The sequence below is a fragment of the Hemicordylus capensis genome, chromosome 11 (assembly GCF_027244095.1).
Source record: "Hemicordylus capensis ecotype Gifberg chromosome 11, rHemCap1.1.pri, whole genome shotgun sequence".
In the NCBI taxonomy this organism is placed as follows: Eukaryota; Metazoa; Chordata; class Lepidosauria; order Squamata; family Cordylidae; genus Hemicordylus; species Hemicordylus capensis.
Genome location: NC_069667.1, coordinates 18,736,336 through 18,980,128, shown reverse-complemented (window position 1 = coordinate 18,980,128; position 243,793 = coordinate 18,736,336). Strand labels below are relative to the sequence as shown.

At 46.7% G+C, this 243,793-nt stretch overlaps 7 protein-coding genes and 1 non-coding gene across 14 annotated transcripts; 3 read left to right on the top strand and 5 right to left on the bottom strand.

Moving 5' to 3' along the window:
• Positions 1 to 854: 854 nt before the first annotated feature.
• On the bottom strand, positions 855 to 49,307 carry LOC128335385 (transmembrane 9 superfamily member 2-like). 2 transcript variants are annotated; one of them, XM_053273496.1, is made up of 17 exons: positions 48,491 to 49,307; positions 45,086 to 45,153; positions 44,015 to 44,108; positions 42,550 to 42,668; positions 41,791 to 41,920; positions 39,080 to 39,207; positions 33,278 to 33,392; positions 29,812 to 29,885; positions 26,245 to 26,353; positions 22,714 to 22,846; positions 21,637 to 21,756; positions 20,712 to 20,769; positions 16,320 to 16,479; positions 14,689 to 14,840; positions 13,503 to 13,614; positions 12,088 to 12,259; positions 855 to 1,508 (listed from the first exon to the last, which is right to left on the bottom strand). In XM_053273496.1, the coding sequence occupies exons 1-17, from the start codon at positions 48,647 to 48,649 to the stop codon at positions 1,441 to 1,443; spliced, it is 1,971 nt and encodes a 656-aa protein (XP_053129471.1). In that variant the 5' UTR covers positions 48,650 to 49,307; the 3' UTR covers positions 855 to 1,440. The 2 variants fall into 2 exon arrangements, with proteins under 2 accessions (XP_053129471.1, XP_053129469.1); XM_053273494.1 differs by having other exon boundaries at positions 29,806 to 29,885; positions 48,491 to 49,305.
• A 61-nt stretch (positions 49,308 to 49,368) lies between these two features.
• On the top strand, positions 49,369 to 65,258 carry RBMX (RNA binding motif protein X-linked). Of its 3 annotated transcripts, XM_053273499.1 has the most exons (10): positions 49,369 to 49,524; positions 52,044 to 52,170; positions 52,357 to 52,463; positions 54,003 to 54,174; positions 55,771 to 55,890; positions 58,693 to 58,807; positions 58,919 to 59,044; positions 60,025 to 60,110; positions 62,785 to 62,887; positions 64,223 to 65,258. In XM_053273499.1, the coding sequence occupies exons 2-9, from the start codon at positions 52,062 to 52,064 to the stop codon at positions 62,787 to 62,789; spliced, it is 840 nt and encodes a 279-aa protein (XP_053129474.1). In that variant the 5' UTR covers positions 49,369 to 49,524; positions 52,044 to 52,061; the 3' UTR covers positions 62,790 to 62,887; positions 64,223 to 65,258. The 3 variants fall into 3 exon arrangements, with proteins under 3 accessions (XP_053129474.1, XP_053129473.1, XP_053129472.1); XM_053273498.1 differs by lacking the exons at positions 62,785 to 62,887; positions 64,223 to 65,258 and adding an exon at positions 60,607 to 61,206; XM_053273497.1 differs by lacking the exons at positions 62,785 to 62,887; positions 64,223 to 65,258 and adding an exon at positions 60,607 to 61,206 and having other exon boundaries at positions 60,010 to 60,110.
• Positions 52,215 to 52,287, top strand: LOC128335758 (small nucleolar RNA SNORD61). Its single transcript, XR_008311713.1, has one exon. It is a non-coding gene; the product is annotated as a small nucleolar RNA SNORD61 (small nucleolar RNA).
• Positions 65,259 to 77,357: 12,099 nt separating the features above from the next.
• Positions 77,358 to 132,203, top strand: ARHGEF6 (Rac/Cdc42 guanine nucleotide exchange factor 6). Of its 3 annotated transcripts, none has more exons than XM_053273955.1 (21): positions 77,358 to 77,537; positions 87,134 to 87,218; positions 94,086 to 94,210; positions 95,570 to 95,771; positions 98,116 to 98,183; positions 100,088 to 100,182; positions 101,318 to 101,413; positions 102,927 to 103,049; positions 103,172 to 103,310; positions 104,432 to 104,491; positions 106,397 to 106,543; positions 106,827 to 106,913; positions 109,692 to 109,770; positions 111,210 to 111,349; positions 112,304 to 112,429; positions 116,453 to 116,473; positions 117,769 to 117,862; positions 118,860 to 118,949; positions 121,043 to 121,142; positions 122,532 to 122,586; positions 124,051 to 132,203. In XM_053273955.1, the coding sequence occupies exons 4-21, from the start codon at positions 95,573 to 95,575 to the stop codon at positions 124,189 to 124,191; spliced, it is 1,860 nt and encodes a 619-aa protein (XP_053129930.1). In that variant the 5' UTR covers positions 77,358 to 77,537; positions 87,134 to 87,218; positions 94,086 to 94,210; positions 95,570 to 95,572; the 3' UTR covers positions 124,192 to 132,203. The 3 variants fall into 3 exon arrangements, with proteins under 3 accessions (XP_053129930.1, XP_053129931.1, XP_053129929.1); XM_053273956.1 differs by lacking the exon at positions 77,358 to 77,537 and adding an exon at positions 82,841 to 83,074; XM_053273954.1 differs by lacking the exons at positions 77,358 to 77,537; positions 87,134 to 87,218 and adding an exon at positions 91,120 to 91,226.
• Positions 132,204 to 133,190: 987 nt separating this feature from the next.
• CD40LG (CD40 ligand) lies at positions 133,191 to 151,644 on the bottom strand. The gene is made up of 4 exons (XM_053274277.1): positions 151,489 to 151,644; positions 140,980 to 141,157; positions 137,488 to 137,544; positions 133,191 to 135,094 (listed from the first exon to the last, which is right to left on the bottom strand). The coding sequence occupies exons 1-4, from the start codon at positions 151,642 to 151,644 to the stop codon at positions 134,706 to 134,708; spliced, it is 780 nt and encodes a 259-aa protein (XP_053130252.1). The 3' UTR covers positions 133,191 to 134,705.
• Positions 151,645 to 162,730: 11,086 nt separating this feature from the next.
• On the bottom strand, positions 162,731 to 172,534 carry VGLL1 (vestigial like family member 1). Its single transcript, XM_053274183.1, has 3 exons — positions 172,324 to 172,534; positions 170,338 to 170,751; positions 162,731 to 162,750 (listed from the first exon to the last, which is right to left on the bottom strand). The coding sequence occupies exons 1-3, from the start codon at positions 172,532 to 172,534 to the stop codon at positions 162,731 to 162,733; spliced, it is 645 nt and encodes a 214-aa protein (XP_053130158.1).
• A 5,896-nt stretch (positions 172,535 to 178,430) lies between these two features.
• Positions 178,431 to 192,303, bottom strand: HTATSF1 (HIV-1 Tat specific factor 1). The gene is made up of 9 exons (XM_053273764.1): positions 191,714 to 192,303; positions 186,513 to 186,717; positions 186,161 to 186,208; positions 184,392 to 184,546; positions 183,891 to 184,054; positions 183,077 to 183,176; positions 182,712 to 182,801; positions 181,666 to 181,803; positions 178,431 to 180,138 (listed from the first exon to the last, which is right to left on the bottom strand). Exons 1-9 carry the CDS (start codon positions 192,002 to 192,004, stop codon positions 179,854 to 179,856), a joined length of 1,476 nt encoding a protein of 491 aa, XP_053129739.1. The 5' UTR covers positions 192,005 to 192,303; the 3' UTR covers positions 178,431 to 179,853.
• A 2,715-nt stretch (positions 192,304 to 195,018) lies between these two features.
• On the bottom strand, positions 195,019 to 216,455 carry BRS3 (bombesin receptor subtype 3). Of its 2 annotated transcripts, none has more exons than XM_053273765.1 (5): positions 214,008 to 216,455; positions 203,692 to 204,362; positions 201,067 to 201,418; positions 199,187 to 199,655; positions 195,019 to 196,145 (listed from the first exon to the last, which is right to left on the bottom strand). In XM_053273765.1, exons 2-4 carry the CDS (start codon positions 204,123 to 204,125, stop codon positions 199,260 to 199,262), a joined length of 1,182 nt encoding a protein of 393 aa, XP_053129740.1. In that variant the 5' UTR covers positions 204,126 to 204,362; positions 214,008 to 216,455; the 3' UTR covers positions 195,019 to 196,145; positions 199,187 to 199,259. The 2 variants fall into 2 exon arrangements, with proteins under 2 accessions (XP_053129740.1, XP_053129741.1); XM_053273766.1 differs by having other exon boundaries at positions 195,019 to 196,105; positions 214,008 to 216,454.
• Between the last annotated feature and the right edge of the window lie 27,338 nt (positions 216,456 to 243,793).

Genomic DNA, 243,793 nt, shown 5'->3' with positions numbered 1-243,793 from the left:
CCTGCTGTAATTCAGACATCAGAGGGACACAGAGAAAGGCATCAGAAAGATGCTAATGTTCTTGGGCAGTTTCACATCCATATCAGTGATCTTCAGTTGTCCAGCTCCATCACCCTCAGATCTCCTGCTTCCTCGGACAAGTCCACCTTTTCTCCCCGAAACTTGGAACTCCGTCCTAGAACACCTCCCACAATGCCACCAAGGCAACTTCCTTCAAACCCCTCTTCAACACTTACCTTTTTCATGAAGACTTTGGCATGGGGGCAAGAGAGCTGGTCTCGTGGTAGCAAGCATGAATCATCCCCTTTGCTAAGCTGGGTCTGCCTTGGTTTGCATCTGGATGGGAGACTATATGTGAGTCCTGTAAGGTGTCCTTCATAAGGGATGGGTCACAGCTCAGTGGGAATGCAGCTGCATGTTTGCATGCAAGAAGTCCCAGGTTCAATCCCTGGCATCTCCAGTAGGGCTAGGAAATACCCATCTGAAACCCGAGTAAGCTGCTGCCAGTCAGTGTAGACAATACTGAGCAAGATTGATGAAAAGTCTGACTCAGTATAAGGCAGCGTCCTATGTCCCACAACTCCATCCCCAGACCCTACTGATAAATAAATACATGTAGTTTTAAATCAATGCATTCCTTCCCAGCCAACACCTGCTTCCATTGTCTGCCTTGTATCGTTCCAAGGTTGTAATTTCCTTGGGGCAGGGACCTGCCATCTCAATGAGAAGCACCATGTACATGGGTATTATTAGAAACAAGTTATACCAGTATAAGTCACTATCTGGGAGCTCAGTAGACAAAATGAAGTTGTCGGTTTCTACTAGGCAACTGACAGAACAGCCTCACATGAACCTGCTGGAACTGTGCAAGTTTATTTAACACAAAGAAATTGGGTGTCCTTTTCCTCCCAGAAATCCTGCACTGAACCATAAACGTTTGTACATTTGTAGAAGGTGAGAAACTACCTGCAGAGGAGATACAGAACAGTATATACAGTTGTACTTAAGTTTTTAAAAAGGACACATTTTAAAGTAAGATTTTATAGGTCCTCTACAGTGACAGAAGAATCAAGTCAAACTGTGTAAAAAGAGAAATTGCAAAAACACAAGAAACCTCAGCTGGAGAAAAAATGTACAATGCACATTTTGTTGCTAAACTGGTTATCGCTCTTTCGGCTTTAAATCTTTTTTGGGGAAAGAAAACCACGCAAAAAACTTTGGATGCGGTGTTTGTAAAAAGCCATTCAAGTCAAGTTCTCCAGAACCGTCCAATGTTTATTTAGGTCCCATTCAGTTTAAAGCCTGCCTTTTGGTGCCAAGACTGCAACTCTGCATGTCTGCTATTTTAAAAATGCAAATCTTTATCCTCGATATATGGTTTTTAAAAATATATAGATATCCAGCAGCTCAAGGGATATGTTCAAGAACAATGTAGAAACCTCAGTCCACTTTCACAACGCTGTAGATTTTGCTAACGAACCAGAAGCAGGCGAAGAATCCGATTGTACCTAAAAAGGAGCAAAACCAAGAAGAGATCCAAAATCAACAAGTTTACTTCTTCCTTAGACAAGCCATTCCTTCTGAGTCCCAGTTGCAATTCATTACTTACCTTACAGGTTGGTTGCAAGGATTACATGAAGACAATAGTACAAATGAAGCCCTTTCCACTCTCAAAAAGTACTATGCCGGGGGCTCTTGTCAGGTCCCTAGATATGTTGGAGTACAACTCCCATCATCCCCTGCTACTGCTGGACAACAACTCCCATCATCCCCCACCACAATGGCCAAGGGCTAATATTTTAGTTTCCTAAGCACCACCAGCTACTTAGGCACCAAAAGGCCATTGTGGTGGGGGATGATGGGAGTTGTAGTCCAAAAATAGGGTGACCCGATCCTGAGACCTCCTACGCTACACAAATTTATTTAGAGTATTTATATCCTGTCCCTCCAATACAATTCTGCTCCAGGCAGCTCACAACAGTAAAAGTAATATGAAAATTTAAACACACACACACACAACACAGCACAGAATAAAACCAAGTAAAACAATCCCCATTAAAAATAACACCACAATAAAGCATCTCTCAATTTATAATCAAAAGATTTAAAAGGCCTCTCTAAACAGGTGGGTTTTGAGATTTTTTTAAAAAAAAACCCTAAGGGAGGGAGCATGGCCAAGATCTTCTGGGAAGGTGTTTCACAGCCGAGGGGCCACAACCAAGAAGATCCTGTCTCTTGCCTCCGCCAACCAACCCTATCATGCTACTATTATGATGATGCTCAAAATCACTCAGTGCCTTATCAGTTAAGGAATCCTGAACACAGACTCCAACCGTAGATTTAACAGAATTCCCACGGGCTACCAATGAGTATTAAAAAAATAATAATGGAAAGCACCCAAACTAACTTGGTCATGGCCAAATTCCATGCAAATAAACAAACAAACCAACAGGACTTCAGCTAGTCACGACTAATGCCTGGTTTCTACGGCGCTCAGTCGTGACTAACTAGTCTGTCTGCTGCCCAACAAGAAGCTGAGGGGCCACAACCAAGAAGGCCCCGTCTCTTGTCCCCGCCCATCCAAGTTTATTAGGCTACTGCATTCCAAGATTTTTCATAGGCATCTATTAGACCAGGGCTGCTCAACTTTGGCCCTCTGGCAGATGTTGGCCTACAACTCCCAGAATCCCTGGCTACTGGCCACTGTGACTGGGGACTGTGGGAACTGTGTCCAAAAACAGCCAGGGGCCCAAAGTTGAGCAGGCCTACATTAGACCAAGAGTTCCCAAGCTTGGATCCCCAGATGTCAGACTACAACTCCCATCATCACCTGCTGTTGTGCCTGGGGACAATGGGATTTGTAGTCCAAGCTTGGGAACTGCTACATTTTAGCAAAGATTTAAGAAGAGTGCGCTGAAGAATCCTGCTGAGCTTTAGCAGCTCGTCAAGGATTCCTCAAGAAGAAGAAGATCATGTCACGCTGGGCAAGCTGTCAGTTTGCCCATTGGAGGAGGAGATGGGCGAAAGTGAGCAGAGGATAAAAGGGGATTCTGCCAAGAACGCTGTTCTTGATTGGGGACGGGCCGGGGGAGACAGAAGTTTGGATTACTTCAAGATATGCCTTGTTTCACTGCTCCTTGTTCCTGAGAAGGGTGTGGCTGGATCCAACCAAAGATCTATCAAGTTCAGTGTCCTGCTTCTCACAGTGGCCCAACCAGATATCATCAGAAGGCTGAAAGCAGGACACAACCTACCTCCCACCCACCCTCCCTGCTGCAGCTCCTCAGTAAGTGGCTGTCCAAGGTATACTGAAGGCTCCACTCCATTAGAGGAAGCTGCTGAATCCGACGATTGGTCCATCTCCCTTGGAGTTGTCTACACTGGCTGGCAGCAGCTCTCCAAGGTTTCAAGCAGCCGTCTTCCCCCACCCTGCCTGGAGATGCTGCCAGGAACTGAACCTGGGACCTTCTGCATACAAAGAAGATGCTCTTCCAGGGAGCTACGGACCCACTTCCTTGGGCAACAGCCACTTCCAAGACATTCATACTTCTACCCATTGTTCTTATTGCCAGGAATTTATCATGTGGCGGCTGCTTTTCTACACCCTCTCCTTGGAAGCAGGTGCTGAGGGCAGCAAGGTTTCTTTTAGAACCGTATCGCCTCCCTGTGTACATCACCGGTTCGGCCTGCGGTTCGTAGCTGCAACAGAGGAGAGATGCATCCTTGGGGAGGGAAATGAAGTGGGACCCCAGCCTCTCTCACTATACACCTGGCCTGTTTCTCCATCCCTTCATCTCGCCACTTTTCTCTTTCTAGTGAAGGCTTTTCCTCTCCCCACAGCCTGCTATTATATCCTGCAGATTACCCTCTTCCTCTGGGTTTGCAGCGATCATCCTCTCAAACAGTGGGGGGACCGCAGATTGAGCGGGCTTGATAGGAGATCATACAGCAGCCACAAAAGGAATCTAATTCCTTTATGGGCTCAACATCTCAAAGCCGTTCCCGTTGAGAGTCGATTCTCGCTCCACCCCACTGCGTGCGGCGCTCCTAACTGGCACAACCTCAACCTCTGTGCTCCCCCACCCCACAAGAGACTCTTGCATTTAGAATCCTCATTTCTAATTGGTTGTCTACTTATCTTCGGGGGTTTTTTAAGCCTACTCTCCAGTAGGCTTAAGATATCACCTGGCGTTCTGTGTGTCCCCTGCTATCAACTTCACAATGCTTGGACTGATATGAACCAACTTTGGATCACCTTAAAGGGGTAGTCTGTGATGCCACCCAGCCTGATTCAAGATGGCGCGCACCTGAATGTTTGAGGAGCAAGTGGGCTAACTTGTGGACCATCTAACCGATTTGAACCACATTTGGTACAGGTGTAGTGAGTGACAGACACACAGGGACACCTCGATGGTGTAGTTTGTAAGGATGTAATCCACCTCAGTCCAAGATGGCAAGTGCGTGAATGTTTGAGGTGCAACTTGTGGACCACCTAACCATTCTGAACCAAATTTAATCCAGTTGCAGGGATAGTGAAAGGAATAGGCAGATTAGTTCTTACTAAAACAACTTGTTTTAAATTGCTGAGACACTAGAATGCCACATTTTGAGAAACCCTCAAAAGAGTGGAGTCAATATTTGCACAAGGCAAAAAGGAAATCAGCTCACTTTTCTAGTAAAAGAAATGCAAGCATACATCAGGTATTTTGCGGAAGGAAGGAAGACTAGTTATACCCCATGAAATCGACTGTGTGTCCCAGGCAAGCACAAGGCTCAGAATCCACAAGCCTCCTACTTCTAAGAACCGATGCCAAGCAAGTATACCCCTCAGTAGCCAGGTCTTCTTGCAACACTCGGCAGAGAAGTGTATTAGAAATAAGACCCGGGAGTTGATGCATCATTGGTTCAGCCAATCAGGTAGTTCTTACATTTTCTAATTTAGAGAGAGGAGTGGAAAACCACAACCACAACATTTAGGTTTGGTCTCAGGTGCTTAACTTTCCTCTGCAATCTGCTGAAGGTCCTTTTGGCACAGGAACGTACCTAAACTGGAGAATGAATCTGTCCCAGTCAGTGAGGCAGCTGCCAATTCAGAAGTGCAGGCGCTCTCCGTGACAGCCCCCAAGGCCATGGCCAACCTAACAGCCAGAGAAGCCAAGAAGTAGTGGTGCTCCGTCCCTGCGCATGCCCTCCTCACTGCACCCCTGGTCCAAGGGCATCAGAACAAGGGTGTGTGATGCCTTCTGGTAATCGAGCAGGAACGGCTTCTAGGGACCAGCCTTAATGGACAGAAGCGGCCATTTCTGAGCTATTTATGTACAGGGACCACTTCCCTAATTAAAGCCAGCCTTGAAAGACAGGCACGCATCCGATAGCAGATTCTCCCCCGGGTAATCTTGTCTGGATTACCTCCCCCCGCTCCTCTCCACCTTTATTGCATTATGGACAGTGCTCCAGCAAATGCCTGGAAAACAGCCGGTTATCCAGAATGCCCTCTCTTACACAAAGGGCACAGCATGAGTGCTTTTCCAAACACAACACTGTACAAGCCCCAGCCTTGGCCCTTCAGTTCAAGGCCCATGAAAAATGTTAAGGATGAAGATGGCTCCCTGTCCCCAGAGGGCTCGCAATCTAAAAAGAAACATGAGAGTCACCAAGCAACAGTCACTGGAGGGATGCTGTGCTAGGGACGGATAGGGCCAGTTGCTCTCCCTCTGCTAAATAAAGAGAATCTCCACATTAAAAAGGTGCCTCTCTGCCCAGTTAGCAGGGGGTTTACAAAGCAGCCAGCGACATCATGGAAGGGGGTATTGCTGGATCCCACAGCAAGCAAGCAAAATGAGAGTCATATACACTCTTTCTTTTCTCCAATACTCTCGCACAAAAGTGCCTGTTCTTGTTTGCAGGCACCTGCAGTTCTCACAAGAGGCCAGCAGAAGGAGCTCTGCTATGCCACTAGGTTTGCCCCCGGCCCCCACAGCCCTAGAGGGTGCAAGCAAGCACCACTCCTGCCTCTGCTAACAAAAGGGCACCATGATTAAATCTGAAAAAGCTATGCTGCCACCTATGTGGCCACCTAATGGCGCAGCAGGGAAACAGCTTGCCTTGGGAGCAAGAGGTTGCTGGTTCGAATCCCCGCTGGTATGTTGCCCAGACTATGGGAAACACCTCTATCGGGCAGCAGCATTATAGGGAGATGCTGAAAGGCATCATCTCAGACTGTGTGGGAGAAGGCAATGGCCAGGAGTCAACACTGACTCAACGGCACAACTGGGGGCTTGATCTCACTTTCTTTTAATCCGACAGTTCTGCAGAATGTGTGCCTACTGCAAAAAAGCAAGACATTACTGGAACATAGGAAGCTGCTTTATACCGACTCAGAGCATTGGTCTATCTAGCTCAGGATTGTCTTCACAGACTGGCAGCGGCTTCTCCAAGGTTGCAGGCAGGAGTCTCTCTCAGCCCTATCTTGGAGATGCTCCCAGGGAGGGAACTTGGAACCTTCTACATGCAAGCAGGCAGGTGCTGTCCCCATCCTGTAAGGGGAATATCTTACAGTGCTCACATGCAGTCTCCCATTCAAATGCAAGCCAGGGTGGACCCTGCTTAGCAAATGGGACGATTCATGCTTCCTACCACAAGACCAGACCTTCTCCCATATAAATGGGAATGTTTGGCGTCCTGGCTAGCTCATCAGGAAGCAGGTTACTTTTACTATTCCCAGACTAATGTCTCAACATTTCTCTCTCTGCTTTTTTATCCTCTGCCTCTTCTGAATATTCTGTACTCAATAACACACAGGAACAAGTTTTGGTCTATGGAAGTGCTCTGTGTTAACATGGAAAATGCTGAAGTTCAAGCCAGCTGCATTTCCACATTCCATGATGTTGTATTTATTAAATGGTTATATTTGTAAACATACAACCTTGGAACACTGCATCAAATAAGGCCAAAATACTTGAAAGGAGACTGCTCACGATCCACACAACTCTTTGCACACGATCAGTTAAGAGAGAAATAAGAATGCTAAGGATAGCCTGACTGCAAGAAACCAAATGCAAAAAAGATTCTGCAGAAGAAAGCAAAACTGTACCCAAGAAGTCTCCATAACGTAACCCCTTTCCCATCACGACACAGTGGTGGTTGCTTTCAGACTCTGGAATTCCAAACACAATTTACCCGAGACATCAAAACTCAATTTCGAAAATGGCATTAACTCCCAAGTGCAAACGATGATCAAACGAGAGGGCACAGGATCGCCTCGCGCTTCGGCTAAATGCAGCGTTTTCTCCCGTGTCTGAGAGCAGCAAGTAGAGCAGTAATCATAAAGCTATCCTTGCTCAAATATACTCATTCGCTTACCATATTATTACTCTGAAAATCATACTGCAAATTGCTAGGTCTAGGTTTAAGGGCGGGGGGGGGGGGGAGAAGAAGGCAGTAGTAATAATTGCAAGAAACAGCATGATACTAGGCCAACATGATGAGTCCCTGGGTTACCACCATGGAATATTAACATAAAGAGAGACCGGAGGGGTCCACCTGAAAGATCATCTAGTCCGGCATCCCATTTCTCACAGTGGACAGCCAGACGCCTCTAGGAAGCCCCTTTCCAGATGCTGCATAATCAGTCTATGGAATTCTGTGCCCTGGGATATGGTGATGGCCACTAGCTTAGATGACTTTAAAAGGGGCCTAGACAAATTCACAGAGGATAGGTCTATCAATGGCTACCAGTCAGGTGGCTATAGGCCACCTCCAGCCTCAGGGGCAAGATGCCTATGAATACCAGTTGCAGGGGAGGAACAGCATGAAAAAGGGGATGCCCTCACCTCTTGCCTGTGGGCTTCTCAGGGACATCTGATGGGCCACTGTGTGAAACAGGATGCTGGACTAGATAGGCTTCCTTGGGCCTGATCCAGCAGGGCTGCTATGTTCTAAGCCAGGGCTGCTCACGTTTGGCCCTCCTGCAGATGTTGGCCTACAATTCCCATAATTGCTGGTTATTGCCACTGTGGCTGGGGATTATGGGAGCTGTAGTTCAAAAACGCCAATGAGAAATAAGGAGAAACCCACCCACCCCGCCCAATAGTATCTCAGAAAGCTACTACATTGTGGGCAAAGGTCAAGACCTTCTCATTCCATCCAGGGGGCAGATTCTTGTCAAATCTGTCCTCTATTGGCTGGATGTGGAGACCACCAAGTTGGGATCACCGATGGTTAACAAGGAAAAACTCACCCAACAGGGCACAATTTGCACCTTTGAAGCTTCCAGGTTCACCTCCCTCTAAAGAAGCCCCAGTAGCACAGCTGGGGAGGGAGCGGTATTCACACATTACGTTCAACACTTGTATGATGGGGGCGTAGCATACACAGCTACCGATCTACGCCCAGGTACAGCAATTCACAGCGTATGCTGAACACAGGGACAGCAGTAGACTTCTTAGCTGCACCAAGCATTTGACGGGCCTATCTCCAGCCTTACTTTCAAAATGAACACAGGTGCAGCCGTTCACACAAATCCATGTACCAGTGCACCTAGGTTTGTACACTTTTACAATGTAATGTCTGAATAGGGCTAGGGTCTCTGCCCGAGCTCAGGAAGTGGCTAGCCATCAGGGTAAACGAGCTAGGCTAGGCGGAATCAAGAGAAGGTAGTTTCATATTCCTGCATGTGATGGTTGTGTTGCCTTTTGCCATGGAAGTGATCAGGGTCGGAGGTCCTCAAATTTGAGTCCCTAGAAGTTGTTGTCTACAATTCCCACTATCATGGCCAAGCCTGTGGCCATCGTGGCTGGAGATGAGGGGAATTGTAGTCCAACAATATCTGGGGACCCAAACATAAGAACCCCTGGATTCGGTAAAAGAGCACAACTCTGATGTCCAGTTCAGACATCACATTGCAATGGGAACACCCTGTAGGATTGGGCCCTCCTGTCACGAACCCCCACCTGACAGGGAAGAGTCCCAAGATGAAGGGGTCATGACCGCTGAGCTGGAACACAGGGGCTCTTGAGGTGAAGCGGTTGTGACCCCTAAGCCAGACTGACTGAGAGGACTCACACGACGAGGCAAGGTCCGAGGGGCCCTCACTCCCACAAGTGGAAATGCCAGCACTGGATGACCCCCAACACACCCTTGCCCGTGTCCTCCGAGTTGGAGGATGAACCCGAAGCACCCCAATCCCCACCAGCAGCCATTCAGCTACGCCACAGCCAGTGTTTATACGAAATACGGCGGCGCCCATTTAAGACATTCCAGGCTCAGGCGCGGGCTGCAGTGCCAGCTCTGTATTTAAGGCCTCGGTTTGCCTCCGTCATTTGCTGAAGCAACTCCATTGTGGGCACGGGGTACCTCGATTCGGCTTCAGCCACGCCTGCCCCTCCCAGACTCATCTCTGGCTCCTGACTTCCTGCTTGTCTGACTTCGCCTTGCCTGCTCCCACAGTGTGCTTCCTGCCACACTTGACCCACCCAGATATACACCTCCCATCACTCCTCTTGTGGGCAGATGAAGTCCTCTCTCTCCGTTTGTTCCTACCCGAGTCTGGAGATGTCATCTGAAGCATTCAAATTGGCTAGCGCTCTCCAAGGATTGTCTCTAGCCCATGTTTTGAAAACACCATTGGAAGTGAGCTTTCAAGCCATGGTTTAGCACAGCTCAGATGATCCAAACCTACCATGGTTTGCTAAAGGAATGGCAAGCCAGTACAACCCCTCTGCTTCCCCCATTCTCCACTTACCTGCAAAATAATCCTGGCTTCTTACACCACAACTGTGTCATCCTAATCTGGAAGCGGTGGTTCAACTGCATTGAACTCCAGTTTCATATCCTGATCTGTTAAGTCGCAGTTAAACCATAGCTCCCTGGTTGAGACCACAAATAATTTAACAAGCCAAGATTCCTCCATCACAGCTGTATGTCCAAGCTGAGGAGGAACAGAGAGTGGGGAACATATGGGCTTAGAGCACCATGTGCTCCTGATCCAAACCAACCATGGTTATCTTGAATTGTCTGAACCAGGCCAATACCTGGTTAAGGCTAACCATAGTTTGTCCAGTTTGGACCTCATGGCAAACTTGGGTTAGAACAAGTCAGATAAGGGAGGAAAGACCATCACACCCCATGGTGTGTTCCCCAACCAAACCACCACAATTATCGCGCAGCTCCTGAACTAGACCTTAACATGAGAACACACAAGCGTAAACTTTACCGTGGTACATTTAGGCCTCATTGCCCTTCATATCAAGGAGAGCGGGGCTGACATATATGGAGATCTTAATCCTTTTCAGCAGCTGCTGTGACAATTTCAATTATCATTTCCTATACGAAAAGGATATTTCTAATTCTAGCAATTTACATCACCCAAGTGAAACTGAAATTGGCAGCTAACCTAAGCTAAAACCCAGACAGGCATTAGCATACCGCTTTAGTTCAAAATTAAAACATTCTTTTCTTTTAACGCTTGAATTTATTTGGGGGAAATTACAGGGGACATCTGGAGCTTGCCTGCAGAGCGGTGAACTTAAAACGGGGTTTTTGCTGGAGACACCCACTTCCATATTTGCTTTCTAATAATTTCAAATTTGTGGGATTACATCTTGCTTGCTTTTTGCTTCCATTCCTGCTAGGTAGCTAAAGAAAAATCCTTCTGCAAGGCCAAAAATAATGATGAAGGAAACTGTTAACACAAAGACTGTTGCAGTTTCATAGGCAGTTTTATAGGCCCACTTACAAACTTCATCCCCTTCACTCACACACAGAGCTGGTTCACACACACATGTACATCACTAACCCACTCAACTACCAGGAAGTCAGACTCTCCGGGACATGGATCTCCACCTTCATCACCCCATGTTATCTTCAGAACCATCCTGAGAGGTCAATTAGGTTGAGAATAAATGACTGGCCCAGGACTACCATACATCCTCATTTGCCACGGACATGTCCTCATTTCCATGCAAAAGAGAAATGTCGCTGAGGACAGGCAGTCTGTCTGATATTGGCCCTCAGTGTCTGGCAGACTTGGCCCCTTTGAGCCAGCAACCCGATCTACCAATTCCCAGAGACCAGGTGTAAAAAAACAAGCCAGCAGGTAGACCTGGCCACCCCTGGGCAAGCGGCCAGATCTACCCAACGCGTGCAGGAGGCACTCTGTTGCTCCAGCAATCTACTGGACAGTTGCAGTGCTTTCCTTCTCAAGGCCATGGGAGGAGCTGGCCACCCCGTATTCCAGAGACCATTGGCCCGCTCAAGTTGGTAAGCAGACCAGGCCTCTGTCAATCCAGGGGACCCGTCTACTGTGACTGCCCCATTCAAGTCAACTGGTAGACCTGGCCTCGGCACATATTTATTTATCATATTTGTATACCACCCAAAACTTATGTCTCTAGGCAGTTTACAATGAAACAATACAAACAAAACAAAAATGTTACAAACATTTCGATAATGTAAGATTTAAAACAATGTTAAAAACATTGAACAGATGTGTCTTAATTGCCCTTTTAAAGTTGTCAGAGATGGGCGGGGGTGTGTGTGTGTGTGTGTGTATATATATACACACACATATACATATATATAAATAATATATACATACACTTATTTATTTTTACTTTTTAAAGGTGGTGCGAGGACTGTCCTAATTTTTCAAGCTGAAAAATATGGTAGCCCGACTCAAGGTAATCCCATGGTTTTCAGACCTGAGTGAGGATTTGAATGTGGCTCTCCCCTGCCTTCATTATTATAATAATACATTTATATCCTGCTCTTCCTCCAAAGAGCTCAGAGCAGTGTACTTGCTTATTTTTATCCTCACAACAACCCTGTGAGGATTAGGCTGAGAAAGATACATGACTGGCCCAGAGTCACCCAAGTGAGTTTCATGGTTGAATGGGGATTCGAACTCAGGTCTTCCCGGTCCTAGTCCAGTACTCTAACCACTACGCTATGCTGCCCATGCAATGGCCACTACGACACGCTGCCCATTCAAGAGGCCTCCCAACTCAGCTTCCTGAAAGACTTGAGAAACTCACTCAAGTATATCAATTTAACAACAAAGAAAATAAATAAGACTAAGTGAAAACTCACCAGTGAAAAGGAAGAAGATCAGGACCATAATCATGGTGTACCCAAAATACAAAATGGTGCTGGCTGTTCCCGTGATCTGGAGCTTGGAGAAGAAATAATGGATTGCGTAGATGAAGAGATAGACGGCGGTGAAGCTGCTGGTTAAGAACGACCTCCACCACCAGTGATAATCCTGGAATAAAAAATCAAATCAACAGAAAAACAGACAATAAGCAACAGATCACACTTAATTGCTAACAACTGTTGTGCATGTCTCTTCAAAGAACTAATTTTCAATTATTCACTGCATCTGGTCTTATGGTAGCAAGCATGCATTGGCCCCTTAGCTAAGCAGGGTCTGCCCTGTTTTGCATTTGAATGGGAGACTAAGATATGTAAGATATAGTCCCCTTAGGGGATGGGAAGAGAGACACTCTAGGAAGAGCATCTGCCTGCTTGCAGGCAGAAGGTTCGACGTTCTCTCCCTGGCAGCATCTCCAAGATAAGGCTGAGAAGAGATTCCTGCCTGCAACCTTGGAGAAGCCGCTGCCAGTCTGGGTAGACACTACTGAGCTAGATAGACCTATGGTCTGACTCAGCATATGGCAGCCTCTTATGTTCCCATGTTCCTTGTTTATTTGTTACATCTCTGTGTAAACCAGGGTGGCCAGAACCTCAGGGGTATACTCGTGGGTCAAATGGGCCGTAAGCCAGAACTTGGCTTCAAAAAAGCCAGATCTGGCCACCTAGGTGTAAACCACCCTGAGCCATTTTTGGAAAGGCGGTATAGAAATCGAATAAATAAATAAATATATAACACACCACCACTGGGCACGGAAGTTCCATCCAGCTCCCACGACTAATGGCCATTTCTAGCCCTCTTCTCTGCGAATTCGCCTAGCGCCACCAAGCATCGCCTCTGCATTGTCCCCGGGTCTACTGTCACATCCACACATTAGCACAGGAAACTCAAGCACACGACGACGGCCAATGCAACCAGGGGCTGTCCTATTTCTTTTCCCCGGATGCATTCCAGCTGGTATGCAGATGCAGCCGCATCTTGATGGTACACAAGGAAGGCTGATTTGGCACGGAGACGGCAGCCGTCTGTCACGCTGGCAACAGTCAGCTGAAAAATCTCCGTCCCTTCTCCTGCTCCTTAGCACCTTGGACCCCTGCCACCGCGCATAAGAGCTTTCCAGCTGATAACGGCAGGAATCCTGCCTTCCCCGGCATGGCGTCACCTGCTTTCCCATCCAAGGAGCATGTTTCTGTACAGCAGGAAGCCGCGGTGCCGCGAATCCTTCCAACGCCATTGGGCGCCGAAGGACCAGAAACCTGCAGATGTGGCTCAGCCCTCCAGAAGCCACTGGCTGGCAGCTGATCCCGTCCAGCAGCGGCACTAGTCTTGGCGAGGCAAGGACGTGTCTGCTTACCTCGGCACAGAGATGAAAATAGCACAGCAAGACGGTCGCCTCTGAGCACGTGATCAGGAGAATGATGAAGACCAGGAACAAGAAGCCAAACATGTAATACATTTGGTGGGACCTGGAATGACACACACACACACACTTAGGTCAACCTACAGATAGCTGTGGAGTTGACTTCTCCCCAGTTCTCAAGTTGCCATAATGAAAATGACAAGGGTTAAGGGTGGTACAGTGCAGGAAGGGTTCTGGTCTCTTGTTTTGTTACATTTGGTGCTCAGCAGTTAGGACATCATATGTCAAACTCAGAAATCTTTGATTCTCAAACTTTGTTAAGTTCTGCTCATTTTCTACCATTCTTCAACCACTTGCACTGATTTATGACTTTTTTATCCAGTCCTTCCTCCAAAGAGCTAAGAGTGGAATCCCCTTCCCACTGGATTCCACCATTTTATCCTCATGGCTACCCTGAAGTGAGAGAGAGTGAGAGTGAGAGAGTGTGAGAGAGTGTGTGAGAGAGTGTGTGTGTGTGTGAGAGAGAGAGAGAAAATTAACAAGTTAACAAAATTAACTTTTTTAAGAAGGTCAGAACTGAATGTAGAAGTAGACAAACTTGTACACCGATGGATTCTGTTTATTATTTTTTGGAATTGAAAATTTGGTAATGTACTCCCTGCCCCTTTGAGAGGGGGGGCTACCAAACACCCCACCCTGCTGTTCACTGCCTGCCACGTTGGCCCTGAGCCCCCCACTATTGGCCTCTGTGGCCCTGCTAATCGCTACAGCTGCCACAGCTGGCTTACTTCCCCTTTGCAGACTATGGTGGCTGCAGTGGTTAGTGGGGCTACGGTGCTACAGGGCTGTGGCAGGGGGAAATCCAGACACAGCCACTGCCAACGTCACCACACCACGGTTGAGCTACATGTGCAGACAGGGTCTCACTTACCACATCTAAGTATAGAATAGAACTCGGAATCTAAGACCACCCCCATGAAAAGGAGAAGTTAAGCATAGCTTATGCCTATTTACCCACATGAAACAGGACTCTGACTTATAGATGATCCCTCCCAACTCCTAGTATCAAAGAACTTGGGGAAAAACCTAGTCTTGGGTGCAGGAAAATACAGTATTTCTCTCAGCAGCCATGCAGCCTGGCAAGGAGCCAATTCAGAGCACGAAAGCTCCCGACACTCACCAAATGCTGTTCAGAATGAAAAACAGCTGGATGAAAATACACCCAAAGGGCAAGATGCCCCCCATGATGATGCCAGGCAGGGGTTTTGTGAAGAAAGACTGCTCCGGGATTTGCCGTGGGATCTGGTTGGTACGTACTGGGTGCTCGATGGACTGTGGAGAGAAATTAACATCATTAAGGCAAGGCATGAAAAAAGCTGCAAAGGGTTGCCGAGTGCAGAAACAGATCATTCTCGTCATGTTAGGGGGATAACTGTTAAAGCTTATGGAATCGAACCTCTTTCTCTACAAGATCCCCATTGCTCGTTGATATCATCAGGAGGGGTCAGTCTCTGGGTGCCACAAGTTCATCTGGTGGCGACCTGGGGTCGGGCCTTCACTGTTGTCACCCCTAGGTTGTGGAATGCACTCCCCGTCGATATAAGAGGATTGTCTTCCTTGGAGGTCTTCAGGAGACCCTTCAAGACCCATCTTTTTTAGCTTGGCTTTTAACGATATCTCGTTTTAATTGTAATTTTAAGCTGCTTTTAATTGATTGTTGATTTTGTCATGTATTCTTGATTTTCCTGTAAAGTGCCCTGAGCCACGTGGCAGGGCGATATATACATCAAATAAATAAAGTAAAATCATGACATAGGTTTTGACATTCTGCTTCAGGAGAAAGTTCTGAGTGTTCAGCTTTTAAAATAACTTTTAATTTGGAACTTTTTTTAAAAAAAATTATCTTTAAATGTGGTTTTATCCTGGTTTTAACTTGATTAATTTAAATGTGGTTAATTTTATTAGTCTTATTTTACATTATAATGTTGTCAGCCGTCCTGAGCTCTAGTGTACTGGAGGGGTGGGGTATAAATATTTTAAATACATAAAATAAAATAAATAAAAAGGTTTGCCAGAGCAGGACCCAAAATGTTGGAACCCATGCAATCCTGGAATTTACAAAATGCGACAGTTCATGCTTTTAAACACTGCTAATGCTATCTTCTTGTATTTCCTCATTCTCCCTTTGCAATTTAGATATTATGTGCAAGACCCAACTTCAAAAGTCTAGAAGCCCGGTTGGAATTCTGGAGTGGAACTAGGAGGATGCCAGAAGCCCAGAACAACCGCAGGACAGAACTAAGGGAACGTGCCCATCCCTAACATTTCTGAAGAACCTTCTATGATCTCCATGATCGTTCCAAGTTCAGAAAAGGAATTAGTCAATTAAGCTATAGCCCCTAGTACTCTTAAAAGGCAGAGTAAGTCTACTAGGGGGAGGGCCTTTTTGGAGGTAGCACTCCGTTTCTAGAATAGTTTCCCCAGTGAGGTTCGGCTGGCTTCATCACTTTGTTCTATTAGAGGCCAGGTAACGACCTTTCTGTTCACTCAGGCCTTTTAAATTTAAAATTTGATTTTGAAAGTTGGTTTTCAAATGGATTATAAAAAGGGTTTTTAAATTGCTTTGTATTGTATTTTGTACCTCCTTCCCCACCCCACCCTTTTTTTGGTCTGTTATGATTTGATGTGTTATGTGTTTTTATTTGGTGTTTGCAATTTTTTTGGAGCCAGGGACAATGGGAGTTGTAATTCAACCACAGCTAGAGCGCCAAGGCGGCCCACCCCTGGTCTATACTGCGATTTTGAACTTACCTTCTCCTTGAATCCGAAGTATGCTCCAATAAAGGTTAGTGGGACAGATATTCCAAACCACATGGCCAGGATAGCAACCAGAGTGCCAAAGGGGATTGCAGCAGATGATCCTTTCACCCAGAGGATAAGGTTCATAATGAAGAAGTCAGCAAAGACAATCCTGGGGGAACAGAAGATGGCAAACATCAAGCCACTCCAGTTCACAACTGGGGACCACATCTGGCTCCCAAACAACTTTTGATGCCGCCTGTGAGATCTTGGAAGAACCCTAGCCGCGTCCATGCTTCCTAATGCTACTTCTCAACTTTGCGCCTCCAAGTGGATAGAGAGGAATATTTCTCACTCATCTCTCAGGTTTTATTGTTTTAAATGGTGTTTGTTCTTGTATTATACTTGTTCTGCACCGCCCAGTTCCTTTGGATGGGGCAGTTTAGAAATGTAACAAATAATAATGATGATAAATGACAACGACACTAGAGTCAGGGGTCATTGCATGAAACTGACTGCCAAGAAATTTAGGACCAGCAAAAGGAAGTACTTTTTCACAAATCGCATAAGGGTCTATCAAGAGGAGAACTGGTCTTGTGGTAGCAAGCATGATTGGTCACCTCAGCTAAGCAGGGTCTGCCCTGGTTACATATGAATGGGAGACTAGAAGTGTGAGCACTGTCAGATATTCCCCTTAGGGGATGGAGTCGCTCTGGGAAGAGCAGAAGGTTCCAAGTTCCCTCCCTGGTAATTCCAAGAGAGGGCTGAGAGAGATGCCTGCCTGCAACCCTGGAGAAGCCGCTGCCAATCTGTGTAGACAATAATAAGCAAGATAGACCAATGTTCTGTATAAGGCAGCTTCCTAGGTTCCTCTAGCACTGAGCAGTCTTATAGCACTCACATGAGGTCTACAATCCAACTACAAATCAAGGCAGACCCTACTTAGCAAAGGGGATAATTAACTTGGCAAACAGGCACCTTTTAATGTGGTGATTCTCTTTATTTAGCAGGGGGAGAATAACTGGCCCTATCCACCCCCAGCACAGTACCTCCAGTGACTGCTGCTGGCATCTATCTTATGTTTCTTTTTAGATTGTGAGCCCTTCAGGGACAAGGACCCATCTTATTTATTTATTATTTCTCTGTGTCAACTGCCCTGAGCCATTTTTGGAAGGGCAGTATAGAAATCGAATGAATAATAATAATGATGAAAGGAGGCACCCAGACCAAGATCTTGTCCTCAGCTCCCGTTTTATTAACATTCTGTAATTTGCTTCTTTTAATATTGTAAACCACTTTGGGTGCCTTTGTCAAGGCAGAAAGGCAGTATAAAGAATGTAGCAAATAAATAAATAAATAGACAGACAGACAGACAAACAAACAAAAAACCAAACAAACAAACAATACTGGCCACTGTGGCTGGGGGTTATGGGAGTTGTAGTTCAAACACAGCTGGTGGGGGGACCTAAGTTGAACAGGCCTGGTCTACACTGACTGGCAGTAGCTCTCAAAGGTTACAGGCAGGAGTCTCTCTCAGCCCTACCTGGAAATGCTGCCAGGAATTGAATTTGGGGCCTTCTGCATAGAAAAGCAGATGCTCTTCCACTGAGCTATGGCCCCATACCCTAAATGCAGGCCTCCCCAACCTGCGGCCCTCCAGATGTTGCTGAACTACAACTCCCAGCATTCCCAGCCACAATTGTGGCTAGGGGTGCTGGGAGTTGTAGTCCAGCAACATCTGGAGGGCTGCAGGTTGGGGAAGCCTAAGGGGAATATCTCACAGGGCTCACATATAGTCTCCCATCCAAAGGGATCCTTCTTAACCAAGGAGACAATTCATGCTCACTATCGCTCTCCTCCAGCCCGGAGGAGCTTCTACACACAGATGCCCCTGAATGCACCCTGCCCTCCAAAGAAATAACAATTTCCCTGTAAGAGTCGATCATTACTACATTTCTATACTGCCCTATCCGGAGGCTCTGGGCAGTGTGCCTGGCACTTGAAACCACCACCATCCAATGAACAGAAGGAGCGTCAGCTGCATCTCATTCGGGCCCAGGAAGGGTCAATGCCACGCTCAGTAGCCTGGGACTCATTTCCACACGCCTGCTTCGTGCCAAGTTTACCATGCTCTCAGAAGCAGCTCTGCCCTGTGCGGCGCTGAACCCCGAGTGAAAAGGCAGCCAACTCGATTAAAGCCCTTTGATAGATGCCTTCTCTCAGCCAAAAATATTCTAGGGAGGCTGATCAGGGTTACAAACGCCGCCTAATCTCCAGCCTGATTAACATCCTGTAAACCTATAATAGTCATGTACGATGGCACATTTTTAAGAATTAGCTGAAAGCTCTGTCCAAGAACGCGAAGCAAATCTCCCCTTTAGTCCTCCAAAGGGAAAGAAGAACAGGGGGAAAAATCTACCCGTCTACAAATCCTCACAATCAATCCACAGAGTACGTAATTGCCTCGGGCTGTTTATGGCATTATGCAAACTTGCTGAACTAGCATAGCATAATCAAGACATCTGTTCTTATTTTGTGCTTTTCCCCCCGTGCCCCTCCCCATTCCCGGCAATCAGGCCGCTTCTGTGAAACAGAATTTCAAGACTGGAATTTAAGCTACCAGCACGATACTTTGCCATTTGGGGATTCTACCAAGATAGCACCAAAATGAGGAGGAAACACGGGGCACGTTTCTGGCCAAGACTTAAAAGTTTGTGTCACCCTAACAAAAATTGGTGGCCGTTTCCCTCCTCGGCCCCTCTAATTTTAGTCTATTCAGGCGCATCAACAATTGCAGATTTTTGCTTTTCAGTTTCGAAACTGGAAGGCCAGGTGCAAACACAGCGCCACTGCAGTTGGTGGTGAAAAAAATGCTCCCCCAAGAGCAGCAAGGAACACTGCCAACTTGCAAGCGGAGGGGGCGGAGAAGAGAACAGGAAGGCCGCTTTAGCTGTGGTTTGCAAACTGACTTTGAACCATGGTATCACACCCTGGCTTGCAGCCAATTTTCCAACCACGGTTTAGGAATCCAGGGGCAATGCTAAACCGTGGTTTGCTTTTCCTGAACCATGGTCAAGAATTGCCACAGAGCCAGTGCCTTCTCTTTCACATTCTGCCACCCGGTTCTCCAGGGTTCGTGGACATGTTCAGCCATCCCCTCCTTTCTGGCGAGGGCATGAACAGGAGAACCTGGGGTCTTTGTCCTAGGAGTGCATCCTCCAATACTGAACATCAGTAACCTGACGCAAGCAAAGTTGAGAGGACGTGGTGAAAGAATGGTGCATTGGCACTTACCTGAAGGGTCATTCTCCTCAGTGTTAGGGAGTGTATCCTCCGAGTGACAGGTTGATCCTCGTCGACACTCCCACACTGACGGAGAAAGCCCTTTTCGCATGTTATGTTCAACACTTGCACCATCTGTGTACAGTGAACACGGGTACAGTGGCATGCACAGATACAGGTTTGTATGCACATGTACAGTTACTCATGTTATGTTGAACACAGGTACAGCAGTACACTTCCTAACTGTACCCTGCATTTCAGGAGACACCCAGGTTTCTAAACGTACACAGGTACAGTCACGCACACAAACACACGTACGAATCCACAACATCTGAGCGCAGATATAACATAATGCTATGCTACTATGGGAAAACCCCATGTTAAAGAGGAGGTACTGGTACCCGCAGGGGTACCTGAAGTGCTCTTGGGAGTACTCGGAGCCCTCTTGCTGTTTCACACGGCAGCCATATACCCAGGCAGGGGATAAAGGTAAAGTGTGCTGTCAAGTCGGTGTTGACTCCTGGCGCTCACAGAGCCCTGTGGTTGTCTTGGGTAGAATACAGGAGGGGTTGACCATGGCCTCCTCCCGTGCAGTCTGAGATGATGATGCCTTTTAGCATCTTCCTGTATCGCTGCTGCCCGATATAGGTGTTTCCCGTAGTCTGGGAAACAAACCAGCAGGGATTTGACCTCTGGCTTGCTAGTCAAGTCATTAAGCAGCGGGTATCTCTCAAAATTTCTATAGGATGCCCGAGCTGAACGTTTGCAAAAGCAGGGGTACAATTTTTTCTTTTTCTTTTTAATGTTGGCAATCCCCATTCTGAATCACAGTTCAGAACTATGTTAGTTCAGAATTCCCAAAGGGCAATATGTAAATAGAAAGTGATCTTGGGGGAAAACAAAAAACGGAAGGAGTAGATGCTGTTACATCCGTCGTAGTCCAGCTCACAACCACGTGTACACAAGAACACAGACATTGCAACTGGAGAAGATTGCAACTAGAGTGCTGATCCTGACAAGCAAGCAATGCCTCTGTGCATGTTAACCAACGTTGCAAGGCGACGATGCAGAAAACGGGCATTTTTGGCAAGTTGGGCGGTGGGGGGGGGAGAGCATACTCACCCAGGGCATAGCAGAGCTGTCAGCAGCACATTTGTCTTCCACTTTTCACCTCTAAATGCTGAGATATAAGCGGGGTGGGGGTGGGGGAGAATAGCCGTTAGTACATTTAACGTGTTTCCATCAGGTGGAAGGCGAAACCTAGTCTGGATCATCTTGAGTGTGAGTGCAAGCACCATAAATCACTTTGAATCTACCCTACACGTGCAAAGTGAACAGAAGCCCCAGATAACCCCAAAGCATGCTTGGTAACACTCCTCTGCCAAAATTCAAACTGCGCCGACACCCTGTTCAGTATCACTGATCTGGAAGCAAGACTGATGGGACGGAGGATACGCATCTTCTCCATGGCAGCATCCAGGATATGGAACTACCTGCCACAGGACGATTAGCACTGCCTCCTCCTTAAGGGTCTTTTTGAAGATTGTTTAGAAAATCCTTTGGGCTGACCCCTGTATGATGATGATTTTCTTTCTCCCTTCCTCAGGCTTTGTAGTCTAGGGGGTTCCCAGATGGACTACACCTCCAATCACCCCGGGCACAATAGAGGCTGGGGGTGATGGGAGTTGTAGTTCAGCAACATATGGGAAGCCAAGAATTCATTCATTCATCGTATTTTTATACCACCCGATATGTACATCTCTATGCATGGTAGAAAATTAAAAATATTTAGAAGTTGCAAATTAAAACACACGACACAATAAAAATAGAATAAAATAATTAAAACAAGTTTTTAAAATGATTAAAATTGAAAATAGAATTAGAATGGAAACCCCTGGACTAATGTGTCATTTTTCTCCTGAGGCTTTTAATTGAATTGTTACCTTTATGCTAAAAGCTACCTTCAGTGCTTGGAAGAAAGGAAAGTCAGAGGCTTCAAAACAATTAGCATGACAACGATGAAGAAGAAGAAGGAACTTGCACTTACTTTTGTACATTCGAGCAGAGACGTAGCCTGCAGGAGTCCCCAGCAACACCCAGAGCACAACCGCACAGGTCATTAAGGCGCCTCTGTTGGCCGGCGAAAGGAACCCGAGACAAGCCAGGACTAAAAGCAAAAGCATTCACCAACAGAATGTTACTCAAGTCCAAACAGGCATAGGAACACAGGAAGCTGCCATATACTGAATCAGACCCTTGGTCCATCTAGCTCAGTATTGTCTACACAGACTGGCAGCAGCTTCTCCAAGGCTACAGGCAGGAGTCTCTCCCAGCCATATCTTGGAGATAGCGGGGAGGGAACTTGGAACCCATCAGGAAGGGAACTTGGAACCTTCTGCATGCAAGCATACAGCTGCTCATCCCAGAGTGGACCCACCCCTTAAGAGGAATATCTTGCACTGCTCACACCTGCAGTCTCCCATTCAAATGCAAACTAGAACAAACCAACATACGAACAGCCCTGCTGGATGAGGCCTAAGGCTCATCTAGTCCAGCATCCTGTTCCCCACAGTGGCCCACCAGATGCCGCTGGAAGTGTACAGGCAAGAGCTGAGAGCATGCCCCCTCTCCTGCTGTTGCTCCCCTACAATTGGTATTCATCAGCATCGTGCCTCTGAGGCTGGAGGTGGCCTATAGCCACCAGACAAGTAGCCATTGATAGACCTGCCCTCCATGAATTTGTCTGAGCCCTTTAAAGCCATCCAAACTAACGGCCGGTAGGGCAGACCCTGCTTAGCAAAGAGGACAATTCATGCTTGCTAAGACCAGCCTTCCTCCCTTAAGGCAGGTTCCTATGTTCCAGCTTAAAGCACTTGGCTTATTAGCCGTGACAAGTAAACAGAGCCTCTACATTCAGATGCAGTCTACCTCAGCGTACTAGCTACCAAGGACACACCATTGTGCCCTGGTGCTTGGCATCCGACCGGGCAACTGGGAGAAGATGCAGGATACTGGATTAGATTCACCTTTGGCATGATCCAACAAGGCTCTTCTCCAGTTCTTCTTTAGGCTGCACACACCCTGCATAAATAATTACCCTCCCAGGCGATCGAGTGCTACTTACACAAGGTAATGAATGTCATTATGAAAATCTGCGTCCCCTGGCCCAAGAAGACAGAGAGCAGCATGCCTTTCCTGGGAGGCCTGAACACATCTCCGTGGACGAGCTTCCAGCCGAATTCCTCCTGGGCATCTTCCTGCAATCACAGCTTTATTAGACATACATCATGCAACAGTGAATTAGTACAAGCCAGACGTGAAATTCACTTTCCCGGCCTGATTATCTTTCCGTTTTTGTTTCTGAAGGGGGCTAATTGCATCAGCTTCGTTACTCGCCGATTTTACAACTCCCTAATGGACTGCAGGGCGGGGGTGGAGGATGCAGATTTATTAAGAAACGCTTATCTCAAGAAGGAGAAACAAATATTAACATACTTAAGAGTGCCGCGATGTTAACCGATATCAGACAAAAGATCACGTTCAATTTGAGCGCTATCACAAGCACTTACCTGCCTTTGTCTTCGAGTACTAAACAAACCAGCCTCAAATTTGGCATTAAAAAGAAAATATTGCATCCCAAATCAAGGACCACATTCCTTCAGGTGTCATCATGTACAAGGTAGGTTATTTTGCCAAGCTAACCCCTGCTAACTTGGCAAAGAGGCACCTTTTAACATGGTGATTCTCTTTACTTAGCAGGGGGAGAGTAACTGGCCCTATCTGTCCCCAGCACAGCATCCCTCCAGTGACTGTTGCTGGTGTCTATCTTGTGTTTCTTTTTAGATTGTGAGCCCTTTGGGGACAGGGAGCCATCTTATTTATTTATTATTTTTCTGTGTAAACCGCCCTGAGCCATTTTTGGAAGGGCAGCATAGAAATCGAATACATAAAATAAATAAGGCAGCAAACGAAATATATCAATAAATGCAAAATGGTTTTTAAAAATATCCCATTGTGCCTAGTTATTTTTATTTATTTTTACATTTATATCCTGTTCTTAGGAACATAGGAAGCTGCCATATACCGAATCAGACAATTGGTCCATCTAGCTCGTTATTGTCTACCCAGACTGGCAGTGGCTTTTCCAAGGTAGGAGTCTTTCCCAGCCCTATCTGGAGATGCCAGGGAGGGAACTTGGAACCTTCTGCTCTTCCCAGAGCAGCCCCATCCCCTGAGGGGAAGATCTTACTGTGCTCACATGCAGTCTCCCTTTCGAATGCAAACTGGGGTGCATCCTGCTTAGCAAAGGAGCCAAGTCATGCTTGCTACCACTAGACCAGCTCTCATTCTCCTCCAAGGAGCAGAAAGCAGTGTACAAGTTGATGTTAATCCTCACAACCACCCTGTGAGGTAGGTTAGGCTGAGAGATACATGACTGGCCATGAGTCAGCCAGTGAGTTGCATGGCTGAGTGGGGATTTGAACCCAGATCTGCCCAGTCCTAGTGCAACACTCGAACCACTGCACCAACCACGGCACCACAGCCTGCCAGCTGTTTTTGACCAACAGCTCTCACCATCCCTCGTCACAGTGGCCAGTAGCCGGGGGGGGTGATGGGAGTTTTAGTCCAAAGACAGCTAGAGGGATGCAGCTGGACACCCCTGCACAACACCATGCTGGCTCCCCGGTTATCTGCCTAGCCAACTCCTAGGAAGTCGGAGCCAACACTTCTGTAAGGGCTGAGTAGAACGCTTGGGGCTCCCCAATTTGTTTATTCTTAGTGATGCATCTGGGGAAGTTTGCGGCACTAAATTCCCCAGGCAAAGTGACAGTGGAGCACAATTATTTCCCCTAAAAACCTGGCAAATAAGTTACAGTACCAGCAACACCCCTGGCTTGAAAGCTTAATAAAGATTAGTTGATGGAGGGGGTGGGGAAATATATATATGAGAGAGAGGGGGGGAGAGAGAGAGAGAGAGAGAGAGAAATCAAATTACCTAAGCAAACCACCAAAGCCGAGCTCTTGATTTGTTTAAGACGAAGCAAGGCACTCCTCACTTCGGGGAAGCAGGATTTTTCTAAGCCCATTCATTACTTCCCCACGCCAGCTGATGAAGTCTGTATTTTGCAGACTTTTGTTTTAATTAGCTGAGTAAACACGGCCTAGATGGGTAAAGTTTGAACAGCGCTTCACTCAGGCAGCCGCCGGGAGCTGCTCGTCATGCAGACCACCTGTAGCTTCGGCAGCCGGGCCCGAGTGGGAAAGGGAAGACAAAGCCAACGCCTGTCCTTGGGGAGAAGAGGTCCCAAAGCACGAGCCAGGCCTTCCCCGGAAGACACAGAAAAGGGCTGCGGCTGTGGGGGGAAGCACAAGCCCTTCGCGGCTTCCTCTCAGGCCAGTCTCGTCTGTACAGCCTGATGAGTTATTTTCTTCCATTGCTATATCGCAATGCCCAAAGCAGGAATATATAGTTCTTTTTTTGAAAAATCGATGGGTTAAAAAAAAAAAACAAAAACGATTAATACAGCAGACCTCTGGGGAGATCTTTGCTAAGCAGGTTCCACCCTGGTTGCATATCCAAACCCTGAGAATCATTTATATCCCGCTTTTCAGCCAAAGCGGTTTGCAAAGAAAATAAGTAGGTAGGTAGACAGATAAGAGAGATAAGAGAGATAGGGCTCCCTGTTCCCAAAAGGCACACAATATAAAAAAAGAAACATAAGGGAGACACCAGCAACAGCCACTGGAGGGATCCTGTGCTGGGGACGAATAGGGCCAGTTGCTCTCTGCCTGCTCAATGAAGAGAATTGCCACTTTTAAAAAGAGGCCTCTTTGCCATAAGAATGGGAGACTACTTGGGTGAGCACTGTCAGGTACTCTCCTTAGGGGATGGGGCAGCTCTGAGAAGAGCATCCACATGCTTGCATGCACAAGGTTCCCTGGCAGCATCTCCAAGATAGGGCTGAGAGAGATTCCTGCCTGCAACCCTGGAGAAGCCGCTGCCGATCTGTGTCGACAATACTGAGCTAGATGGACCAAGGGTCTGACTCTGTATATGGCAGCTTCCTTTGTTCCTATGAACTACGGACACGATACACAATAGCAGTTTGAATCATCGCTGGAGGGAGCTTGATGGAGTTGCTATAACAAGAAGCAAAGCACCCACCTTTTCCTTTCCAGTTCTGAAACAGATGCAGCTGCACTGGAGGTTTTTGTAGCAACCCAAGTGCCAAGATTACTACACTAGCCTCCGCTATTCACAGACTTGCTCTAGATTCCCCTAACTGAGCAAACAGGCACCTTTTAAGATTGTGATTCTCTCGATTTAGCAGGGGGAGAGCAACTGGCCCTCTCCATCCCCAGCACAACATCCCTCCAGTGGCTGTTGCTGGTGTCTATCTCATGTTTCTTTTTAAGACTGTGCCACCCTTTGGGGACAGGGGGCCTATCTATACCTTATCTACAAAATTCGCTAAGACATGCCCATGGCTAATCCCATGTGTGGAAGCTCTTGCGAGATTTCACGAGTGAGGGGAGGGGGAGAGGAAGGCAAAAGGCCAGCGGAAGGAAGTGGTGCCACCGGCCGCCCAGAAAAAGCATGTATGGCTGTGTGCCCCCTACTTTAGGGTCCTTAAAGGAGCTCCGGCTAACTTACCGAGGAATCAATTTGATTGTATCTCGCAATATCTTTATGCAGGGTCCTGAGGAGGATCATGGCCACCATTCCAGACAAGAAGAGAACAATCACCAGGGAGTTCATTATACTGCAGAGAAAGAAGATTGTTAAGGTTTCAGTAACAGAGGCCCTTTGCAGTTCTCGTGGCATCATCATACAGCTGGCGTCAACAAGCAGAACCACAGGCCTCATGAACAGGAATGGACATCAAGCAGTCAAAAGCGTAGCACTGCTGATAGGACTGGAACTTCCAGAATTTAGTTTCCACTGCAGAGAGCAAAACGAGGCAGCACCATGACATTCCGGCACAGAAAGACGTCCGTGTTTTAGGATGGGCCAACAGAGCGGCACCGTTTTCCGTCATCCTGCAGATGTTGGACCACAACTCCTATCATCCCTATTAGCAACCGTGGCTGGGGATGATGGGAGCTGTAGTCCAAAAACATCTGCAAGGCCCAAGTTGTGCAGCCCGGGGTTACACGAAGCATCATGCCCAAGACTCGGGAAGTTCAAGTGCTGTCCCCTATTTTCGAATGCTGGAGAACAGAAAGTGGTCCCAGGAGTAAGGCACGGAAATCAAGAGCATGCACTGCCACTGTAAGAAGGATTCCTGCTTATTAAGACACAAGGAACGGCTGCACAATTTTGGCACTCCAGCTGATTTTGGACTACAACGCCCATCATCCCCAGCCACAGTGGTCAGTAGTCAGGGATGATGGAAGCTGCAGTCGAACATCTGCAGGAGGGCTGAAGTTGGGAATCCCTAGCACAGGGCTTAGTCCATGGTGTGCACTTGCCATAGTTCAGACTCCAAACCAGGCCTGCTCAGCTTCGGCCCTCTTGCAGAAGTTGACCTACAACTCCCAGAATCCCTGGCTATTGGCCACTGTGGCTGGGGATTATGGGACTTGTAGTCCAAACACAGCTGTGGGGGCCAAAGTTATTCAGGCCTGCTCCAAACCATGATTCATGCTCCAGATAGACAGGCAACCCATGGCTTCCCCAATAACTACTGCCTCCCAAGGTGCTGCCCCCAAACAACAGCCTCAGAGAGTGGGCCAATGTCCCAAACCATAGTTTTCCACTTTAGATGCAACAGCAAACCACAATGTCCTCAAGCTTTAGCTTGCAAGCTAGCTTCAAGTGTGGCTCACGGCAGGAGTATGCAACAGATGTCGAACTACAACTTCCATCACCCCCAGCCACACCTTTAGCTGGGAATGATGGGAGTTGTAGCTCAAGAACAGCCGGAGAACCAAGACTGCCTACTCCTGGCTTAAGATGCCAGTCTGGAGGGTCTTGTGGTAGCAAGCATGACGTGTCGCCTTAAGCTAAGCAGGCTCTGCCCTGGTTGCATATGAATGGGAGACTAGAAGTGTGAGCACTGGAAGATATTCCCTTCAGGGGATGGAGCCGCTCTGGGAAGAGCAAAATGTTCCAAGTTCCCTCCCTGGCATCTCCAAGATAGTGCTGAGAGAGATTCCTGCCTGCAATCTTGGAGAAGCCACTGGGCAGACAATACTGAGTGAGATGGACCGATGGTCTGACTCAGTATATGGCAGCTCCCTATCTTCCTATGTTCCTAAGTCACAGCTTGTCCAACGGTGCTAGTTCAGACATCGCGACAAACCAGGATTCTGCATGATGCCAGAACCATCCCATAAGCTGTTTACTAGATTCGCTCACACAATCAAGAACAGGGGAAGAGAAACCCCCTACCCTAGATCGGGAGCTGTGCACGTTCCCCATCTTTGATCGTCTGTCGGATCAGCACAAGGTCGGAGGTGCTGTCCATGGTCAGGTGCTAAGCAACAGCTGGAGAGGAGGCCTTTTCATCCTCCCATATTCAACAGCTGGCTATAGCTGCTCGGTAGGAAAATGCCTCTGACCCAGCTGCTCCTTAGGAACAAAGGAAGCTTCCATATACAGAGTCAGATCCCTGGTCCATCTAGCTCAGTATTGTCTACACAGACTGGCAACGGCTCCTCCAAGGTTGCAGGCAGGAGCCTCTCCCAGCCCTCTCTTGGAGATGCTGCCAGGGAGGGAACTCGGAACCTTTTGCTCTTCCCAGAGCAGCTCCATCCCCTAAGGGGAATATCTCACTGTGCTCACCCATGTAGTCTCCCATTCAAATGCAAACCAGGGCTGACTCTGCTTAGCAAAGGGGACAATTCATACTCGCTCTCCTCCCCATCACAGTCACGAGAACGGACAATGCCTCCGACCTTTTTTAAAAACTGCCAGACGATCCAATAAGGAGAGTGTGTGAACTAGAGTAGGGGCCTCCTCCTACCCAACGCTTGATCTCGTGAACTGTCCTACAGTGTGTAGATCCTCAAGATGGGCAACCAGTTCCTACTTTGCTTTTCCTCTCTTCTTAAAAACAGAAACCCACTCCATATTCAGTCGGCTGCATTTCTCTTAACAACAAGTACTGGCTCCAGAGATAAAACTGAAGCAAACCACACAACAGCATCTTGGCGGGTTGTTGTTTTTTAAAGCTGATCAGCTGTAACATCTCAAACATTCTTTGAAACAAGATGATAGAAGTAAGATACGGAGATGGGTTTTCTTCAGCATGCATCAGGCAGTTTCCTTGGGTGAAACACAACCTTCTGAGCTGTTCCCAAGAGGGCTGACACTGAAAAGAGTTGCTCCACAGATGAAAGTTCACTTGTCTCAATGCCCTCTCTCTCTCTCTCTTTCTAAACCACAATGGAAGTTTCAATCCCCAAAATAAATGTGGGGAGATTGATTTGAGGTCTTCACGTTTTGCTGCAAGCCACTTATTTCAAAACGTAACACGGGTGGACTCCCCGCGAAGAGTTCTTTCTCCCCAGTGTACAGAGGATGTCCCTTTAAGTTGTGCTGCCATCTTGCTCCCAGCAGACAGGGTCCAATGCAAATTAGATGAGTCTTGCACTATAGTTGGTGCAAGGGGGCACCAGATCTCGTTTCCTAAATTCTGCTATGACATTTTTAATCCAGGCCAAAAGCTCTGGTGGAAACCTATCCCCATGGAGACAAGAGGGTACCAGGGCAAGTCCATGCGGGTGGGGCAGAAGAGGCCAGTGCTCACAGCGGTGTACATGGTTGTGTTCATCCTCACAACAACCCTGTGAGGTAGGTTAGGCTGAGAGAGACATGACTGGCCCAGAGCCACCCAATGAGTTCCATGGTTGAATGGGGATTCGAACTCGGGCATTTCCAGTTCTAGTCCAACATTCTAACCACTATGCTATGCTGGCTCTTACAGAGCGAGAGAGGAAGTTAGCAGAAAGAAAGGGAGGGGGGCGTGTTGAGAGAGCTGCAGAAAAAGGAACCTGAAGGTAAAATTCTAGAAGGAAAAGTTTGGAGTCTTCCCAGCCCTGTTCTCGGGAGCCAGACAGAACCGGACCTGGGAGGTGCCAGCCTGCTCCCGTTGTCTCATGGGAGTGCATCTAATTTACACTGGGCCCTGTCTGTCGGGAGCAAGATGGCAGCCCAAGCCGTCTTGAAGGGCTACCCTCCTACACTGGGGGAGGGCTTGGAACCTCTTACCTGAACCACTGGATGTTGGTATGCGGCATGGACTGCAAGATGTAGTCCCATCTCGACGCCCACTTAATCTGATTGTCCTCCTGCATGGGGGGAGAAGAAGAAGGACAACAGTGACCTTCACCATTTTTCAAGCGGGGGCCACTTTGGCCATCAAACCTTCCATGTGGCGGTCATTGCCTACTGGGTGGACTGACCCCAGCCACAGTCCTGTGCTTTTCTCAGTGCTGGGAGGGCCCTGAAGAGAGACGGAGCCCTCTCTTAAGAGCTCCAGGAGGAACGCAATGAGAAGGCCTCCCCTTCCCAGCATTCTGCGTACGCCTTCCAGCATGGTGCCGGGATGCCAGAGGGCTCCGTTTCCCTCAAAGGAGCCTCACCAGTGCTAGGCACAGCACTGCACGGTGAGAATGGCTGTCTCCGCACGGTGCCAGGGGGACCGTGCCCAGCATCCAACTTCAGCCGGAACTTTGCACAAGCCCAGCAAAAAATCAGGCAGGCAGCCAAAGTTAGGGGTTGACGGGGGCTGCTACTGGCCCCCCAAGCCTTACCACGAGGAACACTGAGGGAGGAGCTAAACTGTGTGAGCCCCTTCTCAAAACCAAGTTTTCACAGAAATCCAGTAGCTAAGCTAGTCAGTCGTGGCTGCAGGATTTGGGGATAGAATTGTGTATTTATGCATGCAACATCCAACCCGAAAACCACATTCGATGTGCTTTTTCACAAGCTCCAACTCCACATCGGTGTCTGGGTGAGCAAACTGGTCAATCGTGGTCAAGTATTCCACAAAGCCCTAGAGCAGGGCTGCATCGGAGCGCTGGTCTGGTGGCAGCAAGCATGCGTTGTCCCTTGCTAAGCAGGGTCCACCCTGGTTTGCATATGAATGGGAGACCACGTATGTGAGCACTGTAAGATACTCTCCTCAGGGGATGAAACTACTGTGGGAAGAGCACCTTCATGCTTGTGTGCAGAAGGTCCCAAGTTCCCTCCCTAGCATCTCCGAAAAGGCCGAGAGAGACTCCTGCCTGCAGAGGAGCCACTGCCAGTCTGGGTAGATAATACTGAGCTAAACAGACCAAGGGTCTGACTCTGTAGAAAGCAGCTTCCAATGCCCCTATTATTATTATTATTATTATTATTATTATTAATTCAATTTCTATACTGCCCTTCCAAATATGGCTCAGGTCGGTTACTATAACTTCGGTCATCCAGCTGTTGTTGGACTACAACTCCCATCATCCCCAGCCACAGTGGCCAATATTCAGGGATGATGCAAGCTGCAGCCCATCAACAGCTGGAGGGCCCAAGTTGTGCAACCAGGCCTAGGATGGGCCTACTTAGTACAATCATCTAACTGCCTTTCAAAACTGATGTGTCCTTTTTTTTTAAAGTTACTATTATTTTGTTTTATTTCTGCATCAGTCTAGTCCTTTTTTTAAATGTATGTGTGCTGAACCTAATGTTCCAGACAGAAGTCAAAGAATGGATTAATTGCTCACGTTAATAAAAATGTTAGACTTATTAAAAGTTAATAATCCATTACTTTGAAAAAATTAACTCCCTTGTTTCACAACACTGACTTTGGTTTTTGTGGACTGTTGAAATACCACACTCATGGATGGGAAGCGTCTCTTTTCTAGTTCATCTAATACGGTTAAGTGCTTCGAAACTCCCCGACTGTTGCTTGACAACATCTGGCCAAAATTTAACAGGTCAAGTGATCAATGTCTTCTTTGACATGTCAACATCCAACTCCCATAAGTGTTTTGCCCTGCCTGCATCTTCTTCCGGTCCCAGGGAGGACACAGCAGATCAGCTTCCTGAATTTTTGCAAAGATGGTCCCTTTCTTGGGAAGCAGATGCCAGCTTGCCCACATGCTCACACACAAGTAGGCACACCCAGAATTTCAATAAGAGCCTTGCGCGCCCCGAGGTCACCCCGGGAACAACACATCTCTGTCCATACCAAGTCGGTTCCACAGAACCAAAGGCCATGACCCCAAGTTCTACGAGGCTCCAATCCACACACGGCACTTCCGCGCACTCAAGGACCACCCAGCGCTCTTCTCCAGTGGGCAATGCTCGGGGGGGGGGGGGGTGTATGTGTAGATCATTACATAACTTATAGGAGACAGTGGAAAGCACCTGCACAGAGAGCTTGGCTTGGCACACAGCTTGCAGCTACTATTGTTCACTGCATGAGTAGATACTCCCCAACGGCATAATTGTGTTTTATATTGGTTGCACTGTAACCCATTCTGAGACCTTTGGGTATAGGACGGACTAGAAAGTCAACAAACAAACAAACACTACTTGTGCTTTAGTAATGCCGTTCATGTTCCATAACCAAGTTTCATCAAGACTTAACACCCCAAATATTGACAGGCAGGTCATTCATATGTTGACAAATTAAAAGGAGTGAGCAGCTCTGGGGAACAGCAACGGGAGACAGAACCTTACACCACTTCAAGGTCATGGGGTAGAGGCAAATTATAAATTTTGGGGGGAAAGGGAAAAGTTGTTCTCCAATTAGACAGCTGTTTGCCTAATGTTTCTGGCCCACTTCCTCTCCAAACAGGTGACTTGCATCACAAAAAGCCAGTCCAAATTGCCACTCTATGGGGCTAGTCTCAACACAGCCGTCGGGATTTGAGAAGATTTGGAGAGCAAGAGGCCAGGTGCTCTCTGCTGCCACCTGGGCTCTGTCCTTTTCAATCAGGACCCATCTCCAAAGGCTGCCAATCGACCGGTTACTGCCGACACCGAGTTATCATTAAGAGAGCAGAGCAGAGAGTGGTTTCCACCAAGTTAGGATCAGTGGCTAAATATATGCTTAACGTAAGCTTTGCTGCTAGAACAGCAAGGCTTCTTCAGGCAGCAGTTCGTGATAGAAAGCCTTCCAATCCCACTTAAGAGAAATACATTTGAAGACTTCAACTCCATGCAGATCTGCTCGGTGAAGAGAAATAATCCACTTGCGTAGCTAGGTAACATAGGCTATCTATAAATCCAAATTATGAAACAAAAGAAACCAGGCCTATTATTCAATAATGTATTATTATTCAATAATTTATTATCATCATTATTGCCACCTAATGGCGCAGTGGGAAATGACTTGACTAGCAAGCCCGAGACTGCTGGTTCGAATCCCCACTGGTATGTTTCCCAAACTATGGGAAACACCTCTATCGGGCACCAATGATAGAGGAAGATGCTGAAAGGCATCATCTCGTATTGCGCAGGAGGCGGCAATGGGAAACCCCTCCTGGATTCTACCAAAGACAACCACAGGGCTCTGTGGTCGCTAGTAGTTGACACCATCTTGATGGCACACTTTATTATTATTACTCAATGCGAATTGTCTGAATTGCTTATTGGGATTTTCAGGCTCAACACACACCCAGCTCTGCACATGAAGTAACTATTTTTGCTGCTCACCTTGTTGCCCATAAACACAGGATCTGAACAGTTTACTTACTTCAAAGATCACAGAATAACTGTAGATCACATCCAGCTTGCCGTTTAACTGTGCCGGGATTTCCATTGGCTGGGCACTTCCACAGGATAAATGGGTTTCATCTGTGTGTTTGTAACTGAAAAGATTTTAAGAACGAACACCACTTACTAAAACGACGCATATATCTTCTTCACAATCTCTTCTCCTTCAACCATCCAGTGCTAAATCTGTTTCGGTTTCCAAGTGGATTTGGAACATAGGAAGCTGCCATATACGGAGTAAGACCATTGGTCCATCTAGCTCAGTATTGTCTACACAGACTGGCAGCAGGCACGAATCTCTCTCCTCCCTATCTTGGAGATGCCAGGGAGGGAACCTGGAACCTTCTGCTCTTCCCAGAGTGGCTCCATCCCGAGGGGAATCTCTTGCAGTGCTCACACTTCTGGTCTCCCATTCATATGCAACCAGGGCAAACTATGCTTAGTTAAGGAGACAAGCATGCTTGCTACCACAAGACCAGCTCTCCTCCCTTCAAGGATTTGCTTGAAGTGCCAGTTCCCAAGGCCACAAGAAGTCGGTGGCTTGCGTGTACACTGAACTGATTTCTCCACTAACATCTTGACCAACATAATCTTCCAACATAAGGGTTCCACATTCCTAGTCCTTTGCCAACTCCTTCACACCACCAGCTTCATACATGACCCTGGATTTCACATTGCTTTCACATTGCCTGGATCACCCATGCTTTCCAACGGGCACATCAAGGGCAACATGGTAGCCACAAAACCACTCCCAGACTATGATGCAAGTAGGTCTATGGCAGGCTTTTAGCTTGAGAATAAGCCAGGGGTAGGCAACCTTGGGCACTCCAGCCATTCTTGAACTCCTATCTTCCCCAGCCACAATAAATTAGGAACGTAGGCGAGTCAGCCCATGGGTCCATCTAGCTCAGTATTGTCTTCACAGACTGGCAGCGGCTTCTCCAAGGTTGCAGGCAGGAATCTCTCTCAGCCCTCTCTTGGAGAAGCTAGGGAGGGAACCTGGAACCTAAATGCTCTTCCCAGAGCGGCTCCTTCCCCTGAGGGGAAGATCTTCCAGTGCTCACACTTCTAGTCTCCGATTCATACACAACCAGGGTGGACCCTGCTTAGCTAGGGGGACAAGTCATGCTTGCTTCCACATGACCAGCTTTCCTCCTTGGGTCATGACTACCACCAGGATAAAACCTGGAGCCTCATTCTCATGGTCACCACTCACAGGCTCGGTTCAGAAAACAGGGTCTGCACATAGTTAAGATTCCCCACACTATGGCTGGTGCTTCCAGATGTACAACACGGAAACCATCACCAAGAGCATTTAGTCTGCATCCCATTCTTCCGTCTGCTCAGGGCTGGGCTTTCTAAGTTCGCCCCCATCTTTATGGTGCAGCAGCCGCTTCCCGAGACAGAGCAATGGCCCACCTTAGAAGGGCCAGATATCGCAATGGCGCACACCTTAGATGGAACACTGGTCTCTATTTAATCCTTGTCTCATACCATTACACTTTCTGATCAATTCCTCTTCTGCTCTTTGCCAGTCCATATGACTACCAAAGTGGATCTTTTCCAGTACAAACACTCAAGTCCAGGACACTGCGACTGCATGTTAAAATGCTCCCTGGCGGGTTTCTTGGGAATTCTCCTCCTGTTATCAGATTTATAGCCATTCAACCTTTGTTTCAGGAACAAACCTATTTGCCCTATATAAGTGGCTGATGAGCATTTGGTACAAGACATGACATAGAACACATCATCGATGCACATGTGTGTCAGCCTTGCGTATGGTTGATATATTAAAATCCATGTATTGGTCTTTGAGGCAGGGCTGCACAACATCAGCCTGCCAGTTATTGCTGGCCTACAATTCCCATCATCCTCAGCCACCGTGGCCAGTAGTCAGGGATGCTCTGTAATTATTATTATTATTATTATTATTATTATTATTAATTCTATTTCTATACCGCCCTTCCAAAAATGGCTCAGGGCAGTTTACACAGAGAAATAAATAAACAAATAAAATGGAACCCTGTCCCCAAAGGGCTCACAATCTAAAAAAAACATAGGACAGACACCAGCAACAGTCACTGGAGGGATGCTGTGCTGGGGGTGGAGAGGGCCAGTTACTCTCCCCCTGCTCAATAAAGAGAAGCACCACGTTAAAAGGTGCCTCTTTGCCACCTTTTAACGTGGTGATTCTAGTCGAACAACAGCGGGAGGGCCAAAGTTGAGTCGTCCTACTTTGAGAAGTCATCAGACTCTATTGTCTTGGGGTAATGCAAGAATCTCAGTCCAGAAGAGTTAATTTCTAATCCTCCAGGAGAGCTGGTCTTGTGGTAGCAAGCATGAATTGTCCCTTTTGCTAAGCAGGGTCCGCCCTGGTTGCAGATGGCATCTCCAGATAGGGCTGAGAGAGACTCCTGCCTGCAACCTTGGAGAAGCCACTGTCCATCTGTGTAGACAATAATGAGCTAGACAGACCAACGGCCTGACTCAGTACATGGCAGCTTCCTATGTTCCGATTTGTGAGATTTCCCAAGATGCCCCTTAGGGCAGGCTTTGCCGCTGGCGCAATAGCACCAATCCCAACACAGAACACAGCCAAGCCCAAGCCCCGTTGCAAAGGAAAGGGCAGGCCACCTAGAAAACATCAGCAACTGAGCATCAGCATGGCTTCCCCCATCCAAGGGTAGCCAGTGCTTTCTTACAAGGTGCTTCAGGGCCACCTAATGGAGGCAGCAAAGATTGCTGCCAGCGCCGAAGTAAAAGACGCCTCTCCCCTGCTGCCCAGAGCCCCAAACCCGTTGCCCATGGATAGCTTCAGACTGTCCCTTTGCCCAAAAAGCTCTATTCTGGAAGATAATGGGGTCAAACCTTTTCTGACACACACAAAATCACACTCACTCAACACACACAAACGCACGAGGGATGGGCTGCACAAAGAATTTAACCATGCCCCCCAGCCGTATGTGTTAGCAACACCTTTATTATAAGCTGTAGAGGAGGGTAAATACATCCACTGCATACAAACAAAATACCCTCAGAGAATCTGGGGGGGGGGGGGCGCCACTCTTTGTAGACAGTGGGCTTTATAACAAACTGGGCAGCCAAGAGGAAAGAGGAAACAGAAAACCATCCACGGGTGGAACAGTAGGAGAGGAGCCATAGGAGAGGTAGGGCATATAAATTGAATGAATGAATAAATAAATAAATATGCTTTGTTTGCAGGAGAAGAGCTGGTCTTGTGGTCGCAAGCATGAATTGTCCCCTTTGCTAAGCAAAGGGGTTTGCATTTGGATGAGACACACGTCAACACTCTAAGACAGGGTTTCTTAACCTTGGAGCCCCAGATGTTGTTGGACTACAACCCCCATCATCCCCAGACATGGCCATTGTGGCTGAGGATGATGGGAGTTGTAGTCCAAAACCATCTGGGGGCCCAAGGTTAAGAAACCCTGCTCTAAGAGATGCCGCTTAGGGGATGGGGTCAGAGCTCAGACAGTCCCAAGTTCCCTCCCTGGCAGCATCTCCAGGTAGGGCTGGGAGAGACTCCAGCCTGGAACCCTGGAGAGCCACTGCCAGTCAGTGTAGAACAGTGATTCTCAAACTTGGGTCCTCAGGTGTTATTGGACTTCAACTCCCATAATCCCCAACCAAAGGCCACTGAGGCTGGGGATTATGGGAGTTGAAGTCCAATAACACCTGAGGACCCAAGTTTGAGAATCCCTGGTGTAGACAATACTGAGCTCGATGGACCTATGGTCTGAGTCCGTATACGGCAGCTTCTTATGTCCTTAAGAGGGCCTGGATTCCATTCCTGCCATTGCCAGTTTAAAGGGTGGGAGATGAGGAGACTAGGGGACATTTATAAGACCCCTCTGTACCTGAAATGCTGATGAGTGTTGACAGAGTAGACAATACTGGAATAGTTAGACCAACAACCTGACTCTGTAGAAAGCAGCTTGCGATGTTCAGTACAGGAACATCAGCACACTGGATGGACTGAGGTTAAAGATGGCAGCACTGACAGTAAATTGACCAAATATGCCATGAGTGTGTGATCTTGAAGAACTGGCCAGCTGTCCTACGAGCACCACCGCCCTTAAAAGTTGACTTTTGATTTTTAGTAGCAGTTGTAATTTTGCCTTATTTCTATTTTAATGTCTTTAATTCGAGAACTGTAGACAGCCACTAGTGATCCAGGGAGGAAAGGTTGAATTGTTCGCTTATATTGGAATCTTACCCAACATTGTTATCATAACCTTACATTTTTAAAAGTTAAATTTCAACGTTCAACGGCAGGTAATTAATCTAATAATCAGCGTATCAAACCTGTTGATGATTAGAGCATTCCATTTCCTGTCCTTAATCAAAGTTAATATTTTAAAATATTTGACCAAAAGTCAGCCCGTCTTATGCCCAACCCTAGATAGCATAAAGAAGATCCCCCAGATGTTTCTTTAAGGAGGTATCAGTTTTGCAGATGCATAGAACGCTACTCTCAGAGTAGGCCATTACTGCACTAAGTTTACAAGGAAGCCCTAAAGATGCCAAATGAAACCAAACTCATGTTCTTTCCTTTAACAACTGAAAGCAAAAGAGAGGGTAAAAATAGCGGCATTGAAAGAACTATGCCACATGATCAACCCTGACCCAGGGGACCCACACAAAGAGAAGCCTTCCAAGAAGGCCCTTTGGAAGTAGTTAAGGCTGTGGGCAGGTTCAAGATTTCAGGGCTGGTTTGTTTTTAAAATAGTTCTGCTTTTCCAGTCTGCTGTGGAGGACCAAGACGGACGGACGGATGGATGGTCGGTCTCTCTCTCACACTCACACACACAGATTATGTTGGACTACAACTCCCATCACCCGCAACCACAATGGCCAAAAGCTGGAGATGATGGGAACTGTAGTCCACAACATCTGGGAACCCAAGGTCGGGAACCCCCAAGGTCGGGTTGAGCTGCCCAACACCACTGCAGAGGCCAATTAAACATGGAGACAGAGATAAGGAGCTCCCTTATACATCATCAGACCAATGGCACCCATTCTTCACGCCCCAGGTGAAGGCCTTGCCCAGCCCTGGGGAGGAGCCTCCACTCAGTGGTAGAGTGCATGTCCTATGCTTCCCATTCAGCAAGGTCCCAGGTTCAATCCCCAGTGTTTCCAGTTAAGAAAATAACCAGGTAGCCGGTGACGGGAAAGGTACTCTGGCAGGCTAGAGAGCCTCTGGTAGTCACAGTTGAAAATACTAAGCAGAACAGCCCAAAGTCCCAGTTCTATAGAAGCCGGTCCAGCATGTCTGCATATGGCCCAGCCCTGTGACCAGGGATCCTGTGTTCATGGGAGAGGCTGGGGCCGAATGGGGAACCTTTCCCCACTTCTCTCCATTGATTCCACCAACCTGCACAGCTACACCCAGTTAAAGATCTACGGAATTCATTCATCTCTGGAATTCTCTGCTACCGGGTGTGGGGACGGCCACCGGCTTGGCTGGCTTTAAACTGGGCTTAGACACATTTAATAGAGGACAACTCTATTAGCGGCTACTAGTCATGGCTATAGGCTACTTCCAGTTGCAGAGAGGGGCCATGCCTTCATCTCCTGCTTGTGGGCTTCCCAAGGCATCTGGTGGGCCAGTCTATGAAACAGGGTGCTGGAGTAGATCGGCCTTGAGCCTGACCCAGCAAGGATCTTCTGATGTAAACACGCCTCCACTGAAATTCGGCAGACTGCCAAAAACAGAATTCAATACAAGCCGAGTCAGAGAAAACAGAAAATCCAGGATTACCTTCCAGGCTGCAGCCTCGCTGCCACCAGTCGGGCCCCAGGCCAATGTTCATCCTTCCCGCTATGGTACGTGATGGTGATGTCAACATGGTTGAAGAGATAGTAAGTATTCTTCTTGTTGAATCCAGACTAAAATGCATTAAGATTAAGATAAGTATTAGAAACAGGTACCGAATCCTGGCGGAAGCAACAACATCCACTTCTTTTTAAAGGGTCCAATCCCTGCAAGGGTCCAGTTGCAGGGGAGTAACAGCAGGAGAGAGGGCATGCCCTCAATGCCTGCCTGTAGGCTTCCAGCGGCATCCGGTGGGCCACTGTGTGAAACAGGATGCTGGACTAGATGGGCCTTGAGCCTGATCCCGCAGGGCTGTTCTTATGTTCCTATCCAGATACATTAAAGTTGACTGGAATTTGGCTTCCATGCCTCTGCGGATCAGCTTTATTTGCTTTGAAGCTTTCGCACGGCTTTTGTTATGTAATTTATCTTTGTACACATGGTTAACCACCCAAGAATCTCAGCTTAAGAGGCCTAGTAGTTATCAATGTCTTAATACAGGAACTGGAGCTTTGAATTTGGTTTCCTTGGACTAGAATTCCCCAGAAACAAAGGCTCCAAATGGTCATCACTTGTGTTATTGCTCTAGATTCCCCTGCTAACTGAGCAAAGAGGCACCTTTGAAAAGCGGTGATACTCTTCTGTTTATCAGGGGTAGAGCAACTGGCCCTATCCACCCCCAGCACAGCATCTCTCTAGTGGTTGTTGCTGGTGTCTGTCTTATGTTTCATTGTAGACTGCTAGCCCTTTGGGGACAGGGATCCATCTTATTACTTTATTATTGTTTTCTCTGTGTAAACCACTCTGGGAACTTTTGTTGAAAAGCGGTATATAAATATTCTTTGTTTGTTTGTTTCCCAGCAGACACCCCAGTCGCTGCAGCTCCTTCCAAGAATTCTCGCCAGATCAGACATCACATTCCTAGTGTTTGCAAATCCACAAATATGACGACCCCAGTTGCACACAAGTTTTGTGAAATGGAGTGTGTATGCTGGGACAGCCAAAACAACTCTCAGGAGCAATAACCATAAACCTGACCAGCCTTTAGAATCTTAACTGCTTTCCTACATCCAGCTAAGCTACTCCCAACTGAATAAGACCAAGAACGTGAAACTTAGCTTTGTTGGGGCAGTTTAGGTGGTATTCAGACTTGCTTTGCTGCACATTCTCCCTTTTGCCGTGTAATGTTTGTTTTTTGTTTGTTCTATTGCAGGTTCCCATTTATGCTTTATCAGCAGCTGTATTCAGAGGTGCAAACATTTCATCGAAAGGAGACCCAAGAAGGGATTACCAAATGAGCAGTTTGAGCAGTTTGCAATCCATCACAGCAATCGCCAGTTGCACGATAACAACTAACTTGCCTATGCAAGTAGCATTGTTTTCACCAAATACAGTTGCAATCCCAAGAACAACAACAACTACTTCTATATTGCTTTTCAACAAAAGATTCCAAAGCAGTTTACACAGAGAGAGGGTGGGGAAAGGAAGGGAGAGGAGAGGAGAAAAAGAAAAAGCTCCCTGTCCCCAAAGGGCTCATAATCTAAAAAGAAAAGTGAGAGAGACACCAGCACTGGAGGTACTGTGCTGGGGGTGGATAGGGCCAGTTACTTTCCCCCCTGCTAAATAATGAATATCACCACATTAAAAAGGTGCCCCTTTGCCCACTTACTAGCGTTACACTTACTAGAAGCATGGCGCAGGTGGGAAATGACTTGACTAGCAAGCCAGAGGTTGCTGGTTCGAATCCCCGCTGCTATGTTTCCCAGACTATGGGAAACACCTATATCGGGCAGCAGCGATAGAGGAAGATGCTGAAAGGCATCCTCTCATACTGCGCGGGAGATGGCAATGGTAAACCCCTCCTGTATTCTACCAAAGACAACCGCAGGGCTCTGTGGCTGCCAGGAGTCGACACCAACTCGATGGCGCACTTTACCTTTAAGCATGTTCCGGAATACAAATGCCTCCAGCAAGGTATTCCTTACCCTCCAGTTTTCTGTTCAGCTGGCAGTTAAGAGATTTACCAATGAGATAAAAGAGGCCTTTCTGATTCCATCAGTTCAGATGAAACAGCAAGCCAGCAGTAGAGAACAATTGGCACACCAGCTGTTGAACTAAAACTCCCACCATCCCCAGCTACAATTTCCTGTGGCTGGGGATGATGGGAGTTATAGTTCAACAACAGCTGGAAGGCCAAAGTTGGTATTCAGTATACATTGGTATACTGAAGTTGGTATTCAGTATACATTAAACCATACATTATGCTCCCCATAGTTTAGACCCCTAGCCACAATCTGGATTCCAGGCAAACCATGGTTAGTACAGCTGACACCTCCTGCTGCCTTCCTCCCAAATCCGTGGCTGTTACCCCCAAACAGCAGCTTCCAGAGATAGAGTCATGCCCCAACCTATGATTTGTGGGCTGGCATTGCATCCAAGCTGAAAGTTTACCTAAACAGGAGTCTGCAAACCAACTTCGAGCCACGGTTTCAGATGGTGGTTTGAAGGCCAACTCACAAACCATGGTTTATCAGACGGCATCGGTTCAGATTTGCATAACACACAGTGGTTTGCATTACATCTGAATCATTTCGGGATTCTGAACAATACGGAAGGTCTTATCTGGCAACGTTAGAGAAATAGACCCAACTCCTTACATTGAAGTTGCAGGTATCCTTCGGCTGGCCATTTGAATCAACAAAGCATCCAATCGGAAATCCCGGATTACATAATTTTTGCCCGTCTTCCATGACGTAACACCAAGTCACGGGCATATTGTCAATAATCCTAAGCAAGAAAAAATTGAAACACAATTCCAAAGTTAGAATCTCAAGCTTATTGGTATGCTTACTTTTTAACATGTGTTTTCAAACTGTGAGCTCAGTAATGACACAGCACACACTCTCACGACACTTCTCAACCAGTGTTCTCTCTAATTTTCTTCATCTGTGTGCGGAATGAATTTTGTTCTGGGCGGCAGTATCAAAACAGCGTGTGTGCACATGAATTCAGAGTGGGGCCTTCCTGATTCAACTTGTGAGCACGTGCACGCCTTAGAGGGAACACTGTTCTTAACCTCCTCTCTGTATAGAAAACACCCTTATGAGATTGCCTTGCTCTCCATCCATGAACCTGCCCATCTACCTGTGTGTCCCCACCACTGTGTGGTGTGTGTGTCCCCAATACCTGCACCAAATTTGGTACAGTATATATGTTATGCCACATAGACACACCTGGACAGCACGGTTTGTGATGAAGCCAGGCACCCCAATCCAAGATGGTGGCCACATGAAAAGTAGGAGCATCAGTGCATATCTGAACTGCTTGTTTTCTAAATTACTTTTCTCCAGAATCTAGCTACACCATTAACGCTCGTCTCCCTCTGCAGATCAATGATTTTAGAGCACACAACTTACCAGTGGTGCTGATAATTCAAGTGCATTCCTCTCCTCAGGAAGTCAAGCTTATTGACGTCTTTCCCATCATAAGATTTCTTACAGACTGCCACACATTCTTTGTTCTCCTTAAATGCAAACTAGTACAAAGAAAGATATTTAACTTTTTAATCTTCATTCTCTCAAAGATAACACTTTGTAGTCACTCAAAATGGCACCATCATAATTCTCATCCTTGCCATTAAAAAGCAGCCTGTTGGGATGAAAAACCGACATGCTTCGTCGCAGAAAAACTCCATCACAGTTTTTAGGAAACAAGTAAAGATGTGGCTTGTCACCCAGGCTTTTAGATGAACTTTGATTTTGCTGCTGCTGCTCTGTGTTTTATGTATTATTGTTTAATAGAGGTTTTTAAATCGAGATTTTTACTTTTATATTAATAGCTCTACTTTTTGTATTTTGTGTATTGTTATAACTATATTGGAAACCACTTTAAGATGCTTTTAATGAAAAGCGGTATATAAATCAAACAATAAATGTTTGAAAAAAATTAGCAAGCTTGTACAGCACTTTGGCTCCTACCAAAACTTAGAGATTCCCAACATTCCATTTCAAACCAGTCTGTGTCTCTCTCACGGGCATTTTTCTAATCTTTATAAGAACCACCTTGACCGGTGGGGGGGGGTGTAATCTATTCCTGTTTCCAGCAGTGCTAAAACAGGCACCCTTGGAAGCTCACCGAAGGAGCAAAAGCAGCAGCCTAACCACAGGGGCAAACAGATCTCTTTGCTCCTTCAACATCTCCCGAATTCTTCACCCTACCCAAACCACATTTTTAACCATGCCAGAGGCCAGGGGAAATTGCAGCTTGTTCTCTCTGAATCACATTATATGCGGTTTACTGCACAGGGCACGTGCTATGTTCCTGCGCCATCAGCAATACACGATCCCGACACAGCTGCTTGGAAAAGGGATAGAACCCAACACCAATGTCCGCTGCCCCCCGCCCCAGTTCAACTGAAATTGGTAGCGGTTCATCCTAAAAAGCCCGGGGGGGGGGGAGGAAGGGGCTGTGCCAAACAAGACCCAGCTGCCTCTCACTCCCGGCAGCTCCAATTGCACCTCTCCCTGCCACCCCACAGGTCTACCTGATGAATGGACAGCCTGCATGCAACACAGCTCTTAACGGTGGGGTGGGAGAGGTGTGGGCAGCTCTACCTGTTGAATGACCAGCCTGTAGGTAGAACAGTTCTTGTTAATGATGGAGAGAGAGGAGCAACCAGGATTGCTGGGGACTAGAGGCCACTTGTTTGGCATCCTCCTGGCCACTACGGACTGAAACGCGGGGATCTGAACTGGTACCAGCAAATACTCTAGTTGTAAGAAAGCCTTGCAGAGAAGCAACTGAGCAAGCAATTAGACACAAAAATCAACAGGATTTAACACAGCACAAGCCATCCAAAGAGGAGTGAGAAGAAGAAATAACCTTGTAGGGTGAGGAGGCTATTCTCTCTCCAAACAAGACTTGCCCAAGGTTTTCTGAAGGCCTTTTTTCAGTTTCATCTTGACAAAAGTCAAAGCTATGAACAAAGAAACAAAATGTTTATTTTCCATTTAACAACTTCCCACCACTAAAATAATTAATCTGATATCCAACCTCCAAATATTCAAAATTAGTTCAGACATAACACAGAAAAAAACACGTGTGCCTCACCATAGTTTCGACGCCAAAACATGAGTTGTCTTCCAGACGTACAAAAAGGCCATGGTTTGTATGGTTCCCCTCCTCCCCGATAATCAGAGGAAACTACTGTCTACTGAGTCAGACCCTTGGCTCACCTGGCTCAGTACTGTCTACACTGACTGGAAGCGGCTCTCCAGGCAAGAATTTCTCTCAGACCTATCCTGAAATTGAACCTGGCTGCGTCTGCATGCTAAGCAGATGCTCTTCTGCTGAGTTACAGACCAGTACATCGCTTGCCGCTATTCCAGATCTGCCCTCACAGGCCAGAGCAACATCCCAAAGCGTGGCTTGTAGATGCACAAACTGCCAGTCCGGATGCAAAGCCGAATTTCTGGTTTGTAAGCTAGCTTGTTCGGTGACCACTTACAGATCAAGGCCTACCAGCTGGTGGTTGGGTCAGACACCATGACCGGCGGTGGTTACATCCAAACTGCCTCAAAGCCAGTTCTGCTCCATATCATTTACCAATGCACACCATAGACGTCTCACACGCAGCACGCACTCCTTGGAATGCTCTGCTACATAAATTGGATGGATCTGTGGTTTAAGAATAACTACAACCTTCTATGGGATGGGGTTGTAGCTCAGTGGAAGAGCATCTACTTTGCATGCAGAAGGGCCCAGGTTCAATCCCTGGCAGCATCTCCAGGTAAGGCTGGGAGAGACTCCTGCCCGAAACCTTGGAGAGCCGCTGCCAGTCCGTGTAGGTAATCCTGAGCAAGACGGACCAAGGGTCTGACTCAGTATATGGCAGCTTCCTATAAACCGTCACACACACACACACACAGTTTAAGGGCATGCGGGTATACTTACGCATCATATTCATATGGGAGAACTGATTCTACAGAGTCCAATCTGTTTACAAAGAGCTCGATTTGTGACTAGGAGAAGAGAGAAGTTGTTTAGGCATTTTGAAACACATCTGATAAGTTAGGACAGATTTTTTATTTTTTTTTAAACCCAAACAATGAAGTAAGCTGCATACTACAGACTCAAAAGGGCAACAGAAAGCCTTCTGATAACACGACCATAAGCATGTTTACTCAGGAAGAACTCCTTCTGAGCTCATCTAAGCAAATATGATCGTAACTGCTTTACTCAGAAATAATCCCATTGATTTCAGTGGGAACTGCTTTAGATGAACATGGTTAGACAGGACTACAAATGCAGCTGCTAGTCACAAATAAAGTCGCATCCATTATGACCTCCTTTCAGGGCAATTATTTTACATATAATTGCCCAGCCAGAGTGGTATAGTGGGTAGAGCGCTGGACTAGGACCGGGGAGACCCGAGTTCAAATCCCCATTCAGCCATGAGACTTGCTGGGTGACTCTGGGCCAGTCACTTCTCTCTCCGCCTAACCTACTTCACAGGGTTGTTGTGAAAGAGAAACTCAAGTATGTAGTACACCGCTCTGGGCTCCTTGGAGGAAGAGCAGGATATAAAAATAATAATAATAATAATAATAATAATAATAATAATAATAAATATTTACTGCAGGGGTGGGCACACTTCAAGCTGGTGGAATCTATTTTAGTTTGGTTTTCTCCCCCACAAGCACCCCAAAAATCTTCAGAGCAGGGTCAGGTGTCAAATAGTGGCATGGAGAGCAGGGAGAAAAACCTATAATTTGAATTAAAGAACAGGGGGCCTCTGCTCACATGTCCAGCTCACAACTTTGTTTTGTGAACCAAGTTTACAGTCTTTGCCCAAAGCTCCACTGCTGATTTTCCACGCTCACCCCCTCGCGCTTTTTTTTAAACCCAATTGGGTTTCTCCTTATTGCTGCCATTAAAAATAGCGAGTTCAAAGACCTTGTCAACATTCTGCAAATCATCCAGTGATCTCCTAGCAGATCCTGGCCAACCTTCTGCCCTTCCCTGATTCACCAGTCTTAAATCAACCAAACCCCAAGGGTTCAGGAGGGCAACACAGTATGCTAAATATTCTACCCTAACCCTGGACACCAAAGGACAGCTTGCATTCAAAATCTCTTAAGACACCTTCCCTACCCACACAGAAGAAGAAGTCAACAAATGGTACCAAAGAATAACAGATTAAAAAATAAAAACACATCTCTGAAGTTACCCTATTTACCCGAATCAAAGACTCCTCTGAATTTAAGACAACCCCCTTAAGAAATAGGTTCTACCTGCATTTACTCCAAAGAAACAGGACTCTGAATTTAAGATGATCTCCTGATTTCTAATATGAAAAAACTTGGGGGAAACCCAGATTCAGGTAAATACAGTATTTTGCCACACCAAAAGATCCCATTAAAGACCTCCTCCGGACACTTTGAGCTGTTCTTCAGAACTAGCATGATCTCATAACAGTACAACCTCAGATACAAACAGCTCCAAAGGTTTTCTACCACTGCCAAGAAATCTAAAACCCAGCGTGCAATATAATTCTACCCAATCTTCTGGGCAACAGGCTTTACGATCATTAGAAAGCACTTCTGATATGCAAAAGATAAGTTCTGTTGCTTTACATTCATGCATCTCTGCACAAACTAGCTAGTCACTCTTTAATAGATCCATTTTATAGGCACACAACTGAGGCTGAGTAGGAATGATAGAGAGAAGATTTTCCCCGTAGTATTAGAACTCTGGGTTGGAATTAAATGCTGGGAGAATCCGGACAGACAAAAAGAAGTACTTCTTCACATAGAATGTAATTAAACTATGGAATTCACTGCCACTGGATGTGGTGATGGCCACCAGTCTGGATGAGTTTAAAAAGGGATTAGACAGAATTAAAGAATAGGGCTATCAATAGCTGCTAGCCGGGATAACTGTGTATTTCCATCAGGCTCAGAGGGGGCATGCCCCTGTACACCAGGTGCTAAGGAATGCCAACGGGAAGAGGCATTGCCCTCTTTTCCCCCCTTACAGTGTTCCCTGATACACCTGGCTGGCCTCAGAAGGAAGCAGAATGCTCAACAGGATGGACCTTGGGCCTGGTCCCGCAGAGCTTGTTCCTATGTCTTCCCCAAGATCACTCAGGTGGGCCCGAGATAAAGGCAGGATTCAAAAGTCCAGCTTACTCATCCAATACTTTCACCACCTGGTCTCATCCAGCAAAGACCCAGAGAAGGGAAGAGCAGCATTTTGCCGTAAACCTGAACCAGGAAGTACCCATGTGGGAGTGAGTAAAAGAAGAGAGGCAGGAATCCTCCTTCGCAGCACCCGCCCAACTAGTTACACCAGCTGAATTGCTCAAGAGAAACCTCCACAATCCTACAGCCCTACTTCCTGCATGCTGCCTCGAGTCTAGAGAAATCCAGATCTTCCGGAATATCTCCCGGTTCAGAGTTAGGGTCAAATTAGAAAGGAGTTTAAAAGGGTGTTGGACTGGCCCGGGATCAAATTCCCACTCTGCCTTGAAGCTCACTGGGTGACCTTTGCTGGTCACCATTTCTCAAGCCTAGCCTACCTCCTGGGGTTGTTGTGAAAATACATGGGGGGGGGGCTGGGAGCAATGCATTCCAACAATTCTTTCGAACAACAGTGGGGCTCAAATATTAGGAGAGCGGCTTTCAAGGGTGCTCATGCCCAGTGGGGCGTATAAAAATAAATTGTACTCAGATAAAATGAGAAAAAGCAGACACAGAAGCTTCCTTTCAGAGAACATTCCCCACATCCTTAGAGATCTCCTTGGAAGATATTAGCCCCCCTCCCCATGGAGGAAGCGGGATACACAGATTAGAATAGAGGTGTTCCCCAGCCTAAGGAGTGAGGGGTTTGGGGGGTTTTTTTGCCCACCCCCCAGCCGGATGAACAGGGAAACGCGCTGGCAGCTCCCCCAAGGGAAACTGAGGGGGCTCCCCCAAAGATCTGGGGGGGCTCCTTGAAAGGATCTGGGGTGCACCCCCCGCCCCAGTATATCTCCTTGTGAAAGTAGCACAGACATGTACACGACAGCTATAGACAGCCCTCTGCCAGGGAGAGAAAGGAGGGAAATGGACGTGCCCCCAAGGGAGAAGGGAGGCAAAGGCGTGCGCCCCCCTCCTTCACTGCCAGGGTGCCATCATGAACTGGGGGGGGGCTTCTATTTTGGAAGGGGGGAGGCACGTATCCGAGGCGGCGCCCCAAGGAAGTGGGGTCCGTATTGGGGGAGGGAGATGGGGGGAGAGGGCCGGGGGTGAGGGTCGCCCTCTCCCCACCCTGCTGAGTGGAGCTGGGGGGGCGCATCCTCTTCCTCCTCCTCCTCACCTTGCAGTCCGCGCCCTTCGATTGCGCCTCGCAGAAGCTGACGGGCGCCAGGCCGGGGAGGTAAAAGGCGCCCCCGAGGGCAGCCGGGCCCCCCAGCAGCAGCGCCAGCTGCAGCGCCAGCAGACCCGGCAGCGGCGGCAGGCGCCCCCGCCCCATCATCGTGCTGGCTGGCGGGCGGGCTGGCTGGTCGGTCCACCCCGGGCGGGCTGGCGGGCTGGCTTCCTCCTCCTGCGGCTGCAGCCCCACCCACCACGGCCCCGGCAGAGCACGGACGGGCGCAAGAGTCTCCGCGCCGGCGTCCCCAGCGGAGGCGAAGAAGGGCGGCGTCACAATCCCCGACGGAGAGAGAAGCAGCAGCCGCCACCAGGCCTCGCGGAGGGTCCCCTTCAGCAGAGGAGGCGGAGGCGGCGGCGGCGCCTCCCACGTGACGCGGGGAAGTCGAGGCGCCCGACGCCATTTTGGATGAGGGCGCCGCGCCCGGCTCTCTTCGGGGGAGGGGAGGAGAAGGAGTGGCCAGCCATTGGAGGCGGGGGGGGGGGGCGGAAGGCGCCTAGGGACACCACCTCTCGAAACAGCGGCCCTCGCCTCCAGCTGTGGTTAGACTACAACTCCCATCATCCCCCTGCTGCGACCATTGTTTCAACCTGTGTTGTTTTTTTTAACTGTAAACCGCCCCAAACAAAACAAGAAAAAAGGGTTCAACAGCAGCTGGGGGCGCGAGAGCGTCAGCTTGGCCAACCTTCACACAGAGCAATATAAGCGCAGAGCCCCCCCCCCGCCCAGCAGAGAGGGGGATGCGCTTTTTTCCCCCTTCTCCCCCCGCCCCGTTCTATGCTGTTTGCTCGCTCATTCGTTCCTCCCGCCTTGCTCCTTCTGCGCATGCGCACTTGCTCCCGCCTCTTCTCCGTTTCTTTCGGAGCCGTCCATCCGGGCTTCTGGGCGTCGTTGGGACGTGCTTACGTCAGCTATATAAGGGCCTTCAGCCCCTTTGTTCCTTCTCAGTGCGTCGTTGCTCTTCTGCTGGCGGGGACGAGGTAAGCGAGGGTAGGCCGAGCGAGGAGGGGCTGATGCACCGGTTTCTTTTAAAACGGGTGGCTACTCGTGAAGCGGCTGCTGCTCCTCCCTTCCACTTTAATTTTGCTCTCAGCTCCGCGAGCGGACTTTTCTTTGCCTTTCCCCACATGTCTCCCAACGTGCTTTCACTTTGGGGGGATCTTGAGGCGCCATTTTATGCTGGGGAGGAAAAGAGGAGGAAGCTGGATTGCCCGGGGAACGGGAGCTTCTCCCCGAAGAAAGAGAAGCGGGGCTGGGGAACCGGCGAGTGAGGGGAGTGGGAGTGTCGGTGGGGCCGCCATTTTGTGGCTGTCTGGAGGTCTTTTCTTTCTTCTCCAGTCCCGCCCCGGAGCGCGCGAGGGACAGACCGCCACTGCGCATGCGCCAACCTCTTCGCCTTTCCCTCCCCGTCCTGTAGCGCGCGCTCCGTAGTCCCCCCGCTTTTCCATTCACGCATGCGCGCTTCCTGTGTTCTTGATCCCACGCCGTTTGGTTTCTTTTTGTGTCCTCCATACTCAGATACTCTTTTCCCCCCTTCCCTCCACATCGTACTACTTAGGAACATAGGAAACTGCCATATACTGAGTCAGACCATTGGTCTATCGAGATCAGTATTGTCTTCACAGACTGGCAGTGGCTTCTCCAAGGTTGCAGGCAGGAATCTCTCTCAGCCCGATCTTGGAGATGCTGCCAGGGAGGGAACTTGGAACCTTCTGCTCTTCCCAGAGCGGCTTCATCCCCTGAGGGGAATCTCTTCCAGTGCTCACACATCAAGTCTCCCATTCAGATGCAACCAGGGCAGACCCTGCTTAGCTATGGGGACAAGTCATGCTTGCTACCACAAGACCAGCTCTCCTCTACTTCTGGCAAATAGATTCAGGACAGACCAAGGAGAGAACTTTTTCACGCAAGGCATAATTTTTTAACTTGTGGAGTTTATTGCCCTGAGAAGTGGTACCCAGTGGCTTATATGGCTAACAGTCTTGTGTTGGCTCACATCCATCTCATGTGGGCAAGAGATGTGTACTTCTTCCATCTCCCTTTTCTCCACTGTCAAGTCGTAGCCTGTAACTTTCTTGGCACAGGGACTTGCAAAAAGTACTACTTAGCACAGAATTTATGGAATTCACTGCTACAAGATGTGGTATCCGATTGCTTAGGTGACTTTCCAAGGCAGCAAAACAAATTCATGGAGGAAGAGGGGTATTTTAAAGACTGCATGGGGTCTCTAGCATTAGAGGCAATATATGTCTGAATACCCGTTTCTAGGACACAATAGTTGGGGAAGGTTATTGGCTTCATGCCCTGCTGATGGGCTTCCCAGAGTTATTTGTGGGAAGCAGGATGCTGGACTAGATGAAAATTTGGTCTGATTTATCAGGAGAGTGTTTGAGTTTGTCCTACTCGTTGAAGGCTGGGGGGTATTTTGGGAAAGCTGAGGGAGAATTGAAACTTACAGTGTACCCAGTACCAGCCCCTGAGGGCTTGCTGCCTGAAGCAGAAGCCTTCCTCTCTGCTTTCTTTTTTTAACTCTTAAAACCACACCCAAACTTCGCTCTCTCTCCAAACTCCTTGCCCTCTGCAATCTACCTATGGGGGAGCTGCTCAAAACTGGCCCAAAATCTGCCTGGAATGCCCCCACTTTGCCTTATTTCATTGTAGGGCTGGCTCAGGATGTGCAGCTCGCCTTGGTTTGTAAGCTGCATCTGAAAACTTAATCGAGTATCACTTAACATGAAAGCATTTCTCATCACTCCTAGCCCTTGAATTCCATGTTCCCTGGGCCTCTAGAATGTGCCCTTGAGGGACAGGAACAACAGCTTGCTGTTCCTGATCAGGCCTGTAGCCCAAGTTGAAAATGTGAGGGGGGGTGCAGTTCTGCTATTATTATTATTATTATTATTTATTCAATTTCTATACCGCCCTTCCAAAAATGGCTCAGGGCAGTTTACAAAGAGAAATAAACAAATAAGATGGCTCCCTGTCCCCAAAGGGCTCACATTCTAAAGAGAAACATAAGACACACACCAGCAACAGTCACTGGAAGTACTGTGCTGGGGGTGGATAGGGCCAGTTACTCTCCCCCTGATAAATAAAGAGAATCGCCACGAGAATCACCTATTGCAGCTATTACTATTTCAATGGGGGGGAGTAAGTTTTCTGGGACGAATTCTCACATGTACATAGTTGAGAGGGCACTTGCTTTCTCTGGGTTTCTGGACAGGATGAACTACTAAAATGCCTTGGGATTAAATTCCAGCAAGGACTTTGTTGCCACAGTGAGAATGAAGTCCATTGCTGATTAATGGTTAGGGTAATGGGCAATCTGGTAAGGACAGATTGGGCTGGAAGAAGATTTGAGCCCCATGAAGTTTCTTTGGAACCTATGTAGTTCTGTCTTGCATGTATCTGAGCCCAAAGGATATAGCTGAGTTTTGTTTGGGGTATAGAGAAATTTCAAGTTTTCTCTAGTGTTCAAGTTGAATATGTGGTGTTCCAGATCCCAAACGATATCAAGATGGTTGAAGCAGATCGTCCTGGGAAACTCTTCATTGGTGGACTGAACACAGAGACCAACGAAAAGGCTCTTGAATCTGTCTTTGGCAAATATGGCCGCATAGTGGAAGGTAAGCACAAAGCAACTTAAGCAGGGTTATCAAACTAAAGTTCTGCTGTGATGAATGCAACAGCTTTGATCAACTGAAGTGATAGAGCTTGTATGTCCTCTAAGAAGTTCTGAGCAGACTTGAGTAAAAGTTGGATAGTCCATCTGTGTAATGAGCAAGTGTAGTGACACTCTTTTCTCTCTTCAGTTCTTCTCATGAAAGATCGAGAAACAAACAAGTCAAGAGGATTTGCTTTTGTCACCTTTGAGAGCCCAGCTGATGCCAAGGATGCTGCCAGAGATATGAATGGAAAGGTAGGAACTAAGATTTTGACATTTATTGCAGTTTCCAATGATGGAACCTACTGGTGTAGGGTCTGCCCCAGTATTGTGTATGCTTGGTTAGCAAAAGAAATTAGCATGGGCTTGAAAATTTAATGCCTTCCAAGAGGTATTTTAAATCTGGTTTTAATCTGTTTTCAGTTTTAATCAATTTTAGCCTTCATATTGTTGCTTTTAGCTTCTGTTACTGATTTGTTGTTTTTATTGTATTAATGCTTGTAAGTTCCCAGCAGTGTGCTGGAGGGGCAGGTGGAAATATTTTAAATAAAGGATTTCCTTCTGATTGAGACCGTTTCGGACACTTATTCTTAGAAAATAACTTCTAATATTATGAATGTGCCGCTCTTCAACAAAAAGTTATTAAAGTGGTTTACACAGAAAAAGAATAATGAAAATAGGTCCCAGACCCGGAAGGGTACATAATCTAAAAGGAAACACAAGGTAGACCCTAGCAGCAGCCACTGGAGGAATATCATGTGAAATGTTACATTTGTGCTTCTGAAAATGTTTGGACCCACTTTGAAATGCAAAGACAAATAAACCTTCTGTCTACTTACTAGGTTTGACTTAAAGTGTGCTGTTGAGTCAGTGTCGACTCCTGACAACCACAGAGCCCCTGTGGTTGTCTTTGGTAGAATACAGGAGGGGTTTACCATTGCCATCTCCCACGCAGTATGAAATCATGCCTTTCAGCATCTTCCTATATTGCTGCTGCCCAATATAGGTACCAGTGGGTTTTCGAACCTGCAATCTCATGCTTGCTAGGCAAGTAATTTCCCACTGCTCCATTAGGTGGCCAGGTTTGACTTACTAGAAGTCAAAACATGGAAAGCCTATTGAATTGTCGGTATTGCAGCTTCACTTGTGTATTGAAACAGACTAACAAAATAAACAAACTGTAATATTTGTAGTTAATATTTGTTATCAGAGTAAAATCAGTTAAGGAGCATAACTTGAAATAAATGGCAGGCAAGTATCATGCAAGCATCTTGTACCCAGTGAATTAGTTAGCATGGTATAGAATAAAGGCTGGACATCTGAAATGCAATCCACAAATTGTTCATTGGCCTAGTTTCTTAAACCAAAACCTCTAAAACTTTAATCCCAAAGGTAATAGTTATACATCCAAGTCAACCTACTTAGGTAAAATGTACAATCAAGTTCATAGTATAAATGTTTCCACATAGCTTTAGGAATCATGGTCAGAAACTCTGAAAGGGGTTTGTGAAATTGAGTGAGGCATCTGGCAAAGGCAGCTTGAATAGTAAGTTGGTGTGAGGTATTGTTTACCACTCAACTGCTGCTTAGCCACTATTGACATCTTGAAAATATCTCTGTTACTAAGCATTTGTGTCGGAATGGCCATTATGTTCTAGTCCTGCATACCCCAAGAATAATTGCTGCAAAGGGAAGCAGAGAATTGAATACCTCAATTGTATGAGACATGAAATGGAAGGGATCTGTCCTTAAAGCATGGATTTGTCAACTTCACTGAGTTAGTCCTGTGTTTAGTCCTTAGATGGAAAAGCCATTAAAGTTGAACAAGCTACCAAGCCATCCTTTGAAAGCGGTGGCAGACGTGGGCCCCCACCCCCTCCAAGAAGCAGAGGTCCTCCAAGAGGCTTTAGAGGTTCAAGAGGCGGAAGTGGAACACGGGGGCCCCCTTCAAGAGGGAGTCATTTGGGTATGTTGTTGTATTCCCATGTGTAATTGGGCATCATAAAAAGCAGTGTATAGAGTGGGGCAGACAACCTTGACCCTCAAGCTGCTGTTGAACTATAACTCACATCATCCCTAGCCACAATAAATTGTGGCTGGGAGCAGTGTTCCCTCAAAGGCATGCACGTGCCTGCGCTCGCAAGTTTTTTTTTTATGTCCAGTCAGTTAATTTTAGATACCGCTCAGGTTGAATCAGGAAGGCCTCATTCTGAATGTATGTGTGCACACACTGCTTTGATACTCTCACCCAGAACAAATCTCATTCTGCAAACAGATGGAAAAAATTAGAACACTGGCTGGGAGTAGAACAAAAAAGGAAGAGTCAAGGTTGCCTACTTCTGGTATAGAGGCTGCAGATTAATAGCATTCTGGGAGAAAAAAATCTTTATGTAAAGAAAAATATTAGAAAAAACATGGCACGATTCAAGTAATGCATTGTTAAAGGGGAAATTGTTGATGAGATGTCAGGAAAAAAGATTACTTTTGCTCCTATTTTGAAGGGTCAAAACTATTCTTGAGTTCACTTGTGGGCTTGTAAGATTAAACCCACAAGATTAATAGGTTAGTGTTCTTGTAGGTGTGCTTTGAAAGTAGAAGCTGCATAGTAGCAGTGGGTCCAGGAATTAGCCTTATGTTGTCAGACAACTTGGGGATTTGGCTTTATATACAGTGTCTGCAACTTCCTTGGGAGATGCCCCAAACACTGGACAGCTACAAAACTAGCGTTTTCTGAAATTTGCTGCAGGACATGAGCTTAGACAAAACAAATTGTTCTGCATTCATATCAGCATAGTTGATAGCAACTTCCTTGCTTGTGGCCCGATTAGTCTGATTAGTAAGTCCACTGTGTAATGCAAGATGTAGACCTTGGCTTCCTTTGGCTGAGTTCTTGATTTTAGAGGAGAACATGTAGGTTGGGTTGTCTCAGCTCAATTGTAGATCACATCTGGTTTTATTGAATTGCTTGGTAGAATACTACTTGTGTGGAAAGGCCTATGGGTTTAAAAAAAAGAACTTTCTGCTAACAGATGCATTAAAGGTTGCCTCCTTTGTGACGGCAGGTGGTCATTGTGCATTTTTAGTGATCCATATGACCGCTAAACAAATTCTAGGGACAAATCCAACCTAGATAGTTAAAAGTGTATTTTTGCTTTTAACTTTGTTTCTCTTTTGATACCTTGTTTTGCCATGGCCTGAACAAATAACTATGACTTCTGTAGCTTAACGTTGCAATATGTTGTGAAACAAGTAAAAGTTACAACTTGTCTATTGAATATTGCTTTGCTACTCCCTGGTCTTGATCACGGGAAACAGACAGAGCAGAAGCCTGAGATGAGAGTGCAAGAGCGTTTTGTGTGCATCCTGGGTACTGCATGGACTGCTCCTTCTTCCTCAGTGTGTTGCATCCCAGTCAGTATTTGAGGATGGTCCATATGGAGAATTATGTTGCTTCTCACATTTGGTGGACTGAGGAAGCTTATTTGGTGTCGTTCTGGATACTGATAAGGATACTAGTATCGTAAGGGGACTGTAGTTGATGGACATGTTGCCACTGTTCTAGGTTCTTCTAGAGGTCCCCTTCCGATGAAGAGGGGCCCACCTCCACGTAGTGGGGGTCCACCACCTAAAAGACCTGCACCTTCAGGACCTGTGCGTAGCAGCAGTGGAATGGGAGGGAGAGGTAAGTCTGGGTTTCCTGTAACTCATTATTTCAATGCAAAATTATTCAGAAATGTGACAAGTATAACAAAATATCTGCAACTCCTGGATTAATGAGCAGAATCAGGAAGCCACATCTACAAGGATAATCCATAGCGGGGAGTCCTCAACTGCTTGGGTGGCCATCTAAAACCTGTGGTTGCCATTGATCCTGCCCATCTCCTGATCTTGGGGAGGAACCAGAGCTTGTCCTTGCAGTCATGCTGAGCTTCATGGACACTTAAAAGCAGCAAGGTTGCTTGCTGCTTCCAGGAAGCTTCACAGTCTTTATTCATCTATCATATTTTATACTTCCTGATATGTGTATTGCTAGGTGGTGTACAAAGTTTAAAAAAACAAATTTAAAACAGAATAAAAGCAGTTAGAATTTCACAAAATAAAAAGTAAAAACTATCAGGTGCAACCTAAGGTTCTTCCTAAGAGCAAACAGAGTAGGAGAAGCTCTTATTTCAACAGGGAGCATATTCCAGAGTCCTGTGGCAGCCTCAGAGAAGGCCTGGCCATGAGTTGCCTCCAAATGAGCCAGCAGCAACCATAACTGGATCTCTCTGGGTGACCTTAATAGCTGACGGGGTTCATAACAAAGAAGGCACTCTTAAGTACCCTAGACCCCAGCTATTCTTTATAGGTAATAACAAGCATTGCTCAGAAACATAGCAGCAGCCAGTGCAGTTATTTTAAAATCGGTGTGTTATGGTCCTTTTGGATTGTTCTAGAGCAGTGTTTCTCAAACTTTTTGGAGTCAAGGACCGCTAAATTCTTCGTGCAGAGTTTCAAGGACCGCTACATTCTTCATGCGCAGTTTCCCGGACCAGCAGTTAGTAAAGGGGTTTCAAGTCTGTCTATCTGTCTATCTATCTATCTATCTATCAGACTTCTGTATGCCCAAAACTTGCATCTCTGGGCAGTTTAGAATGAAAATAATATAAGCATTAAAATAATTAAATTTGGAATCTTTTGCAAACATGGAATATTAGGGGTTCTTAACCTTGGGTCCCTCAGTTAAACTCCCATAACCCCCAACAACAATGGCATTTGGCCATTATGGCTGGGGATTATGGGAGTAGAAGTCCACCAACGTCTGGGTACCCAAGGTTGAGAACCCCTGAATCTAAAAGCCTGGGTGAACAAATTTGTCTCCAGTATGTCTGGAGTGGAGGTGCTTGTGATTACTCAATGGAGAGGGGATGTTGGGCCATTAGAAAAATTCAAAAGCTACATGGGGCCAATGAAAACAACATACAAGCAAGCCCCACTGATGCAAGAGGGAAACAGCGTTCCCTTTCAAGGCGCCTCGACCACAACAGGCAGCTCGGTTTCAATCAACCAACCTTTGGCTGCAAACAATGAGCATGCAAGAACCAGCAGCCCTTCAAGTGGCGCCCACTGCCATACTTTTTCCTCCATGCCCCCGCACCGCATACAGTTTGAAGCTGTAAAGATAGGGAATAAGATAGCTGTAGGAAGATCTCAGCAGCACGTGGAGGCAAGGCACAAGAAGGGTCCCATGCCTCCGTGATACTCTTCCTCTTCCGTGCCATGTGCAAAATTGAGGAAGTGAGTGCCTTGATTTCAGTTGGGGGGGGGGGGGTTGACTCCCAGTCAGGGACCGGCACTCAACCCTTCGGGGACCGGCAGCGGTCCAGGGACCGGTGGTTGAGAAACACTGTTCTAGAGACCAGTCTGGCTTCCACATTCTGTACCAATTGTAGTTTCCGGACTACGTACAAAGGCAACCCCACATTGAGTGCATTACAGTAGTCAAGCCTGGAGGTTACTGTGTTAAGGTCATTTACCTCCCGAAGTGGATGTAGTTGTCGTGTCAGCCAAAGCTGATAAAAAGCACCCTGGCTATAGCCCCAACCTGAAAAATCAGACAGTTTTGAATCCAGGAGCACTAGCTATATATGCCTGATCCTTAGTGTAATCCCATCCAGAATAGGCAGATCTAAACCATCTCTCAGGTCCCGACCCTCCACAGTCAGTAAGAGATCCGAAAGGATCAGCAGAGTCGCACTCCTTCTGTCAATAGCCAGTTAGGGATCATCCATCAGGCCAACCAAGGCAGTCTCAACCCCATAGCCTACTTGAAAGCCAGTTTGAAATGGGTATAGATAATTGGTAACGTTCAAAACTGCCTGGATCTAAGAGGCCACCACCCACTCAATCACTTTGCCCAACCATGGAAGATTAGAAGCAGGTCTGTAATTGGCTAGCTCCAAGGGATCCAATGCAGGTTTCTTCAAATGAAGACTAATAATGAAGTGTGTGTTTATGTCTCGGACTGGGGCAAGTGGTGTAAATGTACTTGTCAGAATAAGACTTGTGGCTTCCCAGTTCTTCATGCTGTTGAGCATCTCTCAGTCCCTCCAAGCCATAAGTAACTGAGCAACCTGCTGGTACTGCTTGATCATTCTTAACACCTCTGAGTAAATCACTCCTAAAGGAGCAAACACCACCTCTGAAAGGGGTGCTTGTGTTATAGCATGTGGAGTAAATATTCATTAGTCTAACTCGCCTTGATGTGTATTTATCTGAATAGCCTTTATTTGGAGGAATTGAAACCTGGCTTGCCTGCAATATAACCTGGGGTGTAATTGTTACTATTCCTTTTGGATAGAAGAGTTATATCCATTGCTTACTGCCACCAAAGAGACATTGGTCCATTGTGGTGTCTCCACTCTTGGCTCAGTGTGGCAACACCATGCTCTGCTCATTGTCCTCCAAATGTTCCAAGCTTTCCTTTTGTACTTGGCTTTTTAAGCACCACTGTCACGTGGCAGAGACAGCTATGGAGGGCTTCCACGCAGAGAGCCACTGCCTTCCCGAAGAGATGTCTACTTGTCTCCAAGAGATGATGGCTACAGTACTAAAGACAGGTAAAATCAAGCTCTGTTGTGCGGTTTCAGTTTAAAGGCCCGTATTCCTCTTGAACTTTCTGCCATTGTGCTTTTGGATAGCAGTTGTAATCTTGAGCTTCATTTCCATAGTTACTCAAGTCGAGACTATCCAAGTTCCAGAGACACAAGGGATTATGCACCACCGCCAAGAGATTATGCATACCGTGATTATGGTCATTCCAGTTCACGTGATGAGTATCCCTCGAGAGGTTACAGGTACCTTGTGTTCAATTTTGTGTGTTCTTGGTAGCTGGTCTTGTGGTAGCAGGAGTGACTTGTCCCCTTTGCTAAGCAGGGTCTGCCTTGGTTGCATATGAAAGGGAGACGAAGTGTCGGCACTGTCAGATATTCCCCCTCAGGGAATGGAGCCGCTCTGGGAAGAGCAGAGGGTTCAAAGTTCCTTCCTTGGCATCTTAAATATAGGGCTGAGAGAGATTCCTGCTTGCAACCTTGGAGAAGCTGCTGCCAGTCTGGGTAGACAGTACTGAGAGAGATGGACCTATGGTCTGAGTTGGTATATCTCAGCTTCCTATGTCTTTTGCTTGGAACAATCTAGTCAAGCATATTATTGAATTGGTGCTTGACCTGTACAATGTAATCAAACAATAAAACACCAATATAAGAAACCAGATTTAGTCAGTATGCTGCCTGTCTGTTACTCATGTTACAGCATGAGAAACCACTGTCTTTTATAAAAGTGGCTAGCTAGCTGAGCAGAGGCTCCTTTTTTAAAATGGTGATTCTCTTATACTTGGCTAGGGGAGAGCAGCTGCCCCTATCTGCCCCTGCCCACAGCATGCCTGCAGTAGCAATGCTGGTATCTACCTTATGATAGATTATGTCTTATGTTTATAGATTGTGAGCCTTTTGGTGTCAGGGACCCATTATGCAAACCGCTTTGAGACTGTTCCTTGAAAATCGGTATATCAGTTATTTGTAGTACCAGCCACCAGTCAATCAGATAATGGTCTGAGGGTGCTGCTAGTTTTGCAGAAGTTACGTTGGTCCATCCCTGTAATCTGCTTGGCTGGGAGACTCCTGGGGAAACCGTATGTAAGCTTTTGTGAGGAAGAACATGTGTGTATGTATACCACCTAGAGATTTCTATATCAGGCGGTATAGAAATTCAATAAAAATAGGTGACAAATGAGTTGCCAATGGCCTGTACTAAAATTCAGCAGTTATTCCTCTTACAGCGACCGTGATGGCTATGGAGGGCGTGACCGGGACTACTCGGATCACCCAAGCGGAGGCTCTTACAGAGATTCTTATGAGAGTTATGGTAAGTGCTTGCTTTGAGGGTCTTAAGGAATGTAACAGGCCTCATTCATGCCTTGCTAGACTACTGCTACTTAAGGGGAGGGAGTAGCATGCTGGACTTGCCCGCTGCAGTAAAAACAAGTTCATTTTCGTTATTTAACAAAACAATTGAATTACAGTTCCCATAACCTAACGAAGCAAAAGTTCAACAGTTCTGAACTGCACCTCTCACTGGAAAAAAAAATGGCTGAGTATCTTCTGTAAAATAGCAAGCTGTTCTGGAATAACCCCAAAAAGAGCTGCCTTGAGAAAAACCAGCGTCTTCAAACAGCCTTTTGTTTCATTCACTGCCCGATACTCCCCTGCCAAATGTCCCAACATGTGAGATTATATTAAAACTTCTCAGTTAATACAAAAAGAGTAACAGAAGCCTTGATTCAGTTCTTTTAAACTCAGATATAAAATTGTGGTGATATGATTTATAGTGTTGCCCTATTACCTGACCATTGAACCTGCAGGTAACTCACGTAGTGCTCCACCTGCACGAGGCCCCCCTCCATCTTATGGTGGAAGCAGTCGCTATGACGATTACGGGAGCACCCGAGATGGGTATGGAAGTCGAGAAAGTTACTCAAGCAGCAGAAGTGATGTCTACTCAAGTGGCCGCGATCGTGTGGGAAGACAAGACAGAGGCCTTCCTCCTTCCATGGAAAGAGGCTACCCACCTCCACGTGATTCATACAGCAGCTCAAGCCGCGGAGCACCCAGAGGTGGCGGCCGGGGAGGGAGCCGCTCTGATAGAGGTGGAGGCCGAAGCAGATACTAAAATCTCTTAAAACTTTTGGACCAAATCAGTTTTTTCCTCCAACAAACAGGATGTGGAAGTTCCACCCTCACTCCCCGAGGACTACCGAAAAGTTGTTTTTACCTTTTTTTTATTGTTGCCTGTTAAAGTTCCCCTCCATGACTTAAATGTTTTTTGTGAGGAAACGTAAACGTGTTTAACTTTCATTTCAAAATTGTTAATTTCTCTCAAAAAGCAGATGTTAATGTATGACATTTTGAGCGTGTGTACTAGTGTTGTAATTTTCGAAGTAAACGTTAACCCTGAAATGCCACCCTTCTTCTTACCTCATCAATGAGACCAGCAAACCTGAGGCTTCCCATGCAACGCACAGCCATCTAACATGGCCCTGGATCGTTCTCCACATGCAAACGTGCCTTATTTCTAGGCAGCCATTTAGCTAATGGAGGGTGGTGGGGATGTGTGCCAAGCTAAAAATGTAAGTGTCCTCTCTCAATGCTGAAATGCACACAATGCTCCCAAGTAAGAAATGTCTTCAGTCTTGTGTTTTAAAAAAAAAAAAGATCAGGATACCATTCAGTCATTAAATCAAAACAACAAATGGATAAATGCTGAATGTACATTGTGCCACCCTTCGTATTTCATTTGGGAATGTGCAAGAACCTCACCCCCCCAGTAAAATATTGGCCTGTAGCAAGCAAGCTGCAGAGTTCTGTAAATAAAAGAGGTTTGACCGGTTCCATCAAAGAAGCTGCAAAAAACGGTACTTGCTCTTACTGTTTCAAATTTTTGCAACCCTGTAGTGTCTCATTTTTAAAGGAACAGCTTTGACTCCAAAGGCAAAATGGAGAAAAAAAGATAAGCAAAGAAGTCTTTCTCTCCAACTTCTCTGAAAGGCTTATGGCTTCACATAAACAGTGAAACTTTCAGCATTCCACTACAGATTTAAAGCATCAAATGCCCGTGAAACAGCAAAGATGGTAAGCAAAGCAAACTAGTTTTTCAGTCTAAGTCAAACATGAAACCAAAACTATCGTCTTAATACGGTAGGACATGCTGTACATCATGGCAATGGAAGTTCTTTTTAGATTGTAAAGAATACAGCACCTAAATGGAAAAAAAAAAAAACCTGTAAGGATAGCCTTAGGCGAAGCCTTCCAAATTCAACATAACCTTATCTTGGATGAAAGTATGTATGGCACAAAGCTTTTGAACCTGGCACTAAGAAAGCAGCTCATTTATAGACAAGCATATTGCTGTAAAAGGGTTGGGAGGGATTGTTCTTTGCCCAGTGTTTCATTGAAGAAACTTTAAAAACCAGGCTGCCTGTACCTTATTTTAAGAAATTAATTCCCTAACACAACCAGAAACTGGCTTAAATTGCCAAAATTATTATCGGCTTGGGGAATTTCAAGCAAGCCATTATTCCAAACTTAATGTTTAGTTGGATGCCTGACTTTTTTTCCCTTTGTACTGTAGTCTTGTGTGGGGAGACTTGATATCAATGGCAGAACCTGTGGCAAGTTGGCATGACCCAGGTGCAGCGGGGAAGCTCAAAAGATGCTCTTGAAATGTAATAAGACTTGAAGACCTCCAACTAAAGTTCTACCGTAATCCTCAAAATATATTTGCCAGTCAAGTTTTGGATTTACCATGAAAAAACACCATTGGAAAGGAACTAAGAATTCATAAGCCATGCAACTTGTCACTAAGCCATTCCAGTTCATTCCAAGCCAGTGAACCTTCCACCTCTCAAACTAAAGCATTAGAGTTTGAAAGAAACTAATCGGCAAACCCCAGCATATTGCTGTGTGCTTAGGGCTGGGGGGTGGTTGTGGGCTTGGGTGAATTGGGCTAGCTCTATTTTTCATATCTCTCTTCATTGTTGCAGGCTGACCACTGTTGTTACGATGATGAGACCTGAGGCAGCGCATGGCTCTATAGTGGACAACATACAGCATGTTGGCTGTAACAGTACAACAGGCAAGTCCTAGGTGGGTACAGTGACATCATTTTAAGAGCCCTGCAAGCCCCTTACTTAATGTTATACTTTACATGACTTGCAAACTTAGAAGTGTAACTGGAATAGAAAACAGATAGCTCAAAGGCAAAAATTTGAAATTGGGACACAGATGTAATAAGGAATTTAAGTTCCTGACACCTTCACAGAGATTTCAGCCAAGCTCTTTCATGTGTGGACAGGGTGTTCCAGTAGACAAAGTGCCCCTAAAAGCTTGTCTAGTACCTAAGTTTGGATAAGCCAGTAAATTTTAGGAAATGATTTGTACAGGTACCATTAATGTGAGCACAAGCTACATGTCAAATGTAAGCTTTAAAGGAGATTTTAGAGATGTGCACGAATCGGATCTTGTGATTCAGTTTGAGATCAAATGGCAAAATCCTCTAATTGATTTGAGCGCCATTTTTTCTGGGGAGAGCTGGTCTAATGGGTCGGTGGGTAGATGAGCCCTCCACCTTGGACTTAACGCAATGGCCTGCCTTGGAGGGCAGGTCTACTAAGACCAGTCTTCCAAGGCCGGCCGATGCACCACGTTGGGGAGCTCATCTACCTGTCTGCCCCAGTTGGTAGACCAGCTCGGCCAAGAAAAAATAGTGCTTGAATTGATTTGAGTCAAATCAGGGTCAACTCAAGTCCAAATCACCCCAAATCGAGCTCAGATGGATTCAGTGCAAATCAGTTTGTGCACCTCTTTTAGTAGATAGTGCCTCCTTGGAATCCTCTGCCTTTAAACATCTGTTGGTTCTGTCGGGTGTCTGTCTTAAAATGTTCCCTAAGCATTTTGATTTAGAAACCTCTTTGGCTGTGAGACAAAGAGAAAGCAAGTTAAACTGATTCCCAGGGTTCAGCTCAGTTATGAATGCAGTTACTGCTGCAGTGGTGATGGCGGCAAGCAGAAAGCTTTGTCTTCGGTCTGCTGAAAATTGCTGTGCAGAAATGCATGTGGTGGTCAGCACTCTGCAGAGCACTGAACAGAGTACGTCTTTGAGTGTGTAAGCAGCCAGAAGTGCACTTAAAAAATACTAAATATGTTTTCCTCTGTCCTGGGTGATGGTGTAGCATAGCATTGTATCAAGTCCTTCTTGTTGTCTTAAGGATACTGTGTTCACTTATGACTGCAAATCACACTTCTCCAAAAGTCTTTCAAAGATAGAAGTTATGGAACATGAGTATTCTGCAGCCTGCCATGCTCTCAGTTTGTGTTAACGTCAAAACGAAACCACTCCTATGCAATGTCCCTGGGCAGGTCACAGTTTTCTAATTGCCACCTTCTGAGACACTCTTATTAATACAACTTTTTATTTTCTAGGTACTGGGATAATAGTGGCTGTCATCAGAACTGAAGCTTAGAGAGAGTGCAGCTGATGAGCGGGCTGAACATTCACTTGCTATGTGTAACGAAGGCATTTTGGAGGAGAGTCAGATCTTAAATGCCATTGTCAGTCTTGGTTATAGGCACTGGATGATGTGCATAAAGCCACCAGGAAGGTTTTTAGGTGTTGGGGCAACTTGCCAATGATTTGGGCAGCAACAATTCTAGGATGTAGCTTGTTCAGTGGTGGTAGTAGATAAGCCACACGTGGGCCTTTTCTGGAGTGTTTCCGGGGGGGCACTCTTGTATGTTTGGGATCAGCATGGCATTTGTTACATTTTTATACTGCCAAAATGGGTGTCTCATGGCAGTTCACATGCTTGGGCTAGACAGTAGGGTTTGGATAGAGTTGCTGCAAAATCCTTCCTAGCATGTTAGGAAAGGGTCAGGAGGCCATAAATGGCATGACTTGTGGTAGTCTCATGAACTTAAACTAAATTAAGACCACTTTGAATAAAATGTGCCATGTAATACATCTGGTCTGCTTCCCTGCATAGACAAAACAAAATGTTTAGCAATAAGGCGTGTCGCATTAAAGCAGGGGTTGGACTACATCTCCCAATATCCTCAGGCACAATGGCCTTTGGCTGCTGTGGCAGGGATAATGGGACTTGTAGTCCAACTGGGGACCTGTTGGAGAACCCCTGCTTTAATGACTATCCACTTGCTAAGTCTTTAAGGTGTCCTGACACTTTGTGTTTTTCTGATAGACTAACCCCCTGGAAGTGTTTAGAAATCTGAAATTGATGTGAACTAGGTTGAGGCCCTCTGCTCTCTAGGCTCTTTGGTCCCACGGGTGAGCTAGTACCATAAACTTAAATAGTTGACTTGTTCATCAAACCTAGGCAGAAATCTGTTTCAAAATGAGAGAGAACTCCCAGCCCTAAAGTAATTGGAGCTTCCTACAACTAAAGCCCCCAGATACCAAAATCTTTGTATTCCAGCAACTGTTCAATAAAGTTGTGCACCTTAACTTCCTCTTGAGCTCATTTCATTATTTCAAGATGCTACATCTATACAAGATAACGTCTTTAATTGAGAGTACCAGTTTGAGTAAAGCACAGTGATGGCATTCCATTCAGAATGGTCTGATCTGGAGAAGGGCAGGAGCCCTTCAGGTACCATGAAGTGTTTTTACCTGGCCCCAAGGCAATCATGGGCAGGCTGATGGTTCTTTTGGTCGAGGTGCTTGTGGCTGCCTTGGTTAAAGGCCAGATATTGCCCTAGGATGGGGTTTTTTCAGATGGCGGCTCCAGTCCATTTTAACATCATCCAGGAGTGGGACATGTTGACCTCCAGGAGGCTTATTCCTTCCCTATTCACCCTGCCAACAAAGTTTCTCAGGTTCATGTACAACCTTCGCATTCACTATCCTTTGGTCTGAGCCCTCCGTGAGTGTTTACCAAGGTCATGGTGGTGCTTGTGATGCATTTGTGGCCCAAGGATGTGCATTTACATCCTTCACTGGATGATCTAGTGATCCAATCTCCCTCCCGACAGCAAAGTCTTTAGAATGTCCAACAGACACTAGACTGCCTGGAGACATGCGGGTGGGTTTGTTGTAAACAGAAGAGTTCCAGCACCTGAAAGGAACAGAAAGAAAGGAAACGGGAGCCTGGTATCCCTGCCTGCCAGCCGAAGGGACAAGCTCATGAAGATCTGCAATTCTCTAAGGAGCGACTATATCCGCCCTGTGCTCAACTCCAGGAGACCATCATTTCCCCCCCTAGAAATGGTTCCTTGGGCAAGATTTTTAGCACAGTGGTCTCTGTTGCCTTGTTGCCAGATCTCAAAAAAGAGCCACAGTTCCTCCTCGGGTAGTGGCATCTCTGGAGCAGTGGTCGTCCCCAGCAACCCTACAGGGGATAACCTCTCGTCACACAAGAGAGTTGTAAGTCTGAGGAGCAGGGCCCCATTAGCCTTATACGTGCATCCTATTGGATGTTTGCTGTTCCATGCAAAGGCAGCCTATGTGTCAATGGCACGCCATACTACTGAAATTCAGGCAGTTTTTGCGACTGCCAGCAGATGGAGATATTAACCAAAGTCCAACAGCACAGAAGTGAGCACGGTTGCTCTGGAACGGAAGTGTCTGTCGCAGCCTGTATCTGTCACCAATAATCTCGTGGCAATGCTGAATGGTGGGAGTTAGTTGTGGAGTAGATGATCAAGGTGAGCAGACTTCAGGTTTGCAAGATCTACTTCCGGTTTCACTAGGACCATGAAGTGGTAACACCAGAACAAAGTGCAAAATGGTGGTGGGCAAGGTGGCTCCTGTTCGAGTGACATTGGGGAGTAACTCATGTGGCAAAGGCCCCCAAGGAATGGCTCAGAACCCTGAATCTCATCAGTCACCTCTAGAGTGGCCATGCCCCCCGAAGTTCCAGGTTTCACCCGGGTTTTAAGCCGCTCATCCAGATTGCTTTGCCCACCCAGATTCGCTGGGATTTCAGCTTTCATTTTAAAATAAAATTTAAAAAAGCTCTAGCCCTTGTAGAAGCAGAGTTATGGAGCAAAACGTGCAACCGCTCTTCTGCTCAAAAACTATGTTTTAAGTCTATTTACATAATATGTAAATTAGGTGCCCAGATTTGCAAAGCCAGAATATGGCAACCCTAGGCAGCCACCTCCTTCTGCCATGACCTCTTTGAGAAAGAAAAATGGAGCCATGGAGGCATCTGCACAAAGCCTGGGAGAGAGCACCTAGTTTCCCCCAGCTACTTCCACCTTCATAGGTGCTGTATTAGAGGCTTTAAAAAGAAAAATCTAATTATCTTAGTGAGCCCAGGGACCATCAGGGATGCTACCGGCATCCCTGCAGGCGGGCCTTCATTCAGAATTAAGGAGCAGAGTGCCACTGAGCACCTGCGTCACCTAGAACCTTTTTTCAGCACCAGAAAGCAGAACTCTTACTCCTTGCATGCACAAATCCACTCCTCATAGTCTCCATTTCAGTAGCCGCCACCCCCTCCTCTTTTGGGAGGAGGGAGCCCTTTAGATAAACAATTGGGAATCAGAAGCTCTTGTGGATCTGCTGCAAATTGCCCAGAAATATGTATAGAAATATGTAAAATAAATAAATAAGAAAGACCTGAAAACATACCTGTTTAGTCAGGCTTTTAGTTTATTGTTTTAAAGCTTTGGGTTTTAGAGTTTTTATTTGTATTTTAAATTGTTTTAATCTTCTGCCTGGTGTAATTGTTTTAATCTTCTGCCTCTCCTCTGTGTGGAAGCAAGGTAGGAGGAAAAGCTGCCCATTTTTATATCTTACCTTGCTTCCACACAATCACTTCTACCCAGGTTTTCCTCTTACCTTGCTTCCACAAAACTGAAAATTGGGAGCGCACACTGCTCCCAAACCTCGGTAGATTTTTGTCTGTGTAGACAATACTTGCTTGCTAAGTTCTGATCTCTTTTTTCCCCGCTGCAAAATATCCAGCCAAAAGTTCTTCCCCTTTGCATTTCTGCACACACACACACTCATAAACGACCAGAAACCATCCATGCAAATGCACACAATCTTCTCCGTCCAGTCACAGCAAAGTAGTCAGTTTCTGGGTTGGCTTTTTTTGGTTGTTGGTGTTTTTTTTTAAGCATTCAACTGTTCTGTGGCTTTAAACGCAAGGCAATAAGGAACCTCTAGCTCTGCTGAATTCCACCAACCCCAGAAGAGGCAGGAAGATGCACTCACGGATGTGGGTTAGGCCTAACTGTCGCACATAAAATCTGAACCAAAGGCGGAGATCTGCAATCATGAACCCCGAAGAGCAAACCGTTACGTGGCTGATTTCACTGGGAGCCTTGAATTCCCCCAAGATGATGATCGGGGACCCTGTGCAGTTCCTCAAAAAGTCCCTGAAAGATGGGGTCGTGCTGTGCAGACTTCTTCTCCGTCTTCTTCCAGGGTCTATCGAAAAGGTAAGGAATTTCCACCAGCATCTCATCCACCTAGGCCTTTCTTGAATACCCCCGTTGGGAGTGACACGCCCTCCAGGATTTCACAGATGGAAAACAGTCCATGCATGGACCACTCCTCTTCTCATACGAGAGATACCCGAGTCCCCACTTCACACCGACAATTCCTGGAAGCTCTATTCCATCTGCTAGGCTCATTGATTCTACAGTAGCCTATGTAGACCTGATTTAAAACCCAAGGAGTTTGTTCCTTAGGATAAAGAGGCTGAGCAGTCACTTAATGGTACCATTGAGCTAAGGTCCTTCCCATAGACACCCATCTTTCCCAGCCCAGTTCTGATTTCAGGGACTGAACACAGGACCTTTTGCATTCAAAACATGTATCCTACCACTGTGCTATGGGAGGAAAGCTGGTCTTGTGGTGGCAAGCATGAATTGTCCCCTTTGCTAAGCAGGGTCCACCCTGGTTTGCATTTGAATGGGAGGTGACCTATGTGAGCCCTGTAAGATATTCCCTTTAGGGGAGGGGGCCGCTCTGGGAAGTCCCAAGTTCCATCCCTGGCACCTCCAAGGTAGGGCTGAGAGAGACTCCTGCTTGCAATCTTGGAGAAGCTGCTGCCAGTCAGTGTAGACAATACTGAGCTAGATGGACCAATGGTCTGACTCAGTATATGGCAGCTTCTTGCATGCCTACACAGAGACCAGAAAATGCCATTGCATATCAGCCATTCAAAATGAGTCTGATCAGCATATGAAACGGGCAGGCTATGCATTGTATAGGGAGTGGACGGGATGCAGCCTTGGGTCACTTGTATTTTGAACTACAACTCCCACCATCCCCAGCCACAATTGGCCACTGTGGCTGGGGATGATGGGGAGTTGTAGTCCCCAAACAAAAAGTTTCCCAAGACCGGGGAATGTAATTGGAATCTCTGGTAGGTCACCACTAGACGATTTGCAGTAGATTGGTGAGGGTTTCTAACTCCCGGCTGTTTCACAGTTGCAAGCGATAATTAGAAATAACAGAGAGGGAAAGGTAGCAGTTGTAGGAAGGTAGCAGTTAATTTGTTTTTGCTTTTCATTGTTTTAGTGGCTTGTTTTAATTGTAAACCTCCCTGAGCCATTTTTGGAAGGGCGGTATATCAATCAATCAATCAATCAGTCAGTCAAATAAATAAATAAAATTTACCATGGCCATCTCCTGCACAGTATGAGATGATGCCTTTCAGCATCTTCCTATATCACTGATGCCCAAATATAGGTGTTTTCCACCTATATTCAAAACGGCAACCTCTGGCTTGATAATCAAGTCATTTCCACGCTGCACCATTAGGTGGCTCAATAATAGCAATAGTAAAAGTAATATTTAGGCCCAGTCCTTGTATTACTCAGACAGCAGGAGGTTCACTGAAATGTTATCCCTTCCAGGACTGGATTGTGACATCCTGAGACCCTAAGTTAAGTCGTGCTTAAAAAGCCCCATAGCATTACACACACACACACACACACACACACACACACACACACACACACACACACAATTATTCTAATACAAAGAACAATGAAAACACAAATCATAAAGCTTTATTTTTATTTATTCATTCATTCATTCATTCATTCAGTTTCTATATCACCCTTCCAGAATGGCTCAGGGCGGTTTACAAATAAAACAAAAACAGTTAAAATCAATCCACAATTAAAACAAAGATTTTAAAATACCATAAAACAATAGTTAAACTATAAAAACAATTTTAAAACCCTGAAAAACCAAGTACATTAAAAACCCTTTACAGCCATTTACAAACTCTGGAAGGTCAGGCCAAACAGGTAGGTCTTAAGGGCTCCCCTAAAAGCCAATAAAGAGTTCAAATTACGGATTTCTGCCGGGAGTGCATTCCACAGCCCAGGAGCGGCTACAAAGAAGGCCCGCCTCTGAGTTGCCACCAGACGTACCGGTGGTAACTGGAGACGGACCTCCTCAGATGACCTTAGCGTGCGGTGGGGATCAGACCGAAGAAGGCGCTCTCTAAGGTAACCTGGGCGTAAGCCATTCAGGGCTTTAAAGGTAATAACCGGCACTTGGTGTTTTGCCCGGAAACACATCGGCAGCCAGTGCAGCTGTTTCAAAACAGGCATACTATGGTCTCTCCGAGTTTCCGAATCTAATAAAACCCTCGGATCTAATAAAAACACTTGTTTTGCAATAAGTTGGTTTGCATCAGAAATATCTTTAAATGAAGATACAAACTTGAAATTGTCTTTTAAAAACAACAACCCAGAGGCCCTTCATAAAGTGAGGCCCTGAGCTTACTTAGCTGGTGCCTAAATCCAGCAGTGATCCCTTCCCGTACTGCTGGGTCACATGACAAGTTCCAGATCATCTTGGATGAGCTGTTGGTGTAGCCCCTCCCAATGCTTGTGTTAACTTTAACCTTCCGAAAACAAAAACCTCATTGTAGCCATTAAAGCCACAGAGTTTTATGGAGCAAGGAAAAATACTCCATTGTAGCAGACACCCTCCCAAACTCCATGCCTTCTGAGGAAGCCAGGTCTTCACCAAACCCCAGAAGGAGTGTAGTGGGGAGGCCAGTGCACCTCCAGTGGGAGGGAGTTCCACAGTACTGGAGCCACCACAGAAAAAGCCCTGCTCTTAGTAGATGCCTACCTTCCCGTACCTGCAGCAAGGCCTCAGATGTAGAATGCAGTATGAGGAGGCACAAATGAGTAAAGGCCATCCTGGCGGTACCCAGGTCTAAGCCTGGCCTGGAGTATCATAGGAACATCGGAAGCTGCCATATACTGAGTCAGACCATCGGTCCATCTAGCTCAGTACAGTCTTCACAGACTGGCAGCGGCTTCTCCAAGGTTGCAGGCAGGACTCTCTCTCAGCCCTGTCTTGGAGATGCTGCCAGGGAGGGAACTTGGAACCTTCTGCTCTTGCCAGAGCGGCTCCATCCCCGGAGGGGAATATCATACAGTGCTCACACATGGATTCTCCCATTCATATGCAACCAGGGCAGACCCTGCTTAGCTAAGGGGACAAGTTATGCTTGCTACCACAAGGCCAGCAGGAAGCAGTTTCTGTTGAAAACAATCTAGAACATTTTAATGGCTTGATCTTGAGAAGAAATATTTGGGGGTGGGGGTGTTTCCAGAGATAACATCATGGTAACCTTTCTCAGGTCCCAAGCCATTTAGGGCCTCAGAGGTCAAAACAAGCACCTTGACTTGAGCCCAGAAATGGGGCGATTTTGCTTTCCCTCTTCCTTTCCTAATAGAGAAGAAAGAAGGGTTGGTTTGAAAGGAGGGAATGTGGATGATTTTAAAAGCAAAAAGAGCAGTGTGGGGAGAAGAGGAGAGGGCACCATTTGAGGCTCCCTTCCGGCATGGGTTGTCATGGTGTAAAGAACACAACGGAGGGAACTTAAGAAGAAAGAGGAAATGGCAACATCACTGCCGTAAGGTGTCATGCAAATGTTGAGTTCCTCCCCACTCTCTAAAGCAAGAACTTTTTCCACCACAAAACCAGGCCGTCTAAATGCCCTCCAACGACTGTCATTACACTGAAGACCTGTCCCATACGGCAGGGGTTCTCAAACCTGGGTCTGCAGATGTTTGTTGGACTACAACTCCCATCATCCCCAGCCACAATTGCCCCCTGTGGCTGGGGATGATGGGAGTTGTAGTCCAACAAACATCTGGGGACCCGGGTTTGAGAACCCCTGCCGTATACGGATGTGAAGAGGCAGGCCAGAAACTTCCAGGGATTTCTTTTTCTTTTCTTTTGAAGCTCTACATGACAAGCAGCCCTTGCTAAACTTCCTCCTTCTGCAGAACCGGGGTCATGTGTGTGGTGCGTGCGTGTATGTGTGAGAGAGTGTAACTGCACACTCTGCGCCTTCAAACCATGGTGTCGAAAATGATAGTGAAACCGCACCTTCTTGCAAACTGCCACGTTGGGATGGCTTTGCAGCGTTTAGCTGTTGTGTCTGTGTTGTGTTTTAGATTCTTCATTTTAGTTTGCCACTTTGGGTGGTTGTTTTCAACAACGAAAGGCGAGACAAAGCAAAACAAAAACAAATAAATGGATACAGCGGTAAAATAATTCAACATTTCTGTGTCCTGATCCTGTGTCAAGAGAAGCCAAATGCTTGTGCCCCCCCTCTCCCCCCTCCCTCCCCCTCTCTCCCCCCCCACCACTTTTTCTCTCCTTTTTTTTGGCATTGCTTACTCAGAGTTTGTTGTTTCACATAAGGAACATTGTAAGACATATGTCCACCCACTAAGCCCTGGAACAGTGTCAGATTTAGGCACAAACTAAGTAAGCTAAAGCTTCGGGCCTCACTTCATGAGAGGCCTCTGAATCGATATTAAAAATGACTAAATTTCCAGTTTTGCGTAACATGTTCTCATTTAAAGTTATTTCTAAGGCAAACAAGCTCATTGCAAGCTACCTGTTTTGGTAGATTATTCGTTCTTCGTGGCACCTTTGCCAATGCCAAATAAGACTACACCTTGATTCTTTCTATTGTCCTCTTTGTTAGAATAATACTGTTTTTTGGTTGTTTAAAGCTATGGGATCTTTGAAGCTTGACATAGCTTAGTCCCTCATCATGTCATAATCGGGCCCTACCCTAGAAGTCTATTGAGCAACAGCTCGTGAGATTTCACCATACCTTGCCACATACAACCTTTGCAACCATCCAAGTTGCATACCCAAATTCTTTCTGCACAGCTATTAACCCCTGCTCTCCCACCGTCCCTAATTTGATCAACTGTATTTTCTAGTCTCTCCCAATCACTATCCCAATGTGGATATTTTGGGCCATGCCTAGTTAGCATGTTGTTTGCCACTCTTTGGGATTCAGCTTCCTCCCTGGAGACTCTAGAATAAGGGTGTGTTTTGAAATGGAATGGGCAATGCGATTCGAGTCCGAACCAAACTAGAATTGAACTGCCCGATTCGCAAGCTGGTTCACTAGAACCTGCAGTGGTTTGGTTGGAACTGTCAAACCGGGTTCGACCTGGTTTGATTGCCCTGCTTGTAAAGGGAATCCTTACTGAAATCCCCTTTACAAGCCGGGCAATCCAGCTGGTCGAACTGGGCCCAGTTCAGTTTGAACTCAGACTAGCCCCCTCTTTTGGGAAGCTAGTCCAGTTCAAGCTCAAACTTGTTGAACTGGGCTAGTTCAAATTGAATCAATTTAGATTCAAACTGGTTTTGCCCACCTCTACTCTGGGAGGTAAATTGATCACTCATTCATTGACTGACAGGTGAGGCCCGTCATTGACCAGACAAAGTCATTTTGTGTAGATTACACTTAAAGGAAAGTTCAAGAAATTAAATATATGGAATAGAATTTTTGTATTCATGTGCTTGCAAAAGGGAAGTAAAAGAGCAGTTTGAAATGTGTAGGAGTTCATCTTCAAGCATTAGTCATTTTATTGAATGATTACCATATATGGTAAATTTGAATCATAGTAAATTTGAATCTAAAAAAGATCTTCTGCTTCTTGGTGGCATGGGGTTGTTTTGGAATTATTGATCTGGATACAGAGTGTTAAAATCTGTTGAGAACAATTACAGATAAATATGATTATATTTGGAATTTCTTCTAAAATATACCACCCAAAAATATTTTTTTCCCCTAACTCCACCCAGTAATTCCAATGTAAAAAGTAGTGCATTCGGCTAATTTAATGGCAGAATCGTGTATGCAAAATTTGGTATCTGTGGGTAATTGGGACATGTGGCTTTATTTTGCATTAAAACACCCACAAACAAACTCTTCAAAATATATAATAGATGTTTTTAAACCGCCCTTGATCCTAAGACGCCAGGACAGATAACAAGATGAAAACAATCATATTAAAACAACCTGAAAATATAGCAAGCACAGCCACATTCATTCATTCACTCACTCACTCATTCATTTAACATTTCTTTTCCGCTCTTCCTCCAAGGAGAGGAGAGCTGGTCTTGTGGTAGCAGGCATGATTTGTCTCCTTAGCTAAGCAGGGTTCACCCTGGTTGCATATGAATGGGAGACTAGAAGTGTGAGCACTGTCAGATCTTCCCCTCCGGGCTGGAGCCGCCCTGGGAAGAGCAGAAGGTTTCAAGTTCCCTCCCTGGTTTCTCCAAGATAGGGCTGAGAGAGATTCCTGCCTGCAACCTTGGAGAAGCCGCTGCCAGTTTGTGTAGACAATACTGAGCTAGATGGACCGATGGTCTGACTCAGTATATGGCAGCTTCAGGGGCGGAGCTACCATTGGGCGAATGGGTTAAAAGAACCCGGGCCGCACCCAATCAGGGGCCGCACTTCACGGCCCCAACACCCCCCCGCGTCTGGTGTAAGACGCGGGGCTGCTGGTTTAGCTCCTGAGTGGGGGCCAAGCGGCCCCTGTTCGAGAGTTAAAGGGCCGCTGTGTTTGTGGTGCGGTCAGCAGCACCAGCCTGAGTCTAGCTCCCGAAGGAGCCGTGCAGGCCCTTTGGGAGTTAAACGGTTAAACTCGCTCCCTCCTCCCTTCCCAACTGGAGTCAGACCATGCCCCCATGTCTGATGTCAGATGCAGGGGGCGGAGTCGGTGGGGCTGCCGCTGTGGCTGCACACAGGCCGCTGGCGGTCAGGCGCCGCCACTGGGCAGCTTCCTATGTTCCTGTGTTCCAAGGAGCCCAGAGTTACGTGTATCCTCACAACAGCCCTGTGAGGTAGGTTAGGCTGAGAGATACATGACTTGCCCTGAGTTTCATGGCTGAATTTAAAAAGAGAGTCGAGGGGAACTAATTGGCCAGAAGTCTGGATAAAAAGAGCAGCCTCCATTTTCTTCCGAAAGGCTGAGAGAGAGGGAGCCATGCCGGTCCAAGGTCTCAACTGAGAGCAGGTTCCACAGCCTGGGCGCAATCACCAAGAAGGCCCTGCCCTTTATGCCCAACAAACTAGCCTCAGCAGGTGTTAGCAAGAGGAGCAAAGCCCTCCCAGGCGACCTACTCAGATGGGCAGATTAAACTGGGAGCAGGTGGACCCTAAAGAACCTGGAGGCATTTAGGACTTTAAAGGTAATAACCAGCACCTTGAAACGTGCCCGGAAACAAATGGGCAGCCCGTGCAGTGTGCCTTCAAGATCGGTGCACTGTGTGCAATCCTAGAAACCAATCTGGCAGCTGCATTCTGCACCGCCAGTAGTCTCCAAATGCTTTCCAACGGCACACAGAGCCCATTGCAATCATCCAATACGTCTCAGGGTGGGTGAGTGGATGCATCTTGTCCTTTGCACCTGCGCACATGAATACTGAGGCTCTGTGCAGCATGCGGCCTTCCCTCTCATACACTGCAGCCGCAATGAGCTCTGTTTTGAGCCATTAATATCCTGCAGCGTTATGTTTCTCTTGTGTGTCTTTCACCCAAAGGACAAGCACACCCATTTGAAGGCTGGTGATTCAGAGCAAATGAACAGAGCGAGCCAGAATACAGAAGGGAGGCTTCAGCAGTGGATATTAAGTTGCAGTGCAGAAGAAAGGAACGTGGGAAGCTGCATTCTACGGAGTCAGACTATTGGTCCATCTAGCTCAGTATTGTCTTCACAGACTGGCAGCGGCTTCTCCAAGCTTGCAGGCAGGAATCTCTCTCAGCCCTATCTTGGAGATGCTGCCAGGGAGGGAACTTGGAACCTAGATGCTCTTCTGAGAGTGGCTCCATCCCCTGAGGGGAATATCTTGCAGTGCTCACACTTCTAGTCTCCCATTCATAGGCAACCAGGGTGGATCCTGCTTAGCTGAGGGGACAAGTCATGCTTGCTACCACAAGACCAGCTCTCCTCTCCTCTTCCACTGAGCTACAGCCCTATCCCCTAAGGCCGGGGTTCTCAAACTAGGGCCCCCAGATCTTGTTGAACTATAACTCCCATCATTCTCAGTCCCAATCGCCAGTGATATCTGTGGGCCCAGTACCGCTGCCCTAAGGGGAATATCTGTTGGTGCTCACACATGTAGCCTCCCATCCAAAGGAAAACCAAGACAGACCCTGCTTAGCCAAGAGGACAATTCATGCTCGCTGCCACAAGACCAGCTCTTCCTCCTCGCACAGATCCCTTGAAATACAAAATGAGGTGTTAAAGAGTCTCCCTGTTTGCCTCTGTGAAATACTAGGGGTACATGGTTCACAAACATTCTACTACTGCTACGAATATTTTATATCCTGCTCTTCAACCAAAGTTCTCAAAGCGGTTTACATAGAAAAATAAAGACATAAATAAGAGGGTCCCCTGTCCCCAAAGGGGTCACAATCCAAAAAGAAACGTAAGGTTGACACCAGAAACAGCCACTGGAGGGATGCTGTGCTGGGGATGGATAGGGCCAGTTGCTCTCCCGCTCCTAAATAGAAGAGAATCACCACTTTAAAAGGTGCCTCTTTGCTCCATTAGCAGGGGTTAGTTAGCAGGGTTATTCTGTAATCCTTTGCATCCTGTTACCCAAAATGAAACTAATTAGATTTTTTTCTTTCTTTCCAGAGTTGAGGGAGGGCTTGTTTATTCTCTTGTAATTACACCCACATTTGCCTTCCTATCCTCATCCCCCTTCTTTAGGAATCTGGCCACACTTAATAGCAAGCAGAATTGCCCCCTGTGCTAAGCAGGGTCTGCCTTGGTATGCATTTGGATGGGAGATGTGTGAGCACTGTCAGATATTCCCCTTAGGGGATGAGGCAGCTCTGGGAAGAGCATCCATCCACATTTATTTATTTCTTTATTTCTTTGATTTATATACCGCCCTTCCAAAATGGCTCAGGGCGGTTGCATGCTTGCATGCAGAAGGTTCCCTGGCATCTCCAGACAGGGCTGGGTGAGACTCCTGCCTGCAACCCTGGAGAAGCCACTGCCAGTCTGTGTTTATAATACTGAGCTAGATGGACCAATGGTCTGACTCAGTATACAGCAGCTCCCTATGTTCCTGTGCTTGGAACGGAGGGCAACCTCATTCTCAGAGGTTCCAAATCCAACACGAGCCGCATCGTTTCCTCGTTGACTTGTTCCCTTGGCTTGCCTCCTCCTTCCTGGGCTGACAGCTTGCCTCCCACCCACCCGCCCACCGGAGTCCACCCCCTTGTGAAAATCTAGCCCGCACCAAGCTGTCTCAGCCAGTCTTCCAAACACACACACACACACCGTCTAATATCAACCCAGACTTGCTGGGAACAGAACAGGCTCTTCTGACAGAAGCTGTCACATACTGATTGCTGGGTTTGGATTCTTTTAGTACTGCCGGGAGCCCAAGACAGAAGCGGACTGCATCGGCAACATCAAGGAGTTCTTGAGTGGGTGTGCCGCGCTTAAAGTGCAGGTGAGTGTCAACATATTCCGGAGTTGAGCCTATGAGGAGGGTCAGCCACCTTATAGGAAGTCAGAATCTTGGTCTGCTGTGACCCACAGCAGCTCTCCAAGGTCAGAGAGACATCTTTTCTGGAGGACAGCTGGTCTTGTGGGAGGACGCACGATTTGTCCCCTTTGCTAGTCAGGGTCTGCCTTGGTTTGCATTTGAATGGGAGACTACATGTGTGAACACTTCCCCTTAGGGGATGGGGCTGCTCTGCTCTGGGATGGGGCTGCTCTCCAAGTTCCCTCCCCAGCATCTCCACATAGGGCTGAGAGAGACTCCTGCCTACAACCTTGAAGAAGCTGCTGCCAGTCTGGGAAGACAATACTGAGCTAGATGGACCAAGGGTCTGACTCGGTAGGCAGCAGCTTCCTATGTTCCTCAATGCCAAGAATTGAACCTGGGACCTTCTGCATGCAAAGCACATGCTCTTCCACTCAACTATGGCTTGTCCCTGTAATTCAGGGGCATGCGTTCGGCTGAGTGATCTACTGGTCGATCAAGCTCCATGTGGTCTACTCTGACCAGCAACCAGTTTCCCAAAGATTCAGGTAAGGGAGTCTACTAGTCCTGTGATTCAAGATCTTTTAACTGGAGATGCTGAGGTTTGATCCTCGGACCTTCTGCATGCAAAGGATGTGTTCCACCATTGAGCTAAGACCTTGCCCTGTTACTATTCTGTTTCAGGGTGCATCCAGACATATACAAGGACCTTATCAGGTTATGCCCAGGTTTTCTGGCAGAGATTTCGCCAGGGTCTCAGGCAGAGACGGGTCTATCTCAGAACCTGCTGCCTGCGATTCTCTTAGCTGGAGATACCTGGGACCAAACCTGGAAACTTCTCCATGCATAATCATTAATACGTAGTTCCCATTGAGGGGAGAGGTTGAAAAGGCATCAGTAATCCAAAAAGCTTCGGTGTAAGATGAGAGTTAAAAGGCTTTTGGTTTCCCCTTGTGTTCTAAGAAGTGTGGAAATCACAAGTGAGGGTGCCCATCTTAATGTCTGCATTATATAAGCTGTAACAACTTTGTGGTCTTAAATATTATAAAGTAAAGTTGTGCCCTCGAGTTGGTGTCGATTCCTGGCAGCCACAGAGCCCTGTGGTTGTCTTTGGTAGAATCCAGGAGGGGTTGACCATGGCCTCCTCCCACACAGTGTAAGATGATGCCTTTCAGCACCTTCCTATATTGCTGCTGCCCAATATAGGGGTTTACCAGCGGGGATTCGAACCGGCAACCTCCTGCTCTCTAGGCCAGTCATTTCTCCGCTGCGCCATGAGGTGGCTTTCTTGTATATTACACTGCTTTAGAAATGAGGCTCCATGCACCCACACTCTTCCTTGGTCTTTCAACTCAAGATTGGGCTGGGTAGGGATGCCTACAGGGAGAAATTCAACAGGTGCAGCTCCCCCCTTAATGTATTAGAGATGACCTTGGTGAATTTCTGCCTGGTGCATCTCTACAAGGAGTAGTTCTTGTCTCTACCACCAACAACCTGTTTGGATATAAAGCATGGATAAGTCAGCAAGAACACCATGCCAGGATTCAAATGCATGAGGAGAAGCATTGAGTGAATCAGGAAGAACTCCAGCAGGTTGGAGGTGTGAGGGAAGTAGGCAGGGTCATAGGAAGATAGGAAGCTGCCATATACTGAGTCAGACCATTGGTCTATCTAGCTCAGTACTGTCTTCACAGACTGGCAGCGGCTTCTCCAAGCTTGCAGGCAGGAATCTCTCACAGCCCTATTTTGGAGAAGCCAGGGAGGGAACTTGGAACCTTCTGCTCTTTCCAGAGCAGCTCCATCCCATAAGGGGAATAACTTACAGTGCTCACACTTCTAGTCTCCCATTCATATGCAACCAGGGTGGATCCTGTTTAGCTAAGGGGACCAGTCATGCTTGCTACCACAAGACCAGCTCACCTCCCTGAGACCAGCTCTCCTCCCTAGTCCACAGAGGGCACTTTGATAAGGGCCCCCTCAAACCTGAAAGCTCTATACATGGTCCTCCGCATTTTATCATCACAACAACCCTGCAAAGTAGGTTAGTCTGAAAGAGAGCACCTGGCTCAAACTCCCCCAGTGAGTCTTGTGGCTGAATGGGGGTTTGTACCTGGGCCTCCCAAGTCCGCTGCTCTAACCACTACACCACAATCTCACTGTCTAGGCAAGACTTTGGTTCATTCTTGTTTACTGCCTCCTGGCTGTTGTTTAGGGGTGGAATTCCCAACCTTGGGCCCCCTGATGATGTTGGACCAGAATTCCCATCATCCCCAGCCCCAACCGTCAAAGGCCATTGGGGCTGGGGATGATGGGAGTTGTGATCCATCAGCATCTGAGGATCTAAGGCTGGGAACCCCTGGTTTAGGGATGGAATTCTGTTGCTTCTTATAACAAGTGGTGGTGTTTATTTTATTTTCATTCATAATATTTATACACCGTCACTCAAGTTCCACGGCAGTTTAGAAACAAATATAAATAGTTAAAAACAATTAAAATGGTTTTTTTTAAAACACCAACAATTTAAATGTATGCTGTAACGGATAATTTGGCTGTACAGTTTTATGTGTATTGCCTGGTATTTCCTTGGAATGGAAAGATGGGATAAAACAAATATCTTTGATAAATATAATTATCATTATTATTATTATTATAATTTTAAAAAAACATGGATTCCAGAATCACAGGTTCTACTTTTTCACAAGCACGTCACAACATTGGGGTGCTCTAGTTTGTTTATTTATTTTTATTTATTTGATTTCTATACTGCCCTTCCAAAAGTGGCTCAGGGTGGTTTCTGGTCCATCATCTCTTTAGCGGTGCTGGTTTTGCTGGCTTTCAGACTGGGTTTACCAATGAGAAAGAACAGGGCTGGCCCATCAGCTAGGCCGATCTAGGTGGTTGCCTAGGATACCCATTGTGGGTGGGGGGCACATAAACAGAGCCAGAATACAGCACTGCCCATTATTTTCTCTCCCCCTCTTGCATTACACCCTGGTGCAAGAATGTAAGATGTAACCCTGCACCCTGCTCTCCAAAGGGCCTGCACGTTCTGCACCCCCAAATACACAGTGCTCATTGCACCCCAGACCCTAATAAACAGCTTTTCTCATAAGCTGCGCTCCCTCCCTTGAAGATGAATTCCCAGCTTCAGCATTCGTTTCCAAAAAGAAATGGACTCAGGCTGAATCTCCAAATTCGCAGCAGCATCTTTTCAGCTCTGAAGTCCTAAGAATGTTGCCCCCATAACAAACTGAGAGGAACTTCTTGGTAACGGGGGGGGAAAGGGGAAGGAAGGAAGGAAGAAGGAAGGAAGAGAGAGGGAGAGGAGGAAAGAAAAGGAAGGAGGGAGGGAAGGTGGGAGGGAGAGAGAGAGGAGGAAAAAGGAAGGAAGGAAAGAAGGAAGTATGGGAGAGAGGAGGAAAGAAAAGAAGGAGGGAGGGAGGGAGGGGAAGAAAAAGAAGGAAGGAAGAAGAAAGGAAAGAAGAGAGGGAGAGGAGGAAAAAAGAAGGAAGGAAGGAGCAAGCTACATACGGCAACACCCCCAGGTGCCATATGTGGGATTTTCTTAACAAGGACAAAAAAAAAAAATGGAAACTTTATATAGCAACCTGATGAGATTCTTATTGCAGCAGCAGCATTTCGGAATGTGACCAGAATTCTGCACCAAGGCAGGGGCTTGAGTGGAAAATTCAAGCACATGTCTGGCTTCTATCAGGCCCTCAGAGAGATTGTTTTGGCAGCTTGTGGGATATTCTGGATTTTTGAAGTGGCAGCTATAAGTGGCATCGAAGAAGGCTGGCCAAGAGAACTGGGCAGGCCTGCATGCATGAACGGTGACCCGGCCAGCGGCCTATTGCAATCTCCAAGCTATGTGTAGTGGTGCCCCCACTAAGGGCGTGAGAAAGCCTTCTGTTTTTTGCTGTTGCACTGCTGCGGGCTGTGGTTTAGAAACATAGGAAGCTGCCTTCTACCGAGTCAGACCCTTGGTCCATCTAGCTCAGTACTGTCTACACAGACTGGCAGCGGCTTCTCCAAGGTTGCAGGCAGGAGCCTCTCGCAGTCCTTTCTAGAGATGCCAGGGAGGGGACTTGGGACATCGGCATGCAAGTATGCAGGTGCTCTTCCCAGAGTGGCCCCCTCTCCTCAGAGGAATATCTTACAGTGCTCACACATGGAGTCTCCCATTCAAATGCAAACCAGGGCAGATCCTGCTTGGCAAAGGGGACAATTCATGTTTGCACAGCGGGATAAATGACTTGATTAGCAAGCCAGAGGTTGCTGGTTCCAATCCCCACTGGGAAACACCTATATCGAGCAGCAGCAGTGCTGAAAGTCATATCATATAACCCCTGCTAACTTGGCAAAGAGGCACCTTTGAACGTGGTGATTCTCTTTATTTAGCAGGGGGAGAGCAACTGGCCCTATCCTTCCATTGCACAACATCCCTCCAGTGACTGTTGCTGGTGTCTATCCTGTGTTTCTTTTTAGATTGTGAGCCCTTTGGGGACAGAGATCCATCTTATTTATTTGTTATTTCTCTGTGTAAGCTGCCCTGAGCCAGTTTTGGAAGGGCAGTATAGAAATCAATCAATCAAATATATAAACAAACAAACACACACATTTTTCTTGTGGCAATCCCATGTGAAAAGTGGGGCCAGTAGTACTAGATTGACTAGATCAGGGGAGCACAACTCCATATATCCCCCCCCGCCCACCTTACAGGGTTGTTGTGAGGATAAATGGTGGGGGGCAGGTCATGAACCGGCTTTTTGGAGGAAGAGAAGTGATTCGCTGGAGCAAGAAGGGTCTGACGACGCGCTAGAAGGCATCCTGACCTTCCTATGTGCCCAGCCATCAGTAACGTTCACGGTAGTAGTTACAGCCAGGAGCCAGAGAGTCCTGCTACTTGCCCAGCAGTCTGGCTAATCGCCTGTTTCTTTAGCTTCCAACAACAATTTATATGCCGCTTTTTAACAAAAGCGTCCAAAGCGGTTTACAAAGAAGAAGCAGCAGAAAGAAAGTAGGTAAGGAAGATGGGTTTATTCCACCCAGCTCTGTGACCCGGTCTCCCTTCGGCGATGGACTGCTTGCGTGGCGGCGCCCAGCGCAGGCTGCAGCGCGCTCTGCACGCGCCCAGAGGCCCGGCGGGCGGGTCTGGCTGCTCGGCCCCGAAGGCGGAGCAGCAGCGGCGGAGGGAGGCGGGCGGGCGGGCAGGCAGGGAAGGAGGGGGCAGCCCCTCGCTGCGCCTCGGGGGCTCCGCGCGCGGCTGGGGGTGGCGCTCCCGAGTCCTCCCGACCCCGCCGCCCGCCCCGCCGCTGCGGCTCCTGCTCGCTGCTGGCTGCTGTCACTTCCCCTTCCTTGCGCCGCCCGCCCGCGATCCGGCTCCGGGTCAGAGCGCGGCGCCGAGTCCCGGCCCTCCGTCCGTCTCCGGCCGCCGCTTCCCGGCCCTTCCCCGGCGCTGCAGCTGACATGGGCCGGCCGCGGCGGAGAGCCTGAGCCGGGTGAGTGGAGCCAGCACGGCAGCCGCGGAGCCCCTCGCCGCCGCCTCCTGGCGTCCCTCGCTCCCTCCGGCTGCGCTCAGGGCGCGAGGGCGGGGGTGGGGGGGGTGGAGTTGCCCCCCTCTCCTCCCCTCCCCTCCCATTTATGTTCCAGGAACCTCATAGCATGTGGGACCCCCCTTGCCCCACGAGAGAGGCAGTTTGCTGCTTCTGAGCGCCCCCCCCCCCGCTTTTATTTTGATTTTTGCAGAGCCCGCAATGCCTCCCCCCACCGGACTCTACCCCCGCCCCCCGCCTGAGTCCTCCCCACACAGCCCACCCCAGTCGCTCCCTCCCGCTGGCCCCGGCTTTGCGCGCCCCTCTCCACCCGCGATCTCCCCCCCCCCCTCCAAGCCTCCGGCTGCACCCTTCAGCCTCTTCCTCCTCAGCTTCCACAATCCCCAGAGACCTCCTCCCTCCTGCTTCCCCTTTCTCCCTGCTGGGTGGTTGCCGGGCAGGGGTGCTTTTCTTCCTTCTGCCTGGAACTCCATACAAGGGCCGGTTCCTTTCCCCTGCCCCTTCTGCCTGGAGCTCCTTGCAAGGACTGGTTTTGCTTCTTTTTCTTGCAAGGGCTCACTTTCTTTTTTCATCCCTCCTTCCTCGAGCTCCATACAAGAACTCACCCTGCTTCTGTTCCATTTACCTGGAGCTCCATACAAGAACTCTTGCTTCCTTTTTGTTCTTTCTGCCTGGAGCTCCATTCAAGAACTTGCTTTGTTTCTGTTGCATTTGCCTGGAGCTCCATAGACTCAAGGGTTCACTTCTATTGCATTCCTTTTGCCTGGAGCTCCATTCAGGGCCTTGCTTATTCCTGCTGCACGCAGTCCTATTTATTTTTATTTATTTTTACATTTATATCCTGCCTTCCTCCAAGGAGCCCAGAGTGGCGTGCTACATGAGTTTCTCCTCACAACAACCCTGTGAAGTAGGTTAGGCTGAGAGAGAAGTGACTGGCCCAGAGTCATCCAGCTAGTTTCATGGCTGAATGGGGATTTGAACTCAGGTCTCCCCGGTCCTAGAACCAGCACTCTAACCACTACACCAAGCTGGCTCCTAGACATCTCTCTGTGTGCCCTGCTTTCCCTTCTTCATTCCCCCTGCCATGTTTGGCAGTCTTCCCTTTCCGATAAAGTTCCATTTATCTATTTGCATATGAATTATCTGAAAAAGAGCTGGTCTAGGGATAGCAAGCATGACTTGTTCCCTTAGCTAAGCAGGGTCTGCCCTGGTGGCATATGAAAGGGAGACTAAAAGTGTGAGCACGTCAAGATATTCCCCTCAGGGGATGGAGCCGCTCTGGGAAGAGCAGAAGGTTCCAAGTTCCCTCCCTGGCAGCATCTCCAAGATAGGTGCTGTGAGAGATTCCTGCCTGCAACCTTGGAGAAGCTGCTGCCTGTCTATGATGACAAAACTGAGCTAGATAGACCAATGATCTGACTCAGTATATGGCGGCTTCCTATGTTCCTATGTCCCTAAGATGCCCTTGTTGTTGTTTTTTAATACAAGTACTTGTAAGAATGGCCAGTGGTTGGCATCGAAGAGGCATTCCCTCCTATGAGAAATAGAATGCAGAATGCCTCTTCTGAGATGATGCCTCTGCAACACATGCATGCAGCATCTAAAAACAAAGTCCGTTCAGAACTATTTTTCTCATGTGCAACTTCATGCAGGCCTAATGTAATAGTTTGATCAACTAAGGTTAGGGAAAGTACCTCTTTATGCAATGCAGAATGATTTTTTAAAAAATTCTCTGCTGCAAAACCTGGAGCCACTGGCTTAAATATCTTAATTAAAGAGATCTAAAGGGGGCTAGACACCTTCATGGGGGAGGAGAGGCCTAAAGAGCTGTTCGCCGTCATGGCTATGTGGAACCTGCATGTTCCGAAGCAGACTACCTCTGGATAGCAGTTGCTGGGCAGCAACAGCAGGGGAGGCTGAAGTTGTTGTTTTCAAGCCTTGCTTCCTGGCATCTGGTTGACTACCATGGCAAGAAGCTGCAGCAGATGGGCGCTGGTTATGTTCTGAGGGAGCTCTTCTGATGCCCTTGTCTTTTGCAGTAGGTGTGATTAAATATCTGTACTGAAATGTTTGCTTGTTTATTTATTTATGTATGTACAGTTATATCCCGTTCTTCCTCCGAGTAGCCCACATCAGTGTACATGGCTATGTTTATCCTCACAACAACCCTGTGAGGTAGGTTAGGCTGAGGGATGCATGTCTGGCCCAGAGTCAACCAGTGAGTTCCGTGGCCGAATGGGGATTTGAACTCCGGTCTCCCTGGTCCCAGTCCAACACTCTAACCCGGGGTGGATAAACTTGGCCCTCCAGCTGCTGTTGAAACTACATGATGGGAGTTGTCGTTCAGCAACCGCTGGAGGGCCAAGTTTGCCCACCCCTGGTCTAACCACTACCCCACGCTGCGACTTTTCAACATTAATCTCTGACTTTTCGACATTGCTCCGAAATAAAAAGTTTAAAGAGCAAAGTGCCCCTGATCAATTTGGGCAGCATTCTTTGATACAAATGCTTCAAAACACACACACATTCACACACAAAGAGCTTGGGTGGCGCTGAGTCCTTCGGCTAAAAATATCCCCCACTCTTACTGATCTAATTGATCGTTCGGAGAGTTTGAGGCCCTGCTTAGAGGGATGCCTGTGGCAGAATGTATTTGTGGTGGCAGTGTTACCACTGCGCAGCTGTTCACCCTGGGAAAACAAAAACCACAGATCCACTTGGCAGTTCGGGGGTACAGCTGTAAAACTGCTGACACGCCGAGAAAAAAGAGTTCCCTCCCTTCATTTTTCACAAGAGACTGAAACATCTGCAGTTGTCAGTTGCTTTTAAAGCAAAAATAGGACTGTCCCTCCACTAAAGGCATCTTCGTTGATTAGTCGACTGAATTTGAATTGACCGATTCATTTGAATCGACTGAATTTGAATCGATCGAATGTGAAAGTACTGCCTTGAGACTAAGGAAGTCAGGCGGTCAATACATTCACTAAATAAATAAATAAAATCAACGTAATCAGTTTGGCAAACATTTACGTACAACTGTCTTAACACAAGAATATTGAAGGAGCTGGTCTTGTGGTAGCAAGCATGAATTGTCCCCTTTGCTAAGCAGGGTCCACCCAGGTTTACATTTGAATGGGAGACTACATGTGCGAGCACTGTGAGAGACTCTCCATAGGGACAGGGCTGTTCTGGGAAGAGCATCTGCATGGCAGAAGCTTCCAAGTTCCCTCCCTGGCATTTCCAGATAGGGCTGAGAGAGATTCCTGCCTGCAGCCTTGGAGAAGCTGCTGCCAGTCTGTGTAGACAATACTGAGCCCTATGGATCAATCGTCTGACTCAGTATATGGCAGCTTCCTATGTAAAACATATTTTCTTTGTTTTTTTGATGGTGCAAGTATTACATAGCAGTGGATGTGGTCTGCTAATTTTGAATATCGTACATCTTGCTTTGCAAAGAGGGAGCTCTCCAAACTGATGTGTGATTGATTGATTGAGTGCCGTCAAATAGATGCCAACTCTTAGCGACCACATAGATAGATTCTCACCCGAATGATCTGTCTTCAACTTGGCCTGTAAGGTCTCTCAGTGGTGCATCCATAGCTGTCATCATCGAGTCCAGACACCTTACTGCTGGTCGTCCTCTTCTTCTCTTGCCTTCAACTTTCCCCAGCGTGAAGGACTTCTCAAGGGAGCTGGGTCTTCGTATAATGTGTCCAAAGTATGATAGTTTGGGCCTGGCCATTTGTGCCTGGAGTGAAAATTCTGGATTGATTTGTTCTGTGATCCATTTGTTTGTTTTCCTGGCTGTCCATGGTATCCTCAAAAGTCTTCTCCAGCACCAAAGTTCAAAATGCATCTACAAATGCATTTTTCATCTACAATACTTTTTCTGTCTTGCTTCTTCAAAGTCCAGCTTTCGCATCCATAGAGTGCCACGCGATGTGTGCTGATGTGTACACATGTGTACCCACCAAACTTATGTGTACCTTTTCTCTTTTCCCATAGCTCTTTGATGCACATGATCTGTACAGAGGAGACAACTTTCCCCAGGTACTGAATACCCTTGCAGCCATCAACAAAGCAACTGAAGGTAAGGGTGGGTGGGCGGGCGGTAAGAGCGGTCTTCATGCTTTACCGCTAATATCTGTCTACCGTAATAAACCTTCCTCCCACAAATCCATGCTGGTTGTGCACTTTTCTAACTGTGGTTTCGATAGGAAATTCCAGCTTAGTCCTCGTTTGCATTTGTAGAGGCCAAGGGGGAAAGGCCTACAATCCCATTAAAAGTTCTAAGATGCCAACATGAAAATTACCCCTGCCAGCCCCCAACTTCAGCCTGTAATGGTTCAGTCTTGGAGAAGTGGCACCTCATGATTCCATGGATCATCCAAACTGGCCCTTCTCTCTCAGAGCCACACTACACCTTGCCAGGACTGTACCACTTAAACCACCCAAGTGGGGGGAATTGAATTTTAATACTTCTGGGAGGAGAGCTGGCCTTGGGGCAGCAAGCATGAATTGTCCCCTTTGCTAAGCAGGGTCTGACCTGGTTTGCATTCGAGTGGGAGACTACTTGTGAGTATTGTAAGATATTTCCTGCCCTGGGGGGTGGGGGTGGGATGGGGCCACTCTGGGAAAACCATCTGCCTGCTTGTATGCAGGAGGTTCCAAGTTCCCTCTCTGGCAGCATCTCCAAGACAGTGCTGAGAGAAACTCCTGCCTGTAACCTTGGAGAAGCTGCTGCCAATCTGTGTAGACAATACTGAGCTAGATGGACCAATGGTTTGACTCAGTAAAAGGCAGCTTCCTGTGTTTCTATTTACGTAATGCTTGCCCATCTCAATGAAACCTCACTTCTGATGGAAAGCTAGTCTATACTCCTCCATGTTGTACTAGCTTTCCACAGTCAGGGGGATTTCAAACACAGCGACCCCCACCTGTCTTCCACCTGACTGCATCAGCAGGAGAAGTGAGACAGTACGGTCCACTCTATTGTCCCTTTCAGTGGCCATGATGCTAGAATTTACTTATCTTCCGTTTCCTGCCTTGTACCTTTATACTTCTGCATCACATTTGTGAAATGACAGGCTCTGATTTTAAACTGTGAGACATGTTATGGCATCTTCTACAGTCCTTCAACTTCTCTGTATTATAGCTGTTGGTATTGTTGTGCTTTGATGTTTTGATGCATTTCCCCCCTTTCCCCGGTCAGTGACTGAATAGAGAATTATCGTATCGGAATATCGTATCGTACCTGTAAATGCAACAATGCTATTTTCCATCTCTAGGAGGGTAGTCATTGCAAACATCACACTGAGCATTCGTCCCTTGAGGTGGCACAATGGCCAAGATTTGTGGGCCTGCCTACACAGGGACTAAGAAGAATTCCCCACAAATACAGACTTGGCAGCTAGCATTACTGGAGAGGGTAGTAAATCAGGATCTCTGAATCTTCCCTGAGATTTGGCAAGGAGAACCGATCGTGCCGAGTTGCCTTGTCTGGCAAAGCGCATCCGAATCAATGTTGAAAGTTTAAATCGGGCAGAAATGCAAACACCAGACTGTCAATGCATACCACGCTTTGTTGCTGAATAGAGGCTTCAGCTAGATTCTAACAGGAATCTAAGAATAGATGTTGGGTCTGATGTCTCAGCAGGCATCGTTTTGCTTGCTGAGCAGTTAGTAGAATAAAATCAATGAACTGGGGTGATTTGGGGAGGAGAGGAGGGTTGTTGGGTGTGTGTGCTCTTTTGATACTTGTGAATCCTGCACCCATGAAAAATCATTGGATATTGCTCATTTATTTATGTATTGTAGACCCTTATGCCCTACCTTTATCTGGGGGACCCTCAAGTCCTAGGAAGCAATATCAGTTAGACCCCTGGTGAGTAAAGAGAAATTTTTTACACTGGTGATTCTCTTATATTTAGCAGAGGGGGAGCAACTGGCCTTATCCAACCCCAGCACAGCATCCCTCCAGTGGCTATTGCTGGTATCTGCCTTACGTTTCTTTTTAGATTGTGAGCCCTTTGGAGACAGGGGACCATCTTATTTGTGTATTATTTATTTTTTTGTAAACTGCTTTGAGAACTTTAATTGAAGAGTGGTGTATAAATATTCGTCGTCGTAGTGATTGATTGATTAAGTGCTGTCAAATCGGTGTTGACTCTTAGGGACCACATAGATAGATTCTCTCCAGGATGATCTGTCTTCCACTTGCCCTGTAAGGTCTCTCAGTGGTGCATTCATTGCTGTTGTCATCAAGTCCATCCACCTTGCTGCTGGTTGTCCTCTTCTTCTCTTGCCTTCAACTTTCCCCAGCATGATGGACTTCTCAAGGGAGCTGGGTCTTCGTATAATGTGTCCATAGTAGGATAGTCTGAGCCTGGTCATTTGTGCCTGGAGTGAAAATTCTGGATTGATTTGTTCTGTGATCCATTTGTTTGTTTTCCTGGCTGTCCTCAAAAGTCTTCTCCAGCACCAAATTTCAAAAGCATCAATGCTTTTTCTATCTTGCTTCTTCAGCTTTTGCATCCATAGAGTATCACGGAAAAAACCATGGTCCGAATGATTCTCATTTTTGTTGGTGTAGACACATCACGGCATCTAAATATCCTTTCCAAGGCCTTCATTGCAACCCTACCAAGTGCTAGTCTGTGGTGTATTTCTTGACTGCTGGATCCTTTCCTGTCAATGGTCGATCCTAAAAGGCAGAAGCTATCCACCACTTCAGTGTCTTAATTGTCAATTCTAAAACTGGTTGCTGTACCCTTTGTCATTAGTTTAGTCTTCTTTACATTTACTTGTAGTCCCATTTTTTCACGGTGCTCCTTGACTTTCATTACTAGAGCTTGCAGATCATCTGCATTCTCAGCTATCAGAGTGGTGTCATCAGCGTAGCACAGGTTATCGATGTTTCTTCCTCCAACTTTAAAACCACGCTCATCTTCTTCCAGTCCAGCTTCTCTCAGTATATGCTCAGCATATAAATTGAATAAAGAAGGAGAAAGTGTACAGCCTTGTCTTACTCCTTTGCCGATCTTGGACCAGTCTGTTTCACCAGGTTCCGTCTGCACTGTGGTTTCCTGTCCTGTGTAGGTTTCTCATGAGAACAAAGAGATGTTCTGGGACACCCATTTTCCTAGGGATATTCCACAACTTGACATGGTCGACACAATTGAAGGCTTTTCTGTAGTCAATAAGGCACATATTAACTTCTTTTTGGTATTCTTGGGCTTTCTCACTTATCCAGCGTGCATCAGCAACGATGTCTCTTGTTCCTCGGCCTTTTCTGAAAACAGCTTGAACATCTGGTATTTCCCTTTCCACATAGGGCTCTAATCTTTACAGATGTAGCAGCTGGATGATCCTGAGCAGTAGTAGCTGCTTTATACTGAGTCAGACCCAGTATGTTTAGCCAGGAGAGCTGGTCTTGTGGTAGCAAGCATGACTTGTCCCCTTAGCTAAGCAGGGTCTGCCCTGCTTGCATATGAATGGGAGACTTGCTGTGTGAGCACTGGAAGAGATTCCCCTCAGGGGATGGAGCCGCTCTGGGAAGAGCAGAAGGTTCCAAGTTCCCTCCCTGGCAGCATCTCCAATATAGGACAAGATTTATTTATTTATTTATTTATTTATTTATTTATTTATTTATTTATTTATTTTTAATAGGACAAGATTTTTTTATTGAACCAACAAACTACCAAAGCATACAGTACGTTGCCAAGATAGGGCCGAGAGAGATTCCTGCCTGCAACCTTGGAGAAGCCACTGCCAGTCTGTGTAGACATTACTGAGCTGGATAGACCAAGAGTCTGACTCAGTATATGGCAGCTGCCTGTCAGGGTTAGGGTGAAAGCATATGTAAATAATTGCATTCCCAACTGCACCTCTAGGCACAACCGGGTTGCAATGCATCCTTATTTCAAAGAGGAAACAAAAAAAGGATGCCCCCCCCCACAAGGATAGCAAGCTAGGCTTGTGCGCAGAGAGCACAGTGCTAGGTAGAGCATCCTGCATGATCAGATGGCAAGCTGTCCCTGGCAGAGAAGAATGCGGGCCATTTACGTGATGTAGCATCACCGCTGAGCGGACATGAGGGGTAAGCCTTGCGTTTGACCTTTTTGCATAAGCCTCGGAGTGAGGGGGGGGGGAAGCTCCTTTATGCCGTGTCGCAGGAGGTGATTGGGGCAGCACGATGCAGCCGATGCGGCCGTGGCAATGACGTGGGGATGTGTTTTTGCCTTTGATAGTCAGTGGAAGAAAAGGACACACCGAAAGCCAGCCTCTCCCCCTCGGTGGCAGCCTGCCTCCTCTTCCCACTTCCCCACAAACAGAACATCTGTGGCAACCCGCGTCAAATGTCAGCCTGTTTTCGTGCCTGTAGTGTGGGTTTTCCGTATCCCCGGTGTACTGCCAGGAATCCAGAGGCCTGTTAGATGGGAAGAACGTGCCATTTGCTCTCCTCTGGGCCATCTGAAGCCGGCTTCGGGGGAATGTCTGAGACAGACAAGGATGGTGGAGAGCTGGCCTTGCGGTAGCAGGCGTGGATTTTCCCCTTTGCTAAGCAGGTTCCCCCCTGGTTTGCATTTGAATGGGAGACTCCATGTGCGAGCACTGTAAGATAGTATTTTTTATTTTATTTTATTATTTATTTTAACATTTTTTTAATATCCCGCTCTTGCTCCAAGGAGCCCAGAGCAGTGTATTACATACTTAAGTTTCTCCTCACCACAACCCTGTGAAGTAGGTTAGGCTGAGAGAGAAGTGGCTGGCCCAGAGTCACCCAGCAAGTCTCATGGCTGAATGGGGTTTTGAACTTGGGTCTCCCCGGTCCCAGTCCAGCACTCTAACCACTACGCCATGCTGGCTCTCTACAAGGACTACAACTCCTATAATCCCTGACTATTGACCACGGAGGCTGGGGATGATGGGAGTTGTAGTCCAGAAACAGCTGGAGGCTCGAAGTTGAGCAGCCCTGATGAAGGCGGACGAATGCTCCTTGTGATTTTTGACAAGGTCTGCAGCCCTAGAGATGGAAATGAGGCGATTGCTTTGCGAGACTTTCCGCTTTCTATGTATTATTGGGCTTTCCTTGTCCTGACCATTGGGCCTGCAGCGGCTAAATTTGCAATGGTGTTTTGAAAGCTTTTAAACGTTTGCCGATGTTGTTGAGGAACGGAAATGAAAATAGGCAGGAATATCCTGCAAAGATGACTCCATGGAGAGAGGACAACTGTTCATTCATTGTTACCCTATCCTTTTCCTCTGTGCAAAAACGACTGCAATGTTACCCTAATCATTTGGAGTTAGGGACAATCCCCTGCTAACCAAGCAAAGAGGCATATTTTAAAAGTGGTGATTCTCTTATATTTAGCAGGAGGAGAGCAACTGGCCCTATCCATCCCCAGCACAGCATCCCTCCCTCCAGTGGCTGCTGCTAGTGTCTCTCTTGTGTTTCTTTTTTAGAGTGTGAGCCCTTTAGAGAGAAGGAGGCATTTTACTTATTTATTTTTATATCTATGTAAACTGTTTTGGGAACTCTTGTTGAAAAAGCACTATATAAATAAATATTCATTGTATTTGTAACAATGCTATCAGACAGCGATTTCCTATATCTAACAGGGCAGACATTGCCAAAAATGACTATGAGCCTCTGTCTCTTAAGATGGTGCTGATAGCCACAATTTCTGGGCCTGGCTCATGGACTGAAAACTGTGTTCTCACAGAGAGGCGCATGGCCCTTTTGATTTGTGAGCTCATATCTAGCAGCTGGAGTCCGGTTGTAAGTGGTGGGAAAGGCTTGTAGCTTAGTGGCATAGCATGTGCTTTGCAAGCTCAATCCCTGGTATCTCTATTTCAAGATTTTCCTGTTATTTATCTAGTTCCGTCTGAGCACGTGCCGCTTAGGCAAGAACCAGAGGACAGGTCTCTGCCCCAAAGAGCTTGCAATCAAAACACAACTTGTCATTTTAAATTAAAATTGTACATGGAATTCTTTCCAAAAAAAATTGAATTAAAACTGAATCTGCACCTGGAGGAGGGGTGGGGAGGAAGGCTGGGAGGTACTCTTGCCAGAAGCCACATGGGACCACTACAAGAGGAGAGCGGGTCTGGTGGTAGCAAGCATGACTTGTCCCCTTAGCTAAGCAGGGTCCGTCCTGGTTGCATAGACCAAGGATGCGATGCAATATCAAGCACATATTATTAATATTCTTATACTGCTTCTCAACAAAACAAAACGGTAGTCCTCAAAGCAGTTTACATAGCAAAAGGAATGGAAGGATGATACCTTGTCCCAGAAGCAAACAGTCTAAAAATGAGCACGAGAGCGACGCCAGCAACAGCGATTAGAGTGACGCTGGGGTTGAATAGGAACACTTGTGCTCCCCTTGCTACATATAAAGGAGACCACCACTTTAAAGCAGGGCTTCTCCACCTTGGGTCTCCAGGCGGCGTTGGACTACAACTCCCATCACCCCCAAAGTCCATTGCAGCTGGGGGTGATGGGAGTTGTAGTCCAACGCCATCTGGAGACTCAACGAGCAATTTCAGACAGCAGGCTTTACTGCAAGGCTTTAGTACGAGTTTGAATTTGCCAAAAACCCAAAAACCACCCCAATGCAAAAATGGATTTTTTTTTTACCCTGGACATAAATCGGGCAATGTTCCAATGTCTAATGAAAAACCCGAATCGCGTGTGGAGTGCTCCTCGATAGCGCGCAGGGGCTTCGGGGTAAATCTGGCCGATCCAGAGGAGAAGTGAGCTAAAAGCCCCATCTGGAAATGCTCAAGGTGGAGAACCCCTGTTTTTCAAGGCACCTCTTTGCCCAGTTCGTGGGGATCATTCCGCACACCACTTTGCCACCAGTCCCAGCACACCACCGAGCAGACCCACAACCCGAGAGTTAAAGTCACCCCTTGCTGGGGTCTTCCTGCTTTCCTGTCTCCTCAAATCCAGACCAACAGTCGGCCAGGCCATGCTCACGTCTGCCATCTCCTAGCTGCGCTGCGGGTGAGTCCCACCCTCTCCAACAAGGACCATCCTCTACCAGAAGAGCTTTGCGCAGGCAGTCAGGAGCAGTGGTATGTCTCGTTTAAGCTGCCTGGGGGGGCATGTGGGGAGATGGCAAGAGAAGCGGGAGGGCAGGAGTCCCAGCTCTGGGGTCATGTTGCATGCCAGCAAAGCAACCCAACACTGAACTCTGCCCTGAATTCCCCGATTCGGACCTGAACTCTGCCCTGAATTCCCCGATTCGGACCTGAACTCTGCCCTGAATTCCCCGATTCGAACCTGAACTCTGCCCTGAATTCCCCGATTCGGACCTGAACTCTGCCCTGAATTCCCCGATTCGGACCTGAACTCTGCCCTGAATTCCCCGATTCGGACCTGAACTCTGCCCTGAATTCCACGATTCGAACCTGAACTCTGCCCTGAATTCCCCGATTCGAACCTGAACTCTGCCTTGTATTCTCTGGGTGGCTTAGAAAAGGGGCTCCCTTCAGCTTTAACTTTCCCATCTGCAATATGGGGATCATAAGGCTCACTCGCCTTGCAGGGTTGTTGCAAGGATAACTCTAATGTCTGTAAAGCGCTTTGAAGGTGCAAAAACACTACATACATGCAAGGTGTTTGATTCTAACTAGATATGTCACTCAGTTGAAGAAATCATAGCCTAAGCCAGGAATGAGAAAACGTGCCCCTCCAGGTAGTGTTAAACTACAACTCCCATCTTCCCTGGCCACGATAAATTGTGGCTGGGGATGCTGGGAGTTGTAGTCTAAAAACAGCTGGAGGGCCAAGTTTGCCCACCTCTGGCCTAAGTAAATTGATCATATAAATTTCAGTCAGTTAATTAAATCTGCTTATGAGTAAAGCAATGTTTCTTAAGCTAAAAGCCTAGCTTTGTTGTTTTGCAATGCATGTGTATGTCATAATGGACACAGAGAGCACCATCTTAGAAGAGGCTTTCTTCAAGAAAAGAAGGAATACCTCTTTTAAGAGGGTGTTTGCCATCTGCCCATTGGTATCACAACACATCTAATCTTAGAAGAAGCATTCCTTCCTGTTTGAGGAAGGGGAAGTGCCTCTTTTAAGATGGCATGTGTGTATCACAAGAGACCTAATCTTAGCAGAGGCATTCCTCCTTGTTTGAGGGAGAAAGGGGAATGCCTCTTTTAAGATGATGTGTGCCAACAGCATATATGTGTTGCAGCAGGCATCATCTTGTAGGAGGTATTCTCTCCTGTGAGCAAGAAGAAGCCTTTGCTAAGACAGCACTTGCCATCTGCTCCTCTTAGAAGAAGCATTCCTCCCTGTTTGAGAGAGAATGCCTCTTTTCAGAGGGCAAGCACCACCTGCCATTTTTATGAGGGTGCTCCTGATTCTTCTTCTGTTGGTTGCTTGTTGCTGTTATAAGTGCCCTCCATGTCTGCCTGCCCTAGGAGATGACTGAAAATGGCGGTTACCAGCTGGTGGTCAAGGCCAGATTCCACTTTAAGCAGACCAACGAGGACGAGCTCTCAATCAACAAAGGCGACATCATCTACGTCACCCGGGTCGAAGAAGGGGGATGGTGGGAAGGGACCCTCAACGGGAGGACCGGCTGGTTCCCCAGCAACTACGTCAGAGAAATTAAATCTACTGGTAAGAGAATATTCCTTTTTCTTAGTAGTAAGAAAACACTTACCGCGGGGGTCCTCCAAGTTGGGTCCCCAGAGGGTGTTGGACTACAATCCCCATCATCCACGGCCACAATGGCTTTACTGCAGGGATCACTTACTGCAGGGGTCCTCCAAGCTGTGTGAAACAGGATGCTGGATTATATAGGCCTTGGGCCTGATCCAGCAGGGCTGTTCTTATGTTCTTAACTCCCATCATCCACATGACGGGGTACATAGGAAGCTGCCATATACTGAGTCAGTCCCTTGGTCTATCTAGCTCAGTATTGTCTACCCAGACTGGCAGCGGCTTCTCCAAGGTTGCAGGCAGGAATCTCTCCCAGCCCTATCTTGGAGATGCTGCCAGGGAGGGAACTTGGAACCTTCTGCTCTTCCCAAAGCGGCTCCATCCCCCGAGGGCAATTATCTTCCAGTGCTCACACATCCAAGTCTCCCATTCAAATGCAACCAGGGCAGACCCTGCTTAGCTAAGGGGACAAGTCACGCTTGCTACCCCCAGACCAGCTCTCCTCTCACACAAGATGATGGGAGTTGTAATCCAGCAACCTCTGGGGACTGAGCTTTGAGAACCCCTGTGTTACAGGGCGATTCCTGCCTCCGTTCCCCTCCCCTTCCTTGCCGTCTCTCCTGTGTGGGCTTCTAAACTGTAAGCCCCTCGGGGCAGGGGCCTGACCCCTTCGTCCAGCACCCCATACCCAGATGATGCTGTGTAAATGGGAAAAAGAAAGGAATTCAACTAACTGATAACACATTGCCTCGGAGACTCTGCTCCCAGATCGCCCGGGGGCCGGCTGTGTTTTTGATCTCTTCCTGAAAGAGGTTTTAGAAATACAGCGGCTTCGTTTCTGCAAAACAGACACCGGCAGTTTCAGGCTGGGGGCAACACGGCAGAAGAAGCAACGCTCCCAGACAGGCTACTCTGGCCCGATGGCTGCGGCCAGCCAGTCACACGGCATTGCAGCAGACAGCAAACCTCCGGCTGCGGGATCGTCACGGCAGGCTTTGATCTGTTTCGGCGTGGCTGTCATGTGATGATGATCTCTCTCTCCAGGCCCTTGCAACTCAAAATCCAGCTTCCCCACAGTTGTCCGTTCAGGACACACTGGCAAGACCACGAGGTCTTGCGACTGCCGCGGGGATTGGACGTCCTGTGAGGGGGAAGCCAAGGCGGTGTGGGAGGCGAATGGGTCCTATTTATGCTCCTCTTTATACTCTCACTTCTACTTTTGCAATAGAATTAGAAGTTGTTTATCAGGTGGCGCCATTAGCCATAGCCCAGGAGTTTCCCACCGCGGCTCCCGAGATGCAGATGCACTACAACTCCCATGACCCCCAGCCCCAATGTCCTCCAGCCGTTGTGTCTGGAGATGATGGGAGTTGTAGTTGGGCGACATCTGGAGACCCACCGTCGGGAACCCCTGCCATCGTCTGTGGCTGCATTGCAGTTCCAGAGTCAGATTGTAAGCTCCCTGGGGCAGAGAGCTGCCTCTTTCTGTTAATTGTTGCTTTGTACAGTGCATTGAATTTGTTTACAGCGTTTATATCCTACCAATACAGTCTCCCCAAGGCGGCTTAGAATAATAACAATGTGAGTGCGGAAAATGGTCCAATCTGGAGACTCAAGGAGCAATTTCAGACAGTGGGCTTTACTGCAAGGCTTTTAGTACGTATGGGCCTGTATGCGGTTATCTTTTTTGTGTAGTACCTATTCTCATACCCATATAAGAGCTTTTGGGTGGTGTATAGCACAGTCCTTGGATTTAAATCTTGGATATATGTATTATTACTAACTTTATGATTATTTATAAACATACTTATTAATTTTGGAAGTTTTGTATTCACGATTGGACAATTTTCCGCACTCACGTGGTTTGTTGTTTTTTGGTCCTTAGTATACGTGTGGACCTATTTTCTTTTGGTAGAATAATAACAATAACAACATCAATGAATCATAAAGCCTGCTATTTATCATAACAGAAATAGTAATAAAACAGACATAGCATCATATCATCGGAATGTAGGAAGCTGCTTTCTACTGAGCAGAGCCTTGCTTCATCTCGCTCAGTATTGTCTACCCAGACTGGCAGCGGCTTTTTCAAGGTTGCAGGCAGGAGTCGCTCTCAGCCCTAACTGGAGATGCTGCCAGGGAGGGAATGTGGCTTGTTGCCTCCTTCCGTGTCTTTGCAGTCATGCAGTTAAGATCTGTTTCTTGTCAGTGTGATTGTTTAAATTCTGCTCAAGATGCCAGTGGACCCCGCTGATAGAATAAGGACAGTTCTGTATAACAACTTCCGCTCTTTCTCCTCCAGATAAACCGCTCTCCCCGAAAGCAATGAAAGCTGAAAGCCCTCAACTTACAAAGAATTACTATGCTGTGGTAAGCCGTTAAACCCTCAATTATCACTCAGTGCTATTCATTAGAACTACTTTTGGTGTGAGTCACTTTAAAAAAAAAAAAAGGTCAGCCTGCAGGGTGCATGGTCTTTTTTTTTTTTAGAACAGTGCTCTGCTTAATTCTTTGGAGCTTTTTCAGGTGCTATATAATATTTTTCAGGTGCTAACAAAGCTTGTATTCTGCAAAGACTGATAAACAAACAAACAAATATTTATATACCACTTTTTGACAAAAGTTCCCAAAGCGGTTTACATGGAGAAAAAAATAATCAATTAATAAGATGGCTCCCTGCCCCCCAAAGGGCTCACAGTCTAAAAAGAAACATAAGATAGACACCAGCATCAGCCACTGGAGAGATGCTGTGCTGGGGATGGAGAGGGCCAGTTGCTCTCCCCCTGCTAAATAGAAGAGAATTGCCACTTGAAAAGGTGCCTCTTCTTGGCTCAGTTAGCAGGGCGCTAACTGAGCATAAGTTAGCTGATACACAATCCTAATTGTGTAATGCAGGGTATCTTAACCTCGGGCCCCCAGATGTTGATGGACTACAAGTCTCATCATCCCCAACCACAATGGACATGGCTGGGGATGATGGGAGTTGTAGTCCATCAACATCTGGGGGCCCAAGGTTAATAAATCCTGGTGCAATGAAATGAAATAAATAAATAAAGTAATAAAGTAATAAATTTATTATATTACATTATTTTATTTGATGTAACAACGTAATGCAATGCAATGCAATGCAATAAATAAATAAATAAATGTGAACAGAAGCTCCCCTCTCCCCAAATCCATGCCGGAAGGAGTCTTTCCCTTCAAATCTGTTTGGCCTTCCACCATGACTTCTAGCTCTGCTGGTGCATGTTACGATGAAGGGAAAAGTTCAAGACAGAGGACAAAACAAGCCGCAAAAATCAGGACGGGGATTATACTGGCATTTAAAAAACAGCCACATCCTGTGTTGTTTTTCTGGCTGGGCCTTTCCAGTCCCAGAAAACTGCTTGAACTAAGAACTAGAGAGAGGAGTACATTTTTAGATTCCAAACAAGCTGAAATTAAAAATGTTGGTACGCAGATTGCCTGCCTTCTGAAATTAAAATGTTGGTATGTGGATGAACCGACAGGATGCCGAACGTCGAGTGCATTTCCCCATTGTCTGTTGGAAGTTGTTTTATTATTAGAAAGGGAGATAAAGGAGTTCACTCTTAAGACTGCTGGCATCCCACTGCAGTGAGACGGCCCTTGTGATCTCCACAGCTGGGAACATGCCCTTTTGGGTGATGGAGGATGACTCAGTCCTTCTTCCTCTTTTAACAGAGGCGTCAGGCTGAGCTGGGCGGAGAGCAGAGAGGAGCGAAGAGAACCAAAATAACAATAACCATAATAAGGCACTTAATTTGTTAGGCGACCCATAACAAATTGTTCTCTGGGTGGCTTACGACACAACATTAAAGCCTAGGAGGGCCTTCTCTGTGGCCGCCCCTCTTCTTTGGAACACTCCCCCACCCCCCAGCTTCGTGCAGCCCCCTCCTTAGTGGCTTTTAAGGCCCTGCTCAAGACCTACCTTTTCCGCCAGGCTTTTGCCCTTTAACTGTTTTTTATTGTTATTGTCCACCGCCTAGAGTTTTTGGAGGAGGCGGTATACAAGAAATGTTGACTAGATCAATCAGTCAATAAAACCACGAGATTAAAAACACACAGCACATTCAATCATCACAGACCAAGGATACAATGCCAAACAATTTAGAAGACGTTTTGGCAGGGCATGATGAGAGTTGTAGTCCAACAACGTCTGGGCACCCAAGGTTGAGAACCAGTGCAGTTTATGAAGGAGTGTGCTGTTTCTGTTCACATCTCCTCTCTTTCTCTCTCTCGCTCTCTCTTTTTAGGTACTTCAGAATATTCTGGAAACAGAGCGGGACTATGCCAAGGAACTGCAGTCGCTTCTAGGAACGTACCTGAGGCCACTCCAGTCCTATGACAAGTAAGATCTGCGTCGTTTTGGACTGATTAGCATGAAGAGCAGTTGGTCCTTCGTCGACGTGACTCCTCAACGATTATTTGTGCTTAAACATCTGATTTTTCCAGTTCTAGAATCTGTGCTCTATATACTAGCGGATTGTAATTTATTTTACTGATGGAGGCTGCAGTCCCCCTCTGCTTCCTTTTTTCCTGGGCCTTTCCCAGATGGCAGGCTTAGTCGTGGGATTGCGTGACTAATAATTAGTCGCATAGAAGCCGCAGCCTGAAGCTGAGATAATAACAACTAGCTGAACCCGCACAGAGCATCTGTGTGCTAGTACTTGTTTGCTCCCCTTGCCCCCTGCCACAGCCCCCTCAACCCAGAGACCTCCCCACTCCCCTACGCTCACCTGGCCTGCCCCCCTACCCCGCTCACGTGGCGTGCCCCCTCTTCCTGCTCACTCACTCACTCACTCAGGGAGAGCAATACCACGGCGGCAGCCTAGGTCAACCCAAACCTCCAGCCTCCCTCACATCGCCCCACCAAGTCTCCTCGCAAGGAGGACAGCCTTTCTTTCTTTCTTTCTTTCTTTCTTTCTTTCTTTCTTTCTTTCTTTCTTTCTTTCTTTCTTTCATTCCGTTTCCATACCGCCTTTCATAATGCATCTCAAGGCAGTTTACAAAAGTTAAAATACAATAAAATTCCATCTAAAACCTTAAAATCAGTGAAACAATAACAACCATGAAATAGCAAAAAAACAACAAAACACAAACCAACCCACAAAAAAACAATCATTAAAAGGACAAACAGAAACAGGAAAGCTGAGAGCCCCGGCAGCCCCTAAGGGGTCAAAGCCTGAACAAATAAAAGGGTCTTTAGTTCTTTTTAAAAACAGCCACAGATGTCAAGGAGTGGACATTTGCTGGGAGAGCATTCCAGAGCCTGGGGGCAACAGCAGAGAAGGCCCTGTCCTGTGTGCACAACAGTTTAGCCTCTCTCAACGTTGGCACATGGAGCAAAGGACCCTCTAGTGATCATGCTGGGCAGACAAAAGCCCTGGGAGCAGGTGGGATTTTCAGCTTCCATCAGTTCTTTTCATGTTCCGTGTGCTACATTCAACTAAAAATACACCCTCTTGGTGTCTGAATCCTTCTAGGCTGAGTGTGATGGATATTGCGTCATTACTTGGAAATGTGGATGAAATCTGCACCTTTCAGCAAACGCTCAATCAGGCTCTGGAAGAATGTGCCAAGTAAGTTATCCGAGGATGTTTATATACACACACAAATACACAGATGTAATTCAAAGCCTGCTTATTAGGGATGTGCACAAATTGATTTTTTCGATTTGATTTGTACCCGTATCAAATCACCCCCAACTTTTTTTGGGTCTGAATCTCACCCCCCAGCAAATCACCCCAGATTCAATTTGTACAAGAATTTTCTGAATCCAAATTGATTCGGGGCAAAAAAGGGGGGGAGTTCCTGAGGCAAAAGAGTGGTGTGGATGGTAGTGCCCAGTGAGTGGAAGCTACCACCCAAATTTCAAAGAAATTGGGCAAAGGGGTGATTTTTAAAAGATTTTTGAAGTTCACGCGTCTTTAAGCTTTATCCCATAGGGAATAATGGGGATTTCATCAGCCTTAGTTATAACTCAGTTATAACTTAGTTATAACTGTTATAACTTAGTTATAACGGGGGTGGGAGGGCACCAGGATGGCCCAGAGCAGGTTGTGGTGGTTGGCAGTGCCCAATGGGTGCAAGGAAGCTACCATCCAGATTTCAAAGAAATTGGGCAAAGTTGTGTTTTTAAAAACAAAATTGAAGTTGGCATGTCTTTGTGGCAGATTCGGGGCAGAAAAGGGGTTTCTGGGGCAGAAGAGTGGGTCAGGTGGTAGTGCCCCAATTAGTGCCTGCTACCACCCAGATTTCAAATAAATTGTTGAAAGGGGTGATTTTTAATTTCCCCCCCCCCCGAAGTTTTTCTTTAAGATTTTTCCCTATAGGGAATAATGGGGAAATTCAGCAGCCCCATAACTTCACTGGGGTGGGGGTGAGGGGCACCAGGGTGGCCTAGAGCAGGTTGTGGTGCAGTGCACATAGGGTGCCAACCACCCACAGAATGGGAAGCCCGTGGAGCACCGGGTTTTGTTGTTTTTAATGTCTGAGGTGTTCTGAGAGTAGATTCTCAAGAATCAGAATGGATGGAAGTGCTCGGTTTAAATTCCCAATGGAAGAAGAGAGAGCTGGTCTGAGAAAGGAGAGCTGGTCTTGTGGTAGCAAGCATGACTTGTCCCCTTAGCTAAGCAGGGGGTTGCATATGAATAAGAGACTAGAAGTGTGAGCACTGCAAGATATTCCCCTCAGGGGATGGAGCCACTCTGGGAAGAGCATCTAGGTTCCAAGTTCCCTCCCTGGCAGCATCTCCAAGAGAGGGCTGAGAGAGACTCCTGCCTGCAACCTTGGAGAAGCCGCAGCCAGTCTGTGTAAACAATACTGAGCTAGATGGATCAAAAGTCTGACTCAGTATATGGCAGCTGCCTAGGTTCCTAAGAACTTGGGAAGTGAGGAATGAAACTGGATTTGCAGCCGGACATTGCAAGCAGGACATATTTGCATTTTGAGACAGCCATTACGGCCTTGTGGTAGATGAGGGTTCTAGGCTCAGAGACAGAGGCTCACCGGAGGTGAACTCACAGCATGTCCTCTGTGCTGTATGATCTCTGAAGCGCACTGTGATAATAACCATCCTCGTATCATCTCCAGGCTTCCAGAGCACCAGCAAAGGGTGGGAGGTTGCTTCCTTGGCCTGATGCCCCAGTTCAGATGTCTGTACCTCACCTATTGTGCTAACCATCCTTCTGCGGTCAACGTCTTGACCCAACACAGGTAATTAAAACAAGAAGTCGTATTGGCTGCCATTAAGAAAACCTAGGAACCTATTTTGGTCCAGCCACAGACCAGTAGTCCATTAAACCAATTCTGTATCACGTTGTGTCTTTGTCTTCTAGTGATGAACTGGAGAAATTTATGGAGATCCAAGGGGTGGCTTGCCAAGGGATACTGACCTTAACTACAAGTCTCAGCAAACCCTTCATCAGGCTGGATAAATATATCTCCCTCCTCCAAGAACTGGAGCGGCACATGGAGGTAGCCTCTGGCCCATGCCTGCTAGCCAAGGGTGGTAGTTGGGTGGAGATTTGCCCCATCTCAAGCATTGAATGATGAAGTAGAGGCTCTTTGCCCCATTCATGGTAGACTTCTGGTATCGTTTCTGTGCTTTGAGGCGTTTTCATTGCCATCCAGTATCAAACTGAGAGCCATCACTGGCCATGCTTCCCTATCAGACGGTCGCTCTATCTCTGCAACTCTATGGTTAAAGTGCTATACCGTATTTACCCGAACAGAAAACGACTCTGAAGTTAGGATGACCCCCTTAAAAATAGAAGTTTAAATACAGGTTGCACTTGTGTGTACCCCAAAAGAACAGGGCTCTGAATTTAAGACAATTCCCTGATTGCTAACACCAAAGAACTTGAAAGAAATCTAGTCTTGGATTCAAGTAAATACAGTATGTCTTCCACTTGCAAGTACAACAACAGCCAATTCAGTTTAATACTGGAATTGCCAATAAGGCTTGCAGTGTGACTGTAACCCCAACCCTTGTTCCACCAGCATCTGACGCTATCCTGTACAGGTGGACCTTGGTATCTGGGGGGGGTTCCGTTCCGCGATAATACCACGGATGCTGAAACCGTGGATTTCAATAGGCATTAAAGTCTATGGGATTGGAGGGGTTAGGTTCCCGGAGGTTGAAAATCGCAGGGGAAACGGGGGGTGGGTTTTTAAAAGGGTGAAATAAAATGCCCTACAGTGCTCTGCAGGACTCCAGCTATCCAGCAATGCCTCCCAGAAGTTCAAATGCTTCAAATTTTCCACAATTTTTCATGGGGGAAATGCTGTTTTCAACCTAAATGAGCCACAAAATGACTCATTTTACAAAATGGCACCCAGCAATGACCTCCAAGGTCATTTCTGGCCATCCCCAATCTGCGGACACACAGCTTTAACCCTTTTTTTGCCCCTCCCCCATATACCAAGGTCAGGTATTAATTACTCGACTGCTGATATGCAAAACCGTGGATGCTGGATCCACGGATAACGAGGTTTGCCTATATTGCTGATTTGTGCAATACAAGTGTGAGAGGTCTTTCTGCCATTCTGGGTCTATCGCTCTTTGAAACTAACCCCAGAATTTTCCCCTTCTGCAGGAGGCTCATCCAGACCACGAAGAAGTATTGAAAGCCGTGGCATCCTTCAAGTCCCTTGTGGTAGGTCTCAGACACTCCTGGTGAAATTATATGAAATGAAAAGGTGTCTCAAGGGATAATTTTTCTATATTCTTGCTACACTTTTATCCCAACCTGGCCCGATCCACCCCCAGCACAGAACCTCCAGTGACTGTTGCTGGTGTCTGTCTTATGTTTCTTTTAGACTGTGTGCCCTTTGGGGACAGGGAGCCATCTTATTTGTTTATTTCTCTGTGTAAACCGCCCTGAGCCCTTTTTGGAAGGGCAGTATAGAAATTGAATTATTATTATTATTATTATTATTTATTATTATTATTATTATTATTATTATTATTATTATTATTATTATTATTTATTAATTTAAGAGAGCGCCTTCTTCTTCATGAACCCCGCCGTCTATTAAGATAATCAGGGGAGGTCCAGTTATGGTTACCGCTGGCTCGTTTGGTGGGGACCCAAAACTGGGTCTTCTCTAGAGTGCCCTCCGGTCTCTGGAACAGGCTCCCAAATGAAATCAGAACCTCTTCATCTCTGGCTCTCCTGAAGCAACTCCTGAAAACGCATCTCTTTTATCAGGCTTTTAGTTTATAGTGTTTTAAAAATTTGTTGATGGCTACTTTAATGTGCCTTATATGATTTAAGGTTTTATTAATTGTTGTTGGGGTTTTAATGATCAATTGCCTAGAGATTTTATATGGGGCAGCATATAAATACGGTAAACAAATAATGCTAAAAGAGAGGGAGTTGAGCTGTCCACAGGGGGGCAATCTTTCCATGGTAAAGGCTTGATATTTGCTTCTCAGGAAAGTGAAATTTCTCTTGCTTTCATTGTAACCAGCAAGATACCCGCTTCCTCCTTCAGCAGAGAAAATGCAAATGTTGTGGGTTGGGTGTCCCCCCCCACACAAGCTGGTTAGCAGGTGGGAGATAAAATGTCAATGAAAACAGGAAAGGATGCTGACAGAGTTAATTTTAAAACTTAGCGACGTGAGGGGGTCCGTAGCACATTGCCAAAGTGCATCTTGCACGCTGATGGTCTCAGTTCCCTCCCCAGCATCACCAGTTAAAAGGATCTTGGGTAGAAACGTTGGGAAAGACCTCTGCATGAGAGCTTGGAGGACCGATGCCACCAGAACAGACAAAACTGAGCTAGATAGTCCATTGGATTATCTAAATTTGGGCTAGATAGTCCGAGGCAGATTTGTTTATTTTGTTTTATCACCACAGATCATAACATAACGTAGTGTAAAGGTAAAGTGTGCCGTCGAGTTGGGATCAACTCCTGGCAACCACAGAGCCCTGTGATTGTCTTTGGTAGAATATAGGAGGGGTTTCCCATTGCCATCTCCCGTGCAGTATGAGATGATGCCTTTCAGCATCTTCCTATATCGCAGCTGCCCGATATAGGTGTTTCCCATAGTCTGGGAAACATACTAACGGGGATTCGAACCAACAATCTCTGGCTTGCTAGTCAAGTCATTTCCCTGCTGCACCATTAGTTGGCTATAACATAGCATAGCATAACATAAAACATAACATAAAAGAGAAACAAGAAAGAACTCAGCATACCATAGAATGACTTCAACAGTCTACTTAAACGAAAACCAATGCTGCAATTTAGGACAGAGCATGAGCCACCTAATGGCTCAGTTTAAATGTAATAAATAAATAGTAATAAAACAAAACCAAAAAACAAAATAGCAGATAAAATAGCATACAGATCAGATACAATAGCAATAAGGACTAAAAATTGATTAAAACCAGACACCCAATTCTAGAGTGTGAGTGTGATGTGAGTGTGTGTGTGTGTGTGTATCTATCTATCTATCTGTCTATCTATCTATCTATATCTGCCTTTGTTTCTTGGGGAAGGAAATGTCTGTGATCATGTATTTCACCGAGACAGTATCTTTTTTTTTTTGACAGGCACAGTGTCAGGAACTGAGGAAGAGGAAACAGCTTGAGCTGCAGATCCTTTCAGAATCCATCCAGGGCTGGGAAGGCGAAGATATCAGATCGATGGGCAGCGTCCTCTATATGTCTCAAGTCATGGTCCAGTATGGAGGGAGTGAGGTGAGGGGGTGGAGCTTCACCCAAGCCATGAGGACTAGCCACTCCCTTCCCCAATTCCCCCTTCTCCTCTTCTTGCCCAAGGGCAAGTCATGAGAAGAAGGCTCCCGTCCCCACAGATGGTTGTGGTTTTAAAGGTGGTGATTGGGTGCCAGTTAGACGGATGACTAAATCCATCAAAGAGTTGTTCCTCCCTCCAGGCAATGCCCAGGGCTCAGATCCCTTCAGGTTCTGATTTTGTGAACGACAGCTGGGCCTAAGCATGAACTTTCCACCTTCGTTTCAGGAGAGAGAAGAGAGGTACTTCATGTTGTTTTCAAACGTTCTCCTGACCCTCTCGGCAAGTCCGCGAATGAGTGGGTTCATATATCAGGTGAGTGGTGTCTATTTGGAACGGCAGAGATTTGACTTGTCAGAAGGAGGCCAGGTGCATATTGGTGTTGCATTCCAGAGTCCTCAGGGGTACCTGTGGCTAGTCGGCTGGGCTGGGCAGTACCATCAGGAGGACGAAGGCTCATTGTGCTCTTTGACGAACTCTACAGCCCTAGAGATGGGAAAGAGGTGATAGCATTACAGGGCTTCCAGCTTTCAGTGTGTTCTCATGCTTTGATGGCCCTGGCCATTAGGCCTGCAGTGGCCGCATTTCCAATGGTGATTTGAAAACTTTGAGAAGTTCTAACACAAAAACGGCTGTAAAATACTATTGATGTTGTCAGAAGAATGGAAAATGGAAATGCACAGGAATGTCCTCCAGAGGTTTCTCCATGGAGAGAGGACAACCATTCGTTCATTGTTACCCTGACCCTTTCCTCTGTGCAAAAATGGTCCTGTTGTAATCATTGGGGGTAGGGATTTTTAAATTTTATTTTATTTATTTTATTTTTACACTTCTATCCCGCTCTTCCTCCGAGGAGCTCAGAGCAGTGTACATGGTTATTTTTATCCTCACAACAACCCAGTGAGGTAAGTTAGGCTGAGAGAGAAGTGACTGGCCCAGAGTCACCCAGTGAGTTTCATGGTTGAATGGGGATTCGAACTCGGGTCTTCCCAGTCCTAGTTCAACACTCTAACCACTATGCCATGCTGTGTAAAGAAGAGGTCATAATACACAGAAATACACTTATTTCTGTGTATTACAGAAATAATAATGCAAAAATAATACAAAAATACACAATAATACAAAAGAACACACATAATACACAGAAAGCTGTAAGTGCAACAAAGCCATCACCTATTTTCCATCTCCAGGGGCAGAAGTTGCCAAAAATCACTGTGAGCATTCTTCCCTGAGATGGCAGCAGTGGCCAAAATATGTAAGCCTGGCTTTGGCCTAACAAGCATTCACACATGTAACAGGAGGCTGGAGAAAGTAGGTCAGGGCAGAGGAGCCTCTTGCTAGAGCAGCAAATAACAGAATCTTCCATTGATTATTGATATTTCTGATCTACTGTTTGTCCGGTTTTTAATGACCCAGCTCTTGCTAACTGGGCAGAAAGGCCCCCTTTGAAGTGGTGGTTCTCCTATATTTAGCAGGGGGAGAGCAACTGTCCCTGTTCCGACCCAGCATAGCGTCCCTCCAGCGGCTGTTGCTGGTGTCTCCCATGTGTCTCTTTTTGGATTGGGAGTCCTTTGGGGCAGGGAGCCATTTTCTTATTCCTTCTGTTGTATAAACCACTTGGGAGAACTTTGTTGTTGAAAAGGTAGATTTTGTATACAGTCGTCCCTCACCAACCGTGAGGGTTCCGTTCCGGGGAAACCTCACGGTTGGAGAATTCATGGTTGGCGAGCCATTGAAATCAATGGCAAACAGGCGTTTAGGGGAACCGCGGTCGTGAAAGGACTGCAAAATACAATGGGAAATAGGGAAAAAAATCCCCCCAAATCACCAGGAGTGAGTAAGAGGATTGAAGGGGATTTTCCAGTCATGGATACTCAAAACCATGATTGGGAAACCTGCAGTTGGCCAGGAATGACTGTACAGTATAACTATTGTAATAAAAATAACCTTTAATTGATTGTTCAGGTAGATTCGGGGATTAAATCCATGTCAGTCTCCTAAGACATTTCCAGTTAATTGGGCATGACAATTTTTTAAACGATCATTATTTATAAAAATGATGTATAAAAACGATAGTGGGCACCATCTTAGAGTTATTCCCTCTTCACAGGAGAGAATTCCTCTTCTGAAGTGGTGCCTTCTGCAAAGTACCACCTTAGAAAAAAGAATGCCTGTTTTCTTCAAAACTGGTGCTGAGTCAGGCATCTACAAATCCACTTGCCCACTCGCCAGTGGCAAGTGTCCCCAGCCCTCAGGCAAGCAAGACACCCAGCACCACACCAATCTCCTCCCCAAAGGTCTCATTTCCAATACCATTTTTGAGAAGGTAAGAAACAGCATGACTCCCTTTCTGAGCAGGAGGAGAGGGCTCCCGCTGTTTCTTACCATATCCCAGTGCAAAACGAGAGAAAACCCACTTCTCTCCTATGACCTCTGCCTATGTACCAGGAAAAGATCTGAGAGGAGAGGGGATTGGTGGCGACCCCAAGTAATAGCTGGCTGGTGAACTAAGCCTCCATTTGTAGACCTCTGTGCTAAGTAGGTGTGTGCACGAACCGACGGACCGGGCCACGCACGAACTGATTTGCAGGCCTCTAACATGGCCTGCAGACCGGTTCGTGCACGTTACTAGCGCTAAGTCATAGGAAAATGTGTGCAGCTTTAATCATCTATATATATAATTCTCTAAGAAGTAGCCATGGCTAATTTCATGTGTGGCAGCTCTCGTGAGAGTTCGCGAGCAAGGGGAGGTGGGGGAGGAAAATGACAGTGGTGGGGAACATAAGGCCAGTGAATGGGCGGGTGGGCAGGCAGGCAGGGAGAGAAAGTGGTGGAGGCAGGGTGGGGGGAGAAGGCCAGCCAGAGAAAAAAACATTGGAGGGGGGAAGAGGGAAGAAAAGGGGGGAGGGCTGAGAGCGAGGGTCGAGAACAAGGGAGAATTAGAGGCGCAGATGCTCTGCGCCCAGGCCTTATAATTTAATCGTTTAATTTAATCAAGCAATTAATTGATCAGAACTGATTGGATTAGCTGACTAAGATTTCTTAAGTCAGCTAGCAACCTTAATAACACATATTTCCCCCTGGATGGTGTAGGGAAAACTGCCTTTGACAGGAATGATGGTGACAAAATTAGAAGAAATGGATGGGAATGACCGTGCTTTTGAAATTTCAGGTCAGTACAATAACCTGGGTTAAGACGGAGGGTTAGAAGCAGGGTTAACCAGATTTGAGCTACCAGGGCTCGGGGCATTTGTTCTGGTTCACATGAGCATGTAATCCTAGGTTAGAAGCAGATAATCCAGGTTTAAACACTCATGTGAAGAGGCTTTATGTGTTTTTATGTTCATAATTATTGAAGGTTGAGTTGAGATTGAATGTTAGATATTTTTACGCTGCTCATGATTATTCTAAAGTGGTAAGAAGTCCATTGAAAAGTGGTAACGACGTATTTGCAGTTTAATAATAAAACTGTCAGTTCAGTTCAGTTTATTTACGGTCACTGACCAGAGAAATATATATACATACAGCTCCAACAGTAAGTTTGTTAAAAAGCTAATCCAGCTATTTGTAAACCTTATAGAATCCGTCTATACAGATACACCCTTCCTTGGAATTCGAACGGCAGCAAGACAAAAGTTGGCAACTTTTGTCATCGCTAACAGACAAAAGAGAGCCAACATAGAATTCATCTGGGCGGCCAGGGCAATTTGCTAGGAGGGGCACTCTTAATTCATAACAAATGTCCCTATATAAACTACAGGAGCGCTTCACACAAGCACGGAGAACTGCTCCTTGGCAGTGTACAAGGAGAGCAGCTGCGGCAGACACACAATCAAAAAAAGGAGGGCACAGTTGCGCTCGCTCCCTTAACCTCGTTTAACTAGGAGGCTTCACAGACGGGTTTGCTGCTGTGTAATCACCGGGATTAAGCCCGATCCTGGTGGTTCACACGAGCGTGCAAAACCGGGCTGGGCTCCCTGCACGCTCGTATGAATAGCCTCACTGTATAATAGCAGGTGGGATAATGTCTCGAAAGCACCTGATTTGCAAGGACTAAACTGCTCCGCTTAAGGGACTTTATTGAATCCTACCTTCAAACGACAGCAGAAGGTAAAACGTCAAAGCGTGCTAGTGTGAAGGCCCTACGGTATTTCGCTACTATATCTAAGGAATTGGCAGGTTTCATATTCAATCGTTGGTTATCCACCATTCATCTCCTTGATATAACACTTCTGTCGGATTAAAACTGTAAGAAAAACGGGCATGAAAGTAGTCGCAGAACAGATGTTGAAATATCAGATGGTGAAGGGCCGCAGGGAAAGCAAGGCAAGGGGTTCTCAAATTTGGGGTTCCTGATGTTGTTGAACTACAGCTCCCATCTTCCCCAGCCACCATTGCGGCTGGGGATGATGGCAGTTGTAGTCCCAGCCATATCAGGGGGGCCAACCCTGGGCACCCGGACATGGACCACCCTTTCCTTACCAACCAGATCCAGCAAACCCCATCCGGCATTTCTTTGGAGAAAGCATCCTGTATCTTTTTCTGCAGCTGGGCCTCAGCAGTTCTATATTTTTTAAAAAAGAAGTCATCCTGTTCCTTCTCATCTCGCAGGGGGCATGATAGACCGGCTGACCGTCCACTGCAGCAGCAGTCAGGATCTTCACGAATGGCTGGACCATTTGCAAAGACTGACCAGGGGGACGGCTTCGAGCGGCACCCTCTCCAAGACGCACTCGTGGAGCGCCCATTCGGTACGTGCGTCCGATCTCTCTTGGCCGTACTGGGCATCCAGCGCAATGCTCCCTCCTTTCCTCTAGGGGGTGAGCTTGCACCAGATCCACTAAGGGCAGGATCCTGCAAGAGGGGCTGGGAGAAGAAACGGCTGGAGGGATGAGTAGCAACCCCTGGAAAGGGAACGCCATTCTTCTGCCTGTAGAAATCTACAAAATCATGCACAGTTTGGAAGACGTGGGGTAGAGGAGTTCTTCTCTTCTAATACCTAAATGTGGGGCCATCCTATGAAATCGCTTGGTCCAAGACAGAGAGCAGACAAGGGAAAGTTCTCCTTCATGCAGCCCACCTATGGAACCCACTGCCACAAGATGCGGTTAGCCCAGGGGTTCTCAGACGTCAGTCCCCAGGTGTTGTTGGACTACAACTCCCATCATCCACTGCCACGTGGGACATCTGGGGACCTGCATTTGAGAACCCCTGGATTAGACGGCTCCGTGGAGGTGGGCGGGCCAGTTCAAGACATAACCAGTTATGCTCCGTCTCAACTGTGCCCCCTGCTTGTCAGTAAGGAGATGTTCCTCCTTCGAAAGGTTGACCCAGGTCCATCTTTCTTGAGGTGTTTGCCCACAGATGAAGGAAATGCCCTGCTGACTGAGCCAAGAAGCACCTTTCAAAGTGGTGATTCTCTTACATTTATCGGGGGGAGAGCCACTGGCCCTCTCCATCCCCAGCACAGCATCCCTCCAGTGGCTGCTGCTGGTGTCTACCTTATATTTCCTTTTCGATTGGGAGGTCTTTGGGGACAGGGAGCCATCGTCTTTATTATTTATCTTTCTACATAAGCCGCTTTGAGAACTTATGTTGAAAAGCGGCACATAAATCTTCGTGGCGGTAGTAGTAGCAGCAGCAGCCGCTGTCGTTTTGTGATAGCAAGCGCCGTATCGGTCTCACGAGCATGCCCTTTTTATCAGAGTTTCAGCTCCGCCGGACCATTCCGTGAGCCACTGGAGCCCCCTAAAATCCTGAAGCCCTGGAGCTTAAGCTGCCTCAGGCCCGCCCCGCCCCTCCGGCCGTCGGTGGCGCTCAGCTACAAAGAGGTAAGGGTTGTGTGTCGTGGATTGTGGCCACCACTTCATGGTTGGCACTGCCATCTTCACTTCACATGCACGGGGTCACCGAGGGGCGGGTTGTAGCATGCGGTGGCATGACTGCTAACTTAGACAAAAGGGGTATCCCGGCAGGATACTGGTACCCCAAGGAGTACTTGAAGGGCTCCCTGGGGGTACTCGGAGACCCCCTGTTTCCCCACCCTGCAGCCCCCCATCTGTCTACCTAGTCCCACTCCAACCACACCACCGCACTGGAGCAGTAGTGGCTGGTGTGGATGCCTCCGGGTAGGGTTGCCCATAGGAACATAGGAAGCTGCTATATACTGAGTCAGACCATTGGTCTATCCAGCTCAGTATTGTCTTCACAGACAGGCAGCAGCTTCTCCAAGGTTGCAGGCAGGAGTCTCTCTCAGCCCTATCTGGAGATGCTGCCAGGGAGGGAAGTGGGAACCTAGATGCCCTTCCCAGAGCGGCTCCATCCCCTGAGGGGAAGCTCTTCCAGTGCTCACACTTCTTGTCTCCCATTCATATGCGACCAGGGCGGGCCCGCTTAGCTAAGGGGACAGGTCATGCTTGCTACCACAAGACCCGCTCTTCTGGCTTTCCAAATCCGGGTGCTTACTTTGCATATATAAATAACCTAGGAGAAGCCACTGCCAGTCTGTGTAGTCAATACTGAGCTAAATGTGTAGTCAATACTGAGTGTAGTGTAGTCAATACTGAGCTAAATGGACCAATGGTCGGACTCAGTAGAAAGTTCCTGTCTTCCTCAGGGAAGATCTCCAAGGTCCCTTCCAACTCTAAAATTATATGATTCTACCTCTGGGGAGAGCATCCTAGGTTCCAAGTTCTCTCCCTGGCAGCATCTCCAAGATAGGGCTGAGAGAGACTCCTGCCTGCAACCTTGGAGAAGCCGCTGCCAGTCAGTGTAGACAATACTGAGTTAGATGGACCAAGGGTCTGACTCAGTATATGGCAGCTTCCTATGTACCTGTGTACACAATGCGATCAATTAGACAGCGAGGGAATGAGTTCTTTTTCATTTCCCCCAAGCAGAAGCTGGGATTTTTAAAGGAATTAAATACCTTCCTTGATTGCTGTTCAAGAAGCCAAACGACTCTCCCACTTATGCTTACATAAATCAATTTCTAGCCTAACAATATGCAAATCTAAGCCCACAGGAAATGCGGATGGGGTATGGGGGAAGTTTCTTGCATCACACAGGAAACTCATACTGTGGGACCACATCAGCAGCCTCCCTTCACTTTTCACTGGTTTTTTAAACATTGACTCACGTTTCACAGCATTGGGTACCTTCCTTGACTCTCCATAGCTGACAGAGTGAATCATCCCTTGTACTTTTTGCATCAGAAGTACTTTTGCATCAAAATCATCCCTTGTATTTTTGCATCAGAAAAAAACCAATGTGGTTGGTTTTTTGTTGTGTTGTGTTGTGTTGTGTTGTGTTTGTTTGTTTGTTTGTTTGGGGGGGGGGAGAGAGAGATTTTTGCCCCCAGGACTTTTTGCACCTTACCAAATGCTAGATGATCCTTTAGCCTGTAAATACAAAGCACATCCTTTAGCCTGTAAATACAAAGCACATCCTTTAGCCTGTAAATACATCAGCACAAAAAAGCTCCAAGAATTGCTGTGACATCGTAAAGACACCTGTGGTCACAATGAACTTAGGAATCTTATACCGCATCAGACCCTGGGTCCATCTACAGTAACTCAGTCTTGTCTACACTGACTGGCAGCAGCTCTCCAAGGTTTCAGGCGGGAGTCTTTCCTAGCCCTTCCTGGAGATGCTGCCAGGGAGGGAACCTGAAATCATGCAAGTATGAAGATGGGAGGAGAGCTGGCCTTGTGGTAGCAAGCATGGCTTGTCTCCTTTGCTAAGCAGGGTCCACCCTGAATGGAGACGACACATCTATGAATGGGAAACGACATGGGGGAGCACTGCAAGATGTTCCCCTCTGGGGATGGAGCCGCTCTGGGAAGAGAAGAAGGTTCCAAGTTCCCTCCCTGGCAGCATCTCCAAATAGGGCTGAGAGAGAGTCCTGCCTGCAACCTTGGAGAAGCTCCTGCCAGTCTGTGTAGACAATGCTGAGCTAGATGGACCAAGGGTCTGACTCGGTATGTGGCAGCTTCCTATATTCTTCTGCTGAACGATGACCCCCACCCCCTAAGGCATGGTTCCCAACCTGTGGTCCTCCAGATATTGGTAAACTACAACTTTGAGCCAGCATGGTGTAGTGGTTAGAGTGATGGACTGAGACCAGGGAGACCTGAGTTCAAATCCCCATTGAGCCATCATACTAGCTGGGTGACTCTGGGCCAGTCACTTCTCTCTCAGCCTAGCCTACTTCACAGGGTTGTTGTGAAAGAGAAACTTAAGTATGTAGTACACCGCTCTGGGCTCCTTGGAGGAAGAGTGGGATATAAATGTAATAATAATAATTTCCGTCACCCCCAGCACAACTAACTGTAGCTGTGGGTGATAAGAAAATAAGAACAGCCCGGCTGGATCAGGCCCAAGGCCAACCTAGTCCAGCATCTTGTTTCATACAGTGGCCCACCAGATGCCCCTGGAAGCCTACATGATGGGAGTTGTAGTTGGGCAACATCTGGAGAAACACAGGTTGGGGACCTCTGCCCTAAGGGAGAGATCTGCCAGCACTCACATGTCGTCAAATGCAAACCAGGGAAAGCCGTGCTTAGCAAAGGGGACAGTGCACCATCCCTGCCAACGCCGAGAGGTAGCCCGTTGCTGCCATTTCAAGGAAACCCCATTTTAGCAAAGTTCTTGAAAGCGAGTGATTCACCCCCAAGAGAACAACCCCATGAAGTCACCCTTTGGTTATAAGTCCCAGAAAAGTGCATGAATAATCCATCTGTTCCCCTAAAGGGAATTTGGGGTGGTCAGGGGAGGTGTGTAGACGGGCGCGGCTTTCTTTGAAAACTGGGGTGTGTGACTAAAACTCTCCCCCTTCCAGGAGACACCTATATATGGCCGTTGTCTTTTTGCGTAGCGGAGAACTTCACAGCTTCCTGTGTTTGTGGGGAGGGGGGACCCTTTTGTTCCCATGACTGGCCACATTCAGGAAACCCCAGAATCCTGTTGACATGCTTGCTGCGCATTGCCTTTAAAGTGGGTCATCATGTGCCATGCTTGTCTTTGTTTGAGTCTTTTTTGGGAAATCATAGCCCTGAGTATGTTTCAGCACAGGAACTCTGCCTGTGGCTGCCCATTTATTCATTTAATGGTAGCAGTTCTGTTCCTCCTTTCACCAGATAGCCTCAAGGTGGGTTACCTGTAAAATGATAAAATGCAATAAGATAGGAATATTGGAAGCTGCCTTATACTGTCAGACGATTGGTCTGTCTACTTCAGAATTGTCTACACTGACTGGCAGCAGTTTGTTTGTTTGTTTGTTTGTTTGTTTGTTTGTTTGTTTGTTTGTTTGACATTTTATACCCTGCTCTTTCTCCAAGGAGCCCAGAACAGTGTACTACATACTCAGGTTTCTCCTCACAACAACCCTGTGAAGTAGGTTAGGCTGAGAGAGAAGTGACTGGCCCAGCCAGAGTCACCCAGCAAGTGTCATGGCTGAATGGGGATTTGAACTCAGGTCTCCCTGGTCCTGCTCCAACACCCTAACCACCTGGTTCTCATTTGCTAGACAGGAGTATTTTCAGGCAGCTTTATTGTGAGTTCACTGCAAGTCTTTACTGCGAGTTCAAAGTTGCCGACGCAAAAAGTGGATTTTTTTTCAGCCTGGGTATAAATCGGGCTACACTCTTAACGCACAATGAAAAACCCGAGTCGTGTGTGGAGTGCTCCCCAATAGCTCACAGTGACTTCGGGGTAAATCTGCCCGATAGGTGAACGCACACCTGTGGACTAAAAGCCCTGTGTGAAAATGCTGTTGCTGTAACCAGCTAAGCCACAGTGCCTACAATTAAGGTTCTCATGTCTCTCTTTTTCCTCTCTTTCCATGTGCCTTGTAGCGGATGTCTTACATCTTGAAGGTAAGCCTGGAAACCCCTGAGCAGTTCAAGTGAGCAGTGCTGTGTGTGTACCTGTGTGCGTGCCCACTTTAAACCTTTCACACGGTCTCCCCCCAGCCCACCCCAGTAAGGGTCCATCCAGCAGACGTTTATGTAAGATTTCCCCAATGCCACCTATTTTATTCTGTGGCCAGGAGTTACTTCCAATGAACTTCCTGCAATGGGTACAACGAGATCCTATGTACCAAAGTCGATGTCCCAGGTGCCATGTCTTGAAACGCCTGCTGGCTTTTTCTTGCTCAGAAACCAGCCGTGGGGGAATCAGGGTCCTGTGATGAGTCGATTTAGTCAATTGGCCAAAGTCCTCACTGGTTTTCAAGTGGCGGGAAAAAACCTTCCGCACATCATGAGCCTTTCCCCACTTCCGCACAGTACTGTGCTTTTCTCAGGCCCCGTAAGTGAGATGGAGCCCTTTCTTAAGAGCTCCAGGAGGAAAACACTTCCCAGGGTGCTGTGCAGGCTTTAGAGGGCTCCCTTTCCCTTAAAGGAGCCCACCCCCAGGCACTGGGCAAAGTGTATGTGCGCGTGCAGAGTATTCAGCTTCAGCCGAAACTTTGCACAGGCCCACTAAACAATTATTTAGGAAGCCACGCATAGGGTTGCTAGGGCTATCACTGGCCCCCCAGGCCTCAAAGTGAAGAGCTCTGCCCTATTTACTTAGAGTGTAGATTTACGTACACTCTGTCTACAATGTGCATACATACAAATGTGTACCCATGTGCAGTGTTTGCACGTTATGTTTCCCCCTGATAATTGAGCCAAGAGGCATCTTTTAAAAGTGGTGATTCTCTTTATTGAGCAGGAGGAGAGCAACTGGCCTTATCCATCCCCGGCACAGCATCCCTCCAGTGGCTGTTACTGGTGTCTATCCTATGTTCCTTTTTTAAGATTGTGAACCCTTTGGGGACAGGGGGCCATTTTATTTGTTTGTTTGATTGTTTAGATCTATGTAAACCGCTTTGGGAACTTCTGTTGAAAAGCGGTATATACATATTTGTCGTATTCATATTTGACACACATACAATAGTCCACTTTCTAGCTGTATGCTGGATTTGAAGGACCATTATCAGGGTTCACTTTTAAAATGAATGTGTGTGCAGACATTCATACAGAGACAGGTACCTGTGTCGCAACACCTGTATGCACATACAACACAGTCTGAAAAGGGCTTATAACTCATATGATTAATCACCTAAGATCTGGGTGACAGCCCTGATGATAGTTGTGGTTGTTAAAGCAAGGGTGTGTGTTTGCAGGAGTCCAGCAAGAGCCCAAAGACCATGAAGAAGTTCTTACCAAAACGGAAAACGGAGCGGAAACCATCGGATGAAGAATTTGTCATTCGAAAAAGTAAGGCCGTCTGTCTGCTTAATTGGTGTTGGTTGGGATTTTCTGATGCAGTCAGATTTTAGAGCAGGGGTGGCCCCCAACCTTGAGTCCCCAGATGTTGGACTACAACTCCCATCATCCCCAGCCACATCCCCTGCAGCTAAGGATGATGGGAGTTGTACTCTTCTAGAGTAATCTCAGGGCCATACATTTTGATGACAATTAATTGGCTCTTCTTTAGAACTGTTTTATAAAACCTTATTGCCAGGTTGTAGCTTACAATTTTACTTCTGTCAACAATTTTGTTACTAGAGTTCTGTTGTTGTTATTGTTGTTGTTAGAAAGTTTTGAAAAACTAGTTGGCCAAAATTGCAGGCATCTGTGTTGGTCCACTGGAGGGGAGAAATCCACCATCAGGAGATGAATAATGTTTGCATTAGGACCAGCTGAAAAATTACAGAGAAATGAACGAACTTTTGAGTCCATCAGGTTGAATGTTAAGCAAAAACGGGGAGCTGGGGGTGGGGGGAGAGAGAAAAGGATTCTGCCAAGCTAAATAAGGAAATATCTCATCAGGAGGTTCGCTGGACCGCAGGTTTTGCTGCAGAGGGCAGTAGCTTAATCTAAGACGAGAATAGTAATGCACCATCTTCAAATACCAGTTGCAAGGGAGCTACAGCAGGAGAGAGGGGACATGCCTTCATCACCTGCTTGTAGGCTTCCCAGAGGAATTTGGTGGGCCACAGTTGGAAAAAGCGTGCTGGACTAGATAAGCCTTGGGCCTGATCCAGCAAGCCTTTTATGTTCTTATGAGGTACGATGCAGACCTAGTTAGATTAAACCACCCAATGCAAAAAGGTCTCGGGTTGTACCAAAGGCTAAAGGAACAAAGAAATTGGACTTCTCTCCCTTTAAGAAACAGAAAAGCCAGTAGGTTCCATTGGAATCAAGTCTGAAGCCAACCTGGGTAGTGCTCAAAAGGTCGCCCTGTGCATTAACCTTTGCAATTGCCAAGCAGGTACCGTTGCACTGGAAGAAGACGCTCAGATCCTGAAAGTGATCGAGGCTTACTGCACTGGGGCCAGCTTCCAGCAAACGCTTGGTTCAGGTGGGTGTCCGCAAAGCAGGCTTTTATTGGCAGCAACTCCGAATTGAATTCTCGGCCACTTTGAGGGAATTCTCAGCCACTTGCAGCGGCAAACATGACTTGTCTCTTTTGCGAGGCAGGGTCTGCCTTGGCTTGCAGTTGAATGGGAGATGATGTGAGTGCTGTAAGATGTTCCCTTTAGGGGATGGGGCTGTGGCTCAGTGAAAGAGTCGCCGCTTGCTTGCGGAAGATGGCAGGTTCAATCCCTGGCAGCATCTCCAGGTTGGGGCTAGGAAAGAAATCCCTACTTCCCTGGGGGAGTTGCTGCCAGTCAGTGAGGACCAGGGCGACTCAACTGCGGACCTCCTGATGTTTTTACTACAACTCCCAGCATCCCCAGCCACAGTGGCCAATAGTCAGGGGTGCTGGGAGTCGTAGGCCAACATCTGCAAGCCGACCAACTCTGAGTAGCCGTGGTGCAGGCAATACTGAGCTAGATAGACCAGCGGCCTGACTCGATATAAGCCAGCTTCCTATTCTCTCAAATGAGTCAAGCCCACAAGCTCCAGATCCAGGGCATGGTATAAAAGCACACTGTACAGCCACCTTGCTGAAGCAAAGGAGGTCTTGATGTGATCAGTGCCTGGATGGGAGATCTACGTATGCCACCTTTGGGGATGGGGGCCGTAGCTCAGTGATAGAGCATCTGCTTTTGCATGCAGAAGGTGCCTGGTTCAATCTCTGGCAGCATCTCCAAGTAGGGCTGGGAGAGACCCCTGCCTGAAACCTTGGAGAGCTGCTGCCAGTCCGTGAAGGCAAGTCTCAGCTAAATGGACCCATGGCCGGACTCAGTATAAGGCGGCTTCTTAGGGGCCATAGCTCAGTGGTAGAGCATCTGCTGTGCTTGTAGAACAGGGATTCTCAACATTGGGTCCCCAGATGTTATTGGACTTCAACTCCCATAATCCCCAGCCCCAATGGCCTTTGGTTGGGGATTATGGGAGTTGAAGTCCAATAACACCTGGAGACCCAACGTTGAGAATCCCTGTTGTAGAAGGTCCCAGGTCCAATTATATTATATTGAATCAGACTCTAGGTCTATCTAGCTCAGTATTGTCTTCACAGACTGGCAGTGGCTTCTCCAAGGTTGCAGGCAGGAATCTCTCTCAGCCCTATCTTGGAGATGCTGCCAGGGAGGGAACTTGGAACCTTTCGCATGCAAGCCTGCATGAATATACTTTTGCCAGAGCAGCCCAATCCCCTCGGGGGAATATCTTACAGTGTTCATGCATCAACTCTCCCATTCATATGCAAACCAGAACAGACTCTGCTTAGCAAAGGGAACAATTCATGCTTGCTACCACAAGACCAGCATCTGTTAGGCCACTGTGGGGAACAGGAGGCTGGAATAGATAGGCCTTGGGCCTGATCCAGCAAGGCTGTTCTTATGTAAAAATGAAACTCAAAAATGTTTAAATCTTGAAATAAAAATAAAAATATGTGCTCCCCCTCTCATTTATGGATCCTTTCCAAACTCGGGGTTTGTTGGGGTTAGTGGGTGTGTTTTTTCCCCTTTCTGAAAGTGGATTTAGTCAACTCCACTGAAACAAAGGTGAGTCAAAACCAGGCTCCTGAAACGGGTGGGGCCAAGCAGACACAGGAGAAGGTAACCATGCAGTCTCTCTAACCAATTCCCCCTCCTCTCCCCACCCACTGAGAGAGCAAACTGATGCTAATCTTAGCCGTCAGGTTAGCTCAAATACTATCATTTAATCAGCGACGCATCTGAGAAAAATGCTGCTTCCTGAGTGAGGTGTTAACATCTTCAGAAGCTAAGGAAACAGAGGCCTTTGTCATCAGCATCAAGATGGCAAATAAAATCAGTGTTCTCTCTGACGGAGGGAGGTAGTAAACCAGGAACATATGTTTTAATGATTCCCTAATCCTGAGTTATGGCCCCTTGGGACAATCTTCTGGGATGCTGTGCTTTTAAAAAGAAATGGGTATGCCCAAAGGGAAAGGAGGGGGAGTTGGAATTGGCCGTTGCCGCCATTTTCTTTTCTCGTTGTGTGTACTGAAAAGGTTTCCCCTGACTTATTGACCCTTGCCAACAGGTTCCCGTAAAGATTCCGTCCCCCAGGTCCTGCTTCCCGAGGAAGAGAAGATCATCATTGAGGAAACACGAAGCAATGGTCAGACCATCACAGAGGAGAAGTGAGTGAAGCTTGTAGAAGGGTGGGTGGGACAGATGGCATGGCCTGTGGGGTTGTGTGAAGAGTTGAAGTGAGGCCTAGAAGACGATTGATTTGGGACAGCATTTTTTTCAAACTTCCAATCTTGAGGGAACCCTTTCCATATTGACTGCTCAACTGGTAGACCCGCGTGCACACGTGCCCGGAACTCCAGCATGTTGCAAAGCATTCTGGGTCATATATTAGGGCAATGTTCTTCATTGTAAGGCCTGGGGCAGCCCCCATCAACCCTAAGGACAACTCTCTGACTAATTGTTTATTGGGACTATGTGAAGTTTCAGCTGAAGCGAAATACTCTGCACAGTCCCCCTGACACCATGTAGAGATGACCGTTCTCACTGTGCTCTGCCCAGGGCCAGAGAGCGCTCCTTTAAGGGAAACTGAGCCCCCTTGAAATCCTGCACCATCTTGGAAGACATGCCGAGAGTGCTGGGAACTGGGAAGTGTAGCCCTTCTCAGCCCTTTCCTCCTAGAGCTCTTAAGAGAGGACTCCGTCTCTCTTAAAGGGCCCTCCCAGCACTGAGAAAAGCATAGTACTGTGCAGAGATGAACACAGTGGGAAATGGCTCTTACGTTGCAGATTTCTTGCTAAAATGGCCCCCACTTGGAAAATAGTGAAGATCACTGTACTAGGGCACGCATGGATGTGATCTCAAACTTTTATTTTTAATTTATCAATCAGTTTCACATATATATTTATACAAAAGGAAACAACAACAAAGCAGTTTCACCAACAAAAAATACATTAACGTTGCAGGGAATATCTATCAATCAAATACAATCAGAAAAAGAACAAGTGGTTCTAATAAGACTTAATTGGCCTATTTTCCTTTCGCCATTTCCACAATGGGACTAAATTTGATCCAGATCAGTTAGGCAGCGCCACTTACACCTCAAATGTTCACGCGTCCACAAACATTTACACACCCGCCATTTTGAATCGGGGTGTATGACATCATCACAAACTACGCTGTTAAGGTATCCCTACAACTGTACCCAATTTGGTTCATATTGGTCCAGGCATTACGAAGTAGATAGTGGGGGGACACACGGAATTCCGGGTGATTTCATAAGCCTACTGGAACGTAGGCTAAAAATAAAGGGAGGTATTCTTTTTATCAGAGAGAAAGAGCATCTCAAATTTTACTGGTGCACCATGTCTGAATCAAGATCTCCTGTTACAGTTAAATGTCCCACACTCCTTCACATGCTACTTAGTGGCGATTCCTAGCAGTCTAGGATAACACAACGTGCAAAAAGGCCCTCTGTGGTTTACCATAAACTCCTTGCTTTGGGAGTTCTTCTGTGCTGCACTTGAAACCTCTATCTTGATGTTCTGCTTGTTTCCCAGAAGCCTTGTGGACACCGTCTACGCACTGAAAGACGAGGTCAAGGAACTTAAGCAGGTAATTGGAAGCAGCTCAGCAGGGAAATGACTTGCCTAGCGAGCAAGAGTTTGACGGTTCGAATCCCCGCTGGTCTGTTTCCCAGAATATGGGAAACACCTCTATCGGGCAGCAGAGATACAGGAAGATGCTGAAAGGCATCATCTCATACTGAGCGAGAGGAGGCCATTGTAAACCCCTCCTGGATTCTACCAAAGACGACCACAGGGCTCTATGGTCGCCAGGAGTTGACTCCGACTCGACGGCACAACTTTACTTTTACTCCATGGTAGGGCTGTGTGGCACTGCAGTTGGGCATAAAGGGCAGAATGCAGATATGGCCGCAGCATTTGGCATCTTGAATCTCAGATTCATGTTGGCTTCTAGCCTCTAGGACAGCGAAGATGCACTTGAAAGCATATAGCCAATGAGGCTATTCCCACAATCAACGGAAAGCAGGCCAAGGGAGCATAGCCTGCTTTCCGTCGATCGTGGGAACCACTGGGCTCGCAGGTGAGCTAGCCCACCTAAAACACCCTCCCCTTAAGTGAGGTGAACGGAGCAAGCACTCTGTTGACCTCATTTTGTTGCTCGTGTGTCGCCGCGACACATGGTGAGACGCGAGTAGACCCCCCCAAGCAGCCTCCCAGCCTCGGTGGAACTTCTGGGGGCCAGCCGGCTTCCGATCCCCGCCACCTCTGCCAGCTCCGTGACAGAGCCGGCAATCATGTGGCTGGCCGATCCGGCTGCCCAGGACTCTGGGCAGGATCGTCCGTGGGGAGAGTGGGCTAAGCCCACATGGATAATTGGAACATAGGAAGCTGCCTTCTACAGAGTCAGACCATAGGTCCATCTAGCTCAGTATTGTCTATACAGACTGGCAGTGGCTTCTCCAAGGTTCCAGGCAGGAGCCTCTCGCAGTCCTTTCTAGAGATGCCAGGGAGGGGACTTGGGACATCGGCATGCAAGGCCGATGCTCCAAAACTGAGCTACAGCCCCATCCCTACAATTACGAGCCATGGCCACAGACTTTGAATTCTCAGTGGCAGGGGTGGGGGTCCAGAGCGGTGTGGCCAGACTTCCCTCGCCCTTTGCGCCAGTGGCTTTTGTGATGGCCGTTTTCCAGATTAAACCCTACAACAGTGCCACTACAGATCTGCTAAATCTGCTTCCGTACTTCCTGCGTTGTGACACCACAGCCCCTGCGTGCTGACAGCAAGGTGCCGTCCACATTTCCGATGCCTCCTTTCGGAGTTTACCTTTGCGTTCAAGTGCCACAGCGTTGCCAGTCCGTTGCAGAAAAATAGCTGTATTTCCCCGTTGTAGGAGTTTGAGTTTTTGGGGAATCGTCCTGCCAAGCCGAAGCATTTCCCCCCCCCCCCGTTGTAGGGTGGAATCTGGAAAGCTCCACAGTGGGGAGAAGGTCTTCCTACATACGACATTAGCATTTCCCCTTCCCACCCCACCTGTTTCTCCACATCCCAGGAGAATAAACGGATGAAGCAATGTTTGGAAGAAGAGCTGAAGTCGCGGAAGGATTTAGAGAAACTCGTCCGGCGGTTGCTGAAGCAAGCGGATGAGTGCGTCAGGGAAGAAGGCGGGCGCAGGTCCTCAATCCTGGCGTGATTTCCTGCCGCCGCCGCGGGCAGGTTGCATGCAACTTCAGGTACTCTTTGGAAACGGAATGGAGACGTTGGATCCCTCTTTCCCCTCTTAGTGTTCTGAGTTGTTGTTTTGTTTTTAAGTACGAACAAGAAAGGAAAGGCAACGGCTCTGACCGCATTTTTCCCATTCCATAAGTCAGTTTTACACACCACGCAGGGTTACTTCTGAAAGACTGCCAGGGTTCTGGCCCATGCGTCATTCTCACCCCTCCTGCCGCTTCCGATACCTCACTGCACCTTCTTCTAGGAATGTGGACTGAGCAACCGACCCGGTTGCTGCTCAGAATGGAGACAGCTGAGTGGAAACTTCAGAGGAAACGCAGAACACTTTTCTGTGTGTGTGTGTGTGTGTGTGTGTGTGTGTGTGTGTGTGTGTGTGTGTGTTGTTTTTTCTTCTTCTTCTTTCCCCTGCCTCCTTTCTAAATGCCTGTCACTTAACCGACGTGTGCGGCAGAGAGACAAAGCAAGGTTTCTCGAACTGCAATCAGGGACAAGCCAAAGGTGGCCTGCACCTGTCCAGATAATCAGGAAAACAAGTTAGGTGTCCCCCCACCCCAAATAATCTTGCTTTCCGCGCTGGAGACAGAGCACAGCCGTCCCGTGGCTTCCCGTTGTGTGGCCTTTCAAGAGGTGAGAATGTGACGCCGGCCTACAGTGGTGGGTGGAACGTAATTCCACAGAGTGCCTGACTGGGAATGGCAGTGCTTAGTCTACGAGGGAGTTGCACTGATCCCTCCACGCTGTTTTCGGGCAGGGAAGGGTTAAAGCACAGCAGCTCTCCCCTCCATTTTGTGTGTGTTGACTGTGCCTGTTGGGGTTTTTCTTTAAGGCTGCAGCTTGTGATTAGTTACCTCAGGGGTTCTCAACCAGTGTCCCCTCTAACAGGGATTCCCAGATGCTGTTGACTACAACTCCCAGAATCCCCAAGCAAGAGCTGTTTCAGCTGGGGATTCTGGGAGTTGTCGTCAACAACGTCTGGGAAGCCCGTGCTCCCTCTAACAGGGATTCCCAGATGCTGTTGACTACAACTCCCAGAATCCCCAGCTGCATTGGCTTTTGCTTGGGGATTCTGGGAGTTGTCGTCGACAACATCTGGGAACCCCTGTTAGCGGGAACACTGTTCCCAACCTGTGGTCCTCTGGATGTTGCTGAACTACAATGCCCACCACCCCTAGCCTCAATAAATTGTGGCTGGGGGTGATGGGCATTGTAGTTCAGCAACATCTGGGGGGCCACAAGGTGGGAACCCTTGAGTTGCATCAGTCAATTAAAAGCATGTTGATTGACTAGGTTGCCAACATGGGGCACTTGGGGGGCTCCCAGGAGGCAGTCAGAGCCCGGCCTGCACTGCAGGGCTGAAGCTCAGCATCACCCTCCCCTCAGCCTGACTGACATTAACACTGAGTGCTCCCATTGGAATGAAGAGGTTACCTGTTCCATTAGTTTCAATAGTTTCCATTAGTTTCGTTTCCATTAGTTTCACTGATGGCAGGCCTGGGCAAACCTGGCCCTCCAGCTGCTGTGGAACCACCATGATGGGAGTTGGAGGTCAACAGCAGCTGGAAAGCCAGGTCTGCTCACCTCTGGCTTACGAGTAACTTAGTATGGATGTGAGCGAGCCCAGTGGCTATTGGAGTCTATTTCCCCAGCAGTGCGTGTCTTTATGTATAGATGTGTATAGATACACATAAATTTAAATGTGACAGTTGTGCTACTCCAGTCACTGGCTTACATCCAGATTAGGTGGTTCATAATTCTTATAGCACTTACATTTAGCAATAGCACTTACATTTATATACCGCTCTATAGCCGAAGCTCTCTAAGCGGTTTACAATGATTTTAGCATATTGCCCCCAACATTCTGGGTACTCATTTTACCGACCTCGGAAGGATGGAAGGCTGAGTCAACCTTGAGTCAACCAACTTATTGAAATAAATGGAACAAGTTTACTTGTCCTGTTGATTTCGGTGGAAGTTCTCATGAGTAACTTAGCCTGGATGTAAGGCAGTGACTGGAGTATCATAACTGTAACATTTCAGTTTGTGCGCACACACGCACAATCTCTATGGAATACCTGAGCTGAAGGTTTGTGATAGAAGGGTACACATTTTAAAAGGTTGGGAACCTCTGGATTTGAAGGATGACCCTTAATTGGTTAGCAATATAGATTTCTAAAGAACCTTAATTTGTATTTTTTTAATTGAAAAAACCCAGGAGATGGCATGCGCCATCATAGAAGAGGCATTCCCTCTTGTGAGTGAGGAAGAGAGAAAAGGGGGAATGCTGCTTCTAAGATGATGTCTACTGTAACACATACATATACAGTCTTAGGAGAAGCATTCCCCCTTCTCTCTCCCACAGGACGGAATGCCTCTTCTAAGATGGCACCTGCTGCAACACATGCATGCTTACTTTTAGAAGAGGCATTCCCCCTTCTCTCTCTCACAGGATGAAATGCCTCTTCAAAGATGGCACCTGCTGCAACACATGCATGCTTACTCATAGAAGAGGCATTCCCCCTTCTCTCACAGGCAGGATGGAATGTCTCTTCTAAGATGGCACTCACTGTGACAATACATGCAACATGTAAAAACAAAGTATACTTTTTTGTTATGGTAAACTATTTTTATATGTAAATCTATGCAGATCTAATCAGCTAACATATAGATTAAGCAACTAAAGCTCATGTAATGAATCAACTAAGGCTCCTTTGATCGGGTGACAGCCCTCAGTTTCTCTAGGCTCTTGCATGCACAACTGGTGACCCACAGAGCCAACAGGTACAGCCCCCCTCCCACTGGAAGCTCAATACATTCTGTCTACTTCCTGGGATCTGTCGAATCAGGGCCACATTCGGCCCTGCTGGGTCACAAGCTGAACAATCCTGGTGTAGGATACGCTTTGTTGATCTAAGGTTTTCCCCCCACTTGCAGCACAATCTTTTTTTCATTTTTGCGTAGAATACAAATTTGGTTTGGCTAGGATGTGTTCGTTTCTGACTTCCTTTTTGGCAGGTGTGCGTGTGTGTGTTTGTGTGTGTACGCTGCAACAGATTATCAACATTTTTAAAAACCTGCATTTAAAAAAGTGTTGGATTTAAAAATGTCCCCAATTAATTGGGAGATAGATATAAATCCCTGAGTTTAACGTTCTTACTTGCAAAAGCCACAGATAGCAGGTGCTATCTCAGAAGAGGCATTCCCTTTTTCTGAACATAGGAAACTGCTTTGCACTGATTCAGACTCTTGGTCCATCTGCTGCCTTGGTGAAGATTGAACCTGGGACCTTCCGCATATATAAAGCATGCACTTTTGCTACTTAGCTCTGGCCTCTTCCCTCTCCCGCCAGCAGGAATGTTTCTGAAGATGGCACAATCTGTCACCCCTCGCCTAAAAACAAAATTCCCCCTCTCACCCCAGCACTGTTGTTTTATTCATAATAGCACTTAGCAATAGCACTTACATTTATATACCGCTCTATAGCCGGAGCTCTCTAAGCAGTTTACAATGATTTAGCATATTGCCCCCAACATTCTGGGTACTCATTTTACCGACCTCGGAAGGATGGAAGGCTGAGTCAACCTTGAGCCCCTGGTCAGGATTGAACTTGCAACCTTCTGGTTACAGGGCGGCAGTTTTACCACTGCGCCACCAGGGGCTCTTAAATAAGCAGATTTAATCAATGCGCAGGTTCTCAAACCTGTCGTTGGACTACAACTCCCATCATCCTCAGCCACAATGGCCGAGGTCATTGTGGCTGCTGGAGGTTGTTATCCAACCGCATCTGGGGACCCAAGTTTGAGGATCCCTGCATTAAAGGAAACATCAACAACAATTTCATTCATTGGCTGTCGGATCGATGCATTTTGGTTGGTGGGTTCGTTTTACTCTGGTAGAATATTCGCTGCTGACTCCCTTGCATTGTGAAAACAGATCCTGAACCCAGTTTGCTTGCTCCCACTGGGAAAATATTCTGTTATCATAGGATAAAGCACATTATTTCAGATATTTACCTTTGTGTGATGAATGTCAGGCGAGTGGAATAAACGCTTGCCTTTCTGCCTCTTGGATAAGAAATGCTGATAGATTCCCACTCGAGTGCAGTCAGTTGGGACCCTGACTAAATCAAACAAACAAATCCTCTTGTGTGTGTTCATCAAAAAAATAATAATGTTTCACCTTAACAATATGCAAACCAACCAGTTCTGCCTATAATCGTCGTGACTTGCAAGCTGCCACTTTTTCTGGCTTCTCTAAATGGCTTTGCCGGTCCTTTTTATATTTATGGGGCGTGGGTTTTGTTTGGTTTGTGCTGGACCAGGTATATTTTCTCCACCGCTGCAGAAAGGTCAGCTTGACATTTAATGGTGGTTAAGCCATTGGTCCTCCTCCTCCGTCCACGTTCGGTTCCTAGTAGAAAAACCCTGCTGCTGGGTCTGCCGAAAACTGCACTTAGTCAGGGAAAGCACTTTTGCTGAAGCAGCTGATGCAGTCTCAAAGCATTTGAAGGAAAAGACAGACACAGGTTCTTATGGCGCTGGAAGGCAAAGACAGGCTGGACACGGAGAAAAGTGATCCTGCCAGTAGGAGTGACAACTAGGAAGGAACATAAGAAACCGCTGTCTACTGAGTCAGACCATTGGTCCGCCTAGCTCAGTAATGTCTACTCTGACTGGCAGCAGCTCTCCAGGACTTCAGGCAGGATTTTTTCCCCCTCAGCCCTGCCTGAAGATGTTGTCAGGGATTGAAGCTCACATTGATTACAGGCAGGAGTCTCTCCCAGCCCTACCTGGAAATGCCAGGGAGTGAACTTGGAAGTTTCTGCATGCAAGGCAGATTCTCCGCCACTGAGCTACAGCCCCGTCCTCTGTCATGTTGACTTTAGGGATGAAGGTTCACTCCGAAGTCCCCAGCCAGCTTCCTGGCCTCAATCCGGCCACATCTTGGCTGCTGCAGCTCTCTAATTTGCCCTTCCTTCCATATTTGTCCAAATTCTGCATAGAGCCGTGCAGTGTGTGTACAGATCAAATGTCCAGCTTTGCGCCTCCCCTTCCGCTTTAGACTGGCTGGCTGGCTGGCTGCCTTAAAGGAAAAAAGCACGGCATGGACCTTCGTATATTGATCTGCCCATTTGTCGCCATATTTATTTTTGCAGCTGCTCCAGGGATTGTGTGGAAAGGAAAGGTTGACTTCACGAATACTAGCCAGTCAGCATTTTGCACTGCTGACTCCTGATACAAATGTGTAGAACCCTTCCTCCCCACCCCACATTCTGACCCTGGAGAGGAAGAGAGAATTTTTGCACTGAAAACAGTGAGAGCACTTCCAGAGGAGGCCTGTTGCTTCCAAAACGTCACTTCACCCATAGATATTTGGGAGCATGCCTGTTGGTTGGCGAAGTGCTCCTGCAAAGATGAAAGTTGGGTATCTCCCGACAGAGTCTTTCCATGTGATCAGAGAACTTGTTTGATCAGGCTTCACTAAGAAGCCTCCCCTGCACTTCACCATGCAAATGTTGAGAGTGAAGCTAGCCAGCTTGGATGGCTTTCAGAGGGGCTTAGGCAAATTCATGGAGGACAGGTCTATCAGCGGCTGCTAGTCTGATGGTTATAGGCCACCTCCAGCCTCAGAGGCAAGGTGCCTCTGACTACCAGTTGCAGGGGAGCAAGAGCAGGGGAGAGGGCATGTGGGCTTACCTGTGGGCTTCTCAGAGGCATCTGGTGGGCCTCTTGGGCCTGATCCAGCATGGATGTTCTTATGGCCCCACTCTTCCTCCATCCGCAGAGAACATATAGGGAGCAGCCATGAGAAGAGCTCTACAGCCTTGCATTGTGCACATCAAACTGCGGTGAAAGGGTGGCTTAGGAAATTGACATATCCCTCCAGCAACAAGATCCTAAGGGTGGTTTTAAAGATGCCCCGGGATTCCCCAAGGCAGCTTGTGCTACAGTGGACAAGTGCATGGGGGAATCTCGGAGCATCGCCACTGCTCGGAAACACTGGGCCAAAGTACAGGGCGTTCTTTGCAATGCCAAGGGTAACGGAATCAGGCATGTTATCACTTTTTCCGTGATTGTATCCATAAGCAAATTTTCAAGTGAATACTATGTATACCCACCAGCAAGAGTACATCTCCCACTATAAAGCTATATTTTTACAATACCGTTAAATATTATAAATTATGTCTGAAATGTGCAAAATGCATCAGTAACATAATCAGAAATGATGTCCAAAGATTCTGATTCCATTACTGGTGTATTTCATTATTTATTTGAGACATTTATATCCCATCCTATATAAAATCTCAGGGCGGCTTACGATTTAAACAAACAGCAACTAAAACCTAAAAATCATATAAAACAGGTTAAAATTGCCATAAATGAAACTTTAAAACAAGTAAGAATGATTTTGAGCTTGTTGGTTGTCATTTATCAGATGTTTTGTGTTTACATGTTTGGTTTTTCTTCTTCTCTGAGTTGTAATATTGCATGGGTTTTTTTTAAATTAAAAAATATATAAAATAAAATAAAAGCCTGATGAAACGGGTGTTTTCAAAAGTTACTTAAAAACAACCAGAGATGGGGAGATTCTGATTTCATGTGGGAGTGTGTTCCAGAGCCCCAGGGCAACTCTAGAGGAGGCCCAGTTTTGGGACGCCACCAAACAAGCCGGCAGCAACCACAACCAGACCTCCACCGATGATCTTAATAGGTTCATGAAGAAGGCGGCACTCTCTTGAATATCTTGGGCCCAAGCCGCTCAGATCTTTATAGACAATAACCGGCACTTTGTATTTTGCCCAGAAACTAATTGGCAGCCAGTGCAGTTCTTTTAAAACAGGAGTAATGTGGTCTCGGCAGAGACCAACCTGGAGACCAACCTGGCTGCTGCTTTCTGCACCAGTTGCAGTCTCCGAACTATGTACAAAGGCAGCCCAACGTAGAGCTCATTGAAGCAGTCAAGCCTGGATGTCAGCAGCAAATGCACCACTGCTTTTAAGGTCCTTTCTCTCAAGAAATGGATGTAGCTGGTATATCAGCCATATTTAAGGTTTTGTGTAAAAAAAAAATGTCCTTATAGTAGATGTTCTCTTGTCAGTGTCAGTTGGTATATATAATTGCAACTTGAAAATTTGCTTACAGCTACAGTCATTGACAAAGGGGGAGCATGCCTGATCCCGTTACCTTTGGAATTGTTCTCTTTTGGGAACTGATCCAGAAAATATACATACATCTTTTTGAGTACTAGAGACCTGACCATTGAGAGGTCTTGCATCTCTTCTAACTGGGAGCAACTGATACACTGATCCATATTTTTGAAATTGGGGATTCTATAAGCTGCGTGCATGGATTCTCAAGCTGCCTACTACTGAGTCAGACCATTTGCCCTTCCAGCCCAGGACTGGCAGCTCTGACTGGCAGCAGCTCTTTAGGGTCTCAGGTAGCGATCCATCGTCTGCTACCTGATCCTTTTAACTGGAGGTGTCATGGACTGAACCCGGGATTTTCTCCATTATTGTAAAGCCCTACTGCAGAGCTTTCCTCCCGGCCTTCTAAAGGCAGCTTCCAAAAAAATCCAACAACACCCCTGTACCCAAGTACCAAACATTTGGGAAATGTTGATCTTACTGTGCAAATCCAGTGCTCCTAATGTATGCAACAAATGTTAAAATAAAAGGAGAATTAAAATGAAATCTGCAGCTATCCTAAAGGAACAGAAGCCATGTGAATCAGATTGCAGTGTGTTCATATATATATTTATATATTCATACTTTGTTTACAGCGCTTTGTGTATAGGTCCTTGTAACACCTCCGTGTTTCTCTCTCGCCTCCTCATTTCTCCGCCTGTTCTGTAAGTTTTATTTACTGTCCTGATGACGGATGGAAGTTAAACTTTTTCTAACCTGTTTTTATTTTGGGCGATTTTTTTAAAATTGTGGTTTTCAACAAAATAAAGAAAGATTTTAAAGGAAAACAGACGGTGTACTGGTTTTTGTTCACATGGGAGTTATTTGCACATGCCTTCATGCTGCGGGGTAAAAGTTGAGCGAAGCCACTTCGAATCACACGCGCGGCGTTGAGGGAAGCGGCCCCTCCCCTCTGCTCGTGGGTTTTGTTTTGGTACAAGTTCACATGGCATGCCTCTGTGTTTTCCTTCTAGCCAATGGAGGGAGGGAGGGAGGGAGGGAGGGAGAGAGAGAGCTTAGCTATATCTGCATTTCTAAAGAGAGTATCCCTCTTATCATGCTAATGATTCTACATCAGTGCCTCTCCCTATTTGCTCCGGAGTTTTCTGAAAAAATAGCTTAAAACCAGCATTTTAAAAACCCGGAAATACACCGAGATAAGCTAGAATTCGCAAGACAAAGCCCGATTTGTGTGTGGAGTGCTTCCAAGGCTCTCGAAGGGACTTCGGGGTAAGTTTGGCTGATGTGTGAATGCACCACACTCTCTTCCGGAGGAGTTTCAGGGTAACAGCCCTGTCTGTAAAGCCTGATGGGAAAATAGGAAGCTGCCTTATACTGAGTCAGACCCTTGCTCCATCTAGCTCAGTATTGTCTGCACTGATTGGCAGCAGCACTCCTAGGCTTCAGGCAGGAATCTTTCCCAGCCCTACCTGGAGATGCTGCCAGGGATTGAACTGGGGACCTTCTGCAAGCAAAGCAGATGCTCTACTGCTGAGCTAAGGCTCCGTCTCCAAAGGTGGCATTTGTGGGTCATCCAGGCCCTGGCCACACCAAGATGTACTTAGCTTCAACAAGGTGGCTGTCTCATGTCAGACCAACTTCTGGGACCCCTTTTAACATACCTTCCAAGGTATCCCGCCCCCTATTTTATTAAACTGGACTTTAAAAAATCAGAACTCATTGCAAAGGTTCACAATAAGGTTGGTCTGCAAAAGATGTCAGTTCCCCCCCCCCCGCTTTGCCACAGATTAAATAAAAGTCTACGATTGGTAGAAAGGAGGTGCTTTATTTTGCTTTCAGGCTCTTTAACACATCGGACAAGACTCCCCAAAGAATAAAGCACAAGAAATTGTTTTGCTCCAGTTACCTCCCATGACTTTTGAACATTACCAAAGTTGTTCTTTCTTCTCCCTCACCCCAATTTCTGTCCAAACAGGTGCTATGCATAAAATAGCAAAATACAATTAGGCTCGTAAGCCCTTAAACATTCCATTGAAAGCAACAGATCTAAGCCACCCATGCCAAACCCATGAGCTAGTCAGAGAAAGCAGAGAAATGTCAAATGAAAAACTGATAGTTTCCACAGAGAGCTGGAGGCAGATTGAAGGAAGCATTGCTGTGCGTGGTTTGTACACTCATCGTACTTTTTCCTTTCCTAAATAGGTTTTGCAGGCATTTATATAATTTTAAGAAACCTATGCAACCCAAGAACGTAAGAAGAGCCCTGATGGATCAGAGAGAGGCCAGCCAGATGCCTCTGGGGAGCCCAGAAGCCAGGCATGAGATAATGGCCCTCTTCCAACAGGAACTTGGTGGTATACTGCTCCTAAAGCTGGAGGCTCTTCAGCCATAATGACCAGTAGCCACTGAAAGATTTGTCCTCCGTGAATGTGCCTAATTTGTCTAGAGACAACAAGGCGACCATCTGTGTGCCTCACGGAAAGCAAAAGCACTTTCTCTTTTAAAACGGTTGTCTATTTTTGGCTTAACTAGGAAAGGAAAGAGCAACATTGATGTTATTAAAGTTTCAAACAAGGTCATCAAATATACTAGAAATTCAAACGGGTTGTGAAACAAACATATATGGCTTTGTGGAGCTGTGGAAGATCTACCCTTGGGGTTCCCAAGCTTAGGTCCCTAGCTGATGTTGGACTACAACTCCCATCACCCCCCAGCCACAGTGACCAAATCGCTCCAGACAAAAATGCACCCATAAAGTTCAAGGGGGCTAGATGTTGTGATGAGCAACAGCACCGTCTGTGTGCCTGGCTCACCCTCGCTGGATCAGGGAACTTCCATACCGCATGCAACTTCCTTTCTTGGAAAGTGGACTTCCTGCGTGACAGACAACGGAATGCTTGCTTAAAGGCTGTGATGCCAAAGTGTCCTGGGAAACAGAGAGAGAGGCTCCAAAGGCCATTCTTTAAGGGAGAAGTTGGCCTGGGTTTGGCTTGTTCTGCTATGTGCTGTGAAACGTGGGTTGCAATTAAGATTTGTTAACTGCTCTAACTTCGGACTAACAATACTGAAAGTAATAGAAGAGGGTCACATACAAGTTCTTAGGACAGGGCATATCAACAGCATCTCTGGTGCAATGTCATCCCACTTCTGACACCACCGTTGTGTACGCGTTTCAGTTCCGAGGCTTAACTCACTGCCGCCTCCTTAATAAATAAAATAATAAAATATACAGGATGTCGGGGAAATAAAACAAAGAAGGGAAGGGTTATAAATATCAGGGGAGCAGGGGAAGCCGCTCTGCTCAACAAAGCAACACTTCTCGGCCCCGCCTAGGAAAGCTCAAACATGCCAAAATAGGTGTTCCCGTGATCGTAATTCACTCTGGAGGAGTCCGTGACGTTGACAAAGATGACGTGTCCCTTCTGGAGCTCCACAACTCTCCCAAGGTAAATGGACTGCAGGTCGCAAAGGTCATCCGAGTTGCCGTGGGTTCCTACCCCTTTCAGGAGCAGCCGGTCCGACTCGGAGGGCAAGTTCAGATACATGTACACGCTGAAGGGGGGCATTTGTTTGGGCAGGTGCTGTTCCTGCTTTGCACAAAAGGCAACTTGGGAGTAAATGTAGTAGCGTCCTCCTTTGTTAATGGTTAGTTTCCCATCTTGGTAGGAAAACTCATCATCCATAGACGGCGCGTATACAGCCTCCTTCCACTGCAAAACTGGGGGTGAAACGAAAATTATGTTATTTTATTCTAGTGTCAGCACAGAAGCACTTGGGGTGAGATGTATCCACAGTTTGTCTAGGACAGCAGCACAAACGTCTTATGCCACCGTTGCGTATGTTTTAGGTCTCGGGTACCAGCATTGTGTTTTGATTCAAAGACCCCCACCCCTTCCCCATACATACAAGAAAGCAATAATACAAATCAATAGACATGTATGAATGTGCATGTCTCTCTCCTGGTATATGGTTTATATCATTTCATATAAACCATAAGAACATAAGAAAAGCCCTGCTGGATCAGGCCCAAGGCCCATCTAGTCCAGCATCCTGTTTCACACAGTGGCCCACCAGATGCCTCTGAGAAGCCCACAAGCAAGAGGTGAGGGCCTGTCCTCTCTCCTGCTTTTGCTCCCCTGCAGCTGGTATTGAGAGGCTTTGTGCCTCTAAGGCTGGAGGTGGCCTATGGCCACCAGACTAGTAGCCATTGATAGACCTGGCCTCCATGAATTTGTCCAAGTCCCTTTTAAAGCCATCCAAGCTGGTGGCCATCACCCCATCCCATGGCAAAGAATTCCATAGATTAATTATGAACTGTGTGAAAAAGTACTTCCTCAATTTAGGACCTTGTTGGTCCTAAATTTCCTGACCTTCAGTTTCATGGGATGACCCCTGGTTCTAGGGTAGTGTGAAAGAGAGAAATTTCTCTCTGTCCACTCTCTTTACTCCATGCATAACTTTATACACTTCAGTCATGTCTCTCTGTAGTTGCCTCTTTTCCAAGGTAAAGAGTCCCAGATGCTGTAGCCTAGCCTCGTAAGGAAGGTGCTTCATGCACCATATTCAAATTAGATTCAAATACTCAAAAACTGCACGTGAAGTCATGGAAACATTTGTCATATATTTAGTAGCTGGTTTCCATTTGTTCTCCCCCCCCCCCCAAAAAAAGTCTTATCTTTAATGCCAGATGTTATTTTTGTTGTTGTTATGAAAAGATGCTGAAACATTTATATAGAAAATTCAGATACATCCAGTCTCTTTAATTCTGGATTTCTGATACGTTCTTAGCTGAAACCAAACCAAGCATCTCTCAGGTTTTTCTGGACGATCTGGGGCCAGGCCTGTAATCTTAATTGTTACTCGGTTTTTCTGCAGCGCTTAAGATATATTTTTAAAAGTTCTTGCATATTCACAGGGAGAATATTCTGAACAGAACTGAGAAGAAAAAACTCAGGATCCTGATTTAATGGCAGATGCAAGGTTTCATTAAAAAAAAAAAAAAGTTAATGAATCCAGAATTGAATCTGCCATCCTTTATTGTTGATGTTCTTATAGCTCCCCTGCAACTGGTGTTTAGAGGCATCTTGCCTCTGAGGCTGGAGGTGGCCTATAGCCCTCAGACAAGTAGCCATTGATAGACTAAATGAATTTACCTAAGCCCTTCTTAAAGCCATCCAGGTTGGTGGCTTTCACCACTTCTTGTGGCACAGAATTCCATAATTATTCCATAATTATGCGTTGTGTGAAAAAGTATTTCCTTTTGTCGGTCCTAAATTGCTTGACAATTTTGAGTTTCATGGGGTGACCCCTGGTTCTAATGCGAAAGGGAGAAAAATTTATCTCTCTCCACACCACGAATAATTGTATAGACCTCTATCATGTCACCCCTCAGTCGTCATTTTTTCTAAACTAAAAAGCCCTAGATGCCTTACGCTGTAAGGAAGGTGCATTAGGCCCATGATCATCTTGGTTGCCCTCTTCTGCACATTCTCCAGTCCTGTAATATCCTTTTTGAGGTATTGTGACCAGAACAGTACTCCAAATGTGGCCGCACCATAGGTTTGTATAAGGGCATTATGATATTAACAATTTTATTTTCAATCCCCCTTCCTAATGATCCCAAGGATGGAATTGGCCTTTTTTACAGCTGCTGCACATTGTGTCGACACTTTCACTTCAGGACTTACTTCTGAGTAAACTTGCACTATTCTTTCTACGTTGGCCCACCAAAGGCCTCTGGAATGTCCATAAATAGGGCACGAAACCAATAGTTCTCTCCTGAGGTTGCCTTTCAGAAACTGGTATTTAACAGCACACTGCTATGGAATATGGAGGTTCTATACAGCGAGTTGCATATCATCTCAATGAATTCACAATGTAAACTAACTTAAGGAGTGCAATGAGCAGTATTTGATCCAAATTCTATGTCAGCTCTGCCTCCCATATTTGTTACTGTTTTCCGTTCTTACAGGAGTTTTTGATTTCTTTTTGCTTTTTAAAAAAGCAACCAAATACTGGAAAACATTGTTCACTTTGCCGTTTCCTCTCTTAATCACGCTTCCTACACACACACAAACACATAATAGATGCTTGCCAGCTTTCAGTCCTTACCTTTCCTGCTGCCCCTCAGACCTGCCAGATGAATGGTTGCCGAGGGCTTCTTGTCACCTGAAATGCAAAGATCTCTTATTTACCAAAGTGTCATGGCTACAACTGGAAACCCACTTGGCCACTTTGTGCCCCAATACCTTGAGTCAGGAGTTCTCAAACTTAAGTCCTTGGATATTGTTGGACTACAGCTCCCATCATTTCCCCACTGACTGAGGACTATGGGAGTTGTCATCCAAGAATAGCTAGGGACCCAGTTCTGAGAATCCCTGACTTAAGTCTCGAGCTCCCAAATAATGTAGAACTCCATTTTTCTGGCTTCTCATGGGTTACTTTGGATTCATAGGAAGCTGCCATATACTGAGTCGAACCATTGGTCTATCTAGCTCAGGATTGTGTTCACAGACTGGCAGCGGCTTCTCCAAGGTTGCAGGCGGGAATCTCTCTCAGCCCTATTGTGGAGAAGCCACCAGGGAGGGAACTTTTTTTATTTATTGTTAAATTTATATACCGCCTTTCGTTCAAACAATCCCAAGATGGAAACTTCTGCTCTTCCCAGAGTGGCTCCATCCCCTGAGGGCAATAATCTTACAGTGTTCACACTTCTAGTATCCCATTCATATGCAACCAGGCCGGGCCCTGCTTAGCTAAGGGGTCAAGTCATGCTTGCAGCTTCTAATTAACAAATAAACACCAGTTATCTTAATACTTTATATTTGTGCTACTCTTAATGCCAAGAACACACTAGAAACACTAGAGGTAAGAGTATTTATGCTGCTTAGCTAGATAGATGCTAAGATATCATGAGCTAGATAGATGGGGATCCGGGACAATGATCATGTGACTTGCCTCTGGGGGGCCCCTCAAGGCAGCAGGCCTTGAGACAAATGTCTCCCCTTGCCCAATAGTAGCTACGCCCTGACTGGGGACATGGAAGCTGTCTCTCCCATTCCATCCCCCAAAAACATCTTGTATCTGGCGGAGTTTCTGTTGAAATTGACCAACCCTCTGCCAATTACATACCTTTTAGCATGTCAACTGTCGATGGAACCTAGAACAAGAACAGCAGCGTTTAATTAGCAAATGTATCATTAAAAGCACAATTGCATCTGTGGATTTCACAATGCCCCAATATGTGCATCCAATTCCATATTCAAGCAGCATTTCATCCTTGTGCGGGAAAATCAGGTGTACTTAAGAACATAGGAAGCTGCCTTGGACCGATGGATCTTCTTCCAATATAGTCTGTGAGAATGGCCTTCACACATAATGGGAAACCACAGGTCCGTTGGAACCACGGCTCCCCATTCCCCCCACCCCGATCTGGAGTCTGGGAGACTGAGCTATGCGAGCTTCCTCCACCTCATGAAGGACGGCCACGGCAGGCAATCAGGGATGGAGAGAGGGAGGAGATTCCTACCCCCAACTCCGGTTCCAAGCAGCGGCAGCTTTTGGCCAACACGGTGCCACTTTCTAACTGCAGTTAGCGCTCCCGGAACCAAAGAGCAACCAGGGGTGCACCTTGCGTTTTGTGGCCAGGAACCCCGGGTCACTTTTGGAATGTAACCGAGGGTTCCCACATTCAGACAACCACAAACCCCAACCTCTGGCATGGTTGCCTGCAGTCTCGCGTTATGTCCGAAGGCGGCCAGAGGTTTCCTGTTGCAATAACTGAAGCAAGAATTTAGCAGGAAATGAATCAGAGTTTTTGTCAAGGGAAACGGAGAGTAAAAGCCTGGTCTTTGTAATACTGAAAAGGGCGATGTGAGCCAAAAAACATAAGTCATTCCTTGATGGTCCAGCCATCAAGTGACAAATACAGATGTACATTCTTTCTAGCGGTGAGCATCAACAGGTCGTTAAAGGAGGACGTTCAGCCCCATAAACCAGGGATTCTCAGCGTTCTCCCCCAGTGCTGCTGGACTACAACTCCCATCACCTCTTGCCATAATGCCATTGTGGCAGGAGATGATGGGAGTTGCAGTCCAACAACCTCTGGGGACCCAACATCGAGAGCCTCTGTGAGAAACAGATCTTGAGTGTGGGTCCCACCTGTTTTCCTTTCCTTTGCTGACAGTGAAATCCTTTTCTCCTTAAAGGTTATCTGGGGCAGAAGATTTTTTTGCTTACGAATGAGATTTGGTGGGGTTTTTTTTTCCTTTTTTAAAGGTTGCTCTTATTGTCTTTGCATGGTTACGGTGCTGGGACAGGAAAAGCTGTATTTAGTAACAAGTTCAAAAATGACTTGTCGAGAGCAAGTAAAATGAGGGCGTGAAAACGCAAAAGGGATTTTCGAAGAAGCTGCTGTTGCATGGCTGGTTTCTTTGTGACCGCCAATGAGCCAGCTCTAGAGAAGCCAGCGTTTTTCTCTGGCAGGGCTGCTGTGCCTTCAAACGACTGCTGGATCGGGCAGAAATTCCTCAGGTGAAGTGTGACCTATTGCTTGATTTCCATGCGGAGAAATGTTCCACCTGCTAAATGGACACACATCAGACAGCAGCACAGGAATCAAGCCTCCGGCGGCAGGGCGGGAGGTGATGCCATGCCCTACGGTGGAATTGGCTTGGGCAAGAGAGGGGAGGGCTTCCACCATCACACAAAAATGTACTTAAGCAAGGTGTGTGGGGGGGTCAGCTCGGCCTGGGGCACAAGGAGAAAGCCAGCAACATTTCGAGGTTTTTCCATTTACCACAGAGGTGACGGGGAATATGTGAGAGGTTTGTAAAATGATACGTGGTACAGAGAAAGTGTGGGCGCCAGGAGTCGGCACCGACTCATTTTGCTGGTCAATGACCACAAAGAGGCACCTTTTACCGTGGTGATTCTCTTTATTTAGCAGGGGGAGAGTAACTGGCCCTATCCATCCCCAGCACAGCACCTCCATTGACTGTTACTGGTGTGTGTCTTATGTTTCTTTTTAGAATGTGAGCCCTTTGGGGACAGGGAGCCATCTTATTTGTTATTTCTCTTTGTAAACCACCCTGAGCCATTTTTGAAAGGGCGGTGTAGAAATTGAATTATTATTATTATTATTATTATTATTATTATTATTATTATCATCATCATCATCATCATCATCATATTATGTGGCCTATCATTTGCATTTTATTTATTTTGTATTTGTATACTTTCCCCTCCTTCTCTGCCCTCCCACGTGATCGGATCCAGAGTAAAATCCAGGCAATCCAGGCAACACATTTGAAATCCGCATACATCTGGGTGGAATTTAGCAACCGGGTGGAGGATCCCAAATCCGAGGGCTACCCTAAATTCGGGGGGACATGGCAAGGCTAATTTGGGGGCCCCAGAGGGCGTGGAGCCACTCACACCCTTGCACCTGGAAGTCCAGGGGAAAGAGTTCCTCTCTCTGAGAAAAAGAGGTAGCCTTCTGAACGGATTCTAGATCAGGTCCACCACGAATGAAACTCCACTATGCTCCATCATGGATTAAACCAGTCTCATTTTGCACCATTCCCTTCCAGTTATTAGTTCTACCAGTCAAGGCCCTGCTCACCTCCTCTTTTATCGGGCTTGTTTGTGCCTGAAGCTCCCTGAAGATGTTTAGGATCTTTGTGCAATCCAGTAAAGAAGCATCAGCATCCTGTGGCTTCCGACACTTCTGTAGTTTTTTGAGGAACACGAAATCTTCCCGTAAGCTGATCTCCTCTCCCATCTGACAAATGCAAAGCATAGATGCCGTTAAATATCAAAACTAGGACTTGAATGAGTTGATTTGTTAGAGGAATACTTTTTTCATCCACTGAAAAGTCACCCCCAATTCATTGGGCAACAGTATCCCCCCCCCGCATAATGTTGATTTTTAAAAAAATATAAATACTTATCAGATCTTCAGGTTTGTAGACACCAGCTTAGAAGAGGCATTCCCCTTTCTCTGTCACACAGAAGAGAATGCCTCTTCTAAACTATATCTGCTACAATTGTAATTTAATTGTAAACCGCCCAAAGACAATAGGTTTGGGCAGTATAGAAATATGTTTGAATAAATAAATAAATAAAATACAACATACCTGAAAACATGCCTGTTTAATCAGGCTTTTAATGTATAGTTTTAAAGTTTAAAGTTGTAATGTTTCAATCTATATTTTAAATTGTTTTAATTGTATTAATGTTTTAATTATTGTGTTTTAAATTGCAAACCAACTGGAGATTTGAATATGGGGCAGAATAGAAACATGCCAAATAAATAAATGATACAACACATGTGGAGATGGTAAGCACCATCTTAGAAAAGGTATTCCCCATTCTCTCAAACACAAATGGGCATGCCTCTTCTAAGACTATGTTGGCTGTAACACACAGGTGGAGATGGCAAGCACTGTCTTAGAAGATGCATCCCCTTCTCGCAAACACAAAAAGGGAATGCCTCTTCCTAAGACAGCACTTCCTTCTAAGATATCACTTCTTTAGCTGCACTATCTAAAGCCAAGGAAAGTCCCCTCCCTGCAAAAAACTATTGTTTAAGTCACATGCAAAAATAATTGATTAATTAATCAACAAATAAGTGAAAAGACATTTCATTTAACTGACCTCAATTTCTTCAATGGAACCACAGACCTGATCAAAATAACTGATACTGATGTATAATAAACCACCATGAATGCTGAGAAAAGACACCATTTACATTTTTTAAAAAACAAAAAGGAATAAATAAATGTTGTGCTATGGAAAGGTAAGTGCCTTGACATCTACTCTACCCATTCTCAATCTAATTTGAACAAGTGTTGTACTTGTTTTACTAACAGCAATATAAATAAAAAGCCATTTAATGGCACAGCGGGAAATGACTTGCCTAGCAAGCATGAGGTTGCTAGTTAGAATCCCCGCTGGTACCTATATTGGGCAGCTGCGATATAGGAAGATGTTGAAAGGCATCATCTCATACTGTGTGGGAGATGGCAATGGGAAACCCCTCCTGTATTCTACCAAATACAACCACAGGGCTCTGTGGGCACCAGGAGTCGACACCGACTCGTTTTGCTGGTCAATGACCGAATAAACTTATCTCTCTCGACACTGACTCGACGGCACACTTTACCTTTAGTATAAGTAAAACCAAATTCCCGTCTCAGGATATTTTCTATACAAACTCCGCACAATTCACATGACACCAGGTTCACCAGGGGGGCACAGCCCCCAGATTCACACAGGGGGGCAATATCTAAGCAGGTTAAGCAATCTTCCCTACCTTCACCCTGCACTGTCTGGGTAGACAATATTGAACTAGATGGACCAGTGGCCTGACTCAGTATGTGGCAGCTTCCTATGTTCCTACAGAAGGATTTGTTCCCTGTTACTCCTGAGGGCAGGGCTAGAACCAATGGGTTGAAATGATATGGGAGCAGATGTAGGCAAGACCAGGATTTCTTAGCCTTGGCCCCCAAGATGTTGTTGGACTACAACTCCCATCATCCTCAGACACAAATGCCATGTCTGTGGATGATGGGAGTTGTAGTCCAGCAACATCTGGGGCACAAGTTCAAGAAACCCTGGGCTAGACATCATAAGGAATTTCCCAACTGTTCGAGCTCTTTGGCAGCGGAATAGTCTGCTTCAAATAATGGTGGGTGCTCTTTCCTTAGAGGTTTTCAGACAGAGGACGGATGGCCACCCTGGTGTAGTGGTTAGAGTGTTGGACTAGGGCTGGGGAGACCCGAGTTCAAATCCCCATTCAGCCACGAAACTCACTGGGTGACTCTGGGCCAGTTCTGTCTCTCTCAGCCTAACCTACCTCACAGGGTTGTTGTGAGGGTAAACATAACCATGTACACTGCTCTGGGCTCCCTGGACGAAGAGCAGGATATAAGTGTCAAAATAAAATAAAATATATCTGTCAGGGAAGCTGTAGCAGTTTCCTGGGTTTAACCGGGACTGAACGAAAAGACCTCTAAGATCTCACCCAAATGGAAAATTCTATTCTTTTGCAATCAAGCCAACAAGATAGAAAACAACCCTGGACTCAGCCCTGAGTAATGATCAGGATGTGGTGCTAGGAGTGCCTTTGATTCAGCCAGCTGGGAACGATGAGCACCGTGCTATCAAATTTGACATATAGAGTTGCCCCCAAAGTACAACATGGTCCGAATATAAGAAGAGCCTTGTTGGATCAGGCCCCTGTCTAGTTTAGCACCCTGTTTCCCACAGTGGCCCACCAGATGCCTCGGGAAGCCACACAACCAGGAGGTGAAGGCACGCCCCCTCTCCTGCTGTTGCTCCCCTGCATCTGGTCTTCAGAGGCATCCTGCCTCTGATCCTGGAGATAGCCTAGAGGCATCTGGACTAGTAGCCATTGATAGTCCTGTCCCCCATGAATTGGTCTAAGCTCCGCTTAAAGTCATCCAAGCAAGTGGCTGTCACCACATCCAGTGGCAGAGAGTTCCACAGATTAATTATGCACTGTGTGGAGGAAAAGAGGTACTTCTTTTTGTGGGTGCTGATTTTCTAGCCGTCAGCTTCATGAGATGACGCCCGGCTCTAGCATTGCGAAAAAAGGAGAAGAACTTCTCTTTATCCACTCTCTTCACACCCCACATCATTTTACAAACCTTTGACTTCGCATTCAACTTCAAAAGGGGAAGTTGTTCGAGAATGAGGGGTTTAATTCAATGGAAGTCGAAAGGGAGAGTCAAGAGGGTCAAATCGTTCAGAGATGCTTGGAGGATATTTAAAACCACAACGGCCGACCTTTGCTAAAATGTAAGCCACAGATTACAAAAAGTATGAAGGCCAAGAGGAGGGTGCCAGCCGAATAAAGGAAGCTATAGAAGGCAAGAAGGCTTCCTTAAGAAAATGGCCACATAAGTAGAAGGGAGAGGAGCAGAAACTTAGAAAAAACTAATGTGGAGTGATTATGAGGCGAATAGGGCGAGGATTTGAGAGCTTATTGATAGAACAGGAAGACCAACAATAACAAATTCTTTAAATATGAATACAAATAAGACAAATATTTATGTACTGCTTTTCAACCAAAGTTTCCAAAGCGTTTTACATAGATATAAATCAGTAAATAAAATGGCTCCCTGCCCCCAAAGGGCTAACACTCTTTTAAAAAAGAAACATAAGATAGACACCAGCAACAGCCACCGGAGGGGTGTTGTGTTGGGGATGGACAGAGCCAGATGCTCTCCTCCTGCTAAATAAAGAGAATCGCCACTTTTAAAAAGGTGCCTCTTTGCTCAGTTGACAGGGGCTACATATGTCAGGAGCTGGAAATCTGAACCCTTAGACAGAGGATGGGGGATTGGAGAGAAACTGAATAAATTATTTGCATCTGTCTTCACTACGGAAGACACAAGGCAGATATCTGGGTCTGAACTGATTCTTTCCAGCTAGGGTGTTTGAAGGACTGAGTCAAACAGAGGTAACAGAGAAACGAAGTACTAGAGTTTGTTCACAAATTAAAGATCTAACAACTCACTGGGTCTGTACGGCGTGCAGTGCTGGCTGCGTGCCATATATGACTTAACTCAAAGGTGAAGTTGCTGATCTTCCACTGGAAACATGCAACATCATGGCTATCTGCCCTCATACTTGGAAAGTAGTTCTGAAAGTAGGCAACAAGACACCATTTGGCGAGGTGTGTGTGTGTGTGTGTGTGTGTGTAAGTATCCAAAAGAGATTGAGGAAATCACAGACCAGATCGCTGAATATCTGCCCCAAGTGAATAGGCAGAAAAGAATTCTATGTATATAGAACAAGTCTTGTTGAAGCATTATCAGTCCTGCCTCCTAGACCTTCTAGAGTTTTGTTAATAAGCATATGCACAGGAGCAATCTGGTAGATATTTGGGCTGTTGGAGAAGGGCTCAGCCAGTTTAGGGTGCTCCCAAAGGGGTGCTCCTTTGGTGCTCCCAAAGGGTGGCCATGTGTTTGCAAAGATGGTAGGAGAAGGGGAGAGTGATCATTTGGGAGCTGAGACCTGGCTAGGATGGGCATGGCCGATCCACATTCTGTCCCCAGCATTTCATAGAAGGTGGATGAAAATCCGTCTGTCTTGTACCCTGTTTCATGTCATGAAACCATTGCAATGGCATATGTTTCCAGGCAAAATACAAAGTGCTGGTTATTATCTTTAAAGCCCTAAATGGCTTAGGTCCAGGTTAACTCAGAGAGCGCCTTCTTCTGTATGATCTGCACCGCATGTTAAAGTCATCTGAAGAGGTCCATTTCCAGTTCCCACCGGTATGTCTGGTGGCGACTCAGAGGCGGGCCTTCTCTGTAGCTGCTCCTGGGCTGTGGAATGCACTCCCAGCAGAAATCCGTAATTTGAACTCTTTATTGACCTTCAAGAGAGCCCTTAAGACTTATCTGTTTGGACTGGCTTTCCAGGGTTTTTAAATTGTTGTAAGGGGTTTTTAATGTACTGGGGTTTTTTTAGGGGGTTTTAATTGTTTTTTAACTGATTTTTTAATGGTGTTTTAAAATTTTTGTTTTTATTATTGACTGATTTTAACTGTTTCTGTTTTGTTTGTAAACCGCCCTGAGCCAAATTAGGAAGGGCGGTATAAAAATGCAATAATAAATAAATAAATACATAAATACATAAATAAATTTAAAAAACAGCCCTATGAAATACTTGGATTTCCACAAAGCTTTTGACCAAGTCCTTCAGTAAAGGTCCCTGAGTTAATTTAGCGACCATGGGATCAGAGAATAGTTAGTTAGTTAGTTAGTTATTTGATTTCTATAATAGAATAGATCCTCTTACAGATTTGTAACTGGTGAAATAACAGGAAACTCTGTTCTTCTCATGTGTCGTGAAGGGGCCAGCTTTGTGGGTGACACCCAAATATTCAAGATGGCGGAACCCAAAACGGAGAGGAAGGAGATCCAAGACTCCCTCAAACTGGGCGCATGGGCAACAAAATGGCCAAGTAAGTATAAAGTCATGTGCCTTGGAGCAAAACATTTTTGAAATACATATGAAAAAAATGTCATATGTATACTAATGGGTATGAACTGGAAAGAGATTTGGGGGTAATGGTGCGTAGCTCAAGGAAAACATTGACGCAGTGTGCAGCTTCTGTGAAAAAGACAAGTTCTATAATTGGGGATTATTAAAGGAACTGAACATTCAATTGCCACAGTACCATAATGCCTCAGTTTATGTAAACATCTTTGGTACTACTCATCTAGAAAAGAATGTTGTAGAAAAAATTGCTCTTCTCTTTGAAACTGTGGGTTTCCTCCCCCACGCCATTTTCTTGACCTAAAAAAGGCCCCTATTTGCCTTAAGAAGAAAGCAGTATACAATAGGATGCAACATATGATGCAACAGTATACAAATGAACAGTATACAATATGATGCAATAACAGCTTGAGTTTTGTTTGTCAAGAAAATGGTGTGTGGAAAGGATTAACAGCCTACACACACACACACACACACACACACACACTCCCACTTTATGGGTCCTAATCTGGATCAGGGCGGCTCCTGAAACTGCGATGTGTGTATTTTTTTTAAAGCAACGGAAATGCAACGTTGCATTTCTCTTCGTGTCTAGTTTGACACTGAGGGCGGTGATGGGGAGGACATGATAAGACACATTTTTAAAGTTAGGTATGCTGGGGCTAGAAGGGGCTCGAGAAAAGTTATGCATAACACCACTTCAAAGGATTGGGATTCCAGTGGATTCCCAACAGTCTGCCTTAATGATGTCCTTGCTCCCGCAAGGATTTTTAAAAAGGGAAATCCTACTTTGTTGCAATGAAGTACAATTAATACAAAACCCAAAGTACAATTAATGCAAAATTGAATGGACACGATCCACTCAAAGTGTTGGTGTAGCAACTGCATGCTGAGGGTCCCACTAGGGTTCAATAGAGACCCATCTCACTGCCTACATGTGTGCACATGCACGCAAGCCGTGTCACGGAGTGGTGGAAGGGGGAACTGGTGATATGTGCGGGTCTCCCTGATCACCATCCAGCACGCCCTCTCTGCTCAACGCAAGTTACTCATATTCAGGAGAGAGAGCAGGCCTGTGTTGGATCCTAGTGGTATTCTGTGCACAGGGGCATTGCACCCATGATGAATCATGATCAACATGTCCAAAAAGAGGAGAGCTGGTCTTGTGGTAGCAAGCATGACATGTCCCCTTAGCTAAGCAGGGTCTGCCCTGGTTGCATATGAATGGGAGACTAGAAGTGTGAGCACTGCCAGATATTCCCCTCAGGGGATGGAGCCGCTCTGGGAAGAGCAGAAGGTTTCAAGTTCCCTCCCTGGCAGCATCTCCAAGATAGGGCTGAGAGAGACTCCTGCCTGCAACCTTGGAGAAGCCGCTGCCAGTCTGTGTAGACAATACTGAGCTAGATGGGCCAAAGGTCTGACTCATATATGGAAACGTCCTATGTTCTTATGTTCCTATCAATGAATTTTAAAATAGGACAGCTTGGACCCAGTAGGTAGAGCTCCTGAGGGTCTGGCCCCCCTCCAATGGGGTGCAGCAATGGGGATTACAATTGTGTGGGGAAGGGGGGATTGCCATGAATTATCCCCCTGCAAGAGAGTGGAAGTGCCTTCTGCTCATACAATGGTCTCTTTGGGTCCCAGCTGATGACATTTTGAATTCTGTATGGACCATGCATATGACACCACTCTGATAACTGAGAATGCGGATGATCTGCCAGTTCCAGTAATGAAAGTCAAGGAGCACAGTGAAAAAATGGGACTATGACTAAATGTCAAGAAGACTAAATGAATGACAACGGGTACAGCAACCAGCTTCAGCATTGATAATTAAGACATTGAAGTGGTGGGTAGCTTCTGCCTTTTAGGATCGACCATAAACTATAAAGGATCCAGCAGTCAAGAAATACGCCACAGACTAGCACTTGATAGGGTTGCAATGTAGGCCTTGGAAAGGATATTTAGATGCCCTGATATGTCTATACCTACAAAGATTAGAATCGTTCGGACCATGGTTTTCCCCGTGACACTCGATGGATGCGAAAGCTGGTCCTCAAAGAAGCAAGATAGGAAAAGTATTGATGCTTTTGAACTTTGGCACTGGAGAAGACTTTTGAGGATACCATGGACAGCCAGGAAAACAAACAAATAGATCCTAGAACAAATCAATCCAGGATTTTCACTCAAGGCACAAATGACCAGGCTCAAACTCTCATATTTTGGACACATTATGCGAAGACCCAGCTCCCTTGAGAAGTCCATCATGCTGGGGAAAGTTGAAGGAAAGAGAAGAAGAGGACGACCAGCAGCAAGGTGGATGGACTCAATGATGACAGCAATGAATGCACCACTGAGAGACCTTAAAGGCCAAGTTGAAGACAGATCATCCTGGAGAGGATCTATCTATGCGGTTGCGAAGAGTCGACACCGACTTAATGGCACTTCATCAATCAATCAATCAATGGACCAGATTTGGAAACTCTGAGCAAAGCTATCCCTGGACCATCCCCCACCTGCCATCCAATTCTTTTTTCCAAAAATGGTCACCAGATCAAGTCATTCAAAGTCAGATCAAGTCATTTAAATCTGCAGGCTTGTTCTCAGGAATCTCCTGCCTTTCCCCCACCTAAAATGTCTAAATCCAGCAGCATATATAACTGGGGACTATGGGACTCCATATGGGTAATTAAGAAGATACAAATAAAGTATATAAGGGATGCATCTGGGCCCTCTGCCTCATAGCCCCCTTTCTCTCCCTGCATGCGCTGTTTCATGCACAAGTGTTTGCACAGATGCAGGTCAGGTGCCTAGTGGCGCGTTGGGGAGAAGGAATGGATCACACCGCAAATTCTTTTGCAGGCAAATCTGAGCTATGCAAGAATTCTTTGAGAAACATAATTCACAGAACTCCTAATTATAGGCAACAACAACAACAATAATAATAAATTAATAACAACAACTTTAGTTTGAGCTTTTAATATTTCCATTACCAAGATGCAGCTCAGACCTTACTTGGAACCTAGCACTAGCACTTCTATTGAATCTATTATCATTCCTTTTGCTATATCTCTTTGGATCGGTCCTCCCGCTTTCTTTTCTCTGTCTCTCTCCTCTTTCCAAAAAATTACTGTGATGTCCCTTATGCCCAACCGCACCTGACCTCGTTGTAGGACACACTTCAAGACCAAGTTTCTAGCCAATTATTCTGCTCAAAAGGACAAAAGCGTCAGGGTACAGCCCTATATCTCTCCTTTCAGGCTAGTCTCCTAGGGAGGGTTGGAACCACTTCATTTTTCTGTGGCTGAAGAGAGGCCATTTTTATGAGAGTCCGAAAGTGGGCATAGAACATAAAGAAGGCTGCTAGAGCACACAAAATGTCCGTCTAGTCCAGCATTTTGCTGTGCCAGACAGATGCCTCTGGGAAGCCCACAGGAAAGGTCAAGAAGGCACATTACACCATTTGAATTATACAATTTGAATTAGTCACACACTGTGTGACAAAGCACTTTCTTTTCTGTGTGCTACCCAAGCAGCTAGGAGCATGGAGACATAAAAAGCTGCCTTATATTTTTTAAAAGGTTTTGTAAATTGTGGACAGTGCAAGTCAATTTAATGGTACTAGAGAAAAACCTGCTGTTCTGGTAGCTCCAGGTCTGAACACTCACATCAATTTCGGAGGATGAATACAACCGAAGGAACCCCGGGCGAGTGCACGGGCCGGTGGAGTCATTCATGTGACTTGCTTCTGGGGGTCCCCCCAAGGCAGTGGGCCCCCAGACAACTGTCTCCCCTTGCCCTAGTATAGTTACGCCCCTGGGGTCAAGCGTTTCTTTATCCACTTGCTCCCCCATGCATGCATGATTTTATCATCAGCCTCAGTCACAAAAACAAAGAAACCTTTGCTCCTTTTCGAAACTAAAAAAGCGAGAGTCCATCAAATGTGTTAGCTTTTTCTCATAGAGGATACTCCAACCCCTGATCAACAGCCATCGTCACCCACGCAATTAATGGCTTTCGATTCACTATCATATCTCGCTTAACAAGTTTTACATGTTTCTGAAGTGCTACTAACACTTTTAATGCTTGTTCAACTAATGATGATGCTGGGGAAAGCATATAGGAAATGGCTCCATCGCGTCACTTTCAACACCTTGGACCACTAAAAAATGTACTAAAAATAAATAAATCCTGGACTACTAAAAAAAAATATTGTTGTCCCTCACCAAGGTGAACCTGACAACCACCCATCACTGGAGAAGCAGGAACTATATAGTAAATCAAATCAAATCAAGTCAAATCAAACTTTCGTTCAGTCCCCGGCCAGGAAAACAAAAGTATACGGATAAGATAAAGACATTTGACAATCATTAATGAATTACATTAGCAACCCATCCTATACTGTACCATCCGAATTAGATGTTAATGTCTGTCTAATTCTATTGACCACCTCACAAAAATTGGCCACATTATATGAAATGTCAGAATTCTGGACACAGAGAAGAAAACAAATGTAAAACTCATCTGAACAGCCGGGGAGATTTCTTAATAAGGGAACTATCAGGGAAATATGAGCATCTTTATAAAAAGCACAGTATAATAAAACAGGGCTATTGATTCGACTGCTCCATCTCCACAGGGGCATAACCACTCCACATAAGGGATTTTTATGTGTATCAGGGGATGGGGCCGCTCTAGGAAAAGCACCTGCCTGCTTACATGCAGAAGGTTCAAAGTTCCCTCCCTGGCAGCATCTCCAAGATAGGGCTGAGAGGGACTCCTGCCTGCAATCTTGGAGAAGCCGCTGCCAGTCTGTGTAGACAATACTGAGCTAGATGGACCAATGGTCAGACTCAGTATATGGCAGCTTCCTATGGTCTTATCCTCTTAAACCTGCTCTCCAAAACTGCTGATGGAAGAGCATTGAAACCACGTAACAGTGGACCAAATTCCACAGAGGTTAATATGATTTGCAAAACTGTGGTGAAGAGAAGTTTTCCGCACAGCTAATGAGGCTCCTTCCACTCTTCTATGCTGATACGGCAATTCGTACCCAGCCACCAACACAGAAGAGAATCTTACCTTGTCCAACTTCATATGGAGATATAACCCAAAAAGTACAGTCCCCAGCAGTTGCGTTATTACAAACACAACGATCAGACTCAAGAAGGTCTTCATGGTGACGGTCCTGCCAGCAGGTCTAGGAGCTGATGGGGAGTAAGATTCGCTGGAGTCCATGGCTCGTCGTCTTCTGCAGCTCTGTGTGTGTGGCAAGTGTGAAGACCGCCTGGGCTCTTCTCCTGCACGAGATGGTGAGGAGAAACACCGAGCATGCGCCGCCAGCCCACAACTTCCTGAGGAACAAACTAGTCTTCCATCCTGGGGCAATTTCTTCACTCGCAGTCTCCCACAACAACAGCAAAAACAAAGTTTGATCTTACTGTGGCTCTTGACTTCCAGGCTGTTTCCTACCATGCCATCAAAAGGTTCTTGTAGGTTCCTCTTCAAATGAGTTCATTCTTCTGCCTCCCCACTCCCCATGGTGAACAGTCGTTTTGTGCTAACCCAGGCTTGAATGAAAAGAAGAATCTATGACAAAAGTCCATTTTCAATATAGGGACATAGGAAGCTGCCTTCTACCGAGTCAGACCCTTGGTCCATCTAGCTCAGTATTGTCTACACAGACTGGCAGCGGCTTCTCCAAGGTTGCAGGCAGGAGTCTCTCTCAGCCCTATCTTGGAGATGCTGCCAGGGAGGGAACTTGGAACTTTCTGTATGCCAGCATGAAGATGCTCTTCCCAGAGCAGCCCCATCCTCTAAGAGGAATAACTTACAGTGCTTACACATGTAGTCCCCATTCAAATGCAGACCAGGGTGGACCATGCTTAGCAAAGGGGGCGGCTCCTGCTTGCTACCATAAGACCAGCTCTCCTCCCATAATATACTACTCAGATCACAGAGAACATAACAAGAACATAGCTCAGACAAATGATCCATTGGATCCAGCATTTTGATTTTAACAGGGGCCAACCAGATTCTCAACCTGTCTGAAGGTATATCTGTATACAGCCTGGAAGCCGTGAAAATGAGGAATAAAGAGACATAGTTATTAATGTGTGCGGCCAAATATCCTTCTTACACAAGCTGACTCCGTACATTCATTAATAGAAATGTTAAAATACTATTATAGATGATGGCTGCTTGATAAGCTGAATCAAACAAAATCGGAGGCGACTGGGTTGAAACACACATGCTCAAGCGTGCAATTTTAATAGCTATGCTGCACTCAGGAAAGGGCGGGCAAGTCTCTGCACTAAAAAAGGTTGCCAGACAATATCAAAGAGCAGCTTGTTGAAATTATTCTCCAGTGATCAAAAGGATAGATTTGTGAATATACTGTATGAATTGCCTTATACCAAGACAAGCCATTGATCTGTGTAGTCCAGTATTAGAGCTGGTCTTGTGGTAGCAAGCATGACTTGTCCTCTTAGCTAAGCAGGGTCCACCCTGGTTGCATATGAATGGGAGACTAGAAGTATGAGCACGGTAAGATATTCCCCTCAGGGGATGGAGCCGCTCTTGGAAGAGCAGAAGGTTCCAAATTCCCTCCCTGGCAGCATCTCCAAGATAGAGCTGAGAGAGACTCCTGCCTGCAACCTTGGAGAAGCCGCTACCAGTCTGTGCTGACAATATGCTAGATAGACCAAAGGTCTGACTCATTATATGGGAGCTTCCTATGTTCCTAACTGTTGGCAGGTTAATCTCCAGAATCTCATGCCAAAGTCTTGCTACTTGACACCCTTTTTTAATGGACATGTCAGGATTTGAACCTGAGACCTTATATCTACACAGCATGGATTCTCCTACTATCATTCCATTTAGATTTGAAGCTCTGGGGGAAACTTAAGTTTTTCGAGGCAGCAAGAGTGGTAACAGTCAAGACCAGTCTCTAAGCTGCATTATTCCTTTTGCTGACTTAAATATTCTTTTGCTCATTAAATATTCCAGTGACTTAAATTATTGCAGTGAGGGAGACAGATTAAAGAGTCTATCAATGGCCAGAAGGAAAAAAGGTCCAGATTCGTTCATGGAATTCCACTTCAAAAAGTCTCGAATGGGACATGAACATTCCAAAGAGACTGGCTGGCCATTTGAACTCCCAAATTCTAGAAATTGTAGTAGGTTGCTTTCTGGAACCATTTTAAGTACCTTGGGGTTTATGATAATAAACACAATAATACTTGGCAGTGGCGTAGTGCTTTCTGAGTGTGCAAAGATTGCATTTTTTTTTAATTATCTTGTTATTAACAACAGCTCTAGGTCAGTATTACTACTTTCCTCATTTTGCAGCCATGGCTTAGAGGTTTGCAGAGGTTTGAACCATCGAACGACTCCTATTTAATTTACTGAGAACTAAATCTCACTGTGTTAGATGGGGCTTACTCCCAGGAAAAGGTCACCTTAAGTGGCAGAGCGGGGAAATGCTTGACTAACAAGCAGAAGGTTGCTGGTTCAAATCCCTGCTGGTACTATATCAGGCAGCAGCGATATAGAAAGATGCTGAAAGGCATTATCTCAGACTGCGCGGGAGGAGGCAATGGTCAACCCCTCCTGTATTCTACCAAAGAAAACCACAGGGCTCTGTGGTCTCCAGGAGTTGGAATTGACTCGACAACACTCTTTACCTTACTCCCAGGAAAGGGTGCCCAGGATCTCCTATACACATAGAATCGCTGAAGCACACTTCCTGGAGAGTAAAACGCATCAAACACAGTGGGATTTACTTCTGGGTAAGCATGCATAGGACTGTGCTGACCTATATTTTGTGTGATTTATTTAGGAGAAGGGTTTCATTCTTTTTAATTTTTATTTTGGTTAATAATATGCAGATAAGGCCTTCCAATTTCATTTCATGCCCAACACACACGAACTTGGTTCAAGTTCTTCTAAGTATCTTTGTTCATGTGGAATCATTATATTTGTAGCTGCTTACATAAATTAAATACAAATTAAGTTGTAAATAAAAATTAAGTTGTAAATAACAGAACTTTTCCTATTCTGGCATTTCAAATAATACACTTGGCTGTACAAATAAGACCATAGCAGTCTAACCCGTTTTTGAAAAATTATGTCACAACAAAAAGGGCCGCCTATCAAATCTTTATGACTTATTATTCGAGAAAGAATTGGATGGTAAAGAAGGAAAAAAATCAAAGGCTGAAAACGAAATGGAGTATTGACTGGGGTTTTCCATAAAGAGCGGAAAACTCTACTAACAAAATCGGTTGCTCCATTTCTACTCGCTCAAGAGAAGAATCGCTATAAGATTATAGATATGTGGCATTCATCCTGTTAATATAAGAAAGTTCAATTATGGGTGTTTCAACCACATGTTGGCAAGGCAACCAGTCAAATGCTGATGTTTTCACATGTGATGAAATTGTGCAGAGGCTTAGGAATATTGGAAAGGCCTGGCAGTTAGACAGATGGCATATATTTTACCGATGTCTACCATTTTTTCTTTGGAAAAAAGTTTTGGTATAAAAAGAACATTGGGGCATGGTTGCTCATGTGATAACATTCTTATTTTTAAAAGGGGATAAGATAAATTTATGGGGGCTAGATCCATCAATGATGTCTCTATGGAGCCTCCATTTTCACTGGCAGTCTACCTTTGACTACCAGTTTCTGGGGAACAGCAGCAGTGTAGGCCTCTTTCCTTCCTGCCCTGCTTGTGGGATACCTGGAAGCATTAATTGGCTACTGTAGGAAGCAGGATCTGGACCAGATGAACATTTGATCTCGTCCATTAGGAGGGCTTTTCTTGAGTTCTTGATTAAATTAGCCGGTACTGTTGAAGACCTTCGATCTTTAAATTAGTTAAAGGGGACACTGGATTCCTTACATATGATAAAACTCACCCATCAGATTGCCACATGTATTGGAGAGAATTCCTAGACACAACTATCAAAAGGGTGTGTGGTTGCAAATTTTAAAACCCTCCTTTAAAAAAAAAAAAAACAGGGATTGGAAATCATGCTTAACACTGATGGCTATTTTGCATGTGCGGAGGCCATGTGCATGCATTGCACAGGGTCTGCTGGGAGACGCCCCGCCAGCGCACAATCATAGTTGGGGGGAGCACCACAATTATGGAAATGGAGGAGGAGCAGGTATGGATTTGCTCTCCTCCATGTTAAAGGGGCTGTGTAAGCCCTCAGTTTTAAAGGGATTGTGCTGCGATTTGGACGGCGAATCACATTTCGAGCACAACCCTAGTTAAGGTGCCCATCTTAACTTCCACATCATGTAAAGACTTTGTACAGTCTCGTATATGATGCTGGCTCTAGAAATGAGGCTCCATGCACCCATACTTTGCCTTGGTCCTTCATCTGGACATTGGGCTGGGTAGGGATGCATCCAGGCAGACATTCAACAGGTGCAGCTTCCCCAATCTCTTCTTAGAGATGCCCCGATGAATTTCTGCCTGGTGCATCCCTAAACAGCCCTAAACACCTTGGGCCCTGGGTATTTAAGAGAACGTCTTCTTTGCTATGAACCACACCGTCCATTGAGATCATCTGGAGAGGTTCATCGGCAGTTGCCATTGGCTCATCTGGTGGCTACTCAGGGACGGGCCTTCTCCATTGGTGCCCTGAGGCTTTGGAACACACTTCCCTGCTGAAATAAGAGCCTCCCCATCTCCTACAACTTTTAAAAGGGCAGTCAAGATGCATTTTTTCACCTAAGCTTTTAATTAGATATGTTTTAATTGTGTTATAATTGTGTTTTAACCGTTTTGACTTTTTAATTTTAATTGTTGAAATGTTTTACTCTTTTATTGGCTGTTTCTATTGTTTTGTAAACTGCCCAGAGAACTTGTGTTTTGGGCAATATAGAAATGTTTTAGATAGATAGATAGATAGATAGATAGATAGATAGATAGATAGATAGATAGATAGATAGATAGATAGATATCCTACCGTGCCAATATAATCCAGCAATGGAGGGCGGGGTTACTGTGCCATATAGAGAGTCAACCTAGCCAGTCAGCAACACTGATGCCAGATGAGGAATAAGAATATTAGGCTTTTCAACATGCCTAGAGAGAAGCACCAGAAAAATGGGTAAAATTCATTAAAGCAATCTTGCTGCTGGAATTCCTGGACGCTTCGTGTCCAGGAGGACACTTATCTCTTGGACAGGACATCTGATTCCTGGGGTATCCAAGCCAATGCTAGGCATGTGCAGTGATGTGATCATCATTGAAATGGGGGAGACAGATGTCCCCCAGCCACCGGTGTCCAAGGGCCATCTGGGGGGCTCCCTTGCCCCCTACACGGTACCCAGCCAGTGAATAAAGCACTTTCCAGCTGGGGAAAGGTCAACAGGGGGTGCATTTATGCTCCAATGCCAGTGGTATCCCCTGAATCGGTGCACTTTTGATGCGTGGCCAAGTGTGGTGCTCGACCCGGAAAGATGTGGCAACCCTACTCAGCCATTTCCATGACAGCAGAGAAAGGTTCAATAACTTACTCACTGGAACCTCTTTATAAGCGATTGGGATAGGCAATGTCAACGTTCACATTCTAGTGGCCTTCCAGCACGGCTTCTGCTGAGTCAGGGATGAACAAGTTGACAAGGTGCGTAAGCATCGCTGGAAGGTTTTGAGAAAAGGAGTTGAGGTTTGACACCTAGCGATCCCTAAACCCATGATGCCCCATGCTGCTGACTGGTGAGACCTATTTAGGCTTGCTCATGGAGAATTACTGAAGAGTGTCTGTGTGCAGTGAGAGCAGTTCGGCTCTTGACTCACACCGGAAAGTAGAGTAATTGCTATCAGCCAACAAAATCTGGAATTTCAGCAGAAAGAAAGAAAGAAAGAAAGAAAGAAAGAAAGAAAGAAAGAGGGAGGGAGGGGGGAGGGGAGGGAAAGGGAGAGCAAGAGGGAGGGAGGGAGGGAGGGAGGGAGAGGGAGAGATGCAAGATTTTCCAAAGTGATACAGTAAATGCCAAATTAGGATTTCAAGTGAGTTTGGTCTCACCGAAGCTCAACCCCACAATTTATTTTCAGCGCGGAATATATGATATGATCAGTTACTTCAATGTACATAACTCTTATCATGTACGAAACCCACAGGTCTCGGGTACCAAAATATGTTGTGCCTGCTGATATGTGGGTGTGCATTTCTACAAGTGTTGAATGTGGGTAAAAGAGGTTTTAAAGAATTGCTCACTTCAACTCACTCAGAGTCTATTATACTCACAACTGTTCCTAAAGATTTGGAAGAAGCATAGAGTCTCATATGGCTTTTTTTTTGCATACTAGAAATGTGTATACCCTCATATGGTGCTTTCAGAGCCATGATCACCCTGACTGAAGTTCCCTGGAGCTTCATGTACCCACACAGAGTAGGGGCTCTCTGAGCTTCATGTGCCCCAAAGAGTTTCACCTGAGCAGGGGCTCTCCAGAGCTTCATGTGCCCCAAAGAGTTTCTCCTGAGCAGGAGCTCCCTGAGCTTCATGTATCCCAAAGATTTTCACCTGAGCAGGGGCTCTCTGGAGCTTCATGTACCCCAAAGAGTTTCACCTGAGCACGGGCTCTCCAGAGCTTCATGTGCTCCAAAGAGCTTCATGTGCCCCAAAGATTTTCACCTGAGCAGGGGCTCTCCAGAGTTACACCTTAGCAGCGGCTCCCTGAGCTTCCTGTACCCCACAGAGCTCCACCTGAGCAGGGGCTCCCTCTTTCACTTCCATATCAAGCTCAGTAAGACTCATAAATCTTCTTGTGGACACAAGCAGAAGACTGGCAACTTGGATTCTTGCTGACCTAGTTAAGGTACCTTCTTCTTCTCTTTCTCTCTCTTCTTTTTGCTGATCAGCAGATTGCAGTGAGATATGCTCATGGAGCACAGCGTTTGCATTCTACGGAAATGCTTATCAGCTTCCCGGGTGTTTATGACAAATACTAACAGCTTGCTGAGGAGTCAAGGCTGGGGAAAGGATGTGGTTGCTCTGAGTCTGGCTTGGCTACTTCAAGTATGAAGTAGTCCCACGGATATTTTTCGAGCCTGAACTTTCGACAGAGGAGCAACAGGGCCCCCGTGTCACAAATAGCATTGAAGGCCAAAGATGCACTTGAGCCAAGAGTGGCCCAAGTGATTGCCTTCCCCACACCCTGGAGCAGGGGGGCATCCCCCTTTCAAAACTGATCCTTGGAAGCTTCAAAAGTGGTGCAGGGATGGGGCGGAGAGAAAATGGCCAGCAACCTCCTCTCCGCTCCTCATCTTTATTGCAAGAGATACTCCTTGCTAAGCTTGAAAGGGTCAAACTGGTCCTGAAGTGTTGCTCCCATGGTGGTGGCAGCAGCAGGCATCTGGCCTCCCTGCTGGCACCCCAAGAACCCTCCGCCTGAAGCCACTGCCTCACCTTGCCTCATGGAAAGACCGCCCTGAGGACCGCCCCTGCGATTCCCAAACTCCATGCTGGAACACGCTGCTGACCTAGGATGCCAAGCGGCGCTCAGAGGTCAGAGCTATTGCAGGGGTCCCCGACCTTATGGCTGGGGATGATGGGAGCTGTAGTCCAACATCATCTGGAGGACCACCGGTCGAGAACCCCTGATCTATTGCATCCCATGAGCCATACGCTAAGAATATCCGGAAACTGCAGCTAGTGCAAAATGTGGCAGCTAGGATTGTATCCGGAGCTGCCTGTTGGGATCCTATTACACCAATTTTGAAAGAGCTGCACTGGCTACCAATTTGTTTCTGGGTCCAATTCAAGGTGGTGGTTTTGACCTTTAAAGCCCTTAATGGTTTGGGCCCGAGATATCTGGAGGACTGTCTGCTCCTAAGTGTTTCTGCCCACTTGACCAGATCATCAGAGGGGGGCTCTGCTCTGTGTACCAACAATGAGAGAGGCTCGGTTGTCGAGCACGCGGGACAGGGCCTTCTCAGTCATTGCCCCCAGGCTTTGGATCGCTCTCCCGGCTGCCATCCGCTCCTCAGTCTCCTTGCCAGTTTTTAGGGGTGGGAAGTAAAGACGTGGCTCTTCACCCAGGCTTTTGAATGGAAGTATTGTTCTTACTGCCGCTGCTTTATGTTTTCTGTATTATTATTTGTAATGGTTTTTTTAAAAAATAGAGATTTTATTTCTATATTTATATTTTCTGTACTGTTGTATTTCAATTATGCATTTTTAATGTATAATAAAATAAAGCGCTTTGAGATTATTTTAATGAAAAGCTGTATATAAATCAAACAAATAAATAAACAACTTGTACAAAACTCTGCACCAGCATTTGCTTAATTTTATTTATTTAAAATATGCATACCCCGCCCCTCCTCTGCACTACTGCTTGGAACCGCTTACAACATTAATAAAATGGAGCCATTTTTAAGACCGAACAAGAACAATAAAAAAAGAACTTAAAATCTTTTTTTTTTAAAGGCCAGGCTAAAACCACAATTCAAATGACAAATTCAAATCTGCCTGACTTCAGATCAGGATTCAAACAACCTCATTGGCAGGGCCAGTGCTACAATTAGGCCAACTAGGCAGCCAATTAGGTCGCAGACCTCAGAGGGGCTCAGAGTGTAGGGGTGGGGGTGCAAATGGGGTTAGGGTACTTAGCCTTGCCTAGGGTGCAAAATAATCTGGAACCGGCCCTGCTCATTGGAAGGGAGGCAGCCTTCAGCAATGAGAGGGAGTCGGAAACCCTTGCCAGAAACAGGAAAGCATCCCACGATCAAGCATTTCCTCCTACCACCACTGCAAAAGATAGGAAACTTTGAGCAGGAGGGCGGAAAAATGCTAAAGGAACAAGTAGGTAGAGCCTCAGACCCGCAACACTGAGCCCTCCAGATCTCCACTCCGTAGCCTCCAAGGTATCTGGTGATCCCTCGTCCCAGATACCCCTCTCTTTAAGCAGGTGGGGGGCGGTGGCAAAGGATGCCCCCATTGCTAACCTCTGAGGTAGCACTTTAGGCCCGGTCTTCGCTAGCAGCACACTGCGATGGGAGTGAAGCAGTTGGTTCCTGTAGGCGGCTGAAGGGACTGTACCACTTCAGACTACAAAGGTGCTTGCTCTTGAATGCTAATTTGCATTTTAAAAAGCTCCTTGCTTTTAGACAGCTAACACTGCAAGGAAGGGTGGAGTTAGAACTTTGTTCTCTGTGATAGTTCTGTACTTGTAGTTCTGCACTTTGGGAGGATTAGGGTTACTCACCCAACCCGCTGCCACCGCACACATGGGGGAAATGTAGTGCCCTGACATAGGAAGCTGCCTAGTCTGACCCTTTGTCCATCGAGCTCAGGATTGTCTACCCTGACCAGCATCAGCTCTCCAAGGTTGTAGGCAGGAGCCTTTCCCAGGCCTGCCTGGAGATGACCACCGTAATTAATTATGGAGCACCCCCTAACTCAGAGATTCTCAACCTTGGGTCCCCAGATGTTGTTGGACTACAACTTCCATCATCCCTTCAGTCATCATCGTGTGGCTGGAGATGATGGGGGTTGTAATTCAACAACATTTGAGTACCCAAGGTTGAGAGTCCCTGCCATATCTGATTGTGCTGATCCACCGTTTGAGGTCTGACCTCCTTATTCTTCTTTGAACTTTCAGTGCCGGAAACAACACAAACATCAAGATTTTTATTTGAACTATATGACCAAGACACGACACTCTTTGGTTGAATTTTCACACGTTTCTTGGTTTTTCCAACACTGAGCAGTGTTGGGGACGACAAGGCAAAGAGGGCTTGAATGGAAAAGAAGATTTCTAAGTAACTGCAAAAGACATAATTGGAAATATGACCACTGATGCATCCTTGGATCCTCTGGTATTTGGAAACAACTAATATAAGGTTATCATTTAACAACTGTAATCTTTGGATGGAGAGGGAAGAAGCTGAGTTGTCAGAGGGAGATTGGTCAGTGTAGAAAAGTTGGCCTATTAAAAAGCAAGATCTTGAAGGTGATGGTGCTCTGAAACATTGATCTGGGGTCAGGTGCAGTGGGGCTCAAGCCCAGATCCAAGGGGAGCAGACACTGGTTCCCTTTGCCACAAGGGCTGCCCATACTAAGTGATTTACCCAAAAGCCCATAATCCTCCTGGGATGGAAAAATCAGGTGATACCAGGAGGCCAGTCAAGTGCCATTGGCTGATATAAAGCTCCTTGAGCTGTTTTTATTTCTTAATCTGGGCAACTTACTGCTGAAGAGAGCAACCAGCTTCTCCCTTTACCATTAGCCTTCTGGTCTTCACCTAGACTAGTCCTGCTCAACAGGCACCCCCAGCTGTTTTTAGACTACAGCTCCCATAATCCCCAGCCACAGTGGCCAAGAGCCAGGGATTATGGGAATTGTAGGCCAACAGCTGCAGGAGGGCTGAAGTTGACCTAGACTTTCACCTGAGATATTCCTCAGGCCTGGGCACCTGGCACACAGACATATACCCTACACACACACAAACATGGCACATATACACCACAAAGAGTGGAGCTATGTGTTACAAATAACATGACAAAGCCACCACAAAGGACAGCCCTGTGTTGCATTTTCCTCTCGCCCTCCAAACATCTAGGTCAGGGATTCTCAACATGTGGGTCCCCAGATGTTACTGGACTTCAACTCCCATAATCCCCAACCCCAGTGGCCTTTGGTTGGGAATTATGGGAGTTGAAGTCCAATTACATCTGGGGACCCACACGTTGAGAATCCCTGGTCTACACAGACTGGCAGCGGTTTCTCCAAGGTTGCAGGCAGGAATCTGTCTCAGCCCTATCTTGGAGATGTTGCCAGGGAGGGAACTTGGAACCTTCTGCTCTTCCCAGAGTGGCTCCATCCCCTGAGCAGAATATCTTCCAGTGCTCACACTTCTAGTCTCCCATTCAAATGCAACCAGGGCAGACCCTGCTTAGCTAACGGGACAAGTCATGCTTGCTACCACAAGGCCAGCTCTCCTCTCCCTAAAATGGCCAATAAAATGGCCTGACCCAGTAGAAGACAGCTTCTTATGTCACCTATGAATCTGAAGGTAGATTGGGGGGGGGGGAGTGTTAGTCAGACAACACAAGAAAACTCTGAGCCCCTGTGACATTTTGCACTTTCCAGCTTGGGTTGCTGAGGTTATTTGTTGTGTTATTTATATGTGTTTAAATGTCAGTGTATAGAACTTGAGAGGCGGTTGGAAGTCTGTGCAGGAGGTTGGGTGACAGTACCTCCAGTGGTGAGACCCCCCCTGCAGGAAGAACAAGGAACACCTCCTTGGGACTTATGAGGGGGCAGGCAGTTGAAGTGAGAGACAGGTGACAGTTGGGTATCAGTTGGAGGACAGCTGGTCTGACCGTGAAGAGGAAGAAGGTGAGCTGGAGGCCTGAGAATTATTCACACCTGGCTTCATGCTGCGGGGTAAATGTTTAGCGAAGCCACTTTGAAGTACCCTCGCGGCATGGAGGGAATCAGCCCCTCCCCTCTGCTCTTGGGTTTTGTTTTGAAACAAGTTCACATGGCATGCATCCATGTTTTCCTTCTAGCCAATGTGGGGTGGGGAGAGATTTCTAAAGGCGATGTCTGCATTCCTAAAAGAGTGTATCCCTCTTATCATGTTAATGATTCTACATCAGTGCCTCTCCCTATTTGCTCCACGTTTTCTGAAAAAATAGCTTAAAACCAACATTTTAAAAACCCGGAAATACCTCGAGAGAAGCTAGGATTCGGAAGACCAAGCCCGATTTGTGTGTGGAGTGCTTCCAAGGATCTCGAAGGGACTTGGGGGTAAGTTTGGCTGGTGTGTGAATGCACCACACACACACACACACACACACACACACCCCTCTCAAATTAGGTGGCTGCTGAAGCAAAAAAAGCTTAGCATTAAAAACAGGAATGGATTTTTGCGTGAAAGGACCAGGAGCTAAGGTCCAGTATGGAAGACACATGTGTGGACTGAGATCTGCTCAAGAGGCAGCCTATTCCTCTATTCTGTGCCCGCCCACCTGTGGGGTATTTGGGTTAATCCATTCCTTGATCCAGGCCAGCTTTTAAATGGGGCTTTAGTTACTTGTGTTCCCGGAGTAGAGGCAGGGCTAACAAACAGCCAGCAGCAAGAGCACGGAAAAGCAGTCCATACCTGCCTCTCTGTACATGATATCTATTTCATTAAACCATTAATAGTCCTGATTCCACTCCCCTGCCTTGTCCTTGCAGACCACAGCTCTTGGCTTCTACACCACCCACCTGAGCCCCTGTTTTGCCCCTCATTCGAGTTGGTAAACCTCAGTGTCCTAGGAAAACAGGGCTCAGCTACTCCCAGGCGCCAGTTTGCCCTGGCGCCTAGAAATTTAAGGGTGGCACCTGAGCCGGGAAATGGACGGAGGAGCAGTGAGCAAGCAAAGTGGGGAGTCTCCCCCCCACACACACAATAGAGCAGGGAGCATTGCTGGGGGCAAGTGGTGAGCCTGCCCACCCATAGGGGCATAAGAAGCTGCCAGCTGATTGGTCTATCTAGCTCAGTATTGTCTACTCTGACTGGCAGCTGCTCCCCAAGATTTCAAATGGGAGTATTTCTCAGCCCTACTTGGAGATGCTACCCGACACTGAACCTGGGACCTTCTGCATGCATCTCAGATGGAAGGACAGAGCTATAATCGTTCCTCATCATAGGAACATAGGAAGCTGCCTTATAGACCATGTCAGACTTTTGGTCCATCTAGCTCAGTATTGCCTACTGCAGAGTTTCTTAACCTTTGGCCCCCAGATGCTTTTGGACTACAACTCCCAGCATCCTCAGTCACAAAGGCCATATCTGGGGATGATGGGAGTTGAAGTCCAACAACATCTGGGGGGCCCAAGGTTACGAAACCCTGGTCTACTGCATAAGGGCTGCATGATTTCGGCCGTCTTGTAGATGTCAGCCTACAACTCCCTAATCCCCGACTGTTGGCCACTGTGGCTGGGGATGATGGGAGTTGTAGTCCAAAACCAAATGGAGAGCGAGAGTTGTGTTCAGCCACCCTGGCCTACTGGCTGACAGCAATTCTCCAAGGAGTTTTTCCCAGCCCTACCTCTGCTAGTCTGGGTAGACAATACTGAGCTAGATGGACCTATGGTCTGACTCAGTATATGGCAGCTTCCTATGTTCCTAAGCTGCTGCTGGGGATTGAACTGGGGACCTTCTCCATACAATAGCAATAGCAATAGCAATAGCACTTACATTTATATACCGCTCTATAGCCGGAGCTCTCTAAGCGGTTTACAATGATTTAGCATATTGCCCCCAACATTTCTGGGTACTCATTTTACCGACCTCGGAAGGATGGAAGGCTGAGTCAGCCTTGAGCCCCTGGTCAGGATCAAACTTGTAACCTTCTGGTTACAGGGCGGCAGTTTTACCACTGCACCACCAGGGGCTCCTCCTACAACATGCCGATGCTCTTCCACTGAGCTGTGACCTAAGGAGAATCTCTTACAGTGCTCACACATGCAGTCTCCCATCCAAATGCAAACCAGGGTGAAGCCTGCTTAGCAAATGGGATGATTCATGCGTGCCACCACAAGACCAGCAGGGGGCACTCTGGCTCCAAAATGTTTGGGTTGGCTCCCAGAGCCAAAGAAAAATGGTCAAAGCCTGTAATATTAATAATAACAGTAATAGTAGTAGTAATAAGTAGAGATCCCACATGCCTGTCCTCTGACTTAAATGGAGTGTACCTAAGATAGTTGTACATCTTTTCAATTGCCAAAGGAAGCAACTGGCCACCATATAATGACAGACCTTCACACCAAGCTGGTTGTCGTGCACCAAAGACAAAACAACACCAAGGTACGGTGGATGTATTGCATATCCTGGATTATAGTGACTTGAGGCTTGGCTCTTTGGCACTTTTGCCAAAGAGGCTAGCTGCTACTGCTTTAGAGGTTGGTTATCCTGCACCTGTGAGAAGTGTACAGATAAAATAACTCATCTTCTTTAAACTTCTGGCTTGTATCAGACAGACGTTGGCTTTACAATAGTAACAGATTGCAGTTTAAGGGCAGATTGACAGCAAAATATATATTGGCAGCACCAGATGGTCGTTGGCTGAGGAATGCAGTGTAATATTTTGTCAAGCCTTCCAGAGTGAGAGAGAAATATATGGCGCCCAGGGGAATGAAAACACCATCAGAAAGTGTGAAAACACCTCTACATCCTAGAGAGGCAAGTGTTGATTTTTCTTCAAGGGGGAAAAATTCTTGCTCAGGTCACTGCAGAAGCAAATGAATCTCTAATTATAGGCAGTCTGTATTCCTGCCACTCAAAAACAAGCAGAGATTCCCAAAAACTCAGATTGGGGGAAATCACCCAGCATTGCAGATTTTTGCATGCTCTTTCTGAATTATTCTAGCTGTGAGAAAAACCTTTGCTTTGCCATAGTTTCAACAAAGCTTTCCCCCCCACACACACTTGTTGACACAGTCCAGCCCCAAATGCCTTTGGTGAGGGTTGCATAACAGAAAATGTACTCAGGAGAAACAAAAGTTTAGGCATGCTGCTACATATCAAATATCAGAGAATCTACACTAGCCCTGCACCTGTGGCACAGCCATCAACATAGGAACAAAAATAGGAAGCTGCCATATACTGAGTCAGACCATTGGTCCATCTAGCTCAGTATTGTCTTCACAGACTGGCAGCGGCTTCTCCAAGGTTGCAGGCAAGAGTCTCTCTCAGCCCTATCTTGGAGATGCTGCCAGGGAGGGAACATGGAACCTTCCGCTTACAAGCATGCAGATGCTGCTCCCAGAGAGACCCCATCCCCTAAGGGGAATATCTTGTATCACACATGTAGTTATAGAAACATAGGAAGCTGTCATATACCGAGTCAGACCATAGGCCCATCTAGCTCAGTATTGCCTTCACAGACTGGCAGCGGCTTCTCCAAAGCTGCATGCAGGAGTCTCTCATACCCCTATCTTGGAGATGCTGCCAGGGAGGGAACTTGGAACCTAGATGCTCTTCCCACAGCGACTTCATCCCCTGAGTGCAATATCTTCCAGTGCTCACACTTCTAGTCTCCCATTCACATGCAAACCATGGCATACACTGACCGTTGAGTTCAACAATGGCTGAAGGGCCAAGTTTGCCCTGCCCTAAGGGGAATATCTTACGGTGCTCACATGTAGTCATCCATCCAAAAGCAGACACAGGCAAACCCTGCTTAGCAAAGGATCGATCTATCTATCTACCTACCTACCTACCTACCTACCTACCTATATAATTCTCTAAGATGTACCCGTGGCTAATCCCATGAGTGGCAGCTCTCGCGAGAGTTGGCGAGTGAGATGCTGGGAGTGGGAGAGGAAAGTGACGGCAGCAGGGAAGTTAAGGTAGGCAGGCGGACAAAAAGGCAGGTGAACGGGCAGGAAAAGGGAGAAAGGTCAGCAGGGGGCAGCAAAGGCAGGGGAAAGAGAGCGGCGGCGGGAGAAAGAGAAGATGGCGGAGAGAAAGAAAGCAGTGGCGGTGGGGAGAAAGCGGCTGGGGTGGGAGAGAAAGCGGTGGTGGCCGGTGGGGCGAGAAAGTGGCCAGCAGGCGGCATGAAAAAGTGGAGAGAGAAAACATTGGAGGGGTGAAGAAGGAAGAGGAGGGGGGAGGACGAGGGGCCGAGAACAAGGGAGAAGAAGAGGTACAGATGCTCTGCGCCTGGGCCAGCTAGTATATATAATTATTACCAGGGGTGTAGCTGTCACGGAATAAGGGGGGAGAGACAAATGTCTCTGGGCTGCTACAGCTTGTTCTTTGTCCTCCTCCTCCATCCCCCCCCCGCAAAAGGCAGGGAGTTGAGGCACCCAGGGGCCCACCTTTACTTTTTTATCCCAGGGCCACTCCAAGCTTGCTAGGCCCCTATTCAGATTATTGGGAAGGCAAGCAGACGGCAGATCAATAGCAGTGTCTCAGGTGCGGTATGGCTTTGTACACCTTCCAAACGAGGCCGTGCATTCTTGCAAAAAGTGGTTTGGGGGTGAACGAACTCGTGCATGTCCGTCAACGTCTCTTCATCACAGCTGTACACTTTCTTTCTTTCTTTCTTTCTTTAACGTCCAGAAAGAATTGCTTCTGCAGAAACAACCAAACGGGTCCATGTTCTAAAAGTACAAATCTCTCCTCCTGTCACTAGATGGGATTCCTGGAAGACAAGATAAGACATCAATCAGTGGTTAATAATAAGAATTAATAACAACAATCATTCATCATCATCATCTTTATTTGTTAGCCCCCCCATAAATTGTTCTCCGAGATGCTTACAACATCGTTAAAACATAAAATAAAAACACATCGCACATGAAATCAGAACAGACCAAAAGGGAAAAGAAAGAGAAAATGCAAAATACAATACAAAGCAATGGAAAAACCCTCTTTAAATCAGTTTTAAAATCAAAATTTAAATGTAAAAGGCTTGAGTGAACAAAAAGATCTTTACCTGGTAAGGGGTAAAGGAATCACTAATGGAACAGGAGTTAAGAGACAATTAACCCCCTGCCAACTGAGCAAAGAGGCACCTTTCAAAGTGGTAGTTTTCTTATCTTTAGCGGGGGAGAGCAACTGGCCCTCTCCAACCCCAGCCCAACATCCCTCCAGTGGCTGTTGCTGGTTTCTCCTTATGTTTCTTTTTTAGATAGTGAGATCTTTGGGACAGGGAATCCAAATAAATGATCTTATTTATGCATTTATTTTTCTATGTAAACCGCTTTGGAAACTTCTGTTGAAAAGATGGATGGAAACGTCATATTTCATTTACAATGATGACGACGACAACCACAATAACTAATAGATTAGTTCAGGAGTTCTCAGAATTGGGCCTCCAGATATTTTGGACTCTCCAGATGTTGCTGAACTACAACTCCCATCACCTCCCGCCACAAGTTGTTACACTCAGGGATGATGGGAGCTGTAGTACAGCAACATCTGGTGAACCACACATTGCCTGCCCCAGGACTACAACTTCCATCATCCCTGGCAAGAGTGGCCATGGATTAGTCCATTACTGCCCTACCTTTCTCCTAGCAGCTTGAAGGCAAACCACATTCTTGACCAGTTACGAAACTGGTTCAGGATAGTACCATTATGTAACCGTCTAATATTGCTTGTCTTGTTTGTTGTTTCCTCCAACGCCGTACAATTGGGTGAGATGGGAAAGAAACAATTTATTTTCCAAACATTAATACGTGCACACTGACTAGACCACTGGCTATTTATTAGGAGTTTATTTGCTTAATTTGTTTGATTGATTGATTGATTAATCAAACAAATTTGATCAGTTTGTTATTTAGCTCATTCAATTTACCTTGTTTGATTGGGTTAATTGGATTGATGTACTCACATAATGCACGTGTGTTTTGCTTCATCTTTTTGGATTTGTTTGGGCTATTGGTGTCTTTTTGTTTGAGTAACCTGACCAGTTTGTTTGACTTGTATGTTTTGCATTTGTATAATTTGTTTATGTTTCTTCTTTGTGATAGATAGAAGATAGAAAATATTTTCCCTATCGTTATTTGGGGATGGCACTAGCTCAGTGGTAGAGCACCTGCTTCTCATGCCGAAAAGCCCAGGTTCAATCTCTGGCAGCATCTCCAAGATAGGGCTGAGAGAGATTCCTGCCTGCAACCTTGGAGAAGCCGCTGCCAGTCTGTGAAGACAATACTGAGCTAGATAGACCAATGGTCTGACTCAGTATATGGCAGCTTCCTATGTTCCTGACATCAGGAACCTCCCAAGCATGATCCCCAAAGAACCCTAATCTTGCTAGAAATAGCTTTTTCCTAGCCCTGTAATTAGAAATCCTTTTTCTGGAAGGGAGATGCCAGTAGCTGAACCTGGCTGGGGAGCCTTCTGCCTGCAAAGTATGTGCTCGGCCACTGAGCTGTGCCCTCTCCCCATAAGAAACTGCCTCTATTAATTTTTCTATGCGAAACTCTTTTGAGAACCTTTCTGTTGAAAAGCAATGTATAAATAATTTAAAAAACTGGGAGAGAACATTACCTGGGAATAAGCCCCACTGAATACAACGAGACTTCCTTCCAAGTAGACAGGAATATTTATATGCCACTTTTCAACAAAAGTTCTCAAAGTGGTTTACATGGGAAAATAAGATGGTTCCTGTCACAGAAGGATGAGTGGGATAGAATGATGGGAGAGTGGAGTGAAAGTGAGGAGGAGGGCTGGTCTTGTGGTAGCAAGCATGGATTGTCTCCTTTGCTAAGCAGAGTCTGCCCTGGATTGAATTTGAATGGGGGACCACATGTGTGTGCAGTGTAAGATATTCATCCCTCAGGGGATGGGGCCGCTCTGGGAAGAGCATCTGCATACTGACATGCAGAAGGTTCCAAGTTCCCTCCCTGGCAGCATCTCCAAGAGAGGGCTGAGAGAGACTCCTGCCTGCAACCTTGGTGAAGCCGCTGCCACTCTGTGAAGACAATACTGAGCTAGATGGACCAAAGGTCTGACTCGATAGGTTCCTATGTCTGACAGATGGAAGCGGCAATTGGGAGTGGGAGCTGAAGAGAAAAGTTGACTGAAAGAAACTGGGGAGAAAGAGAAGGAGAAAGAGGAGAAGGAGAAGGAGAAAGAGAAGAAAGTGGAGGAAGAGGAGGAAGGAGGAAGAAGAAGGTGTGTGTGTGTGTGTGTGTGTGTGTGTGTGTGTGTGTGTGTGTGTGTAGGGGGATGATGCTTTGCTTGCCACTGGGGTGAGGGGGGCTCCAAAGGCCTTTCGGTCCAGGCTCCAAAATTACCTAGGCACACCCCTGCGCGTCCCCTCTCCACTACACCCCTGATCTCTGGGGTACATGAGCTGATGGTTTGCGACAGAAAGGGGTAACCTTGTTAAAACAGGCTGGGAAGGGAACCCTGCCATAAAGGGCTGAATGACGCCGAGCAAGCCAATATTTACTTACCTGCCCCAGAAGTTAAACTCTGGCTCATATTGTGCAAGCTAGTCGAGCCTGTCATACAAGAAGAGCCGGCATCCGACGGCGCCTGACCCGGCGGAGGGCACCGCTCCTGTTGCAAAAGACCCAGCAGCGACCCATATTTCCCATCCGACGCAGACCTCTGCGCCATATGTAGGTCAGGCATAGAGGGAGGGTAGCCTGAAGCCACAGTCAAATTTGGATCGCCCACCAAAGGCAGGTTCCATAGCTCTGCAGCCTGGGGAGGAAGGCCCTGCAGAGCTGATGGCTGGAAGGGGTCTGTTGCCGTAGCAGCCGCTGAGGCGTGGTCAGCATTGGACAGGTTTAAAGGCGTCGAGGTGTCATAGGGCTTCACCCAGGGAGGTGAGAAACTCCACTGAGGGGGAGACATGTGGCTCTCTGTTGAAAAAGAAAGGAAGATGACGAGGACTTCAGAATGTGTTTATATTATTGACGATACCCTTCTTTTAGACGTCAGTTGGTACCCAAAAATTTTGGGCCAAAATGGCTCACCGTTTTCTAAACAAATAAAACAACCTATTAAAGGAGTGTTGAGCAGTGATAATAGCAGTAAAACAGCCATGGCATAAGAAACATATGCAGCGCCTCAACTTGAAAACATATGCAGCGCCTCAACTTGAAAACATATGCAGCGCCTTAGCAGCGCCTTAACTTGAAAACATATGCAGCACCTTAACTTGAAAACATATGCAGCGCCTTAACTTGAAAACATATGCTGCAGCACCTCAACTTGAAAACATATGCAGCGCCAACGGAAAAATCACTCAGGCTTTGAATCAATTAAGAAAGTGTCCCACGATGAACTAAACAGCAATATCTGAAAGACAGATTTTTTAATATAAATACTATTAAAGACTGCAGATGGAAAGCACTGTCTTAGAAGAAGATGTGTGCTGCAGCCATGGATGTGCAGATGGTAAATGCTATCCTAGAAAGGGCATTTCCCACACTCTCATATAGGAAGGAATGCCTCTTCTGCCTGCTATAGACACGTGCATGGAGATAGTAAAAAACCTTATAGAAGAGGCGTTTATCCTCTTCACTCATGCAGGAGGGAATGCCTCTTACCCTGCTATGATACATATGAACATTGTTGAACAACAAAGCAAGTATGCTTCTTGCTTCCCAACGATTGTTTCTGTCCAATATGCAAACAGATTCATCAGTCAAATTTACTAAAATGTGCACAGTTAGTCTGCTAAGATTTCTTTAATTGGGCATCAGCTGTATTTTTGATAAATGTATTGCAGATTAAACTGGAAATACACAAGTTCCTAATGGATTTCCCCTCTTAACAGTGGCCTCACCAATGAAATGATTATCCTCATTCCAAGTGTATCCTCAATACCTCTTGACTTGAAATTTAGCCTCATACACTGGTAAAAAGGTAAAGGTGTCGACTCCTGGAGACCACAAAGCCCTGTGGTTGCCTTTGGTAGAATACAGGAGAGGTTCACCATTGCCATCTGCCGTGCAGTATGAGATGATGCCTTTCAGCATCTTCCTATATCACTGTTGCACAATACAGGTGTTTACCTGCGGGGATTCGAACCGGCAACCTTTTGCTCGCTAGGCAAGTTACTTCCCCGCTGAGCCATTACCCTGGCAGATTTTGCCACACATCATGTGGGGTAAGAGAGTGGTTAAGGGTGGTGGAGAACCAGAGGTACATCAACTGCAACTTTGGCTTAGACAATGCTCTGCAAAAGACACTTTGTAGAATCTCAGAAACACTCTCTTCTTTGCTCTGGCTTCACTCCGCTAAGAGAGATTCTTGCCTGCAACCTTGGAGAAGCCGCTGCCAGACTGTGTAGAACCAGTCACAGCCCTGGCCCTCAAGCCACCATCAGCTTCTGCCAAATCATAGTCAGATTGTGGCTGCACAAGCTGCTAGTCCATATTTCAATGCAAAAGACACTATTACATGAGAAACGCAGAGAAGAGGCTCACCGTTTTTGACAATCACATCTGTACTGCTGCTCTTTCTGCTCAAATCCTGAGGGTTCTTGGCCGTGCTCAGAGCTCTGGAGAAATGCTCATCCACCACACTGTTGATGTCTCCTTGGAAGTAGGTAAACACTGCGTACTGGGCTCCCCACTCTGTTTTCACAGGCTGTTTGGTTTTTATCAGCTTGGGGGAATCTTTCTTCCTGTCTTCCATCTCTGGAAACTTTTCTCCAGCCTAAATATGAGAGTAAGCGATGAAGCAGAAGAGTGGTTTTCGTTTAAAAACTACTGGGGCAGAGACTGGACCTTATTCTTACAGAACAGCAGGGCTTTTTAAAAGGAAAGTGAGTGCTCTTTGCCCATGCATGGGTGCTTTTCAAACCCCTGTGCATTCTAGTTATTGGGCTCTGCTGATGTTCTGTGATCCTTTCCTCCAGCAAATTTCTTCTCCTCCAACATGCACACACACACACCTGTGTTTTTTAGGCAATTTATACAATTTACAATACAAGGCAGGAAAATAGCGAAGCAACAGCAGGAGAGAGGGCATGCCTTCACCTCTTGCCTATGGGCTCCCCAGAGGCATCTGGTGGGCCACTGTGTGAAACAGGATGCTGGACTAGAAGGGCCTTGGGCCTGATCCAGCCGGGCTCTTCTTATGTTCTTAAAATTAAAACAGGCAAAATAATTTAAAAAATAATGGGAACATTATTTAAAGCGATGTAAAAACTGCTTGATGGTAGAATAGGTATACAACACTAACTGAGCGAAGGGGCACCTTTGAAAAGTCCTCTTATATTTATCCGGAAAGATTCTTCTGAAGAAGTGGATCTTAAAGGGATGATTTGAGGAATTGGGGGTGGGGTGTTTGGGGTCAATCCATTCCTTGATCCAGGCCAGCTTTTGAATGGGGCTTTAGTTACTTGTATTCCAATCTGGGCGTAGGGGAGGGGCTAACAAACAGCCAGCAGCAAGAGTACGGAAAAGCAGCCTGCTGCACTTGCTTCTCTGTACCAGGGGTATAGCTATAATTGAGCGGATGAGTTCAAAGAACCCAGGGCCCCCAGCTCCTAAAGACCCGCCCCCAGCTCCTAAAGACCCACCCCCAGCTCCACCCCTCCCGATTTTCTTCATTATCTCCCTCACTCCAAGGGACTGCCGGGGTGAGGGGCAAACATGGGCCCCCTCTCCCCTAACTACGCCCCTTCTCTGTAAATAGTACATCTATTTCCTTACACTAGTAATATTCCTGATTCCACTCCACTGCCTTGTCCTTGCATATCACAACTCTTTCCCTTGGATTCTACAGGGGGTGGGCGCTTGCTAGCAAAACAAGCTGCACACAGCCCACCAAGGGCTCTGTAAACCTCCCGGTTTTGCTGCCAACCTGGGACTGCAAAAACCAGACAGTCTGTCAAATAGTAGGCTGGTGCCATGCAAAGCTAATGATGTGTTTGACTCAAGAGGGTCGTAAAACTGGGAAGACCCCAGCGGGAGGTTTTATCCAAGTAACTTAAAAAAAAAAAAGTTCAAAAAGAGGTGAAATAAATTATTGATGCTGTTGGATGAGACCAGAGCTCATGGTGATGTCAGGAGAGGGAGACATCTTGAACATAAGACGACCCCCAAGGTGGATCTGCCTAGTCCAGAATCCTGCTTCCCAGGGGGCGGATTAAGCTTTTTGCTGCCCATAAGCAGCCCAGGATTTGCTGCCCTTCTCTGGGGGCAGGGGCAGCTACAGTGGCTGAGAGGAGAGGGGGCGAGGGGAATGTCCCTCCTTTTACCTTTTAAAAAACCGTTGCTGTATGGCAGGATGGGAACAGGATGGAGACGGCAAGAACTTCTTCCAGCTCCCCTCCTGCCTCCTAAACGACTGCACGAGCTGGTCTGCAGCCCAAGCATGCATGCGGAGAAAGGCCCAAAACGGATTGCTGACTGGCCCGTGCAGTCATTTGGGAGGCAGGAAGGAGCTCCACAGTGGCATTTTTTTAAAAGGCAAAAGGGGGAACTTTCCCCTTTCCCATAGCTGCTGCGCTGCTGCTGTCACCCCCAGAGCGAGGTGGCAAAATTTGCCACCCCTCAAATTTTGCCGCCTTAGGCAAGTGCCTACTTTGCCTATCCGTTAATCCGCCCCTGCTGCTTCCCACTGCAGCCAATCAGATACTTCCGAAAAGCCCACAAGCAGGACATGAAGAAAATAGCCCTCTCTTGCTGTTAATTCACAGCAACTGGTATTCAATGGCATACTGCTTTGGAACATGGAGTTCCAAACATGTACTACGTGCGGCTGTCCTCAGAGGTTCCCAACCAACCCTGGGTCCCCAGATGTTCCCAACCAACCCTGGGTCCCCAGACTACAAGCCACAGCATGACCTTTGGCCCTTGTGGCTGGGGATGATGGGAGTTGTAGTCTAACAGCTGGGGCCCCAAGGATGGGATTGGGACCCTCTGCTCCGTGAAGCTGTCTTGGACTTATTATTTGACGTACCCCACTTTTTAGCCAGGATTACAGGTTACCGACCCACAGGACGCAGTGCATTCAGGATTACGATACTGTGATACTTCCCCATTGCATCTCAAACTGGCATCACTCTTCTAGATGTGGAAACATAACAGCCTGAAGGGTAGGGTTAAGACATGTATTCTCGAAACTGTCTGAGCTCACTTACCTTAACGTGCTGCCTTCTGTTCAGCCATCCTGAGGATCTGCCTCTGCAAAGGTCATGCTTCAGCTCTCCAGAGCTTCGTCTTCACGCCGAAAATGAGGCAGCGATCCCAGGGTGAAGCAGGGACTGAGCGCGCTCGCGCCCGTTCCTTTCTGTCCCTCCAGCAATGACTGCACTAGGCGTCTCCCGCAGCCTTGCCACCAGGAATGTGTGAAATGCACCCCGGCAAGTCAACCAGGTTTGGAGGTTTCAGGAATGAGGAAAAGAGAGTGGGTTGTTTTGTTTTTCAAGGCAGCTTTTGGCAAAGGTGTGTAGAAAGCCTAGAGTTAAGATCAGCCCCAGCTATCATCTGGTCTGGGGTACAGCCGGGCTCAGGTACAGAGCTTCCCCCCTACAGAGTTTGAGGGAGCTGTGTAGAGATGAGGGCTGTCCCCGCGACCCAAAACAGGGAGTGCCAAGGAAAGGTGATCAGTGATTGTGTGCTTGCAAAGATCAAGGAATTAGGAGGGGAGAGCGATTGTGTGGGAGGCTGAGAGCCGGGAATTGGGTAGGACAGCTTTTCATCCACCCATGGTAAAATGCTGGGGACAGAAAATGAATTAGCTATGCTGGCCCAAGCCACCTAATGGTGCAGCGGGGAAGTAACTTCCCTATGGAGTGAGAGGTTGCCAGTTCGAATCCCCGCTGGTATGTTTCCCAGACTATAGGAAACACCTATATCAGGCAGCAGTAATATAGGAAAATGCTGAAAGGCATCATCTCATACTGCATGGGAGAAGGCAATGGTCAACCACTCCTGTACGCTACCAAAGACAACCACAGGGCTCTGTGGGCACCAGGAGTCGACACCAACTCGGCACAGCTTTGTACCAGTCCTATCCAGATTGTCGCTCTCACACAATCACTCTCCCCTCCTCCTAACTTGATGTGTGCAGACACATGACTGCCAATGGCAAGAGCGCACAGCTCTCCTACACTGGTACCCGTTTCGGCTCGTGAGGACAAGCCCATTCTCTGACAACGATCTTGAGACCAAGAGAGCTGGTCTTGTGGTAACAAGCATGAATTGGCCCCTTTCCTAAACAGGTTCTGCCCTGGCTTGCATTTGCATGGGAGACTCCATGTGTGAGCACTGGAAGAGATTCCCCTCAGGGGATGGAGCCACTCTGGGAAGAGCAGAAGGCTCTAAGTTCCCTCCCTGGCAGCTTCTCCAAGATAGGACTGAGAGAGGTTCCTGCCTGCAACCTTGGAGAAGCCGCTGCCAGTCTGTGCAGACAATACTGAGCTAGATGGACCCATGGGCTGACTCGGTATATGGCCGCTTCCTATCTTTCTATGACAAAGGTGATGGCATCTAGATGCAGAAACCATAATAAAACCTGAGAACCAGAAAGCTGCATTATCCCTCTGCAAACTCATTTCACCCCACCAGTCAAACCGTTTTCTCACTCCCTTCCTGCCCCCTATGCCTGCAACCAGAGCGGCCCTTCCATGAGGCATGGTGAGGCAATCGGCTCCGGCAGCAAGATACCCTCCTGCTCCACTTCTTAAAAAGGGGAAATGAGTACAGCATTTGGGGCCCTGCCTCTTACACATTGACCTCTTAAGCCACTGTCTGGGACTGCATCCCTGGGGATCTCCTTGGGCACCAACCCTCTTTCCCATCCGTCCAACACCTCTTCAGTCAAACCTTTTCTGCATGACTTTTGGCATACCCAGTTGATACCCATTCCCAACAAGCTTTAAATTAGTGTAAGCCTGAGCTGAAAATGCCCTTCGCAAGTTCACTCTCCAGTTCCATTCACAGGTTGTGAATGTGGGCATTTTGTCAACTTTTTGGAAGAGAGGAGTTGCCCCAGCAACCATCACAACGACTTGAGTGCAGCGTGTGTGAGAGTATGGCAAGCAGGAGCTTGGAATCCGTGAGAGCTTTCATATCAGCACTGGATATGTAACAGCATTTGCAAACTCTTCTCTCCCTATTCCTTGCTTCTGCTTTCTTACATGGAAGACTGCTATACCCCTGGCCCTTAGAATGTAAGGAACCTCCTGGTACCATGGCAATCTACTTGTGAATACCAGTTGCCGGGGAACAGCAGGGAGAGCTATTGTCTTCAAGACATCTAATTAGCTTGTGTAGGAAGCAGGATAGTAGGTAACTAGACAGGTGGTTACTTGCTTCAGCAGGGTTCTTCATGTTCCTTCTGTTGCTTCCCCACTGTCATTTTAGTAGAACTTCAGATAATCCTGTATCAGTTTTTTCCCAAAGTGGTGATGGCCACTAGCTTGGATGCCTTGAAAAGGGACTTGGACAAATTCATGGTCTACCAATGGCCACTAGTTTGGTGGCTATAGGCCATCTCCAGCCTCAGAGGAGAGCTGCTTCAAAATACCAGTTGCAGGGGAGAAACAGCAAGAGGGTAAGCTCTCACTTCTTGCCTGTGGGCTTCTCAGAAGTATCTGGTGGGCCATTGTAGGGATAGGATGCCTGACTAGGTGGGCCTAATCCAGCAGGGCTGTTCTTAGCTTCTCTTTTTAAAATACTTCTTCTGTCAAAGCTACAAAAGTCTTTTGGATGCCATTTCTGTGACAAATCATCATTTCTTATTGGAGATGTTAACTCACCCTTTGCCTCTATTTAATAGACATTAAAAGTTTCTTCTAACATAATGAACCAAAAATTTTATCTAAGGTAGCACAAATCTATCTTCAAAAGTGTTTTTCACATGAAAAAACATAACTCGGGCAGAAGTCTTTCCATAATGGAACCAGCATTTATATCCCAGAAGTGTTTTATTTAAAATTAAACTGTCACACAAGGTAGTCAATAAAATCAAGTGCAGCTAAACTTACACAAAAATATTTCACAGTTGAAATTATCTCCTCCACAATCCTGCCGGAAAAAATCCTAGAGAAGCCCTTCCATTCAAGAGGTTTTTCCTGACTTTTGCTTCACTTTCCCTGGTTGGTTGTTTCACTGGTTGTGTGAAGGGCCCCAATAACTGCAGTTTGGTTGTCTGGGTGAACACCACATATTGCAAAATAATTCCAACTAGCTGGGCCGGGCGCAGAACATCTGTGCCTCCAGCCGGACCATCCACCATCACTGCTTCCCCACCACCAGCACTCCCGGCTTTCTAGCCGGCCTGCTTCCTCTGCTCTCCATCCTGCCCACTCCTTCTGGGCCGGCTCACCGCCTGCCCTGCCGCCATTGTCTCCCCATCGCTACCCGCCCCCCCCGGCAGCTTCTCACAAACTCTCGCGAGAGCTGCCACACATGGGATTAGCAACGGATACATTTAGGAGAATCATATAGAGAGATATTATCTAGGGTGACTCATATTCCATATTCCTATCTGAAAACCAGGTGTTTATTTCATGTGTTGGTAGCTGCCAAGTTCCTGCAACCCACTGAGTTAAAAAACCAATTTGCATAATCACAAATTGCAGACACAAACAGATAAATGCCTTTATTGTACAAAAGAACACGGGGGGAGGTGGTCTGCTTTTCAGTAGTGCTGCACAGCTAGGTTTCTCCTGTGGATATAGAAGACTTGTAAAGAAAAACAGTCAGATACCAATTGAGTGTTAGGGTTGAGCCAAGGAGTCAGGAAGTCAGGGGACGAGCTAGGAACAGGAAGTCTTTACAGCTCTTCCTGTTTTGGAGGGCCCAATGACCAATCTGGACTGAGAGAGAGCCAGCCCAGAACCTAGGAACACTTCTTGCCCCCAAAGATACTCTAGCTCCTCACAGTTGAGGGTTCCCTGTTCTAGCCTGGCCCCAATATTGAGATACCTCATTAATGTCACTGACAGACACAATATTCTGAAAGTCATGGACTGGTTCTCTTTTTAAAAAAAACATTTGCAACTACTGAATAGCTATCTTCAGGGAAAAACAGGTCTCCCTATATTTAGAAATTTGCGCAACAATTTTGGGAGTGAATCTCAAGACAATTTTATTTGTAGACTCTCTGGTAGTCAATCCAAGTATAAAAAGAACAGGCTTCATATACTCATCACCCTTGACAAATGCCTGAAACTGAACTATATTTGAACACAGTAATACAAAAAGAGATCACACTTCCAACACACAAGCTCTCTGCATGTTTTCAATATGAATCCAACAAAAATTTTAAAACAAAGATTAGAGTTAATTTTATTTACATCCCACCCACCCCCCTCCAATTTGTCATCTAGCCTTCACGATAAACTCACACCCAAGCAAATTAGTGCAGGACTGGAGCCGAAGAACTTCATATACCAGGATGTCACTTCCAGAATACCTCATTAATCTTTCTTAATGACAGTGCGATACTGCTCTTACACCCCCAAGCAATGCATTCAGAGGGTCAACACTGCATCCTCAATGATCTGTTATTTTAAAACGACTAGTAGCAGGAAAACCAGCTGATCCACGGATGGTAAAGATTATCCCATACAGGAAGAGTACCAGGAGGTTGGGGCGGGAAGGGGATCAAAGCAAACACTGAAAAGCATTCATACTTCTGTACTTCTAAAAGGTTTGTGTGTAGTTAATGGGAGCTGCAAGTTTGTATCTACTACGTCGATGGACTCTGGACAGGTAAAGATACAACGTGAGACAGCTGGTCAGCTCAGCAGGGCTCTTGGCAACTTAGGACACACACAGCTTGAACAGCAGCCAGATATGAATAATTATTTGTTTTTTAAGATAGTCATTAAATACTGCTTTTAATGAAATACCTCAAAAAGCACACTTGATGACATTCTAATAAGGTAATGGTTATATTCATTTTTATGCTGCCTGCAGTTGTTCCAAAGCACAGGATAACAGAGGTCTAAAAGTTACCCTACATACATGCTTTTACAAAAGGAGTTGACAGCGTTATGTCTCTGCTTCCTCATCACTCCCTGCAACGCTGCTGTCCGTGGATGCTGCAGCGTCTTCGTCAGCGCCTTCCCCGTTATCTTCTCTTTCAGCTACTTTATCCTTTGGAACACCCTCAGATGCACCGTTATCTTTAGACGGCTGAGTTCCAACAGGCAGCTGGACGCCAGTTTCTGAAGAATCTGCCTCTGAAGTGGCTTTTGGCGTCTCTGTGGCAGGATCGCCCAAGAACGCTTGCCACCCCTTCAGTCTCTCTTCCCTTTCTCTTGCAGTCTCTTCAACCTGGGTTTACAGGGAGCAAATTGACAACAAGGAAGAAAAAGTTGGTTTCGACTTGCAAAATAATTCTTGAGATATATCCACAAGCTGTTTTCGTACACATATCCCAAGAAACGCCTCTCTGTCAGCTATATTATCTGCGCTAAATACTGCAAAATCTGGAAGCACAAAAAGGTATAACATGGCGTCTTTTACTAAAGGGGCCATAAAAGGCTGCGAGAGCCCCAGTGGATCTGAGCGGGTGTGACTGAGGTTTTAATATCCTCCATAAAGAAAACCTGAAATATTAGATTCAATACCCATGAACGCAACAGAGCTTATGGACTGGAAGACGAAGTTTCTTTTATTTTGTATATTTGTACCCTGCCTTCTCCCATGGTAGCTAATCACCTAAATGACAATATAAAAACTCAAAAGCATTAGGTCCAGGAAATGCTACTATCCAACAGAATATTATGTCCCAAAGGCCAATTTAAGAAGTGTTTTACGTTTTCTGGCTAATTTTGGGGGGTTTTTTGGTGTGTGTTTGGGGTTTTTTTTGTTGTTTTTTTTAAAGGATGCTGGCTCCGAAAGCTTGCTCCAAAGCCTTAGGGTCACCACAGAAAAGACCCTGCTCCTTTCCCATGCAAGCTACCACTTCACAACAGTTTTCATGATTGCAAAGCAAAGCAGAGTAGGAAAGTGTCCTTCAGAAACAGGGTGACAAATTATAAGATGCACTCAATTATACAGCCTGAAAGCCTTTCAAGCAAGTTGGAGCACTTGGGAGCCTGAGGTTTTGGCCCAAGCTACCTGGCCTTAGAGCTTTTATCACTTTCCAACAGACAGTAACATTCCAATAACTAATCCTAATTTCTTTTTTTATTTGTATACACTATAAAACAAGGGGAAGCAAGCTTATTGAACTACAATTTTCATCACTCCAAGCCACATTGTATTGTGGCTGGGGATGATGGGAACTGTAGTTCAACAACACCTACAATGCCAAGATTACCCTACCCCCTGCTATAAAGCCCAGGCCACATTTTGACCCACCAAAAAGCATAAGAACAAGCAGAACATATGGAGAGCAGCAGCATTCCCTGTAATAGGGATTCCCAGATATTGCTGACTACAGCTCCCATAACTCCCAACCACAGGTCACTGCAGCTAGGGATGCTGGGAGCTGTAGTCAACATTTGGGAATCACAGAGAACACTGGAGACGTTGGTAAATGAACACACAATAAAAACGTGAGCCGACAAAAACAAACAGCAGCATCAGCCACATAAATTAGCAAGAGCGCGGGGGGGGGGAGTGTTAATTGCCCACTGAAACAAGACAGCCTTCACCAGTATGAGACATTAGTGAGTCAGGCAAGGCTCTTGGGAGGAGGTAGTCCAGGCATCTAACCCAGAAGGCCCTGTCTTGCATCCCCAGCAACTACGCTTCAGCCAACAGTGGGATGACAGCCTCTCCTGAAGATCTCAAGGGGCAAAGAGGATATATATGACTTTTAGAAACTCCCATGAAGCAGCGAGCCAGACATACCTGATAGTCCGTTACACCGTCCCACGTTTCCACACACAGCTGACGCCCGCCAAACCATCGCCCGTGGAGTGCCTGTTTACAGACATCGGCCTCCTCTGCCTCTTTAAAGGACACAGATGCGACACCATCCGGGTGCCTCTATAAAAACAAGGCAAGGCAGAAGCTATCAAACCCATTCAAGGCCTCAAGTACACATCAGTTGCTTTCTGAGCACTATGTGGACTTGACCAGCAAGTAGAACTCTAGAAAAATACATCCTCGCTAGAGCAGGGGCAGATCCCAGCCTGGCAGTGTTTAATTTTTACTAGAATCCCTGAGGTCCACCAACCTGATCCAGGGGCAGAACAGTGGATCAAGGATTTAATCCTTGAAATCCATTCAACAGTGGATTTAACAAACAGGATGTTTCAAAGCACATGCTCAATCCAAGAATTTGTTTTCAGTGCCAGGAGAGAGCTCAAACTCCTTTCCCACCAAAATCCACTCCTGATTTTGCCCCAAGATTTCTTTCTTTCAGGGTAAATAAAAATATTGTATTAGTATTCAGAGACTTGCATTCTGGGCGGTATACAAATGTGTTAAATAAACAAATAAAATTTCAACAAACGTTTCCCAACAGAGAAATAATAATAATAAATAAAGATGGATCCTTGTCCCCAAAGGGATCACAATCTAAAAAGAAACATAAGACAGACACCAGCAAGTCACTGGAGGGATACTGTGCTGGAGGGATGGATAGGGCCAGTTGATCTCCTCCTGCTCAGTAAAGAGAACCACGACTTTAAAAAAGTGCCTCTTTGCCCAGTTAGCAGGGGCTTGATACAGTCACTAGCTCTCAGCCTAACCCACCTCACAGAATGGTTGCAAGGATTAACGAAGGCAGAGGAGAGAGCACCACTACCCTGTACACTTTGGAGAAAGGGACATAATATAACAAAGCAAAATATTTTTAAAACTCAGGAACCACTGAACTACTTCTGAATACAGTTGAAACTCCTTTGCTGCACAAGGGTTAAAGTCACCATGACCAGGCAACATCTACTTACATCAAAGATGATGACTTTCTTTACTTGTCCAAACTTTTCACATTCTGTCCGAAGATCTTCTCTGATCTCATTGAGCACTAAGGGGTCTTCCTGCAAAGAGATGAACAGATGCATGGTGTGGTTTTAAAATAATTGTGCAGCATTGCTTCAGAAACTAGAACTTCCACACACTGACCATACCATTCTGAAAGGCAGAGGCCATGAACCATCATGGCCAAATTATTTGCCACTGATATTTTTACCTAATAGATTAATGTGGTGACCTGCGTTATTTTGTTTTGTTTTATTTATTTATTTAGCTACGAGATCTTCTGCTTTCCCAGATTTTGCTCTGGATAGCTGGGTGAAGAAGGGTACTTTCCTACCTCAAAGTCTTTTGGGTGGAACATGTTCCTGATCATTATGACGCGCTCATGCCGTAGGCGGACAGTGCCCTCTTTCTTCTCCGGCCTCCAATCCAGCAGTCTAATGAAATGAAGCAATAGTAAGAGGTTGTGGCTGATCTCTTCAGTTTTCTAAAAGTATTTGTTGAAAAAAACACATTAATTGGGCATTTCTTAGACACGGATTCAGCACTGGCAGTTCTTTCATCCTAAATAACGAAGCTAGGCTCCTAGCAACATGAAACTGAAAGAGGTTTCTTTTCTTTCCTTTTTTTTGCGGGGGGGGGGGATCTATATCTAATGTCTCTGGGACCCCAAAAAGATATATTTAGTTAAGTTCATTGGTGAGTCAGGGTGGGCTAGATTTTCAGACTAAGGTATTGAGAAATCGCTGTAAAGACTACGGTGAAAATACAAGACAACTATTTAATATAAGAACAAACCTGGGCATGGCTTTCCCAAACAGTGCATTCAACATTAAGAAAGCATACTGAAGTTTATGCAACATAAAGAGACATATGTGGAACAAGAAGCTTCTAAATGTCCTGGACCAACGCTTCACAACTTTGGCCCTCCTGCAGATGTTGGGACTACAACTCCCATCATCCCTGACTATTGGCCACTGCAAGGGGATGATGGGACTTGTAGTTCAAAAAGAGCTGGAGGGCCAAAGTTCTACATCTCTTTAGAACAGGTTTTCACCTGTTTTAAGAAAGAAAATCTTTCAATAGTTCTTTAGCCTGTGTATACAATATTCAACATCGAAAAGCCAAAATTTACAGAAAAAGCTACACACTTTTGTTGCTGAGACACCCTCTTCTTGTAATCTTTGCATTTCTTTTTCTTCTTGGTAGCATCATACTCCCCCTTCAGTTGAAACTGTGCAATTTCCACATGCAATTTGTGGCCTCTAATTTCATTTTCATCCAGAAGTTTTAGAGCAAGTTCAACAGATTCTCTCTGTTAAAAAAAAAAAGAAGGGAAGGCAATTCAGATTTCAGGATTTCCTGTACTGAGCAGACTAGAAGACCTCCAAGATTCCTTCCATCTCTAAAATTCTATGATTTTACCTTCCACCTAAACAAAGGTTAAATGCATTTTTCAGAGACCAGCTGTAAAAATGCAACATTTATGAAGAACATTTACCATAATAAGGCACCCTGGAGTCTCAGTGACTGATCAAAACAAAAACATTCCAAAGTAAAAGAACAACAAAAGAGACAGGTTAAAAATCTGTATCCTGGTAACAAACATGTGATGCACCACCATGAAAAGAGAACTGAAGCATCCAACTGACCTTTAAATAGCAACAGAGCCCGTCTCCTTTAAGGTTTCCTTCTTTGTCTTTGTAAAGTTTAATTTTAGGTTCTTCTGTTATAGGATCACGCATAACGATGCCACATTTTGACATCACTTGTACAAACTCATCTTTCGTAATGTCTGGAGGTAAACCTATAGCAATACATTCAAACAGACACAAATACAAAACGTACCCATATGAAAACCAGCTGTTCAGCAACAATTTTGACAGAAGAATGAACTAGTTTTCCACAAAGTTCGCTAGCATTCCTTTTTAGAGTCCCAGATTCCTTCTCCCTTTTTGAACAATATGCTTGCTTTTAGACTCAGGACAAAAGCGGCCTCTTCCAAAAGACATGTCCCTCAGCAGCACTAGGAGATGCTCACAGCTCCTTGCACTGGAAGGGGCACTGCAGCATGAGTTCAGGGCCTTCAGACTAGATACCATAAACCCCTTTTAATGCTCTGTACATTTCACGCTCTGCACAGCAAGATCTCCAGTCTCTGGGGCTAGGTCCTAACTCCAGGCTATTGTGCATGGATAGCAACCCTAAAGCAGATGTCAGTCGCTGCAGGGAATCGTATTAATGGCAGCAAGCACCTGTTGCTTGTGGGGTTCAGTAAGGTTAAAAAGGTACTGCATACTCTGCTCCATTACTCAGCTGAGCCCTTTCTAGGGCTACAAGCTGGCAATCCTGACCCAGAGCAGGCAAGCCTTACAAATGGCACCAAAGGAAAGCTGCTTGGACCTCTGCTTTGGCACCACCAGGGGCTGGCAGGAAAGGTGATGTTCCACAGAAGGAAAAAGACAGGAGAGCAATTCTTCTTGCTCGAGTGCCACAAAAGGCTTCTTGTGCCATTTGCCAGCTTTTGATGGTCCCACTTGTCTAAAGCTCAGCATACTAATCCAACCATCGCTTTGGGCAGGCTCTCAATCTCAGGCAACAGGAGCACAAGGAAAGGTGGCTCAAAAACAACAGAATTTACTCACTTTACTGCACAAAACCTTGCAATCATTTTGGGTACTTTATGAATGACTCACATTTTGCAATAGCTTGTTGCTGTTTTTAGACTCGTCCTCAGTTTCCTGTAATAGGAATTCACAGATGTTTTTGACCACAACTCCCATAATCCCCAGCCAGTAGTGGTGGTGATGGCCACCAGCTTGGAGAGCTTTAAGTGAGAAATTCATGGAGGACAGGTCTATCAGTAGCTACTAGTACTGATAGCTACAGGCTACATCCAGGCTCAGAGACAGGATGCCTCTGAATACCAGTTGCAGGAAATCAACAGCAGGAGAAAGGGCATGCCCTCACTTCTTGCCTGTTGGCTTCCCAGAAGCATCTGGTGGGCCACTGTAGGAAACAGGATGCTGAACTAGATAGGCCTCAGTCCTCATCCAGCAGGGCTGTTCTTCTGAGTTGTAGTCAACAGCATCTGGGAATTCCTACTGCAGGGAACACTGCCCCTCATCTATATTTTTCTTTTCCCCATTGGTTCCACTTATCTTCCTCCTTTCTAAGGGGTGGGGACTTGTTGCTAGCCTACTAAACTTCATTAAAACTCAGACAATCAACCATGCTCCTCTTATTTTACATCCAGAAAGGAATTGCTTTCTTGCAGGGGTTTACATGATGTCTACACAAGTATATTTAGATGCCTCCAGATTACTACCTATACAACAGTAGTAGAGCCTGGCTTTCATACAGTGGCAAGATTTCTCACACATCTTCAGCAATTTCTAAGTATTAACAGGCTGCCCCTTACCTGTTACATACACATTAGTGTTTCTCTGTTCTTCAACGTGAAACCATCCTAGAGGGAAGGTGATTACATTAGTTATGCTGCAATTCTAAGCAAATAGCTCTTCAGACTAAAGTTCACAGCTATCAAGCTTTAACGGAGTTCACAAATCACAAAAAATTGTCTGTTGCTTTTCTTTACATTAGACTTTCAGAATTTGATAAAGCAGTAGTTTCAGAATAGTTGTGAGAAAAGGCATAGGTGTGAATGCCTATGCAACAGTGCTATTGAAACAGTTAATGCACAATTCTGTAGAAATATGCATTTCTTCGTGAGTAGCAGACTACTTCTAAATCATGCACAATGATCCCCTTGCCTGCATCAGGTTTTCTTTTCTCTCCTTTTTGTTTAAGATCTGATGCTGGTGGCACTTTTTGCTCTGCTGACTGTCGGACTCTGGCTGTCTTTGAATCCGTAGAAGGCTTAGTTTCAGTTTTTGTAACAGAGGCAGATGAATTATCTGAACTTTCAGTGGGGAAGCCATAGTTAGCGTGATATGTTGCCAGAAAGTCTTCAGTGATCTAAAAGAAAATTCAGAATATTAGTCCATAGCCAAAAGTCAAGGTTACTAGATGTCAGTTACAAGAGGAGAGCTAGTCTTGTGGTGGCAAGCATGAATTGTCTCCTTTGCTAAGCAGGGTCTGCCCTGGTTTGCACTTGAATTGGAGACTACCTGTGTGAGCACTGTAAGATATTCTCCTTAGGGGATGGAGAAGAACATAGGAAGCTGCCATATACTGAGTCAAACCATTGGTCTACCTAGCTCAGTACTGTCTTCACGGACTGGCAGCGGCTTCTCCAAGGTTGTAGGCAGGAATCTCTCTCAGTCCTATCTTGGAGATGCTGCCAGGAAGGGAACTTGAAACCTTCAGGGGATGGAGCCACTCTGGGAAGAGCAGAAGGTTTCAAGTTCCCTCCCCAGCATCTCCAAGATAGGGCTGAGAGAGACTCCCACCTGTAACCTTGGAGAAGCCCCTGTCAGTCTGGATAGACAATACTGAGCTAGATGGACCAATGGTCTGATTTGGTATATGGCAGCTTCCTATGTTCTTAACTATAATGCATGGGGGCCAGTGACAGCCCCCATCAAGCCGAAGTGAGCTCAGTCCTCTGCACAGTACCATGCAGAGACTACCATTCCCACCATGCAGTGCTGCACTTTGCCCAGTGCTGGGCCCGGGGGTGGGGTGGGGGCGCCTTTAAGGGAAAGCGTTCCTCCTGAGCCCCTGCATCATCTTGGAAGGCATGTCAGAGTGCTGGTAAGTAAATCCCTTCTCACTGCTTTCCTCCTAGAGCTCTCAAGAGAGGGTTCCGTCTCTCTCAAAGAACGCTCCCCCCCACCGCCAGCACCGAGAAAAGTACAGCACTGTATGGAAGTCAGCAGAGAGGGAAATGGCTCTCACACCGCAGGTTTTTTTGCCAAAGTGGCCCCCACTTGAAAAACAGTGATGCTGTATGTGAGGGACGCCGGAAGTCTAAGGCAAACCTCGCAAACAAATGATGCAGACAGTGTGCTATTTTTAAAGTTATGGGACAGTGACCCTTCAGCACTACAAATGATAATCCTGATTCTGTTTTTGCAAGCTTTTAATTAGAATTTTAATAATTTGTTTTATCTTGTTTTTATCGTGTTTTATGTATTTTAACCTGTGATTTTAATGTTGGGATTTGTACACCACCTAGAGATTTACATATCAGGTGGTATAAAAATATGATAAATACATAAATAATAAAATAAAGAAATAGTCAGGCAAGAAGGACAGACACGCCTCATATACAAATGCTGCTATTGCTACATCAGTGCAAACCATTCCGTGAGCCACCACAGCTGTGCATATCTATGAGATCAGGTCGCCAATGATTTACAAAGTGTTTATTCTCAATCAACAACTTTCCTGTAACATCACGTCTCCAGGGCCCCTTTGAGAAGCCAGCTGTGAGAGTCCTGAAAGCAACCAGCGCCACCCTAAAAGAAACCTTTAGAAGCTGGCACTTTCCAGAACTGCCTGCTTATAAATGATTCAGGGACAGAACAGGGTGACTTGCATCTGTTGACCTAATCTTGTGGCTAGAATGTTGGCATTGGACTTGGATTCCAATTTCAGACACAGAGCCAAAATGATTGGATGGCTCAAATTATTTGAGCAAGCCACTACCTCCGAGCATCAGGCCTTGCCAATAACATGGGCCACTGCTCAGCAGTAAGGTACATGCTTTTGCATGCAGAAGGCCCCCTGTTCAGTCCCTGGCATCTCAGAGAGCCGGACAAGATCCCTGTCTGAAACTGTGGAGAGCTGCTGCCAGTCAACAGAAACAATACTGGGATACATAGTCCAATGGTCTGACTCAGGAGAAGGCAGCTTCCTATGTCCAATAGAAAAATGATCTCCGTAGCAGGACTGTTCAAATGAGCAAGGAATATAATAACTTTACATAATGATAATTAAATGCAGAACAAAGCTAAACACGTTCATAATTTACTGTTCTGATGTGCGCTAGCTGCTTCAAGAGTCACTGACTGAAAGGCAGAATAGAAATATTTTAACAAATAAAAATGCAATGCGGAGTTGAATCCCAAGATCAACAGCCTCTTCCAGTAGCAACATTTATTTGTTTGTTTGTTTATTACATTTACATTTAGAGATAGAATCTAGCTATCAGATACACAAAGGCATAGTACTAAAGCAAATTATGCCTAAAACAGTAGAGAAGGCAACTGATGGGGAAGCAGCTGGAAACACAGTGTGGACAGAAAGTTAAGAAGCAGCCCAAAACCGAATCATCAAGTTCCACCACTTGGTGTTCACAGCAGAGCTGTGCTTTCTTTTCATCTTCTTCAAAAGAGAAAGTTGGATTGTTTTTATTATGCAGCACTGGTGTGGCATACAGGTTTTAATGATAAATGAATTTGTTTACCATAGGGAGTGTACCCCACCACCTTGAAAAGGTAAGATGAGCCCTCACTCCTTTGACAAGCTTAGGAGCACAGGGCAAGGACACGGACAATTTTCCTCCCTTCTTTTGAATTTGGGAGGGGCTCATCTCTGATCTTGTGAAGTGCTCCAAGTGCCTCTGAAGCTCAGCATGATGTCCGAAGCACAAACCTGCCCCTCTGGTAAAGGCATGGCAAACCAAACCACACATTTTGGTCAGCTACCAAGGACAGTCAGGATGCGTGGACCTCTGCAAATAAGGACTCTCCAACTTTTGGCAAGGGAAGGAGAGAGAAGTGCTGTGTTTTAAAGTCACTATGATATTTAATATCTCAAAGGGGTGTCCTTGTAAGAACATAGGAAGCTGCCTTATACCAAGTTAGACCATTGGTCCATCTAGCTCAGTATTGTCTACACTGATTGGCAACAGCCTCTCCAAGGTTGCAGGCAGGAGTCTCTCTCAGCCCTACCCTGTGGGTTACCAAATCCTTGTTTGTAAATCTTTGTAGATATATGATGTACAAACAACTACTTTGTATATAACTGTGCTTTGGTAACGCACTGTATGCTTTGGTAGTTTGTTGGTTCAATAAAAAAATCTTGTCCTATCTAGAGATGCCAGGGAGAGAACTTACAGCCTTCTGCATTAGTCTTCAAACAACTAGAGACTCTTGACTCACTGAACTTCTGCTTATCACCCTACTGCTAAAAGCACAGGGATGCCATGCCAGGCAGCCACAGATCAAGCCCTTGGTGTCCACACAGGAGAACTGGTACAGTGCAAAGATTAGAAGTGCAAGCAAGAAGTACAACACACTCCCAACAAGGCCTCAGGCAAACTACCGTTCTCTCAGTCTCACCAGACTGCAATATGGGGCTAGTAATACTAGGACAGTTACGTGAAATACCTGGAACACCTAAAACATTATAGATGCTGCTGTTATAATAGGCTTGTAAAAACGCCTCAAGCCTGATCTACTGTAGTGGGTAACAATTGCCTCCAAGCAATTAGGCAGTAAGTGTGAAATGGAAGAGCTGGCTCAATTTTTTCACCTTCTAAGCTACCTAATGGTGCAGCAGGGAAGTAACTTGCCTAGGGAACAAGAGGTTGCTGGTTAAAATCCCTGCTGGTACGTTTCCCAGACTATGGGAAACACCTATATCGGATAGCAACGATATAGGAAGGTGCTGAAAGGCATCATTTCATACTGTGCGGGAGATGGCAATGGTAAACCCCTCCTGTATTCTACCAAAGAAAACCACAGGGCTCTGTGGGCACCAGGAGTCAACACCAACTCGAAGGCACAACTAAGATACCACAGATTCTTGGATGTCAGGATGTTTTGGGCAGAAAGGCTAGTAAATACCTAGTAACAGTACCTCCAGTGACTGTTGCTAGTGTCTATCTTATGTTTCTTTTAGATTGTGAGCCCTTTGGGGACAGGGATCCATCTTATTTACTTATTATTTCTCTGTGTAAACCGCCCTGAGCCATTTTTGGAAGGGCGGTATAGAAATCGAACAAACAACGACAACAACAAATGAAAGATTCCTAACTTTTGCACTCCTCTTCACAAGGCTGTATTATTTACCTTTCCTATTTCCATACTGCCAAAGTGGGTAGTACTGAATTTTAATATAACTGAGCTGATGATTACTGGAAGACAGTTTTGACTAAAAAAGAAAGCAACCCACAGAACAAGGGTGCACAACTTCAGCCCTCCAGCTGCTGTTGGACTACTACTCCCATTACCCCTGACTACTGGCCACTGTGGCTGGGGATAATGGGAGTGGTAGTCTAGCAACAGCTAGAATGCCAAAGTGGTACAAGCCCTGCCAGAGAAGAACTACTTTTTAATCCATTTCTGTGACTTTGGAAAGGCTTTTAAGTAATATCTGAATGCTCTAAACATTTAAAACTGCTGTTTTTAACCATTTGTTTTTGTGTGTGTTTGTTTTGGTGAACCGCCCAGAGCCTTTGGAGTCAGGCAGGATATTAAACAAACAAACAAGCAAGCAAACAAACAAACAGAGTGGGATCACCAATATTAACATCAATATTCAATTCTATACACCTTAAAGCCCCAAAGAGGCCCAAATAGTGGACAGGATCCAGACTAAGTCAGTCATGACTAAAACACCACTGAGAATCTACCAGGCCAGTGACTTGTGAGTAAGCCCCAGAGAAACTGATGGGGCAACTCACGAGTAATTCAGCCCAAGGCCCTTATCCAATGTCAGTAACCAGCCAGGGGTGGCCAACCTGCGCGGCTGCTGGACTACAACTCCCATCACCCACCCACCCCCCAAATATCACAGCTGCGGATAATGGGGGTGGTAGTCCAGCAAGAGCTGACCAGCCTCAGGCGGACCACCCCGTAGCCAGAAATATCTGGAGCACCGCACTGCTGCTCTTCCGAGTCAGGAGGCAGCACACCGAGCAGGGGAACTTCTTAGGGTCATCACGGCCCTCCAAGCACGGGCAGCAGTGGAGCCCCCGGGCTGGTGGCGCGCGCGCGCGCCCCCTCCCAACGCCGCGTCACGCGGGCAGGCCCCGCCCCCTCGCGGGGGGGGGCGGGCTCACCTTGGGGAACCAGGCCCTCTTCTCGCGGTCCCACTCGTACTGGGTCCCGTCGGCCGGGTCCGTGTACGTGAAGGGGTCGCCGTCGTCTCCCTCGCCTTCCTTTTTCCCGTAGAGCTCCTGGAGCTTCAGCTGCTGGTAGAACTCCTCGTTCCCGTCCGAGCCGCCGACGCTCATGGTGCCGCCGGCGCCGCTCGCTCCCCCACAGGCGCCTCGTCCGCCGCGCCACCACAGGCCGCGCCGCCTCCCTCCACCCCGGCCGGGACTCGCGACGCCGCCGCCTGCAGTGCGCATGCGCGAGCGGGCCTGCCTGGGCGCCCGGCGCCTTTTTACTACGCAGGCGCGGCGGGCGGCGGCGCTTTGCGCCCCCTCCCGCTTCTGCCGCTGCGGTTCGTTTCTGTGAGGAGGAATCGGGGTGGGCCGCTCCCTCGTTCCTCCCCTGAAGCGTCCCGCGCCATCCTTTTATTTCGCAATAAACGCCGTTTTACAAAACAAAATTAGGATTGACATTTTCCTAGCGGTCTTCATTCCAAATCATGGGGAAGGATTATTGTGATCCTTTTCCTCGCAGGTTGATAAAGGGAGGCGCATGCGCAAAAGCCGCCCTCGTCAGACAAAGCCCGCGGAAGGCGAGATTCCGCCACTTATAACCCTCAGGAGTATTGAACTGCGCAAGCTCAGGAAATCAATTGCGAAACGCGGGGGAGAGAGCGCCCCCCCGTCGAGGCCACGTGACATCAAAAGCACCCAATCAGCGTGCGGGCCAAGGAAAGGCTGGTAAAGTTGCTGTATTCTCCCGCAACAAAAATAGGAGGGGCTGTGAGCTCAATGCGCATGCTCAGGTCTTTTCGGGTTTTCTCGCCTATTTAAGAGGCCGTGGCCAATGGTTCTGGCTGGGGTTGTGAAAGGAGTTGTGTTATTTCTGGTGTCAGAAAATGTCTGCGAGGCTTTTCAGAGCAGAGTTTCTTAACCTTGGGTCTCCAGATGTTGTTGGACTACAACTCCCATCACCCCCAAGTTCTGCACCTTACCCACAGATATTTGACTTGTAGAAAGGGCTGAACCCTGCAGAAGGGCCATGCTCGCAACTCACTCACAGGGTCAGGTTCTAGAAATCAGGGATATTTGGAGAAAATAATATTCAATAACAATATGACAAAATAATCATCTGGTGGTTGTTTGTTTACTTTTTTTAGTGATTGTGTTTTGTTCAACAGCAATTCTAGATCAAACGGATAGAAGAAAGTAATAGTCTGTTGCCTTTTTATTATGAAGTTGGGTATGAAGAGATGCCACCTAATGGCACAGTGAGGAAATGACTTGATTATCAAGTCAGAGGCTGCCAGTTCGAATTCCCCACTGGTGTGTTTCCCACTGGAAACACCTATATTGGGCAGCAGAGAAGATATAGGAAGATGCTGAAAGGCATCATCTCATACTGTGTGGGAGATGGCCATGGTAATCCCCTCCTGTATTCTACCAAAGACAACCACAGGGCTCTGTAGGCGCCAGGAGTTGACACCGACTCAACGGCACGCTTTACCTTTATTTTTTTCTACATTTTATATCTCTCTCTTCCTCCAAGGAGCCCAGAGCTGTGTACTACATACTTAGGCTCCTCCACACAACAACCCTGTGAAGTAGGTTAGGCTGAGATAGAAGTGACTGGCCCAGAGTCACCCAGCAAGCATCATGGCTGAATGAGGATTTGAACTCGGGCCTCCCCAGTCCTAATCCAGCACTCTAACTACCACTGCACCATGCTGTCTGTCTCTCTTTAGGGTATGAAGACTTCCCAAAGGCTTTATACAATTTATTTTAGTTTCTTGATGATAACTTGGGTTAATATGCAGTACAACTTAGAACTAGCCACTCTATACGGTGGGAAAGGCATGCAGCCTGGGTAAAATTCTGGCAATCAATCTCCCAAGACCAAATATATCTTACTGTCATACACAATGGAATGATAATAAAAATAAAAGAGAAACCCCCAAGTGAGAGAGTTATTAAGTAGATGGTCAACAAGCTGTCAGATTGGATTGCTGAAGATGTAAATATAGATTGTCGGTAACCTTTGCATGGTATGTTTAGATCTGTACTGCCTAGTTAGAGGTATCTTCATGCTTCAAGAATTTTCTATTGGAAGAGCCATGATGATGTCGGTCCAAAGATTATTTCACTACAAAGGCATCTGAGTTGGTGATATTTTGAGACACAAACTTGTCATGATGATGTTTTCATTATCTTAACGGAATATGCTCTGGGGCTTACTTAAAAAAAAAAAGTTGCAACAGCAGCAAAATTACATATTTATGAGAAGAACAAGCAGCTTAGTTAAGAAGGCAGCCACTTTTTCTAATACCAAGGCTTGGAAGAGTGGGACAATACTTCAATGTGAGGGACTCTGTTGCTGGCAGCAGAAGCAACTACAGCAGTAGCTCCTTTCCTCCTTTCTGCAGTAGTAACAACAGCCAGAAAGTCTTGCTGGAGGTTCCCCAATCTCCCTCTCTTCCTCATTGGGACCTGCAGGAACACTGCTACACCTGTGGGTCAACCACCAGGGAGCCCAGGAAAGATAATTTTCTCAGGTCACCTGAATCCTTTATGTAGACATAGTAACATTCAGATCAACAGGCACACCTAATGGCACAGTGGGGAAATTATTTGACTAGCAAGCCAGAGGTTGCCAGTTTGAATCCCTGCTGGTATGTTTCCCAGACTACGGGAAACACCTATATCGGGCAGCAGAGATATAGGAAGATGCTGAAAGTCATCATCTCATACTGATGGCAATGGTAAACCCCTCCTGTATTCTACCAAAGACAACCACAGTTGGCACACTTTACCTTTAATTGAAGGGGAGTAACAGCAGGAGAGAGGGCATGCCCTCACCTCTTACCTGTGAACTTCCCAGAGGCATCTGGTGGGCCACTGTGTGAAACAGGATGCTGAACTGCATGGACCTTGGGCCTAAACCAGCAGAGCTGTTCTTATGTTCTTGTCACTATCACCAGTCAAAGCTGGAGAAGAGTTTGTGGGCCTGTGATATTAACTTTATATTGAAGGAGAACATTACAGGCTCCTGGAGTTCTTATTCCAAACTGGGGCATTTCAAGCTTTGACAACATCATTAAACACAATTAACTTGCTCCCTTGATTCCAGTGGGATTTAATCATAGCTCACTTGACCTGGATTGGACCCATAGTATCTAAAACAAAAATATGATAGTTTGCAAAACATATGAATACAACGAATGGCCCATAATTTTCTGGTCATAGAAGCTCCCGGCATTAAAAGAACTTGATGATTCTTATATCACTTTTTGCCTGCAGATGCAAACTTTATTAAATGAGTAACAAATTAAACCACAGAATGGATTAATTGAAAGCAATTCAGTACAAGATGCATTAATAGAAATAAGGACATTTCATCTAAAAGAGAAGAGAATGATTAGAAGAAAAGAGAAATGTTTAATAACCATTGAGAAACAGAACAGGGAAAATCATTGGAGAAGAGGTGAATTATTTATGCAGTTGCTGTGAATGACATAATGGCTGGTTCTCATGATCGTTAAAATCAGGGCACGAGGTGGGCTACCCAGATTTGCATGATCATCAGAACCCGTGCCTTCCCCTCTAGCTCAGGTTGCTCCCAGCAAGGCTACCCAGCTTTTTTACCTCCTACCCTGATTCTTCAGCACACCCTCTCCCAGAGAGAAACCATGGAGAGCTGTGCATACAATGGCCACCATCAATGGACGTGCTAGCCTGCAAAGCACACTCTATGATCCTGAGGCTGGAGCCGCTTTGGCAGGGCTGCATCCGCCTCCTTCTCCTTCATGACCAATGGGAGGGCAGCCGCAAACATCATGAAGCTTTTCCATTCTGCTGGCAGAGCAAGACATGCTGGGAAGCCAGGCATCTGGGCCCTTGGAGGCCTTCCACGGAGGAGTGGGGCTTCCAGTCGTCGAGTTCAGCAATGGAACCATGCTCATGTGTTTGCTGGGTTTGCAGAGCTAAGCTGAAATGATGTTCGTGTGTGGCAGGCAGGGTGGCATTTTGCCTGGACTCCTACCCACCTCAAAATGGTTGTGCGAACAAGCTTAGTGTCTTCCAGAGCTATGGAGATCTGGATCCCTGCTTCTTACACACTTTCACTAGGAGAATAGAAACACCGCAGACCAAGCCTTCAAATTCCTGACAGCAGCTTTGCCCTGTTTTAATCATTCCAACAGTTCTTCAAGATCAGTAACGATGCACAGATCTTCGGCACAGATTTCGAGGTGTTAGAATTGCCCCACCCTAGCAACGCACTGCCAGAGCTGTGTGGAATCACACCGCAAAGAACTCGCTTCCTTGTTGCTGCAGTTGTGTATGAAGGGGAGGACTTGGGTCCTTAATAAAAACAGTGAATTTCAAAACACAAAAGAATACTCTGCAAAGAACAAATGGAAAACGTTCATAACATCATCATCCCCCCTCCAAATCCTGACTCCCCTCCCCCCCGTCATAGCCTGTGAATGTTGCAGTGCAAACAAAGTTAGGCAAATACATTGGTGTGCAGGGATCTACTGAAATTTAAACAATAGCCAAAAATGCTCAAACCCATTTGCAATGTAAGCAGAGTACAATTTGCCAAGCAGAACAGCCTGCGGCTTAGGGAGAAAGAAACACAACATTAAGGATTTTAAAGGAAGGGGATTGAAAATAAAAAAAACCTGCTAATATTACAATGCCCTTATACAAATCTGTGGTGCGGCCACATTTGGAGTGCAGTGTGCAGTTCTGGTTGCCATATCTCCTAAGAAAGACACTGTAGGACTGGGAAAGGTGCAGAAGAGGGCAACCAAGATGATCAGGGGCCTGGAGCACCTTCCACATGAGGCAAGGCTACAGCATCTGGGGCTCCGTAGTCTGGAAAAGAGGGGACTACACGGAGGCATGATAGAGGTTTATAAAATTCGGCATGGAGTAGAGAGACAGGACAGAGAGAAATTTTTCTCCGTATCTCTCAGCACTAGAAGCAGAGGTCATCCCATGAAACTAATGGCCAGGAAATCCAGGACCAACAAAAGGAAGGACTTCTTCACACAGCGCATAATTAATCTATGGAATTCTCTGCCACAGGATGTGGTGATGACCACTAGCTTGGATGGCTTGAAAAGGGGCTTTGACATATTCATGGAAGACAGGTCTATCAATGGCGACTAGTCTGATGGCTATAGGCCATCTCCAGCCACAGAGGCAAGATGCCTCTGAATACCAGTTGCAGGGGAGCAACAGCAGGAGAGAGGACATGCCTTCACTTCTTACCTGTAAGCTTCTCAGAGGTACCTGGTGGGCCACTGTATGAAACAGGATGCTGGATTAGATAAGCCTCGGGCCTGATCCAGCAGGGCTGTTCTTATGTTCTTAATGACAGTATGCTAGTGAGAACACAATGTTACCAGATTTCTTTCTACCACCTGCAAACTCTTATATGTAGGGCTTTATTATTATTAGGGTAGGAGACGCCTCCTATCCGATCCTAATTTGGAAGCTGTGCAGACTCCTGATATTTGATTGTGTGTTAGATAAAAGCCAGGTTGGGAGGCGGGGAGCTTGGTTGTTTGTCAAACCCCAGCTGGGCTGGACAAGCGTGCCCTACAGATCCTGTCTCCAGCTATGGAATACGGTAGGAGCGGGGAACCCTCCGACTCAGCTGGGCCACTTAGCACATGACACGACCAACCTCTACACCTCCAATCTTGCTTTTATCTAACACACTACCAAAAATCGCAAGCGCACCCAGTTCCCAGATGAGGGGGAAAGGCTCCTTCTACCCTAATAAGAATTGTGACAACAGCCCTTTATGTTGTTAGGGCCGGGCTGCTCAACTTCGGCTCTCCAGCTTTTTTTGGACTACAACTCCCATAATCCCCAGCCACAGTGGCCCATAGCCAGGGAATACAAATACATATACGACGGATATTTCTATACCGCTTTTCAGCAAACGTTCCCTAATCGGTTTACACAGATATAAATAAAATGGATCCTTGTCCTCAAACGGCTTACAATCCCAAAAGAAACATAAGATGGACCCCAGCAACAGCCACTGGAGGGATGCTGTGCTGGGGATGGAGAGGGCCAGTTGCTCTCCCCCTGCTCAATAAAGAGAATCACCACTTTTAAAGGGTGCCTCTTTGCTCAGTTATCAGGGGACTATGGGAGTTGTAGGCCAACATCTGCTAGAGGGACGAAGTCAAGCATCCTTGTGCTAGGGCATTACCACCTCCCCCATTCTGAGTCCTCCAGCTAAAAACGGCAATAGACAAAATTGGCATCGCAGCAAGTATCCTGAATAAAGAACATCGGAAGAGCCTTCCTCAGTCAGACCAAAAGTCCACCCAACCAATGTGGCATCCCATTTCCCACAGTGGCCAATGAGATGCCTCTGGGAAGCCCACAAGCAGGAGGCGAACACAGTAGACTCCCCCTGCGGTTGCTCACTGTCCCAGCACCCAGAAATTTCCTCCCACTCCTGAATTTGGAGCTAGTGTACAGATATCATGGCTAATAGCCAGAGCTATCCTTTTAAAGGATACCTTTTAACGGTATTCAAGTTCATGGCCGTCACCACCAGATCTGGTGCTGTGAAATGAGAGTTCTGCCTTTGGAATGTCCCCCTGCTTCTCTTAGATAGATCTGAGGTCCACAGGGACTCTTACCCCTGGACATCGGGGCCAAAGTCCAGGGCCTCCACAGCCCTTGAGGGGGCCCCAAATCCTCTTTAGTCTGTCCCGGGTGGTGTGGTTGCCCGGCTGAGCATGATGGTGCTTAATTTGCAGGGGAAGGGACCCTCCAATGGCCTTTATGTCCAGGCTCCAAAATTACCTAGGTGCACCTCTGCTGAGGTCTGAGAAGAGCCACACAGTGTCATCCTACACACCAGGAGTTCTCAAACGTGGATCCCCAGATGTTGTTGGACTACAAATCCCATCATCCCCCTGTCACGGGTGGTCATTGTGGCATGGCAACATCTGGGAGCCCACTTTTGAGAACCCCTGCTATGCATGTATACTCAGAAATAAGTCCTGCTGGGTTCGATAGGGCTTATTCCCAGGCAACAGTGCCTAGGATTGCAGTCTTATTTCACTTCAGGGAACAATGGTGGATACTTCTCCCGCCTACCACCACCACCCCTGCTAACTTGGCAAAGAGGCACCTTTTAACGTGGTGATTCTCTTTATTTAGCAGGGGGAGAGCAACTGGCCCTATCCACCCCCAGCATAGAACCTCCAGTGACTGTTGCTGGTGTCTATCTTGTGTTTCTTTTAAGATTGTGAGCCCTTCGGGGACAGGGAGCCATCTTATTTATATATTACTTCTCTGTGTAAACCGCCCTGAGCCATTTTTGGAAGGGCGGTAGAGAAATCGAATAAATAAATAAATAATCTTCTGAGTACTGTTTAATATAAGAAAGAAAGAAAATTCCACCTCTTTCCTAGATTCTGGCATGGTCCGGTCTTGATGGATCTTTGCCTGACAACTGTCTTCAGATGGGGCAGAATTAGACACTCTCCTCTTCTTTGGTAATGCTGTAATCCGTCATCAAAGTAACACTGATTTCTGAGCCTGTGACCGACATCGCTCTGGTTGGAGTATGACTCTGGGTGATGCTGGGGCGCCGTGCAGGGACCTTCTTCTTACAACACAGCACTTCTTTCTTAAAATGTTGGCGGAAACCTTTGCTCAGCCAGTAGAGAGCAAAGGGGTTGACGCAGGAATTGCTAAAGGCCAACGCCCGGGAGAAGAAAGTGGTGACCAGGTGAAAGGTAGACGTATCTATTGACGTGTGGTAGGTGAAGGAGCGATACAAGTAAAGGATGTGGTTGGGCAGCCAACAGAAAGCAAACAACCCCACCAGGACCAGGACCGTTTTGGCTACTCTCTTGCGGGATTCAATCTGTGGGGGGTTGGAAATAATTACCCATCATCAGTTTTGGATTTCTGAATCTGATCCTTAAGAAGAAATCATCCAAGAGCTCAAATCGATATGGCAGCAAAGGTGAAACGGTACCAGAATTATAGCATTCCTCTTGCCTTTAAGTAGGAGCTACAGTTGGAACACTGGAACATAGGAAGCGGCCTCATATCGAGTCGGGCCACTGGTCTATCAAGCTCAGTATTTACACAGGGCTGTTCAACTTCGGCCCTCCTGCAGATGTTGGCCTCCAACTCCCATAATCCCTGGCTATTGGCCACTGTGGCTGGGGACTGTGGGAGCTGTAGTCAACTTGTGGGCCTAAGTTGAGCAGTCTACACTGGTCTACACTGACTGGCAGTGGTTTTCCAAGGTTTCAGGCAGGAGTCTCTCCCAGCCCTACTTGGAGATGCTGCCAAGGTTTGAACCTGGGACCTTCAGATGCTCTTCCCCTGAGCTACGGCCCCATTCCCTAAGGAGAATATCTTACAGCACACACATGTAGCCTCCCATCCAAATGCAAACCAAGGTCAACCTTGCTTAGCAAAGGGGACAATCCGTGCTTGCGACCACAAGACCAGCTCTCCTTCATTGATGCAGTCTCATAACAGGAAGTCAAATAAACGTCCTGAGCGGTGATTTTCTTTATTTGCTACATGTTGAAACTTCCTAGTCCAGTGGTTCCCACTGTCTAAAAATTGAAGAATGATCATGTGGAACATAGGAAGCTGCCACATACTGAGTAAGACCTTTGGTCTATCAAGCTCAATATTGTCTTCACAGACTGGCACGGAAGACACATTTCTTCACCCAGGCTTTGAAGTAGATTTATAGTTTCAAAAATTTTAATACTGGGTTTTAAATGATTTTCATTGTAATCTGCCCAGAGACACATGTTTTGGGCAGTATAGAAATATTCTAAATATTCTAAATAAACAAACAAACAAACAAACAGTAGTGTGGTGAGGCCAGCGGCATCCCCAGCCACACCCCCGTGTCTGACATCAGATTTCAGCATCTCAGTCTGACAACAGGTGCAGGGGGTGGTGGTTTGCTCACCAACAGGGCCGCGTGCCCCATTGGTGAGCAAAATCCGGCCCACGCCACGAATGCTCTGGAAGATCGCTGCGAATGCCGGGCCCATTGGTGAGCAAAACCACGCCCCCTGCATCTGATGTCAGGAGCAGGGAGTGTGCCTGGGGAGCAAGGTATGGCCTCCCAGCGCAGTGGCCCAGGTTCTCTTAGCATCCACCCTATGGTGGCTCCACCCGTGACTTAGCTCGATAGACCAGTGGTCCATATAAGGCCGCTTCCAATGTTCCTGTGATTTTCATGATTGGAAAAAGACCACGGCACAGGCCTCCTAAGATACAAATCCCAGCGCTCGACCTACCTGTTTCCGTGCGTGGCCATGTTCTTCCGCCGGCATGTTGGAGGTACTTTTGTACAGCGCTTTGGCGATCAGAAAATAGTAGACCGAAATAACCGCGAGGGGGATGATGTAGAACATCAGGAAGCAAACCAGAGAGTGAGCCTCCTGCAAGAGGCGCTCAGACACTGGGTAAGGCGCGCAGCTTTCGAAAGAGCCATTTCTCTCCGGAATGTGGAAGGCATACAAATCAGAGGACACAGCTTCCGGGACAGCGAAGAGCATGGACATGATCCAGACACAGGCCGCCTTGCAGCAGGTCTTCAGGACCACATCCGCCCTCTGCAGCTCCAGGGGCTTCACGATGGCTCTGTACCTGGAATCACAATTAATGGCCAAGCATGAGAGAAACTGAGAGCAATAACACAGAGCCAAAAGAGCAGAAGCATCTCCCCTTTGCTAAGCAGGGTCCACCCTGATTTGCACATGAAGGGAAGAGCCAGCGTGGTGTTGGTGTTAGAGTGCTGGACTAGGAGCAGGGAGACCCAAGTTCAAATCCCTATTCAGCCATGAGACTTGCTGGGTGACTCTGGGCCATTCCCTTCTCTCTCAGCCTAACCTAATTCACAGGGTTGTTGTGAGGAGAAAGTAGTACACCGCTCTGGGCTCCTTGGAGGAAGAGCGGGATATAAAATGTTAATAATAATAATAATAATAATAATTGAAAGGCTAAAAGGCTGTGGCAGAAGAAGACCAAAATAATCCCAGTAGTAATTGCCGCCCTAGGTGCAATTCCAAAACACCTTGAAGAGCACCTCAACACCATAGAGGGCCACAGAAATCACCATCAGCCAATTACAAAAAGCAACTTTACTGGGAACAGCCTATATTCTGCGACGATATCTATAATAATAATAATAACAGCAACAATACTGATAATAAAATTCAGCCATCCCAGGTCCTTGGGAAGGACTTGATGTCTGGATAAAACAAACCAGTCAATAACACCTGTCTGACTGTGTAAAAAAATACATGTAAGCACTATAAGATATTATATTATAGAGCCACTCTGGGAAGAGCATCTTCATACTTGCAAGCAGAAGGTTCCACATTCCCTTCCTGGCATCTCCAAGATAGGGCTGAGAGAGATTCCTGCCTGCAACCTTGGAGAAGCCGCTGCCAGTCTGTGCTGACAATACTGAGCTAGATGGAACAAGGTCTCACTCAGTATATGGCAGTTTCCTATGTTCCTATGTCCAGAAACTCAAGCTACTGCTTGCTTGTATTTTAATGTTAATACCGTTCTTCATACCCTATTACACCCCAGAAATTCTCTCTGGCCTCTCATAAATGCCTGCCTTTGGCATGTTAGTGTGCAGCACAAATGTATTAAATGTAATGCATATGGTTGTGTTAGTCTGTTGAGCAGCAGCAGATCTAACTGTGAGAATTAAAGCTTATGGTACTTGTGAATTGCATTCATGCACCGCTAGGTAACACCCATACACAGCATATTTTTCTCTGCCTTTAAGCAATTGGATTTTAAAAAAAAAAAACTTTTAGTACACAGTGCAAAATACTGCTTTCCAGATTCTCACAGTTATCTGCAACCATTTGCAATTTGTTTCCAGTATTCTGGAGCTCTCTCATCTTCAAAATTCTTTCATTGCATTCGGCTTTCATGATACACAAATCAGGGATAAAAGGGGAAAATGTTGTTAATGTTAACACTAAGTATAACATGAGTTTTAATCTCCAAGCAGAATAAACTGAATTTAATAGAAGGACAGATTTTCAAATGATGGAAACCAGGAATATCAACACACATCAGAGTTTCAAACTATCCCAATTCTAAGGTGTCCCTAATATTAAACGTCTGGAGCTTAAGAGTGGAGCTAGAAATCAATATAACCGTATTTCCCTAAATCAAAGACTCCTCTGCATTTAAGATGACTGCCTTTTAAAATATGGGTTAAATACAGTACTTAACCCATATTTACCTGAAAGAAAGAGGACTCTGAATTTAAGATGGCCCCCTGATTTCTAAAATTAAAGATCTTGCATGGGGCGGGGGGGGGGGGGGCAGAACCAGACTTGGATTCAGGTAAATACAGTACTTTATTAAAACCTTCCGGTCCTGGTCATTGACAAAGTCAGATTCTTTGCTGAATAACCAGTCTAACTTCAGGTTATTTCTTATAGCAGGGTTCTCAAACTTGGATCCCCAGATGTTACATAGGAACACAGGAAGCTGCCATATACTGAGTCAGACCACTGGTCTATCTAGCTCAGTATTGTCAACACTGACTGGCAGCGGCTTCTCCAAGGTCACAGGCAGGAATCTCTCTCAGCCTTATCTTGGAGATGCTGCCAGGGAGGGAACTTGGAACCTAGATGCTCTTCCCAGAGCTGCTTCATCCCCTGGCCTGAGGAAGTCCCTGAGGACTTGCAGTGCTCACATGTAGTCTCCCATTCATATGCAACCAAGGTGGACCCTGCTTAGCTAAGGGGACAAGTTATGCTTGCTACAAGACCAGCTTTCCTCATTGCTGAACTACAATGCCCATCAACCCCCAAGATGGAGAACCCCTGCCTGATAGCATTCTACAGGCAGGAAATTCTTGATCAGTTAAATTCCTTCGGACTCACCTGTCAGCACTGAGCACAGTTAGCGTGAACACGGACACTCCTACAGACGTTCGCTGGATAAAAGACAGTAGCTTGCAGCCTATCCTTCCAAAGAGCCAGGTATCCACAATGTAACAAGCAGCATCAACTGGCACACAGGTTAGCAGAAGCAGCAAATCGCCAAAGGCCAGACTGGTGATGAAGATGTTCGGAACGGTCTGCATTGATTTGATCTTGAAGAAAACTTTAATGAGGATCACGTTCCCGAGAAGACCCACGGAAATGATCGTGGCGTAGGTCACATAAATTGTGCAGAGTATCCCCAGCCCAAGAGAGCCATCGACGGACCATCTTTCCTCTCTGGTCTCATTGTTAATCGCAGGTGCCAGGTATTCCGAAGCATTTGCAGATTCAGACACAACTGCATTCATTGCCAGCCACGGTGCCTGAGACATCTTGTTGGCTCAGATGATAATTGAGTTGCTGAGAAATTTAATGCTCAGCATATCAACAAAACAGTCAAAGGGAAGAGACAGGCGGAGAGAAAGTCAAAGCAATTCATTGGAAATTCAGTTCCACAGGACGTTTAATTCTGGAGTCTCACAGCATGTTAGGGCTGGATGCGCAGAGAATCACTACTGAACTGTGTGGGAGGTGGAGAACTTTTTTTTTTTTAATATGCCTTACAGCTACTGTGGGGGAAATCAGAGAAGAGCAGAGAAGGAGGTGGATATGGGGGAAGAGAATTAGCATTTTCTCACCATGTTACTTTGTCAACAGTACTTTATTGTTATTGCCTCAATGGCTGTTAGCACATTTTGCAAACTGAACTGATCTTTTTATATAAAAAGTGGAAAGGTTGCCTCTCGAACGTCTGGTATCTCATATGAAAAAGAGGATATCTTCTCTCTAAATATATATAATAGCCATCTTATGAGAACAGAGAGGAGAAATTTAATTGATCTCCTGCTTATTAGTAAATAGTATTAATATAGGGAGTGCTGAAAATATATCCAGTGTAGGTTATCTCAGTGATCTTTGCAACAACCCTGTCAGATAGGTCAGTAATATAGTATTTACCTGAATATAAGACGACTCTGGATTTAAGATGATCCCCATTAAAAATACAAGAAAAATACAGGTATTACCTGTGAAAAGGAAAAGGACTCTGAATTTAAGATGACCCCACAATTTCTAACATGAAAGAATTTTTGGGGGAAACTAATCTTGGATTCAGGTAAATATTACTACTACTATTTATATGCTGCTTTTCAACAAACGTTCCCAAAGCAATTTACATGAATCTAAATAAATAAATGAAATGGCTCCCTGTCCCCAAATGACTCACAATCTTTAAAAGGAACATAAGATAGACACCACCAACAGCCACTGGAGGGATGCTGTGCTGGGGACGGATGGGGCCAGTTGCTCTCCTCCTGCTCAATAAAGTGAATCACCAGTTTGAAAGGTGCCTCTTTGCTCAGTTAGCAGGGGTAAATACAGCATGGTCAGTGCCATATTGCAGAAGCGGAGCTGAGAGAGGCTTACTGAGCCTTTGGCAGAGGTGAGATTTGAACCTCGGATTTCTTCGGGGCTTCCAATTCTGCTCTTAGCCACTGATTAACTACTTAACTCAGTTACTGTATATAGCTGGAAATAAAATGGGAGAAAATTGGTGTGGATGACTGGTTCTGTGGTAGCGAACATGACTTGTCCCCTTTGCTAAGCAAGATCTGCCCTGGTTTGCATTTGGCTGGGTGACTACGTGTGAGTGCTGTCTGCTGCGAGGTAGGTGGAAAACCTGGGTAGAAGTGATTGTGTGGAAGCAAGGGAGGAGGAAAACCTGGGTAGCATTTCTTCCTACCTTGCGTCCACACAATCACTTCTACCCAGATCTGCCTGCTACCTTGCTTCCACACCATCAAAAATTGGAAGCACTCACAGCTCCCAAGCTCGGTAGAACACCATTTTTGATTCTGTGAATGACCTCAGTATAAGGCAGCTTCTTATGTTGGGCTTTCTATTCAGCTAGGAGAGAAGACTAGCACCAGAGCTAGGGTCCTGGTTATGACTGCTGAAATAGGAGGGGAGCTGTCCACAAGGCAGCTGAGGCAGAGGAGGAGGAGACGGACAGGTCAGCTGCTGCAGCAGCTGCAGGAGGCAAATTGGGAAACCCTCCAGTGGAAATGACACACCAGGACGTTCCATTCATGCATCTTTAGAAGTCACTGCTGTACCTTCCACACTACCTTTTACTAAATACCCTCAGATCACTCAGAACATCTCAGGAATCTGGAGTTCGACAGCAACCCGTTACACGATAGGTAACTGTCATGCTCTGCCATTTTATGTGCGTTTAAAAACTCTTAACCGAGTCTCAGCAATTCCTTTGCATTTAACAATACAACACGGCTGCCTTCTTACAGCCTAGAAGAGACAGCGTCGTTTCAGCAGCGGCTTCCAAACATTTCCGTCAGGGAATCCTTTCCGCATCCGTCTGCCTGCCAAGGAACTCTGGAACATCTGCCATGGAACTGAGGTCCATTGCAAGGTATTCTTGGTTGCATGCTGAGTTCATCCACATGGGATGCTTTTGGAGGTCAGCCAGATGCCCCCAGAAAACAAAGGTACCACCCTGTATTTCTGCTGTTCCCCAGCTACTGATGTTCAGGAGCAGGGGTGTTGCTAGATACACAAAAGATCTGAGACCCTGCTCCCAAAGCCCCGCTTTTGATACTTAAACTCAAGCATACAAACACACACACACCCAAGTCCCTGATATTATAATCCAGTGCCTCTGAAGGTGCAAACAGCTGAGAGCAAGGTGAGGCCAGGAATTCTCTCTCTCTCCCCTGCTCCATGCCGGGGCCTCCACTGCGGTGCTTCCTTCCTGGAAGGGGTTGCGGAGGAGGGAGGGGGCTGATGAGATCCAGGGCTCTGAGCCCTTCATCAGGGGCCCATGCCCCATACGCCACTCCCTAATGACCCCTGCTCTGGGCTAGAACACGGACTGTGCCTTGGTCTGTGAGCTGAAGTCCAGGGTCTCCACAGCCCCTGGGGTCCCTTTAATCCTCTTTAGTCTGTCCCAGGTGATGTGATCACCCATGGGAGCATGATGATGCTTAATTTGCAGGGGAGGGGGGCCTCCAAAGGCATTTAGGTCCAGGCTCCAAAATTACCTAGGTGCACCTCTGGGACTGTTCCAATGAGAGCTGGTCTTGTGGTAGCAAGCATGACTTGACCCCCTTAGCTAAGCAGGGTCTGCCCTGGTTGTATATGAATGGGAGGCTAGAAGTGTGAGCACTGTAAGATATTCCCCTCAGGGGATGGAGCTGCTCTGGGAAGAGCAGAAGGTTTCAAGTCCCCTCCCTGGCTTCTCCTCCAAGATAGGGCGGAGAGAGATTCCTGCCTGCAGCCTTGGAGAAGCTGCTGCCAGTCTGTGAAGACAATACTGAGCTAGATAGACCAATGGTCTGACTCAGTATATGGCAGCTTCCTATGTTCCTATGTATTGAGGCATTTCCATCATGTCTAAATCTCTCTTTCCCTCCCCCACCTCCCCACTTTTTCAAGAGAACTGAGAAGCTTGCTGACTACTTTGTGGTATTTTGGTTGTTCCAAATGACTTTGGGTTTTCTATTTCAAAGACCGACACAACGGCCTACGATATTGACGTTCTTCCCCTTGGGTTAAACTCAAAATGGTAAACATGTCATTCACAAATTCAGAACACCTTCAGATTCACAGGTCCTTGTCATAAACACCACCACCCCTAAGCGCCCCCCCAGTTGCATTTCAGCCCCCCATCTCCTGCCTTTTTTGTGTGTTTTCATTTCTGCGTTTGAAGCTGCTCCACTCATTTCAAGCAATCAGCAAGTGACTCACAGGTTCAGAAGTCATTTTAATTTTGTCTTTACAGCTCTCCCCGCTTCACTCACACACACACACACACACACACCTGTAGCATCGCCCACCGTTCTGCAAGAAGATGTCAGCTTTAAGAGAGAACAAATGAAAGGTTCCTGGATCCAGAGTTCCTATTCACATCCTATCTATAAAATTACATGCTTTCATTCCTTCTATCTGACAACTTAAACAATGCTACATTTGAAGCATAAATGATATGCTCTCAAACTGGGGGGATGGGGCACAGGGGAGCTGTTCGATAGAAGATGGAAAATGGAACCAAGGGCATGTTCTTTCTAAAATAATTGGTGTTTTGCATTTGGCATAAACAAATTGGCTTACGGGTGTGTGTGTTTCCTTTCTAACTAATTTGAAAAAACAGATTTCTTAAAAATTGGAAGGAAAGTACGGACTGAAATACGCTTTTTATCAAAATGCACACACCTTTTCTTAATGCATTGCTTTTGCATTAGAACATAAAGAACAGCCCTGCTGGATCAGGCCCAAAGCCCATCTAGTCCAGCATCCTGTTTCACACAATGGCCCACCAGATGAGGGAAGGGCTGGGCGGCTCAGGTTCTTTGAACCAGTCCACCCAATTATAGCTTTGCCCCTGCCCTTCTCATTGCTTCGTTCTAGAGTTCTTAAGAGAGGAGTCCGTATCTCTTTTAGGGCCCTCCCAGCACTGAGAAAAGCACAGTACAGAAGTCAATCGATCAATCCATCAATCAATATTACAGTCATAGACCAGCATAAAGTATAAGGGGTGATTACATATCAGAAATAAGAGTAGATAAAAAGTACACAGGGTGTACATATAGTACGGTACTTAATATTATAATATAAGGTACAGCATGATATTAAAAATATTAGTAATAATAAAATAAAAGCCTAAATACAGAAGTCAGAACAGTGGGGAACGCCTCTCACATTGAAGGTTTTTTGCCAAAGTGGCTCCCACTTGAAAAATAGTGAAGGTAACTGAGAGACTTTTGGGCTGTTCCAAAGGGGCTCTTCCGACACCACCGTATGATTTTCCCCATTGGGCAAATAGCATCTTTTGGGAGAGAAATATGGATTCGAAAAGTTATGCTCCCCTTTCCCCCAGTACTGTGCTCCTGGTTGGATCGCCACGCCACCACCCACAGCTGCTATTTTGTTTTGTTTTAAAAAACATTTTTTTTTGTTTTGTTTTTAAAAAGACCAGTGAAGTGGCCAAATTTGCAGATGACATTAAACTATTTAGGATAGTGAAGTCCACAACAGATTGTGAGGAGCCCCCAAAAGATCTCTCCAAACTGGGGGAGTGGGCAACAAAATGGCAAATGTGGTTATATGTAAGCAAGTGTAAAGTGATGCACATTGGGGCAAAAAACACCAGCTTCATATATACGCTGATGGGATCTGAGCTGTCGGTGACTGACCAGGAAAGAGAGATCTTGGGGTCATGGTGGACAGCTCATTGAAAGTGTAGACTCAGTGCATGGCAGCTGTGAAAAAAGCTAATTCCTTGCTAGGAATCATTAGTAAGGGGAATGAAAATAAAAAATGCTAATATTATAATGCCCTTATACAAATCTATGGTGTGGCCACATCTGGAGTACTGCGTACAGCTTTGGTCACCGTATCTTAAAAAGGACATTGTAGAACTGGAAAAGATGCAGAAGAGGGCAACCTAAATGATCAGGGGCCTAGAGCACCTCCCTTATGAGGCAAAGCTACAACATTTGAGGCTCTTTGCCTGGAAAAGAGACGACTAAAGGGAGACATGATCGAGATGTATAAAATTATGCATGGAGTGGAGAGAGTGGACAGAGAGAAATTTCTCTCTCACACACACAACATTAGCACCAGGGGCCCTCCCATGCAACTGAAGGTTGGGAAATTTAGGACCTACAAGAGGAAGGACTTTTTCACAGAGTGCATAATTAATCTATGGAATTCCTTGCCATGGGATGTGGTGATGGCCACCAGCTTGGATGGCTTGAAAAGGGGCTTAGACAGATTCATAGTTATTATTTTTAATTTTTATAATTTTTACATTTTATATCCCGCTCTTCCTCCAAGGAGCCCAGAGCAGTGTACTACATACTTAGGTTTCTCATCACAACAACCCTGTGAAGTAGGTTAGGCTGACAGAGAAGTGACTGGCCCAGAGTCACCCAGCTAGTTTCATGGCTGAATGGGGATTTGAACTTGGGTCTCCCCGGTCCTAGTCCAGCACTCTAACCACTACACCACGCTGGCTCTTGGACAGGTCTATCAATGGACAAGTCTATCAATGGCTACTAGTCTGGTGGCTATAGGCCATCTCCAGCCTCAGAGGCAAGATGCCTCCAAATACCAGTTGCAGGGGAGCAACAGCAGGAGAGGGGACATGCACATACCTCTTGCCTGTGGGCTCCCCAGAGGCATCTGGTGGGCCACTGTGTGAAACAGGATGCTGGACTAAATGGGCCTTGGGCCTGATCCAGCAGGACTGTCCTTATGTTCTTATGTTAACAGGACTGGATTTTGCCATTTGAGGCGCTTTTGCTTGTATTTTTGTGTGTGTCGACATCTCCTTCTGGCCCGAAGAAGTCCTCGCTACTCAGATGCTTGCCGCCTCCTAACACAGTCAGCCCAATTTGCTTGAACTGTTTTGGAAGATGATCTTCCTCGCTTCAGGGTAAGGTACGCATTGAAATATTCCTCCTCCCCCACCCACCCCGTAATTGCTGTGTGGGAGTTGCTTGCTTGAATAAAAAAGGCTTTTGTATTCGTTTCCACATGTGGGGATTCTGAAACACCTCTCCATCACATCTTTGTCACTGCTGAGAAGGCTTGTGCCAAATTACAATCACGAAAAGTCTTCGGAAGTTGGTAAGGGAAGTGAATGAGCGAGCAAGAGAGAGAGAAAGGAAAGTGAAGAGCTCAGATTCTGTTTCTTGAGCCCAGCCCCGATTTACAAACCTTTAAGTGCTAGAAATCAAGTAAATCCTCACAGGGTCAGCCCGTCCACTAGGCACACCCAGATCATCAGGTCATCAGCGTCGGGTCCCCAGATGTTATTGGACTTCAACTCCCATAATCCCCAGCCCCAGTGGCCTTTGGTTGGGGATTATGGGAGCTGAAGTCCAGTAACATCTGGGAACCCAACACTGAGAATCCCTGACCTAGGGCACCAGTTCTTGGGATGGACAAACAGAAGTACTTTTTCCACACACAACGCATAATCAACTTGTGGAATTCTCTGCCACAAGATGTGGGGTTGGCTACTAATTTGGATGGCTTTCAGAGGGGTTTGGATAGCTTCATGGAGGAGAGGTCTATATCCTGCCGCTGAGTACCAGCTGCAGGGGAGTAACAGCAGGAGAGAGGGCATACCCTCAACTCCTGCCTGTAGGCTTCCAGTGTCATCTGGTAGGCCACTGTGTGAAACAGGATGCTGGACTAGATGGGCCTCCTTGGGCCTGATCCAGCAGGGCTGTTCTTATGAGGCATAAACAGTGCCAGAATATAGTACAGCTGGTTATTCTTCCTCTCACTCTTGTATTGAGCCCCGAAGTGCTGCATTGTTGTGTTGTGTTGGCTGTGCCGTCGAATCGGTGTCAACTAAGAATGTAAGATGTAATCCTGCACCCTGCTCCCCATAGGGTAGGCCTGCTCAACTTTGGGGGCCCCAGCTGCTATTGGACTTCAACTCCCACAATACCCAGCCACAGTGGCCAAGAATCAGGGATTATGGTAGTTGTAGGCCAACATCTGCAGGAGGGCCGGAGTTGAGCAGGCCTGTCATAGGGCCTGCACATTCTGCACTTCAGCCCCCAATAAACAGCTGGCCTCCTAAGCTGCACTCTCTTTCTGAAAGATGAATTGCTTGCCTCAACGTTCATTCCAAAAAGGAAGTGCTCTCAGACTGGACTCTCACATTAACAGTGGCTTCTTTTCATCTCTGATGTGTTAGAGTTTTGCCCCCAGAGCAGACTGGGGAACTCTCTCCCACTGTATCCTCAAACCAGGGTGAGCTAGTCATTTGCTCGTCAGTTAACCCATCAAATGAACAGCCTGCATCGTAAGCTGAGACTTCGCACGTCTCAGCTGGGGTGGGTGCCAAAATCATACTTTGCCAAGGCTGCTAAAAACTCCAGGATGGGCCCTAAACCCCCAGCAAAGAGAGGATTAGCAAATTGCTTCTTCTGAATTCTGAACAGCAGCACCTATCTACCAGAGAACATCAAGCCCTAGCTGTGGGGTTGCTTATCTTGAAACAAAGAGCAGTCATCATGCATCTGAGGTGTCTTAATTTAGAGAAGAGACAAAGAAGTTGGGGGTGGGGAGGGGCATGATACAGGTTTATAAAATGATGCATTGTGAGGATGCATCATTGCACAATGATGCATTGTGAGGAGAAAGAGGAGAGAGCTTTCCCTCCCTTTCTCATAATATTAGAATCAGGATAATCCAATGGTCTCGATCTGTGGGAGAATCAGGATACATAAAAGAAAGACCTTCTTCAGATAATGCAGAGTTAATCTGTGGAACTCACTGCCACAAGATGTGGTGATGGCCACTAGTTTAGATGGCTTTAAAGGGGACTTAGACAAATCTGATGGTGATGTGGCACCTCCCATTTAGAGGCAATGTATCACTGAATACCAGGAGGTAGAGGGCAAACAAGGGAAAGGGTTGTAGCTTTCATGACCTGGCCTGCTTGGGCCACTGTGGAAAGCAGGATGCCGGACACAAAGGCCCTTTGGTGAGATTCAGCAGAGCTCTTCTTATGTCCAAGATGCTCAGTCCATGAGGCCAAGAGATTTATGCAAAGATTAGGCACCTGACAGCTGGGGAGAGGGATCAATCCAGCCACTAGCAGCTTCCGAGCTGTCCTGAGTTCAAAAGAGGAAGAATGGGACTAAGAGGGTAATAAATAGATGCTGTCATTGCTTAAAAGAAAAGTATTTATTTTTTTTCATCAAATTTGAAAAGTCTGGGCCTTAGAATTGCTCAGTTAAATGGTGGTTTTGGAGAGAACAGAATCCGTAGTTGTCCAGTTAGGCCGCATAATTCTCCAGTCATGAAATTACTTGGCACCAGTCTATACACTGTTGAATCACAAGTAGACCGCTTTCCCTCCAAATGTATGTAGTTCCAATTTTCTAGGCTGGAGCATAGATGGGTGTACTACTGGCCAAGCAGAGGGAACCAAGGAGAGGCCAGGTGGTCAGGACCATGGACAGCTCCCAACAGGGTTCACTGCACAGGAGGAGAGGTGGCAGATGGTCAGCACCACAGACAGCTCCATGTGGGGCTGCTTAATTGAACAAGGTGAAAGGCAAACCAGCAAGCTTGGAGAAATAGTCGGGAACAATGGTGGCCATGAGAGCTGGCCTTTCCTGGCACCCACAGAGCCCTGTGGTTGTCTTTGGTAGAATACAGGAGGGGTTTACCATTGCAACCTTCTGCACAGTCTGAGATGATGCCTTTCAGCATCTTCCTAGATTCCTGCTGCCCGATAGAAGTGTTTCCCGTAGTCTGGGAAACATACCAGCAGGGATTTGAACCAGCAACCTCTGGCTTGCTGGTCAGGTCATTTCCCCACTGTGCCATTAGGTGCATGAACTGTCCCCTTTGCTATTTGATGGAGCTTCTCTGGGAAGAGCACATGCCAGCTTGCACGCAGAAACTTCCAGGTTCCCTCCCTGGCAGCATCTCCAACATAGGGCAGGGAGAGACTCCGGCCTGCAGCCTTGGAGAAGCCGCTGCCAGTCTGTGCAGACAATACTGAGCTGGTCTTGTGCTAGCAAGCATGACTTGTCCCCTTAGCTAAGCAGGGTCTGCCTTGGTTGCATATGAAAGGGAGACTAGAACTGTGAGCACTGCAAGATATTCCCCTCAGGGGATGAAGCCACTCTGGGAAGAGCAGAAGATCCCAAGTTCCCTCCCTGGCAGCATCTTCAAGATAGGGCTGAGAGAGATTCCTGTCTCCAACCTTGGAGAAGACGATGCCAGTCTGTGAAGACAATACTGAGCTAGATAGACCAATGGTCTGACTCAGTATGTGGCAGCTTAAAACATGAGGTCCAGCAGGAAAAAAGTGCACTCCAAGTAGATCAGTGGCTCTTCAGTATATGACCACTACAAAGGACCTCCAGTGACTGTTGCTGCTGTCTATCTTCTGTCGCTTTGTGAGCCAATCGTGGACACAGATCCATCTTATTTATTTATTTATTTATTATTTCTCTATGTAAACCGGCCCGAGCCATTTTTGGACGGGAGATATAGAAAGCGGACAAATAATAACAACAAAAATAATAATGTACTCTTTCCCCTCTTTAGAAGGCCTTCTTGAGGACCAGGTCTGTTCATCCAAGAGCCCAACCCAAGGAGAATGAGACCGGAAAGCTTCAGGCTTCAGCATGCATCTCCATGCCTGGCCAGAGTCTACTCACCGTGTGCCTTCAGCCAGCATAACCCGCTCATCACACCACCACGCTGCTTGAAGAGGTCAGGGAGGCCAAAGGGATGGGGCAGTTGAGAGATCCTACCACATCAACACTCGCAGGATGAAGGGAGAAGTCACGTAGCCAGAAATGGAGCTAGACAAACTGCAGATAAATGAGCAACCACTCAGCGTACAGACACTAAGTCCATTCTGAGAAGCCCATACTCCCACATTGGGGGGGGGGGGCTCCTCAGCGCAAAGACATGAAGTACAGCATGAAAAGAGCTGCACCCCATTCAAATGAGGGGCTCCCCAGGACAAAGTAGTCCAGCATGAAAAGAGCTTCACCCCAACCAGATAAGGGGCTCTTCAGTATGGCCAATAAAAAGGCCATGCTCCAAATATTATAGTGGCTCCACAGTGCAAAGACATGAAGTCCAGCAGGAAAAAAGGGGCACCCCAGGCACTTCAGGGGATCTTCAGTATATGACCACTACAAAGACCATGCTCCAAATATTATAGTGGCTCCCCATGGCTAAGACGTGAAGTCCAGCATGAAAAAAGCTCCACCCTTACCAGATCAGGGGCTCCTCAGAATATGACAACTACAAAGGCCATGCTCCAACTATTATAGGGGGTCCCCAGTGCAAAGATGTGAAGTCCTGCATGAAAAAAGTGCACCCCAAATAGATCAGTGGCTCTTCAGTATATGACCACAACAAAGGACCTCCCAGTGACTGTTGCTGCTGTCTATCTGCTTTCCCTTTGTGAGACTGTGAGCCCATCGTGAACACAGATCCATCTTAGTTATTTATTATTTCTCTGTGTAAACCGCCCCGAGCCATTTTTGGACGGGCTCTATAGAAAGTGGATAAATAAAAAAAATAATCTACTCTTCCCCATCTTTAGAAGGCCTTCTTGAGGACCAGGGCTGTTCATCTAAGAGCCCAACCCAAGGAAAATGAGACAGGAAAGCTTCAGGCTTCAGCACGCATCTCCATGCCTGGCCAGAGTCTACTCACCGTGTGCCTTCAGCCAGCAGAACCCGCTCATCACACCACCACGCTGCTTGAAGAGGTCAGGGAGTCCAAAGGAATGGGGCAGTTGAGAGATCCTACCACATCAACACTCACAGGATTAAGGGCGAAGTCACGTAGCCAGGAATGGAGCTAGACAAACTCCAGATAAATGAGCAACCACTCAGCGTACGGACACTAAGTCCATTCTGAGAATCCCATACTCCCACAATTGAGGGAGCTCCTCAGCGCAAAGACATGAAGTCCAGCATGAAAAAAGCTTCACCCCAACCAGATCAAGGGTTCTTCAGTAAGGCCACTACAAAGGCAATCCTGCAAATATTATAGGGGCTCCCCAGTGCAAAGACATGAAGTCCAGCAGGAAAAAAGGGGCACCCCGGCACTTCAGGGGCTCTTCAGTATATGACCACTACAAAGGCCATGCTCCAAATATTATACGGGCTCCCCAGTGCAAAGACGTGAAGTCCTGCATGAAAAAAGTGCACCCCAAATAGATCAGTGGCTCTTCAGTATATGACCACTACAAAGGACCTCCAGTGACTGTTGCTGCTGTCTATCTGCTGTCGCTTTGTGAGATTGTGAGCCCCTCGTGAACACAGATCCATCTTAGTTATTTATTATTTCTCTGTGTATACCGCCCCGAGCCATTTTTGGACGGGCTCTATAGAAAGTGGATAAATAAAAAATAATAATCTACTCTTCTCCCTCTTTAGAAGGCCTTCTTGAGGACCAGGGCTGTTCATCCAAGAGCCCAACCCAAGGAGAATGAGACCGGAAAGCTTCAGGCTTCAGCACGCATCTCCATGCCTGGCCAGAGTCTACTCACCGTGTGCCTTCAGCCAGCAGAACCCGCTCATCACACCACCACGCTGCTTGAAGAGGTCAGGGAGGCCAAAGGGATGGGGCAGTTGAGAGATCCTACCAAATCAACACTCACAGGATGAAGGGCGAAGTCACGCAGCCACCGTGTGCCTTCATCACACCACCACGCTGCTTGAAGAGGTCAGGGAGGCCAAAGGGATGGGGCAGTTGAGAGATCCCAACACATCAACACTCACAGGATGAAGGGCGAAGTCACGCAGCCACCGTGTGCCTTCATCACACCACCACGCTGCTTGAAGAGGTCAGGGAGGCCAAAGGGATGGGGCGGTTGAGAGATCCTACCACATCAACACTCACTGGATGAAGGGCGAAGTCACGCAGCCAGGAATGGAGCTAGACAAACTCCAAATAAATGAGCAACCACTAAGTCCATTCTGAGAAGCCCATACTCCCACAATTTGGGGGGCTCCTCAGCACAAAGACATGAAGTCCAGCATGAAAAGAGCTTCACCCCAACCAGATCAGGGGCTCTTAAGTATGGCCACTACAAAGACCATGCCCCAAATATTATAGGGGCTCCCCAGCGCAAAGACATGAGGTCCAGCAGGAAAAAACTGCACTCCAAATAGATCAGTGGCTCTTCAGTATATGACCACTACAAAGGACCTCCAGTGACTGTTGCTGCTGTCTATCTTCTGTCGCTTTGTGAGATTGTGAGCCCCTCGTGAGCACAGATCCATCTTATTCATTTATTATTTCTCTGTGTAAACCGCCCCGAGCCATTTTTGGACGGGCGGTATTGAAAGTGGATAAATAAAAAAAAAATCTACTCTTTCTCCTCTTTAGAAGGCCTTCTTGAGGACCAGGGCTGTTCATCCAAGAGCCCAACCCAAGGAGAATGAGACCGGAAAGCTTCAGGCTTCAGCACGCGTCTCCATGCCTAGCCAGAGTCCACTCACCGTGTGCCTTCAGCCAGCAGAACCCGCTCATCACACCACCACGCTGCTTGAAGAGGTCAGGGAGTCCAAGGGGATGGGGCAGTTGAGAGATCCTACCAAATCAACACTCGCAGGATGAAGGGCGAAGTCACGCAGCCAGGAATGGAGCTAGACAAACTCCAGATAAATTCATTTATTTATTTATTTATTTATTTTTGCATTTATATACCGCCTTTCGTTAAAATGATAACCCCAAGGCGGTTTACAAAAGTTTAAAACATACAATAAATAGACAATAAGAACACATCATGTCAAAAGTATAAAAACATATAAAAGCAGGCATAAAACAATACAACAAATAAATGAGCAACCACTCAGCATACAGAAACTAAGTCCATTCTGAGAAGCCCATACTCCCACAATTTGGGGGGGCTCCTCAGCGCAAAGACATGAAGTCCAGCATGAGAAGAGCTGCACACCATTCAATTGAGGGGCTCTTCAGTATGTCCACTACAAAGGCCATGCTCCAAATATTATAGTGGCTCCACAGGTGCAAAGACATGAAGTCCAGCAGGAAAAAAGGGGCACCCCAAGCACTTCAGGGGATCTTCAGTATATGACCACTACAAAGACCATGCTCCAAATATTATAGTGGCTCCCCATGGCTAAGACGTGAAGTCCAGCATGAAAAAAGCTAAACCCTTACTAGATCAGGAGCTCCTCAGAATATGACAACTACAAAGGCCATGCTCCAACTATTATAGGGGCTCCCCAGTGCAAAGACATGAAGTCCAGCAGGAAAAAAGGGGCACCCCGGCACTTCAGGGGCTCTTCAGTATATGACCACTACAAAGGCCATGCTCCAAATATTATACGGGCTCCCCAGTGCAAAGACGTGAAGTCCTGCATGAAAAAAGTGCACCCCAAATAGATCAGTGGCTCTTCAGTATATGACCACTACAAAGGACCTCCAGTGACTGTTGCTGCTGTCTATCTGCTGTCGCTTTGTGAGATTGTGAGCCCCTCGTGAACACAGATCCATCTTAGTTATTTATTATTTCTCTGTGTATACCGCCCCGAGCCATTTTTGGACGGGCTCTATAGAAAGTGGATAAATAAAAAATAATAATCTACTCTTCTCCCTCTTTAGAAGGCCTTCTTGAGGACCAGGGCTGTTCATCCAAGAGCCCAACCCAAGGAGAATGAGACCGGAAAGCTTCAGGCTTCAGCACGCATCTCCATGCCTGGCCAGAGTCTACTCACCGTGTGCCTTCAGCCAGCAGAACCCGCTCATCACACCACCACGCTGCTTGAAGAGGTCAGGGAGGCCAAAGGGATGGGGCAGTTGAGAGATCCTACCAAATCAACACTCACAGGATGAAGGGCGAAGTCACGCAGCCACCGTGTGCCTTCATCACACCACCACGCTGCTTGAAGAGGTCAGGGAGGCCAAAGGGATGGGGCAGTTGAGAGATCCCAACACATCAACACTCACAGGATGAAGGGCGAAGTCACGCAGCCACCGTGTGCCTTCATCACACCACCACGCTGCTTGAAGAGGTCAGGGAGGCCAAAGGGATGGGGCGGTTGAGAGATCCTACCACATCAACACTCACTGGATGAAGGGCGAAGTCACGCAGCCAGGAATGGAGCTAGACAAACTCCAAATAAATGAGCAACCACTAAGTCCATTCTGAGAAGCACATACTCCCACAATTTGGGGGGCTCCTCAGCACAAAGACATGAAGTCCAGCATGAAAAGAGCGTCACCCCAACCAGATCAGGGGCTCTTAAGTATGGCCACTACAAAGACCATGCCCCAAATATTATAGGGGCTCCCCAGCGCAAAGACATGAGGTCCAGCAGGAAAAAACTGCACTCCAAATAGATCAGTGGCTCTTCAGTATATGACCACTACAAAGGACCTCCAGTGACTGTTGCTGCTGTCTATCTTCTGTCGCTTTGTGAGATTGTGAGCCCCTCGTGAGCACAGATCCATCTTATTCATTTATTATTTCTCTGTGTAAACCGCCCCGAGCCATTTTTGGACGGGCGGTATTGAAAGTGGATAAATAAAAAAAATAATCTACTCTTTCTCCTCTTTAGAAGGCCTTCTTGAGGACCAGGGCTGTTCATCCAAGAGCCCAACCCAAGGAGAATGAGACCGGAAAGCTTCAGGCTTCAGCACGCGTCTCCATGCCTAGCCAGAGTCCACTCACCGTGTGCCTTCAGCCAGCAGAACCCGCTCATCACACCACCACGCTGCTTGAAGAGGTCAGGGAGTCCAAGGGGATGGGGCAGTTGAGAGATCCTACCAAATCAACACTCGCAGGATGAAGGGCGAAGTCACGCAGCCAGGAATGGAGCTAGACAAACTCCAGATAAATTCATTTATTTATTTATTTATTTATTTTTGCATTTATATACCGCCTTTCGTTAAAATGATAACCCCAAGGCGGTTTACAAAAGTTTAAAACATACAATAAATAGACAATAAGAACACATCATGTCAAAAGTATAAAAACATATAAAAGCAGGCATAAAACAATACAACAAATAAATGAGCAACCACTCAGCATACAGAAACTAAGTCCATTCTGAGAAGCCCATACTCCCACAATTTGGGGGGGCTCCTCAGCGCAAAGACATGAAGTCCAGCATGAGAAGAGCTGCACACCATTCAATTGAGGGGCTCTTCAGTATGTCCACTACAAAGGCCATGCTCCAAATATTATAGTGGCTCCACAGGTGCAAAGACATGAAGTCCAGCAGGAAAAAAGGGGCACCCCAAGCACTTCAGGGGATCTTCAGTATATGACCACTACAAAGACCATGCTCCAAATATTATAGTGGCTCCCCATGGCTAAGACGTGAAGTCCAGCATGAAAAAAGCTAAACCCTTACTAGATCAGGAGCTCCTCAGAATATGACAACTACAAAGGCCATGCTCCAACTATTATAGGGGCTCCCCAGTGCAAAGACGTGAAGTCCAGCATGAAGAGCTACACACCATTCAATTGAGGGGCTCTTCAGTATGTCCACTACAAAGGCCATGCTCCAAATATTATAGTGGCTCCACAGTGCAAAGACATGAAGTCCAGCAGGAAAAAAGGGGCACCCCAGGCACTTCAGGGGATCTTCAGTATATGACCACTACAAAGACCATGCTCCAAATATTATAGTGGCTCCCCATGGCTTAGACGTGAAGTCCAGCATGAAAAAAGATCCACCCTTACCAGATCAGGGGCTCCTCAGAATATGACAACTACAAAGGCCATGCTCCAACTATTATAGGGGCTCCCCAGTGCAAAGACGTGCATGAAAAAAGTGCACCCCAAATAGATCAGTGGCTCTTCAGTATATGACCACTACAAAGGACCTCCAGTGACTGTTGCTGCTGTCTATCTGCTGTCGCTTTGTGAGATTGTGAGCCCCTCATGAACACAGATCCATCTTAGTTATTTATTATTTCTCTGTGTATAAGGCCCCGAGCCATTTTTGGACGGGCTCTATAGAAAGTGGATAAATAAAAAAAATAATCTACTCTTCCCCCTTTAGAAGGCCTTCTTGAGGACCAGGGCTGTTCATCCAAGAGCCCAACCCAAGGAGAATGAGACCGGAAAGCTTCAGGCTTCAGCACGCATCTCCATGCCTGGCCAGAGTCTACTCACCGTGTGCCTTCAGCCAGCAGAACCCGCTCATCACACCACCACGCTGCTTGAAGAGGTCAGGGAGGCCAAAGGGATGGGGCAGTTGAGAGATCCTACCAAATCAACACTCACAGGATGAAGGGCGAAGTCACGCAGCCACCGTGTGCCTTCATCACACCACCACGCTGCTTGAAGACGTCAGGGAGGCCAAAGGGATGGGGCAGTTGAGAGATCCTACCACATCAACACTCACAGGATGAAGGGCGAAGTCACGCAGCCACCGTGTGCCTTCATCACACCACCACGCTGCTTGAAGAGGTCAGGGAGGCCAAAGGGATGGGGCGGTTGAGAGATCCTACCACATCAACACTCACTGGATGAAGGGCGAAGTCACGCAGCCAGGAATGGAGCTAGACAAACTCCAGATAAATGAGCAACCACTAAGTCCATTCTGAGAAGCCCATACTCCCACAATTTGGGGGGGCTCCTCAGCACAAAGACATGAAGTCCAGCATGAAAAGAGCTTCACCCCAACCAGATCAGGGGCTCTTCAGTATGGCCACTACAAAGACCATGCCCCAAATATTATAGGGGCTCCCCAGTGCAAAGACATGAGGTCCAGCAGGAAAAAAGTGCACTCCAAATAGATCAGTGGCTCTTCAGTATATGACCACTACAAAGGACCTCCAGTGACTGTTGCTGCTGTCTATCTTCTGTCGCTTTGCGAGCCTGTGAGCCACTCGTGGACACAGATCCATCTTATTTATTTATTTATTATTTCTCTTTATAAACAGGCCCCAGCTATTTTTCAACGGGAGGTATAGAAAGCGGACAAATAATTATAACAAAAATAATAATCTACTCTTTCCCCTCTGTAGAAGGCCTTCTTGAGGACCAGGTCTGTTCATCCAAGAGCCCAACCCAAGGAGAATGAGACCGGAAAGCTTCAGGCTTCAGCATGCGTCTCCATGCCTGGCCAGAGTCCACTCACCGTGTGCCGTCAGCCAGCAGAACCCGCTCATCACACCACCACGCTGCTTGAAGAGGTCAGGGAGTCCAAAGGAATGGGGCAGTTGAGAGATCCTACCACATCAACACTCGCAGGATGAAGGGCGAAGTCACGTAGCCAGGAATGGAGCTAGACAAACTCCAGATAAATGAGCAACCACTCAGCGTACAGACACTAAGTCCATTCTGAGAAGCCCATACTCCCACAATTGGGGGGGCTCCTCAGCGCAAAGACATGAAGTCCAGCATGAAAAGAGCTTCACCCCAACCAGATCAGGGGTTCTTCACTAAGGCCACTACAAAGGCAATCCTCCAAATATTATAGGGGCTCCCCAGTGCAAAGACATGAAGTCCAGCAGGAAAAAAGGGCCACCCCGGCACTTCAGGGGCTCTTTAGTATATGACCACTACAAAGCCCATGCTCCAAATATTATAGGGGCTCCCCAGTGCAAAGACGTGAAGTCCTGCATGAAAAAAGTGCACCCCAAATAGATCAGTGGCTCTTCAGTATATGACCACGACAAAGGACCTCCAGTGACTGTTGCTGCTGTCTATCTTCTGTCGCTTTGTGAGATTGTGAGCCCCTCGTGAGCACAGATCCATCTTATTCATTTATTATTTCTCTGTGTAAACCGCCCCGAGCCATTTTTGGACGGGCGGTATTGAAAGTGGATAAATAAAAAAAATAATCTACTCTTTCTCCTCTTTAGAAGGCCTTCTTGAGGACCAGGGCTGTTCATCCAAGAGCCCAACCCAAGGAGAATGAGACCGGAAAGCTTCAGGCTTCAGCACGCGTCTCCATGCCTAGCCAGAGTCCACTCACCGTGTGCCTTCAGCCAGCAGAACCCGCTCATCACACCACCACGCTGCTTGAAGAGGTCAGGGAGTCCAAGGGGATGGGGCAGTTGAGAGATCCTACCAAATCAACACTCTCGCAGGATGAAGGGCGAAGTCACGCAGCCAGGAATGGAGCTAGACAAACTCCAGATAAATTCATTTATTTATTTATTTATTTATTTTTGCATTTATATACCGCCTTTCGTTAAAATGATAACCCCAAGGCGGTTTACAAAAGTTTAAAACATACAATAAAAAGACAATAAGAACACATCATGTCAAAAGTATAAAAACATATAAAAGCAGGCATAAAACAATACAACAAATAAATGAGCAACCACTCAGCATACAGAAACTAAGTCCATTCTGAGAAGCCCATACTCCCACAATTTGGGGGGGCTCCTCAGCGCAAAGACATGAAGTCCAGCATGAGAAGAGCTGCACACCATTCAATTGAGGGGCTCTTCAGTATGTCCACTACAAAGGCCATGCTCCAAATATTATAGTGGCTCCACAGGTGCAAAGACATGAAGTCCAGCAGGAAAAAAGGGGCACCCCAGGCACTTCAGGGGATCTTCAGTATATGACCACTACAAAGACCATGCTCCAAATATTATAGTGGCTCCCCATGGCTAAGACGTGAAGTCCAGCATGAAAAAAGCTAAACCCTTACTAGATCAGGAGCTCCTCAGAATATGACAACTACAAAGGCCATGCTCCAACTATTATAGGGGCTCCCCAGTGCAAAGACGTGAAGTCCAGCATGAAGAGCTGCACACCATTCAATTGAGGGGCTCTTCAGTATGTCCACTACAAAGGCCATGCTCCAAATATTATAGTGGCTCCACAGTGCAAAGACATGAAGTCCAGCAGGAAAAAAGGGGCACCCCAGGCACTTCAGGGGATCTTCAGTATATGACCACTACAAAGACCATGCTCCAAATATTATAGTGGCTCCCCATGGCTTAGACGTGAAGTCCAGCATGAAAAAAGATCCACCCTTACCAGATCAGGGGCTCCTCAGAATATGACAACTACAAAGGCCATGCTCCAACTATTATAGGGGCTCCCCAGTGCAAAGACGTGCATGAAAAAAGTGCACCCCAAATAGATCAGTGGCTCTTCAGTATATGACCACTACAAAGGACCTCCAGTGACTGTTGCTGCTGTCTATCTGCTGTCGCTTTGTGAGATTGTGAGCCCCTCATGAACACAGATCCATCTTAGTTATTTATTATTTCTCTGTGTATAAGGCCCCGAGCCATTTTTGGACGGGCTCTATAGAAAGTGGATAAATAAAAAAAATAATCTACTCTTCCCCCTTTAGAAGGCCTTCTTGAGGACCAGGGCTGTTCATCCAAGAGCCCAACCCAAGGAGAATGAGACCGGAAAGCTTCAGGCTTCAGCACGCATCTCCATGCCTGGCCAGAGTCTACTCACCGTGTGCCTTCAGCCAGCAGAACCCGCTCATCACACCACCACGCTGCTTGAAGAGGTCAGGGAGGCCAAAGGGATGGGGCAGTTGAGAGATCCTACCAAATCAACACTCACAGGATGAAGGGCGAAGTCACGCAGCCACCGTGTGCCTTCATCACACCACCACGCTGCTTGAAGACGTCAGGGAGGCCAAAGGGATGGGACAGTTGAGAGATCCTACCACATCAACACTCACAGGATGAAGGGCGAAGTCACACAGCCACCGTGTGCCTTCATCACACCACCACGCTGCTTGAAGAGGTCAGGGAGGCCAAAGGGATGGGGCGGTTGAGAGATCCTACCACATCAACACTCACTGGATGAAGGGCGAAGTCACGCAGCCAGGAATGGAGCTAGACAAACTCCAGATAAATGAGCAACCACTAAGTCCATTCTGAGAAGCCCATACTCCCACAATTTGGGGGGGCTCCTCAGCACAAAGACATGAAGTCCAGCATGAAAAGAGCTTCACCCCAACCAGATCAGGGGCTCTTCAGTATGGCCACTACAAAGACCATGCCCCAAATATTATAGGGGCTCCCCAGTGCAAAGACATGAGGTCCAGCAGGAAAAAAGTGCACTCCAAATAGATCAGTGGCTCTTCAGTATATGACCACTACAAAGGACCTCCAGTGACTGTTGCTGCTGTCTATCTTCTGTCGCTTTGCGAGCCTGTGAGCCACTCGTGGACACAGATCCATCTTATTTATTTATTTACTTATTATTTCTCTGTGTAAACCGGCCCCAGCCATTTTTCAACGGGAGGTATAGAAAGCGGACAAATAATTATAACAAAAATAATAATCTACTCTTTCCCCTCTGTAGAAGGCCTTCTTGAGGACCAGGTCTGTTCATCCAAGAGCCCAACCCAAGGAGAATGAGACCGGAAAGCTTCAGGCTTCAGCATGCGTCTCCATGCCTGGCCAGAGTCCACTCACCGTGTGCCGTCAGCCAGCAGAACCCGCTCATCACACCACCACGCTGCTTGAAGAGGTCAGGGAGTCCAAAGGAATGGGGCAGTTGAGAGATCCTACCACATCAACACTCGCAGGATGAAGGGCGAAGTCACGTAGTCAGGAATGGAGCTAGACAAACTCCAGATAAATGAGCAACCACTCAGCGTACAGACACTAAGTCCATTCTGAGAAGCCCATACTCCCACAATTGGGGGGGCTCCTCAGCGCAAAGACATGAAGTCCAGCATGAAAAGAGCTTCACCCCAACCAGATCAGGGGTTCTTCACTAAGGCCACTACAAAGGCAATCCTCCAAATATTATAGGGGCTCCCCAGTGCAAAGACATGAAGTCCAGCAGGAAAAAAGGGCCACCCCGGCACTTCAGGGGCTCTTCAGTATATGACCACTACAAAGCCCATGCTCCAAATATTATAGGGGCTCCCCAGTGCAAAGACATGAAGTCCTGCATGAAAAAAGTGCACCCCAAATAGATCAGTGGCTCTTCAGTATATGACCACGACAAAGGACCTCCAGTGACTGTTGCTGCTGTCTATCTTCTGTCGCTTTGTGAGATTGTGAGCCCCTCGTGAGCACAGATCCATCTTATTCATTTATTATTTCTCTGTGTAAACCGCCCCGAGCCATTTTTGGACGGGCGGTATTGAAAGTGGATAAATAAAAAAAATAATCTACTCTTTCTCCTCTTTAGAAGGCCTTCTTGAGGACCAGGGCTGTTCATCCAAGAGCCCAACCCAAGGAGAATGAGACCGGAAAGCTTCAGGCTTCAGCACGCGTCTCCATGCCTAGCCAGAGTCCACTCACCGTGTGCCTTCAGCCAGCAGAACCCGCTCATCACACCACCACGCTGCTTGAAGAGGTCAGGGAGTCCAAGGGGATGGGGCAGTTGAGAGATCCTACCAAATCAACACTCGCAGGATGAAGGGCGAATTCACGCAGCCAGGAATGGAGCTAGACAAACTCCAGATAAATTCATTTATTTATTTATTTTTTATTTTTGCATTTATATACCGCCTTTCGTTAAAATGATAACCCCAAGGCGGTTTACAAAAGTTTAAAACATACAATAAAAAGACAATAAGAACACATCATGTCAAAAGTATAAAAACATATAAAAGCAGGCATAAAACAATACAACAAATAAATGAGCAACCACTCAGCATACAGAAACTAAGTCCATTCTGAGAAGCCCATACTCCCACAATTTGGGGGGGCTCCTCAGCGCAAAGACATGAAGTCCAGCATGAGAAGAGCTGCACACCATTCAATTGAGGGGCTCTTCAGTATGTCCACTACAAAGGCCATGCTCCAAATATTATAGTGGCTCCACAGTGCAAAGACATGAAGTCCAGCAGGAAAAAAGGGGCACCCCAGGCACTTCAGGGGATCTTCAGTATATGACCACTACAAAGACCATGCTCCAAATATTATAGTGGCTCCCCATGGCTAAGACGTGAAGTCCAGCATGAAAAAAGATCCACCCTTACCAGATCAGGGGCTCCTCAGAACATGACAACTACAAAGGCCATGCTCCAACTATTATAGGGGCTCCCCAGTGCAAAGACGTGAAGTCCTGCATGAAAAAAGTGCACCCCAAATAGATCAGTGGCTCTTCAGTATATGACCACTACAAAGGACCTCCAGTGACTGTTGCTGCTGTCTATCTGCTGTCGCTTTGTGAGATTGTGAGCCCCTCATGAACACAGATCCATCTTAGTTATTTATTATTTCTCTGTGTATAAGGCCCCGAGCCATTTTTGGACGGGCTCTATAGAAAGTGGATAAATAAAAAAAATAATCTACTCTTCCCCCTTTAGAAGGCCTTCTTGAGGACCAGGGCTGTTCATCCAAGAGCCCAACCCAAGGAGAATGAGACCGGAAAGCTTCAGGCTTCAGCACGCATCTCCATGCCTGGCCAGAGTCTACTCACCGTGTGCCTTCAGCCAGCAGAACCCGCTCATCACACCACCACGCTGCTTGAAGAGGTCAGGAAGGCCAAAGGGATGGGGCAGTTGAGAGATCCTACCAAATCAACACTCACAGGATGAAGGGCGAAGTCACGCAGCCACCGTGTGCCTTCATCACACCACCACGCTGCTTGAAGAGGTCAGGGAGGCCAAAGGGATGGGGCAGTTGAGAGATCCTACCACATCAACACTCACAGGATGAAGGGCGAAGTCACGCAGCCACCGTGTGCCTTCATCACACCACCACGCTGCTTGAAGAGGTCAGGGAGGCCAAAGGGATGGGGCAGTTGAGAGATCCTACCACATCAACACTCACTGGATGAAGGGCGAAGTCACGCAGCCAGGAATGGAGCTAGACAAACTCCAGATAAATGAGCAACCACTAAGTCCATTCTGAGAAACCCATACTCCCACAATTTGGGGGGGCTCCTCAGCACAAAGACATGAAGTCCAGCATGAAAAGAGCTTCACCCCAACCAGATCAGGGGCTCTTCAGTATGGCCACTACAAAGACCATGCCCCAAATATTATAGGGGCTCCCCAGTGCAAACACATGAGGTCCAGCAGGAAAAAAGTGCACTCCAAATAGATCAGTGGCTCTTCAGTATATGACCACTACAAAGGACCTCCAGTGACTGTTGCTGCTGTCTATCTGCTGTCGCTTTGTGAGATTGTGAGCCCCTCATGAACACAGATCCATCTTAGTTATTTATTATTTCTCTGTGTATAAGGCCCCGAGCCATTTTTGGACGGGCTCTATAGAAAGTGGATAAATAAAAAAAATAATCTACTCTTCCCCCTTTAGAAGGCCTTCTTGAGGACCAGGGCTGTTCATCCAAGAGCCCAACCCAAGGAGAATGAGACCGGAAAGCTTCAGGCTTCAGCACGCATCTCCATGCCTGGCCAGAGTCTACTCACCGTGTGCCTTCAGCCAGCAGAACCCGCTCATCACACCACCACGCTGCTTGAAGAGGTCAGGGAGGCCAAAGGGATGGGGCAGTTGAGAGATCCTACCAAATCAACACTCACAGGATGAAGGGCGAAGTCACGCAGCCACCGTGTGCCTTCATCACACCACCACGCTGCTTGAAGAGGTCAGGGAGGCCAAAGGGATGGGGCGGTTGAGAGATCCTACCACATCAACACTCACTGGATGAAGGGCGAAGTCACGCAGCCAGGAATGGAGCTAGACAAACTCCAGATAAATGAGCAACCACTAAGTCCATTCTGAGAAGCCCATACTCCCACAATTTGGGGGGGCTCCTCAGCACAAAGACATGAAGTCCAGCATGAAAAGAGCTTCACCCCAACCAGATCAGGGGCTCTTCAGTATGGCCACTACAAAGACCATGCCCCAAATATTATAGGGGCTCCCCAGTGCAAAGACATGAGGTCCAGCAGGAAAAAAGTGCACTCCAAATAGATCAGTGGCTCTTCAGTATATGACCACTACAAAGGACCTCCAGTGACTGTTGCTGCTGTCTATCTTCTGTCGCTTTGTGAGCCTGTGAGCCACTCGTGGACACAGATCCATCTTATTTATTTATTTACTTATTATTTCTCTGTGTAAACCGGCCCCAGCCATTTTTCAACGGGAGGTATAGAAAGCGGACAAATAATTATAACAAAAATAATAATCTACTCTTTCCCCTCTGTAGAAGGCCTTCTTGAGGACCAGGTCTGTTCATCCAAGAGCCCAACCCAAGGAGAATGAGACCGGAAAGCTTCAGGCTTCAGCATGCGTCTCCATGCCTGGCCAGAGTCCACTCACCGTGTGCCGTCAGCCAGCAGAACCCGCTCATCACACCACCACGCTGCTTGAAGAGGTCAGGGAGTCCAAAGGAATGGGGCAGTTGAGAGATCCTACCACATCAACACTCGCAGGATGAAGGGCGAAGTCACGCAGCCAGGAATGGAGCTAGACAAACTCCAGATAAATGAGCAACCACTCAGCGTACAGACACTAAGTCCATTCTGAGAAGCCCATACTCCCACAATTGGGGGGACTCCTCAGCGCAAAGACATGAAGTCCAGCATGAAAAGAGCTTCACCCCAACCAGATCAGGGGTTCTTCACTAAGGCCACTACAAAGGCAATCCTCCAAATATTATAGGGGCTCCCCAGTGCAAAGACATGAAGTCCAGCAGGAAAAAAGGGCCACCCCGGCACTTCAGGGGCTCTTCAGTATATGACCACTACAAAGCCCATGCTCCAAATATTATAGGGGCTCCCCAGTGCAAAGACATGAAGTCCTGCATGAAAAAAGTGCACCCCAAATAGATCAGTGGCTCTTCAGTATATGACCACGACAAAGGACCTCCAGTGACTGTTGCTGCTATCTTCTGTCGCTTTGTGAGATTGTGAGCCCCTCGTGAGCACAGATCCATCTTATTCATTTATTATTTCTCTGTGTAAACCGCCCCGAGCCATTTTTGGACGGGCGGTATTGAAAGTGGATAAATAAAAAAAATAATCTACTCTTTCTCCTCTTTAGAAGGCCTTCTTGAGGACCAGGGCTGTTCATCCAAGAGCCCAACCCAAGGAGAATGAGACCGGAAAGCTTCAGGCTTCAGCACGCGTCTCCATGCCTAGCCAGAGTCCACTCACCGTGTGCCTTCACCCAGCAGAACCCGCTCATCACACCACCACGCTGCTTGAAGAGGTCAGGGAGTCCAAGGGGATGGGGCAGTTGAGAGATCCTACCAAATCAACACTCGCAGGATGAAGGGCGAAGTCACGCAGCCAGGAATGGAGCTAGACAAACTCCAGATAAATTCATTTATTTATTTATTTTTTATTTTTGCATTTATATACCGCCTTTCGTTAAAATGATAACCCCAAGGCGGTTTACAAAAGTTTAAAACATACAATAAAAAGACAATAAGAACACATCATGTCAAAAGTATAAAAACATATAAAAGCAGGCATAAAACAATACAACAAATAAATGAGCAACCACTCAGCATACAGAAACTAAGTCCATTCTGAGAAGCCCATACTCCCACAATTTGGGGGGGCTCCTCAGCGCAAAGACATGAAGTCCAGCATGAGAAGAGCTGCACACCATTCAATTGAGGGGCTCTTCAGTATGTCCACTACAAAGGCCATGCTCCAAATATTATAGTGGCTCCACAGTGCAAAGACATGAAGTCCAGCAGGAAAAAAGGGGCACCCCAGGCACTTCAGGGGATCTTCAGTATATGACCACTACAAAGACCATGCTCCAAATATTATAGTGGCTCCCCATGGCTAAGACGTGAAGTCCAGCATGAAAAAAGCTAAACCCTTACTAGATCAGGAGCTCCTCAGAATATGACAACTACAAAGGCCATGCTCCAACTATTATAGGGGCTCCCCAGTGCAAAGACGTGAAGTCCAGCATGAAGAGCTGCACACCATTCAATTGAGCGGCTCTTCAGTATGTCCACTACAAAGGCCATGCTCCAAATATTATAGTGGCTCCACAGTGCAAAGACATGAAGTCCAGCAGGAAAAAAGGGGCACCCCAGGCACTTCAGGGGATCTTCAGTATATGACCACTACAAAGACCATGCTCCAAATATTATAGTGGCTCCCCATGGCTTAGACGTGAAGTCCAGCATGAAAAAAGATCCACCCTTACCAGATCAGGGGCTCCTCAGAACATGACAACTACAAAGGCCATGCTCCAACTATTATAGGGGCTCCCCAGTGCAAAGACGTGAAGTCCTGCATGAAAAAAGTGCACCCCAAATAGATCAGTGGCTCTTCAGTATATGACCACTACAAAGGACCTCCAGTGACTGTTGCTGCTGTCTATCTGCTGTCGCTTTGTGAGATTGTGAGCCCCTCATGAACACAGATCCATCTTAGTTATTTATTATTTCTCTGTGTATAAGGCCCCGAGCCATTTTTGGACGGGCTCTATAGAAAGTGGATAAATAAAAAAAATAATCTACTCTTCCCCCTTTAGAAGGCCTTCTTGAGGACCAGGGCTGTTCATCCAAGAGCCCAACCCAAGGAGAATGAGACCGGAAAGCTTCAGGCTTCAGCACGCATCTCCATGCCTGGCCAGAGTCTACTCACCGTGTGCCTTCAGCCAGCAGAACCCGCTCATCACACCACCACGCTGCTTGAAGAGGTCAGGGAGGCCAAAGGGATGGGGCAGTTGAGAGATCCTACCAAATCAACACTCACAGGATGAAGGGCGAAGTCACGCAGCCACCGTGTGCCTTCATCACACCACCACGCTGCTTGAAGAGGTCAGGGAGGCCAAAGGGATGGGGCGGTTGAGAGATCCTACCACATCAACACTCACTGGATGAAGGGCGAAGTCACGCAGCCAGGAATGGAGCTAGACAAACTCCAGATAAATGAGCAACCACTAAATCCATTCTGAGAAGCCCATACTCCCACAATTTGGGGGGGCTCCTCAGCACAAAGACATGAAGTCCAGCATGAAAAGAGCTTCACCCCAACCAGATCAGGGGCTCTTCAGTATGGCCACTACAAAGACCATGCCCCAAATATTATAGGGGCTCCCCAGTGCAAAGACATGAGGTCCAGCAGGAAAAAAGTGCACTCCAAATAGATCAGTGGCTCTTCAGTATATGACCACTACAAAGGACCTCCAGTGACTGTTGCTGCTGTCTATCTTCTGTCGCTTTGCGAGCCTGTGAGCCACTCGTGGACACAGATCCATCTTATTTATTTATTTACTTATTATTTCTCTGTGTAAACCGGCCCCAGCCATTTTTCAACGGGAGGTATAGAAAGCGGACAAATAATTATAACAAAAATAATAATCTACTCTTTCCCCTCTGTAGAAGGCCTTCTTGAGGACCAGGTCTGTTCATCCAAGAGCCCAACCCAAGGAGAATGAGACCGGAAAGCTTCAGGCTTCAGCATGCGTCTCCATGCCTGGCCAGAGTCCACTCACCGTGTGCCGTCAGCCAGCAGAACCCGCTCATCACACCACCACGCTGCTTGAAGAGGTCAGGGAGTCCAAAGGAATGGGGCAGTTGAGAGATCCTACCACATCAACACTCGCAGGATGAAGGGCGAAGTCACGTAGCCAGGAATGGAGCTAGACAAACTCCAGATAAATGAGCAACCACTCAGCGTACAGACACTAAGTCCATTCTGAGAAGCCCATACTCCCACAATTGGGGGGGCTCCTCAGCGCAAAGACATGAAGTCCAGCATGAAAAGAGCTTCACCCCAACCAGATCAGGGGTTCTTCACTAAGGCCACTACAAAGGCAATCCTCCAAATATTATAGGGGCTCCCCAGTGCAAAGACATGAAGTCCAGCAGGAAAAAAGGGCCACCCCGGCACTTCAGGGGCTCTTCAGCATATGACCACTACAAAGCCCATGCTCCAAATATTATAGGGGCTCCCCAGTGCAAAGACATGAAGTCCTGCATGAAAAAAGTGCACCCCAAATAGATCAGTGGCTCTTCAGTATATGACCACGACAAAGGACCTCCAGTGACTGTTGCTGCTGTCTATCTTCTGTCGCTTTGTGAGATTGTGAACCCCTCGTGAGCACAGATCCATCTTATTCATTTATTATTTCTCTGTGTAAACCGCCCCGAGCCATTTTTGGACGGGCGGTATTGAAAGTGGATAAATAAAAAAAATAATCTACTCTTTCTCCTCTTTAGAAGGCCTTCTTGAGGACCAGGGCTGTTCATCCAAGAGCCCAACCCAAGGAGAATGAGACCGGAAAGCTTCAGGCTTCAGCACGCGTCTCCATGCCTAGCCAGAGTCCACTCACCGTGTGCCTTCATCCAGCAGAACCCGCTCATCACACCACCACGCTGCTTGAAGAGGTCAGGGAGTCCAAGGGGATGGGGCAGTTGAGAGATCCTACCAAATCAACACTCGCAGGATGAAGGGCGAAGTCACGCAGCCAGGAATGGAGCTAGACAAACTCCAGATAAATTCATTCATTTATTTATTTATTATTTTTGCATTTATATACCGCCTTTCGTTAAAATGATAACCCCAAGGCGGTTTACAAAAGTTTAAAACATACAATAAATAGACAATAAGAACACATCATGTCAAAAGTATAAAAACATATAAAAGCAGGCATAAAACAATACAACAAATAAATGAGCAACCACTCAGCATACAGAAACTAAGTCCATTCTGAGAAGCCCATACTCCCACAATTTGGGGGGGCTCCTCAGCGCAAAGACATGAAGTCCAGCATGAGAAGAGCTGCACACCATTCAATTGAGGGGCTCTTCAGTATGTCCACTACAAAGGCCATGCTCCAAATATTATAGTGGCTCCACAGTGCAAAGACATGAAGTCCAGCAGGAAAAAAGGGGCACCCCAGGCACTTCAGGGGATCTTCAGTATATGACCACTACAAAGACCATGCTCCAAATATTATAGTGGCTCCCCATGGCTAAGACGTGAAGTCCAGCATGAAAAAAGCTAAACCCTTACTAGATCAGGAGCTCCTCAGAATATGACAACTACAAAGGCCATGCTCCAACTATTATAGGGGCTCCCCAGTGCAAAGACGTGAAGTCCAGCATGAAGAGCTGCACACCATTCAATTGAGGGGCTCTTCAGTATGTCCACTACAAAGGCCATGCTCCAAATATTATAGTGGCTCCACAGTGCAAAGACATGAAGTCCAGCAGGAAAAAAGGGGCACCCCAGGCACTTCAGGGGATCTTCAGTATATGACCACTACAAAGACCATGCTCCAAATATTATAGTGGCTCCCCATGGCTTAGACGTGAAGTCCAGCATGAAAAAAGATCCACCCTTACCAGATCAGGGGCTCCTCAGAACATGACAACTACAAAGGCCATGCTCCAACTATTATAGGGGCTCCCCAGTGCAAAGACGTGAAGTCCTGCATGAAAAAAGTGCACCCCAAATAGATCAGTGGCTCTTCAGTATATGACCACTACAAAGGACCTCCAGTGACTGTTGCTGCTGTCTATCTGCTGTCGCTTTGTGAGATTGTGAGCCCCTCATGAACACAGATCCATCTTAGTTATTTATTATTTCTCTGTGTATAAGGCCCCGAGCCATTTTTGGACGGGCTCTATAGAAAGTGGATAAATAAAAAAAATAATCTACTCTTCCCCCTTTAGAAGGCCTTCTTGAGGACCAGGGCTGTTCATCCAAGAGCCCAACCCAAGGAGAATGAGACCGGAAAGCTTCAGGCTTCAGCACGCATCTCCATGCCTGGCCAGAGTCTACTCACCGTGTGCCTTCAGCCAGCAGAACCCGCTCATCACACCACCACGCTGCTTGAAGAGGTCAGGGAGGCCAAAGGGATGGGGCAGTTGAGAGATCCTACCAAATCAACACTCACAGGATGAAGGGCGAAGTCACGCAGCCACCGTGTGCCTTCATCACACCACCACGCTGCTTGAAGAGGTCAGGGAGGCCAAAGGGATGGGACAGTTGAGAGATCCTACCACATCAACACTCACAGGATGAAGGGCGAAGTCACGCAGCCACCGTGTGCCTTCATCACACCACCACGCTGCTTGAAGAGGTCAGGGAGGCCAAAGGGATGGGGCGGTTGAGAGATCCTACCACATCAACACTCACTGGATGAAGGGCGAAGTCACGCAGCCAGGAATGGAGCTAGACAAACTCCAGATAAATGAGCAACCACTAAGTCCATTCTGAGAAGCCCATACTCCCACAATTTGGGGGGGCTCCTCAGCACAAAGACATGAAGTCCAGCATGAAAAGAGCTTCACCCCAACCAGATCAGGGGCTCTTCAGTATGGCCACTACAAAGACCATGCCCCAAATATTATAGGGGCTCCCCAGTGCAAAGACATGAGGTCCAGCAGGAAAAAAGTGCACTCCAAATAGATCAGTGGCTCTTCAGTATATGACCACTACAAAGGACCTCCAGTGACTGTTGCTGCTGTCTATCTTCTGTCGCTTTGTGAGCCTGTGAGCCACTCGTGGACACAGATCCATCTTATTTATTTATTTACTTATTATTTCTCTGTGTAAACCGGCCCCAGCCATTTTTCAACGGGAGGTATAGAAAGCGGACAAATAATTATAACAAAAATAATAATCTACTCTTTCCCCTCTGTAGAAGGCCTTCTTGAGGACCAGGTCTGTTCATCCAAGAGCCCAACCCAAGGAGAATGAGACCGGAAAGCTTCAGGCTTCAGCATGCGTCTCCATGCCTGGCCAGAGTCCACTCACCGTGTGCCGTCAGCCAGCAGAACCCGCTCATCACACCACCACGCTGCTTGAAGAGGTCAGGGAGTCCAAAGGAATGGGGCAGTTGAGAGATCCTACCACATCAACACTCGCAGGATGAAGGGCGAAGTCACGCAGCCAGGAATGGAGCTAGACAAACTCCAGATAAATGAGCAACCACTCAGCGTACAGACACTAAGTCCATTCTGAGAAGCCCATACTCCCACAATTGGGGGGGCTCCTCAGCGCAAAGACATGAAGTCCAGCATGAAAAGAGCTTCACCCCAACCAGATCAGGGGTTCTTCACTAAGGCCACTACAAAGGCAATCCTCCAAATATTATAGGGGCTCCCCAGTGCAAAGACATGAAGTCCAGCAGGAAAAAAGGGCCACCCCGGCACTTCAGGGGCTCTTCAGTATATGACCACTACAAAGCCCATGCTCCAAATATTATAGGGGCTCCCCAGTGCAAAGACATGAAGTCCTGCATGAAAAAAGTGCACCCCAAATAGATCAGTGGCTCTTCAGTATATGACCACGACAAAGGACCTCCAGTGACTGTTGCTGCTGTCTATCTTCTGTCGCTTTGTGAGATTGTGAGCCCCTCGTGAGCACAGATCCATCTTATTCATTTATTATTTCTCTGTGTAAACCGCCCCGAGCCATTTTTGGACGGGCGGTATTGAAAGTGGATAAATAAAAAAAATAATCTACTCTTTCTCCTCTTTAGAAGGCCTTCTTGAGGACCAGGGCTGTTCATCCAAGAGCCCAACCCAAGGAGAATGAGACCGGAAAGCTTCAGGCTTCAGCACGCGTCTCCATGCCTAGCCAGAGTCCACTCACCGTGTGCCTTCATCCAGCAGAACCCGCTCATCACACCACCACGCTGCTTGAAGAGGTCAGGGAGTCCAAGGGGATGGGGCAGTTGAGAGATCCTACCAAATCAACACTCGCAGGATGAAGGGCGAAGTCACGCAGCCAGGAATGGAGCTAGACAAACTCCAGATAAATTCATTCATTTATTTATTTATTATTTTTGCATTTATATACCGCCTTTCGTTAAAATGATAACCCCAAGGCGGTTTACAAAAGTTTAAAACATACAATAAATAGACAATAAGAACACATCATGTCAAAAGTATAAAAACATATAAAAGCAGGCATAAAACAATACAACAAATAAATGAGCAACCACTCAGCATACAGAAACTAAGTCCATTCTGAGAAGCCCATACTCCCACAATTTGGGGGGGCTCCTCAGCGCAAAGACATGAAGTCCAGCATGAGAAGAGCTGCACACCATTCAATTGAGGGGCTCTTCAGTATGTCCACTACAAAGGCCATGCTCCAAATATTATAGTGGCTCCACAGTGCAAAGACATGAAGTCCAGCAGGAAAAAAGGGGCACCCCAGGCACTTCAGGGGATCTTCAGTATATGACCACTACAAAGACCATGCTCCAAATATTATAGTGGCTCCCCATGGCTAAGACGTGAAGTCCAGCATGAAAAAAGCTAAACCCTTACTAGATCAGGAGCTCCTCAGAATATGACAACTACAAAGGCCATGCTCCAACTATTATAGGGGCTCCCCAGTGCAAAGACGTGAAGTCCAGCATGAAGAGCTGCACACCATTCAATTGAGGGGCTCTTCAGTATGTCCACTACAAAGGCCATGCTCCAAATATTATAGTGGCTCCACAGTGCAAAGACATGAAGTCCAGCAGGAAAAAAGGGGCACCCCAGGCACTTCAGGGGATCTTCAGTATATGACCACTACAAAGACCATGCTCCAAATATTATAGTGGCTCCCCATGGCTTAGACGTGAAGTCCAGCATGAAAAAAGATCCACCCTTACCAGATCAGGGGCTCCTCAGAACATGACAACTACAAAGGCCATGCTCCAACTATTATAGGGGCTCCCCAGTGCAAAGACGTGAAGTCCTGCATGAAAAAAGTGCACCCCAAATAGATCAGTGGCTCTTCAGTATATGACCACTACAAAGGACCTCCAGTGACTGTTGCTGCTGTCTATCTGCTGTCGCTTTGTGAGATTGTGAGCCCCTCATGAACACAGATCCATCTTAGTTATTTATTATTTCTCTGTGTATAAGGCCCCGAGCCATTTTTGGACGGGCTCTATAGAAAGTGGATAAATAAAAAAAATAATCTACTCTTCCCCCTTTAGAAGGCCTTCTTGAGGACCAGGGCTGTTCATCCAAGAGCCCAACCCAAGGAGAATGAGACCGGAAAGCTTCAGGCTTCAGCACGCATCTCCATGCCTGGCCAGAGTCTACTCACCGTGTGCCTTCAGCCAGCAGAACCCGCTCATCACACCACCACGCTGCTTGAAGAGGTCAGGGAGGCCAAAGGGATGGGGCAGTTGAGAGATCCTACCAAATCAACACTCACAGGATGAAGGGCGAAGTCACGCAGCCACCGTGTGCCTTCATCACACCACCACGCTGCTTGAAGAGGTCAGGGAGGCCAAAGGGATGGGGCAGTTGAGAGATCCTACCACATCAACACTCACAGGATGAAGGGCGAAGTCACGCAGCCACCGTGTGCCTTCATCACACCACCACGCTGCTTGAAGAGGTCAGGGAGGCCAAAGGGATGGGGCGGTTGAGAGATCCTACCACATCAACACTCACTGGATGAAGGGCGAAGTCACGCAGCCAGGAATGGAGCTAGACAAACTCCAGATAAATGAGCAACCACTAAGTCCATTCTGAGAAGCCCATACTCCCACAATTTGGGGGGGCTCCTCAGCACAAAGACATGAAGTCCAGCATGAAAAGAGCTTCACCCCAACCAGATCAGGGGCTCTTCAGTATGGCCACTACAAAGACCATGCCCCAAATATTATAGGGGCTCCCCAGTGCAAAGACATGAGGTCCAGCAGGAAAAAAGTGCACTCCAAATAGATCAGTGGCTCTTCAGTATATGACCACTACAAAGGACCTCCAGTGACTGTTGCTGCTGTCTATCTTCTGTCGCTTTGTGAGCCTGTGAGCCACTCGTGGACACAGATCCATCTTATTTATTTATTTACTTATTATTTCTCTGTGTAAACCGGCCCCAGCCATTTTTCAACGGGAGGTATAGAAAGCGGACAAATAATTATAACAAAAATAATAATCTACTCTTTCCCCTCTGTAGAAGGCCTTCTTGAGGACCAGGTCTGTTCATCCAAGAGCCCAACCCAAGGAGAATGAGACCGGAAAGCTTCAGGCTTCAGCATGCGTCTCCATGCCTGGCCAGAGTCCACTCACCGTGTGCCGTCAGCCAGCAGAACCCGCTCATCACACCACCACGCTGCTTGAAGAGGTCAGGGAGTCCAAAGGAATGGGGCAGTTGAGAGATCCTACCACATCAACACTCGCAGGATGAAGGGCGAAGTCACGTAGCCAGGAATGGAGCTAGACAAACTCCAGATAAATGAGCAACCACTCAGCGTACAGACACTAAGTCCATTCTGAGAAGCCCATACTCCCACAATTGGGGGGGCTCCTCAGCGCAAAGACATGAAGTCCAGCATGAAAAGAGCTTCACCCCAACCAGATCAGGGGTTCTTCACTAAGGCCACTACAAAGGCAATCCTCCAAATATTATAGGGGCTCCCCAGTGCAAAGACATGAAGTCCAGCAGGAAAAAAGGGCCACCCCGGCACTTCAGGGGCTCTTCAGTATATGACCACTACAAAGCCCATGCTCCAAATATTATAGGGGCTCCCCAGTGCAAAGACATGAAGTCCTGCATGAAAAAAGTGCACCCCAAATAGATCAGTGGCTCTTCAGTATATGACCACGACAAAGGACCTCCAGTGACTGTTGCTGCTGTCTATCTTCTGTCGCTTTGTGAGATTGTGAGCCCCTCGTGAGCACAGATCCATCTTATTCATTTATTATTTCTCTGTGTAAACCGCCCCGAGCCATTTTTGGACGGGCGGTATTGAAAGTGGATAAATAAAAAAAATAATCTACTCTTTCTCCTCTTTAGAAGGCCTTCTTGAGGACCAGGGCTGTTCATCCAAGAGCCCAACCCAAGGAGAATGAGACCGGAAAGCTTCAGGCTTCAGCACGCGTCTCCATGCCTAGCCAGAGTCCACTCACCGTGTGCCTTCATCCAGCAGAACCCGCTCATCACACCACCACGCTGCTTGAAGAGGTCAGGGAGTCCAAGGGGATGGGGCAGTTGAGAGATCCTACCAAATCAACACTCGCAGGATGAAGGGCGAAGTCACGCAGCCAGGAATGGAGCTAGACAAACTCCAGATAAATTCATTTATTTATTTATTTTTTATTTTTGCATTTATATACCGCCTTTCGTTAAAATGATAACCCCAAGGCGGTTTACAAAAGTTTAAAACATACAATAAAAAGACAATAAGAACACATCATGTCAAAAGTATAAAAACATATAAAAGCAGGCATAAAACAATACAACAAATAAATGAGCAACCACTCAGCATACAGAAACTAAGTCCATTCTGAGAAGCCCATACTCCCACAATTTGGGGGGGCTCCTCAGCGCAAAGACATGAAGTCCAGCATGAGAAGAGCTGCACACCATTCAATTGAGGGGCTCTTCAGTATGTCCACTACAAAGGCCATGCTCCAAATATTATAGTGGCTCCACAGTGCAAAGACATGAAGTCCAGCAGGAAAAAAGGGGCACCCCAGGCACTTCAGGGGATCTTCAGTATATGACCACTACAAAGACCATGCTCCAAATATTATAGTGGCTCCCCATGGCTAAGACGTGAAGTCCAGCATGAAAAAAGCTAAACCCTTACTAGATCAGGAGCTCCTCAGAATATGACAACTACAAAGGCCATGCTCCAACTATTATAGGGGCTCCCCAGTGCAAAGACGTGAAGTCCAGCATGAAGAGCTGCACACCATTCAATTGAGGGGCTCTTCAGTATGTCCACTACAAAGGCCATGCTCCAAATATTATAGTGGCTCCACAGTGCAAAGACATGAAGTCCAGCAGGAAAAAAGGGGCACCCCAGGCACTTCAGGGGATCTTCAGTATATGACCACTACAAAGACCATGCTCCAAATATTATAGTGGCTCCCCATGGCTTAGACGTGAAGTCCAGCATGAAAAAAGATCCACCCTTACCAGATCAGGGGCTCCTCAGAACATGACAACTACAAAGGCCATGCTCCAACTATTATAGGGGCTCCCCAGTGCAAAGACGTGAAGTCCTGCATGAAAAAAGTGCACCCCAAATAGATCAGTGGCTCTTCAGTATATGACCACTACAAAGGACCTCCAGTGACTGTTGCTGCTGTCTATCTGCTGTCGCTTTGTGAGATTGTGAGCCCCTCATGAACACAGATCCATCTTAGTTATTTATTATTTCTCTGTGTATAAGGCCCCGAGCCATTTTTGGACGGGCTCTATAGAAAGTGGATAAATAAAAAAAATAATCTACTCTTCCCCCTTTAGAAGGCCTTCTTGAGGACCAGGGCTGTTCATCCAAGAGCCCAACCCAAGGAGAATGAGACCGGAAAGCTTCAGGCTTCAGCACGCATCTCCATGCCTGGCCAGAGTCTACTCACCGTGTGCCTTCAGCCAGCAGAACCCGCTCATCACACCACCACGCTGCTTGAAGAGGTCAGGGAGGCCAAAGGGATGGGGCAGTTGAGAGATCCTACCAAATCAACACTCACAGGATGAAGGGCGAAGTCACGCAGCCACCGTGTGCCTTCATCACACCACCACGCTGCTTGAAGAGGTCAGGGAGGCCAAAGGGATGGGGCAGTTGAGAGATCCTACCACATCAACACTCACAGGATGAAGGGCGAAGTCACGCAGCCACCGTGTGCCTTCATCACACCACCACGCTGCTTGAAGAGGTCAGGGAGGCCAAAGGGATGGGGCGGTTGAGAGATCCTACCACATCAACACTCACTGGATGAAGGGCGAAGTCACGCAGCCAGGAATGGAGCTAGACAAACTCCAGATAAATGAGCAACCACTAAGTCCATTCTGAGAAGCCCATACTCCCACAATTTGGGGGGGCTCCTCAGCACAAAGACATGAAGTCCAGCATGAAAAGAGCTTCACCCCAACCAGATCAGGGGCTCTTCAGTATGGCCACTACAAAGACCATGCCCCAAATATTATAGGGGCTCCCCAGTGCAAAGACATGAGGTCCAGCAGGAAAAAAGTGCACTCCAAATAGATCAGTGGCTCTTCAGTATATGACCACTACAAAGGACCTCCAGTGACTGTTGCTGCTGTCTATCTTCTGTCGCTTTGTGAGCCTGTGAGCCACTCGTGGACACAGATCCATCTTATTTATTTATTTACTTATTATTTCTCTGTGTAAACCGGCCCCAGCCATTTTTCAACGGGAGGTATAGAAAGCGGACAAATAATTATAACAAAAATAATAATCTACTCTTTCCCCTCTGTAGAAGGCCTTCTTGAGGACCAGGTCTGTTCATCCAAGAGCCCAACCCAAGGAGAATGAGACCGGAAAGCTTCAGGCTTCAGCATGCGTCTCCATGCCTGGCCAGAGTCCACTCACCGTGTGCCGTCAGCCAGCAGAACCCGCTCATCACACCACCACGCTGCTTGAAGAGGTCAGGGAGTCCAAAGGAATGGGGCAGTTGAGAGATCCTACCACATCAACACTCGCAGGATGAAGGGCGAAGTCACGTAGCCAGGAATGGAGCTAGACAAACTCCAGATAAATGAGCAACCACTCAGCGTACAGACACTAAGTCCATTCTGAGAAGCCCATACTCCCACAATTGGGGGGGCTCCTCAGCGCAAAGACATGAAGTCCAGCATGAAAAGAGCTTCACCCCAACCAGATCAGGGGTTCTTCACTAAGGCCACTACAAAGGCAATCCTCCAAATATTATAGGGGCTCCCCAGTGCAAAGACATGAAGTCCAGCAGGAAAAAAGGGCCACCCCGGCACTTCAGGGGCTCTTCAGTATATGACCACTACAAAGCCCATGCTCCAAATATTATAGGGGCTCCCCAGTGCAAAGACATGAAGTCCTGCATGAAAAAAGTGCACCCCAAATAGATCAGTGGCTCTTCAGTATATGACCACGACAAAGGACCTCCAGTGACTGTTGCTGCTGTCTATCTTCTGTCGCTTTGTGAGATTGTGAGCCCCTCGTGAGCACAGATCCATCTTATTCATTTATTATTTCTCTGTGTAAACCGCCCCGAGCCATTTTTGGACGGGCGGTATTGAAAGTGGATAAATAAAAAAAATAATCTACTCTTTCTCCTCTTTAGAAGGCCTTCTTGAGGACCAGGGCTGTTCATCCAAGAGCCCAACCCAAGGAGAATGAGACCGGAAAGCTTCAGGCTTCAGCACGCGTCTCCATGCCTAGCCAGAGTCCACTCACCGTGTGCCTTCATCCAGCAGAACCCGCTCATCACACCACCACGCTGCTTGAAGAGGTCAGGGAGTCCAAGGGGATGGGGCAGTTGAGAGATCCTACCAAATCAACACTCGCAGGATGAAGGGCGAAGTCACGCAGCCAGGAATGGAGCTAGACAAACTCCAGATAAATTTATTTATTTATTTATTTATTATTTTTCATTTATATACCGCCTTTCGTTAAAATGATAACCCCAAGGCGGTTTACAAAAGTTTAAAACATACAATAAAAAGACAATAAGAACACATCATGTCAAAAGTATAAAAACATATAAAAGCAGGCATAAAACAATACAACAAATAAATGAGCAACCACTCAGCATACAGAAACTAAGTCCATTCTGAGAAGCCCATACTCCCACAATTTGGGGGGGCTCCTCAGCGCAAAGACATGAAGTCCAGCATGAGAAGAGCTGCACACCATTCAATTGAGGGGCTCTTCAGTATGTCCACTACAAAGGCCATGCTCCAAATATTATAGTGGCTCCACAGTGCAAAGACATGAAGTCCAGCAGGAAAAAAGGGGCACCCCAGGCACTTCAGGGGATCTTCAGTATATGACCACTACAAAGACCATGCTCCAAATATTATAGTGGCTCCCCATGGCTAAGACGTGAAGTCCAGCATGAAAAAAGCTAAACCCTTACTAGATCAGGAGCTCCTCAGAATATGACAACTACAAAGGCCATGCTCCAACTATTATAGGGGCTCCCCAGTGCAAAGACGTGAAGTCCAGCATGAAGAGCTGCACACCATTCAATTGAGGGGCTCTTCAGTATGTCCACTACAAAGGCCATGCTCCAAATATTATAGTGGCTCCACAGTGCAAAGACATTAAGTCCAGCAGGAAAAAAGGGGCACCCCAGGCACTTCAGGGGATCTTCAGTATATGACCACTACAAAGACCATGCTCCAAATATTATAGTGGCTCCCCATGGCTTAGACGTGAAGTCCAGCATGAAAAAAAGATCCACCCTTACCAGATCAGGGGCTCCTCAGAACATGACAACTACAAAGGCCATGCTCCAACTATTATAGGGGCTCCCCAGTGCAAAGACGTGAAGTCCTGCATGAAAAAAGTGCACCCCAAATAGATCAGTGGCTCTTCAGTATATGACCACTACAAAGGACCTCCAGTGACTGTTGCTGCTGTCTATCTGCTGTCGCTTTGTGAGACTGTGAGCCCCTCATGAACACAGATCCATCTTAGTTATTTATTATTTCTCTGTGTATACCGCCCCGAGCCATTTTTGGACGGGCTCTATAGAAAGTGGATAAATAAAAAAAAAATCTACTCTTCCCCCTTTAGAAGGCCTTCTTGAGGACCAGGGCTGTTCATCCAAGAGCCCAACCCAAGGAGAATGAGACCGGAAAGCTTCAGGCTTCAGCACGCATCTCCATGCCTGGCCAGAGTCTACTCACCGTGTGCCTTCAGCCAGCAGAACCCGCTCATCACACCACCACGCTGCTTGAAG

What these genes read in the sequence shown, in the direction of transcription:
- LOC128335385 (XM_053273494.1), bottom strand. Translation starts at nt 48,649, where the DNA reads ATGATGGGGCGGGGGCGCCTGCCGCCGCTGCCGGGTCTGCTGGCGCTG. An exon ending in AGGATACCTGCAACTTCAAT is followed by an intron (nt 39,208 to 41,790) that starts GTAAGGAGTTGG and finishes AATGCATTTTAG; the next exon opens with TCTGGATTCAACAAGAAGAA. An exon ending in CTCTGCTCGAATGTACAAAA is followed by an intron (nt 20,770 to 21,636) that starts GTAAGTGCAAGT and finishes CTTATATCTCAG; the next exon opens with CATTTAGAGGTGAAAAGTGG.
- RBMX (XM_053273497.1), top strand. Translation starts at nt 52,062, where the DNA reads ATGGTTGAAGCAGATCGTCCTGGGAAACTCTTCATTGGTGGACTGAAC. An exon ending in TTCAAGAGGGAGTCATTTGG is followed by an intron (nt 54,175 to 55,770) that starts GTATGTTGTTGT and finishes CCACTGTTCTAG; the next exon opens with GTTCTTCTAGAGGTCCCCTT. An exon ending in AGATTCTTATGAGAGTTATG is followed by an intron (nt 60,111 to 60,606) that starts GTAAGTGCTTGC and finishes TTGAACCTGCAG; the next exon opens with GTAACTCACGTAGTGCTCCA.
- ARHGEF6 (XM_053273954.1), top strand. An exon ending in CATCCTTCAAGTCCCTTGTG is followed by an intron (nt 104,492 to 106,396) that starts GTAGGTCTCAGA and finishes TTTTTTTGACAG; the next exon opens with GCACAGTGTCAGGAACTGAG. An exon ending in ACTCGTGGAGCGCCCATTCG is followed by an intron (nt 111,350 to 112,303) that starts GTACGTGCGTCC and finishes CCTTTTTATCAG; the next exon opens with AGTTTCAGCTCCGCCGGACC.
- CD40LG (XM_053274277.1), bottom strand. Translation starts at nt 151,644, where the DNA reads ATGGACTCCAGCGAATCTTACTCCCCATCAGCTCCTAGACCTGCTGGC. An exon ending in TCCATATGAAGTTGGACAAG is followed by an intron (nt 141,158 to 151,488) that starts GTAAGATTCTCT and finishes TGCATTTGTCAG; the next exon opens with ATGGGAGAGGAGATCAGCTT. An exon ending in TCTGAGGGGCAGCAGGAAAG is followed by an intron (nt 135,095 to 137,487) that starts GTAAGGACTGAA and finishes TTTCACCCCCAG; the next exon opens with TTTTGCAGTGGAAGGAGGCT.
- VGLL1 (XM_053274183.1), bottom strand. Translation starts at nt 172,534, where the DNA reads ATGGAAGACAGGAAGAAAGATTCCCCCAAGCTGATAAAAACCAAACAG. An exon ending in AGATGTGATTGTCAAAAACG is followed by an intron (nt 170,752 to 172,323) that starts GTGAGCCTCTTC and finishes CTTTTTCAACAG; the next exon opens with AGAGCCACATGTCTCCCCCT. An exon ending in GAGTTTAACTTCTGGGGCAG is followed by an intron (nt 162,751 to 170,337) that starts GTAAGTAAATAT and finishes CTTCACGGTCAG; the next exon opens with ACCAGCTGTCCTCCAACTGA.
- HTATSF1 (XM_053273764.1), bottom strand. Translation starts at nt 192,004, where the DNA reads ATGCGCACTGCAGGCGGCGGCGTCGCGAGTCCCGGCCGGGGTGGAGGG. An exon ending in CACTAATGTGTATGTAACAG is followed by an intron (nt 184,547 to 186,160) that starts GTAAGGGGCAGC and finishes GTATTGCTATAG; the next exon opens with GTTTACCTCCAGACATTACG. An exon ending in GGCTCTGTTGCTATTTAAAG is followed by an intron (nt 184,055 to 184,391) that starts GTCAGTTGGATG and finishes TTTTTTTAACAG; the next exon opens with AGAGAATCTGTTGAACTTGC.
- BRS3 (XM_053273765.1), bottom strand. Translation starts at nt 204,125, where the DNA reads ATGTCTCAGGCACCGTGGCTGGCAATGAATGCAGTTGTGTCTGAATCT. An exon ending in ACTGTGCTCAGTGCTGACAG is followed by an intron (nt 201,419 to 203,691) that starts GTGAGTCCGAAG and finishes TTGTGATTCCAG; the next exon opens with GTACAGAGCCATCGTGAAGC. An exon ending in ATGGCCACGCACGGAAACAG is followed by an intron (nt 199,656 to 201,066) that starts GTAGGTCGAGCG and finishes AACCCCCCACAG; the next exon opens with ATTGAATCCCGCAAGAGAGT.